Here is a 284,014-nt window from a genome sequence, read left to right as displayed (position 1 = left end):
TGCTGCCTGTTAGAATGGCTGCCTGGACAGAAAATTTCACCCGCCACAAACATGTCCTGAGCTCTCTGAAGGCTTTTCGTACACAGCACATTGAGACAAAGTTCAGACAGATTAGGGAAAAAAAGAAAAGAAAGAGGAAAAAAAAGGGAAAAGGGATAAAAAAAAAGGAGGTTAACAAGAAAAACCTGCAAAGGACTTGTGGCAATCATTTGTGCAAACAAAGCCACGTAGCTGGGAAATGCCAAACAATTACAAAGTAATGAAGAGAAACTAGTGCAGAGTTAGAGGACAAATGCAAAGAAAACATTACACTATATCTGTCTGTTGGTAATTCCCATTACCAGGAGCCAAAAGGCAGAGAGCGTACAGTATGTACTCAGTATGCACTAAATGCTATTTTGTTGTCTCTGTTAAACAGGGACTTAATTGTAGTTTTGTAAAGTTTTGTAAATAAAGTGATGGAATTTTAACCCAAGGCATGTAACATCATTTCCAATAAGGTATTGATTGTGTGGCTGTTAGCTTTTGAGAAAAGGTGAGCAAGGTTATGATACAGGCATAGACTCCACTGTGCAACATCACTGTACACCACTCCATCAGCAAGCTGGATTCAGATAACAGAACACAGAAAAATAAATATAATAAAATAAAATAAAATAAAATAAAATAAAATAAACCAAAATTAACCAAAATAAAATAAAATAATCAAGAGCTAATGGGCTATCCCTTGTCACAGAGAAAAACCTACTCATCTCAAACGTATGTTTAAAACTAAACATATAGCTGAACTATGGTTCCACGCTGACCTGCACTTTAGTTAGTTAACAGTAAAAGAACCTCCTTACCAGCCACAGCCTGAACACTCTCAGCAGCTTGAGCATTTAATTCCACAGGTAAAATATGCCTCTACTCCAATTTAATGATCAAAAACGCCACTATTGACAAAAAAAAAACATAAGTGAGATAAAGAAACGTATTCACAACAGTGACCAAGCCTATTTTAAAGAAACATTTGAGCAGAGTAAACATGGTTATTTTATGAGTGTTTCTGAGGGAGCCAGCTGGCCAGCCTGGCTGAAAGCAGGAGAGCAGGATTCATACCACAGGAGCCAGGACTCAATGGGCAAGTCTCTGCCCATCACGTCTCAGGAGTGCAACAGTGTCTTGGGCATGGATGTCTGTCCAGGGAGAGAAGGGACTGCACCAGCATGGAAAAGACACAATTTGGCTGCTGCTTCAACCTTATTGCCGACAATAACGGCCTGGGTGGACGTTACACAGAAGCAGCTCCTGCTGCAGATATGGCATCAAAAAACTTGACTTGTCAGTGTTGAACTTTATGTACCTTCTTAGTGCTATGATCCCTGATAACACATCTGACCCAGATGATGGTAATGGTTGCGCCGTAACTGGTCAGCCCTGAACTGGTCAGACAGTTGGACTGGGTGATCATTGTAGGTCCCTTCCAACTGAAATTTCAACTTTAAACTGAAAGAGGGAAGATTAGATTAGATCTTAGGCAGAAGTTCTTCCCTGTGAAGGTGCTGAGGGCGTCCAGAGAAGCTGTGGCTGTCCCATCCCTGGCAGCGTTCAAGGCCAGGTTGGACACAGGAGCTTGGAGCAACCTGCTCTAGTGGAAGGTGTCCCTGCCCGTGGCAGGGGGTTGGAACGGGATGAGCTTTAAGGTCCCTTCCAACACAAATCAGTTCTATGATGCAAGCAGACACCCTGTTTCTCCTCCTCCACAACCTTCTTTGGGCAATCAGGGCAGGGTGTCTAAAGCTTGGTTTTGCATGACTCTCATGACACCTGAAATGCATCAGAGGTCATTGTGCGTGAAGCAGGACACAGCTGAGCTGCTGACACTGCACCACGACAAACATTGATGCTCAGGAACCCGAGATGCAAATAAGGAACAGAATCATAGAATCACAGAATCACAGAATCATAGAATCAGCCCTACCTGCGGCTGCATTGCAAAGCTGCCTCGCTCGGAGCGATGGCAGCTAGTGGTACCCACCGGCGCTGTGGTGGAGAGTGCCAGGACTAATGACAAGCTGTTGTAATGCTGCTCCTGCAGCGGCGGGCAAAGATTAGGAGCCTGTCAGAAGCCATCACTGGTGGTTTGGGGAGCGCTTTCTGAAGTCAGTCTGAATTAATAAATAAAGACAAGCTTCCTCTTACAGCTCTTTTATGGTGGGGATGGGTCTGCATGAAAATCAGCCAAAAAGGGAACAAGTTTGGATTATTAATGGTCACTTTTGTTTAACAAATGCTTTTTGTATAACCACCTTGTGCATCCTGGGAAGGCAGGATGTTCAAATATTAAACTGAGCATTAAATTATTTCTTTCTTTCATTTGTTTTCCCAAACTAAACAGATTGTAAGCAGAAACTCACTGTTCCTAAGGTTTTTATTGTGATTTTGTACTAATGGTTAACATGCCTGATTAAAATACTGCAACTGTCTGAGCTCTGTCACAGTGAATTGCCCTTTTTTGTCCCCCACAAAGGTGCCTTTTTCACCTAATCATACAGAATTTACTCCTGTGGACTATCCATAAATTAATATAAAATTATATTCTGAAGAAACAACCAACCAAACAACCCAGACAAATGTTTGTCTTAAACCAACACAGGACTAGCAGTCTCTCCAAATTATCTAGTTAAATTAGAAAGTACTCCATTACACTCCACATCTCCCCATTGGTGCAGTTCCTGTCTAATTATATATGGCTGAAAACAAGATATCTGTTTAAGTCGCCTTCACAAAGCACAGCTAATAAAGCTGGTAAGTGCCAAACTGAAAGTAAAAATAAGAGGTTCTTCAAGAGATTTGCCCAAGAACCCTACAGGGCTTGAGATCTCCAGACCAGAATCCATTTGTGTTAGAATATTGACCAAGTCAAGAAACAGAAAATAAGGGCAAGAAAACTGGTCATATACCACGAAACATGGAGACAGGGCAGAGGCACTGGTGCCTTGAAAAGAGGATGCCCTAACTTTGCTGTCTCCAGGCACTCACAAATAATAAAACAACCACTGCTCTCTAGCTGTCATAACAGTGAAGAAAACTTTGAAAATGTGGCCCAAATGTAAGCAATGTGGCAATGTCTGGTTGTGTTTGCCAACAGCCTGAAACGATGCATGATGACAGGTCGGGTTGGATGGGGCTTGGAGCATCCTGCTCCAGTGGAAGGTGTCCCTGCCCATGGCAGGGGGTTGGAACTGGATGAGCTTTAAGGTCCTTTCCCAAACTGTCTGTGATTCTCTGGCAGGCTGGGTGCTAACTCTGGGGTCATACTTTAAATGTAAAAGTTGCTACTTACATCTCTGCTCATCAAAGCACATAGGAGAGGGAACAAAGCCCGTATTGTGGAAACCTAAGGCCAAAATTCCCACAACATACGCATGGGGCAAACTACCCAGAAAAGTGATGGAAGATGCAAACTTGGGAGGTCGGGTCTTGGTTGAAGGGGATGCTCCTACGCCCACAGAGTCTAATGTTGGAAATGAAATACCAGAAAATACCTTCCCAATTTTATGAGTATATGAACCTGAGCATTTATCAGAGAGTGACTGTGCCCACAACTTCTGCTGTATACTTTTTCTTGCCATGGTTCCATTAAAGCATGGACCAGCTGCACTCACCAGGTTTACCTGCTGAAGGAAGCATGTTCCCTTCGCCGGGCGCAGGGCTCTTGCTGTTTTGTGAGTCTCTCCAGCACAGCTGAGTACTCCTTCACTTAGATAATTAATTTGAAATTAAATATTAAATATTAATAAATATAGCTCAGGTAATAAATTGCATATACTAATTTAATTAAAAATAGATTATAGCATATTTTACAAATGGGATATTTTTGTAAGGAAATATAATGGACTTGTTATGTTTCTGCTTTATCCTAAGAATGAGCTGGCTTCTTGTGCATTTAGTCCTTATTGTGTCTCATTAAATTTTTAAAAACAGCTATTTTAATTGTCAAGTATTTGACAGACTGCTGGAAAAACCTGACACTTAAGTTTCAATTTTATAAAATGCATTTTTAATGAAGACTTTTGCATCCTACTTTATTATCTGTAATTGTCTTGAAGAAAAGGAAGAAGAAAAGGGAGGTGAGGAGAATACAACAAAATTTCCATACCTGGGCAAAGAATCTAGTTAATTTAAGTGGTTTATTTGAGATATCCTAGACAGCATCTGGGTTTTGTGGCAAGCACAGAATACACTTGGGCAGTGTTAAGCATAACCAACTAGTTCTTAAAGTTGTAAGTCTTCAGTGGAGACCTTCCCATGATGGGGTTAGTCCTGAAAAAGTTCAAGCCAGGGAATAGTTTTAAGCAAAAGAAAAGACCAAGTGATGTGATTTTGATAGCAGGACTAAGAGTCATGGTGAGCATGACCTAAAGTTTCTTGTCCTTCCCAAGAGCCGTGTTTGTTACAAAACGGCTGCAAATGGGATGATCTCTATGATATACCCATCACAAACCACCCCATGGCAGAGTGACGCTGCCCGCTCTTCTGCCTGCACTATGAGAGTGTTTTCTCCTCCCTGGCTTGGTAAAAAAGCACAGGGATGTGAAAAGTGCTTAGGAGATGGGTTTAATTCAAGAAGCCAGCTTTCCACAGACGAAAAGTAGACTTACCCCCTTGCAGCAACAATTCCCAGGCACCTGGGAGCAGCACAAACCATGCTGAAGAGAAAAGAGGGCGGAGAAGGGAGCATCAGACAGTCAGAAACAGCTGTAAGTGGACAGAAGTGATAAAGCAAAGTAGCACAATGACTTGACATCCGCGCCTGCACAAAACAAGCGTAATTTATACACCGAGGGGTGGAACTGGCCTTGTAACGGGAAAAGCAATTAGCAGAAGTATGCAGAGGGAGGCGGAGGCCCGCTTTATATTACAGCTTTCCTGTCACTCGCCTTCCTCACTTATATACTGCTTCTGGCAAGGCTGACCTGATGAAAAAGGGATGTGCTGACAGTCGTTTGTGAACTGGGGTGCTTAAAGTTGAGGCACTGAGTTTTCTTTATTCACTTTCTTTTGCGTGGCTTGCTTTGCTGTTAACTGTTTCAGGTTTGTGCATCTATGATCAGAAGCTTCTGAATTGTTAAAATTGACCACACAGTGGTCAGAAGGGGGTTTTCCCCCTCAATGTAAGAACATCTACTGAATGAATTCCCTCTGGGAAACCTAGCTCTACTTGCCTTCCTTAGCAATACAAAAGCTATGTGTCTTTTAGTCTTCTTTTTCATAAGGAAATGACTCCACATGAGCAAGGGTTGCTATTCTCTTTTTTCCCTGTTCATAAAACTGAATGGAGTTTAACCAGGCTACGTGCAGCAGAGGGAAAATGTGCGTAAGTGTAGAGACAACATACTTTTGGAGGGAAAGGGTTTGCACATCACACCGCCACCAAGGGAAATCCAACTGATTCACTAACAAGCTAAATGGATTTTATGTACCTATTCCATGTGTTAAATACCTGGAAACCTGCAAGGACGCTTCTCCTCCTTAAGGGAGGGAGAGTCACACCCTAAAGAAAGGCACAAACACACCTACAAATATTTTATAGTGTTTTAATGTGAAATACATGTTGTTCCAAGTAAACCACAGGCCACTAATATCAACAGAGAACCTGTTGCCCTTCTTGGAGGTCTCTCTGCTGACATGGCCCCATCCCCTCATTCCTTCTTTCCCTCCTTTCACCTCTCCTTTTCTCCATTCCCCGTGCCCTGCAGCACTCCCTGCCTATGCTCCTGACACGTTACCAGTGTTTGAACTTTATAGATCAAAACCAGGTCAAAGATTTCCACTTACATTGAAAGCTCAGAGAGAAGATGTCATCTCACACCACTGACATAATGACAAAAACCTTACCTTAATAGTCAATATCAAGCTTACCATGGTAAAATACTAAGATTTATATACTCTTTGTAACAGAAGCTCCTTTCCAGTTTGAAACCTGGTGAGCTTTCCCATCACCTGCGTTTGCTCTAGGTTCAGGTTGCCAGTGCTAGAGGAATCGCTCCCCACAAACTTCTCAGCAGGAGCAGAGTCAGCACATTACTGAAATATTTTATAGCCCTTCTGCACATAGAGACGGTGGTGTTTGAAAGGCAAATCCCAGAAATGGCCAGCAATGGAGGGAGGGATTTATGACAGTGTTGTATGAAAAGGCTATGGATTTCATCTCTTCTCTCCAGGTTTCCACTCTGAGGGGTTTCTAAGGTAAGCAGTTATGGCCAGAATCCATCAACCCACCTTTAAAATGCGCAGAACAAGTAAAGTTTACTGATATTTTTCCACTGACTTAATTATGCTGTAATCCAGGTTATGGTGGAAACAGTTCATTCCAATGCACAATCCATAGCAGGAAAGAGGAAGTAAACAATGAGAAAAGCAAGGACCTCTGTCCTGACATTTCTGTCTCTTCCTCCTCATAAGATGCTTCTGTGAAGGACCATCACCAGGTCTCTTTGCCCACATCCCAGGCACTACATTTACACCTTAAAATTCAACTTCTGCCATTTTATGAAAAGATTTTTGTTTAGTTTTTTCAGACTTTTCTGACTATACTTGCAACATGTTTGTCCTTGCTACTAGTTTCCACTTAAAACAAGAGGTAGAGATGCCCTGAAGCATCTTCTGAAAAGTGGTATGCACACACCCCACGAGGTCCAACACCCAAAGCTGTTTGTAATACATTCCTTTTCCTAAGAATCACCGTTTCCAAGAGAGCCTTTCATACTTTATAAAACTCTGTACACACTTGTACCCTGTAACCAAACCCCTCAAAAGAGGATTCACCACACTCTGTATTTGATTTCTACCTCTAACCATGCATTTTGCTTAAGCCCTGGTCACATGCCAGCACCCATCTGTGTAAATATGCAATTTTTCTAGCTGAATTGCACATCCACAGCCATGACTCAACCATAGAAAGATCATGTAAATAATGGAAGCTGACAGCATAAGTAATTTTTTTCATGTATCAGACATCATGGTTGACTGCTGAACTGTGAGATCTGCTGTTTTTAGACTGTGCTAAGTTCTCCCCTTTCACCCCTGAAGATTCGAGACTAAAGGATGAATCTTGAATCACATGCTTCAAATGTTTTTCTTATCACACAGCTCAGTCAACGCTTGTTCACATCCTATGACCTTTTCCTGCAGCGAGCTGCATCTTTCCTCTACCTTTCAAGGCCAGTTACTTATTAAAATGGTAGCTGGTGTAACTGGGAAGACATGAAGTGACCATCACCAACCACGTGCCTCCCCAAGGTATTAATGGAGGGGGCTGTTAAGAAGTCACTAAGCCCTAAAGGAACGAGTTAGGGAAAGCTAAGTAGCACGGAGCTTTTAGTATTTCTGTTTTCTGATGTTCTCATTAAGTCAAGAAATATGTCTTGCAACTGTGAGAAATTAAACACAGAGAGTCCAAACGCAGGGAGGAGCACAAGGCTTAAAAGAAAGCGCTAGGTCTATAACACAATGGCCTGTGTAATTGGTTCTTTTGAAGTTTCTAATCACTTTTGGTAAGATCAAGTGGAAGTGACAAGTGAGGCTATCGGAACAGTGACTCCGTACAATGGTGGCACATGGGACTCGAACCGGTTTGTGTGGTAATCGTTAATTGTTTGGGGACTTCCTTTAAGCACAAAACATATCTGAAGAGTTACTATTAAGAGAAGACGAAAAAAAACCCTCCCAGCATAAATTATGTGGTCAGTGTTTCAGATCTCATACAAATCATTTGCCTGTGAAAATGTTATCAAAATATGAGCTATCCCTTTCAAATATATTTTAAACAATGTTAATGTATTTTCACATGTCATCAGTTGACAGCTCCACCATCGTCGCTCGTCAGCCACCAGGGAAATTTACATGCATTTGAATTCACCCTGCCAAGCACAGGCAGCCCAGACTGACAGCCCATTTAACTAGGTGATAAGTTAATCTGTACAACATTTGATAGATTTCTGTCTTTTACCTAAGCCATAGTTTGTGAAAATGATTCAGCGACAGGATTTGCAAACCGGTCGTGTCTCTGTGTTCAGTCTCAGTGGGAGGTGTTATATTTCTTCATGTATAACGCTGGTCTCCACCCAAGCTGGCCACATCAAGTTAAACTAAATACCATCCTAAAAGCACCAGGGTACACGGTTTGCAGTCTTTTCCCTCCACAAATACAACTTTTCAGTTAAAGCTCATGTTAATTATGGAATGGGGGATGATTTTACAAGGATGGCCAATGATCTCAATCTACGAGCTCTTCACACCTGCACACTCCTACCCCATTTTCCAAGGTCCTCGTGCACCATGGCAAGGGCATTGGTTGGTATTAGAGCCCAAACCATGCTCACCTTGTTACATAGCTCAACACAACATGATGTCAGTGAGCTGCACAATGTTTCAAATTCAAGCAGAAGTCCTGAGTTACCAAAACAGACCGCCAAATATGCACACCCGTTTGGTGCTCCCAGTAACATAAATTATCATTAAGCAACTAAACATCACTAGGTTTAAAACACATCCTTTGCATTGCCAGAATTTTTCATTAAAAAAATCCCCTGCCTCCAACAACAATACATGTTTCCTTGTAGTAACTATTACTACCGCAGTATCTGTGATATTCATTTGCAAGGCCACCTAAACAGGGGTCTCAAGGCTTCTGATGGGGTTGTATATTTAATCACAACAAAATGCAGAGGGCATTTTGATGTTTGGAAATGCCCAGAAGGAGATTTCTATTTACTTTTTCTTACACAGTACATTAGCAAAGCCAGGAGCCTCCGCAGTCAGCAAGCCATTATTTATTTATTCAAAACATCTTTCATTTCCTGAGATGCAGTATGTTATTTACAGGACACACACTGTCATTACATGAAGTAAATTTCAACAGGCAGATTAAAATCAGGATACTTCACCCATAATGATATACTCTGATAATGACCATTTTCAACGAGCTGATAAAATGTAAGTAAATATCTCAGTAGATTCAGTAGCAAATGCTCTGAAAGGGAAGGCAGAGATACTACCATAGGCAGATGAGTTGGATGAGTTAGATTCCATGTATAGATCCTCTATGCCAAAGTTGCTGAAGGTGGAGAGCTACAAAAAGCTTTGGAAACAGAAGAGATTAATGAGCACTGAGCCATTTGTTCAGGCACAATATCAAACAAAAGTAACACATTTGCAGCATTTGGAATGGATCATTTTCTCCTTAAAGCAGAGGCACAAGCTTAAAATATTAATTAAATAGAACTCAGGCCTATGTAAACCATGAAAGCAGATGCTAAGAAATGAAATATGTTGAACCTAAAGGTAGGCTAAAGTGGAAGTACCCATGGGCAAGTTCCAGTGTGGAAATGTAGGTCAGGATCTTGCTTCTCAAAATGCATCACCCGCAAAGCTCCCTATTTAATGTATGCAGTATTCATTTAAGAGGCAATGGGATTTTTTGCACCTTTTATAAAACCTTGATGTGAGCAACCAAACTTTATCCCCTCCCTAGTATTGTCACAAGTCCTTTCTGGTCTTTGCAGACGATACAAAGGCTGATCTGATAAAACAGCTCCAGCAACTTTAATAATTGCCTGAAGAGTTAGCAGATTCACCAGTTTATCTCAAGACAAACACGTTATGGACATTGAACTGTCATCACCCTTGTCAAAAATCACATTTTCATCTGCTCTTGTGGTGCACACCTGTAGCTTGCTCACAAGGCTGAAAGCAGACATTGAAGGGCAAGGGAACAACCTGTGAATTCATGTAATATAACAGCAACAGAGGTATTTAGCACAGGAGTGGTGGCAATTGTGATAAATTCAGACAGTCCCCTGTGTTCAAAAGCCTCTCAAAATCACATGAGCACCATGAGCAGGCCTGGGCAGAGGCAGGTCTGGGGTTGTGGGAACACCTTCACTGTACACCAAGAGAGGTAACACCTTAAAGAAAAACAATTCCTCTTTACTGGAGTTTCAGAAGCAGATGGCAGAAAAATAAACCTACATTATTAATTATTATTATTACTACTAATAATAATTCTACTCTAGGAGCGATAAGCAGCACCCTAGGAGCATGTGCTGCATGCTGCTACCCACATGTGGACCCACACATGCTGAAAAGTGAGTCAGTGATGCTACTAGCCTGGAACACTGCAAATCTAAGCCCTCTTAGACTGCAAGGGTAATGCTGGGCAACCCAGTTCATGTGTTTCAGCCTTAGTTTCTCCTCTTCAAAACAGAGATAGGAATCCTTGCTTTGTTCTACTTCTGTGTCTTTGAGCTCTGAAGGTTCCTATAGATGTGCAAGATCCAATACAAGGAGACCCAGATGCTGCTTTAATAAAAATAATTTAACATGGAATAAATAGCATGATATTAGGGGTGTGAAAAGCCAAGAGGAGAGTTAATAGGAAGATAGGAGGTGGTGTGATGGGTAATGAGGTGCCTACAGGGGAGGGAATAGGAACAGGGGCCGGGGACAAAGGGTTTCTGCCCAGAGCAGGACTCGGTGTCTGGGAGGGAGGCAGAGGGTGCAGCAGGGCTACAGCCAAGGGCTGGGGGCAATGGGGAGGTGCTGGCTTAATTCTGAGCTGCTTTTCAGGGGTTAGGATTCACTGGGATGTTTCATTAATATTTCTTTGTCCTGGGAAAACTCTTGGCGCTGGATGCACATACCATTAACAGCACAAACAGCAGCAGGACCAGCAGCGTTGAGCTGCTCCCCCATTCACCCCCATGTACACTTCAGACAATAGAGTCAGCTGAGGACAAAGCAGAGAGCCCTAGGACCCACGGTGGCGGTTTAGGCAGCCACTTGCCTTTTATTCTTCACTCTATATGACACAGAGTGAGAAATCGAAACCAAAAACCCTCAGAGAAACCCACAGAACATTTTATTCCACATGAGGTTTCATTACGGCAAATCAAGAATTAGGATTTTTTACTAGTTTTCTTATTTAACAAATTATTTCTTTAAGATAAGTATCTATTTATCAGCTTTTTGGTCCCATAGTATGTGCTCGCACTGTAAACTGTATAGGCATAGCGGATGTTTTCTGCACCCAGTACACCAATCTTGAGGCACAGATTTGTCGATCCTGCAGCAAACATTGCAACATTACCCACCATAATTGTAATCTTCTGGCCACAAGACCAGACTTTCCCTTTCTGCGCTGACCATGGGTCAACAGTGATGTGCAGCACTTCATCCAAAGTGTTTGGCAGCAACTACTGCAGGCAAAATACAATTCCACTCTGCAGGATTTTCAGCCAGGACAGAAAAAAGAAGGGAACCCATGCCAATTGGTTTTGGTGTAAAATATGATGGTTGGGTTTAAGATTATAAAGACTTCACTTTGAAAGAAAGCAAAACAGTTTCCAACTCCTTTCTTATTTCTCTCACCCTATTAAAGCAACAACAATGTAAATAACAAGTGTGTATATAGACACAAAATTGATATTTAGAATATTTTTTCAAATTAATATCTTTAAATTTGGAGGAAAAAGAAGGAAAAATAGACAGGGAGAGAGGGACAGAGAGAATCATGAAGCCTCCTTTTTCCCACCAAACAAAACTCTCTAAATCAAGCAGCTTTCTTCTGAAAGCCAGAGGATGCGTGCAGTGCACTCACACATGGATACTGAGAGCTGGCTTCCCACTGAATGGTAACCACATGCAAGCACTCTGGGTCCCTCTCCCATATGGCACAGCATCCCCCAACCAGCTCAGGTAGCAGAAGGGAACACGAAGAATACAGCCTGACTTTAAAGCACATGAAGCATGGAAGGGTCGAACGGAGCCTCATCTGCTCCCGTAGCAAGCCGTACGAAACCAGAAGCACTGGCATCTGCAATCCAGAGCATCATTTGGCACAGTTTTAAAATTTTAAAGTAATTTTCAAATTTATTTGCATCCCCCCCTCAGCGCCACATGGTGATTTTTGTCCTTCGGAGAGCCAAAGGCAAATACAGGCATGCTGAACATACACTGTCAAAGGGAGAGGTTTCCTAGCAACAATACCGATATGAATGGAGCCGAAGTTTCCTTTCCAATCCCTTATGTGACATTAGAACAATTTGTAACATACAGGGAACGGGAAAAGAAGTATCTAAGAAATCTGGCTATGCACCGTTACCCAAATCGATACTCAAATCTGTTTGTCAAGTTTTGCTAGCACAAATTATGAAGTGATTTTAAGTGTAAGACACAGCCAGAAAGGAAGGAAATCCTGGAGTTTATTCCCCATTTCTCTTCCAACACCATGTGCTGCCCCATCACCCCCCTCAGGGTCCACATGCCCCAGCCAAACCCAAGGCATAGAGTAAGGACGCTGTCCCCAGTGAGGAGATCTGCCACCTCCTCTGCTGCCATGCTCTGCTTCTTCTCAAATCACCATAAAAACCCCTCTGCTTTAACCAGATTAAGCTTCAGGCAACTGTCTTTCATCCAAGCCCCAAGCCTGGCGAGATACTTGGTATGTCTTAGCAATACGGCAGTGAAATATGCAGCTCAGCAACACCCAACTGCAATGCACCATGGTTTCCTATACAGCACACACATGCCAAATGGGAAGGTGTCAGGAACAAGAAAAACCACTAAAGCAGGAGAGCAGCTCTATTAGGTTGGATATCAGGAAGAAGTTGTTCCCTGTGAGGGTGCTGAGGCGCTGGCACAGGGTGCCCAGAGAAGCTGTGGCTGTCCCATCCCTGGCAGTGTTCAAGGCCAGGTTGGACACAGGGGCTTGGAGCAACCTGCTCTAGTGGAAGGTGTCCCTGCCCGTGGCAGGGGGTTGGAGCTGGATGAGCTTTAAGGTCCCTTCCAACACAAACCAGTCTGGGACTCTATTATTCTATTGGGGTCTGCATCTGTGGTCCCATTGCTAATGGCCTGCAATTGAAGCCAAAAGAGGAGAATCAGCACTAGCTCCTGTGTGCTTCCCACCAGCAGCCACTCCATCAAGGTGATTGCACCATAATCTCTGCACAAACTCATCCATGCTGCCAGACAATATGGCAAACCATTGTTTTCCATCTTTGATGGCATGAAACACCACTTCTCGTTTTCTTTCCCATTTTACTTTTTCTTTTATTTTACCCCTCCCAATCAACCTCCCCAGAAATACAAAGATTGTCCTCTCCAGTAAAAGACCTATAATGGAAATGCCCATGGGTGCCCCAGCTGGCCCCTGGCGTCTGTTTTTAATCAGTGGTGCATGATAGGTTCGTAAATTAATCCTCTCCTCTGACAAACCAGGAGCCAAAGTGCTTAACTCAGAGACCAATTTTAAATGCCTAAAGTTATAGGGTTTGAACGCTGCATATTATGCCTAACAAGGGAACAATGACCCCTCTCATCTATAGTAGGCCCAAGTTTCTCATATCCCAAAACTAATTGTGTGATGCCAGCTATAACTCAAGGAGGGAACACCCTGTGTTTGTCATACCTAGAAACAGCTTTTGGAGTTTGTAGCTTATTGAGAGCTACCGGAGCTGCAGGATGCTTATTTACAGGGCACCGTGCAAGACATCTGTTCGCTCTGGCTTTTTAACTAAAAGGGGATTTATCTTTGGCAAGTCCATTTTGTGGGTCAGGAACTGGTTTCATCGCAGCCCAAGTGTTTGGCCAACGCTATCATTTAGTTTGATTTTTACACCTTCTCCCAAGCACTCTCCAACAAAGAGGTCACGATCAATCACCCAAGGAGATGCGCTGCTAGGAGCGATTAAATACAATTAAAGCAGTTATCTGAGCAGTGTTGATGCTTTGACAGATGAGTTTTGAAATGCTTTCTAGGAATTTTAGCAGGGAGCAGGAAATTATCAGAGAGATTGCAAGGCTGAGACCTGGCCAAACGCATCCTGTGCTTGGCAGTGCGGGTTACTGCTGAGAACACCCTTCACTGTATATCACCAGGACACGGGAAGGCAGGCCAGCTGGGCCCAGCACAAGAGGAGACCGCGATAAAAATGCTGCTAAACCAGATGGAAATCTTGAAAAAGAGTCAGAAATCAAACTGGAGGATTTGCATTTTATCTTTTCCATGAAAGACTGGGCCATGTTCCTCTTTGTGCCTGTTTTCTACATACATCTGTGAAGAAAGGGGCAACAGCTCTTCTGACACACCACTGGGCACCAAGTCTTCCTCACCATCGCATGGGCCAAACCCAGCCAGATGTGAGCCAATATCACACTGTACAACCTGGCATCAGAATCCCAATAAAGACAATCTTTGTTCATCAAGGCTTTTTGTTTTTAAGTGGGGAAAAAACAATATTTGATAAAATCTAAATGTATTCAAGAAATCTAAACATTACTTTAATAAAACATTTACCTTCATTACCAGGCAGCAGATTGCAAACAACTCCAAGTAAGTGAATTTAGCTGAACTTCTGAGCTGTGCAGGCTAATGACTATGCTGACCAGCTTCAAAACCATATTAAGACTACTGATTATTTATTATAAAATGCCTGCACAGAGGGAGAGACCTAATTGTCTGATGAAGATCTCAACCCCTGTGGGTATCACAGCATACTATACCTGTAAGAGTCAGGGCTCATTAGCCTAATCATAAAGAATAATACTGGGAGTAGAGCTCTCCAAAGCTACTGTTTCTTTTACTTCCTATGAGTTTCACAGAAACACCCTTTTTTTCCCAGTTTGGTGGGGTTCTTTTTCTTGCTATTTGTATCTGGCAACAGAGAACTATCCCCCCCAACCTCACCACAGACACCAGCAACCCAGGCTCCACGGGGCTGCAAATGTTCAACATATCCTAGGGTACCCGATTAATCACAGCCACCCTCTCACCATGCGTGGAGCCTGCTGAAGCTGGAGCAGATGAAGGTGGTCAACAGATGTGTGGGGCTGGAGAGTGATCTTTTACTTTGCATTAATCTTGCATGTATAGGCACTGATGCAGCAGGGATTTTTCAGTCCCTGTAATATGTATCACTGATGAGAAGCTTCCCCGTTACGCTGCTTTGGAATACAGATATAAATTCATTCAGTATGAATCCCTGTGCCTTGTTATTACCTAATGAGTTTCAAGTGCATATGCATCCACGATAGGATTCATGCCTGCATGTCTGCCTCCTATGCTGTCCCCTTTTCCCTTTTTCTCATCCCTGTTCCCTCTCCTCCACGAGGCAATACTGAGCAAAGGTGACAGTGACCTTTCATAGGGAGAAATATTGCAAGGCTTGTCTAATCAGGACGGTTATCTATATCTGCATAGAAAACATCACAGGATTGCATTTTGCATCCTTTCCCTCCACTGATTCATACCTTGTAAATAAGAAAATGCCTGTGTGTTCGTCAAAACCATTTAACCACCGGTGAAAGATCTCACCCTTACAGCAGATTTTAATCTTGCTTCATCCACTCTTGCTTTACAAATGGGGCAAAAAGTGGAGGCTTAATTTTAAACGGCTCATATGATAGACTCCCTTAAGAAACTACGAGTCTTAAAAGATCATGTCATCAGCAAGTCATTCTTGACAGTCTACTTAAGCTCCTCCTGCTCTTGATCTCATATTGCTTTCAAGCATGGCTGTTCTTCAGGACTAATGACTAGTTTCTTTGCCACTGCACCTCTCAGGTATTGCCCAACTATTTTCCTGTCTCTCCTCACTACCTTCAGTACTCTCATCTTTCTTCTCAGCAGTCCAGCCCCTCTCTTGCAAAATGCTTCTTTATTTGCTAACGTTTTCCTTTTTACTAAAATACTGTAAGTAAGTACAACCCACTCCCTGACCTTAGCACCTATATATGCCTTACACCTCCTTGCTGCTGGGTTATTTTGCTGCCATACTGCACTGGATGCATTCTGCCATTCTTACACAATGTCCTGGCTGTTGTATGGAGACCTTGTAGTTGAACCTGTCCAAGTTTCAGGCCCAGCTTCTTCTATCCAATATTTTAAATTTGCTCACTTGAACTATTTGCATTTACCGTTCATTCCTTCTGCTTCAATATGTAAATCCCATGAAATCTGTAAGAAGATTCCTAGCTCCAGGTGTTACGCAAGCCCGTCAAACTGGAATGAAGATTCTCTGTTTCCACTCAGAATACAAGAAGAAGAGCTTAGGTTTGGAACAAAGCACAAGAATGGGCACCTGGTCCCTGGGAGGACACAGCTCTTCTCTCCATTTGCTGCAAGTCCACACAGCTCTGACCTGCAGCAGACACTATTCAGGTCCCTCACATCAAAAGAAGGCTCCAGATTCCATCATCTGATTTTGCCAGCTTCAGAATCTTCTGACCGAACTTTTCTCCCATCCCCAAATCCTAAAAACCACGAACCAGCCAAGGGTCCCAGAAAGGGTCCCTGAGACCATCCAAGCCTCTCATCACACTCACAACACACTTAGCTCATGGGAACGGAGGTGGAGTCTTCATTGCCCAAAGGAGGCCACAACTAGCCAAGTATTTTACTTTAAAAATCTGTCCAAAACCAGCTGAAAATGAAGTACTTGGCTTTAGCAGTGGTAAATTAATTTTACATGGAGCCCAAATGTGTGTTATGGCTGAGAACAAATGTCCTCAGGCTTGAGAATTAGTAAACATGGATTGAGAAATCTTGGAAGAAACATTGCACATTACAAGGCTAAGGAACATGTTTGGCCTGCTTTTAGGGCAATGTATTTTTTCTCCACAGCTTTCTGGAATTCATGGTATAGGGACATGTGAAATGTTTATTCTCCATGTCACAAAGAGGAGATGCGAAGAGAAGCAGATGGCAGCAAAACACAGTCCAAATCCTTTTAGTAATAGGTGTGTATTCCCATCAGCTTGGTTAGATCCATTTGGACTGAGATCAGAGTATGAAAAGCAATAAATGATCAATATAATGGCTCTAAGAAGCAATCATGTCCTCAGTTGTCTCCCCAGAAATCTTTTAGGATTACAGGAGATGAAATTACACTACCTGTGCCTATCAGCTGGCACTAACCTGCCTGGCAGGATACCAGGATGTGTATGGACCAGGCTTCAGAGAGGACCCAGGGCCTGCCTTGGGCACCCATGGCTGCTTCACAACTTGTGCAAGGAGAGCAGATCCCTTAATTTGAAGTGGCTCCTCTGCGGCAGCTCAACACCACCCCATCCTCCTGGCATGGAGGAGGTCAACCCAGAGCCTCGTTTTCTGGGAGAGCTACTGTAAATGCTCTGGATTATGGGCCCTGCTATTTCTCACATGCTCACTTCCAAACACCATTAGATGTCGAAAGCTGATGTGCAATTTATCTGGAATCTGGCTCTGTCATCTCTCTCAGGGCACACATATTACGCCAGGACTGCAAGGGCAGGCTGTTAACTCAGCCCTCAGAGACATGAAGAGCACTTGGTGCTATACTCTTTTCGCAGAAGGGGGACCACATAAATACTTGTTTAATTCCCAGTTAATCCTCAACAACGCTGCTGGTCCAGTTAAATCCACAGAAATGAAGACGTGTGAAGCTATAAAACTCAAGTTCCTTGGCTGGTGGCAGCATTGGAAAAGGTTCAGAGAGACCATGTGCTTTTTAAGTTATATGTTTTGTGACCATGCGCTCGGTGTTCCCCTGCTAACGGTGCTCCTCTGAGGAAGGAGCCAGCCTGACCTTCCTGGAAGCTTTCTTGCAGACCCAGTGTGCTCCTGCTCTTCCACAGAGAGTGGTTTGGCACAGAAAACCTGACGCCCATTGAGCCAAATGGATCCCTCGCTATGTGCGCAGCCACTATTATTTCCTTTGACTCGCTCCAGAGCTGTCCCAGGGGCCCTATACTCTTGCCAAGAGCCCATGACATCATTTATATTATTAATAATTACAATATATTCACAGATGGATGGACAGATGGACACTCATATGACAGAGTTGTGCTTAAAGTCAATACCTCTCTTTTCTCATCCCTCCTTCCCACACCCCCAGTTTTCCCATTTGCTTATCTGTTCCCTCCCAGGGAAGAAAGGTCAAAGCTGGTAGTAGGATGAATTAGGGGTATTTTTCCTCTTGAATAAACAAAACACACATTACTCAAATGACTCTTCATTTTTAACTCCAATGTCACTGCACAGCCCTCACTGAGATTGTGTATTTTTAAGTTCCAGAAGAAAGAAATCACAAATTATTATTCCTTGTCCTGTTGCACCACTTACAGAAGAAAGATTCTCCAGTGACAGCTTTGCAAAGGGAAATGAAGAGCCATAGCTACACAGAGCCAGCTCCAGCCACCCTCCCCGTTGATCTGAGTTAATTCACAGTGGCCAAAAGTATGCTAAGTCTTTGCAGAGCAAACAAGCAGAAAGACCCAGCTCCTGCTGAGTCGTAAAGAGCCTGGCTCCTATTTTTATGGCATGGAAAAACACAGGGAGGGAGGGGTAGAAGAAACAGGGGGTGATGGAGACAAAGTCACACTGTGATTCAGTGTAAGGGTATGTGCTCACTTAGAAAGTTCCCCTCTTTTGTTTCTTGCTTCCCAGGGGCCTCCAGGAAAACACTGATTTTCAGGAGAGCAGTGGTGCAGCATGTGGTTTCACACCTAGCTCTGAGTTTCTTTGCTGGTTGTAACAGAGGAACTAGCACAGTTTAATCTGGAGACTGTCACCTTCAGATACATAAAGGCAGTTGGTTAACAAAGAACAGAGCATCATCTGCTCCAAGAGGACTGAATCCATCTCACGCTGTAGCATGCCCCAAGCAAAGGCTGACTGCACCGTAGCTCCAGCTCAGGGGATATTTGGACTGAGCTCTGCTCCCCTGAGCACCCAAGGAAACTCAGCTCCATTCCAGGCAGGAAAGAAGCTGTACGAATTGCCATTATGCCCCCAGGGGTGCAGGGGTGAGTCGAGACAACCCTCTGCCCTGAGCAAAGACTCACTCACTAAATGCGTCTGGGCAAAGCTCAGGTTTAGTATGAAATTTCATTCTGAGGAACTCAAACATTTCTTGTTAGAAATCACTTAAGAGATATATAGTTACATACACAATTTTTGCACAATGATTTTTATGCTGTCTCCTTCTCAGATGCTATTAACACACACATACACATCCTCTCCTTAAGGTACAGATTAATATCCATAGTCTATTTACAGAGCAACTCTCCATGGCTTTACCTATTAAAATTACCATGTGTGCATCAAAGAAGAGTAGAAAATATAAAGTGTTAACAGAATCTTTACACGGTACGATATCAAGACAACACTGGCTGTGTAAATATCTCCAACCACTTCATTTCTGACCTGGACTATGCGTTAACCTGGTCCTAGGACGCTTAGAAGAGAATACCTCCGCACAAATACATAGCAACCGTAGGTGCATCCACAACTATATGTTGCAGCCAAATATTTGTTCCAAATCAAGCTTCCCAGCTACCAAAGTTTGCCCAACAGCAAGCCAAGTCCCACTAGCTCTTGTGGTTGCAATGGAGAGCTCCATCTCAGGCAGATGACTAGAGAAAGCAGGCAATGAAGTAGATTATATCTTTGCTCCTTAAAGAAAGAAAATTCCTGTAAATCTGCATGAGCTTATCGTAAAAAAAGTATTTTTTTTCCCTTGACAGCTTTTGTTCTGGAAAAAAAGAAGAAATAATGTCTTGCATACCTCAAAAGCAGGCAAATAAACAAACACCAGAGTCACCTTGGGTTTTTGGGGTGGTTGTGGGTTTTTTGTCTTTCTCTCCTGCTCGCAGATTTACAATTTCCTCAGAGCATGAAAATAAAAATAATATTTTTTATTAAAAAAAGGAGGCAACTTCAGGTTTGACAAAGCTCTTTTTCTCAGTATCGACAAGCAATCATCATCTATCTTACAAATGGGTACTTGCCTCACAGCACATTTGTGCGATCACTGGATTTCTGCTCCTTTGAGAACCAAGATAACAAACGAATCTTCACTGGCTTCAATGATTTCAAAGCTAATCAGAAGATAAAAAGGCTGGCAGGACAGCTGATAATACATCTGTTACAAACCAATAACAGATCTTTACAGGACATTTATGTATTTAAATTCCAAGCGTGGGGAAGTTTGGACACATGTTTATGAATACAAGGTTACCAGAGTAAAGCAAGGCCAAGGAAGTAATAGTGTAATAGACCCCAGGAAGGCACCCAGGTGCTTTGCCTGCATCCCACATGGCTGTGCCACCAGGATGGGACCTGTAGAGCAGTGCTACACACTCCAGAGCAGGTCACAAGCTGCATCCCTACAGGGGTTTTATACAAAGGCAGCCCACTCCACCCTGTGCAGGAATGCAAGACAAATAGAGATGGTAAATCCCAGTGACCCCATCCAAGAGCTTCCAGGGCTCCCTGGGAGAGAGCAAGGGTCCCTGGACATACAAGCATACATGCATGACATCGGAGGAATAAAACACACAGCCCTTCCCATGGTCTGAGTAACCATAGGAGGAGGAAAGCTTCTTAAAAATGATGAAAGTTAACTGGGATAATGTATTGAGAACTTAACTGATCACATGTGGTATCTTCCTGATCTATAACAAGCTTATAGAGATTCCTTTCCTGTGTCATCACAGGAAGTAGATTTTGAACAAGGACTAAGATAAAGTCCTGATGTTTAACCAAGCACAGATATCTGTTTCTCACAGAAGCTCCAAATATCTCTGCATTATGGTCAACACCCAAATTCCCATCAAACTGGCTCTGAGAAAGGCAATCTGCTGAATCTCCACTGTTCTGACACTGTCAGTGTTTGGGACCCAGTTTTTGCTGCCAAAATGATCAATTTAGGTATCCCTAACAGAACAAGATGGGCTATGCAGCAAAACCTCTGCAGAATCCGGTGCTCTTTCTTGTGCCCTGCTCAGAACTTATCATAGCAATGGGTCAACACACTGATCATGGATGCTGATGGCTAATGTAAATGCTTCTACAAGTTCTTATCAGGCAAACTCTTAAACCTATTGATAGCCTAGTCTTCAAAAGAGTTTCTTCTCCAAAGCAAGTGCCTATGTATGTCTAACCTGAAATAGGAACATCTATATATAGATACCAGTCATCAAAAGTAATTACTCAAGTCTCCATCCAATAGAGGCTCTGAAAAAGGAATAGTCGGTATTCCCCAGAGACAGCGTCAAGGAGGCTGACTATAATCCTTGTGACTTGGAAGGGGAGCCCAGTGAGAGGTGGTTAGGGCATTTGACTCTACCTTTGATGGGGGAATACTTAGTGAAGAAGAGCTACAATAACCTCCTGACTCCAGAAGAATGTTAAAACGTGGCTCAGCAAGAATTTCTGATTGTTTTACTTTACCTCCTGACTCTCGAGTTCAAAGCACCGAAGCTGTTTCAAAGACAGATGAATATATATAGGTTTCGGTGACTGATCACAAGTTTCCCAAAAGCTTACATATTCATCCCAACAGGGAAGAGATCACTGAGGGCGGCTGTAATTGGTCCAGGGGCATTCTGATTATCTGCAGATTACCTGTTTCTTGATGCAAAGAAATATCTGTCAATTTGCTCAGTGGGGCTCGGGAGGAGTTTCGGTGGGAGACCAGATATCATGATGAGCCCTTCTGACACCGGACCTCCCCCATCATGTCCACTTAGAGCCACTCTGAGGGGCTGTCACAGAGCTTCTCTACCCTGACTAAATCTCAGCTATTGAATAGAAATAAATGACATAGGAGCCGTTCATTACCCACCGCAGCAGCCCCACGGTTCTCCTTGCAAGGGTTAGTGCTGAGGACCTGCCAAAAAAACATCTGGAAAAGCACCACAGTTGCAAAGGGAAAGGGGCTGATGGGCCTGGGGAAGCAGCCCTATCCCCCACCTTATGGCCACTCCAATTTATCACGTTTTACTCTTCGGACAACTTTGGGAACACGACTGAAGAGTGAGTTTCCATTACAACATACATCATTTTATCAACCTTATTTTTTGTGATATTTTGTAAATTACAATAAATTTGCTTTCTTCTGAATATTCAGATGCTTCAAAAGGTACCCAAAGGATGCAATTAGACCCTAGGGAAATATGCTATTATGTGCACATATCATGTTTTGCATAGGCTTTCCAACATCTACATAATTTATGTTTTTCTGCATAATTTCCCCTTTTTATGTCTCCTATGTGTTTGTGAGATAATGCAGAAGTCAGTTCTCTACCACCAAAAATACAGAAAGAACTCAAGTCTGTATTCTTACTTCACCCAATCTGCTTCACTTCCCACAAAACCCTTGGAAAAACCCCGGGAGAAATCCTTTCATATGCACCAAACATCAATGCCTGAGGAAAAACCCAGAAGGTCAAGGCAGCTCTCTGAAAGGAACCAGAACCTTGTCCACTCCCGTATTCATCTGGGCATTGAGAGGGGCCTCTGATGGATAACGTTGAAATGGTAAAGCTTTTAAACTGTTTATAATCCTCGCTTCATGTTTGAAACATACAAAAATAATTCTCCCAAACTTTCAAGTTGCTTTTTTAGCTTCCCATGCCAGTCACTGGCATCCAAGCTTGCTTTTAATTAAAAAAAGAAATAGGAATAATAATAAAAAGGAGAGTTTTCAGTCAGGATGCAGTTAAAGTAGATGCCTTTTCTTCCTTTTTAACTCTTGGCTGGAGGTTTTTGTTGTGCATTTTAATTTCCTTTAAAAAATAATAAAAAATAGAGGAAATACAAGTAGGGAGGAAGACTTTGGACATCCCAGTAGCCCCAGGTAAGCTTGTCCACAAGCTGAGCCCCCACCCAAGTACCTAAATGTGGGTAGTCCTCTTTCCCAGGATGTGATAAGCAACTTGTGGGCTGAAAAAAATGGCTTAATGTCTTTGGTTGGATTTTTGCTGCTCTCCCGCAGGTACCGCTCAAGAACTCATCTTACACAGGAAGCAATGGACAAGAAAAAGGGACCTTTCTTGCACTGCCAAACCCCAGCCTCATTGCACCCCTCAACCACGATTGCTGCTCCCTATGTCCCAGCTCCTGCAGTTATGGAGAGGGTGAGAAATCTTCCTTAGAAGTAAAATAATAATAATAGAATCATCGAATAATTTGTGTTGGAAGGGACCCTCAAAGATCATCTAGTCCAAACCTCCTGCAATGAGCAGGGATATCTTTAACTACCATAACAGTAATAATAATAGTAATGATGATGATGATAATAATAACAACAATAAGAATAATAATCTGACCCTCATCTTTCCACTCATTATTTCAAATGCTCAGAGGAATGAGCCCTTCAGACTCAAACCTAAAATTGCGAAACCCAGAAACACATCACTCACCCATTCTCCTCCAAATACAAATACAGCCTAATACAAATAACCATTCCCAAACACAGCCCCTCCAAGTGAAATTAAGAGTAAAAAAAACACGCTTCCCTTTGTACCTTAGCCAGACTATGATGGGACAATCCACTTATTTAAAACTCACTCCTGAGTCTATGTAAAATCAGTCATGGACCAGCAAGGAGACATTAGAAGTATGTTTTCTTCTCCACAAACCATGACAGCCTTCAAATTGCCAACAACAAAAAAAAAGCCTCATGTGAATAAAAGAAAATATTTATGTTGTGAAACCCACAGCGAGAACCAGCAGGAATAAAATAATCTGGTAAAATTTAAAGAATAAGATTCTTTGTAGAATACATAAGAGAACACCTGCTGCTTTCCTTATTTTTTATTTATTATAATTAATATGTTCAAACTAAGCAGTATGCAGATGGATAAAAACAAACAGGCAAAAAAACCCACCCCAACCATGAATACTTTTCATTAAAAAGTTCATTTGAAGTTGAGGAAATGTATGATTAATTAATCACACCAGAATCTGCTTACTTAAAAGCCTATTGACATATGTTTTAAAATCATTTGTGTAATTCAAGATAACTAGCAGCGAGGAGCACGTGCGGGATGTTCTCCCAGAGCCACCAGCCCCCATGAGCCGAGACATGATATTTGCTTGGTGGAATACAGCTTATTTTTAGATTAAAAACACAGAAAAGCAGGAAAATGCCATTCAGAGAAGATTTCAGTGTGCTTCAGTACCTCCTTCTTCTCTATATATTCTCCCCTTCTCCATTTATTTACAAATAAGCACACGTTAGCACACAGGGTCTCGCATCTCCTAATGAACAGAGAGATCGAATACATATGACCAACTTGTATTGATAATAAATTTCCTAAAGACATGAAGGAGGACTTAGAAGAAGCTGAAGGTTTAGACAGGGCATGCATATAGCTGGCCTCTCTCTCCACTGTAAAACCCTCTTTGCTAAAGTCCCACACAGACCATTACGGGGTTGTTTCATTTATTATGATCTAAGAAGGCGTTTTTACATCCCACCATTCAAATTGTGCTCTTAAATAGCAGCTTGTGCAATAATTAAACATAGTAGAGAGAACATTGTTAAAATCAACGACCCAGTGCATTAGCAGTTTAAACACATTTTAACTTGATTATAGCAAACGTAATCCAGGAGAAGTTAAGTCAGTGAGAACAGTGTGGACCAGTGTCCAGAAGCTGCATCTGCGCAAGGCTCAGAGGTGCCCCAAGCAAAGCCTTCACCACCTGCATTTTGGTGGGATGCACCACTTCTCAATCCATCACCTACATGGCTGCTTGCAGGTTGGTATCTAACATAAATACACAAAATATTCTTACCATAGAATCAACCAGGTTGGAGAAGACCTTGAAGATCATCAAGTCCAACTGTTCCCCAGCGCTGCTAAGGCCACCACTAACCCATGTCACTAAGGGCCTTGTCTACATGGTTTGTGAACACTTCCAGGGACCGTGACTCCACCACTGCCCTGGGCAGCCTGTTCCAATGCCTGACCACCCTTTGGGGAAGGAATTGTTCCTAATATCCAGCCTAAACACCCCTGGCACAGCTTGAGGCCATTTCCTCTTGTCCTGTGGCTTGTTACTTAGGAGAAGAGACCAGCCACCTCCTTGCTCCATCCTCTTGTCAGGTTATTTATTAACACCAACATTTCAAAGAGACAATACAAAGGAGCAGCTCCTCTTTTCCTTCCTATAGCAGTGATGCTCTGAGCACCTACAATGAAAAGCACAGCTACAGGAGGTCCCAGTATTTGTTTCCACAAGCCTTTTTCCCAATTCTAATGTATTCACCCCAGTTGTGACCGTACTCTTTACCTTTCCTTCCTGAAGTCATTGGAGTGAGAGGGCTTTAGGCAAGGCGAGGAGTGATACCTCACTGGCCCATAATTTGTCCTGATACCATGTCTCTGTTCGGCTGGATTAAACAGTAGCAGGAAAACTCTCTGATGTGATGGATAATTGGTGAGCTACATAGCCAAAAAAACCCAAATAGACCAGCACAAATAACATGACTTCAAACCAAAACTGTATAGAACTTGCAACAAATGGAAACTCATTTAAAGCTACCTAGGGATACTTTTTCAGATCCAAAATTGGATAAGCAAAAAAAATATTCCGAAGTCTTTCAAATAAAAATGAAGGCTGGAGATGCAGAGACCAATTCTTCCCTACCCTTATAGCACCATTTCCTGTTCCATTGTGAAATTGAGAAAATAACAGAGGAGGAGTCTAGAAAGGGAAAAAAGTCCAATTTCTTCTTATTCGGGACTATTTCTATTCATTTTTTTCTACAAATTAACAGTATTAAACAAAAAGATAGAAAGTGGTTTTGAATCCAAAATTGTTCTGAAACCTAAAAAATAAAATACCTTTGGACAACTTAAACTTTGCACTTAAATGAGAAGATTTATCAATATTAGCCTCTTCTCATAAAAAACCCACTTCCATAAACTGCAGGGTTTGGGTCCAAAAGTGTTCATCAGAAAATTCCCAGGCCAAACTTAACCTTCAAGTGCATATAGCTCTATGTCAGCATTAAGAAACAATAGCCAAGGGGGTTAACAAATAGATTTTTCTTCCCCTGGATTTTTTGGCATCTGCTTGGCATATCCCAGTCAGTAGAATTTATGATGCATGGAGGAATACCTATATATGTTTTATGTCATGTACACATAAAAACGTATTCCTTCCTTTCAGACGAGTGGTGGAGAGATCCCAAGCAGTTTTGACCTCTGCTATTTACAGAGACCTTTGCTGGCAGAGGCTGTGCTCCCAAGTACAGCAAAGAGATTATTTTCTCACTCAACTTTTTATTTATAATATTATAAAAATAAACGTGACATATTTAGGGTATGTGTCATATTTTTTAAAGCTCAACCAAGGCACATTTTGGACTTTTTATTTTTAAGGTTTGCCCTTTTTAAAACATCATTTCCTGAATAGTTTTCTATGTAGAAAAGTCTATCACAAGGCTCACAGTTTTTATACAACTTCAGATAGCATCTTCCAAAAGCAAATACAGAGACACCCTTATGAACCTTACTGGAACCAAGAACAATACTAAAATCCCCTTTTATAGCAAAGAGTCGCGTAGCATCACTGAAACTTAGACTCAGCCAATGCAAAAAGGAGCTGAGCAAGTGCAAATCAGGCACCAACCAAAAAAGAATTAATAAATCAATCCGGTTTTTAAGTCCAACTTAGCTACAATTGGTCCATGTGCTTTATAACAAAAGGTATCTTATCCAGGTTGAAGGGACTGTTTCTGCAGCTCTTAAAGTGCACAATATTACAGTTGTATTTAGGAAGGTGCTGAAAAACATCAGTGCAGCTCTGCAAGGGCAAAGAAGGAAATAGGATACAGATTTTGGAAACTGATTTTCTAAAGATCACTGGGGTAAATTCCCCACAAACTGGCAAGAAAAACCTTCTCACAAACAGGCTGGACTGGGGCCATCCTTTTATGTCAAACCACACTTCAAATAGTACCTCTTAACTAATGGCATATAAAAGAGATGACTGTTTTTAAAATATTCATGTAAGAGGGGTCTATGATCAGGCTGTACTAAACCCCATGAGTCTACATGTCTGCTCCACTCCCATCCCTGCCCTTTCAGCTCTGCTGCTGCCTTTAAAAGCCACTAGTGCTGACATTTTCACTTTTCTCCCTGGAAACAAGGGTGGTTTAACAGCTTCTTTTGGCAATGCTGACACAAACCAGGGCACCCAGGGGTACTGCAGGGGTTCAAGCCCTGCTGATGTCCCCCTAATTCAGGACTTTGAAATAGTCAGTAAGGACACATTGAAGAGGTACTCAATGTGTAGCAGTATCTACAAACCCAAATCATTCAGGGACTGTAGCAATAGGACAAGGGGGAATGGGTTTAAACTTACACAGGGGAAGTTCAGGTTAGATATAAGGAAGAAGTTATTTACCATGAGGGTGGTGAGGCTGTGGCACAGGTTGCCCAGGGAAGTGGTAAATACACCACCCCTGGCAGTGTTCAAGGCCAGGTTGGACAGAGCCTTGGGCAATCTGGTCTAGTGTGAGGTGTCCCTGCCCACAGCAGGGGGTTGGAACTGCATGATCTTAAGGTCCTTTCCAACCTTAACTATTCTATGATTCAGGCAGCATTGGCACATCACATAGACATGACAGCTGACATAGTCAGTTTTCTTTTAAAAAACAAAAAAATTATGTATTCCATTCCTTGCTCTTTAAAGTGCAGTTGTTTTCTAAGAGGAGCCTAGGAGATGTAGCATCATGGTCTTCTCTGTTCATTGTCTTTCAGCAATTCTTGACCATATTTACTCAGCTTCCCCCAAGACAATGTTTCCCTCTTGGGTTTTCCCACCTGCCAACCACAAAACTTGGGTCAGGATGGGTCCTGTCTCGCTCATCAGTCATCATTGGGAATGAGGATCCTGTAAACACGCTCATTGCATATTACCAGCATCCAGCGCTCCAAGAGACTATTTTGATTGAGACTGAAAATTGTGAAGTTTTACACGTCTGTTTATTCAAATTCTCATTCTGTAAATTCTCATCTACATGCACGGGGTCATCCCTTGTTAATGACACACCTGATGGAGAGCAGCTCCATGCAGTTGAGTGTATGAGGCTCCACAACGACCATTGCTATGCTCAAAAAGCCTGCACAGCTCAAAATTACCCACACCTCCTTGCTGGCATTTAAAAACACATAATCACCAACCAGAGCCAGTTGTAATAAATGAGTGTCCGTGGAGGGAAAAATCAGGAATGTTGTAATTGATTATTTAGTGCAAAAAAAGCAGGAAAATTATCACAGGTGGTGATGGCAGATGTGACAGCCCGGGATACTTGGCAAAATATAGGCTATATTTGATTACTGATATGGATGCTTCTATGGTGTTGACGGTTCAACTTTCGCTAAGCCTGTTCAATAGTAAGGAGTTACATGTAATAAAAAATTGCAGTTAGAGAATTTATTTTTCACTCTTTTTTAAAAGATACCTAAATCATTATGATCAATAGCAGCTGCTGTCAGGTACTGGCTGGCTAAGCAAGGCCATAAAATTCCTTAGGTAAAACAATGGCAGCAATTAAATGTTTAAAAACTGATCTTCACTGTCAGGTCTCAAAATGGATGCGTGGCCACAAGAAAGACAGCAACCATACATATTATATCATGGCACAGGGCCAAAGCTACTATATTTCCAGGCAGCGACTCTAAATTATATTATTGAATTTAATCACTGAACACTAATTAATTACTATGAGGATTTTTTCCCCCTTTTCCCCAATATTTTGAGATTCTGGCCTGGTGGAGTTTTAGGGAGAAGCTGGTGTGAAACCCCCCTCATTTCACATTCTCAGGTGAGTCAAGCAAGCAGATGGTTATGATGGCTTTGCTAATTCCACCTCATGACCTGCTGTCTCACGGTGCAAACTGCCATCCATTTATGTGCAGAAGGAAAGCACAGGGTGATGTGCATCTGCAGAGAGGTGTTTCGGCACATACTCATTGCTAACATGACTCTTGTTGCCTATCTTCAAGCCACGCCAAATTACACCTCTTCCTTTCCTCCAAACCCATGAAGAAGAAAAGGAGGGTTATGAATGTATGATGTCATTGCTGCTTGGAAAACAGAACAAGCAGTGAGAAACTTCACAATCCCCACAGTAGCAGGAAAGCCCCAGCTGAGCAGTGTGGTCCTTTTTCCCTGGCAGCTGTCACTAAGCATGGTCCTCTCCATCTATTAAGGAGGTGAACAGTCCACACTGACCTCTGAAAAAAGCGGCAAGAAGCCCTTTGTGATAGCACAGACACTACAGAGACAGTAACTGAAAACACACTGAAGGGTTTTTTGGCCAAGGAATCACCTTGCTCAAGGAACAATCTACAACCTGATGCTGGGAAGACAGTATCGACCTACCTACATTGATGAAATTCTTGCCCATTTTGGGGAAAAAAATAGTCAATATAAACTAAAGGCTGATGTTCAACCTTTCATGGGATGTGTGGATAAACACAGATTTGTAAGAATGATGACAAATTAACTGCTTTCAGTAACACCCATTTTCAAGGCCAGTTTGTCCAGATTACTTAATTTATCCTACACTTTTTATGCATCTGCAAAGAAAAAGTATGAAATCATGAAGGGTTTATGCTCACAACACAGACGTCACCTCACAGCACCAGTTTAATTACTATTTTTAGGAAGCTTTATAGATCTGCAGACAGAAGCAAGTATGGGAAGCACGAGAGCATCGTGCAAACAGCAAAGGGGACTTGCAAGGGCTGCATCAGGACAGGCACGTGATGAGGTTTAAAAACAAGTGACTGAAAGCCCCAGCAGCTGCGCTCACCACCTTCATCTGTCTTTGCCTCGGTTAAGAGCAAACAAATTGTTCTTCATATAGCTCCAGCTTCACCCTTAACCTCCAGAAAGATCACCAAAAAATATGCCACTGGTACCCAGGAAAACTCCCATGGCGGTTTATCCCTACTAGGTTCAGCATTTTATTTTACCTCTCTGAAATATAGACCAAATATGAGCCATTGCCTCACACAAATCTTCTACAAATCTCCCTTTGTTCAGAGCCTTTAGACAAAACAGAAAATTTAATACAGTAAATCTCTGGGGAGAAAAGGGAGGTGGAATGGCCCAAAACCAACAGAAAAAGGTATATTCAGGCTATGTTTCCAGCCCTGTGTCCATCCCCATTGCCACCAAGAGGTGCCCCCCAGGGCCTGAAAGAGAACACTGAGCAAGACAGACAGGAGGGGGTGTGCTAACCCTACTCCACCAAACATATATTCATCGACTCATAGAATCCCAGCCTGGTTTGGGTTGGAAGGGACCATAAAGCTCATCCAGTTCCAACCCCCTGCCACGGGCAGGGACACCTTCCCCTAGAGCAGGTTGCTCCAAGCCCCTGTGTCCAACCTGGCCTTGAACACTGCCAGGGATGGGGCAGCCACAGCTTCTCTGGGCACCCTGTGCCAGCGCCTCAGCACCCTCACAGGGGAGAGCTTCTGCCTCAGAGCTCATCTCAGTCTCCCCTCTGGCAGGTTAAAGCCATTCCCCTTGTCCTGTCCCTACAGGCCCTTGTCCAAAGCCCCTCTCCAGCTTTGCTGTAGCCTCTATAGGTATTGGAACACTGCTATAAGGTGTCTCTACAGAGATATTAGTCTGGACATCAGACAATCTCCAACTCTATAGCAACACTCCCTTTGCAAAGAGCAGAAATAAAATGCAATAGCATTTCTATTTAAAAAAATTAAAGCCCCTGAGCCATCCCTCCCTTACAAGCAATCAGGATGCTTTTCTCTTTCATGCTCCACTTTTCTTCTTTGTGCCATGAATTTGCATTTTTGGTCTGTTTAATTCTAGCTACTTTTTTTTTTTGTTGTTGTTTTGTTTTTAATATAAAATCTCTGTGGTTGGTGAAGAAGTCAAGAGGAGAAGATACACTTCAATTCTTCCCGTGTTTTCAGCATCCTTGTGGTGGTATTGGCTCCTCAGAGAGTCATCCTCTGACTTGTTGTAAGTTTCTCTTCACAGAGAGAAATAAAACAAGCCAAAATGCCTCATTTTTACAGCATCACTTATTTGACCCAAACTGTGCTTTGCTTTATTCAATTTGCTTATTTGCAAATGCAAGCACCCTCACCTCAACCCACAACCTACAATCAGCAGGACAGCCCTCCCCCATCTTCATTTTTACACCAGCATTTCTTCAATTAAGCCATAAAAGATGTTTGTAAACCCTTTCCTCTCCAGACATTACCCTTTTTCACCCAGAGATTGAATCACTATGACAGAGGGACACTTGGAGGAGCTCGTCCCCATTCTCACCCACATCCCACTGGAAATAGCAATAAAACAACGCAGGTGGAGGGAAAGGTGTAATCAGTAAGTACCCCTAATTCCGAGGCATCCTTTAACCTAGAAGCCGCACATCAGTGTAATGGATGTGAAGGCTTAGCACAAGACACAAACACACAGAAAAACCATTTACAAACAAAGGCTACAATACTCCGTTAGCTATTATATTCCCCTATATTTAAGCACATATCCGGAAACACTGCCCAAAAAGACTTCATATGTTTAATAAGCCCCTGGTTCTCCTCTTGCTTTGCTGCAGCCATCTCATTCCTTCCAATATCCCACTTGCAACGCCATCTCATCCACGCACAGCCATCCACTCAACAGACAAACATTTAGTGATGCAAAAACGAGCTGTGATTTTTAAGCAATTTGACAATAACTATTTTCTGAATGCTGGGTAGAGTCCCTGTGCACAGGAACAGTCACTGTTTCACCATTCACATCAAATTAATAGTAAGCAAACAGTGCTTCTGCTGGTACCAAATTGTTAACTATACACCAGTACTGTCCATCGCTAAGAGATGTCTGAGACAAAGGCAGAAAATAGGGGGAGAGGAAATGGAGGATGAGTATTCATTATCTCTGAATAAATATTTTCTCTTCAGCCTCCTGCCAAGCACAAACCTCCTACAAGTACAGTGTAAGCAGTATGTAACTTACAGTGTCTTGTGGGCAAGTCAAGCTGGTTGAATTGAACCTGCAACCACCATCCATTTCCTTTCCCTTTCCCATGCATGAGATTTTCAGTATGCCACGGCTCAGCATACCTAATTTAGGGATAGCAACAGCTACTAGATCTAGTAAGAAGGCAAAATTATTGCTCTAAATTCAAACTCCTTATTATGCTTTTGATGCTGGAGGACATAACAAGAAAGAAAAGCGGAGAGAAACTCTCTTTGCTTTGCAATGCAGAGCAAGGACTTGCTGGCTCTGCCGAAGTGTTTGGGGAAAGAGGAGATTCTCATCATTGCCCCATCACTCTTCCCGCTGACTGCTCACCCTGATTCTTTCTAGGATACCTTTAGCAAACCTTTGGATGGATTAGCTGGTGTAGCACACATCAGCCTGGATGCTGATGCTTCCCGAGATGAATTCTTGTTTGATCTGTCATGTGGCCATTCCAGCTGATTTTTTCCTCATGTATTTGGAGGAATTGTATCTACAGCTCAGCTGATCGAAATTCCTCAGAGGTGGGTAACAGCACACAAGGTAAAGCAAAGCCACTAAGAAACCACTGCTTGAAAGCATCCAAAAGGATTTTAAATCCTTAACGTAGGGCTCGAAATAATGCAATAAGACCAGATTCTGAATTGCAACCTCCCTGGACATGCAATAAGGATTCTGTGCTTGTTTTCCTATATCCATGAGGAAGAAAGACCTTAGTCTGCACTGACTTGGTGTGATCCCTCTGCTTCCCCTTGCAGGAGTGTGTCTGTGCTGAGGGATGCACTGGGCATCCATCCAGGGAATATCACCTTTCAGACAGGTTTAACGCTCCCAGCAATTGCTGGTACACCTGGCTATGGTGCTGCACAGGAATCTGTTCCATTCCACCAAGGCCACCTGCACAGCAGGGAACAAGGGGTGATCTATATCACAGGTCTCCTTGCTACCCCCAGAGCTCCCTTGGCTGAGGCATAAGCCCCAAAATCACATTTGCACCAATTGGAGGAGGAGGCAAGGAACAGCTGAGGCTGGGAGATGTTTTCAAAAATAAGAAACAAGGTTTTCCAATATAAACATACTTCATCATAAAGTGCCCAAAATGAACTGTTCCACACAAGAAATTTTTAAAATTTCTTTCTATCATTTGTTTAATTCAGCCTCCTTACCTTCACATGAAAAATAGCATTTTCTTTGCTTAAAAATGGCTAAATTGGAAGAAAAAAAGATGGAAGATGGAAGATTTAGGTTAGATTTTAGGAAGAAGTTCTTCCCTGTGAGGGTGCTGAGTCGCAGGCACAGGGTGCCCAGAGAAGCTGTGGCTGCCCCATCCCTGGCAGTGTTCAAGGCCAGGTTGGACACAGGGGCTTGGAGCAACCTGCTCTAGTGGAAGGTGTCCCTGCCCGTGGCAGGGGGTTGGAACTGGATGAGCTTTATGGTCCCTTCCAACACAAACCAGCCTGGGATTCTACAACTGGTTGTATGAAAAATAGGTAAATAAAAAACTTCAATAGCATAAACCCAAAATCCATGTATATGTAAGGGTTTATAACATCTTTGGGCTTTTGGCTGCTTTGGGGGTTTCATTGCTGAAGTCAATACACTTGCATTTCCACGCACCAGCTCTGAACTGGGCTCAGGAATATTTTACATAGGGAGTAGTTATACCTCAAAAGGTCCCTGCTGATGGCTGCAGAACTGATTAAAAACTGGCTTGAAAAATATTTGCACATATTTTAGTAGTTGCCAATTTTCATAACGCTACAGCAAGGCTGACTGGGGCTGGAGCTCTTCTGAAAGCCTGAGCTTTCACAAGCTGCGATTAGAAGAAACCAGTGATTATATGCGAATCAGAGCTCTCCTTCAGATAAGCAAGAAAATCACTAGTCCCTGTGGCTGCGAAAAGTCTTCAAAATCTGTTCCAACCACAACATCCAGACAAACCCCCTCCCAGCCTCATTTTTTGCTATTAACTTCAATTATTTCTTCTAAAAATTATTGTTGGCAGCTTTTTCCCATTAATTTTTGTAAGGATTTTTGGTTTGTTTGCAGTCTGCAAGTATTCATATTTAAAATCAAAATAATAAAATTCAGGCCAAAGATAGCAGTTGCTATAAAGAAGCTTGTCCCCAAGAACCAGAAGGAAGGGATTTACATCCTCTTCTATATACAAGGTTTGTTCTCTGCTACTTATCTTGGGGCACTCACTGTCGGTGGGGAGAGTGCTCTCTCCAGAGGGAGATCCACAGCACTATCGGAAGGAGGAACCTCTGCCTAAAGCTGCTTCTCTCCTTCTCCCTGCAGACTGCGCAAGTGGCATCAACGGGAAGCTGAAGTCACGTCTCTAATTGCTAACTTCCCAAATCCCAGCTGGAGGGACCATGCCTCAACATTACCTGGCACAAATTACCAGGATTAAATGATCCAATCTGGGGCCAAGATGTTGCTGTGCAGCTTAAGTAAGAAAGGCACAGCCCAGACAACAACCACTGAGTTGGAATTGAGTAACAAAGCTGATCTGGAATAATCAATAGGTGGAAAAAAATCACACAAATTAATTCTTCGGGCGATTTTAGAGGTACACTGCATAGCTGGGTTGACAATTCAGCTGATGGAACACCTCTCCTATGAGGAAAGGCTGAGAGAGTCGGGGTTGTTCAGCCTGGAAAAGACTCTGGGGACACCTTATTGCAGCCTTTCAGTGTTTAAAAGGGGCCTGTAAGAAAGATGGGGAGAGACATTTTAGCAGGTCCTCTTGTGACAGGATGAGGGGTGACGGTTTTAAACTAAAAGAGGGGAGATTCAAGCTGGATGTGAGGAAGAAATCTGTTACAATGAGGGTGGTAAAACACTAGCAGAGGTTGCCCAGAGGGGTGGTGGATGCATCATCCCTGAAGACATTCAAGGCCAGGCTGGATGTGGTTCTGGGCAACATGATCTAGCTGAAGATGACGCTGCTTATTGCAGGGGGGTTGGACTAGATGAGCTTTGAAGGTCTCTTCTAACCCAAACTATTCTATGACTCTAATAACAGAATTGAAATGTCTTTCCTTTTTTTTAATCCCTTAATCTCCATCTTCATCAGCTCAAAATGTCCACAGATGATCTGAATCTGCAAGACCCTGGTGACAAGAGCGCTCGGAGCAAGCTCTGCCAGCCCATCCTTGGTGCTCACCAGCAGTGGGGTGGGCTGAGGGGGTGCCGAGGGAGATGCCTGGAAGACATTGCCTTCTGGCTCACCTCCAGTCATCCGCTAAAGACATCAGTCCCTGGTAAAGTTCACGCCTTGAGCACTGAGATGTGTTGTGAAGTGCAGGGGTAAAACAGGGGAAATGTTACATCTGCAGGGAAGGGGATTAATAAATGTTTAAGGAAACGACTGCTCTCACGATCCTGCTCTTCCCTGTAAAATGGAGATCTTGCTTAGACTTCTGTCATCAAGTTTGTTGTCTCCAAAACTGCAGTTGTCTCAACGCATTTGTGGGGTCCTGTGTGATCTCTGCGTGTTTACACGCCCTGTGTCGGGGCCACGTCGCCTTGTGATTTACCTTGAAGCCTTTCCAACCCTCTTTCCCTGCTCCTCCACAGCCAACACAGAAAACATTTACAGCAGGAGCCTTTATTTTCAATTCAGTTTATGCTGAGCCAGCCTGATGACCCCATTCAAAATGCAAATGGAAGAGTATTTCGGGAAACGCCGTTCGCGGCTTTTACCTCTTCCTGATGCATTTGAGTTGGTCTCCTCATTGTTAGGCGAAGAGCAAGGCATTTATGAGAAAACTTTAAAAGCATGATCTGAACCCAGGAGAGCTCATCAGATGGACCTGTGTATCCCCAAGAAGCCGCATTGCACAGAGCTGTCACACAGGCTCACTCAGAGAGCATGCAGCAAGCACATACCATCAACCAGCACCATGTTATCCTTCAACTCATTTGTTAATTTCTCAGCCAGAGAATGGCTTATACACAGCAGCATTGATCCAAATACAGCCTCTCTCCAATTTTTCCTTGTATTGTGAATATCTCCTTTTAAAACATGAAATAACTCCAATGGCTATCCTTACATACAGCTAGTAATAGGTGCAGGCTTGGGAGTGGAGCTGTGAATGGCCTGGAGCATTTTCTTGTAAGTCAGGAGTTTAAACACAGCCTACGTTGGAAGTAAGCAAAAGTCATTTACCTGCTGATAGCTCTGTGAATGGAGCTGGTAGTTCAAGTCCTGTTTACAAGAGTCCAGGTGATAAAAACCACTCTGAGAAGTGATGCTGTTTGCACCCCTGGCCACCAGTCTCAGAAATGGGCAGCTCACATTTGATCCCTAGTATTTGCTCTTTTAAGGAGCTATCCTAGCCAAATTATTCATTCATCTTCCAAAGCAAGGAGACCACCTATGCCAAGCTAGGAAAATGAGATAGATCTAATTTCTGAATTCACTAAAACAATCAAAATCAGAGAACATACATTATTTAAGTTTGTCCAAAAGGTACAAGTGCTGCAGCCAACAGCTTGAGGTTACACATCACTGCTGCTTCCAGAGCCAACCTCTGCAACCCACCTCCAGCCGAGACATTGAGGTACTGCTCCACCCTGGTCTTATAGATGTGTCTTTGAGGCTTTAGAACTTTGTGACCCCCTTCATTTATTAAACGTGGAAAGCAACATCTTTGACTTGCACGCAAAAATGAAGCAATATCTGATAGACACAACACAAAACTGTCAACAGTTGAAGAATCTGCAACCACCAACTGGAACTATTCAATATTCACAGAATGAAAAAGCCACACACAAAAAAGTGAGATTTATCAGGCAGTTGATTGCCAAACAGTCAAATTTAGGAGTTGAAAAACTGTAATTTTAATTATTACTGCGTTATGCATTCATACATTTTCATGCTCACGTAATATAGGAACCTCAGAATGAGATGGCACATTTTAACTAAAACACAATTATTTATTGACTATTACAGTAGTCAAATAGTGCCTTCTTTCCAGCTCCTTTCTCTGTTTTCTTCACTGGCGAATGGCACATCAGAAATAGGAATAAAACTCAGCTGTGACATGTCAAATTTTTTTGATACATGCTACACGCCATTTCCTTTTCTTTATGGAGTTTCCTTTCTTAAAGCTGTCTCTTTATATCTCTGGAATGATATAGAGAGCACTAAATATTACACGTCTCTCTTCTAGTTATTGTATAATTTGTGACTTTGTTTCTCTCTTAGCCAACCACATAAGGAAAATTCACCCCAGTCTTTCATTTGTCCATCAGACTGAGCTCATGAGCCGTCATAAACTTCCCATAACTGCCACTGCTCTTTTCCAAGTCAGGTTTTACCATTCACAAACAGCACGTGAACCAATTTAAGCTTTTAGCAGGGGGGCAGCTTTGAGCCAAATCAAAACAACCTGGAAAGACATTTCTCCATAGGAGTATACACAAACCATGCTGGTTGCCCTTTATCACCTTCCTTGGTGAATCTTCCCTCTCCAGTCAAAAATCTATTTTAGATTTTCTTTCTGAGCGCATAAAAGAGTAACTCTGAAATTTAGCAGCAAAATTAACTGAAACAAAACTGTGTTCAAAACAATATAACTTATTTGTTTCTTAGCAGCAACACAAGAAAAAGGAGCCATCAGAATATTAACCAAATTTCTCTCATTTAGTGTGTTATCGAGTATTTAAAATAGCTTCAGGATGAAAAAATAAATAAAAAGAGAAAAAACTTACAGCAAATGGGCTTGAAATGCAATGCACAAGTGCAGGAGCTCTCTGATCCATAAGAAAGAAAAAACAAACGTTGATATTGTCCCCCATGTTTTAAAACCCCAAACTACAACTTAATTTCAGACAAACACATGTTCTTTTCCACTAAAATGCTACATTTTGTATATGAACTAATGAAAGGAGCAAGAAGAACAATAACAATTTCCTCCTTTACATGCATCATCTCTTGCATTTAGAAGCCTCACTGATAACAGTGATATCTGGGCTCCACCACCTCCATACTTCAGCATGTTTTCCTCTAATTAAGAACTTGTATCCTAATCAGGGCAGATTCCAGCTCACACTCCTAGTCAATCAGGGTAACGAGCAGATCCCACCCTTCCACTCAGAGAGCAGTGCCTCAGTGTTGATACAAAAACCTCGGGTCTGCTCTAAAGGACAGGACAAGGTGGGGAGGATGATGACTTTAACCTGCCAGAGGGGAGATTGAGATGAGCTCTGAGGCAGAAGCTCTTCCCTGTGAGGGTGCTGAGGCGCTGGCACAGGGTGCCCAGAGAAGCTGTGGCTGCCCCACCCCTGGCAGTGTTCAAGGCCAGGTTGGACACAGGGGCTTGGAGCAACCTGCTCTAGTGGAAGGTGTCCCTGCCCGTGGCAGGGGGTTGGAACTGCATGAGCTTTAAGGTCCCTTCCAACAGAAACCAGGCTGGGATTCACAGATATTACCTGTAAGAACTTCTGGTCTTGACAATAAAATTCCAAAGGAAATCTAGCTGGGGTGAAAAATCTGGGGTTTTTTTAAACGTATGTTTTTTGAAGGCCACACTGGAATTCCATCCCATGTTTCTTTATTTTGGGATAATTAGAAGATTTTTTTTTTCCTTATGTCATTCTTTGTTTTACACACATTTCTCTAATATGTGGTTATTTGCCAGACAGTTTGGCAATCAGCCCCTGGAAAGCCACCCCAGGCAGCAGCCTCCACCCTGCACCCCACCTCCTTCATGCCTCCTTCAAGAGCTGAGTTACACAACCTTCATCATAAATTCAAGTTTCACTCTATAAGGAAGACATTTATGAAACCATGAAGCTATTCTGGGTTAAATGACAGAATATAACTTCCCAGTGACTCACATAATCTCAGTCAAACTTGTCCTAATTACGAAGCAGGTAATTGTATTTGCTTGAGAGGTGACAGCTGTATTATAAAGCCAGAAATGCAACTTTCTGCAGTTGCTGCAAACAGCTCTCCCCTTTTCTCCTAGAGAAAACTTGGGAAGCCACAAAACAAGTGGAACATATGCCCATTCCTAAGGCCCAAAAAGGGGGTTTTCTCCAACACGATCACAGGTCCACTGTGTACCTGGCAGCAAGAATGTGCAAAGGGAGCTCAAAGCTGTGGAAGCCTCTAAAGGCATTGAGGATAATAGCAGCACTTTTCCAGGGTGATTGGCAAGGGGCAGGTTATCTTCAAGCTCTTGCCAAGGACTAGGACATAATTAGATGTCAGGCACAATTCAGCAACTGCCACCAGCTCCCCTTCCCACTCCAGCCTGAGCTGCACAGTGCTGGGCTCCTGAGTGGGGATCCTTAGGAGCATCATACCGGCACAGGTTGGGAAATCCTTTGCCTGTAGGCACTGATTTCAAACTGCTCTCACCAATCCTGTGTTCTGGGGGTAGACATCAGAATTTAGGGCAAGGGGGTAAAGAAATAAATAAATAGAACATGGGGGAAAGAGAAAGAGAGAGAAGCATATAGAATATATTAACTTTTGAGATTCACGAAGGGGAAGATGAGAAGACTATAACCCAAGACTATACCACAGCTGCTTTTAAGAGTGCCACAATGCTTATCAATAGCGTTTTGCATTCTCCATGTGTCAGTTCACCAAGGAGCCTGTTTCCATGTGCAGAGTACACGCCAAGAGGTGATGTGTTTGCAGGGATTGCATTTCTTAAAGGAAGACAAAACCAATAAGTGGTTAATATATAAAAGCCTGACAGTCTAGACAGGGATAAAAAAGAAATTACAGCTCCCGGTATGCAAAACCTGTGAGGAAGCCCTTCAGTCTTACGAGTGTGAATAGACGGGTGTTGAATACTACCTAAAATATGGATACACATGTTTATTTCAAACTACTCCAAAAGTTATGATGCAGGACATGCTTTTTCCCTGGGTTTACTTAATTTTAATGTCTCTTCAGTCACTGGTGCAGAATTTTTCCCATGTATTCAGAGAGCTGAACGGGTTGGTTGGGATCTGCAAGATTCCCATATATGAGTTCCTTTTGCAGGTGGAAAGCCTTCCTATGGCAGCTCTGTGGGATATTATTGGGATATTTCCTAGTTTTCAGGCAATGAATCTACCGTATCTGGAAAGAAGCAGTCACATACAGGTCATCTGAGGATTAATGCCTAATAGGAACATGTGCAAATACACTGACGATATTTTACCCAACTGGCCATTTGTTTCTAAGTGATTTTAGACTTCAAGTATGAGAGAAATGGGATTACTGAAAATGTACTTTGCAATACTTGCGAAGGAAAATGGTTGTGCTGCTTGGGATATGATGTTGCTGTTATTTGGAAGGGATATATCACACTTTCCCTTCATTACACCATACCATACTGTGAGCAACCCATTCACTGATGATGCTATTGCCTAAATTACAAATCTTACTCAAAAAGAATATAGGACAGTACCTATTTCTTTATTCACACTGTGCAAATGATCACAGAGCTGTCTTTTGCAACCCACCTTGTGACAATAAATATGATTTGACTGAAAGTTCACCTGAGGTTACACAATCTTTGCCCTTTTTTAATAGACATTTGAACTTCTGATAAAAGATATCTAGGGCAATTCCCCCGCCAGCAATCTCCAGAGCTATCTGTGGAGACTGGGGTCTCCTGCCATACTGTTTCAGATAATATTAGCCCCAACAAGACTCTGTTTAAGTGAAGAGATTATTAAAGACCTTGTTCTGCAGGGAAATGGAAAGAGGCATTTCAGACCCATCAATAGATGTGTTTGCTGGGAGCACGAAGGACTCCGAGTCAGGAGACCCACTGTGCACATCAGCCTCTGCGCTGCCTCTGAGATCTGGGAAAATGAGATAAAAAGAGGGGAAAAAACCCACTTTCCTCTTTCGTGCTTCAATTTTGCCACTGATTAAAAATAAATGAATAAAAAACCTCTTCCCTTTGTGTGGGATCAATGTCAACATTGGCATAACAGGCAGGAGGCAGCAACTGCTGCTGTTTGCTCCTGTGGCTTGGTGGTGAGGAGCAGAAGACCTCAAGTCCACTGCAGACCCTACAGATGCTGTGCATTGATTTTCACTGAGCACTGACCTGCAGCTCATTGAGAGTTTTGCCCTGTGCCACCCCAGCAGAACTTAGCCCTTCATCTTTGTTATTAACTGAGTAGAACAATAAAACTGTGCCTGCAAGCACTACTTTGGTTCTCTATCAGCGTCACCTGCATTCCCTTTCATACCCTTTGTCATTGATCTGGCCCCCAGCTCCCTTAACTTGCAGTTTGCAGGGGAAATAGTTTGCTGTGGCTCTAGTTGTCCTAAATCCTTTGAGGAAACCATTGCAACGGGAGGGCAGGCAGTCACCTCCAGCAGCACCAGCCATTGCCACCACAGTGCTGAGACATTGGTGGAACCTCCCGGCTATGGGACGGGCTCCAAACCTCATGGATGTTCACCTAAATCATCTGGGTTCAATAACCAATACAGGCATGGAGAGGGGAGAGAGCACAGATGATTATAATGCTTAAAATAAAAGATTTGAAAGCAAAAGTTACCTATTTCTGCATAAAACTAATTGAAAAGGAGAAATACAGCCAAATAATCCCCTATTCCAATTCTGTGCCGGCTAGGGAAGGGGAACATCACTCTTGGTCACTTGATGGATAATTCCTGGGAATGTCTTACCTGAGCCAATTCTTTGAGAGGGGATTGGAACTCTTCATGATTTCCTGATTTTTTTGCTATGCAACTGTGGATTTGAGTGAGATCCTTCCAGTGGAGAAAAATGGTCTCTAAGCAACAAGCACTAAAATGTTTTCAAATCTTTCTTACTTGACCCAGGATTTGTGCTGAGTTAGATGAGTAAATACTGGCATGATGTGACATTCTTGTTATTTATGTTACATCCAAATAAGTGGAAGATAACCTAGGCCAATTTCCATTATCTAATTATAAAAACCTTCTCATATTCCCATGAAACTAATTTTAATTTGATGAAAAACATACAACTTGGAAATGGATTTCCTACGATTCGAGCGATAAGATTCTTTCTCAGTATGTTCTCAATTTACCAAAGGCTCCAAAATTGGAGATCTCTATTAATAAACATTGCTGGCTGCTCATGCAGTGACTTTATGTTATTACAGAAAAAAAAAGAATAAAAAAGAAAATCAGGGGAAAAGATTGCTGGATTTAACAGCTCCTCTGCTGCATTAGGGGGAAGGAGGAAGGAACCACACTATGCTTCATTTTGAAGAGGGAGCTGAAGCAAGGTGAGGTACACCACAACTGCTCCTGCAGAAGTCAGGTGAAGCTAGCACTTTGTTAGAAGCTACTTGCACCCTGTGATGGTCATTGTGTGTCTAAAATATCAATAAGAATTCAATGGAAAAACATTTGAGCACTGAAAACGCAAACTACAGAAAGCAAATAATCATGATACTCCCACCTGGAATACTGTGTTCAGCTCTGGGGTCCCAGCACAAGAGGGATGTGAAGCTGTTGGAGCGAGGCCAGAGGAGGCCACAGAGACGCTGAGAGGACTGGAGCAGCTCTGCTCTGGAGCCAGGCTGAGAGAGCTGGGCTGGGGCAGCCTGGAGAAGAGAAGGCTCCTGAAGGGGAGACCTTAGAGCAGCTCCAGGGCCTAAAGGGGCTCCAGGAAACCTGGAGAGGGGCTTTGGACAAGGGCCTGTAGGGACAGGCCAAGGGGAATGGCTTTAACCTGCCAGAGGGGAGATTGAGATGAGCTCTGAGGCAGAAGCTCTTCCCTGTGAGAGTGCTGAGGTGCTGGCACAGGGTGTCCAGAGAAGCTGTGGCTGCCCCATCCCTGGCAGTGTTCAAGGCCAGGTTGGACACAGGGGCTTGGAGCAACCTGCTCTAGTGGAAGGTGTCCCTGCCTGTGGCAGGGATTGGAGCTGGATGAGCTTTAAGGTCCCTTCCAACTCAAACCAGTCTGAGATTCTATGAGTCTATGATAAGCAGGCAATTAGCTGCAATGGAAACAAATTGAGCTTGGATATTTACTCTCTTTTAAAGGTCATAATCCTGCAATCCCTTACACATGAAGACACCGTAGCAGAATTCACTGCATGAATAAGGGTTACTGTGCAGACTACCAGAACCTCTCCTGAAATTCTGACATAAGACAATATGTAAAATGACCATCAATAAGGAAAAGAATGAGAAACTTCAGCTCCATATCTGATACACAGCAGTTCAGAGCCAGGTTTGACCGCTTTTCCTGAAAACTAAGCCACACAACCCCCCGATTTCCTGCAAAATCTAAGAGGAAGATCAATTTAACTAATGATGTGGGGGTTCTATGTCCCCACGGACCTCACACATATTATTTATAGAATGCATTAATATTTCATTTTTCCCATCCCTAAACAGTCTTTGAGGGTGGAAAAAAAAAGAGATAGCTTGAGACAGGTAACATTTTAATTGAAATTAATGGGATTGGTTTGATTTCACCTCTGAGAATATAAAAATCATTCATTTTTTTTGTCATTGAAAGAATCTTTAAGCCTCACCAGTGTCCCTGACAAGCACGATGAACAGTGGGTCACACTGAGAATCCACATCCTGCCTCTCACTAACTGGTCCAGAACATCACCTTCCACTTCAAGAGAAAGTAGCGTGAAAAAAATGCATAGATCAGGAAAAAGGTAGAGTTAAACCTCTGCTTTTCCTTCCTTTTTTAATGTTGGTATTGGCCAGCATAGGGAAACACCATCCCTTGGATCAGATGAGTGTGCAGGCAGCTCTACTGCCATCTTTTTTCAACACTGCCTGTCAATAACTTTAACCTCTGACCAGGAACAGTGAGTATAAGAAGTCTTTATGCTACCTCTGTGTTGAGCTAGACCTGGGCTGCTAAACGTGCCAAATTAATGTGCTGTACAGATTGCTGTTCTCTAAAGGCCTCGCTGAAGCGTTGTTGGACCCTTTACAAGAGGTTTTCCAAATCACTGCAAAACTGAAGTATTACCAAAACTGAGAGTGCCAGCCAGTGGCAGGAATCATTTCATTACTATCCTTTTATTCATCCTCTAAACAGTTCCACACTTGCCAAAATAGGTGCATGAACGTCTTGGCTTTAATTTATATTATTAGTACTTATTTTTTCCATCAAGCGTTAGAATGGGGTTGTGTTTTCTAAAGCACCTGAGTTCCCCAGGAGCACAAAAGCACCGAGGTTTGTGCTTTTAAACTCATTTCTCCGTTTGAAAAGCTGAGTCAATGGACATCGTGCTCCTAAGTCACTTAACAGCTTTGGAAATCTCACTAAATCCTTTCAGAAGCTGAAAATGGAAAACAAATGGATCATCACCCCCGAGCCCAGGTTACCTCACAGCTCAGTCCCAATTTCCCCCTGAGTGCCCTCCTTCCCACTGTCCATTATGAAATAATTTCCCTTTTCCCATGAAAATCTCTTCCCTAAAAGCTTCTTATCGTATATTTTACAACCAGTGTGCAGAACACAGCCCCAGAGGCCTTGGCTGAGTTGCACCACACATGTGAATTCAGTCCCAACACAGAGGAGGGTCTTGAAATTATTTATCTTCTATTGTGATTTGCAAATTATAACTGGAAAAGTGAAATCCAGCTCACAGACAGAGGTGAGGAGCGAGCAAAATCCCACAGAAGAGAGTGGATGGATAAGCCAAATACGGCGTTCCCCCCTTTGAAAGTGTAAAGAGGGCTGCAAGATTTACTTACAATTTCTTTCTATTGCCCGCAAAAGATAATGAGAATAAAAAGGAACTCTACAGGATTTTCTGTTATCTTATTCAGACCTTTTTTGTTGTTGTTGTTTGGGAAAGCCCTTGAAATACACATAAGAAGACTTCAGGAATTCTCTGTGAATATAAGCCTTCCATTTCCTCAGTTACCCTAACTTGGTTTGGTGGGGTCGGCTCAGATTCAAGGCACATGGCACCACTAGTGCCACTGTCCACGGCTTGATAACCCAGAAAACAGGATAAAACAATGCTACAAACATATGTTTTTTCAGTTTCAAGTCACAGGCCAGGTTAGGTTAAGTCCTTTCAAGGAATTAATAGATAATAATAACAATGAAGTGCTTGCTTCTTACCAGGCAAAGCGACCTATATTCCAGGTAAGGAAATATTCATCCCAGTGACGCACGGGATAGATACTGGCATGAAAGGCTGTGCTAATAGCTACGGTTGTATTATTTTTCATCTAGGTGCCTAGAGGATCTTCCTTTCCTATTCCTGCCCAGTGCAGGGCCACCCTTTGTTACCACATTAAAATCTACTTAATATTTTTTATCATTTCACATCACAGCCCCGGTAATTGCACCCTCAGGAGCAAACCTTCTTCCTGCGTGTGCTTTTCAATATTATTGGCATCTTCCTCATTTGGGGACCTGAAATGATCTTTTTTGCATGTTCCCCGTGCAATGACAAACACGGCTGGTTGTGGCTCAAGCACTATTTGGAGCATGACCCCCTCGGCTCCTGGTGTTATCCAAATTAGATTTTGATCTTTGTCAATTAGGCTTTGCCACTGTGGACCTGCTGTGCCGTTATCAGGAGAATCACTGTCAGGGTTGGGAAGTCAGTGAACTTTGGAAGCCTTTCTCCACCTTCCCTGGATGCAGCTTTTACAATTAGCACTATTAAAATTAATAATAATAATAAAAAAAATAAATATTTATGTCCACAACCTTTGGCAATCTTTGCACTGTTTGTCCTTAAACCAAGAATCACTTGCAGCACAGAGAGCTCTGCTTTCCCATGGAAAATAAACAAGCAATCTTCATTTCTGCAAGCAATTTGGCTTTCCTTTAGCTGTTTTTAATGTTCCTGGCTTTGTAATATACCCTGTGGTGGATTTGTTTTCTGGGGGAAAAACTAAAAAGTGGCAAATTGAACAAAAAAAGAGAAAGCCAAGAAATCTTCTCTGGTTGTCACCCAGCAAGGCTGTGACGTTGCTGCAGCCAAAATGTTTTGTCAGCTGGTTTTTCTGGACCATTTAAACTGGACAACTACTGGGGGAATGTTGGTCCTGGCGTATTTGCTGGCCTTACCCCTAGTCACCTCCTGCTACACCCTGTGCCTCAAGCACCATCACAACTCGTTTGGTAACAGATTCATAGAATAGAATCACAGAATGCTTTGGGTTGGAAGGGACCTTCAAAGCTCATCTAGTCCAACCGCCTGCACTGCGCGGGGACATCTTGAACTAGATCAGGTTGCTCAATACGAGCAGGTTGTCAGTTTTTATTTCAATTTCATTCTTACGTTTAAATTCTGGCTCGGTGTTTGAGCTTGCACTTGCAAAGTTTCCTACCTGATTCCACTGTTTAGGATGTGGGATCTGCTGCATGCTCCAAAGGGAAGGAAGAACCTTCCTTGCATGAAGAAAAAGTGCCACACACTTCCTAAATGCGGATTTTCCAGCGGGAAATGCTATTTCATAGGTTTTAAGGCAAGGAAGAACAGCAACGATTGTCAGGTCTTACCCTGTGAGCACCAAAGGTCAAGTGTTTTGCTGAATCAGTGCCTGTCTGAATCACAGCATCTTTCAAAAAACTAGTTATGAGCAAAACTTACCCAGGATGAAAAGTCCCATATCGACCTGCTCATGGCTCACAGTGCTAAAAGACTGCAGCACATTTAAAGCCTGCTCCTGTTGCCTTGCAGGCAGCAATTCCCCCTCCTGCATCCCAGTCTCCGGTGCAGATCTGGCTCTTCTTCTGCCTCAAAGGTTTCCAGTGCTCCTGTGTGCAGAAAAAGCTCCTCATTTCCCAGGCTTGGCAGCTGCTCTTCCATATATTGCCTCTGGAGGAACTGCTCTCCTGTGTGCAACCAGAGTTTTATAGGTGGCTTGTCTGGTTTCTACAACAAAAGTATAAAAATAGATAGAAATAATATGCAAAAGAACAAGAAAAGGCTATGGGAGAAACACGAAATACAGGCAAAATCTAAAGCCCGGTAGGGCAAAGTGCATTAAGGAAAAAAAAGGGAGAAAATATATATAATAGTTTAAAAATAATGTCATGGAAAGGTAGGAAAAAGCACCACTAACACAGAAGCTATAAGGGTTACAGCATGCAGAATACAGCTCAAACAAGAGGAAAATCAACCTCCAGAAAGATGTATGATTTTCCAAACTTACCAAACTTACTATGAAACACAGGGAAAAATAGAAAACAGATACAGAAAAGCACATAAAACATTGCAGTATCACACAGACATAAAACAAATAAAAATAAAGATGTCATATTACTATATTTACTTCCTTGTCCTTCTTACACGGGCTGGCTGAGTTATAAATTGAATACGGATGAAGCAGAAGGTAACATACTCTCTGATTTCAAACATAAATATGTAGTTGTAAAACAAGAACAACCCACAAGTACATATGCCATCCACCTGTCTTTGAGCAGTGAGTATGTCCTAGAAACATATGTAGTTTTAGCACGACACATGAAACATTTAGAGCTTGCAAGGGGAAATGTCCCGAGCCTTCCTTCTGGGGGATGGCTTTGCAAGGGCAGGACCTCTGCATGCTGCCATGTAAGAAACTGGACTGAGCTCCAGACAGAGCTCTGCAGTTCTGTTTCTGACACAAAGGATGTGTTTTGGAGGTGGGTTGAGCATTTCCCAACCCTTTTCCCATGAGCATGGCCATGATGGGTCAACAACCCTCCAGCACATCTCTCTCGAATATCGACTGATGCAGATTTTGGTGATTTTCCACCTGCAGTAATGATTTCGGTGTTAAACCTAACATCAGCATTTGCTTCCTTTTACCACAACTACTTCCTTTTTCCAAGCTGGATCCAGCCTTTCCTCCATGTTTAGTTATCAGGTGCATGAAGCAAGAGCAAGGCGGCTGGAGCAGAGGAGCCACTTGCAGCTCCACGAGCTCAGCTTCTTTCTCAGTGACCTTCTTGGGGATGCTGGCGTAATCCAGTGATAGTCAAATGAGCCCACACAACTGGGCTGGGTTTGGTCCCTTGATGCCCTGTTAGCAGACAACACCAGGTGACTAAAGGGAGGAGCTTGGGCTCTCATCTTGCATCTCCTCTGACCAGCATACACAAAATTTGTGAGAGCAGGGAATTAAATGTGGGAAGAGCCCCAGGGACCGACCTTCCAGAGAGGCTCTGGATAAAAAAGCGGGTGAAACTGGTGCTTGGGAAAATGGTTGCCACAAGCTGCCTTGGATGGAAAGAATTGATTTTAGCAAGACTACTTATAGGGGAGATTGCAGGAGTGGTTTGCAATGATTTGGGGTATTATAACCTCCTTGTTAATGACTTAATTTTTCAACCAAGCCATTCAGCCTAAATTTTTCCCTATTTTGCCTTCAGTTTTAATCAGAAAAAAACCTGTTAATCTTTCTTCAGGCACAGAGAGTAAAACAATGATTTTTCAAGTTATTTTTTGATAATAAAACCAACTAACCAGTTCTAAAAGGCCTGTGCTCCAGAAGGTTAAAAATTGGCATTACAGCAAATCTCAGTAAAGCAAAGCCAGATTTTGAAGAAACCTGGTTTCTAATCGATCAGCTTATTAGGGTTTGATCCAATGTACTTTGACATTGAAAAGTTTTGGTCCAAACCCTTAAAATACGCACTGCTGATAGTTTTTGATTTCTCAGCTTATTCAGCGTGTTTAAGAACATGCACTAAGCTGGCTTGACTACAAATTAGCTCAACAGAGAAAGCCAGAACTAGATTTTTAGGATATTTTATTGTGTAGCCCCTCTAAGAAGCAAGGCACAGATTATGAAGTTCATATATCATTTTACAGGATTTATTTATTCTTTCTTGCCAAGAGAGCTCCAAAGCCCAGAGGTCAAATCCTACAGATCTTGAAGTCCATAGTTTTGCCACTGACTTCACTGATGGCATAATTTCAGGCATGAAGATTAAGTTCTTGCTTGAGGTTTATTTTCTTGTTTTAGCTGCACTTTAAAAACCCTTCCAAAAAAAATCTATAAAAAAGCTATAATCAGTATTCATATAAATGGCATTCCCAACTCAAACCCCAACCAGCTACCCAAAAAATGTATCAAAGAAATGAATGGAAATATATATCCAGCCCTTGACTTTATCTTCTCATGCTCAAACTTTATAGCATGGTGTTTGGAATCACCTCGTGAACTATTGCAATACACGGCTGTGCTTTGCATTCTTCAGTGTTTTTAGCTCTTATTGACAATGTGTGATATTAATAGTCATGCTCTAGCATTATGCTACTGCAAATTAAAGTATGTCTTGAATTCTAGCTAGCTCCAGCCAACAAAAGCAATAGGACAGGATGCCAAGACAAGGCTTTTGTCCTGCTTAAATCCTACTTTTGCACCATGTTACGTTCCGAAGTGGCCAATGGATCTTTTGCTGGCCCCATACACAGGACCACTGTCACCCAGTGTAATTCCAGCTCAATATCCCAGCCACAACAGCATTTATGGGATGAATGTCTTTCCAGATATGGACATAGGCAGATGAGAATAATAAATGTAGTGTACGACTCATTAAATGTAAAGCTTATTTTCTCACACACCTGCAAATACTTGTGTGGGTAAGTTCTGGAGAACAAAGCCAAGTTAAAGGCAACTTCCAAATATCCAAGTGGAATTCATTAATGTGGAAGCCAAGACTTTGCCCATGGTATGTAAATTGAAAGAAAAGCACCTCGTTTAATGGGAATAATATTTTATTTTCATTTCACATGTGTTTAAGACATGTAGAGCTAAAAAGAAATTCCGATTGCGTAACAGAAATTATATTAACCAACGCTGTGGAATTAAGATTGGATGTCATTGGCTACTGTGGTCTGCCCCAAACCTCCTTCTGACTTGCTTTGATAAATGATGTAGGAAGTTCTTTTAATGAGGTTGGATCTTAGATATTGAAATACATACCATTTTAATGTCTCCAGCATTCTGCATGCTTATCCATACCCTCCTGTAGCAGGGAGTAGGTGATGGCAATTTGCAAGGATAAACAAACAGGCCTGTCCACATACACACATCCTTAACACGAGGGCAGGAGGCAAATGCTGTTATTATTTAAATCTACCATAACTTTTATGCAATTTCACACTTGCTACAACAAGTGAAGCTTCACAGCTGAATTCTACAGGAACAGCAACCTCTGACTGAATGTAAAACACAGCCAGTTGTAGCAGAGTACTTCGAAACGCCAGCGCTGAGCAGTGATTGATTGATGAGCAAAGAAGCATTCAAACCCCCTGTTTCAGCACTGCCTGTTCCATGGGCAATTTCTTGTCTCTAAAGCTGGCAACAACCCGCTGCCATCGTCCTCTTTTGTCTATTTGTCTCAGTTTTCCCATCTGTAAAATGGAAACCAAGAGACTTGACTTACCTTTTTGAACATTTATTCAAAGAATGCTTTTGATGGCAACTTATTAATGAGTATAAAATGATCACTTTTGAAAAGGCAAAGTATTATACATTTACCTAAATCCCTGGTATTATTAATAAAATTCTGCATTAAGCTTGCTTATTCACACACATACACACACATGTATTTATGTGTGTTTATCTGCATCATATATATGTGTGTGTGCACCTCTAGAAGCGTATTCAGACTTCTGTTAATCTCAGACCACACTAAAACAGTTCTAACTCTTTTTCTGCATGTTACTGATAAACAGGGCTGGATCCACTCCTATCTGCTTGAACTCAAAGGCAGGTCAACAGCAAAACCAGTTGTAGGACTGCAACTTCACAGGCTACAACAAAAATAAAATGACCTAATCCCGTTCCCAGTAACTTCAAAAGACAGGATAGTTATGGCAACATCCTGACCCATGCTGGGTCAATGGGGATTTTGCCGCTGACCACAATGAAACAGATTTTGGAATAGGGACCTGATCCTGGAATTGATTTGTGTGATCTGCAGGAACAAACACCTCCTGAGAAGATGAGGAAAGCTAGTGGACCTGGACACAAGTCAAATTCTGCCTAGGCTGATCTGACAGCATAATCACAGCTATGTTAGAAAGCATGTAATAATATACAAATATATATATATTTTCTCAAATGACTCTACAAACCCACAGGAATTTTTTTTAACTTAAATGGAAAGTAGAAAATCTATATCTTGGAGACTGAAAAACAAATTAAAGGTTCTTGAAGGGTGTTTCTTAACATTTACCAGTGTTTTTCCCTATGGAAAAGATGAAAAATTAGCTTGAACCCTGGAGCTTTTGGTCTTTTGTAATCTTTTCCTTTTTTTTTTACCCCCGCAATGAATATAGATTTTTTAATCCTATATGCAGAGATTTCACATATTTAGATTTGAAAGCTTTCTTATTGTTATATGAGATTGTTTTCAATTAAAATTGCATATGGGACTTACCTGCACAACCAAAATGTTCTAGGATACAGGCATAAGCAAACACCGTATGAATGTGAGTCATTTTTGGAGCATGTTTGTAGAGCCTGTAACAAAATAATCCTAGCATCAAGAGAAATACTGTGCTGTCAGGCTTTCTGTGGTAAGATAAGAATCTTTGCTGTCTGCTTCTATTAGGCTACAGGCAGGAAAACATCAGCGGTCATTAAGGAGAGTTTTGCCATCTCCCATCTGGGTCTCATCACTGCCTCATGTATCACACAGGACCCTGGAAAGTGCAAGAGGAAATGATGCTCCATGTCTTGGTGCAGCAGCATTGCTCAGGATGGGGGAAAATGTATTTTGATTTTACTGCTCTGTGCTACCCTTTGAGCTTGAGTCGGCTCCAATTGGACTCATCCACTCGCTGCCTCCTTTATAATTTCTCAGGCATTTAGGTTTCCCTTTGCATCTCCAGTTTATGGGATGTGCTCACCCTGAATAAACTCCTTCCCTCCTTCCTGCATTTTCACAGGGACAACATGCAGAAACCTGACGTTGCTGCTGTACAACATGGGGAAGAGGTGTTCCTTCTCATGGAACTAAGCAGCAAATTCTAGAGAAAATATTATATGTCTTCATAACACATTTTAAGGATGCTATCAGCCAAATCACTTCTGAAGTGTGATTTAGGGTTAAAACAATGAGCAGGGATTCAAAAATGAGTTGCATTTTTTTGGCATAAGTTACTCACTCTTTAAAACACTCAATTCTCTGTCAGTAAAAAGGGGATGGTGTTATTTCCTCCCTCTCCCATCCTTTCCTTAGACTGCTTGTTCAAACATAAAAACCCAGAGGAAAAACCTCAGTCTGTTTGTGAGACCTCACATGTGGCCAAATACTCACCTGAAGCCTGGAAATACAAAGCAAATAATAATAGCAGGATAGATTTTTGATGCACCTGAATAAAAAGAAAGCATTGACTGGTTAAAACCATTAAATTATCAAACTGCAATAGCTAAATTAGCTAAAAATAACAAAACTCTTACTTAGAAACTCACTATTTACTTCTTCACACGTTCTTGAACACCCATTTCAAATGTTTTGATAAGAATTCTTCGTAGAGCTTTTCTTCAGGGATATTTGTGAGAAATTAAGACCAAAAAGGTTAAAAATAAATTATTATTAATATAAATATTAAATTTGTGAAAAACACCTGACATTTCAGATACAGGACATTAACTGAAAAACAAGGATTCTATAAATAGTTAGATACAGGACATTAACTGAAAAACAAGGATTCTATAAATAGTTAATGAAAGGCTATTTGTTTAGGAAAAACCAGAATTGTGTGGGCAATCCTAACCCACCCAGTTGGACAGGGCCTTGAGCAACCTGGTTTAGCGGAAGGTGTCCCTGCCCGTGGCAGGGGTTGGAACTGGATGATCTAAAGGTCCTTCCCAACCCAAACCGTTCTCTGATTCTATGATTCAATTCTCTTAATAAAGTGCATTAATTCTGTGGTTTTGATATTTTGGTAATTTTGCTTTTGAGGATATCCTATTGACATTAAATGACTGGTTTTGCGAGTTTCTCCCAACAGTTCACATATTTGAAGAGAGATACACCATATTCTCCTACTAACCCTAAAAGCAACCTCCTAGCTGGACCCATGTTCCCCAAACACATGAGCTTGCAGCAACCTCAATGCTGCTGTGAACTGCAGCGAGGACTGACCCATCGGTGTCAGGATTTGGCACCGCTCACCTTGATCACTGAGAGCATGTCACCATAGTTGGAATGATAGAAGGAACAGAAAGTACTTTGGGATCCTTTGGCAATGCTGAAAGAGACATCAGATGAAACCTGGATGAAATAAAGCAGATTTTTTTTCCCATTTTTTCATGCATTATTAAAATTGAGATTTTAAAAATTAAAACTTCATTTTTCCCTTAAAAATGCAACAGATGTGTGTGAAGACAAACCCAGTGCCTGCATTACCTTGTGGAAGCTGGATCATAGTTCTGTTAAGCAGTAACCGGTGGAATGACTGCATGCATCTGTCATATGTTAATTAGGGGAATCTGTATAGAGCCAAGTTTTATAACCTTGTTCAATTTTAAGAGGTTTTTACAGTTACTGAATGCATTAAAACCCAGAAAATGTTATGGGGATTGTCCATTGAATTCTGCACACTGGAAAGCTCACTTCTTGAGCCTATGGGGAGAGCTGATTTCGTTTTGCTATATAGCCGTATGAGTACAAGAAGCAAAACAACGGTATAAAACTGTGCAAATCAGAGTTGGGGTAAACCACAAGACACTCAGCAATAAACCTTAATTTGACTGCAAAAAGCAATTTCTAAAAGAGAACTTTTAAACATCTCTGGTTCCTCTAATCATGTCTAATTATGGATATATATGTTCTGACTGTAGAGCATTAGTAGAGACGTTGCATGTTCTTGAGCTATGTTGGCGAACACCGCAGCCCTCACTCAGGCAAAATTCCACTTTAAAGCCAGCCTGTGTTTTGCCTCAATAGTGCAGGTCAGACCCAGGAAAAAAAGATTTTGGTGAAATACCTTAGATAAGCAGAGGGGTTGCCTACGAGCAACAGCAGCAGAGAATAAAGCGCAGTACTTTTCACGTGGTGGTTTGGTGGCTACAGCAGGCATGACCACATCCACTTTATTTTACTCATAGGAGCCATCCAATTAGCTTCATTGGGGCCACTGCCCCTGCACGCCTGTGGAGAGTATAGAAAGCCTCTTTTTTCTGCCTGAATCCTTTCCTGCACAGGTCGACCATGCAAAGGGCAGAGAGAAACCCCTAACACCACCACCGCACAGGCGGTGCAGCAGATCCCTCCAAGCACCGCTGCGTATCTCCCCAAATCACAGCCAAGGTGCCTTGCAGTAGCTGGAGCAGTTTCTTTTCTGCTCTTTCACCACTAAGCATTCAAAATGACCATTTAATTCCCAGCTGAAAACTGTATATGATTTTGCAAGGAAGCTGGAGATCCGGGCAGAGGTAGGACCGTCTCCCCAGATTGAATGGAGGATGCTCTGATGAGCTGCTGGGGGACAGCGGGGGGGATCTTGCTGGGTCTCCATGGCCAGCGAGGCTGAAGGAGGTAAGAAGCAGCAGAAAGAAGGTCAAACCTTGGGATTCATCACCTGCACCCGTGGGGTACCCAGAAGTGTGGGGTTGGTGGCAGCATGCACCATCAGAGAGGAAGGAAGCGGCTACAGTGTGAGTTATCACTGCGCAATTCCCAGATAGATTGAGTTAATAAAGCTGTGGCCTAATTAAAGCCCATCCTTTGCTCCCTCCCCTCTTCTCAAGACACTGTGAATCCATGCAGTGCTTTTACTTCTGGGCAGGGAATCCTGGAGCCTTTTCACAGAAAAAACCAGCAACATTCCTATTGAAGTGTTTCTGCATATCTGCAAGATGGGCCCTGCAAGAGCTTTGGGTGAAATGATCTGAATAAGCAGAGAAGATAACAGCAAGCAAAATCAACACATGATCACAGATTTTTTGTCATGCAGTTACTTAGTAATTATATCAGAAACAGGCTAGGTTGTCCAATTAACTCCACCAAAACTGTTCAGAGCAGAGTGACAAACAAGATTTGAATGAGCATAGATTTTAAAATGAGCAGGGTTGAATACACAAATCAGGATAGTGATATGCTACAGAAATTCCATAGCTAAAATATACTCACGCAACAAATACAATTAAGATTTGGCACACCTCCCCCTTATTTCAGACTTAAAATGCAACAGCAACAAATAACATGTTTTCCACCAGAAAACTGTGAATCAGCAGCTTGATCTGATCTCAGTTTTCACAAGCAAAGTCTCGTCTGTTATAATCTTGTTTTTCTCAGCCACAAACACAGTGTGAAGAGAAAAAAAAAAAGGAGAAATTTATGTTGAATATGGTTATAGTTATTATTTCCCTTCTGGGGATTTATTAAGCATGTGTTAGGAGTTTAGGTATAAAATGAAATTGTTTTTTCGCTACATGGATGTCTTCTGTGACTATCTGTAAAATTTCATTAAGGTGTTAGACTTGATATTGCAGATCAAAGTAATCCCAGGAGATTAAGGAGACCCTGCTAATTGACTAAGGTCATGTACTGCACTTCCCACTGGCACTTTGGCCTACATTGACAACGGAGGAGCAGTCCCATCTCAAAGGACCATTCTATAAAAATACCATTTTCTTTATTTGTAGTCCAGTTTTCACACCGCCAGGATAACAAGGGATTTCATAAATCCGGGTGGACTGATTAGAGTTTTGAGTATGTAACTTTCTGAGTAAAAAATATACATGATACTTTTGAACAATTTTGACATTTTATCTTACCCTTTAAAACTCACGGGAACATATTGCATGTTAGGTGTTTAAGAATAAAAAGTGTCAGCATATATAGCAAGTTCCATCATTCAAACTTGGCACTAAAGAGGATATTGAAAGCGTTGCTGCAGACCATTAAAACCAGCTAATTTACAACCAAAGACATTGTTGCATGAAGTACCAACTTGGTCAATAATTAGGGTTTAGAATATATATCCAGCTTTGACAAGTTCCTAAAACCCTTTCCCTGTTGATCAAAACATACTCTCAATTGGACAGTCACTGTTAGTTCCATATTGTGATATTATTGAAAATTATGGACTATCGAGGGGGCGTGGTGAGGAATTATTACTGCTGTCAGCAAGATTTGTGAGCCCATTGCTGAGATGCATGCTCCCTCTTGGATCCTATGCTTTGACATGCGAACACTGGGAAAGTTGGAGGGGTTTCAGAAAAGAACTACAGAAATGAAGCATGAGTTGGAAAATATGGTTCTTTTCTCTCTTCATCATGGGAGAAGTAAGGAACTCACAGCCGATTGACCAAAAGTTTAAGGGTAAGATTTACAGTTGCATAGAAATAAACAGGGGAGCTCAGATCATACAGCTCATTAATTTAGCAGACTACGAGTAAGGACGACTGACAACAGCAAGCTGAGTGAGAAAGGTGCAAATTGGAAATTAGCTGCCATTTTTTCACTCAGTAAGTTATATACCCAGTGTTTTTGCCAGTGTTCTTTCACTAAAAGTCTTAAAATCAAAGTATTTTATTTCTTTTTCCTAATGTGTGTCCTGTTTCAAAAAGGGAGGTTTTTCAGGTCTGATTTCCTGATTGGTTTTCCTCAATTTTATCCAAGTTCTTCTTGAAGGGAAGATTCAAACCTGAGGCAATGTCATAAGCAATGGGTTTACTGGGTACATTTTAACGACGTTAATGGATGTAACAACCACCCTTCCATTCACCGGATGAAATCCCCATCTAAGCAGAAAGATAGTAGAAGGCTTATGACATACATAAAATGTGTGTCGTTTGCATGGAGATGAATTTCAGACTTTAGAAGCCAACAGAATCACATTTTCCATTATGTTCACCCAGCAGAACGGATTTCATTAATCAGCCTATCATCAAGGGCTCAGTCCTACCACATTACTCACCCTAAGTAATACCTAAGATGCAAATAGGTCCACTAAAGCAAAGGACGCATCTGGAGAAGTTGTGTCGTTCTACAAGTAAAGGTGCTTTAATGGACTTTGAGAAATCCCTAGTTTCACAAATGAAATTCTCATACCCTTTCAGCTCTTCAGAAAGGTCTTGAATAAATAAGCTCTTCAACAGAAGTATTTAATCACCTGTAGCACTGGAGAACTAGGAAAAAAGTTAAACTGTTGAATGATGTACCTGATGAGAACAGGTAAAATTTACCATCCACTACTTCTTTAACTCAAATAGTCAGTTTGAAATTCCTTTTCATTCAGTTGCACTCTTTCAGCCACCATTTTCAATAAGATACAAGAGGCTTTAAATCCTAGTAATATGGAAAGACGTGGTGTAGATAGAAGCTTTTTTACTCTTGACTCAACATGCTGCCAGTATTTTTAATGCACCATATACCCATTTAATTTCTTGGGATGGCTTGGTTTATTCAGAAGTGATACTGTCTTTATACTGAACAAAATATTTGTTTTCTATCTATCTTGTTAAAATTTTCCTGAAGTTGGATGTATGCTGTATTTTCCTTGCTTTATATCTTAAATACTACCACAAACTTTGAATGATCAAACTGACCAAACGAAGCATGAGAAAACCCAACTTTTACATTCACATGGCATTGCCCATTAGTAAACCCCATGAAGTTTTTTGACCTTCCTTTTCTCCAAATGCAAATGAAAAGTAAAATATTTTATTCTTCTCACTGGATTGAATACCTGTGTATTATTCCTTGCTAAATGCCTACTAGAAGTTAGGTGATCTTGGTACCTTTTCAAATAATTTGTTAGTTGTTTCCTACTGTGATTAGTGGCCTGGGAATCATTTGAAAAACTCTTTGGGATAAAATGCGGAAAAGGGACAATATATTTGTTAATTGTTGTTGCTGTTCTTGCTATGATCTTTGGCAACACCTGCTGGTGGTAGTATGCAGTGCTGGAGCCACTCTACATATATGCCTTCAACATATAGACCTTCAACTGGCCGTGCAATCGCTATCCAACCTCAAAGAGCACATACTCAGTGTGCTTAAAAACATCAGGCCAAGTTCATGAAAGCATTTGCATAGGTTTTACAGGCTCAAACACTCTTTCATATTAAAATGTGCCTGGTTTTGTTTATCGATGCATCTGCTGTGGTTTGTAAAAGTTGCAATTGTACAGTAACTTAATCCAAAGAGAATTTTGCACAGAACATCTTCTGTACTCTTTCTAGTAAGAAGGTGTTTTGAGCAGCAAGATAAATAACGTTTAGACATCTAATAAAAACCGCCTGGTTTTTTCTTGGTCTCAAATCCTCTTTTTTACATAGCACAGCAGGAAAGCCTTGTATTGTAGGTGAAAGTCTGTAAATTTGCAGTAACTGAAAAATAACAGGAGGCGCAGCAGCATTCTTTATGTTAGTCTATATTGATCGGCTCTAATGAGCACCAGTGGAGCTGTAGCTAATGGTGGTATGTCTGGTGTTAAGGGCAAATGTGGGAGAAGATTATCAACCCAAGGGGTTTAACAGTTGCTGGACTGCCCTCAGCCCTCAGGGCAATGATGCACTTGAGAGGTCACTGTATCAAATGAGGGAAAAGATTCAGCTTGTGCTGCTGGAAGAAATGCAGCAGGAGCTGTATTTTAGCTGAGACTACAGGCATCAATAAAACAGTTACTCTCTGCCGTTCGTTTCTTCCCCTTTCCTTTCCCCCCAACCACTGTCTACCTAGCATTGCATTCCTAATTAAGAATCATAACATCAGCAATCCGATAAGGGATCAGAGCTGCTCTGAATTAGTCAGGCTTGAATATGCACAAGCAGAATTTAGGCACCTTGGCATGACCAGTGCAAGGGACTGGTGGAAACACCATGGAGAATGACAAGTTATGGGGCAGAACTCTTTTACACCTGATGCCTGTTTATTACCTGGGGGGGTCACACTGCCATTTGATGTGAATTTGCTTGATATTCCATTCACTGTGTTGCTTGCCACCCCCTTCCAAGATCTGAGAGGGGCGAGATGAGTGACCACCGGAGCAGAGAAGGCCACCGGGCTTCAAGGGAAAGTTAACTGGCAGATACAAGAGAATGCTTGCAGTAAAATTTTAGTGCAGAAAGGAAGCTACAGGTATTCAAAGAGACAAAAATGAACCCAGAAATGCCTTGAGGTGGATGGCATGTTTCACATTCTATGCCTTAATAGCATAATGGAATAATTTTAACCGTGTGAGGCTTCGAAACACACCAAGAAGTTCTGTTGAGAACCATGCAGTGAGATTTCAAACATTTCTCACAATAAATACTAATATACATATAGATGAAGAAACAGAATATTTTACTTAATGTAAATAAGTTGTAAATAAGCAAATTAAACATTACCTTAACTCCATTATGCCGTGGTACCCTGTGGTTATGGCAAATTATTTATAAAGTCTTTAAAATTCTAAGACATGGATTCCTCTTGCTCCTTAGAGATTGATGATGGGTCAGATTAGTACAAAAATCTTCACAGTTCTAATTTTTTTTTGCAGTGTTAATATGCAATAAGGCTGAGCCTAACATTTCTTTGTTCCAGTCAGGGATTTTCCAACCAGAGTTTTGCCTGCACAAGAATGAAGCAAGTCAGGATTTGGTCAAAGATGAAGAATATTTCCTACCACTGTCAGGATGAAAAAATGAGGGGTTTAGGCTGCTACCAGCATGCTGACATGAAAATACCTGAAAAAGTGGAGCAGGCACTAACGCTGGCATGCACACTCGGTGGGAGCAACGGGGCTGGAGACGATAGGAAACATTTTCTGCTAAGAAGCAGGAGTTGACACATCCGACGTTCGCTGCCTGATGGGCTCCAGCTCAGGGGTTTTATGTCTGCCGGCTCCCACCACTGTCCATTAGACAGGTGCCCGCGCCAGGGATGCTGCCGCCGCAAGTGACACTAATGTGCTCAACTGTTGACACTGGGGAACCCACAGAAAAATGTGTTCATGCCTGTGGTTGCATGCACGGTTAAAGTGAACCAGGCCAGCAAAACAGAATGAGGGAGTTTGCATCCCCGCCACTTCAGCTCTCCCCATCTATATGCCTTGTTAATGCTGAAATTTCCAAATATCCAGGCAAAAAAATAACCCACATTGTTTTTAAACTACATTCTGAGAAGTATTTATGCATTTCCAGCTGTCATTTGAATTCATACTTGGTTTAAGCAACACCATGCTGTTTCTTTACAATATGAACCTAGGAGCAGGCTATGTGACAAATTCCTGACACTTATTTTCTATGGGCTTGAGTTCTAATTTATACAGCTATGGAGATTTCTTCCAATTGGAAATGCTCTGTTGCTATAAGCTGTGCAACATGAGCAGAAGATGACCATGTCCACTGAGCCCGCAGAAATGCTACTGTAATATTGACTTACCAACAAGGCCAAGGCTGGATTTAGAAGCTTCAAAGGAAAAGTAAGATTCACAGCTCAAGATGAATGTAAGAGCTAGATAGCAAGTTTCAAGGAAATGCTCATCCTCTTCAAATGTTTTTTACTTCAAGATATTTGTTTGAGTTTTTCTCCTGCTTATATTTCGGTCTCAAGAGCTGTCACCCATGTAGAATTGGATACCCAGAAACACAAATCACTGTTGAAGTTTGAGAGGTGGGACCTTGTTTTTATTCATGGACTCTTCTAATACTCTAAGCCACTTCTACATCCTTTGTTATTGAATTTTAGTTTTGGATATATTTGATCTTAAGAGGGTCATAGATAAACTTCCAGATTATCTATGACCTTCCAGATATATTCTTCTAATGACAGAAATCACACTCAAATTCCTGTCTATATAGTAGTAAACTCCACAGTACAGAAGGAGCAGATCTCTATGACCTAAGTGAAACATTCTGGTGAAATATTTCTCTGAAAGGATAATGCACATAATCAAACAAGAACAGTTCTGTGATGACTTTTTTCTTTCGGAGGCTTTTCAGTTTTGTAACATATTATTTTATTTATTTCATACCTTTTGTTCGACATGCTGCACCTTGGACAGATGAATGTCCGGGACTTGAAATCGGCTTTGATTGGTTTAGCTGAAATGGCAAGCAGCATCCGGGTAAGAAACAAGTGTTGTTGAATCCTTTGGTATTTCCCTTTCCACAGCTGAATCTCTTCGGTTTGAGGTAAGTTCCATGTGTGCATTAGAGTTCATCAAAGCCTGTGGAAGAATGAAGTGGAAACACATCAGAGCGCTGGCAGGACAGTGGGTCTATACTGGGTTGACTTGGGACCCTGCTATATTTACCCACATCATGGAAGTTAACTCCAGAATCTAATTAGTCCAAAATGCCCCTTCCAAAGCAAATAGAAAAATGTAAACAAGCACAAACTTTCATGTTACTAAAAAGCTAAACCAAATAACTCAGCGCTCATAATGACATTTAGACAGCAGGTTTAGAAGTGATTGGTTTGCTCAGATCTTTCACTGTGACATGTGTATAAGGGCAGGATCTTGCACCTCAGCATCTACAGCAAAAGTCCCTCAGAGTTTAATGATGTGGGAGTCCAGCTAAGGGACCTACCTCTTTAGTTTTTAATAGTTGGTATTGACTAGTCATTTTGGAATGTTTGCTTTGAAAAGGACATGCTATTTATTTTTTCTTTCCATTTAAATATCAAAAAAAAAAAAGATCTTGCTTTAGCTCAAAACAATAATCCATACAATGAACAACCACTCAGTGGCATAACAAGTGTGCTCACTCAAATGAAGAAATATCTTCAGCTCTGGAGATGAAGTAGACGCAAAGTCTATTCCTTTAACCATATGTCTCAAAAAATCCTACCAAGTCATTATAACCTGGGCAGTAAATAAGATTTTGTTGGTGTATATTTTTCCACATACATTTCAACCACTTAAATGAAATGCAGCTATTTCAGGGGTTTAGAGAAAATACACCTTATTTTCTTTGCAGTGCAGGTTTTCACTTCACAGTATCCTAGCCTTCACCCCTTAAACGCTCCTAAATCCCATAAGTGATCCCAAGATGATGCTGTTTAGCATGGTACCGTTATTTTCAATGAAGCATCAAGTACTGTTGCATGAGCACTTGAAAATGCATGAGTCTTGCCAGGTTGTGAGAGGAACCAAAAACTTGAACTTTGTGCATTTTAGAGCAAAAAAAGATGAAAAAAACCTCCCAGACCAAAAATTGTGCTAATTTAAAGCCACTTTACAAATTAGTCTGTATTATCACAAACCTGTTTTATATCTACAAATCACATGGAAATCCCCTCTTAAGGAAACATGCCCTTTCCTACTTACTTACTGACCTCCTCTTGGAAGCACTGGCTCTGCTCTTTGCATCCTAACATCTTCCTAACATCTCTTGGGGAATCCAGCTGCAAGGATCCTCCCTTACACTTTCCTTATGGAAATACATCCATAATCCACGTAGACCATGGTGGGGTGAGAAAGTTTCCCGGTCTTAACTGTCCCACCTGCAGCATCTTGCTGATAATTTAAAATAGCTACAGTGCCAGTTGAACATTTCAAACTCAAAAGAGCACAACTGGCCATGGCTTGTCAGCAAAATGTTTCTGCCATTTACTGCAAGAGGAGCTTGGCTGAACTTTCAGCCCGTTTTCCCTGTCACAAGGCTATCTGAGAGATCTTTGGGTGATGGAAAGATTTGAACCTTAAAAAGTTCTCATAGGTCATTCGAAGAATGTTTAATCTCAACATTCTTTTCCTGCTATTACAGTGAAATAGCCAAAAAATGCCAAATTATCCCAGTGAAACATGACCCAACCAACACTTTCTACTCCCTGGCTTCATGGGGTTTACAGGGCTCTCTTTAATTCAGCACATCTTAACACAGAAAAGGAATCTTCATACAGTGCTATTTCCTAAGTATTTATGGAAATTCAGCAAGGTCTTTCCTGGCTGAGTTCTCCACACTTGCTGGTGTTTTCAAGCCAGGTCTGCAGTAGGATCTCAACCAGTGCAGCGCTGCTGACTTTAACAGAGCTTCACTGAATTATTTGAGACAAATCTTAGGCTTCTTATTTAAACAAAGCTCCTAAATAGCTTAGACAATGTAATTACATGGTAGAAAAGATGCATTTGCCTAACTATTCATTTAGCTTCTTAAAGATCAAACTATCAAATGTCTTCTCCGCTCTGAGGCTTCCAGACCTTGAGCCTTCAATGGATTGCAGTATATGACCAGGTGTTTTGGTCAGATGATGAGATAATCCTGTTTTCAGAAACTTTTTCCACTTTTACCTCTCATAGCTAAAAGGACAAGGCTTAGTGTATCTATTCAGGCTCGTTGTGATGAACTCTGTTAAGAGATTTGTTTAATGAAATTACTACCACTAGCTCCCTCTTCCCATTTTGACCAACAGCTTTCTGTCTTCAAGATTTATTCCCAGATTTTTACCTTCCAAACCGATTTTGGTCAACCATCTCTACAATGCTTTTATCTCCACCCACATCAACTCCACTTCTGCTTCTGCCCTCTCCTTTTGTCCTCTGCCATCATCTTCTCAGTGAACAGCCATCCGGTGACAACTTACTTGCATTTCTTACGGGTTTCTTATCATGCAGGCTCCATACTTATGCCCACTGCCACTTGGTTTGGTCACTGGGTTACTGAGCTTTATCATCCTTTAATTTATCTTTTTATTTTTTCTTTTTCCAGAGAAAGAATAGATTAAAACCTGTTTCTTTCAGAAAATAATCTCACAACATTCAAGCACGGGCTTGATGCCTTACCAGAACACATACCTGGCTTCCCAACACAGAAATGTTCCCATGCCTAAAATTGGAGGGTGATGGTTTTATATTTAAAGAACTACCAACAGCAGCGTCACTGATATTGCCTTGACATGCAAAATAGCAAAACCTAATTCAACATGGAGAAAACTTTGTTGACTGAAAAACAAAGAAATATATCATTTCATTACCTGATCGTATAAAATCATTAGCAGTAAAAGGACAGCAAGGAGAGGAAAATCGAATGCTGAATCATGAAAAGGGTCAGCAGAGGAAGGTCTTTCTTCTAAAAAGTCTTTAGCAGGGAAAAGAAGAAACAGTGGATATTATTTCCAATTATTTCTCAAATTGGAACAGAGAAAGGAAAAGAAAAAATACACACACACACACAGAAAAAAATCCCTGACTTGGTGCTACTGGAGTTTGTAGCTGGAAGGAAAGTCCTTGCTTATATTGAAGTAAAGTTCTGAAAATAAGCAAAGAACAGATTTATTGATTTTTGGTGAAGTCTGGGTGTAAAAAAGAGAAAGAATAAAGAAGTGCTCTTTGCCCGCTATGTCCAAATGACATCCCCAGTGGCCTTCTTAATGGTGGGGGAGGGGAGGGGGCAGGTGCCTACCCCAGCACATGGACACAACTGCCCTTAGGCTAGGGCTAATGGTATTGGCTGAGCCTGCTGTAAGCCTCTCTTTTCTAATAGCCAACTTTCTCTGTGCGAGAAGACAGACAGATATTGATTGGTCCAAATGCCCTTGAGTTGACAACATCTGAAATGAAAATCCACAAGGCTAGCACAAACTTTCTGCAAGTTCAATTTCTGGAATCTGATTATGAGGCTGGACTGGGGAAAGCGTTGGGAGATGTAAAAAGGTCTCCTTTTGTCGCTGCTTTTATACGTGTAATTATCGGGAGGTGAGCGAAAATGTCGTCAGGTTTGCCAGACAAACGGCAGTTTTAAGAGGCAGTTTAAGGGTAATAGTGGTTTTTATGATTAAATTAACAAAGCAAGGCGGCTCCAGTTTAACGACAAAGGACCTAATTCACAAAGACACAGGTCGCATTTCCTGGCTCTAAGCTGTGATTAGGTATAAATAAATAAAATATGCATTCTCTTTTCATCCGCTACTACAATCCTCTTTCAAGAGATACTGAGCAGTATTAGAGAAAGCTACACTATTTAAAGAGTTCACCTTTCAAGGAAGTTACTTCATCCACGCAAAGTCTAAGGTTGACTACCAGCAAATCCGGTTTTCTTTTCTAATGACTTTGTTTTCCAGGATGCAAATATTGAAGTTGCAGTTTACAAATGTTAAGTATGGGGAATGGAGAAAGCTGGAGGAGTTTATTTGTACCTTATTAAGCATTCTTTTTTGATTCTACAAATTCCTCCTCAATCAATACATTGACTACTGTATAAACCTTAAATAAAGCATTATTAAAGTGGAAGCAGTGTTCCTGTCTTAGTGGGTTATTTAGAAGCATAAAAGATACACTCTTAAGAATCAGCCTCATGCTAGGAAAAGTACAGCTGGAATACACATTAAATTTATTCAGTCATTGATTTGTAATGTTGATCCTCCATGGCATCATGTTTCTTTTCTCATTAATCTTAGTTAACCCTCTCAAAACAATGCCAACATTGTCGTTTGATGTATTGAAGATCCAACATGCAGAGGATGCTGCTTTCTAGGCTGTGGTTCCTGCCATTAGTAGGGCTAAACTCACAGAACCAGACAATCTTGTTTGCTTGGTTTTGTGTTAAAAATGAGAAAGAAAGTTTTCTCTCAGAGGAAGAAACAAAGAAAGAAGATGCTGTCCTAAGGTAGGGCATCTGAATGATTTGTCTGCAGAGTATTAATAGACCTGCTGGAGGCCTCCTATGGGGCAAGGAGCAAACTGCGGTGGTATTTCCAGTAATAAAGAATTAGCTCCAGAAGAAAGTCCCTACAGAGGAAGGCAGAAAGCTGTGAAGAGCAATCCTAATTTAGAAATTAAGATCTCTGCCTATAAAATGCCATTAACTATTTTAATTTGAGATTCTTATTATTATTCTACCTGCAGCGCCTTCCTATCCACCTGCTATCAGTGCTTCTGCAGAGAAGCTTGATGAAGAGGAGGATGAGAGGTCATTCTTGGAGGGACCAACAGCACGTGTGCAGACATTCAGAAGCCTCAAGCATGTACCACCCTGCAGGAAGTGGCACTCCTTATTGAAACCCTTTCCTTTCCCATGTGGAAGGAATTGGGTTTCAACCATCATTCCTGTGGGCTTCATGTTGGGCATGCAGAAACTGAACTGTGGTCATTACTTTTGGCAAATACGGGTAACAACATATTTGTCATCATCTGTCATGACACATGTGGCAAATATCATCTCTTTAGACTAATGACCTACTTCTATCTATTCTCTCACTGAAAAACCATAACTAGGCTCATAGTCCTTCCTGAGGATGCAAGTGCTTCTGTTATGGATCAGTCTTATGGGCTCATAAGGATTCAGCTTTCTTTAAAATCCATCTGTCCTTTAATTATCATAGAATCACAGAATGACAGACTGGTTTGGGTTGGAAGGGACCTTAAAGCTCATGAGTTCCAATCCACAGCCATGGGCAGGAACACCTTCCACTAGAGCAGGTTGCTCAATCATGTCCAAATTTCCCCATCTGACTTTTTAACAAGCAATTGCAATAGAATTACAACATATATACACTATATATATATTACAATATGTATTACAATATATTATCGATATAGGAAAAACAAACAAACAAACAAACAAGTAAATAAATAAATCCCAAGGTTCCATTTTGCCTGTAATTGTTTACAGACTGTAGGAGATCAAGACACAGATGAAGAATGGACATCCCCTTTCATATCCATAGAAGTTACTTTCAGCATCAAGGGGGAAATATTTTAAACTAAGAAGTAAACATTAGCAGCAAATGTGAGAGTTGTTTTCCGTAAATCCATCCCTTGAAACTGTTTCTTCTTTCCGTACCAAATAGTCTTTCTAATCTTTTGTCTTTTCAAATAGCTGTGCTAATATTAAAACCATGCTTCACAGCAAACAGCATTTCTGGGATTTTCCTAAGAGATGTGGCTTTGGATAAGAAAGTGCAATTGAGTTAAAGCAGTAGGAGAGCCCGGAGTCAGTGGGGTTTGTTGTGATCAGTTGACCACTTCCCAGTAGGCATCTCTGCAGTCGCTGAGAATTACTAAACACCATTTCAAGGAATATAGGTAATTCAGTCAACCAAAAAACCAAACAAAATAACCCCAGCATAAAATACATTTTAAAAAACCCTACTGGCATGTGAAAAGCAGAAACGTGTCCAGCCTGCTTTGAATCATTCTTGGTGTACTTTGCTAAGTAAAAAACGGATGGGCAAAATCTCTTAGTGTGCACTTGGATTAGAAAACAGATATTTCTGCAATCACTGAAACGTTTTTGAGGGAAAGAAATGACAAAGCTGGCCTTTTTTCCCCCAATACTTAGAACATATCACACCTTTCATGCAAGCATGTCACAACACTTTAGGGAGTAAATAAGAATACACTATTTGATATGACAATTCACAGAAGACATTACAGCTGAAGAACTTCCTTGCTGTCAGATAAAGGCATGTCAGGTTTGCCCTGCACCAAGTATGGCTCTCTGTGACCTGGCCATTATTTTCTGGAGTGTTTAGAAAAAACCCTGTAATCCCTGCTATATTTTCACATATTTTTTCCCGGTGAATTGAAGCTGTCTGATAACAGGCAGGAAGAAGAGCTGAGGAGCTCTCAGTACAGCTCACGCAATTCTCAGGCTGTGTCTTTTCACTTAGAGTCCCTGATTTATCATCAAAACCAAAATTCTGTACCAAATTCTCAGCTGGACATTCACATTGACAAGTAAATACATGTATATATGTCCATACAGATATCACACACTTTGCTAAAATACCTGTGCATGCAAAATTAAATGAACAATATCTGTTCGTATTTTATCACTATTGCACTTCTAAGACAATACTCTGCTACCTCTATAAAGAATGATAGGACAGGCAGGCTGGAGTAGCTGCAGGGGATCCTGTGCCTGTTGACTGCCAAAGCTGCTTACTACTTAACAACTGATCAACTGGCCCCCAAGGCAACAGCTTAACAAGCCCCAGTAGAAGTGGACTCACGATTTCTTCCTCAGCAAAGAAAATGAAACCATTTACTAGGTATGACCAATATCTAGAAATCAAAGGCAGCAGCACCAACACTTCAGCTCCCCAGCCCTTTAGAAACAGCAAGGTATTTTTAGTCTGAATTCTGAAAGTCAAGCATGGCTTACTAATATTGTAGTAGGAAAAGTGAATGTGGTCCAGGGCTGCTTTGCAGAGGCAGAGCTTGGCTTGCACACTTAGTGCCTCCAACTCCACTGGTGAGAAGGGATGCTTGTGGGTGCTCCAGGGCAATACTGTGTCTGTGTGAGGGAGAGAGAAAGAGAGAGCTTCAGTACTGAAATGCAGCAATTCCTCTGGGGTGAGATGTGGCAGCTGTTTACCAGCACAAAGCAATTCTGTACAGCAGTTTCAGGGAGGAAATGAAGAACACTGTACTCGGCTGAAACTACAGGGGGGATTTTAGGAAAGCAGAATTTAATTACCCAAGCTGGAATTTGGCCAGGACACCAGGGCTCACACCTCTGCTCTTGTGAAAAGTGCCAAGGGGTCTTTAATAGTAACAAACGGTCAAGGTTTGGGGTTAGTGCTTCACCTGAACGACGCCTTCAATAACATTTTGCTCCTTAACAGTATGTTAACAAAACTTTATCCAAAAGTCCTGAGTTTTACCATGAAGAACAGCTTTTCTTATGAATCATAGAATCCCAGGCTGGTTTGGGTTGGAAGGGAGCTTAAAGCTCATCCAGCTCCAACCCCCTGCCGTGGGCAGGGACACCTTCCACCAGACCAGGTCAAAGTTTCGGTTCATCTCAGGATCATCTAGAAGTAGCCACCTTGTAACACATCTTCAGGTCTACCACAGGAAATGAAAGGAATATCTGGATTTTCAGGCAGAGTAGACCTTAGAGGCTGCCACCTAATATATCCAGATTAGCTGAATCAGCTCCATAACCTACCAATAGCCTGACACATCTCCTAAAGCATCCGTACTCCATTTCTTCCATCCCTTGAGTCAAAAATGTTCTAATTTTTTAAGGGATTTTTCAAAAGGACACTTGAGGGTGGAGGCGGGGTTGGCATTTTTCAATTTCTTTCTTTAACTTGCTTTTTTATAGTTTTAATCCTGCAGCCATCAGGAGAGGTGTGAAGAAAACCTGCAAAGACAAACCCTATATGAAAATTGGAATGACCTGTTGACAGCTCACCTTCCTGCACACAGATTTACTCACATATGTTACCTGGTGTATTTAGTGGGGTGTGTTACGTGAGTGACTCCACTTCAAATTTCTCCTCTGTTTTCACGTCCGCTGTTTCTGCTTCAGCCACGTTCTCCAAATTAAACTTGCAGCTCTTTGAATGTTCTTTGGTTCATGCCTCCAGCTCTTCATTTCTAGATCATTATTCGCCTTCTCTCTTTATGAATATACTAAAGAACTTGACAATAACGAGGCTGTAGATTGCTGAAACTGCCCTGTGTGACATTAACTGGTGTCACATCATTTCTTTGTATTTTCTACTTGTAATAGACTCTTTATGTTTAGATTGGAACAAGAACTGCTTTCCGCTCTGTGCCTCTGCATTGTCCTCTGTAGAAGCGCTCATGAACATTTTTGTGGTGACCAAGTTACTACTATTAATGAGCAAGATATCAACTCTGGTAATGTATAAGTGTCCAGATATGCTGCCATCTGCAAAAGCTTCTTGGAAAACAAGAGAGTTCAAAAATCTTGGCTAACTCTAAAATGTTTGTGGCAGCTTCTAAGAAGGTCAGAGCCCTTGAGAAGATGGAACAGTATAAGCTTGAGGTCCTAAGTGTTTGGAAAAGCAGTGTCAGACTTTCAGAGGTAGCTTTTGGGTTGATCAGGCAGCTTGTTTTCTATGGAAAACTTGTAATCAAACTTGCAAATGCTAATCAGTTGTATGTTACAGCACTCTCAGTCTGCAGAGAGAAATAAGGATGGTCTTAAGAACCTATGATAATGAAGGCCAATAAATAGAAATCAAGCATCAAATCGAGAGACTATATAATGTCATACCCAGTATCACACGCAACACATGAGACGATCTCAGTGAAATAACCCAAGTACAAGCGAAAGGAACAAACCAGTGTAGATTTACTCAGCAAAAACATAAACAAATCCTTTAACTCAAAATTCCAGGCATGACCGCTCTTGTGATGCTGCAACAGTATGTGAAATGTGAGCTCCATGTGTGCCAGCACCAAGAGGATTTCAATATCACAAGTCTTAATGATTTCTACTGCCTCATTGTAGCATCCTCTGAAAGGAAACACGGGACTGGATCAATGTAGTCATTGACTGACTCAGTGTATGGATAACTGATGCACATTAATACAGTTTACATTCAACTGGAGTGGTCCTCAGAATTACAACTAAAGGTATAACAATGCAATCTTCACTTTAACCTGAGCAATAGCTGAATTGACTTTTCCTGCTCTGTTTTCAAGTAGACACTTCTAGCTCCACTGCAAGCCTCCAAGCATCCTCTCCATAAAAAGCGGAGTACTGTTAGGTGAATTAACCCTCAAACACCCCATCACAGCATACATCTGCTCCATTTAAAAGTTCTTTGTGCTTCTAAAGTATCTCTGCAGAGTATACAGATCTATAGGTGCTTTATATATACTCTTAAAAACCTCACAGGAGATGGTGAGAGATAAGAATCAATATTCTCATTTTATGGATGAGCAACCAGATTAAACAACATACCAAAGGCTACATAAATTTTTGTACCATTCGTTCATAAATGATTCCTATTTCATTGCTGGGATGTGTATAGGATTTTCTCCTAAGCTATAAAACTCATCTTTCTCTCAACCACTTGCTTGTAGCATAGAACTATTCTGCAACTTTACTGCTTGCCTTTTTTCATCTGTTGCTTTTACTGACCCAGTGTCACCTCTGTAACACAGAAACCCAGACAAACTATCAAGTCCTGCTTCCTGACACAGCAGAGCAAGGGGATTAGAGAATAACTGTTCAGCCTGTAAAATTAAACTACATATACCTTACATACCATACTCCATTTTATGTGCCGCAGAAGAGATCTTGTCAGTGCAGCTGAGGTCTGAACCGGGTCCTATGTGTTACACTATTTCAAGGCAAAAGTGACCAGAAGGAGGAAATCCCCATGACCAATAAAATTAACACCGCAGTTCACTAGTACCCAGAGGCCAATGGCAAGCCATAGGTTTTAGATGTTTTGGGGGATGAATACATAGCAACCAATAACTCAACCAGCCAAGATAACTATTCAGAGTAAACAGAGTCCCAAATGTAAGTTTGAAAAGAAACGAAGCCCTACGTACCTTCTTTCCATGTGTGCATCTGAAACTTTGATTAGTTCAGTATTTAGTCCTTTTTTTTTTTGCACAGAAGAACAAGCAAAAAGTAATTCTGTGCCAGGGGACTATTTTTAAAGACAAATAAGAGAAATTAGAGTTTAACTCTTCAAGAGCCAGGATTTCAGGAAACAAGATTACAAATTGTGCTTCCGTGTGATTAAGTTGCGTTTTCAGATGTTAGTTTGATACCTTTCCACAGAAAAACTTCCTGTTTAATGAATTGAGAGAGTAAATTAGCAGGGTAATGTGAAATGTGATCACCCATAGTACAACTAGTAAAACAATTACTGTTGTAGAGTTTCTTATTTGTTATATATCTTCTATATTGGTTGATGATATCACTTGGAAAATAATTAATAGCTAAATGCCACAAAATAACATTAACCTTTGAATATTTGAAATATATTTTTGAATATTTTGAAATAAGTATTCAATAAGTATTCTTCTTTTTCTTTCTTTTCCTTTAAGGAAACCAGTAATTCTCATTTCACCATTGGAAAACAGGTTGATCATGAAAGACGTATCTACAGATTAGTTTATTCAGCGTGGTCTAGTTCTAGATTTAAAGCAGAGAGACCATTACATTTTTGATGCCACACAAAGTTTACCAAGTTTAAGCAAAATATAACTGTGACTTCTTAGAAATAATAAAAAAACCTCTTTTCCTGTATTAACTTAGTACACAGTCATCACAACTCTGGAGAATCATGTTTTCATGTAAGTACAGTTGGAGATTTAGCAAGTAAAACTATACACACAATAAAAACTTCAGCTCCATTATTCTAAGGAATACTGGGAAATTACTTATTATTATCTCAGCCATAAAAGCTTTTCTTTCTTAAAATAAGCCTTCTCACACCCCTTAATTTTTGACTGGATGTAATTTCAGAAGTTTTTAGTAACCATTTATTAGCAGTTTTCAAATGAGACAAAGAGCTATCACATATATACAATTATGGCATCTACAAAGCTAAAATACAGCTAAAAATTGTACATTTAAAATTCAATATCTAACTATTTATAGATACGTTTGCATGTTTGCTCCTTGTATCTTCCCTCACAATGAAAAAACCCCAAAATTTCTGTTGTTAAGTGGTGTAGTATGTGGAAAACTTTTTAAAGATTTTAATTCCAGCCACTGAAAATAAGTTTGCGATATTTTCATGTTCAGGACTCCCAACAATTTTTCTTTTCCAATGAAAGAATTTCGCTTAACATCATGGGTCAATCAAGTGGTTTGGTCTCAGGAGAAAGTTGAAGAAATCACTTGAAAATGGCTGGAAAAAATCTTCGTTCCAGAAGGAGTTTTGAAAAGGTGGACTCAAGGTCAGTAAAGTGCTAAATGCTGTTCCTGACTCTCACCAATCCCTTGGTGATCCAGTTCATACAGCAAGTTGATTAGAACAAGCAGAGCTGGCTGTCTTAAAGATGCCTTGTAATTGACCACAGTGCATCTGTTAGACTTGTAAAAATAACGGATATTTTATGGAAAGCCAAGGCATACTTGTTTACACATCTTAGAAGAGGAAGAACAGATGCTCAGTGCTTTAAAAGATATAAATACATATGCTGTGATTTAAGTCATAAAGATGCATAAACACATATTTTTTAGAATCATTCTCAATTTCCCTTAAGGATCTGAAGAGCTGTGCTCCAAGTAGATAGCAGCCTTTATATCATCAAACTATTTTTCAGAAGAGGACTTAACCATACAGCAGAAGCATTTCTGAGTTGGTTAGTCCCGTTTTGTTAAGCCTGTATGCATAAACGGCAATGATCAAACTAATGAATGTCATAGTGTTTTGGAGGTGACTCTTCTATCTGGAGAACAAGTACTACTATTGACCTGAATCCCAATAAACTGACATTATTATGTGTCAACCAGTCATTTTTATATTAAGAATAAGCTAGTACATGTAGATTGATTATAAAAGCTAAATGCTCTTGGGATCCCCTACACTGAAATTAAGCTCAACAAGCTCCTAGGAAAGCTAAACAAACTGTCCAAGCCTGTGAAGCTTTGTTAAGGCTGGGGATACTGGGAAAAAAAAGGAAGAGAGGATTTTCAGCTTTTGAAATAGGTCTTCCAAAAAGGTCATCTCCGTTGTTAAAGCACCTGCTGGATTCCTTGGCTGGAAAGAGGTTTATTTTCATTGTTATGTCTTAGCAATATTTTTATTAATTTGATATATTCAGAGCCAGTTCAGAATGTTTTAGACTGCTGTAGTTGACCTAAGGATTAGCTGACCGTACTAAGTCTCTGACTTTTAACACCAACTTATCTTCTTGTTTAACTTAAACACTGTTTTTTTACATCTGTAGATCATCAAAGGTGAAGTCATTTACTCAAGACTGCTAGAAGACGTGAAATTTAAACCATGGTAACATGAAGAGTAATAACATAATTATATTCAGGGAGAAACCAGTGCATTTTCTACACGCACTCGTATCTGTTTTCTAGACACGACATGTATGTAGCTTTCAACAATCATTTCAGATTTTTTATCACTAATAATTTCAGATTCTTTCTTCTGTGAAGTTTCAAAATATATTATCAAATACATTAAAATTGAGTTTTTATTGCAACTGCACCTGTACAAAGAAATGTATGGTTTAACCAATTGGAGTAACTGGGATTTACCATGTGAAAAACAGGGTGTTTTATCAGAAAAATAAATTTTATAACTACTAATTTGAACTGAACAGTAATTCAGTAAAATTGTTTACCCTACTTTATAACACAGGGGTCTGAGAAAGAACAAAGTCAAACCCCAATTTCAAGTCAAAGTTGTTCTGTGGTTGAAATACCATAAGGGTAAACACGACAGAGCTATCACAACATTGAGTGAACAAGCAAAACAGAATGCAGACTGGAAACCATGCTTATTTTTATAGCTTTGTCAGAATTGCACAAAGAGCTTTAATTTGGACTCTAACAGGAAAGACAATTTGATGCTTTCCCTTTAAGCAATATTAAAAGTCACTTCAACAGGACTGCAAAAGTTTGGGGAAGAACTCCGTAATGCTTGTACCTGTGCAAACCTTATCTTCCTTACCTAGAGCTTCTGTATTTCTACAGATTTTCTATGTAAAAAGTTTTTTAAGGCTATGAAGTCACTGTAAGCTTTTTTCAATGTGTATGGATTTCTTCTATAAATAGAAGTTGAAAGCATGAATTACTTGGTGGAATTCCATGACCATTTATGCAGAAGGCCAGACTGGATGACCAAAATGGTCCCTGCTGGTCTTAAAACCCCTGGGTCAATTAATATATGAATCTGATATAATTTAAAGGGTTGTTTTCATGGATCCACTTGAGATTAAATAGAAATGGCTAAGCTTTAATTATTTTAACATCTGATATTTGTCAGGCAAATTACTTCAAAACCAAACCATGACTTTCCATCCTGGTGAAAACATTTAATTACACTAACTACTAGTAAAATTAGTTCAATCTGCTCTCAAATGCTTTTGGTTAGTGTTAAATACTGACATGTCTATTTATCATCCCCCTGGGTTCTAATGCTCAGTAACATTTCTCACTTCCAACTGGGAAAATGCTCATGCACTTACCTGCAACAGAGACAATGAAAGCAGCTACCTGTGTTTTGTGAACTAGTAAGTGATTCCAAAGAGCTGAAGAGTAAGAAACACTATTATTGTGAATGCAAAAACCTTTCAGAAGAGCTAAAAACATGGATTTGTGTATAAGCTTAAGAATTGCATTGAAAAGCCCTCAAAACAGTAACTCTATGTCAATAAAACCTAGGTGACAAGGTACCTGCAAAGCCAGCTATTCTATTCCAGAAGGCAGCAGTGCTTGAGCACACAACCATCTGAAGGTATTCTGATTATCAATAGATCACCTTTCTTTTGATATCATGATCTGAACATTTTGATATCATTATTCACATGTAGAAGATGTTAGAACTGAGAGAAATACATTTTCATGCTTTCTTCAATCTATTTTCCTTACTGTATCTGCAAATTCTTCAATAAATTTCTTTTACATTGCAAACATCGTTTTGGAAGTGAACTGACTGCGAAGTCAAGAAATAGAAGTCAATTGTCTGCTTAGAGGCAGAGGGTTTAAAACTGAAAAGTTTACAAACAGCAGTGTTAAGTTTCATTTATGGTTATCAATGTGAGCGTGACCACAATGAACTGAGGTAGAAGTATTGCTTTCATTTGTTCATTCTGTGGATTTTCTTCATGACAGTAAAATAAAATTCCTCTGAAATGGCTCTAGTAGTGCAATAGCTTGGAGTAGTAAGGTGAAATATGGCAGAAAAATAACATTCAGCCGAACAAGGTGTTACTGAACACTGTGACAAATACTAGGTTTGATTTCAACAAGGTCACATCTTTAAAAAATCACACATCCTGAATGCATAATTTGTTCTTATGCTCTGAGTTTCAGTTATGTAGAAGGTGGCCTGCTAAACCCATTTTAAGTGCACAAACTGATGACAATTAGTGTCATTGCTTTAACACAAAGAATTCTACAAACCCACATATCCAAACTAAAGCCCAGCACCACCTGAGTAGCTGACTTAAAGTCTAGGAAAACGTTAATGAGCTGTTGAAGAGTCAACTACAATCTACCCAATGACCTAAGGTGAGCGAGTCACATTGAGAGGTAAACTAAGTTGTATTACATAGAACTGAGTAAAATTAAAAGTGAGCATTTTAATATCGCAGAAGGAACTTTCATTGTGTTTGTCCAAAATCAGTATGAGATAAACTGATTTAGGATTTTACAGACATTTTAAAATGTATAAGGGTAGAGCTAAGGTTGTACATGTAACCTTGCCTTGAGAACTTCTGTCTGCGAGGATTTGAGCAGAAGCTGCTCCTAACAGCTTATGTTTCCTTGTGTTGTTATTTTCTAGGCCAGTAGCTCTGGTAGGAAGGTGTAGTAAAATGCAAAACGCACTTCAGGCTGGTAGTTCTAATCTCCTTTAATCTTCCTCTCTTGATTAACAGTAAGGGCTTCTGTGAAGGACAATTGACATGGTGCAATAGGTCATTTTCCAGTCTCAACCTTGACAGTGTAATCAGATAGATGGCATGCTTAATAGAGGTCAGTTAATGCAAAGATTAAAATTAACTGGAAGTCAATAAGGGAATAATAACGGAAAATGATCACCCTGTTGCTCCTACTTTGTAAGAGTAAACCTTACATTGCAGGCCAGTAATAAAAAAAGAATAACCTAGTCGCAAGCGATCCAATAGGCCTTCATAAGCCCTCCAGCAAACAATTTAATGATTTCAGGTACCCTTTAAACTAAGTGGCCAATCACTGTTAAATCCTTTGGTATTCATTGTAATAACATTGATCATGATGAACTCTTCTGGTATTACTGTGGATGTAATATATACCTTTTTAATTATAGAACAAGAAAATCCAATTACCCCTTTGCCTCATCAAAGTTCTTCGCTAGCTGTGACTATTTAAACATACATTATGAAACATTCAAACTGAACGAGATTTTTCTGTGCAAAGCAAGGGCCAAATCCTGCCAGATGCTGACCACTCCATGTAGGAATTTTGGGGAGAAAGCAAGTGTGCTGAGCACTGTCAAGGAGATGCATGGCTCTTTGCAGGACCAGGTACATGGAAAGGTAGTGAATGTAGTGACGAGCTTCAGGAAGACCCTGATTAAAAAGGCAGGAAGCATTTGTTTATATAATGGAGTGGAAGCTGTTATGAGCAGTTAATGTGATTACTAGTTGGGACAAAGTTTACTCTGTAGAAAAGGGAAGAAAAATGATGAGCTGAGCAAATTGATTTGGGTTAATTCCATGTGCCTCCACATTTTTTGACCTCACTCCAGGAAACAAGTTGTATTCCAGCCTAAGTCAACTGGAAGCAGAAGCTCGTGTCCTCTGATGCCACTAGCCTACTTTGTAGCCAAGCAACTCATATGAACAGATAAAGAATCATAGAATTGTGGAATCGTTTGTGTTGGAAGGAACCTTCAAAGATCATCTAGTCCAACGCCCTGCAATAAGCAGGGACATCTTCAGCTAGATCAGGTTGCCCAGATCCACATCCACCCTGGCCTTGAATGTCTCCAGGGATGGCACATCCAACACCTGTCTGGGCAACCTGTGCCAGTGTTTTACCACCTTCATTGTAAAACATTTCTTGCTGGGCTTTCTTACATGGGTAGAGATCTGCTCCCCACTCACTACGCCACGTGGGCAGAGACTATTTACACAAGTAAAACCACCAGGATTTTCCCCTGCATCAATAACCAGAAAGAATTATCTGGAGGAAAAAAAAAAGTCGCCCCAAGAGATCAAATCCTGCTTTCTTATTCAGTTCCTACTTTGGGAAAACTGGCAAGCTGAATTTAGAGTTCACAATTTCACTACTGGGAAATAAAAGCAAAAAAAAAGTAAAGTTCTAGAATTAACAGTCATTTTTGAGCTGAGCCTCTGCTGTAAATAAAGCCAGCTTCAGGAATCTATAATTACACAGTGTATCAGTCAGGTTCTCATGCTCAGTGGGAGTCAACCTTTAGTGAAGGATGAGATCAGCCCATGCCCAGTGATTACACTTCATTAGTTAATACAGTTGTGGAGGGTTGCTCAAATACACTTATTGTCGTCCCTTCCTAGAAACTGGCCAAGCAAACCTCATGTCAGAAATTGTATTTTGTTTCATTTTCTTTCTTCTTGGCCACCCTGTCAGCACAGTCCCATAAAAGCAATATTTGCCAGAACACTTCCAGCAGAACTTCATAACGTCACCAAGAACGCAAAATATTGCAGAAAGCTGATATTGAAGGGAAGCTATTAGGTGTTTTCTCTTATTCCAGTTGAAAACTACCACAAAAATCATACACAAAAGGAAAGTTTAATGACACCTCCAGTAGATTAATCTAGGCATAGTTGTCCCAAATGGCAAGCTATAACCGAGGTAGCAAAGCACACTGCTTGCAGGTAGGTATACTAGTGATCAGGGGAGTTATGTACTTACTGTGATATATAAATATACTCAAACAATACATGCTTTTACAGCAAAATGGCACTGTAATCATGTCAGACTGTAATTTGTAAGATATCACTGAACATTTACGAGATAATTGCCTGATTTCTATAGCTCCACTGCAACTAGAACCTGTTAATCTCGGAAGTCGCATTCAGAAAGAACAATACCAAATCTTCACAATGCTTTAATGCTACATGAGGCAGTATAGGATTAATAAAGATATTTTAAATGTATGAAATGTTGCTCTTCCTTTAAGAATTACATTATCAAAATCTTTCTTAAACATGATTTGAATAAAGCCTTCATTATTCACGGTCCAAAGAAGTTCATTAGGAGAAGACCACTTTGGAAAGCATTCAACTAGCTGGCCTTTCTTCTCAGCAGTGAATTACATTAGCTACTTCCTAGTTATTTAAATCTTGAAATAAAAGATGTAAACGCTACAGTGACATCTTAAGATCATTGGTAAGGCAGGTCTTGCATGCACAAAAATGCCCAGCTGGTGCAGAGATAAAACAGATTGATAATTAGTGGCAAAATGTAACATTTCATCAGGAATATTTTGAATAATCCAATTTATCTTTGTCAGATATGCGCCACATATTTCCCCCCCCCCCCCCCCCTTTCCTTTGGAGGCTCTTTGTTCTTTAACATAATATTATAATTTCAGCCTCCTAATTAAAGCTCCAGTCGGTCGGACCTGCCTTGATGTCCCGCCGCAGATCGGAGCCTGACTGCACTACATGGAGATAAGGTGCCTGCCCTGAGCCACACGCCACCACTAACTACCGCAGCGCCCGCTGCCTCCCACCACCCCACGGAGGCTGTAACGGGTTTGATACAGGGGAGATCAAAGCCAGAGGGTTTGAAGGGAGGAGGGCCTGGCTCTGCTGGCTGGTCTGGGCGAGTGGGGCCGGCGTATGGCAGCTGGGACCGCGATTGCTGCACATTCCCAAAGCTGGAAAAGCATCCCGACAGCACGGGCTCCTACAGGCTCGGCTTCCTAATTAACTGATAAACATGCTCTGTCCCCCCTCGCTGCTCCAGCGGCTCCAGGAGGGTTTGCCAAGAGGGATAAAGGAAGCCTTGCATGGAGGAGGGTGAGAGTGGAGTGAGTAGAGCAGGAGGGGATGCAAACACATTCCACCATGCTGCCAATGCCACCTCCACCGGTTCCCCCATGGCACGAGGCAGGACCAGCATCATACAACTGGTATTGCCTTTTTTGTCATAACCTCACGTTTTTCCTCTTGGAAAAGGGGGATTCTGTGTCTGTGTGGCTCGTGGAGCTCCTTAACATCTGTGATGGGAACGGTGATGCTTTCCAGAGGAGCATAGCATCTTTGAGAACAAGCTACAGCAGGACCGGTGGTAATGGCCATAACACGAGGCAGAAAGGAGATAAAACCAGCCATCCAGGTACCTGCTACCACCTTTTCAGAAGTCCTTCTGCCTGAGAGAGGGCTCCTGTTAGCAGCACACGGGTACAGAGATCATCCTGACTCCACTGCAACCACAGTCAAACACCCACTGTGTTTCACAGCTCCAAACTTTAGCCTTGGTGCAGCTAAGGGTATTCCATAAGCAAACGCTGCTTTAAGTGAACCCAGTGTGGAGGCCAGGTTTACTTCAGAGGTATCGAAGGCACCAGAAGAGCTGCTCTTGCAGAGCCACTGAATGCCTTTCATAGAATCATAGAACCAACCAGGCTGGAAAAGGAAGACCTTTAAGATTATCAAGTCCTACTGTTCCCCAGCACTGCCAATGCGACCACTAACCCATGGCACTGAGGGCCTTGTCTACATGGTTTTAGAACACTTCCAGGGATGGTGACTCCACCACTGCCCTGGGCAGCCTGTTCCAATGCCTGAGCACCCTTTGGGGAAGAAATTGTTCCTAATTTCTGGTCTAAACCTCCCCTGCAATCTGAGGAAGACAACACAGTGCTGGGGTCCTGGCCACACAGAGCCCTTGCAGGAACCGCCTCCTTGGAGCTGCAGGGCAGGCAAGTGTTACCTGCTGTGCACCCATTAAGCAGAGCCAGGGATCCAAGGTGAGTTTTGAGTACTTTTATCTTCTACAGAGAAAGGTTTGGGAAAGTGGCACTATTTAGAAGGTAGGTTTGGGGGAAAGGAGGATACTTTCCCTGGGCAGCCTGTTCCAATGCCTGAGCACCCTTTGGGGAAGAAACTTTTCCTTTGGGACAGCCCTGCCCAGCATAGCCTCCTTTCCCAGCCTAAATCCGCACTGCCGTGTCAGAGAGCAGCTTACAAATACAAGGAGGAGTGCCCAGCCAAACTTTAGCAAAGCTATTTTCTCAGAAGCAATACAATCACCAAATATCTCACCTGGCAGAGACAAGGCTGAAAGGTTTTCAATTAGCTCTTGTAATATGACAGTTCTGCTCCTCCTCTGCCTTGTGATTCAAATACACGTTTACACTTGTACAACGTAGTGCAAAGTGCCCCTCGGTCAACATGGCCATGTTGTACACTGTCAATGGATGAAGAAGCATTTGTGACCTGCAACAACAATAACTCCTGCCAATCCTATGCACTTTAAAATGTTCACTTAAAATCTATTTAATGGATTGCAAGAACTTGTGCAATCCATTAAATAAATGCTGCTTCACATGCAATGCTTCAACTTTTTAAATTTCAGCTAATATTTATGAAAAAATTTGATATTTATTAAAAAAACAATAATTTGGGGACCTAATTCAAGTTTTGTGCTAGTTTTATGCCAAACTGTCTTCAATAAGAGATGGAAGTCATGTAGTCTTATCAGACTGCACCTCTGATATGATAATGATATCTGTACCGCCCAGAAAGTAGGCCACGGTAATTCTTCACAGCAGTTTTTGTAACCTACTCAGGGACTACAAGGCCAGCTATTTTAAAGATAATTCTGAATTTCTTTAATAAGATTTTATTGGCTTCAGATAATTGATCCGATTATTGAAACCTGGGGAAAGCGCTATTGACCTGAATATATACATCACTAATTCTCTTTTTTAAATTAATTTAGGTCATTACAAACTTACTGTCTCTGCTTAATGCCAGGCAAGGGGCTCATACAGGCCTGGCAAACAGGTGCTGGTCCCATACTTGTGCACTTCCAATGGCCCTGCTCTTCCCAAACTACATGGGCAGCTCCTTCCTCCCAAACTCACTATGGGTCAGGGGACTTGAAGCCTGTGTTAAGGCACATTAGGACTGGTTTGACAATGAGAAACATATATTTGGCTTTCTTTAAATCTGTAAATCCTTTTTTTTTTTTTCTCAGTTTGCAGCATTAGCAGATGTCCAAACCTCTGCAGTTGCCTGTCATCTTGTTTCTGGTACTCCAACTACTTCTGACCATTCAACTCTAATTTCTTTTCCACCTTACTCTTTGCTTACTTTCCATACCATCATACCATCACCTATAAGACTTTCTTCCATCACTAGGAAATATTTGTTTCCACTGAACATAGCTCTACCAGCACTCCTACACTCCACTCAGAGAAGGAGAACCACAGCTTGGGACTCACAGAACCACTGGGGTTGGAAGGGACCTCTGGAGATCATCCAGTCCAACCCACTTCCAAAGCAGGGCCACCTAAAGAAGGTTACACAGGAATGTGTCCAGGAAGGTCTGGAATGTCTCTCGAGAGAGAGACTCCACAACCCCCCTGGGCAGCCTGTTCCAGTGCTCTGCCACCCTCAATGGAAAGAAGTTCCTCCTCATGTTGAGGTGAAACTTGTGTTTTAGTTTATGGCCATTGCTCCTTATCTTGTCACTGGGCACCACTGAACACTCATTTCTAGTGACATCTTCCTGTCATCCCCCTTGTCCATTACCTACCTTGCTGCCAGGCCACTGCAGTGTGGTTGAGACATCAACTCCACCACATGGGTCTGTCTGCAGACCCAGCAGATTCCCCTGGGAGATGATGGGGGTGTTTCAGAGCAGATGGTCTATGAGATCCTTCCTGTCCCAGTGAATGGAAGAACTCTGGCTGTCCTCCCTTTCCCCATAGACTTGACACTGTGTGGACTCACATCCACACACGAACAAAAGCTTTACCTAGGAAGGGAAAAAAATGACATTTCTCCAGTTCTTGCAGTTTATCAAGCCTCAGCCCAGTGTGGCCAAGCTGCTCTGATTGCCTGGGTATGCCCAGCTGGCTGGGCTATTGCTCACCCTATTTCCTTGCTTTAATGCAATGCACTTGATTAGATCTCACACACCAGCTACAGCAGTGATGGGCAGGATAGAAATACACATGGAGACAGAGAGCTGGAACAGCCTCATTCCCACTGGTCATATATAATGTTACTGTAATTATTTGTACAGCCATGTCGTGGACCTGCCTCTATCATTCCAGATCAGTTCCTGATGACTGACCTTCTGCAGAAGCTGCGCGTTGCATTCAAAAGGGGTTAGGAAAAAAGTCACAATTGGTTTATTATTGTTTTATCCACTCCTCAGCTGCAGAGTTCTCAAAACAAAACTTTCCTTGGCTTTAATAACCTCATTTTTAATGCGACTATGCAGAATATTTTTTCTCTTTACTTGGATTTTGCTTTTTGCAAGTATTTTTTCTTTCTTTTGTACAAACTCCAAGCCCCATTCCTGCTACTTTAAGCATTTTTTTGTTCAGGTAGTTTCTGTCCTGAAGCAAAACCACTTTCTCCAACTACTACAATTCCAGCCCGTTAGCAGCTCCAAGCTGATGGCATTTTGGATGACCTCCGTGCATGACTTCAAATTCGAAAATGATAGGAAGGCTTTGTCTAAATGAGTATCAACACCGAGCTGTAACATATTAAATTATTACCAAGTTCAAAATAAAGGCAACCATGAAGTTGTCTTTATGTTTATGCACACCTCTCTCCATCCTCCTTTCAGGTAGTTGTAGAGAGCGATAAGGTCCCCCCTGAGCCTTCTCTTCTCCAGACTAAACCCCCCCAGGTCCCTCAGCCGCTCCTCATCACACTTGTGCTCCAGGCCCTGCACCAGCTCCGGTGCCCTTCTCTGGCCCCGCTCCAGCACCTCAATGTCTCTCTTGTAGTGAGGGCCCCAGAGCTGACACAGGATTCGAGGTGCAGCCTCACCAGTGCCCAGCACAGCGGGACAATCACTGCACTGGTCCTGCCGCCACACTGGTACTGGTACAAGCCAGGACGCTGTTGCCCTTCTTGGCTGCCTGGACACAAGCTGGCTCATGTTCATGACACCTCCAGCTCCTTTTCCATGAGCAGCTTTCCAGCCACTCTTCTCCAAGCCTGTCGCATTCCATGGGGTTGTTGTGGCCCAAATGCAGGACCTGGCACTTGGCCTTGTTGAACCTCATACCACTGGCCTTGGGCTATTGATCCTTCCTGTCCAGATCCGCATGGTCCTCAATGGTCTCTCAGACTGGGCAGGAGCTTCTCTATCAGCAGCATACAGTGGTGATGGAAGAAATCTCTGCACAGGGGTGGGGTACCTGTACAGGACATGACAAGTCCCATCCATGCTAGAGACCAGAAGGTGACTGCCAACTGCTGATCCAGAGCCATCCTGAGCTTGCAGCCTAGAAGGTCCTCCAGAGCCTTACTCTGCTTTTTATTCCTTTTTGCATTGTTCTGAAATTACATGCTCTAATTTCATAACTAAATAGCCAGAAACCAAACTAAACCCTTGGGAGTCTTGAGGGGTTTCCCTTCTCTGCTGGCACTCTGTCCATTTTCAGGTTCCCACTATCTTTGCTTTTCTCCTTTTTTCCCTTCCTGTGCTGCCTAGAGGGGAGAATTTGTCACTAAGCAAGAGCAAATCTCTCAAACTTCTAAGAAAATCATAAGCAGGCTGCAGTCCCTCATGAAAGCGAAGAAAACAAATGTGTGGAAGGCAAAATCAACTATCTTTAATTTATTTATCACTGAAAAGCTAATTGCATTCCTTCTTAGAAGCATCAAAAAGCGCCTCAAAGTGTTGCAAAACACACGAGCGTTTAGGCCATCCCCTGGGATTATTCCAGCCGGCTCCTGGTACTCACTGCCTGATGCTGAAGGAGATGGCTCGACCCTACAGGCTTCATACTGCCAAAAAATCCCTTTTTGGGTGCAGTTCCCCATCACCCTCAGCTCAGGGAGTGTCAGAGGCTGTGTTCCTCACTAAATTCCCATAAAATACATACATTTTTCCTAAGACACTGTTTAGGTTAGATGTAAGAAGAGACAAGTCTTCAGCATCATGCGGAGGTTTATGGTTTGGCCAAACCACTTGAGGAACTAAATTTGTCTATGGAGTTGTCCTGTAGCATTCAACAAGTGCAGCTCCCGAAAGTACCTCGGTAAAGATAGTCAACTCCTGCTGACACTCCTCAATAGAAGAACTGAACAGAACTGATAATGTTACCTGGGATTTTTATAAAAAAACCAAATTTCTACAGTAAGATAAAACCCTCAATTAAATTTTACGGTCTGGTATAAAAGGTGTTGTATAAAGGTTGTTATTTTCTATTAACAATAAGGGTTTACTTTAAGGCTCTCAGCTCAGCAGGCTTATTCTCAGGCCTGATTTAAGACAGAGAGAGCTGAGACTGAGCCAGAGGCTGATTTTCTTTAAACTCAAGTGAAATATCAGCTCAGAAGAGTATTGGCATAGCAAGGGGGATAATATTCCCTTTCCCTATTCCAAGACATGCAGCACATGGACATGGGAAAGCTGGACAGGAGATGCTGAAGGAAGAAGCTGCACATCCAACATGAAAGCATCCTGATTTCAGCACTGAGCAACTTGGAAAAGTATAATAAAATACTTTTAGTATCTTCTACAAATACTGGCCCCCAACTATGAAGATTTTGGGGATTGCTCTGAGTTCACAGAACTCTTTCTTTGCACTGTTTGATAGTGAGAAAATATTAAATGTGTTGTACCAAAACAATATCTAATAAAATTAGCACAGAAATCGTATTTTTTCTCTGTTTTATATGTATTATTTTGCTGTAGACTTACAAGAAAGATCCTTATAAATTTCTATATTTCAAACTTGGGGTTTCACTTTCTTTTTGTTGATCCTTCCCAGTGAAATAATTGCGAGTCTAGTTCGTTTGTGTATAATCAATATCCTCCTGCCAGTGGTAATGGGACATGTGATAACATAAAGACAGTCCCTCTCCAAAACAAATTACTGACACTTACTATTAATCATTTCTGAAGTTTGTTTTTCCTTTATTCCAAACCAAAAATAAGCAAGGAGTATGTTCTTTGTATGCATAAAGCGATCATTTGAGAGAGCTATAGATTATCTGTGTATAACACAAGCTTTCATCACAGGTTTGTGTTGGATGGGCTGCAACGCTTTCTATAAACTGTAAATGGTTTATAACTCAGCTGCATGCTGAGATGTGTTGTTGAGTTTGCAGATTAACAAAGTAAATGTAGGAGTAGAGGAAAATGCCCCTTTCTTCACCAGATAGAAGCCATCATCTTCTCAGAGACTGAATAAATGTGCCATTTCCAATCTGAAAACCACCATTTCACTAAATTCTCAGAGCACAAATACGATGCTTTTGAAAAAATCTCTGTAATATTGGGATGTTTTAGCAGCCCTCTTTAAAAATCTTCTTTTTTTAATGCAAAAAAGTTTCATCTACTTCGTTAAAAATCCCATTTTCATTCATTCATTCATTTAAGAAACAGGAAAACAAATATTACTTATGCCAAACGGAGCTGGGATATACACCACGATACACAGTAACCTGGCAATCCTGAATTAATGGTAAAGCAAAAGCAAGTTAAAGCCTGTGTGAAAAGGAAGAAGTAAGAAAGAAAACACCTAAATTAAAGAACTCTTTCTCTGCAGCAGCTCTGACTGTCATCAGGGGATAAATCAATTTGCAGCAGCTGTGGACAGCTATTTAAGTGTGAGCCCTGAACAGCTTAATTGGGGAAGTGTGTTAAAAGTTGAAGGCACAGAGTCACACCAAGTTCAGGGTACACGTGCAGGCATTGTGTGCATGCTTGTGCATGAGTCTGCACTTCTACGTGGTCTGTAAGAAAGCCTCTTGCACTGAATTACTGAGATCTGCAGACACAAGACACTTATCTCTGGTCATCAATCATAGAATCGTAGAATGGTTTGGGTTGGAAAGGACCTTAAGATCATCCAGTTCCAACCCCCTGCCATGGGCAGGGAAGCCTCACACTAGACCATGTCGCCCAAGACCGTCCAACCTGGCCTTGATGATCAATGAAGCTCCAAACATTGCTCTTACCTGATTTGCAGAACTTTCTCAAACAAAAGGGGATAAAAAAGCTGATGCAGGGGGGTTATAGACCTGATTTAAAAGTTAAATTGTAAGTTTTAAAAGAGCTGGGCCTGTTTTCTCCTTTGAGGATAGTGATGCTGGAGACTAGAGGGCTGGGAGTAGAGGCACATCCAGCTCTGGCAACAACTTCCAAAAGCCTTAGAAAAGATTCAAGAGATGCCTCAAAGGGACGATGCAACCCTGGGAAGCACCTTCCTCAGGCCCAGCATCTCACGGAGAATGGGATTACACGTCCCTTAGCTTTACCTCATCTAATGCAAATATTGCAATCCAAATCTCTAGTTGCTCAGTCTTTCAACCCAGCCTCCAAACTTCTTGAACTCTCTCGGGAGACCTTAGAGCAGCTTCCAATACCTTCAGGGACCTACGAGAAATCTGGAGATGGACTGTTTACAAGGACATGTCATGATAGAACAAAGGGGAATGGCTTTAAACTGACAGAGATTTAGATTAGATATCAGGAAGCTGCTCTTCCCTGTGAGGGTGCTGAGGCGCTGGCACAGGGTGCCCAGAGAAGCTGTGGCTGCCCCATCCCTGGCAGTGTTCAAGGCCAGGTTGGACACAGGGGCTTGGAGCAACCTGCTCAAGTGGAAGGTGTCCCTGCCCATGGCAGGGGGTTGGAACTGGATGAGCTTAAAGGTCCCTCCCAACCCAAACCAGTCTGGGATTCTATTATTCTTGTGGCAATGAATCCTATGTCCCACCTGCAAAACATCTGTCTCCTGTCATCAGCCTGAGATGTGGTCCCTGTCCCGTTCTTTGGCCATTCCTGTATTCTTGTATCAGCAGAAAGGGGGGAAAAAGGTATCCTCAACAATTTCCTGAGCTCTATTAGTTATTTGATACCTCTTTACCATTTGCATTCTTGTTAGCCACAAAATTCATCTTACAATCTTGACAGGTTCTCATCATGCACAAATCCAGCCCTCTGTCTAGTCATTTCCATCAACCATCTATGAACTTTCCATACTTCAGCTGTACCTTTTTTGAAATGGAAATGAATACAGTGTTCAAGACAAAGGCACATCACCTCTGAACATAACAGCATTCAAACAGTTCAGTACAATTTTCCCTACTGTATTTGCATACATTCTATGCTGTGGTTTGCTTTTTATCAGTGGTGCTGCATGGGGAAAATGGTTCTAAAGAAGGACGAGCAACATAATGCCATGAGTTGGGCTTGACAGGGAGAAGTCATCCAGTTATCACTGTTGTTGACCAAGGGTGGGTCATCCATATTCTCCATAATGCAATTTTGCCCCCAAAATTGATAGCGATAGAATCATAGCATTATAGAATATTTCGGGTTGGAAAGGACCTTAAGATCACCTAGTTCCAACCCCTTGCCATGGGCAGGGATGCCTCACACTAGACCATGTCAGTACAAAGATTAAATCTTGTTGTTAAAGTACTCTGGACTCCCCTCATGTTGGGCACCATAGAATACACCTAGCATACATCCTAAGAGGAGTAAGTTACTCTATGGACAGTCAGTGCTTACCTTGATGTCCTTAAGGCATTCAACCAGGTAAGGATTGCAAGCAAAGGCTGTGTTATTTCTCAATTCAAGCTCAAGCCACTCCAGTATCTGAATTGATGTGCTGTATTGGGCACTATGAGAAACCACTTAGTCTGCTCAAAAATGTTAACTACATAGCATAAATAATACTTACTCTGCTTGTTGGGAGACCATGCTTGCTCTGTCTAAATCCATTTGCTTTCAAATGCTTAATAAAGGGACTTCAAAAGCTGTTTCTTTACTCTTGAATGGAAGTGACAAAACAGTATTATTTTTCCAAATATTGGAACCTCAATAATATATCACACTAATCTCCCAGCCACAAAGGTATTTTATAACTAAAGCAGGGTGTTTTTTATGGGTCAGATGTTGCTGTCCTACAGTACCAGAGCTTGTATCCTCCTGATACCACACATGTTTGTTCTCTACTTAATTTTTAATGTATGAATTTGTTTTTATATTAAAATTCAATAAAATTTTAATTATAAAACATAATATATCACACTGAAGTATATATATCTGCAGAGACACACATCTGTGGTTTTACAACAGATGCGTGTTTCTCTGCAACTATCTAAGATGCAGATTTTACCACTAAAATGAACCCACATCCAGCTTGCTCACACATAAAACTTTCAGGTAGGCCCAGGTTGAAGGCATCTAAGTGGGTCCCTGATCTCAGTGGAAGCAGAAAGTTGATAACAAGATACTGAACATCAGCAGGAGCCAGGAGGAAAAGGCAGAATTAGAGCCTCAAGAAGCCAAAAGAGATGGTGAATATCTAACACGCTGAACCAGTTTTTCTGCAAATGTGTTTTTATAGGTCTCCATACTTCCTAATTTGTATGGGTGTTGCTCTTCATTGCTAAAAACACCTTTCATCCTGCCTTTTCTGGACCATAGGTCCAGTTGGTGTTCGTTGGCAAAGGAAAGATTTTCTGTAGGTGTCTCATGTAAAGCGTGCACAGCAGATTTTGTGCAAGTGGATCCTTTTGATTTATAAACCAGAATTTACTCTGCTGCCATTGACATGAATGGGATGCCATGTCTGTTGTACTCTATATGCTATTTCCCATAAGCATTTTACAGATGCAAGAGCAGAGCCTAACACGCAATTCAGAAGAAACCTGGGATAGAGGGAGGGAATGAAAATAGGAATGAACCATCAAAATTAAAGGCTGGTTTCAGTGCTTGTTTAAACTAGTCCAAAGTTTGGGCAATAGTCACATAGCTATAAATCAAAAGTAGCCCCAGTGAATAAATAAATGTGATGGGAGGAGAAGTGGGCCCTATGGAGAATAATAATGCAGAATTTATCAGAGCAAAACTGTATCAAGATGGGTTTTTTCAGCTTAAACATCGGCGTTCCCTGTTTTGCCGATGCAATTCTGGGGCTCCTCGGGTGTTGATGGAGCACTCTGGATTTGCACTGACATGAGCAAGTGCTAAATCTGGATCCTGACATCCAGCGAGGCAGCACTGGGATGTAATGTGAGCCCACACCATGGCAGCAGCCCTCAGAGTGGCCGTGAGGAGCCCCTCGCACAGTCCAAATCACACCTAGGTCTGAGGTCGGCAAAAAGCCATTGCGGATTTGGGGCTCGGCCAGGGCGAAGGGGCCCTCAGAGTTCCCTTCTCAGCTCCTTTATCGCTCTTATCTCACAGAAACTTCCAGTTTCTCAGCTTACACTTCCAAATGAGAATGCGGAACAGTAAAATCCTCATCTGAATAATAAATAACAACAAATCCCCATAAATTATCCTACAAAGGCACACTGCCACTCGCTTTGCAGTACCCTGTGCACATCCAAACACTTCAATTGGCACGTCACACTTTGTTTCACTAAGCGTTACCAGCATTTTCTTTAAAGACATATAAAATTCAGTTCCTGAAATGCAGCATATTTTCTTATTCATTGCCCACATCATAAGGTTGACCCACATAATTTTAAGCAAGAAGCTGAAATCTTAACCCAGCTCCGCGGAGATTACATGTGATATTGTTCTAACTGTTTGCTGAACTCTTTCTGCTATTATTTGTCCTTAATTTGAGTGAAATAAAGTGAATAAATGATCATCTTTCACCCAGGAGTATGAAATTCTAACAATGAGTTTTTAGCAATGAAACCATTTTTGGGGGGGGGGGTGAGGGAGAAATCTGAGGCTGAGAGCAAGGTCTGCAGGTTGTCTACATGCTTCAAATATTAATCAGTTGGCAACCTTTCTCTTCTGGAACAAAAAAATGAAGGAAAAAAAGACATGTTGCATAGAGCCAATAACACAACTTGAGAAAGCGTAAGATGATCCTTTCCTCAGCAAAATCCATCAGCAGCTTAACTCCTACAACAGTTAGTTCTCAGGATTGCTTTTCTTTAAGCACATGGAATAGCTGTTGGTTTTCTTAGGAGTAAGGAAAGGCCCATGCTAACGATTAGTTTCTGTCATCAACAAGAAACTGCAGCTAAGCCCCCGCCTTGGCAGAACTCTTGGGAAGTGGAGCAAAAGAGTCAAACCTTCCACGTCAAACTTGTGCAGATGGTGCAGATTTATGCTCTCTATTAGACTCCAATATAACATGCTGTCTTTCACCTTATTTTTTAATTAAAAAGAAAACAAAAGCAGCTATTATTAATAATCTCCTTGGCATTTACCACTCTGTGATTTGCCTTTTAAAATTATGACTTTAACTGAAGTTTGTAACACCACAAATAAACTAAAACCTTTATGCTTCAAGAACATCAATGCTGTTGTGAGGAGCTTTCCCTTTCTTCTTGCCTTTCGCTCCTTGCAGCGAAAGCCTCAGTGCACTGTCTTCTTAGACTTCCAAATATGACACACGAATCTATTTTTAAGCATCTATTTTCAGATGCAGAAATAAACTCCTTATTCGTGGCCTTTTTTTCTTTCCTTATTTTAAATATTATGGGAAAAATGCCTGCTATTACGTTCCCTTCATTCTCAGCACTCCCAGCCAACTTGTTTGCTGACACTGAGAATGCTCATGTGCAATGAGAGCAAGTCAAGCCCAAAGTTCAGTCTTCCTCTGCTTTCATGGGCTAGAGATAACACACTGGGTTTTGGCACAATACTTACTCCTTTGAGAATCACTGCGTTATAGGTGCCACTGGTTTGTAAACCATCATTTTCCTATTTCTTTTCTTTATAAGAATGAAAACTGGACCCTCAAACCCTTTGTAATTCAGTCTAGCAGCCAAGAAAATACAAATATTTCCATAATCCGAGTATGAATTAAAAGTCAAATTACTTTATGGATTTATTTATATTTTGTCCACAAGGGACTTCATCAAAACAGCCCTCGAGAGCTGAAAAAACAGGGAGTTTTTTAAGCACAGCTTTTCTCTCTCAGTGTTAGGTTAACAGGTTCAACTTTGTGATATTGTAAAGCCAAAAGGGGAGAAAGAACAGTACTCTGAATTTAATGAATTCACTACCTGTGGTACAAGGCACCTAAATGCACGTTAAAGGATCATGAACATGTTACAACACTGTTGTAATGGAGATGCTCTTCTCGGGCTCATCTAGACAAGCACATAGGTGAGGTTTGGATGTGCCATACGTCCCATTCAGTACAGCACAGTGGTGATGCACCTAAAAAAGCTTAGTCCTGGTGACACAGGGACTGAGCAGTCTGGCTGTGTTCCCCTTCTCGACTGCATGATGATGATACGATTATAATCATGGCTTTATGGGGAGTTTGCTTCTTTTCTTTTACTATCTCACCTTTCACATTTGGGGGAACCTGGTCTTTTCACCGGTTAAAATTTGGAATTCTGAATTAAAAATAGTGACCTTTTGATGCAGTCTACAAAGTACTCCCACTAAACAGGCAATAAGTGAATCTAATAGACACCCCAACCCACTCCAAGTCCCATAAAATCAGGGTGTGAAGCATAAGGGAGAGAGGGATTCGTATTAATAATTCATTCCAAGCAAGCCCCTGGAGCAGTTTTACTATGATATGCTATGCAGAATGCTTCAACACACTAATTAATATTTTCAAAGTGCTCCACGAGCCCCTTTTAAAAGCACTTTTTGCCATTCATTGAGCATTCTGCATTTTAGAAGGGAAAGATCAGTTCTGCCCCCTCTCAAAAACAACTGACGAAGTGCCCTCTTCAAGCGGGACTTGCGGAGCAGATGAAAGCACTGCAAACACCAACAGAGGCACCAAATATTTCACATGCGTCAGATGAACAGCCTGTGCTCCTCAAATCCAAAATTAACTTGAATAAATGATGCTCCCTTTGCAATACATGGAACTGAAAATGCAGGTGACCTCAAGAGATAGCTTGTAATTGCAGTGACGAGTCCCTGCCGCATTCCTCTTTCTAGCTAACACGGAATGAAAAGCACTGTAAATAACTTGGTATTGATACAAGACTAACTTCTTCTGCACATATCTGTTGTGTCTTGCAATAACTTAGAGTATATCTACTAAATGTTTACAAACCCGCCTGATTTCTCACTTCAATTAACAAGAAAATGGAGTAAAGTTGTATTTGGCGATGACAAAAAGTGGAGTTTTATGAGTAATGGACTTAACCCAGTTTTTGCACAGCAGTAGGAAAATACATCTGTATAAATACCTCAGCTTTGGTCTCTCCATCATATTCCTATTAAAAGTACTATAGCACTTCAAGAAAAAGAAAGAGTCTGAGATGACGCACGACCTGCTCAATGCTCCAAAATCCTAACAAAAGGATTTCTTTCCGAAAAATGAGGCAGAACATAAACTGAGAGGGAGGGAACTCTACCCAGATGATTGTTTCCTGCTTTGTACAAACAATCTCTTGTCTTATTAAGTGCTGAAGAATTCAATGAGTGAATTATCTTTAACCACTGGCGTGCCAGGGAGTGATTTGTAAAGGTTGAGAATGACCCAGGACTAAGTTTCAGCAAAAATTGACTGGGTTTAGGTAGTAAAGAATTAAGCTGCCTATGATACCTAGAAAGCCAAATATGCACCGATTTCCCACACCCATGTGAAATAGAGGTCCTTTTCCTTTGAAGATCCAGTTTTTGCAGGCTACCTATGCAGGGCTCGTCCTAATATCATTCTGGGGTGAATGGCAGGATTTGACCCAAAAGAGGTGCTATCAGCCAGCTGCTAATACAGATGGAATGTTAAACTATCCTGGCATTCATGACAAAGCAGTGAAATAGGCTTGTCCACCATGTAGATGGATCAGCTGCTGCCCAACGGGCGCTGCAGACGTGCGGCAGTGAGCACTGGAGGGACTGTGTTTCTCCACACAAACCTACAGTAGTTCTGCCAATGCAAATATTAATAATCAAGATAATCGTGTTGATTTTGGACACTCCCTCAGGAATGGCCTCTAACCTCAGCTTGGCACTCTCTGAAAGATGTAATCTAGCACAGCTCTGAAACCTCTCTCTTTCCAACCACTCTCAAAAGTGGCCCCATGGGTGCTGGGTGACAGTAAAAACAGGACCCCACAGCCCAAAAAACACGCAGAGAACAGCAGAAATAGTCAATGGAAATCCAAGAGCAGGTTGGGGCTGGGAACCATTCCTCATTGCTCCGGCCCCAAACCGCCTTTCTTCCCATCCCCAGCCTGGCTCTACCTGCTACCCCAATATTCACCAATATACCAGACACCGCAGCAACAGGGGAGTTCTTCTGCCTACCAAGATCCCAACCTGGTACCAGCCCCTCTCCTAATGTGCTGGCACCTTTAGGATGTGCTTTACACTAGTATCTTTAGGATGTGCTTTACACTAGTATCTTTAGGATGTGTGTTACACCAGTACCTTTAGGATGTACTTTACACTGATACCTTTAGGATGTGCATTAAGCTGGTACCTTTAGGGTGTGCGTTACACTGCTAAACGAAGTGTAACAGTGGGAAGCATCCCCCCCAAGGGCTCATTTGGTGTGCAAGGGGTCAGAAATCTCTCTTTTTTAGAACATGTGCTTTTTTGGCTGGCCTTGATTTTGCGGTGCAATGACCCTTTGCTACTGAAGTTTTTAATACAGGGTTGTGCTTGGTTTTGCAAGATTAAATCTGACTCTGGCAGCTCCAGCTAATGGATGTGAGGATGGCTGACACAGGGCTGTGCTGGATGCCCTCTGAGCTTCACTCCTGGTTCAGCTGCTGCCCTGCCTGGTGATGATACATCCCTTTTTTTGCATGAGTAAAATGGTGATGTGAAGCTCTCTTCCCTTGAAAAACGGGTTGGCAGATGCTGCCCTAGCAGGAGCGGTGGCATTAGGTGCTGGTGGTCAAGACCTGATGGAGATGTTCAACGCTCTGTATACAATAGGTAGGTAATACCTTCAGGTGAAGGTGGGAACAAAGGAGCAAGGTCTTGTTTTTTCCCCTGCCAGGAAAACACATCAGGTCAGCAACCTGCATACAAATCCAGGGCAAGTTTCACCCTGTGCAACCACCATGTACCATGAGGCTGCAGACCTGGAAAATCCTTCCAGACCCCTGACCACAATACCCAAACCTGGCAGGCAGGGAGAAAGGAGCAGAAATTGCTTCCACGGCTGTGCTGGTGTGCAGTGATTTGCTGACTTTCCCGACAGGCACACACATACCTCCCAGACAGGGCGATACAGCCATCAGGATAACTGCACTGAGAGGGGCAGGGTCTGCCCTCCCCACCTTCTTCCCCTCCAACACGTGCTTTAATATGGAGTAAATTCAGAGCTTATAGAAGTTGCCAGGTTGACAGCAAAGAGTTTTTGCTTCTAAAACACACTTAATAGTTAAAACACACTAAAACTGCTCAAGAAAACAGCCCATGCTCCCGACTTTTGTACAGCTTCGGCTGCGCAGAATAAGCTACAAAACAAAATATATGACCTTTTTCCCCCAACAAATGTCCAAACATGAGCTTGTTCTTGGGCTGTGGTGTTTGCAGCCTGCTTTTTGCAAGAGGGCTTTTCTTATCAGGTTTTTGGTGCATCTAAAATAGTATTTCCAGCTGCTCCTCAATGCCCTTCAGCCACTCAAAGGACTGAGCGCTCTCTCTTCCCGCAAGATCAGGGTGCCCTGCTCATGGTGGTGGTAGTGGCGCTTGGGGTGCAGCCCACAAGGTCATGGTGTGGGGTGGGCTGGGGACAACCTGGAACAGTTGGATTTCAAGGGAGACTCCAAGTTGTGTGTGCTGCGTCCATCGCCCCCCCCCCCCGCTTCTACTCCTCCTTTGCTTTTGGCAGGGGAAGAAATAGGGTTTGCATGAAATGCCAAGTGAGATGAAATTGTTTGAAAGCTTAAGAGTGCCATCGTGTGGATAAGGGACTCCGAGTCCCCACTACATGGGCCTGGGAGGTGAGTGGGGTCCGGGTTGCCCCTGCAGACCTTCAGACACCCCAGAGCATCCCCAGCCGGGATGCTGGCACCCATCGTCCCCCAAAACTCAAGGATGAGGGATTCAAACCCTGGACACCCCAACACAGGGATACTTCACTTGCAAAGGTGACCAGTCCTCAGTTTTCCCAGTGTTCCTACACAGAGCATCTTGGGCAGGAGGGATTTAGTAGCAGGCAAAAATCTGACCAGGGGTTGAACAGCATCAGCCAGAACACGGGATAACACTTCAGAAAGGCCCAAGTGGTTTGTGAGCACAAATCCCAACAGCTTCCAAGGTAGCCCGTTAGCCTGGGAAGCACAGAAATGCTTCTGAAGCCTCTTCTTCCTTCACCATAGTTATCTTTAATTCCCTAATGAATCTCTTTTGGGGTCCCACTGCCTCACCCACTCCACATACTTGCAATAATCTTCACCCTTCTTCTTTATTTTACCATAATTTTTTTTATCCTCATCATTTTTTAGTATCATTGCGCTTCATTACATTTAACCTTTTCCCTTTTTTGTTTAGAGAACACACTTTGTCCTGGCACAAATCACATGAAACTAAATAAACCATGTTACAGGGGAGCAAGAAGAAAATAAATGTCTTCATTCTGAAGCCATTTCCTTTGTGCTTTTGGACTGTGGGGTTATTTGTGTCTCAGAGTTTCATGTTTGAGTTGATTTTAACTGCCACATTAGAATCTAAAAAGATAAACTGCTATTTATGCCTGTGGTTTAGTAATATGCAAAAGATTGTATTTCTGACATTAAATATCTGTAAGGTTTTAAATTCCAGATATTCTTCAGTAAAAATGGAAACAACTGAGATTTCCTAAAGCTCTTTCCCAAAAAAACAAGTCAGGATTGGGTTTTTTCCCCCTTAAGATTTGAATGGTCACCGACAAGCAAACACGTTTTCCTTTTTGCTAAATTAATTGATGTTAATAATGAAACACTGTTTACAAGCTATTTAAAGTATGGGACTGATCCTTCTCTGCACCTGATGGGCTAATTTCTTTTCAGCGCAGTAAATATAGGCTAAATATCCAGTGGTTTTTGTCACAGAGTTTGAAATGCAGGTCTGTTGAAGTCAATGGAATGACTCCTATTGCCTTGACGAGGGTGGCATCAAGCTGCCAGAGAACATCATGTTCCCCTATATCCATTATTAAAGGATTCAGGCCCCAGGTTTGACCTACCTGATTTGAAACTGTTCTGCTCTGCTAAACAGCAGCCTCTGGATTCCAAGTTTTTCCTTTTTTTTAAAGAACTTCCAAATTCAAACGCCATGAGGGGGGTGGGAATGGGGGGTGGTTGATAATCTTCCCAAAAAAAGCCAAAGCCATTGCCAGAAAAAAAAAGCAGGATTTTACCCCAGATTCTGGTGGGACCCCCACCACTCAGCTTCATTACCAGGGCGGGCTGGGCACATGGACCTGTATATTGCAATAACATGAAGCAAACCAGAAAGTGAGAATATCAGGGTAGAAAATTGCATCTAATTTGTTTTAAATCCACAGAAGTCTTACTCTTTCGGGATGTATTTTTACTTTACATATTTGTTAATGTGAAATGTTCTCATTGCCAGATATGCTTAATATGCAACTGGAAATGGATTCTGCTTTTTGCCTCCTCACTCTCCCTAAACCAAAACTAAATCTGCTTTTGCATTACACAGATCTCCCTCGTACACCCATGCTTTAAAATGCCAGCTCAGAAAGTATAAGCACAAATGTCACTGGGAAGGTGGGATTTTCTTTTGTTGTAAAAAAAAAATGTTGTGTCAGAAAATTCCTGCTTTTCTAACCAGATATTGTTGTAGATTTGGGAGAAATAGTACAAAGCTTTTAATGCAGGGCACATCTATTCCAAGTGTTAAATCTCAGCAACTGAAAGTGGCTCTTATAAACTTCATTTTAAAAGCAGACTGAAGGCGGGCTATTACAGCCCCGAAATTGAATAATTCATATTATTTGCCATCATTTAGGAAAGCTGTTGAATGAGAAGGAATAAATATTTGGAAAAATACTGAAAACTGTCCTTCAACAACAGGGGAAAAGAGAGAAGAAGGAAGAAAATCATCTCTTGTGCCAAAAAATTGCATTCTGAGGCACGGAGGCAGGAGTAAAGGGCTAGTTTAAAGATCACCCACCCAGCTCTGCCAAAGAAAAGTCCGGTAGGAAATCCTCCCTGGATGATCCTAAATGAGTATCCCCATCATTGGGCCGGAATCAAGCAGGGAAAAGCCCCAGTGAGGAAAAAGGCTTCCCTAGGAAAAGCAGCAACCTGCCCAAAACCACTCCACTGACTCCTGCCCTTCAATAAAGCTTTAGTCCAAAGCCCGAAGCTCTTTAGGGTCAGGAACAAGCCGTCTCTAACAGGCATATTCCTTCTATTCTTGCCTTTGTCATCAGTCATATGATGGTAATAAAATCTGTAAGTGTTTCACTTACACTAGTGCTGCGATTTACCTAGTCTAATAGACAATGCAAATGCTAAAAGGCACATATACATCTTCATTATATAAGCTGGTGCCTGAGTCATTTGCCTCCAGAGACAGTTTTATTCATTTTTATACAATTTGCCTACTGTACAGTGCAGATGGTTTCTATTAAGCAAAATATCTGTTTGCTTCCAAATTTTTTAGTTTTCATGATTAAATTACTTTAAAATGATGGTACATTGTATTATCCTCTTTCATGGCTTAATTTAGTTGCAATGGCACAAGTATAAACTCTAAACCCCAGCTTCATCCACTCCGAAAATGGAGATTTTGACCACATGCTGAGGATTTCTTAGGTCTGTTTTATGCCAGCTGCAGCATTTTTCCATAAGCTTTCACTATGAGAATTATTTACTAAATGTATGTCTTCACAAGGGATTGAAACAAAAGGGTTGAGCAATGACAGGGAAAAACGATGTGGAATTACTTTGGGATTGCGGGCAAGCATGCATTGGGAGGCAAGGCCACGGCAGCGGCGGGATGCACGACATCCATAGCTGTGCTGCCATCGGGTGGATGGCTCGGAAAGCTGCATGCTCCCACCACACTGCACAACCAGGGTGGTCAGGACCACCAGCTCCCAACCAGCCCTGCGACCACCCCTGTGTCCCTGCAACGGGGACATCTCCTCATGCAGCAAGAACAGAGACATTCCTCAACTCACTCCCCATCCCTGGCAGTGTTCAAGGCCAGGTTGGATGGGGCTTGGAGCAACCTACTCTAGTGGAAGTGTCCCTGAACATGGGGGTTGGAATTGGATGAGCTTAAGGTCCTTTCCAACCCAAATCATTCTGTGATTCCATGACTGCCAATTACCTGTCATCCTCCAGCTTCCATTGCCAGCATTTTCTATGATCAAAGCAACAACCTTCACTTTCCTACATACTCAGTATCAATCTTACACCTTTTTTTTAACAGAAATAGTGAACTATTCTGGCATGATCGGTACTTAAATGTGTCTGAATTCATCAGTAGATGATTCTATGATTATCTATTTGCCCACTCAAATGACAATATCCTGGGTCGCATCTTGCTGTCAAGGCATCCACCAGGACAAGGTCCTGTATGAATCTGTGCTGAATCGGAGGCAATGCCTTGCACCCAGGTACTGCTGTGCCTGAGCAGACCTCAAAGCACATGGCAAAGCTGATCACTGGGGTTTCTCCCAAATCCCTCTGCTTCACCACTAACACAAGACTGGATTCAGGTCCCTATAGAGCACCCCGTGGCCACCCTGCGTATGGGGGTTTACCATGATCTCTTGAACGGTCACATCCTGCTGGTGTGCACACAAAGTGAAGCACCACCTCTGTCACACAGCATTATGTAAAAAGCAACTCTGCACGTAGATCTACCACATTTCACTGCTTTTGAAATCCATGGAAGTGGCAGGAGGTGCAGGAACCCAATTGCGGGCTGGGGATGAGGGAGAGCCATGCCCTGACAACGGTCTGCTCCATTGGCAAATACCCTTCACCCACTATGGGGCAGCCAAAAACCTGCTGGCACAAAGAAACACATAAAAACAAACTACAGGGTCTGTCTTAGCCAGTGTTTGATGCCAAATGTGACCTAAAATGAACTGACAAGACTTTCAGAGCTTTCCTAAATGCTGTCAGTGCAAGCAAGGCAAACTGGCAAGTGATCCAGTGTCGTGATCTGCAATGGCAATACAAGTACCACCCCAGGGACTGGAGGAGAGAAGCAGATACTAAACAAGCAGCAAACAAGGAAAACTGATACAGTCCTGGTGGCTCATGCAAACGGTAGCATAAACCCTTTCTGCTCTCTTCCCACCCCAAAAAGAAAGCTTGTCGTGTCTGCCAGAACGTACAAATCTTCTGGAGGAAAACAAGAGAAAGAAACATACATCTGTAACAAGTCAAGTAAAAATCCAGATAATCTACCGGCAACGGCAACACATGCCCATAAATCAGACAAAGCAAAATATTGCTTTCATACCCATTTGAGATGTTCAGGGAAATAAGGCTCTCATCTCTTCAGCTGACACAAAAATTATCTGTTACATCAGAAAAGGTGGATTTTGAATGTCAGCAAAAGCAACAAGAACATCTGTTCAGCTTGTCCACTGCCTGTGTCCTTGAGAGAGGCCAGAGAGGGAACCTTATAGCAACCAACAGCAGCTTCTACTGCAATCAGAGAGCAGACAGCTCACCAGAAACGTTCTCTGAACACCCACACCACATCCCACACACCAAAGGAGATAAGAGCACCCCGATGTCAATAGCAGACAACTGGCTCAAAATGCTAACAGTGACCAGACACACAGTGTGCCACAAAAGAACAAAACTGGAAGTCAAACACTTCACCTTTGTCTCCAAACTGAGACACTGCACAGATGGGTCTGGGAAATGTAGTCACACACGTACAGAATGGAAAGCAACAACAAATGCACATTGTGATACAGGTTGTAATCTTATCCCTGTCTCATCCCTAAATTTAGAGATCTGTTGAAGATGGGAAGCAGGACATTAACATGTACAACATGCTGGATATCACAGAAACATAAAATGACTGGTTTTCCATCTGCCATCTCTCGACAGGGTAAAGAAGTTCTTCCTACAACATAGCAAGTCTTCTGCTTTATAGCTTTTTAATGGAAAGCAAATAAAAACTCAAACCTTGAGTTTATCAAAACCATCTTGAATAGTCCCTTAAAAGCCACCCTTTCTGACAGTTGTACCAGCTGCATCTAATCATGCCAAATAATTCATTCCCAGATATCCAGTGAGATAAGGAAGTAAGCAGAGCAACTGTAGTTCAAATCCATATGATGAGTATGGGTGGTTGATAACAGAGGGATAACAACTGGAACAATGCTGCAAACAAGTTGCAGGTAACCAATGTAACTAAGGCCAATGTTTTTTTAAGGATTAAGTCCCACCATATAATAGCCACAGAATAAAATCATTTCCTGGCACCTAACACATGACCACATTCCCAAATACACTGGATTTTTGCAAGTAATATCCAAAGCATGTAATTGCAAAGTTGCTGTCAGAAGGATGATATCACGACTTAAACCAATGCCCAGTATGAACCACACCACTGAGAACTGCACCACTGAAGAGGAGTGGACTGTGCTGGTTTGATCTGCAGTTAGCAAGAAAATAAGTTGACCTCAAATTCTGAAGACACCACTCCAAGATTTTCAGTTTTGAGCTTCTGTGCTCTCAAGATACATCTCCATTAGCAATTTAATGCACCCCCAGGACACAACTGCAATGCTTTTGAAGGTCTCTGATCCCCGGGGTCAGCAGCAGTTTGAAATTGAAGTTGACCAGGATGTTTTAAATGTATTAAAAAAATGGATCCTGCAGGATAAATGGAATTTACTGAAGTGCCACTGCAAAAATACTAAAGGAAAATAAGGGTTGAAACAGCATTACAAAGCATAAACAAATCCAAAAACTTAAGGTAGAGAGCTCTCAAGAGAAATAGCCAATAATTTCTTAGGGAAGTGAAAGGGGCAGAAAGCAACATACTTTCAAAAGTAAAGAGATTTTCAGATAACAAGCAAAATTATGACGAAGGAAGAAATCAGGGCTATAAAAACTGCAGAAGGTAGAAGCTGGTCAACCACAGGGTCTCAGATCTTCCAGTAGCCCAACACACCAGAGTTCCTGGCTAAGGAATACTATAGAACAAGACCTGTGAGTATGAACATTGACATGAGGTTCATCTAGAAAAGAAATGTCTTTCCTGGAATCAACTTATCGCTTGAATATGAGTACAGATTAAAACCTGATGGCAAAAGGGAACAATGGTATCAAACCATCCAACCATGGTAAAGGCATAATGCAAACACCCCGTCATTCTTCTTCCTCATGCAACAAGAGGATAGTGTCACTCACAGCAAGCCAAAATTGGGATGGAAACAAGTTCTTACCCTGAGAGTGAGGTGGGTTTCTGCGCAGCTCTGAGTCCAGCAAGACCGTACAGCAGAAAGACAGCATCCAGTCGAGCTTTGAATGAATCAAACCATGACCAAAGCAGAAATGCTCTCTCCTGGTCGGTTCAAAGGGCAGAGAACAAAATAATTGGCCAAGTGTTAGTGATATAAACCACAGTCACATCAGTAAAAATGCGTCAGCAGAAACAGTTTATACAAAGTTGCCTTTATGGCTGCTGCCATTTCATCTGAAGTGTTTTTAATGCACGCTGATTACTTGGACTTCAGTGGAAGAGGAAAGAGCCGGGGTCTTGGGGTATAACACTGTTCACTTTCGATCATGTCTGAGTGAAAGTCCATCATTCTTATGAAGAATGAGCACTTGCCTTTTCATTGCACAGACTTCCTATGGTGCTATATCACAGTGAAATTTTGGAGTTATAATGCATAAATCGGAATGTAAATACCATGTTTCAGAGGTGGAGAAGAAAAACCGAAGAAGAGAGGAAAAAGTAAAACTGCTCTCTTTGTGGAGGAAAAAAGAAAAACTACGACAGTTTTGGTAGAGTACACATGTTGAACCATGTGAGTGCAGTAATGTCTGACAACTAGCATCACTGCGAATCAGAGAATCATAGAATGGTTTAGGTTGGAAGGGACCTTCAAAAGTCATCTAGTCCAAACCCCTGCAATGAACAGCGACATCCTCTACTAGATCAGGTTGCCCAGAACCACATCTAGCCACAGCAAGGTACTGAATTAATCTTTGATTCATAAAAATCAATAAACCATAATCTCAGCAGGACCATTCACACGCCTTTGGGATCAAGTTCTTAAAGGGAAATTAAGTCTTGATCTGGAAGTATTGGAGTATGAGTCAATAAACACACTTTTCATGCTCTGCTTTAACATGAGCAAGTCTGTGCATCAATTAAAACCTTATAAAACATTGCATCACTTCTGTGTTTGAAGATAAAACCGTGGAAGCACTGAGATATGGCATACGGAGATCCAATTTTGGTTGAAACTACAATACACACAATAGCTGCCCATAGATATTCACAGATCAGGATCAATAGACCATTGGACCAGTTCTGATATCACATCCACAAAAGTAAATACACACCTTTTTCCACTAAAGTTAATCCAGATTTATATCCCTGTCTGCCAGATGGCCAGTCCAGCCAGCATGTTCTCTCTATCTTGGAAGGCAGTAGTCATTAAAACCAACGATGGACTAACAGTTCCAACAGTTAAGAACTTGCCCCATCTGCTGAGCGTCTCAGGTTCTAGTGAAACAAGTGGGTCCATCCTGGCTCCAGGCCAGCTAGGAAGTAGAAAGATTTATGAAAACTCAAGAAAACATTTCACAGAGCTGTAATAGAAAGGAAATCCACACAACATCTGAACTGCAGAATTATTACCCTGCCACTCCGTACAGTAATACAAGTGTCCCTCCAGCAACTATGTTATTTAATAGACCATTTAATAGACTATTACGAATCCAGTTGTCTTCATTACAGCAAACAGGCAAATGCATGGATAATGGAGCTATTTTGTGGGTTGTGGAACAACTGCTGGGAACAAAAGGTGAAACAACACACTGGTAAACAGGGAAGTGTCACAACTGGCAGAAGTAAGAATGTGTTATAAAGGATGAAAAACTGAAATCAGGTACGTAATAATAAATAGCTTAATTCTTATGCTATTTTAGCAAATGAAAACAAAGAAACTGATTAATATGAATGGGAGGGGGGAGGCATGTGGTGCTAATTACCTGACATAGATCACATTTTAAAGTGCTTGCACAGATGTTGAACATTTTTTAGGATGAGTCAAGACACTGGCTGTTTCTTCAGGACAACCCCACATCTGCAAACAATCAGGATGGAGACAAGGTCCAGCATTTCACATCGTTCTTACAGAACATGGTGATTTAATATTTGCAGGGTCATGATTCAATTCCAAAACAGACCGAGTACGGATGAGCCACGTGGTGTCTGACCCAAGGAGGTACCCAACACATGAAAGAGAACAGAGGAAAGCATGTTCAGGAACATGCAGGAGTGCTCAGCACAAGACAGCATCAGTTCCTAAATCAGCCCTACCCATGACCCTGCTGAAGCATCACTGGGAACGCTGAATTCAGTGGCTGGAGATTTTCAAACTTAAACAGGGAAAGCTCAGATTAGATATAAGGAAGAAGTTCTTCCCTGTGAGGGTGCTGAGGCGCTGGCACAGGGTGCCCAGAGAAGCTGTGGCTGCCCCATCCCTGGCAGTGTTCAAGGCCAGGTTGGACACAGGGGCTTGGAGCAACCTGCTCTAGTGGAAGGTGTCCCTGCCCATGGCAGGAGTTGGAACAGGGTAAGCTTTTAAGTTCCTTCCAATCCAAACCATTCCAGGATTCTGTGATTCTTGACACAGCTTTTAACTAGTCATTAACCAAGCATTCCAGTAATTTTTCCAGTTTTAGTACTTCACAAAGCAAGTTCAAGATTACTGTAGTATTTCCTCCATTATAATGAAGCAAAATTCCAGGAACTTATAGAATTTACTTATTCCTACAACAAATAATATAATTTCTTTTTCCAGACCTAAACCACTCAACCATTTTACATCCAAGCTCTCAAACTTTTCTAAGTCTGTGTCTAACTAGGACCTTTCTATGGGGTTTTATAGAGGTTAACGATGGGTGCAGACTCATGCCCAGATGTCCTGGGGCTGCTGCCCATGGGAATCCCACACTTAGGGAAAAAGCAAGATTATTCTATTGTTGTCTTTTAAAACAGCATTTCAAGAGTTCTAAATGGTTATGCATTGCTGGAATCAAATTAGCCACTAATCTTGCTATTATTTCACTCATTGTGGTGTAAATTAAAGCTGCTCTCAGACTACTTCCTTTAGAAAGACTACTGGTAGTAGTAACAAGCCATTTACAGCCTCGAACCTGAAATAAACAATTTGGACGTTTTGATTCTCCACACACTTCAGCTTGAAAGGGAAGTAAAATAAGCATGTGGACTTGCAGCTCTGCCCATGTGCAAACAATTTTAAAGACAATTAACCTTTCAGTTAGAAGACTAAAATACAGCACTATGTTAGAGCAATCACTTGTGCCTGTGCTTAGGACGTACCACAGCCAGTAGCTCTTACTCCTGGAGATAATCATAGACTCATAGACACATAGCATGGCTTGGTTTGGAAGGGACCTTGAAGCTCCTCTTGTTTCAACCGCCTGCCATGGGCAGGGACACCATAACTTAGAGAAAAAGTTATAAGTTGGAGAAAAGTTATAACCATAACACAGAGAAAAAACAAGTCCACTTCTCCAGAGCTTGAAACAAACAGGAATCCACTATTATTCACATTAAGTATGTTAATACAATCTGAGCAGAAAATCCGATCACTAGGAAAAATGCATTCACATATGAAAATTTTACCAGAGCCATCATTAACACAGATCGGGATTTCTAATGTAAAGTGTGTGCTCCAGTAGTCTTAAATACAAGAAGAAGTATGTCTTGGCAAATTAGTTCTCTGGAGGCCAAAGTTGAGAATGGAATAAGAGCATATCTTCATTTTCAGCAAACATCAATTCTTTTTCATGGTAATACCATTAAACAATCCTGTCAGTGTTAAATTTCTCTGGGAGTGTTCCAGGACAAAAGTACTTTTTCCTCTGGGATTTTTAGCATGCCAAGGAATCAATATTTTAGCAATGTTTCACCCATTTAAGTGCAAGCCTTGCTGCTGCAGCAGGAAGATGATAGCACGATCATCCGTGACAGAGTTTGAGTGGTTTCCAGGGTGGGTTATTGTCATCTGTGATGGGGACATGAGGTTTGGCTTTGACTTTGTCACTGGGATTTAGCATAGGGAAGGGTGCAAAAACTGGGTATATAATACACAGGGATCTTCCTTTAGATTACAGCAAATTTCAGCTCCATCAACTTCCCTGGGAGGACTGGGCTTGGTGGCTGGTTCCCATTGAGGAACTGAGTGGGTACAGTGTGATCACATCCACGGGAAAGAGGGGAAATCAGGTCTTGGAGCCAGATCTCACCATTAAATCAGGAAGGTACGTTCCTGTCTGGATATTAAATAAGGAAGTAGACTTGTTGTTTGAATGCAAACAACACCCAGATTTTACTGCACCAACCAGATTAGCTGAATTTTTCTTATTTTATAGAACACTAAAACAGACAAAAAATTATCAAAATTACCAACACAAAATTGTAACCTGCTCTAAATATGATGACCCTGTAATTTCCTTGGAAAAAAACACATCTTTTGCCAAAACTGACAGCTCAGCATGTGCTAAATTTATACCACCATTTGTACCACCATCTTGGGCGCTGTTGCTGCGCCCAGGGAAAGAGCAATGAGAGGAGGAAAGATGAGAGGAGAACATGGAAGGTTTGAAGGTTTCCTTTCTTTGTGACTAGGCTTCAACATTCACCTGGTTGAAATGAATTCAAGATAAAACAGATTCAAGAGACGAGCTTTGAAATAAAAGTATAAATTAAAAGGTGCCACCACCTCTACATTACTAAATTAACTCGTTTACCTCATAGTGCCCAATCAGTGTTAAAACTTTGGCTTTTATTTGTCTCAGTTGTAATCCATGAAGTGCCACCATGTTTCTTCAACATCTGGGACTCATCTTCTCTCTCCTAAGGACTCACTGGTCTGCAGAAAAGGCATGTTGAGGTGCAGATATGCAGTGTCACATAGACCTAATGGCATGCAAAGAGAACAAATATAAAGGTATGTGTTAATGATTAGGGTGGTAAGCACGGGCAGTTCGGAAGGTGGAGGATTTATATTGGGAGCATGGAGGCAGTCAGCACAGAGGCACAATCGGGAGCAAACAGGCCTGACTTTCTCACAGGGGCATAGTTATTAGGCTGGGTCCTGCTGCTAATGGGCTTCATTAGGGAGAGGAGCAGCTCAAGATCTCTATGTCTTCTCCCCTCTTGATGCCGCTACTTGGCTGCATGTAGAGGTAGGCACTTACAAGACATTTATCGTGGCAGCACACAAGGACACATCAGTCAAATCCTCTTTCTGCTTAAAGAAAAGGCAGACTTTTTCTAAAGTGGTTTGCTAATAGAAGTTTGACTTTGTCGAAGACGTGCATCTTTAAACCACGCTGCCGGAGAAAAAGCCATTTCAACAAGTACATCTTTTATACTAAATACAAGGAGCTTCACAACCAGAAAGGAAATTGTATTTAGGAATAAATTTCTGTTAGGATTTTCTTACTAATTCATTACACTCTTAATCTGAAAAATCCTGAAGCAGCACAACTACTTGAGAATTCTCATTAATAATTACATTGATACTGAACTCTTTTATGCAAATAGTACAGTAGACTTAGAGATAGGACTCTCTGTAAACCTCCTGAGTGTTTGCAGGAAGTTTAATTCATTTCATATCTCCTTTAGTTTGCAAATGAGCTATGAAACAATTGCCTGTTTCTGGAAGGTGTCAGCATTCAAGTGCCACACATGGTACGTAGGCAGCTTGGTGGAGTTAATGGATTGGCGTGTACTGTCATCCAATATATCCAATGTCATGCAGTCACTGACTGAAGTCATCCAGATACTATTAATTATTACAATTTATTGAGTGCTGCCAGTGTTCTCGACACTCTGTACATGGCCTGTGTTACTTTGCAGGTCTGTGAAAACCCATCAGCTCTGGTGGGAGAGAAGGTGATGTGGAGGATGGAATAGGAACGACACTGGCACCCACCTTGTGAAGCAGGAAAAGTCCAGCCCATCATTAGGAACTCCTCTGCCTTCCCCAAGGAGGGAAGGGCTCCTGAGCACGTAAACATCGGGATGGCTGATTAATGAGATGCTGTATCCTCCTACTTTTATTTTTCAAAGGAAAACATGTTGTTGCCAAATACTTCTGTGGAGGAAACAAAACAAGTTTGCTGAAGAGATTTCGTTGGAATATGTTGTGTCTGAGCCTCATCCTGGAGTATCTCAGCTTTCCTCAGTCTCTGCTAATGAGTTTAGCTCCCTGGGTAGTATGTGTCTGCTAAATTTTTCAAGAACTGATCATTAGCAATGTTTTGTGTATTTTATTTTCTTGTTTTCACTGTATATAAAGTTGTCATTTTTAATTCATTGCCCACTGGAATTTTATGAGGGAAAACTTAGATTCTCTTAAAAATAATACGAGCACGTTTTAATAGATGCATGTTATGCTGCAGGTGAAATCTTCCAACTCTAATACAAGTATGTGAGAAACCAGGTGACATGGACCACACTGAGAAAGTACAATGGTTATAGAGATAAGAAACTTGCTCTTACCGCTAAACTGTCAGTCCCAATTCTTCCACATACACAATATGGCCATTGCTGTTTCTGAAGTGCATCGCTACTTCTGGCCTCTGGCTTGAGATTAGAGAATTTGTGCTCAGCAAAGTAGGGATTTTGTTGGCACAAAACTCTGAAAATGCAAGTTTAATCCTGATTTATGGGGAAGGGGGTAACATAATCTTCTTATTTCACAGCATCTAAAAGTGCACAGCAGTGTCAAGTGGTTTAGCCTAATTCAGCTGGTTTTTCTATTAGATTTCTAAAACAAGATGAAATAGAATTAGTGCGGCCACGCACAGACCTTCTTCTCATAATGGGTTGAGAAAGGATTCTGGCAAAGATCTGTGATTAGAATAGTGCTCATTTTTAACTCTTTCTTGCTTTTTGGTTTACTACACCACTACAACATCACAACACTGACATTTTTTCCATAGTATATCATATAGAAGTTCATTTAAGTTCTGCTGCTGTGGCACCCAAGGTGCAGTTGGGTTTCTGAGGTGGGCTCACCTTGTGGTGCTAACGGAGATCAGCTCTCCAGCAGTGCAGTGGTGAACCTCCTGTTCAGCTTACCCCCTCCTTAAAATTAACCCTATGTCATCTACATCAATATCTTCCATGATTGAGGAGGAGAGACTTATCTTACTGCAGAACAGACCTAACCCTTTAAGTCAGGTTAAAACAAGACACTGTTCATAGAATTCCAGACTGGTTTGGGTTAGAAAGGACCTTAAAGCTCATCCAGTTCCAACCTTCCAATAGGCCAGGTTGCTGCAAGGCCCATCCAACCCTGAAATCACAAATGCATTTGCTATGATGCTTATTGATCATGAGACCAAGCATTTAAAATACTGCCTCAAAACCTACTGGCAATTCCAGTGTCTCTCAAGGAACATAAAGAACAGAACAATATAGACAATTTGTAGAAACCTGTGCATATTAAATGACAGCATATTTGTCTGCTTTTGTATGTCCTTTGAAAACACATTTTATTGTGACTAAAGAAAAGGGATAGGCAGAATAAGTTACTGGGTAACTAAGCCCAGATATCAGAGGACAAGGAAATATTTGACATCTTTGTGGTAATTTTTAATCAGAAAACCTGCACAAGATGGAACTGAGTACTAAAACGATTCCACAGGAGAAAAATGTATGACTTCAGCCTTACCCCTAACGTTCCAAATGGGTTTTGTCAGCTTACAGTCTTACAAGGCTCGTTGATAGTAAATTAAATTTGGTCAGTTTATAAAGGTATTGCTTTCATGTTTCTCTCATAAGATCTTACATTCCTCCGAGGTTTGGAATCACCTTGCTTCTCCTAGCTTGTCTTCTGTCTTCTATTCTTCATTACACAACAGATGACCTATCAGATATTCTTCTTCTACTCCAACAGATTTCCCGTTGCCAACCTTCAATGAGAATAAAGCCTGCAACCCTTTTTATCTTCATTCCGCCGCTGTTTCCATCGGGGTTTTTTTGCCTTCCTAAAGATCGTTTGCCAGCGTTGCTTTCTCAGTTTTACCCAGTGGAACAAGCAGTGTCTTCTGAACTGACAATTCTGACTTTTTGCTGCTTGTGATTTTCCCTAAAGCATGACAACTACTTGCATGAAGACATGGTAAACCTTTTCAGATAAGGAGCTGGAGAAAAGAACGGCCTTTCAAAGAACAGTGGTAGTTACTGCAGAGCCAAACAAGTCTCCTATGTATTAATTTAACTCAGTTGCACCTTTTCCACGGCAAGAACGATTAGAATCATGACTTTTTAACACATTAAATTAATTATTTTTTAAGAAAAAGTGTATTATAACACAAATAAAACCTTTTTCTTCTTAGCAACATAAAAAAATCTCATTAATCTTTGATATATTTTCTTCTGTATGAGAAGTATTAACAGAAATAAAGAGGAAATGGATCCCTGCCACTCTATCAGAAGTAAAGGTAGGTCTGGGGCAATATTGAAAAAGAAATTTTCACTGTGTGTATCTCATCTTCCACTTTGTAAATTAATACTTGGCTCATGGGTAGGTATAGGAGGGTAAAGAGGAACATAATGTTTATTACTGGCTGTGCTGTATTTTTGGTAATTGAGCCTAAAATGACCTGCAAAGACCCAGCAGCATGTTTGAGCTCCCTGTCAGATGTAGAAATGGGTGAAGCTGCAGAAGTAAAACACATCCACACCCTGCAATGGCTTTTCTCTTGCAGAATACTCTTCCTCCTGACCACACCACACACAGGCTGAAACAGGGGCAACCAACGCCTCTGCATGTAGCATGGTAGAGTATATTTGGGTTTCATATTCTTTTAGCAAAACCTCTGAGGTTTTCCCCTCTTTTCCTCCCTCCTGGTAGTAAAGAACAGTGAAACTACCTCTCTACCGCATCAGGGCTTGCAGTGGCAGCAGCAGGACATAGTGTCTGTTCTTCAAAAGAACATCCCTGGAAGTGTTCCAGGCCAGGTTGGATGGAGCCATAGTGTCCCTGCCCATGGCAGGGGGTTGGAACTGGGTGAGTTTTAAGGTCGCTTTCAACACAAACCATTCCAGAATTCTATGATTCTAGGATCCCAAAGTAAGAATTAGAAGAATATCTCTAGTTTCCGAATGAAACAAAAGAGTTCTTGGGTACCTGCCTAGGAATTGCTTCTTTAAAGATCTTGGTGTGACTGACCTGTGAGTAATGAGGCCAGGAATGGAGCAGGGACACATGGAAACGTGCTTGAGCTGACACCATGGAGCTGCCTAAGGCAACAGCTGTGTGCTGGGGAGAGCCAAGGCAGGCTTATGGTAACACATGAAGCAAATGAGCAGCTCCCAAGTCCACAAATCAGTCTGGATGGTCTGATCAAGAATCTGCTGTGCAGACAGTGACCTGTGCTGGAGCTCAGGCAGGGTGATGTGGCTGAGGACCACTCTAGAGGGGCCTCGGGCGATGCTAATGGATGCTGCAGTGGAGGGATGCTGCTCAGAGAAAACTAACTCAGGGTTTCAGCCTCAGAACTGTAAAAGAATGATTAATGGTGATGATAGAGATGGTGTTTGTTTTGCACAGTCCTTAATACAGTTAATAGAAGTTCAAGGGGAAAAAGCTGGATGCCTTTTTAGAGTGAAAGGCATTACCCATGCCTTTATCTCTGCTCTTCAGAGGGAGCTTTCATCAATACTCCACCTCAGTGAAATGCTATTAAGACATACAGTCCTGAGGACAGCAACTGCTATAAATGCAGCTGAGAAGAATAAGTCAATAGATCCTTACATACAGAAACAAAACTATTTTATCCCTCTTCCATAATGGATTGGGAGAACAGCTATCAGGTTATATTATCTTATTGTAAATGTGAATAGAGGCTAATAGCCTTCTCCAGTGCTAAATTAAAAGGAGGATTGAATCAATATATGCGAGAAGATGAATCAAGTGTCCATTTCCTTGAACTGATAGCGAAAATAATGTGATAATGCATAAGAAGCCCTACTCTGACATTGCTAGTGTGTAACTGCAGAGCTTTTACTCAGCGCCAGCAAGAGAATGAGGCTCTTCTGACTTGGAAAGTCAAAAATGAGCCTTGATGCAAAATGCATTGCAAAAAGAAACTGTGAATTCCATTAGTTACCAATAACTTTTGCTCAGCAGCAAATCTGTCAACCTCATTTGTTCTTCTCAGCTGCTAGATTGGAAGCCGTGCAAAACAGATGCTTTGAAATCATTTATTATCATATCTGCTATTGTTTGTTGGCTCTGGCAGCAGCTCCACTGTAAAGTGTTGGTCCTATAACAATTCCAATTGGCTTTAGGAGTCACTTTGCAAAGCTAAAAGGCAGCAATCAGAAATGCATCACCTGCTCTCTGCTGACTTTCCTAGGGCCAGGCAGGACAGTTTAAAGGTGAGAAAGCATGCAGTATGACTCAATCGCACCTTACCTCCTCATGGGGCATCTTCTTAAAGCCATAAGCACTGCTCATCAGCTTCAGTTTTAGAGAGAATTAAGCCGTAATTGCAAAAGTGGAACTATTGCTGTTGTGTTTGCAGCAGCATTGATGACTCTGACAAGCTTTTGAATGAAGTAGTAAGTTCTTCATTGAGGTAATGTGCAAGGGAGAAAAGAGGTGAGACAGTCGTTGATGTTATTAATGCATTGATTGGAGTAAAGAGCCTGGATTCTGTTTCCAGTTCTGCCACAGACATTCGTTGTGACCTTGAGCTTCTCCCTTTCTTCATCCCATTTCCCTACCTGTACAATTAGGACAGTAATAATTCCTCACCCCTCACATTTGTGCTGTGAAGGGTAACACAGATTATCTTTTGACAGTACATTAAAGTGCCTTTCCTGGACCCACTTTGGTATGATAGAATACAGATACAACCTTCTCCTGCACTGAAACGTAGTTTTCCTTAGAAAATAAACTAAGACACCCAAGAGATCTGAATGAGTTTTTCTCAGAACTGCTGAGTAGTTCAAAGAGCATTACCATGTACTTATGTTATTGGTATCTGTAGGAGTCATGCAACAGCTCAGGTTGGAAGGGACCTCTGGACGTTGTGTAAACCATCCACAGCAAGAGTTTGAAGCTTTTAGTCCCAGATTCTAAAACTGCACAACACAATTGACTGTTAGTTAACCTGAAAGCCCAGAATGGCTCAAGACAGGACAGCGCCACAGTACACCACTAAGACCTCCTTCCTCAGGGAAATGAGGCCAGGTCTTCAGTTCTGTCTACAACTTCAATCTTTGTTTCAACTCTATTTTGGAAGCCTCTACTCATCCTTCAACTAAACCCCAGGACTCATGAGCCTTTCTGAAAATTTCTGCTTCTTTTATCCTTCCCCTTCTGTTATCACCTTCTTCTTTTGCCCTTTTCATCTTCTTGTGCAGAACATCCTAGGATGAGCCTCCTACTTCTCCTGACAACGAAGTTGATGGCTGAGCAGCTTATCGACACAGACAGTTTAATGTCCATTTTTATACAAATGACCCTCAGATCTACCCCTCTGGTCACGATATGTCTCTTTTCATTCAGCCTTGCCTTTTGCTCTCTCTGTTGACACCTATTGCTGAATGTCTCCATGCAAATTCTAATTTAAAGTGACCAAAATTGGACTCCTGATCTTTCCTCCTTCCTGAATTCTGTCAGCTCTGTCAATATCCTCATTTTCCCTGTCATTCGAAACTATAAATGCAGTGGTCATTGATGATGACATCCTACCTTTAATATTTCAGCCAATTCATGGTGCCTAAAATGACAGAGATATGAGGATAATGAGGATCTGTGCTGTTATTTGTAAATGTGTCCATAAGCTTTGATTTTTAGCAGTAGAAAGTGTTATCTTAATACAGATGCAAAGCCTTATACCTGGATGTGTTAAATCTAAATCCTGGAAATAACACCTAGAAACTACTACAGATTTTCTGTAAATTTTCTGGAAAAAAAGGTCAAGTATTATAGAATCATGGAACGATTTGGGCTTGAAGGGACCTTAAAGATCATCCAGTTCTAAACCCCCTGATATGGGCAGGGACACCTTCCATGAGCAAGAAAGGCTTATATAAAAGTCCCTAATCAGCCGAGGATGTTAATGGATGGTTTATAAGATAATACATTGCAGTTTATATGTTAGGTTTGGACTTTTAGGAAGGCAATGCATCCCAAATACCCAGATGTCTACTTAATTTCCCAGCCCCAGTAAGACGTTAGAGAGAAAAAGTCCCACAGTGTGCTATGTGCGAGAATGAACCCCCTGTGAATTTATACACCCTATAGCAAGAGGGACCTGATCAAGGTCACACTTGTGCTTCCACTATATGAAATCAACACAAGTACCATTCACCACGACGTGCTGGTGATGCTGGTTTGCAGAAAGCAGCATCAGGACAGCTCAGGTATGGACCTCACCAGAGAGCACAGCCCGCTTCAATCGACAGAGCACCAGTTCATGCACCACAGCACCTCAGCAGTCGGCATGTTGTTCCCTGATCCATGCCTGTGTGGAGCTGTCAGGCAGAGAGAGGGAAAAGAAAAAGCTAATAAATCAGTGGAGTGCCAAAGAGGGAATATCAGATGTAACACAAGACCAAAATGTAGCTCTTTCCACAGGAGGAAATTGGTGGGAGGACTCGCAGGAAGGATGCTACGCTCTGAAGTCCTACTGCCATCCTCCCAAACCCCACATTCCTGCTCATCAGTGCAGGGTAAAGAGCAGAAATTCTTTTAAATATATATAAATATATAGAAACTCTGTCTATCTATAGATATTTCTATATATCTATAAATAGAAACACATTTAAATACATAATTTTTTTAAATCACAGCTACTCCAATAACTCTGAGGTTTTATGCTTCCTTTCATGCTTGCTACAACAGTTTTTTAAACATAATAATTACTGACTTAAGACTGCCAGACTCTGTCATGTGGAGAAGCTACAAGCCTCTCCTCCCGCTGCAAGACTGTCGTCCTGCTGCACCTCGCACATGCCTTCTGGCTGTAGATGCTTTCAAGATCCCCCAAAGGCCTCTTCACTCTGTCAGAAAATAAGTGAGCATCTTTTTTCTGTACAAGATGTTGTTTTCTAACCTTTTCTTTTTTGTTCTTTTTTGTTCTGGAACAAACTAAGGCATTGTCTTGAAATGGCAAAAGCATAAACTGTGCTGTCTGCCAGGACTTGCAGCTGTTTGAGGAGCATCAGCTTAAGTCGTCCTGGCTGAGCTGTACTTTTGGTTCAGAGAAGAGCGTTCAAAGTTTATGACAAGCATGAAATCATTAATGGCAGCTTTGCAGAGATCGTTTCAGTCCTGCAAAGATACTTAACATAGATCAGATAAATTAGTCTTATACAATCTGAGCTGGCTCGTTTAATTCAATGTGAATGCATCTTGAAACTCTGGGTAATCCTGGGCGCTTGCATAAGAGGAAAGTAAGTTTTTTTCGATAACACAAAGGGAAATTGAGAGTAGAGCTGAACAATCTTTTCCAATCAAAGACTGACTTGGGATTCCAGCAATGTTGCCAGTGCAAATGAAAGCAAAGATTGTCATATTTGCTAAATGATTGGGATTGTTTTTGCTAAATGATTGGAAGGTGTCCCTGCCCATGGGAGGGGGTTGGAACTGGATGAGCTTTAAGGTTCCTTCCAACACAAACCAGTCTGGGATTCTATCATAGTTTCATCAAAATTGGAAGTTTGGGCTTTTGTAGCAGGTGAGCCTTTACTAGGGCAAAAAGGAAAAAGCAGCAAAACAATTCCATGCTGTTCAAGAAGGTGTAAATAATAAAATAAAGCAACTTTAACATGTAACTTCCTCCAGCTAAAATCTGTAATAGTCTGCTAGACTTCGCTAAGTGTATAGCTTTTAGCACTGCACACGTATGTCTCTTCCATAGTCCTGGTAAGATCACCTCACTGTCATCGCATCTTAGTGCAAAATGTTTCTGTAAAAGCGATGATTTAGTCATATTTAAAAGAAATAATAATGCAGAAACAAAAAGGATTCAAGTCTCACCTGGTGCACTAGCTATGGCCAGCCTGCAGCAGAGGCTGTGCCAGGATGGCAGAGACAAGAAGTGGTCCTCATGGCTTCAGCCCTTCCACACTCAGCTCTGCTGGAGCTGGACCGAAGCAACGTCCATCATCAAGGCAGCAGGATGCCTGTTTGCCATCTTTCCGCAAATCCTAAAATATATACAGAAAAGCTGTGGCATCACTCTTAAAGCTTGTAAGAAGCAGCTAAGTACACAACTTGAGAACCAACATCAGGTCAACCTATAAAACCCAGCCCCAAAACCCAAAATCAAAGCAAAAGGAACCATCTGCCCTGAGACACTGCTACAGCGTGTCAGCAGGAGGTCTGCCTTTCAGTAACTTATTTTATACCTATTTTTGGTGAAATCTATGTTAAAAGGGATTGCTTCACACCCTGGCTCATCCTTACCCATAGCAGCCCCATGTTTTGCCTTCTCCCTGGAAGCACGGGCAGCACAGACCCACCAAGGATGGGCTGATGTCATCCTTGGCTCCCTCCCTGGGATTACCTGGGCTCCCTCCCTGCACTGCAGGAGTGGGGGGCAAGCCCCCAGCACCCTTGGCTTCTCCCAAGTGATGGCAGAAACACATGTCCCAAGGCAAGGGCTCACTCTGTTGGCATCCGACGGTGCTACCTGGCTCTTAATAGCTGGAACTTAAAAGTCAGACATGTATTTTAGGTACTGAAGAAACCCTTAGATTTGTTTGCTGCACATTGCTGGTATGCCCTGGAGTGGGTGTGATGCTCTACAATAGCAGCTGAGAACAGCGTATAAATACACACTTGCAGTTTATTCCATATCAAAGCACTTTGATTTACTTAGGAAATCAAGTATCTCCTCTTGCTCCATTCAAATGTTATATACAGATTTAATCACAAGCCCCACGATACTCAACGTTACTCACAAAGCTGTGCTTTTGTACATCTCAGATTCCTTTTCCTTTCTGTAAGTACCCATAAGGTTAAAAAGAACAGAAGCCAAATCCAGGGACACCAATGAGATTTCTCCTTTTACAATCTTATTTTTAAGCCAAATGACACGATCTGGGGGACTTAACTCAATTCCTGAATGCTTGGGATTGCTTGTGCATTAAGAGACATGTTCCATCCATGGCATATAGCACATTATAAAGAATGCAATACCACAAGTGGCTCAATACTGCAGTAATAAAAAGGCACAGTCTGTTGGGGAGAAAAAAGGGTAAAACAAGCAGGAAAGGAACAGGAGCACAGACTTCGATTCAATTTAGGAGAAGAAAGGGGTCCCATGAAAGCAATAAAAGCTTAGGGAAAGGAGTAAAGAGAAAAAGGAAGAAAAAGAGTAGGTTGAAACAAAGATTTGTAAGGGTCATACCTTTATAAAGGTATTTATCTGAACCACCAAAGCTTCATCAGGATTGAACCTCTGAACTTTCCAGGGTACTGAATGAATCATTCACTTCCCTGGACTCCAACCATAGAAGCACAGAATCCTGGAAGGATTTAGGTTAGAAGGAACCTTAAAGCTCATCCAGTTCCAACCGCTTGCCACAGGCAGGGACACCTTCCACTAGAGCACATCCCCACACAGGAGGCAGCAGAAGGAAAAGCCGGTGTAGCAGCTGAGCCAGAATCTGTTCAGTCCTCTCTGCTTCAGTAGATGCAGTGTATTCAAGAGAGATTGCACCTAGTTGTTCCTAAAAACATACTATTTTTATATATATATACACACATATATATAAACACACAAATTCTAAAAGCACATGGGATAATTTGTGCAGAAGCTACAGTATCAGGAAAAGTTCTCACATACATTTAGTATGATGCTGGCAAGACTCCTCCCTCAGTCCCACTTCTGACTGGCACACACCACTTTCTGAGATGAGCATACTGATGCTGACTGTTAAGATAAAGAAATAACAGTAACAGCATATCTTGGCTTTTCTTTCCAGAAATACCTCTGGGTGTGTTTCTCTTTGCTGGGGGTTGTTTCTAATTGTCTCACCAAGCTTCCCTGATGGCTTGGGGTCATTCTTGGATAATCCAGCATCAACACCACCTGGTTTCCTTGATTAAATGTTGTCTTCAGTGGTATCAAAGGTTCTTGATCCTTAGAAACTGTATTGGCCACATCTTATCTTAGCGTATACTCTGACCTTGCATAATTACTGACTTTCTTCATCAATATTACAAGTGAATTCTCACTTAAAACAAACTGTCCCTCTGAGCTCGCATTTTTAGTCTCATTCGCTCACCAGCATTCCAGTTTCTGAAAGCATCCTTCCTAGTATTTGCACTGAGGGCCTTAAAGACTTCTCCTTCCATTCTTTTTCATGTTATTTACATTTCTTAAATCACGCTTTTGGTGCTTCTTACACTGTGCCATGGAATAAAACATTTCAGAGCACTTTTTAAGAGTACAGCAGCAGTTTTGCTGCTGTGTTAACAGCCACATGCAGGGGCAGCAAAGCAATGCCAACAGCAGGATGTGACCAAGGGGTAAAATAACTTAACTCAAAGATGGACATGCAGAAGTAACACATTATAAACTGAACTGCAAGTAACACACCAAACATACCTGTTATTTTAAGCAGATTGGCCTGTCTTAAATGACTAGTGGTAGCCAGCTTCTGTAGTGAAATTCAGCGCTGCTTTAATCAGCATATCACCTATCTATACATTTGTTTCTCCATATGTCGTGCTTGATGCAAATGCCTATTTCTAACCCAGTAACCAGAACAGTAGGGGGAAAATAAAATAAAGATTTATGATTTCTACCTTGTGGCTTTGTACATCTTTGTAACCTGATGTACACTGCCCTACATATCTATGGCCAGCATCACCCTTGCACTTTTGGGGAAGAGTGCACCTGCGTTGCCTAATTTGCAGGTCAAAGCTACATCTACTAGAGAGAAATGAACACTCATGTTTCATAGAGTCATAGAATCCCAGACTGGTTTGTGTTGGAAGGGACCTTAAAGCTCATCCAGTTCCAACCCCCTGCCACGGGCAGGGACACCTTCCACTAGAGCAGGTTGCTCCAAGCCTCATCCAACCTGGCCTTGAACACTTTCCACCAAAATCAAAGCCAGCAGCAGGTTGGGAATGTTGGACTCAGGGAGAGACTGACCCAGTGCCAAAGGGAATCTTTGGGAATTACCACTTTGCCATCCAAGCTTTGCTGGATTGAGCCATTAGGGCCCAGTGTCTTGTGGCGAGCTGTAGCTGAGTTTTAATGTAAAGAACATCGTCATCTTGTGAAAAATGACTGATAAATTATTACAGCGTCCTTCAGAGAAGGTCTTATAGGAACAAAATACTGGATCATCAGCAAATACATCAAAAAACCCAGAGCAGGCAGCAAACTTGGGATGTGATGGTTTAAGTCTTTTCTCTGTCTTCCCTAGAACCACAGATAGACCCCACCACAGAAAACATGGTGCAGGACAGAGGGAAAAGGCACAGTGAAAGCCTCCACGCTTGCAAAGGTGCATGGTTAGAACATGGGCACGAGACAGAGCCAGGTTCAAGGTATGAAAAAAGCCAAGGATTTCAAACTTTGCTCATATATATTCTTCAAGTGGTGTTTAATACCGCTCCTTTTGTTTGTTTTGACAATGGATCTTATCTTTTGGTAAGGGCTGTGTTCAGGACTATTATTACCCTCTATAAAAGCCTCATAGTCTTTCTTTCCACTTGTTCAGCACACCAGAGTAGCATAGCAAATTTAATCGAAGAACGCAGCTCCAGGGAGAGCCTTTGGAGACTCTCCCCTTTTTCATCACGCTGTTATCTCCCTTTCCTTGTGTTGGGGATGCATAAAAATCACAAAAAAAGTCATTCTGAGTATATTCTTCCTGATAATTATTGTCAGACTCCGAGATAAGTACCCTACGTGATGTAATGTGTGTTAGACCCGGCTCTCTGAATGCAAATCCTGCAACACTTATAGGCCCAAACAATGGTTGCCCTAAACACTGGGGCCTGGTATTTTGCCACAGACAAGAGAGAGCTTTGATTTTTTGTGTTTCGATAAGGCGCAATCTGGGTGCCTTTATCTCAGCTGTTATACTTAAAGATGACATTCTAGCCTTGCAGCCTCGCCTATTGTCTTGACCCTGATTATCTCCAAATGTTGTTGTTTAGTCAAACTCACCGGTTTAATGAAAGGCCTGCTCCCAATTTAAGGAAAATTATTTAAATGCAGAGTATCCTCCACACTGCGGCTTCCAAAAGAACTAGGCGGTTAATCAAAAGTTAATTGTATAATTCTCATGCAGATTAGGGCCTCTTGCAAATGAATCCCAGGTTGTGATTATTAAAGAAGGGGAAAGTGCTGGAGTAATGCACAAGGGTCTTCAGTCTGGTAAACAATCAGCCAAGGTTTAATTTGTGGTAAACAAAGTGCTGATACACTCGGGGTCTCCAAAGGAGACAAAAAGGTGAAAATAAATTAAACAACAACATAGAGATATGATCTTTTTGTGTTGCAGGCATCTCTCAAAAACACAGGCTAAATGAACAAAAAGTAAGCCATTAATATTTACCGGCAGCATCCTGGCAATATGCAAATGAAAACACTTCTATCATTATACTCAGGCCCTTGGACAGGGATCCTGATCATGCAATGTCACCATCACCTCCAATAACGACCTATGTGGTCCTCCTGCCTAAAATAACCAGCTATCATCAACACTTTGATTAATCACAAACTCTTTCTCTATATGCCAATAAACAACCTTGGCAGAAAAAGGCACAAGCCGTATGTTTAAAGTTGGTACACATGTTTTGAAGCTATCTGAGCAAAGCAATGAACCAGTAGTGATGCTTTCCATGCCCAAAAAATCACTAAGTTGAATCATAGCATCATGGAATGGTTTGTGTTGGAAGGGACCTTAAAGCTCATCCAGTTCCAACCCCCTGCCACGGGCAGAGACATCTTCCACTAGAGCAGGTTGCTCCAAGCCCCATCCAACCTGGTCTTGAACACTCCAATGGATGAAGCGCTGTTCAAGTCAATCTTTAAATCCTATTGTATTGAAGTGGTAAAAATTATACTGAGCTGTTCTCATTAGTTATAGCTACTTATGATGAACAGTAAAAGTGATGTTGAACACAATTAGGGGAAGATCATATACAGCTACCTAAAAGGAGGATGGAGAGAGGAGGCGGCTGATCCCTTTTCCTAAGTAACAAGTGACAGAACAAGAGGAAACGGGCTCAAACTGCACCAGGATAGGTTTAGATTGAATATTAGGAACAATTCCTTCCCCAGAGGGTGCTCAGGCATTGGAACAGGCTGCCCAGGGCAGGGCTGGAGTCACCGTCCCTGCAAGTGTTCACACACCGTATAGACGAGGCCCTCAGTGCCACGGGTTAGTGGTGGCCTTGGCAGTGCTGGGGAACAGTTGGACTTGATGATCTTAAAGGTCTTTTCCAACCTGGTTGATTCTGTGATTCTATCATATGCAACTGCAAAGCCCACTGCTGTCAAGCGGGATTGCAAGAATGAAAAATACCTGTCTGTCTGCCAAGAATTAGTCCATTATTAGCTTATTTATTTACTGATGACAGTATGCTTGGTCCCATAGAAAGCAGTACCTTTATACTGTAATCAAGCCGCTGTTTTAGCCCTCATCCTGCATAAGCAGACCAGCTAATCCTTGATCCTCGTGAAGGCATGTTGGGAACGGTCTGCATTTTAACAGCAAGGTCTTAGAGATGATCACATCACCAACTCCCTGCTCTTCAAAATCCAGTGGTGGGGCTCATGGGTTCAGCCACGGCAACTCCATTCAGGGATGCATTCATTGGTGCTCACCTTCCTGCTTCTCACTTTGGAAAGGGAATCCTAGTCAGAATTTTTTTCTGCAATGAAGAGACTAATCCTTTAGCTTTAAATGAAGAACAGGATCCTCAGCCATGTATGGGTGGTTTAAGAAATACTTCAGACCTGGCCACATGCAGGCAAGCTGAACAGTATCTTAGAAGAGAAAAAGAGACATATTTATATTATAAGAGAGTTACATTTATATATACACAGGCACACAAATATAAATACATATGAATTTAATATATATGTAGGGACAGGCCAAGGGGAATGGCTTTAACCTGCCAGAGGGGAGATTGAGATGAGCTCTGAGGCAGAAGCTCTTCCCTGTGAGGGTGCTGAGGCGCTGGCACAGACTTTTCCCAGAGAAGCTGTGGCTGCCCCATCCCTGGCAGTGTTCAAGGCCAGGTTGGACACAGGGGCTTGGAGCAACCTGCTCTAGTGGAAGGTGTCCCTGCCCATGGCAGGGGGCTGGAGCTGGATGAGCTTTAAGGTTCCTTTCAACACAAACCAGGCTGGGATTCTATAATTCTATCTATCCCTGTATATGCATATAGGTATATATATATGTATGTATGTATATGTATGTATTAAACCATAATAATAATTTAAGGTACCTTCAGGGAGAAGAAACAGCACAGTTATGACAGTGGTCATTCTCATATCCCCTATGAAGACATGAGCAAAACACACTGAAGTTGTACCAGAATTTGACTCTATTTCTGAACTCATGAGATTAAATATGGAAGCAGGGATGTAAAGGGGCACTGACTGCAAGAATCTGTCCTTTTATTGTCAGTTACAAAATGCTGTCATAAACTACAGCTTCAAAACCAAATGGATGCAATTAAATACTCAGATATTTAAAGAATTTCAATAATCTGCAACGTACCAGGGTTTAGCAGTAACCTTTGCTATATTTAAAGAGCTTATTTATATAAAAGATAATCACCCAAGATAACAAACCTCCTACAGCTCATGTTGAAGCCTTCATCTGGAGGTGAAGGGAATGTTATTTGACATTAATTAGTAATTAAAGGCACACATGTTTATCTGCCAGTAAATTGAAAAAAGATTACTAAGAATGAACAAATTTGTCTCTAAAGGGAGGGGTTTTTTCCACTTTTACAGTATTATTCTTAATTAGAACTTTTTCTTTCAAAGGAAAAAAGAGGGAAAATGTTGCCTTACATATAAAAACCTAAGAACTAGGAATTGCCTAGTCTAAAAAGTATCTCAGTTTTATATATGTATATCATTATAACTGCAATAATTTTCCAGGGAGCTGAAGTCTGAAAACTTTCCAGAACTCTGCTGCAGCATTGATATATCTATGGGTACTCTTGAAATCACTTCAGTTAAATCTCTGTAGGAGAAATCTGCTGTGCTGGGTGGTTTTACACGGAGTTTCTTCTGCAACGACCTCTGCAACCACGTCTGCACATCACCTGTGACTATCTGATCCCTTGTTATGAATATTTACAGGGGTTTTCCCTATGTTGCCAAGAGCTACAGACTCTTTTCTTCTACTACAGGAATATCAGAGACCTTTAAATAGCCCTGCCCAGGGTACAGAGAAGGGTAAGGTCAACTTCTCACATAACTCAATTACACCGTTGCAGACACCTGATAAACCTTACATCAGAGGAAGTCTTTTGAAAGTAAATTGTTCAGTAATATGCATTTTCGATCAAAGCACAAGGGGGACTTTAAAAATTTACTGTGCATAAATAAAATATTTGATCTTTCTGAGCCTTATTTTCCAAACCCTTCCAGACACTTCGCACTCATATTGACATTAAACTTCAATATTGATGTAGGAATTATAAAACAGAACTGCCCTATAAATATTTTAAGGGGATGCAGTAGGACGTTTCCACAAAAACAAGTGTTTTCCAAAAGGTTCTTGAGGTTGCTTCTCTGTGAGGATGATACACAGGGGCACATGGGCTATTCCATGTGGGCAAACAAAACACGCTCTGTGGATCCATGTCTCTGGTGTGGTTACCATGTCTTTACTCTTCAAATGAGCTGAGAAATCTATAGAAAGGCAACATTCTTTATGATGCCACATAGGTGTTCACATATATATTCATCACATATGTGTTTACACATATACTCACCATAATGTGAAGCCCATCAGGTACCTGCTTAGTGCAACAAGGAACACCAGTCTCTATGGCATGTCTTACTGTTTCTACAAGATCATTATACACTTTGCTGAATTTTCTTTAAGAAACCTCAACAAACCCCTGTTATTTACATTTAGGCACGTTCTCTCTTCATAGTGGAGGGAAAAAGGAAGCAACCAGAGCCAACACCAAAAAATAGCATCTAATCTACTTTAAAAACACACCTAATTAGAGCCGGGTTGCATGGGAATCGTTACAGAAATCAATATCCAGCACCAGTAAAGTATCTGCAAAGTACTTAAGTCACTAATAAAATAAGGACCATGAGAACTAAAATACTGTCTTTCAGGGGAAAAAATGAAAGGAAAAAGTAAAAAGACTGAAAATCTTGCTTGGGGAAAGACAGAACTAATCAGAATTAAATTCGTCCAGTTTGCAATGAGCTTGTTTTGTTAATCAATATCTGAGCACAGAGGCCAAGACCCCGGGAGGTGGCCAAGGCTCCATGCCAGGAGTTCCTCCTGCCTCCAAGTGACTGAAGAGACCAGTTTTGAGCTTCAGAAACAGTGAATTCAAAGCAAGAATTTACCAAAATATGTGTTTGAATAGGACTGAGCACGAAGAGTAAATAATGAGCAAAGGAAGCAACCACAGTCCTGCTTTTAGGACAAGTGGTAACGGCTGTGCCAGGGAGGTTTAGGCTGGATATTAGGAAGCATTTCTTCACTGAAAGGGTGATCAGGCATTGGAACAGGCTGCCCAGGGCAGTGATGGAGACCTTTGCAATGTATTGCAGACATTTCTCTGGTTTTCTCGGTGATGACTGAAAAAACCCCTTTGAGCCATGCACAGAGAGTGCAAACGTTGGGATTCAACCCAGCGACAGGGAACTGTGGACACATAGACACATTTAAAAAGAGAAATAAATTAATTTAGGGTCTTCTAGGGAGTTTAAATTTGTAAAGAGCTCTCCAGACTTCTACACTTATTTCAAGTGAAGCTCAAGGACTTGGTTCCTCAATTAACCTTGGATAACAAATACGTTGAAGGGAAATCTCCCATCCTACTGAGATGGGATAAAACAGCAAAATGGATACAACCCATTTTTTACATCATGCCTGTCTGTATCCTTCTTTTAATAACTCTTAATGAAGCTGAAAAAAATGGAGGGGTTGTCTTCTTTGCCAGACCTCCTGTTAGTTATAGAACTGTGTCCATGTAGTCACTAATTAGACTCCAAGATAGAAGCAAAGTCTTCATTAAATAAGTGATTGCACCCACTATAAATTCAGAAGAGTGTATTACCATAAATATATTTAGAGATGCATACTGCACTGATTTACTATTGCATACTTTTAAAGTGAACTTTCAAGGTGCAATAAGGAAGTCAATGAACTTGATGGTGGTGGATCATTCATTAGTAGACTTATTCAGAGCACTGGAAGTAAAAGCATCTTGGCTTGCTGAAGTGATTAATATTTGCAGCTATGCAGGGAAACAAATCTCAAGCCAGCAGTAAGCAGGCCTATAGAAGCAGAATTTAATTGCTAATGGCAAAGAGGAGAGCCCCAAATGGAGACAACTGAGCAAACAGCCCTGGCCACATGAAGGCCATGGGCAAACCTCCTAAGATCGTCAGTTCTGCAGTGCATAGGGAGTTTGGGGAACCCCTGGGCTGAACTGCAGGGGGGCTCAGACCAGTGCCTCCAGACCAGAGACTTGGGAACCCCAGCCTTGAATCATAGAATTGTATAATACCAGGGTGGAAGGGACTTCAAGGATCATCTGGTCCAACCTTTCTAAGCAAAGCATGACCAAGACTAGATGTACCAGCACCCTGTCGAGCCAAACCTCCAATGTTGGAGAGCCCACCACTTCCTTGGAGAGATGATTCCAATGGCTGGTTGTTCTCATTGGGAAAAATTCTGCTCTTATGGCCAGCTGGAATCTCCCCAGGAGTAACTTGTGCCCATCACTCACTCCATGGAAAAGGAGTCTTTTCCATGGGACTCCTTGCAAAAAAAAGTCTCCATCTTCTCTGTAGCCACCCTTCAAACACTGGAACAAAGGGATAAGGTCTCCTCTAAGCCTTCTTTTCTTTAGGCTGAACAAACCCAGCTCTCCCAGCCTTTCTTCATACGGCTTCCCAGTCCTTGAGTTTAACTAGGGGACTTTCCTTCTGCTTGACCTGAATGGGTGCCCAAGACCAACAATGTTCTTGCACATGAGACTCCTAATTCAAGCAACATGCCTGATGGATAATGGCTATAGATAGTAAATAAACAATCACAGCAAAATCTGATTTTTAGATGGGGAACTAAATCTTAGTTTTAGATGACAAACTGAATCTGATCTTTGCATAAGGAACTAAGCCTGACTTTTAAGATGAGGAACTCCTTAACTGGTAAAATTCTTTACCGATTCTTTGCTGTAGATAAAGGGGTAGCGGCTGAAATAAGAACAAAAGCAACAATAACTAATAATCTGGAGCAAACAGCACTGATTTCTTTGAAGCCCATGAGATTAGGAGTATTACATCCAAATAAGTATGAGGCTTGCAACCCTGAGTCTAGAGTACAGTAAAGTGTGCCTCAGAGGTAGGGCCATGGACAGTGCCCAAAAGAAAGCTAAGCAGCACATAGTAAACCTAGAAATCCCAACTCTGGTCTTATCAATTACCATAGGGTCACTTGAATTCTTTGAAGCCAATTTGTGATTCCATATAAAGGAAATCACATAGGTGATGAATTTTGGGTTGGTTTTCTTTCTATCTAGGCTTCACTCTGAGTTGTCTGAACCAGCCAATACCTCTGTTATTTCAACTAAGGAATAACTTCATTCCCTGCTAATTAAAAGCTGGACAAATGAAGAAATTCTAAGCACACTCCCAATATGAATTGGGCATATCTTTAAAGGCATGAGATCATTTTAATGATTTTATATTTATGTCAGGTTTTAAGGCACTGAGGTCACCCATGCAACATTCCCTACTGTTAGCTTAAGTGCAGAAAATATACAGAGGCATTAACTTGGTAATTGATACTCTTCCATGAATCAGTCATAGAAACAGTCAATAGCTGTATTTGTGAGAGCCAAGGCTGTAGAAAAACAAGTTAGACAGCAGATATAAATTAAATCATAAAACATGCAATGATAAATATCTCAAGGAAGAGTCTGTTTTGAGTTGTACATTATTTCTCCCATCTGTTAAGATACCAGATCAGTATTTCTGCTATTGCAACAAAATCTGAAATACTTATAAGCTCATACAAAATGAATTTGGGTGTACAGCTGCACAGACACCACACTTTGTGTAACAACCTACAGGAGTCATATCTCATCTTTAATTCACTTAAAACAAAGTGAGTGCATGACATCACTCTGACATGTCCTAAGATAGTCACAGCCAGCTGATGTCACACACATGCTAAGTAAATATGTCAAACTATATTAGCTCATATTTTTTATCTGGGCAGCTATCAAATTAAGTCAACAGAAAACAAACCAGGCTGGAAGCAAACATTTCCATCTTTACAGGCGGCCTCGAAAGGGAAGGAACAAATTATTTATAACGCTGCATTTTTGACATGCAGGCAAGACCTTTCTCTTTAGACTTTAGGAAAAAGAAACCAAAAAGTATTACAAGCAAGCTTATTTTCAGGTTCTGCACAGCTTCCAATTCCATAGGTGCACAAGCCAGCATTCCCAGGAGACCGTGATTCATAATTCTGTCTAGAAACAGGCTAAGTATCACTTGTTTTAATATGAACATTGTGAGAGCTTGGGAAAAACACCAGATGACTTTTTCAGTTGTTGTTTTCAGACACAGCCCCTGTTTCTGTCCCTCTCATCCCAGTCCCACTGTGATTCACACACACAAGTATTGGCACCTCTCAAACTTGCACTTCATCCAAGCTTAAAAGGCAAATGGCAATGACTTTGCGAGCCTAGAGGCTCATTCAGAAGAGCCTGAGCCTCTGTCACACAGCTTGCTGCAGCTTTAAATAATAAATAACATATTTTCCACGTTAGTGACACATCTGTCATACAAGCCAAGGGTAGCAAAGAGCAGTGTCCACTTCTGTCCCCACAATGCTCAGGGTCCCCATCCCCACATGTTGCACAGTGGTTTTATGGGCTCTCGTGAGACCCCACTTGCAGCACTGTGTGCAGTTCTGGTGTCCCCAACATAAGAGGGACATGGAGCTGCTGGAGCAAGGCCAGAGGAGGCCACGAGGATGATCAGGGGCTGGAGCACCTCCCGTATGAAGACAGGCTGAGAGAGTTGGGGCTGTTCAGCCTGGAGAAGAGAAGCTGCGTGGAGACCTCAGAGCAGCTTCCAGTGTCTGAAGGGGGCTCCAAGGATGCTGGGGAGGGACTCTGCATCAGGGGCTGGAGTGATAAGACAAGGGGTGATGGGTTTAAACTGAAACAGGGGAGGCTGGATATAAGGCAGAAGCTCTTCCCTGTGAGGGTGCTGAGGCGCTGGCACAGGGTGCCCAGAGAAGCTGTGGCTGCCCCATCCCTGGCAGTGTTCAAGGCCAGGTTGGACACACGGGCTTGGAGCAACCTGCTCTAGTGGAAGGTGCCCCTGTCTGCAGCAGGGGTTTGGAACTGGATGATCTTAAGGTCCCTTCCAACCTTAACCATTCTATGAATCTATGATTCTATCTCCATTTTACCACTGGCTTGATGCCCAGTTTTGTTTCCAAGACATACCAGCATCCTTACCTTTTAGCAGGAACATCTGACATGGCAACAGCAAAGGTGGCAGCTCAAGCTGAACCTCAGTGGTGATGGTAGCCTTCCTAACTCAGTTAAAACTCTTCATTTGCTCAAATTCCTGTGGGGCTGAATGTTTGCATGTTTGCTCTCCGCCCAGAGGCAAACAGCTCCGGAAAGAGTCAACAGAACCTGTTTTGCCCTCTGCAAATGTTCACAAAAAAGTTTGCTTTAGTCCCACAATCCAAAAACCCTCATATGCAATCCAACAGCAGGGAATTATTGACCACTTCCTGGATATTAATGGCTCTGAGGAACAAACGAAGTTTGAAGGAAATGATCTTTCTAGGTTGGGAACTCCAATTCTCACCAATTTTGTCAGAAAGATCATTAGCTCTGTTGTATTTTCAGTTAGGATTTTGAGTGGGACCACAGCTTTGAGCACTGGTTATTCAGATATTCACCAAAATCACTGTTTGTGCTAAAATAGACAAATATTTTGGCCTTTCAAGTAACAACCAAAGGAAGAAGGGGGAAATATTACCAGTATTTTACTGGAATCTTTTGAAGGGTAAGATCAGTCTTTATTGCCAACTAGACAGTTGCTCTTCGCTCCCAGAAATGGTCATGTCCAGATTTGTTTGTAAGAAAGGGGAAAGAAAATGGTTTTGTGCTAAACTTTGCTAAAATTGTATTGCAGTAAAGCCTTTTGAAGTGAATTTTCTACTAAGAAGACATCCGCTAGGAAACAGATGAAGTTTAAATGACATTGAAAGAGAATGGCTGTTAGTTAATCGGATCAGCACAACCACAAATTTACTTCATGGCACTATGTTCAGCTAGTGCCAAGGAGTTAAACAGGTATTAAATAAGCAGAAAGTATCCAACCTTTAAATACACCTTGCCAAATAAAGATTCAGAGCTTTCTTGGGTGCTCAGGAGAGACTGGACACAGGCAACTGAAGTTTCAGCAATGTCAAACCCAACAGCTCTGGAAGATTCATTGTTAGTTTTCAATTTTCTCTTTAGTTAGAAACAAAAGCAAAACATTATGCAAAGCATTTAACTGTATTTATAGTTTAAAACATATCTGCTCTATGCTGACTTGCAGGCAATGCTCTGACGCATTGTGCTGTTCTGCATCTTGCCTTATTTATCAGGATATATTACCAGGATCTCATTCTATACACAGGCATGAAGACACTTCACATGGAAACAACTCCAGAGCACAATTTAATGACTCTAGCTGTCCTCATCTCACAGCCAAGCAGAGGAACAGTGATGACAGCTTCACTGTAGATATTTATTATGTTAGAAGCCAGCTACCACTTCCATTCATAGTATCATAGCATCAGAGAGTGGTTTGGGTTGGAAGGGACATTAAAGCTCATCCAATTCCAAGCCCCTGCCATAGGCAGGGACACCTTCTTCTAGACCAGGTTGCTCAATCTTTTAGGTTGGAAAATACCTTTAGGGTGTCCTGAAGCTGCTCTGCTTTTGGTGTTTTCTGTATAGCTTTATCCCAGATAGTGCCACATTTTGAGATAGCTAAACTTATTTATAAGTCTTATTCCTGCATTATCAATCTATAAGATCATTTTAGGCTCTTTTTACCTGGGAGAGTCTGAAACAAGACACAGCTTTCTTACACTAAGCTCAGACCAAACCTTGTCATTGCGCAGCTGCCTGGTCTGTGTGCAGCAATGAATTTGATCAAATTTGACTGTCACCTGGCAGAATGGAAGAAGTCAATAATGTTTTCTAACTTTTCTGGGTGTCCATGTTTGTACAGAGGTTTACAAAAGGCTTTCCTTCTATTGATAACCAAGGTTGTATTTAAGACAACAAAGCTGCCAAGTCAGACCAAGAGCCAAACTGACTTCTTGGAGGATTCATTACAAGAAGCCTCACTAACAAACGAACAAGGTGAATTTTTTCCTTCTGGCAAAGGTTTTCCTTCAGTGGAAAGTTAGGGATGGCTGAAAAACACATGATGTATAATAGTATATGTTCAGCAAAACATTGTTCCCAATGCTGTAAGAATTCTACTTCAAATTGTATACATACAATACACACACACAAAGTTATGAGCTTGACTGCACATAAATGCATGTTTAGAAGGCAGCTACAAACACTAGGCTATATTACAGGCTCCCCATGAAACATATGTCCTTATTCAGTCTGTCTGCTATGGAATGCACTAGGATATTATGGATCTGGTAGAAAGCCTGCTGGAAGCCAATCCATTGACTTCATATTGCTTTGAATTAAACTCGTCTTGACCCAAAACACCAACTCTTCCTGTGGGTTGGCCCCTGGAAATACACATTATTTTAGCTAGTAACCACAAAGAAATTAATTCCAAGTTATGTATAAAATTCCAGGTCTCTGTCCCAATTTTTCCATGTGCTGGTACATCTCTACCACTGTGTTAGAGACAACGCATGGTGCTAAGTGGAGGACAACTGCTATGATAACTGCTGTACTACAGTTCTATGTTAAGGCAGGAACCTCCACAAAACCAAATGGAAGTCCATATCTCAGACTGCTTCCTTTTCTGGCTCTGAAAGGCTGAGCTTTTGAGAGCAATCTACTGGCCCCAGGGCATGGACGTTTCACTTGAGAAGAGGTGATCATACCCAAGGTTATCCCTAGATGATTCCTTCATTGTAATGAAGGAATTCAGGCCACAAGATCTAACAGTTAATGCATCAGGGTCATACAGCTGCAAAACCTTTCACAGACTCAGGCTCAGACTTCATCTGATATAAATCAACCTAAACCCACCACTGCAAGTGGAACAACACAATAACACCGACCTAGAACAGATGCTAACTTAGTCCTGTAAATTTTCAACACCACTAGAACACACGCTGGTGTGGCAACATTTTAGTGCACAACACTATAACACATGAATGGTTTTCTCTCTGTTCCTCACAAAAAATTAGTTCTACCTACTGTAACAGGAGTAAAATAAACTTCTTCACTGACAATTGTGCCAACATTAGTTTGTACTTCAAGCTATCTACATTGTTCTTCAAGACATCAGCTCAAGATCTTTGCAGATTTGCATATACAGCAGCTTAGAGAGATCTATTCAGGGAGATCAAGCTACTTCCCTCAGTTTATCTTTCCGTGCTGTAGAACATTTTCCTCCAGACCATGTTTTATTTCCTGCCATCTTCAAACACCAGAGACCTATATAACAGTGATTTGTAAGTTAGTGCTTGTAGATATAGCACAAAGATTTGGGACCCAAGGAGCAAGGAATCACAAAACAAACACAAAACATGAAATGACAACAAGAAAGTGTAGTAGGGCAGGAAGAACAGTGAGCTGACAAACACAAGGAGGAGGAAATCTGGCTCAGAAAGCCTGCAAGAAACATGGAGAGGGGCCTTGGACAAGGGCCTGTAGGGACAGGCCAAGGGGAATGGCTTTAACCTGCCAGAGGGGAGATTGAGATGAGCTCTGAGGCAGAAGTTCTTCCCTGTGAGGGTGCTGAGGCGCTGGCACAGGGTGCCCAGAGAAGCTGTGGCTGCCCCATCCCTGGCAGTGTTCAAGGCCAGGTTGGACACAGGGGCTTGGAGCAACCTGCTCTAGTGGAAGGTGTCCCTGCCCGTGGCAGGGGCGTGGAATTGGATGAGCTTTAAGGTCCCTTCCAACACAAACCAGGCTGGGATGCTCTAGTGGAAGGTGTCCCTGCCCATGGCAGGGGGGTTGGAACTAGATGATCTTAAGGTCCTTTCCAACCCTTACGATTCTATGATTCTATGATTCTATGAAATAGTCCAGAGGGAATTGTTTTGGTGATGCTGAGGAGAAGACAGCCAGTGGTGAGTTTGTCCTGTAAAGGATCTGAACTGTGACCTGGCTTTTATCTCCCATTTCTTTCCAAGGACCACTTAGGGCATCATTCTCAAAGCCATGTGTCTCTGTCTTAGTGATCTTCTCTATAAGACACCACTACCTGATCTCATGATCTGCTTAGATGCAATACCTATGAACAGGAAAGTCTACGTTCCTATACTACGTTCCTATAATAGTACCAAGTTATGAAGGTAACACCTTTGATCAACTCATGATTGCCCAATCATTTTGGATAGCTGCAAAGACTTTTAAGTCATCTGGTCTAACTCTCACTGAGGGCCATGTGAAAACAATATCATTTTCTTGAAGTGCTCTTTGGAGCACAAAACAATTAAAACAGGTTTTAAGACATTACATTTGGTGCAGACCCTCATGGACAACAAGAAGGTTTGAATGTTCATAGAAACAAAGCTTGTAGATAAACCAAAGTGATTGAAAATTAACTTCTGACCACAGAAAGTACCACACTTCATTTTGCTGCTGCTTTTGAACAAGCACCAAAGTGCAGCTCTCTGGAGATGTGTACTCAATATGTGCTCAGAATCAATTTGTAGTACATTGCAGTGATGGACCAGGCTGGAGCAGCTACAGTCTATTGTGTCAACGTGTATTTTGGGCAGTCTTTAATCTGAAGAGCCACTCGAGTGTTGTGTAACTGTGTACATTAAACTCATTACATTTTTGATAAAGTATAGTAACTCCCTATTCACAGCTGCCACTTTGCAAACCTGTGACTTGACTGTTTAATTTTTGTTGAATAGCATAAGTCTGCATCACAAACTAACTATATTCAAGATCATGGGGGATTGACCCTGGCAGGATATTTCATGCCCACCAAAGCTTGCCTGTCATTCCCCTCCTCAGCTGGATAGGGAGAGAAAATCAATGCAAAAGGATCATGGGTCAATATAAGGACAGGGAGAGTCACTCAAGCAATTAGTCATGGGCAAAACAAACTCAACTTTGGTAACAGAACATAGAACCATAGCATGGAATTCATTTTCCCCATCAAATCAGAGTAGGAGTATGAGAAATAAACCCAAATCTTAATACACCTTCCCCCCATTCCCTGCCCTCTTCCCAGACTCAACTTCACTCCCAGTTCCTCTACTTCCTCACCCCAAGCAGCTCAGGGGGACAGGGAATGGGGGTTGTGGTCAGTTCATCATGCATCATCTCTGCCACTCCTTCCTCTTCAGGGAGGACTCCTCACGCTCTTCTCCTTCTCCACCGTGAGGTCCCTCCCACAGGAGACAATCCTCCATGGACTTCTTCAACATGAGTCCTTCCCATGGGCTGCAGTTCTTCACGAACTGCTCCAGCGTGGGTCCCTCATGGGGTCACAGCTCCTACCAGCAAACCCGCTCCAGGCTGGGCTCCTCTCCATGAGGCCACAGGTCCTGCCAGGAGCCTGATCCAGCACAGGCTTCCCATGGGGTCACAACCTCCTTTGGGCATCTCCCTGCTCCAGTGTGGGGTCCTCCATGGGCTGCAGCGGAATCTCTGCTCTGGTGCCTGGAGCACCTTCTCTCTCCTTCTGCAGTGACCTCAGGATCTGCAGAGCTGTTCCTCTCACATACTCCCACTGTTCTGTCCCAACTGCTGATGTGAAGCATTTTTTCCCCCCCTTCTCAAATATGTTGTCCCAGAGGCGCTGCCACCATCACTGATGGGCTCAGCCTTGGCCACCGGCAGGTCCATCTTGGAGCCATCTGGCATTGGCTCCATTGGACATAGGGGAAGCTTCTAGCAGCTCCTCACAGCAGCCACCCCTGTAGTCCCCCTGCTACCCAAACCTTGCCATGCAAACCCAGTACAGTTACACAGAATAAAGTAATTTTAACTGACAACTGTCCTCTGACAGACTTTAACCTGAAAATAGTGTATGTATCATCATTACTTCATTTATCCCTTATGTATCTTCTGAACAAATAAATACCATAGGGCAAGTGGGGTAGTTTTCACATGTAACTAAACTAGTTCATTATTCATTTGTACTTTAAAAGGTCAAACATTTGTAAATATTGACAAACAAGGACCGACAGAGAGAAAAGCATTGACTTTTGTAAGGAGAGATAAACAGGAGAACATTGGAGACCTGACCCCATCTTCACATTGGTTTTCCAAGACAACAACTGATGTCGACTTACTCTTTGGCTCCTGACTGCATGACTGCTTTGTCCTATGATTCCCCCCTCTGCACGAGTCCTCAAGGAAGAGCCATGGAGTTAAGAAACCTCTGCAAGCCAGACAAAGGACGTGGTTATTTGCCAGCCCTGACGAAAACACCTCTTCCTTCCCACTTCCACACTGTTCACAGAGTTTACTTCTTCTAAGTGATCCTTTGCCCTGGGAACACAAAGAGATCAGACTCTTCATGAATATCCATCCCCACTGTGACTGCAGTTGATAGTCTTCAACCTTTATTGGCTGCTCGAAGGAAGGGCAGGGAGATGCCACTGCAGCTATCATTTACTCCCTGATTACAGAAATAAAAACCTAGCAGAAATCCTATTTAGCAGGGATAAAAGACAGGAGAAACTGTATTAGCAACCCCATTCGACCACAGCGCTGGGCTTCCTCTTTTTCTGAACTCTCATCTAGGCTGAACTTTGACAGGGCACCTGGTACCTCCCCAGAGCAACACAATAGATCTTCCCTGAAGAACCTGTAGATGGCCTTGACCTGGATGGGCCAGACTTGGAATTGAGCTCCAAAGGTGCTTGGCTGCACCTTTCTTCCTGAATGAAGAACCTGCCAGGAATAAGCAACCTGATGCATTCATCTGAGCAAATGATGTACCCCTCACATACAGCATGTGCCCAAACATCACCAATACTACTCAGAGAAGCTGAACATGCATGCAAAAGTAGCTGAAGAACAGCTTTGCTCCTCCTGAGTCAAAGGTAAGGAAAGAACATATGTGATCAAAATATCATAAAGGAGATAAAAATAATCCTAAAGAAGGTAATAACAAGAACATGGATAGGCCTAGACAGTAAAGACAACAACTTGAATTTATCAAGTCCAAATACAAATCACATTCCAGCATCAAAGGGACAACCTTGCTCCTTCCTTTTCTACAGACTGTAATTTTCTGTTTTCTCTTTTTTGCTGGGCATCATAGAGGAAGCAGGGCATGAGGCAGACACTGTGCACTCAATCTCTGTCAAGTAGAAAACGAAGGTATCAGCACACTTTATTCATACAGCAATGATTACAAAACTTATGTAGGAGTAACACATGCAATGTGTAAAATCTAAAGTGTGAGTGTGTGAGTGTTGAACCTCTGGGTGACAAAGATGATTTCCCAATAGAGAGAAGTGTATATGGTAAAGAGATACATATACATTATAAGGATCTTAGATATAAAGATACTGGCAGAAAAAGACAAGATGGTTATAGAGATTTTAAACAGCTATGAGTTACTGATACCCCTTTAGAGAGTGGATAAGCTGAGCCACATGATGAATTTCTTCAGTAAAGCTAAGGAAAGGAGCCCTACCATATGGATATCCTATATGTTGGCTGACTGTTGTTTCTCTCTCCTGAATGCTCCCTGGCAAAGATTCCAGCCAAGTGTGTAGAAGTGGGGTCCAGGGTGTAACATCTGTCTGCAGCGCTGTCATGGGAGTTTGGAAAAGAATGAAAGGATGATGAGTCGATTGTCCAGGAAATTTGTCACTTTTAGAATCAGCACTGCTTGTCCGAAGCTGGGTTACCAAAATGATGTGGCCCAAGACCTGCGCGAGCGTCCCAATGGTCCTGGAGATTATAAGAACTGGAAAGAAGACATAAAACAATGCCAGGGCCTGAGACAAGGTAAAAGCATTTGGCAGCAAGCCTGGACTTGCTTTCTCCCTGGAGAAGATCTGTTGGCACTTGTACTGGAAAGTGATGAGCAAAAGTTTCTGCTTATGCAGCATTTCCAGGACAAAGGGATGGAGAAACCATTCTGACTTACTATGGGCTGTGTTTTGGAGATCCAGGAATGACGGCATTTGAGATTTGATGTGAAATTGAATTTATCTAGTCCACAGACAAATCACATTCCAACATCAAAGGGACAACCTTGTTCCTTCTTTTTCTACCTAATGGTGTAGTGAAAGCACCTACAGTCTGCAATCCTAAGGACCTGTAAGGGGCCAGGGGAATTCTTCTGGCCCTTGGGAGTACTTATAGTGAGCTTTTTGTTGCAAGACAACAGTAGTTAACCAACCTAAACATAAGTTCCCAATTTCCATTTGAGATATGTGTTTCAAGAGTCATAGCAAGCAGAAAACATGATATAATGTCCTTGAAATAAAATAAAGAAGGGAAAGAACTCTGGTAGAACCCTGGTTGGTCTTCCCATAAATAACTGCTTAGATTTCTCCTCCTAATGGAGCTGTAGATGATGTAGTTTGAGCACTTCATAATCCAGGACCTGAGGTCAACACTGTTCTTGGGTGTCCATCCCCCTTATCAGCTGGAACACGGAAACTTCACCACTCTGGACTGTCAGCCTGTCTGGAGGCACATGAGCTTTATCAGTACTAGACACCCAGGTTTTTTAGAGGAATTATTGTGAGTGCTTGCAGCAAGTTAATTTATCACACAGACACATATAAGTGTGCTCATGTCTTGTGCAAGGCAGCTGGAAATTGGCTTTCCAGCAGAAGTCTCTGCATTGCTCTGGCAGTTTTCCTATGTGCTCACGACACTCCAAAATATCCCCTGTTCCCCAAAAGGCAGAAGATTCTCAAAAGCAACTAGCTTAAGTAAGTATACTCGAAAATTCACCTGGCCAAATCCTGCCTCTCCAAATTCTTTGGAAAGTGGTTGGTAATACACTAGTAAGGCTGATACTTACCACACCTTTCACTCTCTTGCCCTCTCTTTGAGACAGCATTCAGCTCCCTTTCCCCCTGGGATGTTGTTGAAATATTTCCTACCTAATTCAAATCCCACTTTACCATTCCCAATTTACCAAATTTACCATAGCAGAAAAGTGTAAGAAGGAACAGAGTCTTCTGCACCCTCTGGGAGTTATAAGACCAGAATATTCCTATGGGAGGATGAGTCTCTACTGAGCTGCAGGATCTGTGTCATACACCCTCTGTGAAGTTAGAACCATGCTCAGTGATGCTCTGAATGGCTCTGGTACAGTGATATTCACTTCTTTCCTAATGTGGTTGTGGTGCTGAGCACTGCTGGTATCCGCTGCTCTTGAAGGTACTCACAGCAAGGACACTTCCAGCATCGAGGCTGCAATTGGAGACTTAGGTAAGTATTTTAGACTCTCATCAGTGCTGGGGATGTTTCCTGCACTGGAATGAGGAAATTGCAGTAATAGAAGTAAGAGTAAGAAACTTCAAGTAATAGAAGAATCTTAAAAATAAAGATGGCATAGGCAAGAATCTGTGTTGCAGGAATCTAAGCTCCTGTGCATGCAGCATTAAAAAATAATCATTAAAAGAAGAAGCAAGAAGCAAAGGGAGCGCATATAGACAAGTGTATGAAGAAATAACCGCGCTCAGGAATCCCTGCTGTTTTCTCTCATTTTCTTCTGAGCACAGGGAAAACTTGTCAACTCTTCCCACACCACAGAAGGAGAAAAGAAACAGTCAACCTGTGCCCCAGTCCAGGTGCTTTAAGCTGAACAGAATCATGGAAGGTGACCCTTGAGAAACAAAAGGTTTCCAGTTGATGGCTGGTCATACAACCATCAGAACAGGTCAGTGATGAAAGGGCTGGGTGGAAAGTCCAATACCTGCTCACCTGGAGAAGATGAGCAAGGGCTGCCAGTGTGTCCTACCTGGTTACTTGCCAAAATACTGATAGTAGGCAGCTCAACTCAACTTTGCGTTGGAGCAATAGGAGTCTTGGAGAATAACTGTTCTCCCTGGTAGCTCTGAAAGTCCTACAAGCTCTCATCTTTCAGAGACCCATGAAACAAGATCCTGCCTTAGCTGTATGAAGCTTCTGGTCTGGGCTCCACTGAACCTCTGGGGAAGAAAAGAGTATTCCAAAAAAACCCCCAAACCTTGAACCAAACCTGAGAGAGTACATAAGAAGATCCAAGAGATGATGATAGCATTAAGGAAAAAGGGGTAAATCAACTCTTTATTGAAAGTAAATTGAGAATTTGTGGAGAGAGGAGTCACAAGAAGCCAAATACTCAATGTTTAGAGTTGAGGTCTGTCCCTGGCTCTCGATTTAGCAATGTTCTGAATTTCCACTTACTTGTCTGAAAGGAAAAATAAAACTGAATCAAAAAGTCTAGGTTTTATCTATCCATACTCTAGATGAGGAGTATGTCTATCTAGATCTTAACATAAAAAGGGAACGTATTTTGTTTAAACATTTCATGCTCAGCTGCTTATTAATTTTTAACCATAACTCTCTAGTGCTGGCTCTGCCCACTTGTGTTTCATTGATGCTGGTGGTGTTACCCTGCATATGTTCACCATAAAACCTTACATTTCTATCGCTTCTACTTCCATCAAAATTCCCACCAATATTCTACTGAAATTGATGCAACTTTGCAACTGAAAAGCTTTGCTTAATACATTATAAATGGAACTGATGAGGCTTAAAATGTCAGTTGGTGCCCATATGAAATAATCAAGAAAAAGGTCAGAAATCCTATTTCCAGATGCAGAAACTTCATGAGTGAGTTTTTGAAGATCACAGAACCACAGACTGGTTTGTGTTGAAATGGACCTTAAAGCTCATCCAGCTCCAACCCCCTGCCACGGGCAGGGACACCTTCCACTAGACCAGGTTGCTCCAAGCCCCTGTGTCCAACCTGGCCTTGAACACTGCCAGGGATGGGGCAGCCACAGCTTCTCTGGGCAAGATGGGGAACAGTGGATACTGGGGACCAGCATAAGGCAAAGCAACATATGAAGAAACTACTAGAACAGTGCTGGCACTAACACACTTGGCCAGGGTAGCTGACAGTCCTTATCCCACCTTGCCAGAAGAGCTGGATTAAGAACAACAGCGTCTGTTACAAAATGCGAGTTCACCAGAAAGAAATGTCAGATCAAGGGAACAAAAAAGCACTTATTGTTTGCAGGCTGATCCCAGTGAGACAAGGACTTCAGAAGAAAGGAAAGGAGCTAAAAGTGCTTGACTGTTCTTGGTATTATTAATGTGAAAACGCCTGTAGCGGCAAAGGGCTTCCTGGCCAGAAGAGAAAGGTGAGAGAGTAAGAAAAATCATATCTTACAATTTTGCAAGAAGATTAAAGATTTGTTATCCTATAACAAATGCCCTGCTCACACTTAACTGCTTCATCTCTTCAAAGCCAAATCCATCATTAATTCACTTACACTAGCAAAATTGTACCCATGTAGTTCATACTGAATCCTTGGAAAGAAGTCATTCCTCCTATTACAGTCTTTTTGTTAAATACACATATCTGTGGGCAGAAGAGATTTCTTTTACCTGGCAAAAGTAAATGCCTCACGTAGGCATAATTAATTGTGGGAGGCAGGCTGTTTTACATGCTGCCTAGGTAAATCACACATTCAGGTACATGTATTTATAACAAGTGTAATCTTAAAGCACAGGTGAAATAAGATCACTTCAATATTTCAAAAGCAAAATTATTAAAGGTTTGATTCTACCTCTGCCTGCACTGAGCATCCCCTTCGCTGAGTGATGGGTGTCTCTTGACATCGAAGAGATGTGAAACCAAGGGAAAAGTGTCAGGAGAACAGTAATACAATCTAAAGAAATGGTTAGAGAGTAAAGTCTGTGTATATTTTCTTCTGCCACTCCATCAATACCTCAAGCAAACTGAAAAACTCATTTAAGTTTTGTTTTTCATCTTTAAGTCTTTGATTTTACTATTCTCTTATTGTGTTTTTTGGTTTTAATTAGTTGAATTTACTACTAGTGTATAGCAGGGCAGTATTCGTGTATGTCTATTGTATATCCAAAAGCTATTATACTGCTAATCTGTATTTACAAAATCATGTGCAGAGGATATAGAGAAACTGCTGATGCTGGAAAATAACCTGAAGCAGGAGAAAGATGAGTCCTTGTAAACGGAGATTACTAAAGAGATTAATGTAAAAGCAGCAGTTTAAGTAACTTAATGCTATGTTTTCTTCTCAAGATTTTCCACTAGGACAAGAATGAGACCTATTTGTTTTACTTCTCATTTATATTTTCAGCCCTCTGCACAGACAAATATTTACTTACCTATCTTAACATGATTTCTTTTCATTCCAGAAAGGCATTCACATAAACCATTTGGAGCAATTTATGCCTCTGTATAAAAAGAAAATACATGTTTCAACCCTGGACAACCAGTTAATCTACAAACCAGCTTTTCAAGGTGTTGGACACCCCACTCTCAAGTGTTTTCAGTGGGCAGTGAAGGTGTCCAACCTTGATGCTTCAATTATAAACCTGTTCTTTGCACAGTAAAGCACCTATCAGTTATGTACATGGGGTACTTCCTCCTAAAATAGGGACAAACCAGAAATGTTTCTTCTGATAACATTCAATACCACTTGATTGTCAGCTTTTTTCCACTGCTACAATACAGTAGCACCTTTGATAAACATCAATGCACCGATATTTAGTCATGAGCAATAATAATTCAGTTACCTTGCTGCCACAGCATATCACACACTTAAACACGCATATTTTGAGTAGGCACTAGGAACAAAAAGCTTCCTTTTTTGCCTTCTTTTGCATGCTAATTGTCACGCTCATACAGCTGAGAAATTACATCAGGAATCGTAGTGTGGGGAAAGCTCTTCCATGCTGTTTTGCCGGTACCCTTCAGTCCTGCCCTTCTGCATCTCTCTCATTCCAGCCTTTGCCCTCTCTTGAGCAGACGCTGCCAATTGCACTAAATTGGGTAGTGGTTTTGGAAGTGAACAAATTGGGACTAGAAAAAGACCCCAAGCTCATTTTCAATTTTGTTCTGAGCTCCTATTTGAACTCGAGTACTTAAGAAGGCAATAAATAGGCCAGGGCCATAGGGGAACAGCACTTGATGTACATTTGGGTCAGAGGCTACCACTAGGATTTCTTGAGAAAGCCAGATGATATTATTATTAAAAGGAAATTCAAACCACAAAAAAGTTCTATATGGAATTTTTCGGCTAGTTGCACACAGAACGCTTCCTTAGCTACTACAGTAACAGTGCAACCAGCACTGAAAATAGGCAACAATGATATTTCAAACGAAGTTTAGTTTATTTAACCTAGCTAATCTATACACTTAAACATTGTAAACTTACCTTGTCTCAGCTCCCATTCTACATTTTTACTGTTAATTACTATGGAAATATATTAACTGATGGAAGCCTTGCACTTAAGTCTCTTCTTAGCAAAATCTATAGTTGAGTTTGTAGTAAGTCAACAACAGCTTACCAACACAATTGCAGTCTTTATCATTACTACATAGATCCTTAAACTATAATAAACATTATATTAGCCAAGTTTATTCTAGTTGCATAGTTAAGCAAAATAAATCTGTCCTTTTTTTGTGCTTCTGTCTTGTCTTTTAGACATGAAATGAAAACTCATTTAGTTTGTTTTTATTGTTTTGTTATTTTTTTTAATGGAGACTTCATTAATATTTAAATATCTAAAATATTTTTAAGTATTTTTAAATATTTTTAAACACTGTTCCAGTATTTAAAGAGTGGCTACAATGAAGATGGAGACTCCATTTTTACAAATAGCCACATGGAAAAGACGAGGGGTGATGGGTACAAATTACTCCTGGAGAGATTCTGACTGGACACAAGAGCAAAATCTTTCCCTGTAAGAACAACCAGCCACTGGAATAATCTCTCCAGGGAAGCGGTGGATTCCCCAATATTGGATACTTTTAAGATTCCACTGGACAGGGTGCTAGAAGATCTAGTCTAGGTCATGCTTGGCTAGAAAGTTTGGGACCAGATGACCCTTGAGGTCCCTTCCCACCTGGGATTCTATGATAATCATTGGGATTTGGTTCAAGTTTGCTTTACTTTTCTCATACAGGGGCTGTAAAGAATTTACGTTAGAACGGGCAAGGCTGAAGAAATGATTCTTTTGCTTAGACTGGGAAGCTGGATTATGGGCAACCGTGATTCCTGCCATCAGGCATGCCAGGAAGCATTCAGCCCACAGGGTGTCAGTTTAGTGGATTTGCTCCCACAGAAACTTCCTTGCTAAGTTTCCATGAAATAATATTAAAAATAAAACCTTAATATCTTCAGCTGGAATTCCTGGAGCATCAAGAACAAAACTCACTCCCCATCTTTGAGAGAATAACAAATTGTTGCTATCACAGACATACCCAAGTTATCCTATGGGACAACGTATTACATGATCTGATGTTACACATTCTTGACATAGGGTGACCAAAGTCTGAGATACAACTTTTCCTTGTATCTTAGTAGATATTTTATCATCTCTTTATTTTAGAGAGGTTCACTTGCTTCTTTTTAAAAGAACTTTTAAGGACAATGCAGTATTACTAGTATATGAAGCACCTCTATGTTCATTACTGTCATGCCTCCTGAAACAACAAAAAGGACACTTTGGCATTCATACAGGTAGATTTGATTATTGCGAACAAGCAACTGTTGTTTATCTTGACTCCTTCACAGTTGGACACTGTTTATTATCACTCACTTTAGAGTGAAAGAAAATGATAAAATAGTTCTTCCATGGGATGAATCATCCCTGGCAGTGCTCAAAGCCAGGCTGGATGGGGCTTGGAGCAACCTGCTCTAGTGGAAGGTGTCCCTGCCCGTGGCAGGGGGTTGGAACTGGATGAGCTTTAAGGTCCCTTCCAACACAAACTGTTCCAGGATTCTAGGGTTCAAAGAAATGACAGAAGATGACAAAATTCCAAGAAACATCCACCTTTGCTATTATGGAGACATGATCCTTCTCCCTTTACCCTTCAGAGACCCCCTGGTGTTCTTCACTAAACCTAAATTTACTTCCAGGAAGGAAAAAAAAACCCTCAAATTCTTTACAGAATTATCAGAGTGGCATAAAAACTAATCACAGATGCTTATTCTCATCTTCTTTCAGATCTTGTGTGTAACGCTTTAGCGGGCTGCTTCATTCATGCTTATTCCAGTGAAATAAGACTTCAAAGTTGTGACTTTATATTCCAGTCAGAAATATTTGACCGGTTTCTACATAAATGGTACAAAATGCTAAAAGCTTTCCCTCCAGCGCTCATCCCTGTGGGGAGACCTCCAATGACTTTGTCAGCACAACTGGGTGAATATGAAAAGCTTCTTCTATGTTTCTATCTTGGTAGCATTACAGCCTCTTAGAGTACAATGTACATTGGACAGAAAGCTGAGCTCACCTTGTCGGACCTCAACAACCTGCAGTCAGAAGCAGCAGGAGCAGCAACACGTGGGTGTGCAATTCTTGGTGTCTCATAGATAGCGAGGTCTGCTGAAAATCAGCTCTTCTGTTGTACAGCATGCAAAAAACAATCATCAGAGCAAACAGAAGAAAATTTTGGCTTAGACTGACAGCGAGCACATTCCCCAGCAGAAAAATGGCATAAAAACTTACCAAGAAAACACCTGTACTGAGACCTGCTGTGTCCTTCACTCGTAATAAACATCAGAATATATTTACGAAAAGGTTAAACTAAAATAGAATTGTATGAGATATAGTTACTGGTTAAAAGTAGACAGTTGGGGAGAGCACACCTCCAAACAATTTAGAGGACACAGGATGCCTTGGTAAACATTAAGTCTATTAAAGTATTCTATTCAGTTCTAATAATAAGACGACAAAAAAATTTGGAGGAGAAATGAAGACTTCACTAACTGTTATTACAGTTTTCTGTACTCTGCATATGAGCAGACCTCTTCATTTTCCCTTTCTGTGTTTTAATTTAAGTTTCATTGTCAGCCAATTAAAAAGTGAATGGATAAAACCGAGCAACTGCTAATCAAGCTCTCTTTTCTGAACATGGACGTTTATTCATTTGAAACTAATTTACTTGGAATCAGGTTCTGTGACAGAAAACACCCAAAGTGCATCCGTGAGGGTCCTGTTCTCCACACGGTTGTTGTGTGACTGAAGCTACGTCAGGATTCAAAGGAATTACTTCAGTTGAACAAATCACTGCCCAGAGAACCTACATGTAAATATCACACGACTGGTTACCCACTGCATCTCCCAGTGACTGGGACAGCATTAACTCCCATTATTTCTCAATCACGTCGTTTAAGATGATTTCCAGTAAGGGCTATTATGTGGCCTTGAGCCAGCATAATATACATGTATTTTGCACACTGAAAAAAGACTTTCCTGTCTTCATTCCCCAATGCAAACATATTTCCCCTTTCCTCCCTGCTTTTCACATGGGAACTGCTCTTTTCAAAACATTAGGAAAGAAAGCAAAGGGACCTGGAAAAAGGGTATTACTTTCAGAGTGATATTGGAAAGTTCTTAACATTTGTACTCTAATCTCTTTTCTTTATTACTAGATCATCTGTGTCATCTTTTTGCTCTGGGTATATGTACAGGTGTGAGAACAAGAAAAAGCTAATAAAACCCAGCCAAACCCTATCTTTTTGGGTTGGAATTTAACAGGGACTCCAGAATGGGAGGCACGGGAGGGATATGTGCTGTGGAGGTGAACAAAGCCACCCCAGCCACTTCTTTTACATGCAGCAGCAACATTTAACCTGGCGTTTTAAAAGATGATGCTCACAAATAGGCTTAAGCCGTGTATTCAATTCTGCTCAACTACTGGTGTGAAATTTTAATCAAAAAACTAGAGAGCTCATTCAAAAAAGAAATTAGTGGGGAAAAAAAACTTTGGTCGTCTCTCATCAGTGAAAACTGATTTAGTTATGCAAATTACTGCTATGAATATTAAACCACTGATGAAAGGTTTTTAATGAAGGGATCTTTTGTTTTGGAAATGCAAGGGTATATGCTTTAATTTCTTGCTAATTTACTGTTCTTTGATAATGTTCGCATTTTCCCCAAAGTGACTTCACTGATGGGTTTAATACTGTGAATAGAACTACAGGCCAACAATACTGGTTTTGACAAGCCTTCCCCTGTGTAACTATAGATCATGATTTGCAGCCCCTTATGCACAATTCTATTAGGGTGAATTTTGTCTACAGGGCTTTCCATGAAATGAATTCTCATTTTAATGTTAGCCTCCTGCAGTTTTTAATTTTTAATCTGTAATATGAAATTGCAAATTTTACAAACATCATTTGAAAAAGCCACTAGGACAGAACCGAATGCCAAAGTTTACATATTGCCTAATTAGACTGTTATGAGAAGCAGCTTATCAATGTCAAGCCAAAGATCATCAAAAAATCCAATTACTAATTTGAAAAACACATATATTTATAGGTTCATTTTGTTTCATTTGCATCCGATTAGCCTAATAATTGTTTAAAAATTGTATTAAGGTTAATAATTCTGGTTCACTTCGCAACACACCTGGGCTGCCAAAGCGGTTTAGCAAATGAGCAGGCTACCCCACCGAAACTCAAGCTCAGTTGTAATCTTTCCCATCATAAAGCACAGAGAACTCATAACTCAAGTGACAAGGCAATTTTAAATAGGAGAAGGTATTAAATGTGCTTACTAGCTGTCTCTCTTTACAGCTGTGTTATAGTCAAATGCTAAGGAGGAAGGATGGGATCTGTGCAGGCTCTCCCGGACCTTTCTGGAGGACTCACCTCATTTTAGAGTGCAGTAGGTTGTGTCTTGTAAGAGACAGCCAAGATCTGCTTTGATATCCTAACACTGTGCAGGATTAATCTTTTAATCCTTTAAAAGGATTTGGCCTTTTAAAAGTTGGCATTAAAGGGTGAACAGCAGCGTGCAAATCAAAGGGGTTTTCACTTTACAGTCAAGTGCAACTTCAAAAGTTTGCTTCTATAATAATAGTGATTAATACACTTGAAACAGGTCTGAAGGTTGGACTGGGTGATCTTAAAGGTCTTTTCCAACCTAAATGATCTATGAAATAGCTACCCTATCCAACATTACTTACCAATTTTAACTCGTGTGAAAAGTTCATCACTCTCCCGTTCCTCCCTGATGTTGCATTGGCGAGGTCAGTGCTGTCCTGAGAAAACACAGTAGCTTGCCAAGAGGGAACTGCTGAGCCTATGGACAATACCGGTCCTACAGACCAGCAGGGTATATGTGCATATGTAATATGGACAAAAACAAGCTAGGAAAGGTGGAGTGGGATGGTGGTGTCCATGTTTCATGGGGTGACATGAACAGGCCTCTTCTCACCGTGGCAGACAAGCAGCCTTTGCCCTGAAACTCAAAAGTCAAACTTGGTCTGTGACTTCCTTTACTGAAATGGGAGCGCGGTTGAGAAGGGCCATCTTTTGCCTGGGGACACCAGGCTTTCCCTTTAGTTAATGGAAAGAAGTAGGCTTCTCTAGAGGGTGAATGAGAGCTAAAACTCAAGCTTAAGTGCCCTGAAGGAACTGCCGTGTCTCTGCTGACTACACAGGGATCTTGGGAGGCAACTCTCCAGATGATCAAATTAGTCTTTCTGCCTGCCTCATTCCCTAATTGGCATTAGCTATAGCAACTAATGAACAATGTATAGCCTAACAAAGGAAGCACAAGCTGAAAAAGAAGGAAAATTAGCTGGTGCTAATTGGTGGTCTTGACTTTGCTGATGGTAATCACACACACTTTAAGAGGAGAGCTAAAAAGTAATGCACACGCTCTAAACGATACTACAATGTGTGTATATATACATTTATATATAGGCACTACAGTGTATATATACATATACATATAATGATTAGACAATTCTACCTTGTAACTTGACAGGCTTGAACTTCAACAGATAAAAGTTGGTTTTCCACCTGACCAGCTACCAGCTTAGGCTGATGGAAGTCTCAGTTTTAGCCTTAAACTTAGTTTCAGGCTTTGACTGAAAACTCGCTCTCGGTGAGTTCAATTCAAATGAGTTTGGCCCTTAACTTGTCTGATGTGTGATTTCTGATAATATGATGTGGGTGACCCTCCTGGAGGGTTTTCTCATTTTCCATTATTTAAAAATAGGTCATTCTGAGCTTTACGAACATATGCAAAATAGTAATTACAAAGTTCAAGCAACACAGTAGTTGGCTTGTGGAGTATCTTCTCTCTCAAAGCAAAGCAAGGGTTTACAACAGTGTGCTTTGCTTCAGAGATTTACATGATAAATGCTCTTCGGTGGTTCAGAAAAACCCAGTCTTTAAATATAATATACAGCTCTAATTAGTTGATTTTTAGGAAAATTTGTTTGAACTTAAGGTCCTGCATCTCTTCCTGGTATTCAGGAACACTGATTTAAAAATACTTCTAGAGTTGCAAAACTACGTACAGTAGGTAAAGATGTAGATGCAACTCCCCATGAAACTAGCAGTAGAGAAGATCATGAGCTCACTTCTATCCCACACAGTAGGCACTTAGATTTCCTTATATCCTTCCGTACTTACACAGCAACCAGGAAAAAGTTCTAAATGGCAAAACAGCCCAATTTCCCATCCACCATGCTAGCACTTCTAAAACTATGTTTTTTACTAGAAAATGCGATCCTCTCACTGAAGGACATAGTAGTAGGAAAATGAAATATAAAAGCTAAATATTAAAATTCAATTGTTTTGTTAGAAATTAACTTACATTTAGAACTGCATTTCAGGCAACTGCAAATCTGTTCAGTCCTTCTACCTCTGACCATCAATGGCAAAAAAAAAATGGTACCTTTCTGGAAATCACAAGTTTTTTTGTTTAATGAAAGTGTTCTGTGCCAGCACCACCCTCACAGGCAAGAACTTCCTAAAATCTCATCCCAATCTCCCCTCTGTCAGTTTAAATTCTTGTCCTATCCCTACAGGCCCTTGTAAGATTCCCTCTCCAGCTCTCTTGTCGGCCCATTTAGCTAATATTTAGGTATTATTGTAGCTTTATTGTTAAGAAGTTCATCTTGAAGTGGAAAAATTTGCGTGTACATAAAGCAACAACCACCCAACAAAATACTGGGTCTGTTCGAGTACTGAAACTTGATTCAACTTCTCTTTCAAAGTATTGCAGTTCAGTGTGCCCAGATCTCTTCCAACGCTTGGACATTTGCATTCAAGTCTGAATAGATATTTTTATTCCTAAACTAACACTAAAGAGTGAGACGTCTCTCACACAGGTTTTGTTTTAGATATCCATACATCTTAAGGAGATAAAACAAGCCACAGAGTATTTTCTACCAAGCTTTTTGTTTTGATTACTTAGTATCATACTATAACCTTTGAATGTACTAATTTTATCTACATGATTCTAATAGTAGCATTAAAAGTAGTGTCAAAAATGCTGATTTGCTGTCAGTATTGCTTCCTTAATGTACATGGGCACAGGAATCTGTGTCTCAAAGTGCTTAGATTTCTTCTGGGTTTGGCTAAAGTATTTCCAGACAATCTAGAGTGACCTGGACAAGGTGATCCTGAATTCTAATGCTCTAAATCAGACGTGACTGGATATTGAAGTACTTTGTTCCCTCCCTGTGCCTACCCTGAAGTCTGGACTCCGACTGTAGGTCTCTGAGTTCATAAGGCATCTAGCAGGAAATATAACTTTCAATTTACTTTGTACACTCTTACATAGCACAATTCCTTCTTTCCCCAATTTTCGCATAAAGACCTATAGTTTGCAATATCTTATGGTTGCATTTGCAACAGGTTGAAAATTCCTCTATCAAAATTGGTTAGATACTGAAACACTTCATATCCGTTTCTTGTTAAAACCGGTACTTTGCAGTGAGAGATAGTAGGTTTTATTCATTATTACTTCTGCCATGTATCCTGTACATGCTGTGGCTACCAAACATCAGTTTTGGACTACAAGGTGTATTTTAGCCACCACTAGCCTGCATTCTACCAGAATTTAAAAGTCCTTCTTGATAATCTGGACTACATTGATATGGTTACCTTGATACCTTGCTTAAACTCATTAAAACAGATAAAAATCAGGTTTGTAACACTGAAGATCAGATCAATAATTTTTATTGAGTTTTCCAACACACTGATGTTATTCTAATTACTGGCGTTAATACCTACTGCTATTTTCTTTATCATACAAATGCCTTAGTGAGGAAAAGTAGCGGTGATACTGCTTGTCACGATTGACAGGTACTAAAACACCCACGGGGCACAAATGCTCATGTGAACCATAAAATCTGATTAGTCTGTGTCTGGGGTACCATAAAAAGCGAGCAGCTGACCCAATACACTTGACAGTTACAACTCCAGTTGGGTTTTCATTTCCTTTTTTAGTACTATAAAAGGAAAGGTTACTTCACGAGATGTTCCTCAAGTTGATTGCCTCCACAAACTCCAGCCTTTGAAGCGCACGTACCTAGTTGTAAGCCAGAGAATATTCACTAATTATGACTTTTGGAGTTGCGTGTAACCTCACGTGCAATTTTTTTACAAGGGTGTTGGTCCCACCTGTCTCCAGTTTTTTTGTGACCTCCTCAGAGTACCAGCCATAAATTATATTCTAAAGAAGCAGGAAAGGAAGCTGAAGTGGGAATCTATGGAGACAACATCCTCCAAGATCATCAATTACCTGATATCTTTTAATCTTTGAGAATTGCCTCCATCAGATCTCAGCCTCTGGGAAATTATCAAACCTGATAGTGTTTACGACGCGGCTTCAAGGTTAACGACGACAATCATACCGTTCTCTCAAAATAGCATTGCACCTCAGTGTCAAGTCAGGAGAGGAACGCCATGGACAGATACAAATTAAAAGGTGGAAAACTCAAACCAACACAAGTTTTCTTTCCACGCCTCATGTAATTAAGCAGCTGATCTTGCTGTCCTGAAACTCTTTCAGGCCAAGAACTTGCAGTACTCTGAAAGGATATTGGATGTGAAAGAGAATGTCAAGAACAGACAGAACTGTGGCATTGATTACAAAGCAGGTTTGAAATATTAAAATCCAGTTTTGTTGTCAGGAATTTTTTGAAGGTTTTTAAACCCTTCATGACAATCAAGTTGCTTTTTCAACCTTATTATTGTAATGGAAGTAGAAAGTCCATATATTTTTAATGAGTGTGGGGGTTAAATTTAGAGTACATGTGTAGGTTCCCACAGTGAACTAATGTAGACCAGTGACAATCAACAGAGAGCAGCAAAAATGCCATCAAAAGGATGTTCATTCTAATACTCCTAGAAAAATAACATCTCCTGCTCAAATAATAGATACCCTGGAGGTATTTTAAAGAGGTGTAGATGTGGCATTTAAAGACATGGTTTAGTGCTGGACTTGGCAGTGCTGGGGTAACGGTTGGCCTTGGTGATCTTAAAGGTCTTTTCCAACCAAAATGATTCTGTGATTCTAAATACCCTTGGATCAACTCTCCCTACTGAAAACAAGATTTAAAGATTTATTTCTTCTTTACTAGTGTCTGAAGATTACTTAACAAATCTGAATACTGAATTGACCAAAGTCCAGACTTAGAAGGTAATAGTTTTGTGACCACATTTAATAAGGCTCTTTCAAACACAAAACCAAACCAGAAATTGTCTGTCTGTATATTCACTATCTTACTATATCCATGTAAGATTTTATTTCAATCTAATGCAAAGTAACAGCCTTTTAAAGGGTATATATTATACCATTCCTGAGAAATTAGTTGATCTTATATTAACATATTTGCCACAGTAGGTTCTGGACTATTCTTGTTTGTTTTGGACAGAAAAAATACATTTGGATTACTCTCTCATAATGTAATATTGAAATGTATCACACTGAAAATAAAAAGGCCTGCACAATAGTTGGCACCACTCACCTGTTCTTCATTCCTCCTGCTTTGGTCTAAAGCAAACATGCTGTTGATGAGAAGACTGGTGTTATGATTTTGGGTTTTACGTTACCTGACCATGGATGTTCACCACCACCACTACTTACTATTTATTCTCTATTGCCTTTTTCCATCTATGATCATACTTTAAATAGATTTTTTACATATAAAAATATATAGATATGTATACATAGAAACATGTAAATGCACACATAGCCATGGATAACACTAAGCATTTTTATGCATCTCTAAAACCCAAAGTCACTATAAAAAGAACATGAAAAGTGATTATTTTTTTTTACCATCAAGCAAAAGCTTTCCAGGATCAAAGCGTTAAAAGCAGTGAGGCATATATAGAAAATCAATTCAATTCTTTCAAAATTCAAAAGCAAAACTTCCTAGGTAGGTGGATAAGAAGCGCGCTATTTGGGACAGCAACACTTCACTGCAGACAGACACGTTACAGCAACATCTGCCTGACACACTGATCCCTCCCCATCTCAAGAACTGCAAAAACTCTTCCAACACTAGAGGTCAGCTGTTAATCCAGCTTTCATTTTCACATTATGCCCTTTAAAAATCATACAAACGTTTCTGTAAATGAAATACAAACTGTGTTCTTCCAATAGTAAATTTAGTTGCATCTTTGCTTCAATCACTCATAGCTCATACTTGGGATAGGAAATGACAGTGTTGACTCACATCCTAAAGGTAACTAAGTTGAGTTAGTTGACAGAGTTATAAACATCTCCTCCCAGAATATTTTACAGTTTATATCAAGTATGAACATTGTAGCACTGCTGAACTCTTTTAATGTAGTTTAACTTTCTGCACAGGGATCCTCGTTTTTCCCTGGATTATTTACTTGTCATAAGACTTAGAATAACAGCCCATTTTTTAGGAGCCACTTTGTCATGGTGAAACAATTGCAGTTTGCGTTCTGTAAGGGCCCCACCACCCATTTGGTGTTCGTTTTCTGGTTCCCAAAAGGTTTTATAGAAAAGAAAGTCACAAGTGCTTTACCTGATTTCTGTATCTGCCCAGCTGCTTTCATCTTCTGTCAGGATGACCAAAAGTGGGTCTATTAGCAAAAGCCAAAACCCTACCAGAAGCAAATTTAAAAGAGAGAGTGAAATAGATATATGATAATTTGAGGACTCCTTTGTCAGAAGTTTTGCAGCTCTGCAGGGTTTCTTTTAAACAAGGCTTCGAGTTTCCTGAATAAGCAAAAAATGTGGCCATTAGTAGCATTTATAACATAAAGAGGGTTTATATTTTGGAAATTCCAATAGTTTCCTGAAAGGAACTGAGTATAGGCGGGAATTCAAGAGACAACAAATGGACATGGCATGGGATGACAACCACACATTCCTATTTGCCAGTGAAGTGTATGAGGAACGAATAACTTGAGACATATCTCTATACATGAGAACAGATTGCAGGATAGTTTTTGTGTGCTTTCTCACAGGAAATAATTCTAGGTTTTGTATTCTCCCTTGTTACAGACTGTGAGGCTCATGAGATGAAGGCATCTCCTCTCTGTCCACCTGAATTACTAAGATGCTACAGCTAGTATTTGTCATTACAAGATGATGCTCCAAACCTGACATTTTCTATTATTAGCTTCCAAACTGCCCTGTGCAAATTCGTGGAGCAATGTTGTGTTACCTCTTAGTATCCTTGAGCACTGTGCTGGAGTGTTAGCAGCCAGGAGACATTATTGTAGTCTAGGTCCATGGATCACCATTCAGTCAGGAATGAGGTACCACCAGTTCATAGCATCCTAGAATCCCTGGTGGGAAGGGACCTCAAGGATCATCTGGTCCAACCTTTCTAGGCAAAACATGACCTAGACTAGATGTCCCAGCACCCAGTGCACCTGAATCTTAACAGTGTCCAGTGCTGGGGAGTCCACCACTTCCCTGGGGAGATTATTCCAGTGGCTGGTTGTTCTCATTGGGAAAGTTTCCTCTTGTGTCCAGTTGGAACCTCTCCAGGAGTAACTTGTGCCCGTCACCCTTTGACTCCTTGTAAAAAGGGAGGTAAAAAGTTCTTTACTGATGCTTAACCCCAATCGCAAGAAACATTAGGGTAAAAGTAGTAAATGAGTTCACTGCCACACAGATATTAAATACATATCAAGTATAAATTACACAGTGTGCTTAGAAACAGGTAAACTGAAGTAACAGAGAGCAATAGTTACTTGTACTGTAACTGAGCTGTAAAAAGTGAATTTCATTCAGCTGCATTTCATTCAGCTAGAAAACAGCTAAAATATTTAAATAGCTCATAGCTTAGAATCTAATCCACAGATAAATTCTATCTAAATTTGTATTTAATGTTGAGTATTGCTTTCACTGGAGATCTTGACATGGGAATGTAAATCCTTATTTAACTATTTTCTCCCTAAGGTCACATACACATCAACTCAAAGCAATTCTCTGAGGTCTTCTGAAGATTCATAAACTCATCACTTCATCTAGATCACAGGTTCTACCACTTCTCCCAGCGGTCTGTAGAGTGCTCCTATGTGATTTGAGAAGTGCTGTTGGTTGCTGGACACTTCCAGGCAGAACTGGGGCAGAAATTAAACTTTCCTCCCTCTGGCCTATTACTTAACTAACTGGGAATAAATAATTAACATACCATGAAGGAAATGTTCTCTATGCATTAGCCAGGCAGAATCTGAACTTCTTTCTACGCTGGAAAAATATCTATATTAAAGATGTGATTTGATAGTCATACTTTACATACCACGGAAAACAAAGGATTTCAGGGGTTTGAGGCTTAGGGTGGGTGTGGGATGAATGAATAATGCTGCAATGATCACACATCATCCAAAAAGACCATTCTTATGATCTGTAGCATCAATGAAGTGCACAGAATCTATTAATGAAATCAAACATATTTAAGCACCAGTCACACCAGAATTGTTCACTATTTCTGTTGAAAAGAACAGGAATAAGATACTGAGTATGTAGAAAGTGAAGGGACACCTTCCACGAGAGCAGGTTGCTCCAAGCCCCTGTGTCCAACCTGGCCTTGAACACTGCCAGGCAGCCACAGCCTCTCTGTGTCAGTGCTTACTTTCTAAATTAGAGAAGATGGTGTGAGCCATTGAAATTTTAAGAAACAGTTGCATGTTTTACAATGAAAAATGGAGCGTTTTCTCACAGAGCAATAGCCTTCAGCACTCTTTTCTGTTGTTGTTCTGGAAGAACAGTCTTGGCCATTGCCTTAACACTTTGATTTATCATTAGGCCAGAAATTACTGCCCTGAATAACTACAGAATAATCTTAGAGACTGAAAAAAGGTGCAGCCACTTCTAGGCACTTGCTCCTCTCATAGAACTGTGAGAACAGAGGAAATTATCAGATGTGAGCTCAGAAAGCAGCAAGACTGTGGGGCTCACCTGAAAGAAGGGGACTTACATCAACAGCCTCAAGAGGTTAAAGCATTACTGTATTTCCTCTTTATATCCACATTTCATAGCAAGTTCTACCCAGCCCAAAGAAGGAAAGCTTGCAGTATCTATGCAATCAGGACCCACAGCAGGAAAAACTTTACAGCTCAGTGAAATCTAAACGTGAAATACCAAGTTCTGAGCAGAAACCTTTGTTCTGATGGATCATATAGTGAACAGGAGAGCAAAAACACAGAAATGATTTCTTAAGGAGTTGAATGCCAAGGAAAATGAGTACTCCATACAGAAATGTCCTCTGCAAGATAAGATACACAGATTAGAACAGTGGCACACACATGAGCAGAGCACAGCAGTGCTCTCCAACTGATTTACCTTGATATCATGCTCAGCAGTTCATGTTCTCTGCACACTGTCATTTACTCCTGTGCATTGCTAGTTCTTCCCTTTGTTCTCTGCTGTAGACAACAACGACCCTATTTTCCATTAGGCATTCTATTAGAATGTCAGACACTAGGAAAAAGAGTAAGAAATGATTCATCAGTGCTAACAATACAAATCTTCCTTGTAGCACAACTTTCAAGTACAAACATAGCTTAGGGGTTTAAAGCTACTGCAGTGTCTGCAACATTTGGGGGTTGCAGGGGTTTTTTAACTTCCTAATGTGCACTGAAGTGCACTGTTTCAGTTGTTGTTGTGGCAAGACAGATGAAGATACGTGACCTGAGAGTTAGGGAGATGCCAAGTCCTGTGCCACAGACCCATGAAACATTTTGGGTAAAGATATTCCCCACATCTGGAAGGCTGAAATCAAAGCTGCAAAAAACAATCCTCAATCCTAAAGCAATAATCACGACCAAGTGCTGACCTTAATCACAGGAAAAAGCTTGGGGGTCATTGAGAGGAACAGACCATCACTGGTCCTGGTCAGTGGAAGTCATGTCACTATGATAGAGCAAACACATGCAGGAAGCAATAGAGCTAACTTGAAAATATGACTAGACCTACAGCACATTACACTTAAAATCTTACACATGACAATTGAGGTATAGAAAGTAAGTGCATTATAACAGGACAAAATGACCAAAGCATTTAAAAGAACTATGGATATGGACACGGCACATTCCACATATCAAAAAACCCACCTAAACTAAAAAGATATATCTCAATATCACATCACATCTGAACTCTGAACGTCTGGACAGCAACCAGTGCATTGCTTCCTTAATCTGACTTTTTTGGGCTTTAAAGAAAGAGAACCACAGAGCTCACTAACATGAACTCACCTGAAGAAAGGGCCATTCATCAGCATGCACCAAAATAAGAGCTGACAACAACATCCAAACATAGCATCCAACTGCCCCTCTGTAGAAACAGCTGTAACTCCTCATAGACTACACAGAAATGTAACGGTGGTCTTAAAACTGCACAAAACTTCAACTCCCCAGATGACTTTCCTCCTTTTCTGCATTTAACACAGTAACAGGAAGCCACAAGCCTTGAAGACAAACACAGACTATTACTCTGCAGTCATTGATCTCTAAAATTCATCTCCAAACCACACTGGTTACTCACAGTAATTGTAACTCCAGGGAAAAGACCACCACCACCACTCCATACACTCACCATTTCCATGTCTCCTCCGCTCAGCGCTTGCTCACCCGTGGCAGTGCTGCACCATCCAGCTGTGTGTACAGAAGTATCTGTGCTGCAGAAGACCCACCTTCAGAACAGTGCCATGTGGCTGGAGAGAATGAATCTTTGAAACAGAATCAGAGAATCAACAAAGTTGGAAAAGACCCTTAAGACCATCAAGTCCAACCATTACCCCAGCACTGCCAAGGCCACCACTAACCCATGCCACTGAGAGCCTCATCTACATGGTTTGTGAACCTTGTAGAGAGGACAGTAAGGACACATTCTTCCCTATTCTCAAGAACACAAAACACACCAGTCCCAAATTGTTCACAAATTTAATGACTTCCACAAATCTGCATTTTTCAATACAAGGAACTTAAAGAGGTTTTTTTGCAAACTTATCGAAACTTCAGCATCGTAATTCTGCTGATACATCCAGAGCTTCTTTTACAGACTATTTACAGAACTGGCATGAAAAATTAGACTTAAGCACATTCAAATTTAAGCAGAAAAGAGTTTACAATTAAACTGGCAGTAAAGTAATATGGCTCCCTGGCTGCTGTACTGACTGACAGAAAAAAGGGGGATAAATACTGGTATAAAAAGATTTAGGTTTAAGGTTTGCAGTTTTGCACAAGCACCCCACGGGTTAGGAACCACTACACATAAATCTATTAAAACCAGAATCTACACCCTACCTGTAAACACAATAAGAAATATCTTTTGATAATATCAGAATTCGGTGATTGCTTTACAAAAATCTGAGCTTAAAATCCAAGTGCAAATCAATTCACATTAAAAACCTGCTATTTCAGTTACTGAATTGATTTAAAAACTGGTGCTGTGGCTGTTGTTAAGACTATTTTCTTGCTTTTGCACTTGTTCTTGTGCTTGATCTTGTCTTCCTGTCCGTCCCTCCAGCACTCCGAGTAGCCCTTACAGCCCCTTCAGGTTCCTCTTTAGCTTTGTTTCTTTTTCCTTTCTGCAGTGCTGGATTTCCATCATTCTCTATTTGCACACAAAAAAGAAAGTAGAATTTGGATCATAAATCAAACATTTTATACAAAATTCAACCCTCAGTCACATTGTTTTTAATGGCAAGGTCCCCACTGACCACATTCCAAAAGATTACATCTCTGAATTCAACAAGCCAGCTACAAACCCCATACTTGTGCACATCCTTTAAGATATCCTTTAAGATAGATCCCTGAGGACTTACAACTATTTCTGAAAGTAGGTTAACATTAATGAGAGCACCAAAACCAATTAGCTGCCATTTTAGCTAAAATTCCTTATGCTGATATGTAAAACTAAAACATATTCAACACCAAAGGAAAATCCTGCAATGGTCCAGCTAGAGCTGGAAAGTCAAGTTTTTAACTGTAAAGGAGAGTGAGCACCTATGTGGGTGCTTAAGGTCCTTTCCAACCCAACTCATTCTATGATAACATAGATCCCATTCACCTAAGTCTTCTTGCTACATTGAAGACCTACTGTCTATCCCCACTAAAGCATGGCAGCCCCCAGCAACATTAAAACTGTGAGCACATTACTGTTGTATCTATAGATAACTGAGCTACACTTAGAAAATGGAAAGGAAATTCTTGCCTCACCTGACTTGAGTTTTTTGGATGGTAAATCATCTGCTGGCAACTGACGTTTCCTATTGCGAGAAGGGGGAGCTGCCTCTGGTGCAGGGGTAACCTCTTCCCCTCTTCCAGACTGATGATTTCCCCCAGAACCAGTGGATGTCAAACACACATCTTGAGTTTCTGAAGCTTTGCCATGTTCTGGCAAGTCACTGTTTTTACAATAAGAAGTAGAAGTAGCTGCCTCCAATTTGAATTCTACCTTTTTACTTTTATTCCTCAATTGCCTTGTGTTTTCCTGAGATGAGTTATTTTCTAGAGATGTGTGTTCATCTTCTTTAAGAATCCTCTTTTGACCTCTGTCTTTGGGCAAGACAGGATTTTCCCTGAGAGAAGTGGAATTAGATTCTTTAGATGTGGAAGTTGTTTTCTTTCTGCCCACTCTTGATGGATATTCTTTCACAGATGGAGCTACTTCCAAAAGTACACTCTGTTGTTCTTCAGGAGTTTCATTCTTACCATCTTCTGGCAAAGCCTGAAGTGAGGTGGAACTAACAGCCTGTGAGGTGGTTGTTTGCCTTGAGTTCCCTTTTGAAAGATCCATTTTTTCTTGGGAAGTGGAATTCTCCAAAAGCAGCTTTTTTGCTCCCCTGTGATTATTCTTTGTACCACTTTCTTTTGCTAAGCCCTGTTTTTCCTCAATGGAAGTAGAACTTGTGGCTTCTAACATGAGGGCAGTTTCTTTCCTTCTGCTTCTTCTCGGTTGATTTTCTCTTACAGATGAATCAGAAGTTTTTAATGGAACATTTTGATCTTCTTCAGGAGCTTCTTCTCTACTGTTATCTGCTGGCAAACCACGTTTTCCTCTAAGAGGAATGTAACTGGTTGTGTGTGGTGCCAGAGCAGTTTCCTTCCTTCTGCCCCTTCCCAATGGCTTCTCTTTTGCACAGGACACTGTTTCCAAAGGCACATTTTGTTCTTCATTAGTGCCCTCCTCTTTACCATCAGTTTCTGACAAGCCACGCTTTCTCTGGAGAGGAGATGAACTTTTTGCCTCTGCTGCTAGATCAATCTTTTCCCTTTCATCCCTTGCTGATGCATTTGCTTTTGCCTGCAAAGTTTCATTTCCCAAAGCTGGATTTTGATCTTCTCTCACAGTTATCTTTGTATCACCACCTTCCAACACCCCACGTCTTCTTCTGGTAGAAAGAGATCGAGATGTTTGTGATGCTGCAGCAACCTCTCGTCTTCTCCCTCGTCTCAGTGGAATGTCTTCTGTTGAAGAGGAAGTAGCTTCCAAAGCTGAATCCTGCTCCTTTGTAGAAGCCTCATCTTTACTATCCTCTGCAGTTAATGTTTGTTTTTCCATAACAGTAGAACAAGCTATCTGTGGAATGGTATCAACTTGCTTTCTTCTGCTCCTCCTCACTTGTGAAGAAGGGTTTTCTGAAGTCTCTTGTTGACTCTCTTTGTCAGTCGTTCCTTTGTCATCCTCAGGTAAACTCCTGTTTCCTCCAACTGCTTTGGAACTGGCTTCTTCAAGTTCAAAATTAACTTTTCTACCTCTGCCTCTTGTACATACCATTCCACAACTTTGGGCTTGATTCTCTTGCAGGGTTTCAGTTTGCTTTGTGTTTTTTATTCCCTGGTCATTTCTTGTCCTCTTCGGACGGCTCTGAGCAGCACCATCACTGTCTGCAGCAGGTACTGGTGTGGTAGCTGGGGTGTCCACAGAATCTTTGAGAGAAGATTCATCTGTTCCTGCTTCTGACTTGATTTTGGGAGCAATTAGTTCTAGGTTCTCCTCATCTTTGGCAAATTCATCAGACTTTTTCTCCAAGGAGTCCTTTTTGCCTCTCCTGTTTCTAGTTCTGGTTGTTTTCTTCACTGCATTTCTGTTTGCAGTGACTGATATTTTGTTTGTCTCTCCAGAAGGTGACTCTGCCTTTAATCTCTGAGATGCCTCTGTTGCATTTTCCTGAGTATTTTCTGTTTCATCTCCCTGAGATGTTTTAATCTCATTTTTGATAGGTGATTGTGGTTCAGTACCAGCTTCAGTTGAAGTTTCTTCAGTTTTCTGAATGGTTTGTATATTTTCAAGTATCATCTCACCAATGTCTGCTTTTACTTCAGTTGAGTGCTTTCCAGCACTTCTTAAAGACTTCACTCTTTTCTCTGGTATCTTCCTTTCAAGTTTAGTTCCATTTTCAGGTTCTTCTGCTGTGGCAGCCTCAGTGTCTTCGACAAAAGTCTCTTCTTCTCTTTGTAGCATCTTTTCTGATGGGTCTTTACGAAGCTTCCTTGTTGTCCTGTGAAAGGCCTCTGAAGCAGCTTGTTGAACTTGGTCATTTCTATCTCTTCTTCCTCTTTTGGGTGGAATCAGCTGTTCTGGGCTTGCTCCTTTTTTCACTCCTCTAACTCTCCTCCTAGGTGACAGAAGCATTTCTTCACTGTCTTCTACACCACCTTCATTAGATTTGTTTTCAGTTTCTTTTAAACCTGTTTGCAGTTGACAATTTTCATTTTCAGTGCTACTAGATACACTTTCTGTCTTTATGGTTGGACCATCTTCAGTTTCCATTATGCCACTGATGCCACACTCCTGTGAAGTCTGTTTCTCTTCTTGCAGCACAGAAGAATCTTTGTCACAAGCCTCAGGATTCTCACTTGGATGTTTTAATTCCTTTTGGTCTTTCCTTTTACCTCTTCTGGGTCTTTGAGTAGCTCCATGTGGTTCCACAGATGAAACGTCAACTTTTTCCTGATCGGGGGGCTCTGAAACAGTTTCTTCTTGTATATGACGGTTGGTTCTCCTTCCTCTTCCTTCATTTTTAGCTTCCATCTCCTCTTGGGTGCTCTTTTTTTCCACACTTTGCAATTCTTTTAAATTCAAATCCCTTTTGCAGTGCTTTGCTGAAGCAGGATGTACCGTCTTCCTTGGTCTGCCCCTTCTCCTCTGGGTAGACTGGCCTGCACTAGCTGGTTCCTTCTGCTGGGAATCTTCACCTTGTGAAATATTTCCTTTATCTTCTAAACCAGGGGGTTTTCCCCATTCGAAGTTTTTACATAGAAAAAAGCACAAACAAACATCAAACATTACTATGCCTGATCTGCGAGTTTTGATTTTCCTAACTGTCATCTTACTTAGACAAATAACACTTATTATTCTTAATTTAAAAAGAAATACAGATTTTAAGCAATTCCTAAGTTAAACCCCAGGCTTCTGACCAAAGATACTTGCTTCACCTGATAGGCAGCATTCATAGGTTTAAGCTGTGTTCTCAAAAGTCTTTGCAAAGAAAGACAATTTTAAGTGGAGACCTTCACATCAGGTTTTTTACTGGTATGTAAAGAGAAGCCAACATCACCCCACCAACAAACTACTACACTGTTACTTCTATCAGCAGCTGGTGTCCATTAGGGATGACTGCACAAATTCCATGAGCTATGGACCCTTCACACTGTGTATTCTGGAATTTTTACAATATATGTTGAAACTTCATAACAACATATATTAACTTCTATATCCATTATTCCTCTAGTTAACGTAGGTGCACTTACCACGTTTAGGAGTGGAAGAAGTACAAAGAGGTGCAGCATCTTGCTTGGAATCCATAGCTTTTACTGATCTCACCTAAGGGAATAAACAATAATCAATAAATACATGTCTGAGAGGACAACAAATACTAGAGCCAACCAATACAAAATCAGTGTATAGAAATATCTGAAATCTCATCAAGTACTTTTCTCTAAAAATGAAATCAGTTTTATAACTGTATCCATATATATATGATATCTGCAAAGAAATCTATCAAACTTAATGCTGGCCACCTAAGCCAGTGTAGCAGTTTTTAAAGTGAAAGGTAACAAACACTTCACAGAGTTAAAAAAGTCATTAATAAAATGCCTGACAAGTACCTAAATGAATGCTCAAAAGGAATTTGGGGTATGGAGGCCAAACGATTTGAGTGGTTTATTGTAGTTCTCCACTGATGAGAGCAAATCCCAGTGATACTCGGCATATTACCTATGGATCTTCCCTGTGAGGGTGCTGAGGCGCTGGCACAGGGTGCCCAGAGAAGCTGTGGCTGCCCCATCCCTGGCAGTGTTCAAGGCCAGGTTGGACACAGGGGCTTGGAGCAACCTGCTCTAGTGGAAGGTGTCCCTGCCCATGGCAGGGGGTTGGAACTGGGTGAGCTTTAAGGTCTCTTCCAACCCAAACTATTCCATGGTTCTATGATCTGGGAATAAACGTAAAAATGAATACTAAAATATCACAAATGATCAGTGATGAAGCTGTGAATTCTAAGGTCAGAATGGTGCCCCAGAGCAACCTCGTAGAGGTAGTTACCAACCTCAGTAACTACTTACACAGGGTTCCTTCAAAGAAAATGCATATTAACACAGGCAAACACACTATATATATATATATATAAGTCTATAAAATATGCGTCCATTTCAGAAGCAATGAATAAAAGACTTAGGAACATAGAGAGCAATCTACTGGCCATGTGGTAAAATGCTTTGTGAAAAGCTTTGGATGGGAAAGGAAAGAGAGATTACAATTTAATCTATAGGGGATGGAGCAAACCAACCAACCATACCCCTTGCTTATGAAAAGGATGGTTGAGAAAGAATTTGATTATAGTTTTTAAGCAATTGAAAAGGTACGTTAAGCACAATAGGAACAAATGACCAGAAAAAAAAAGACAATGCTCAGATTCAAACTTGTAGTAAGCTGTGTTTTCTAGCAAGGGATATCCAGCTGGACAAACCTGTGAAGGAACCAAGCCTGCCATCTTGACAGTTCCCAAGTCAATTTGGGGTACATTTCTAGCAGGTTATGGGCAGGACATATTTGAAGTGTAACATACTGTAACATACAAGATGTCACACTAGGAGGCCTAAGAATTTATTTCAACCACAGGTTTCTAAGTCTAAAAACATCCCCTCCGAAAGCTAAAGAACGTATTTTACCTCCATTTCCTCTGGTGCATCAAACATCTCCATAACTCCAGCATAGTCCACTTCAGAGTCAGAGCATTTCTGCTTGGGCTCTGCCATAAGCCTTTGCAGACCCACAAAATCCTCAACTCGTTGATACTTCTCTCTTGGAGTCTTCACTAATCTACTAATATCAAACATATCTTCTACGGGTTCAGCTTTGTCCTTTGGTGTCTTGAAAATGCGGCTGACCCCAATCATGTCTTCTACTGGTTGATATTTCACCTTTGGAGTTTTCTTGGTTAAAGTAACACCTTTAACTGCTTCTCTGTTTTCTACTGGAGCCTTCAGCAATCTTTTAAAGGCACTTTCATCCGTACCAGGTTCCAACTCTTGGTTTGGGGTCTTCATGAGCTCCTTAATGCCGGACAGGACCTCAACTGGCTCTGGCTTCTGCTGTGGGGTCCTCAGCAGCTGCTTGATGCCTGACAGGACCTCGACCTGCTCTGGCTTCCGCTGTGGGGTTCTCAGGAGCTGCTTGATGCCTGATAGGACCTCAACTGGCTCTGACTTTTGCTCTGGTGTCCTCATGAGCTGCCTGATGCCTGATAAAGCTTCTACAGGCTCCACCTTCTGTTTTGGGGTCTTCATGAGCTGCCTGATGCCTGACAAAGCCTCTACAGGCTCCACCTTCTGTTTTGGGGTCTTCATGAGCTGCCTGATGCCTGACAAAGCCTCTACAGGCTGCAACTTACGCTTTGGGGTTCTCATGAGCTCCTTGATGCCTGACAGGACTTCAGCTGGCTCTGACTTTTGCTCTGGTGTCCTCAGGAGCTGCTTGATGCCTGACAAGGCCTCTACAGGCTCTGGCTTCTGCTTTGGGGTCTTCATGAGCTGCCTGATGCCTGATAAAGCTTCTACAGGCTCTGACTTCTGCTTCGGTGTCCTCAGGAGCTGCTTGATTCCTGACAAGGCCTCTACAGGCTCCAACTTATGCTTTGGGGTTCTCATGAGCTGCTTGATGCCTGACAAAGCCTCTATAGGCTCTGACTTCTGCTTTGGGGTCCTCATGAGTTGCTTAATTCCTGACAAGTCCTCTAGAGGCTCCGACTTCTGCTTCGGGGTCTTCATGAGCTGCCTGATGCCCGATAAGGCCTCTACTGGTTCTGACCTTTGCTCTGGGGTCCTTAAAAGCTGCTTGATGCCTGACACGACCTCAGCTGGCTCCAACTTCTGCTTTGGAGTCCTCCTTCTACTTCCTGATTTCACCCGAGATGCTTGTTTTTCTGGAATCGCTGACAAACTATTCCCACTAGTATTTTCTTCCAGCATAGCATTTCTTTCTTCAGGAGTTTTTGTGGATATTGCATCAAACACAGACTTTAGAGATGACTCCTCTCTCAAAAAGTGACAGATGCCTGGACTATCTTGTTTCTGTTCTGAAGCATCTGAACTATTCAATGGTGACACCATCATCTCTCCTGAAAGAAGCAGTAGATGTATGTAATTTGGAAAGAGAAATAAGCAGAAAACCCAAGCATATACTATATAACCAAGCAAAACTGAATTCAATCAGTCAGAGCCTTCTACAAACCAAAAATGTGCATCGACAATTGATTTGTAACTAGCACACAGTTAAAAGTGACTATAAAAACTGGGATATTTTTTCTTATTTAATCTGATATAAGAATTAGCTCTTTGGTGTCCCTAAAACTTCTTGTGTGTCCTGGGTTCAGCTATAGCAGTCATTTTTCTCCTGCTTAGTAGCTGGTGCAGTGCTGTGTTTTTTAACTTTCAGCCTGGGAACAACGCTGATAACACCGATGTTTTTAGTTGTTGCTAAGTAATGTTTATTCCAACCAAGGACTTTCTCAGTCTCATGCTTTGCCAGGGAGGAGGGGAAGCCGGGAGGAAGCAGAGACAGGACACCTGACCCAAACTAGCCAAAGGGGTATTCCATACCACAGCACGTCATGCCCAGTATATAAACTGGGGGGAGTTACCCGGAAGGCCCAGATCACTGCTCGGGTCGGGCTGGGTATCGGTCAGCGGGTGGTGAGCAATTGTATCCTCTCCCCTTGTTATTTCACTAATCGTTATTATCGTTGGTGGTAGCAGTAGTGGTTTTGTGTTATACCTTAGTTGCGGGACTGCTCTTATCTCAACCCGTGGGAGTTGCATTCTTCCCATTCTCCTCCCCATCCCTCCGGGAGCGGGGGGAGGAAGAAGGGGGGGGGGGGGGGAGTGAGCGAGCGGCTGTGTGGTTCTGAGTTACCGGCTGGGCTCAAACCACGACATTGTGGTACAAGTTTTTCCTTGCAATTCCCTTTGTGTTTTGAAGCAATATGAGACACAAAGACTAGTATAGAAGGTTGAACAAAAGATGCTCAAAGTACCCTCTTAATATGACTCTTTCCAATATGACACTTTTAAATAGACCTTTTTCTCCAAGACTGCAGAATAACCTCTCCTTAGGATGACACTTTATCACTGGATTTAGATCTAGACAACTGGCTAAGAACATGCCATGCTTCAGCACAAGATCTGCCTGGGGCAATACTTCAACCTCTTGAAGTTTCAAATGGAAGGAATAAGAAAATAACACCTACTCAAAAATTAATTGGAACTGCAAAAGTGTCTTTTAATACATGATAAAAATCAATGGTTCCTTTTTTGGGTTGACAGATGCTTCATCCCAATACATGAACTCTACCCAGGCTGTGACTGCTACCCCATAATACACCTAAACAGTGCTTGCTTTTCAAATAACAAACATACCAGTTTCTTCAGGAGTGTGCAGGTCAGAAATATCCGCTGCAGCACAAGTTGGTGTAAAATCCATCTTCTGAGCAGCAGCCAAAGGTAATGTTTTTCCACTCACATTTTCTGGAGTTTGAAACATTTCAGCCATTCCTACAAATTAGATTTGGAGAAATGAGCATTTGCTTTGACAAGAGAAGGACACAGGTGACAGAGTGAGCAACAGGCCTTAAGAAGTTACCTGTGAAGCTTTCATCCATTTTCATGTTTAGCTTCAAGATAGGGTTTTTCACCACTTTAGGGGCCCGTCCAGTTGTTCTGACTGTGGTGGAATAAGCTCTACCTACAACTATTGTTGCAGGTGATTCTGCATGTCCTGTGCTAAAATGACCTTTTATTTTGCTTTGTGGAGTCTGCAGAGGGGAAAAAAGGAGGAAAAGGACAAAGGTTAGTAAAGAAAGGTTACTTTTAAGTAAAACCTACATTTCTTATAGAGAAAAATCTATCAAAACCCATTTCACATCATACTCAAAGCCCAGAAGCTTCTAGTTTCTGTAGCAAAATACCTACAAGTTGCTTTATGATTATGCAAAAACAAACTTAAAGAGAATTTAGAAAGAATACCTTCGGTGACTGGGTTGTCTTCTTGAGGAATCTTCCTTTCCTAACACTCTTTTTAACAGCCTTTGCCTGTGGTCTTGCGACACCCAATTTTACCACTTCAGCCCAAGATTTCGTCACTAGAAAAGAGAAATAATCACTTTAATTCTCAGCTGTATAAATGGAAGTTCACAATTATTTCTTCATGATTCCAATGGATTTGCTGCTGTTGGGCACAGGAAAGTGGTTGTACCATCTGACACCACCTATTCTGAAGTGTTCTGTGAAACTGTTTCAATCAGAAGACCCAATTTCAGCTGCAGTTTAACAAGTACCCAGCGTGGCTTTCCACAACAAAACAAGCTTCATGCGGTGTCAAACAGATGTTAGATCCTAGAACCGAATGCTGACCCAATTACATCCTCACTCTTTTTGTAAGGAAATAATTTTTCTAATAAAAACTTGCCATAAGCCTTTCAGTCTCTTTTATTATATCTTCACTTGTCCCCCATGGGACATGAGATTTAACATCAGGGAAATGGCTTCTAAGTGAAACATATCCAGCTTTTCTTTCACCACCTTCCCAAAGAACATTGTAGTCAGGAGACTATTTATTTATACTGCTTACAGCATTTAGATCCACACAGACTTTCCATAATCTTTCTTATATCACCTTTTCCTGGTAACATACACCAGAAATTCCCACAGCAAGCTTACATTTATCACTGCATCATTCTGTCCACAGCAGAGGAATAAGGGCATTAGTTAGAGCTGTGTAATAAATGAGGCTGTAAGTTGGTGGCACATCTGCCTTGTTTGCTTCAGAAATAGGTTATGAGAAGACAGGGATCATATAAAAGAAACTGTTCTTTTTTTAAGTAGAGATGAAAAGGGGACTGCTGTTCCTCAAGTTTATTATTCTCTTGTCAGAATTGCTGTGCAAGTTGGGGAAAGTCTGTAAATAAAAAGCACTTTTATAAGGTATTATTGCTAGGGTGTTCAGGATACACAGACACATACCAAGCCTGCAGGAAACTACCCAAACAAGCATTGGAAACAGTTTTATTTTGGATACCAAGCAGACATCCAAAATTTTTAAGAACTCTGGTGGTCTTTTCATATTGCAGAAGAAACTGCAGATGAAAACCCACTTACACATTACAGAGAGGTGGGGAAAATGGTAACATTGATATTTGTGAAGTATTCTCCATAAAATGACTGTCTTCTTCAAAGACAAAAGATTCAAGACCCAGAGCTCCCCTATCATAATGTTGCCAGTGCTGTCAAAACTATTTCAAACCAGTATTGAACATTCAAATTCAAATGTTTAACTTCAAACTTTTCAAGTTAATACCCAGTTATCATCCTATTCTCTAATTATATCTGTTATATACCACTGCAAACAGTTTAGTCCAGTCCATGGACAAAGATTTGAACTGTGTGTAAAAAAAGGCACAAACAAGACAAACTGAAGCTCGACTGCTATGAAGCGCATGTTTTCAAATCAAAACTGATGTATAGAATCATAGAATCCCAGACTGGTTTGAGTTGGAAAGGACCTTAAGATCATCTAGTTCCAACCCCCTGCCACAGGCAGGGACACCTTCCACTAGACCAAGTAGCTCCAAGCCCCTGTGTCCAGCCTGGCCTTGAACACTGCCAGGGATGGGGCATTTACCACTTCTTTGATAAAATTTGATTTCATTCAACACTACTTGAACTTGAAGGATCACTATTGCAAGTAATCTTGCAATAAAGAACCTTAATTCTCCCATTTTTCAACTTCTGAACATTAAGATTTGTGTTTTAAATATGGTTTGATATTTGCTTTAGTAATTTAATAATATGAGAGAACGTAACATTTTGCAATTCACAGTTTCCAACAAGTCCAACAAGCAGCTACGCCAAGCATTTGGTGGCCTCTGCATAACAAATTAATAGGCCTACTTCTGTTTTGTTCCTGCATTTTAAAGCATTAAAATGGATATTAAGGATTAACTGCTGAAACAAACCTAATAGATTGGCACTGGAGGCTCCACTTCTTCTTTTTGCATTGATAACTGCTACAGCCCCACTTCTGTTCTTCATGGGTGTGACCTTCAGAGCAAGTTGGGCACTTCTGGTTGGTTTGTCAGGTGTAGCCATTAAAAAGGGTTTATCATTTTGGTTAATGAGAGAAGATTTAGGTGTTTTCACTAAGGCACCATCTTCCTCCTCTGTATTCATGTCTTCTGCAACAGTATCTCTCTCTTCTACAACGGGTAATGGTGCCGTGACGTGAGAAACAGAGAAACGTCCCTTCTTGTAAGGTGCTGGAGAGCCTGAAGGCAGTTTAGGTGTTGCCCTCCCAGAGGAAGGGGACGAGGCACTTGGGGACTTCTCAGTTGGCAGATTTCTTGGTGACACTTTTTCTTTCTGCAAATGTTCAGGAAAGTCCTGGTAGGCAAAAAATAAATACAGAAAGATCAAATGTTACTGCATGAAGCTGGACCGCAAGCGCTCTTCTACATCTGACAGGTAAATACAATAGTATAAAATATCATCAGATCGTTTGATAAAGCCTTAAATATTCTCTGAAAACCAACTTCTACTGAGGTTTAATTCTTTTAAGTCTCCCAAGACATGCAAATTCAATTGAATAAATTAACTGAGTTTATTGTTCTACTTTACTCAACAGTCTTGTTCACCTCTAGTACACCTCACATATTATAACTAGCCTAAATCAACAGCAAATGTTTTCCAGATTCTAACCAAATCAGGTGGAAGGAGCTTGCAGAGTTGGCCAACAAACAACTGTTCTGTTCGCTCTTATTTGTGGTAAACTGGAGCTTGCAGACACTCAGACACTGCTGCTAATACAGACATACAGAAACATACTCTGGCATATGCATAGAATCACAGACTGGTTTGGGTTGAAAGGACCTTAAGATCATCCAGTTCCAACCCCCTGACACAGGCAGGGACGCCTCACACTTAGACTATGACACACTATGTCACCCAAGGCTCTGTCCAACCTGGCCTTGAACACTGCCAGGGATGGGGCAGCCACAGCTTCTCTGGGCAACCTGTGTCAGGGCCTCACTACTCCCACCTTCTTCCTTATACCTAACCTAAATCTCCCCTGTTTAAGTTTAAACCCATCACCATTTGTCCTATAGCTACTGCATGAGAATGAGCAATGGCATGGGAGGTGAATAGATACACACCTCCTGGGTAAACTGAGCCCTTTCCTACAGTGGAGAAGTTAAAATAATGCTGATTAAAGTTTGCTGGTTTCAAATACCTTTTTAACTTCCAATTAAAGTTTCCATATCTGAACATGCACCTAAAAAGTTTTACTACTACTTGTTAGTTAATTTTTAGAAGTCCTAGAACTTATACTCTGTTCACATTAAGTGTCTCAGCAACTTGATTAGTCTTAACCTTTACCTGGACTGCAAAGTGCTTCAATCCCTGAGCCTTTTTGAGGACAGCACGTGGCGAGTTTCCGAAGGGCAGGCTCAGCCGGGCAGGAATGGCACCTCTTTTAAGGGGTGAGTTGGGAGGCAAACTTTTATCAAAAAGCTCTGGGCTCAAGTGGCCACCAAAAGACACTCTCTTTCTTTTTCCTAAAGGCTGAAGTAACACTTCACCACTTTTCCTCTTCGGAGACATCTTTGTTGTCTTGCCTAAAAAGAACAAGTGAAAATAGATCTAAGACTCAGACTGATTTGTGTTGGAAGGGACCTTAAGGCTCATCCAGTTCCAACCCCCTGCCACGGGCAGGGACACCTTCCACTAGAGCAGGTTGCTCCAAGCCCCTGTGTCCAACCTGGCCTTGAACACTGCCAGGGATGGGGCAGCCACAGCTTCTCTGGGCACCCTGTGCCAGCGCCTCAGCACCCTCACAGTAAAGACTTCAAATTAACTTTTTAATCCACATAAAAAACAGCATTTCCTTGTGCATTTTAAAGTCAAAACAAATCAGAAGGTAATTTACCTTCAAGAGAAACAGATTCAGTGGAGTAAACTTTTATAGATATTATTGTGTATTTTGATGATCAACTTTAACTGCATGATAAATATTTTAGAAGCAATATGTCAGCCAGGGGGCGTTTACATTTTACATCAGTGGGAAAATGATCACAGAAATGCTAGGAGCAGAATATTTCAGTTACAAACCCAACCAGGCAGGGATTAAACAGGTTTACCTGATTCTTCCCCAGCCAACAGGTCAGAAATATTCATTTCTGACACAGCCTCAGTGTCTTTCAGTAGACCAGCACCTCCAGAAGACCTCCTCTTTGATGACAATCTACGAAGTCTTGTTACTCCAGCATCTTCCAAACCTTGCTCCTGGTGATCCCCCTTGGTGGCCACCTCTTCGTTCATTCCACTGTCTTTTCTGTCTGTAGGTTTATCGTGGTGCTCTAGAGGTGCATTTGTCTCCAATGCTTTCCCTGCAAGCAGCCCAGAGCTCCTTGGCCTACCCCTTTTCCTGCCAGAGCCACGTTTGTGACTAGCAGGAGAAGCCAGTTCTGATGTGAACTCTTCTGAAGCTGGTGTCTCCAAATGGACACTTTTGTTTGGTGATTCTTGACTTTCTCTGTTATTTCTTCTGGGACTCTTGGAATTAGAAGAGGCAGGAGGTTCAGAATGTTCCTCTTTTGAGTTCACAAACTTTGCCTGGTCACAAATCTCTTTCAGCACTTCTTCAGCAGGTTTTCCCGGTGTATGCTGTTTACTGCTTCGTCTTTGTTTTAAGCACTTCTTTTCTGCCAAAGGCAGTTGTTTGAGGCTGTCACTTATAGACAGTGAATCTTCCCTTTGAGTTTCAGCTGAAACTCCTGACAGAGACTTACGTTCCAGTGACACACGCCATCGAGGTGTTGGAATATCAGTGATTACAGGATTCGTTCCACTACTTTCTCTGGTGGGTGATACAAAATTAGACCGAGGACTCTTCCTTCTGGGTGTTGGTGTAGACGGAACATACTGGTCAACTTCAGAAACGGTGGTGGCGTTACCTGGTTTTGCTGGTTTATCCAGTCCTGGTACAGAGCTGTGCATGTTCCTTTCAGCTGCATAACCCAAGCATTCTATAGAGCATTGCTTCAGTGAAAACACTGCTTTTCCATCCTTCTCCTGACTGGGTTTGGTTGTAACTTCAGTACTTTCAGACTTTCCTGCTGTACTTAGCTCCTTATGATCCTGCAAGTGACTTCTTTCACCAGTATCTCTTGACACCTTCGAAATGGATTTTCGAGGACTTTTGGTAAAACTCTTCTTGGTAGCACTTCCGACAGCTGAGACCTGGTTAAACTCTGAAGGGACCGCATCTTGCTTGATTTCTACCTTACATTCTTCAATATTTTTACTTCTGCCTCTTTCTTGTTCTTGAGACAGGTTTCCAAGATCAGAAACACAACCTGACAATGAAATCTGAGCGCTTGGTTCTAGAGGAACACTCTTCCCATCTCCTTTTGCAGCTTCTTGAGATGCATTTCCCTCAGGAAGAGGTTTTTTCACTTTAATCTCATTTTTCAACTTTTCATAGAGTTTAGAAAAGGGAGACACTGAATTTTGCTTTTTAATAGACTGATGTATTCTGTGTGAAGATTTGGGTGTTTGTACTTTGACGGGTAGAGCATTGGAAATATTTTCCTCTGTACTTTGTTTATTTTCATTGGCATCTTTTTCTTTGCACTCAGCATTATCTAAAAAGAAAGCAAAGCAAAACATAAAGTAACAGAGGTGCAGAGTTACTTAAAAATTGCAGAACTACAAATATAAGTTCCATAAATATGGATAAAAATGCCTTCCTTTCCTCTCCCAAGGCAGTTAACAGGGTCCAGGATACAGTACTGTAAATAAAGCTGTGTTAACAGTAACAATTTCTCTCATAATAGAAGCATTAGTATCTCAATGTTCACTTTAAATTGTAATCTGGAATTTATGTCATATTCAGGTAAGACACTTTTCAGGCTTTTGTTTTTCTTTGGCATTAATGGCTTGTATACACCTTTCAGGGCTGCCAGAAAACAAACCTATGAGCATAGAATTAAACCCCCACTTAGGTCAGCTTATCACAATTCAGTCTGGTTTCTGCTCTGCATTTACATAGGCACTATACTGCTTGAACTGTGCCAATACTTCTGTAGGATAAAGACAGGCATAAAGTGGAGCTGTCACTGCCCAGATGAGACATAGCAAGTGACAGCATTTGTCCTATAATATGTAAACTGCATCTAAGGAAGTTTGAGGTAGCACACTTCACTCTGTTTTCCACAAGCAAGGGGTATATGCGAGTTAACAGCATTCTTCTGAGAAGAGGTGTCTTTTTATCATATAGAATCCCAGACTGGTTTGTGTTGGAAGGGACCTTAAAGCTCACCCAGTTCCAAGCCCCTGCCACGGGCAGGGACACCTTCCACTAGAGCAGGTTGCTCCAAGACCCTGTGTCCAACCCGGCCTTGAACACTGCCAGGGATGGGGCAGCCACAGCTTCTCTGGGCACCCTGTGCCAGCGCCTCAGCACCCTCACAGGGAACAACTTCTGCCTCAGAGCTCATCTCAATCTCCCCTCTGGCAGGTTAAAGCCATTCCCCTTGCCCTGTTCCCACAGGCTCTTGTCCAAAGCCCCTCTCCAGGTTTCCTGGAGCCCCTTTAGGCACTGGAGCTGCTCTAAGGTCTCCTCTTAAGGAGCCTTCTCTTCTCCAGGCTGACCCAGCCCAGCTCTCTGAGCCTGGCTCCAGAGCAGAGCTGCTCCAGCCCTTGCAGCATCTCTGCGGCCTCCTCCAGACTCACTCCAACAGCTCTATATCCTTCTTATGTGGCTTCTTTAAACCACAAAAAGCTGAGATGTATACATCTATACAACAAGGTCTAGTTCTCAACACTACTTTATGTCAGCATGAATGCCTGTTAAACTACTGCTGATACATGTTGACTTTTCTTAGTTGCGATGGGAAAGAATCCATGTAAAGGCAGAAGGAGAGACTTTGACATACGAGGAAAAGCCTGTCAATCAACTTCCAGGAAAGGGGAAAAGGAGGGAGGGGAGAAAGACATGGGAAAGAAGAGGAAATCAGATCTTTCTATGAAGACTTTTACCCAACTGTAGGTAAATGCATCAGTATTTTTCTTACTGAGCTGACAAGTTGTTCCCTTAAAGTTGAAGGAACAACAAAGCAAAGACTTTGTATCATAGGACAGTGTTGGGGAACCTGTTGCCCAACTGTGAATACAGATGTGCTCATAACCAGCCACTGCAGTGGAACACCTTGAAACAGCCTGTGCTTTCTGTACTGGAACAAACAACAAAATACAACCTGTCTGTAGATAAATAGCCTCCATGTAACAAACTTTCTATCTTCCCATGAAAATCAGCACGACTTAAGACAAAAAGGATAGGAAGGCAAAGTCCTGGCATTTAATCAATCTATGGTCTATAACTGCACAGGCTTAGAAGCTCTAAATGATTTTCACTGGGTCCACATGAAACAGCTATTCAGATATTTCAATCAGCAAAACTAACTCTTCCTACATATCTCCAAAATTGTACCTGTTTCAATTTCTGGTTAAGTCAGAATACATGAGACAATGTAATATTTGCTCAGAAGGGAACCAGCTGTATTCTAGGCCAGAGAACTGCAAGTTAAATTTTAACCAAAGGTGGATTTGCCATGTTGTACTTGTTTCATGGCACTGACAAGTAAAATGTAATAGGCAACTGTTTCACATACCAGTTTCAACTGACATTGTATGGTGTGGCAGAGCTGGTGTAGAGTTAAGAATTCCCTTCTTAACTTTAATCGTCATAAACTTAATTTGCACAAATCCCTTTAAGTAATATATACGGATTTTGCCAATTCCAGGCCAACTGTTACCACCCATTTGTCACGACGCAGTTAAACTCTTTGCTCCTGGCAAGACTTGGTTTTAGTAAATCACAGCATTAAAGTATGAAGAAATAGTACGCTGACATAGCAAGGGGTATGGTGCTCAGATTGAAAAGTCTTAAAATACATTTCTTTTGCTCTTTACAACATTGTTTTTCCTCTTATGCCAAGAGTAAATGCAGCAAAGGGGGAAGAAGAAAGCAAACCCCCATAAAACAGGTACCAACCTGAAGCATGAAGACTTTTAGGTCCTGAAGTTCGTAATTCCACTTCTGCCACCTGCTGAACATGAAGAACCTGTAAATTTGTACAACATTACAGCAGAGCAACAAACAGTTTACAGCTTAGCTTTCAACTGCACATTGAAACACACGACATTTATGAACCTATAGGCATTGTTACTGTTTAAAAGTATTCAAGTGAAATCCCAGAGTATTCCAAAATTTAAGAACATTGACCAATACATATTTGAGGCCTTATATAGCAAGAGTTTAAATCTTGTTTCATCATTCAAATGATTAACTCCAAAAGCAACTGCAGCATAAGAATGAATAGAAGCACATTTGAATCTCACCTTCCTACCAGACCTAGTGGAAGATTTTAACTTAAATGAGAACTACAACTTAAACAATCATCTTTCAATAGCCACAGTGCTCACGAACTAATAAGTTCTAGTAAGTTTCCCTTCAAGGGGGAAAACTTTGCTGAAACTAATGAAAATACATTATTAAAAGATAGGCTGAGTTTGGTATTCATAAATTCCAACAGTACATTAATGTACTGGAATGTAAAATGAACACTCATTCCCTAGAGCAAACTTCCCCATGGATATCCAGTGCCTACACTGCATTTCCTGCATCCCGTCCTCTCTTTGGAAAAGCTAAGGATGGATTTTTAACAGCTTACCTGTATTAGTAACATCATAGAGTATTAAATACCTATTACCAGGAAACTTACAAGTCTGAAATTAACAAAATTAATAAAATTTAAAAAAAATAAGTATTTATCTGGAAGTTTATTCGTATTTTCAAACAGACAAGTAGTTTGTGGCTGAACAATTATTCCTAATAAGCAAACACAACTAGGAAATTGAATTCTCTACCACTACTAATACCAATGTCCTTGTTAACAGAGGCCCACAGAATTACCTGCAGTGTTTCATCTTTGGGAGACCGGGAACGCCTCTTTCTTGGAGTTGCTTGCAGAGGATATTCAAACCTGGGAAAGATATTTTAAAAGACAACCCTTTTTTTATCCAATAGTTGATGACAAAATTCCCATTGTTAAGATAAAAGACCTGGTAATAGCTGGCCCCTCCCGACACCACACACGTATCAGCTTTAGAAGCTTCAAAATACTCCTTAACTTTTCCCCTAAAACTGACTACCCTTAAAACAAAATCAAAATGATGTCTCTAGACAATTCTACCTTTACTGGTTTAGCTTAATGTAACATAAATGTGATTAAAACATATCTTTAAGCAACCCTGCCTTCTGAAGGTCTATAAATCTTTATGAAAAATAGGAAATGAACTAGATTAACTTCTGTTTCTGAAGATGGTAAAAGGACATTTTCATTTTTCCCATTTCTCTACAGCCATCATCTGTATCTGAGAAAGTTGGGGCTGTTCAGCCTGGAGAAGAGAAGCTGCGTGGAGACCTCAGAGCAGCTTCCAGTGTCTGAAGGGGCCTACAAGGATGCTGGAGAGGGACTCTTCATCAGTGACTGCAGCAACAGGACAAGGGGTGATGGGTTCAAACTTCAACAGGGAAAGTTTAGGTTGGATATAAGAAAATTCTTCCCTGTGAGGGTGCTGAGGCGCTGGCACAGGGTGCCCAGAGAAGCTGTGGCTGCCCCATCCCTGGCAGTGTTCAAGGCCAGGTTGGACACAGCGGCTTGGAGCAACTTGCTCTAGTGTGAGGTGTCCCTGCCCATGGCAGGGGTTGGAACTAGATGATCTTAAGGTCCTTATCAACCCAAACCATTCTATGATTCTATCTTCATCCAGGAGAAAGAGCCTGCAGCCACAAAGCTCTACACATTGTTTGCCTGCAGAACACATTCTGGGATGGAGACATGAACAGTTTGTCACTGGCACTTACCTGAAAGACCGATCAATAATGGTTACCACATCGCCATGCTTCAGAGGCACAGGCTGCTGGAAACCAGCCCCGTTCAGCTGCGTGGGATTTACTGTACTTAAATTAGTCAATATTGCCTAAAAATAGAAAAAACATTTCAGTAACCTAATGAGATGCAACGATGCAAAGCTTGTGCCATTAGAATATGTGGATCTTACCTCCTTGTTTTCATTTACTTCAATTTTACAATGTTCTTTTGAGACCTGAGGCAATTGGATGCGAATATCACACTCTGTTCTCCTGTGGGTGAAAATACAATTTGAGTTTCAAGACTCACAAAACACAATAAAATCTGACTATTATAGAATTAGGTGATTTCCCAACTTTTCAGGTAATAATTGTACAGCAGCATGATACTTTCTTATATTTGGAAACAGGAGGAAAATGAACTCTCAAAGTCTTTCAAGTGTGGTGAAAAATAACAGCTCACACTTCTGTAATACCTGAAAATCCCTACCAGAAAAAACACAGGAAATAGCCAAGTTCTGAAAAAGCTGTTCACAACAAGCCAAAAGAGACACATCTCCAACAAATACCTGGTGGTTTGAGGTTACTTCTCTCCCAACTCACAAGTTGCAGAAGAGCTATTGAATATTTTTAGAAAATACCAGCACGTGCTTTTAAGTTTGCACTTAGGAACTTGTTATTGAGCACTCTCAGAAACACAGTATTAGGTGAATGGACCTTTGGTCTCACCACTTCTACCTTCTTAACAGTTGTTAGGAAGGGAAAGCTGTTTCTAAATGTCCAGACTTTTTATCTATTTATTTATTTATTTAAAGCTAGTCTCTAACGCTTTTGACATGCTGTAGGCCTTCAGCAGCAAACACATCAGCTATCACACCAGAGGCAACATTCACTGAAGTACCTGACACCTCTCACTGGTGCAGCAGGCAGAAATTAATGTTTGTACCATTAAGTATTGTCTGCCTGGGCAGCACTGCTGAAGCCAAAGAGCAGTATTATGGACACTGAAGAGCTTTCCATAGACTTTCCCTATGGAATCTGATTCTAGACTGAATAATTACAGTTATTTAAGATATCTATCAGTCAGTAAAGTCCTGAACAGACCTAGTTTAAGAGAAGTAAAAGCATTTTATGCAAAGCCTGTTTATAGTAAGATCATTTAGCCAAGTCTTCACAAATACCATTCAGATATATTGATTTTGGCTTTTAATGAAAAATAGCTGGATCAAGCTCAAAAACCCACTATCACTCAACCGTCAAAAGTCAAAGTAAGTTTCAAGATTGGAGGAGGAGGCGTAAGTTCTTATTAATTTTTAATATTAAATCTAGATATTGGCTGACACATTCCATTACCGAGGTTTTGGAGAACCAAAAAAGTAAGAATAAAAATTGAGAAGAGCACTGCTGTAATGAAGGCGGTCGAACAGAAGCCATGTACCTCACTTCACTCATCAGTTATCTGGATACTGCCTCGGGATAAAAGAATACCATCACTTGCTTGTCAGCTGTTTGTTGCTTTTAATCCTTTCCCCAGACTTCCTTTGGCCAGAAACTTTAAAATACTTCTGGCAAGGACAGGACAAAAAGCAGCAATGAAAATTACGTTCAGTTTTCTAGTCTTACAATTAACCTTAGTCCAATCTCGCCTTCACTACCCTGTACATCATTCAAACAAACATTGATTTTTGCAAATAAGTATTCAAAGATATAATCTGCAGGGAAAAATCACTAATATTATTTTGCTGTATGCAAGTACTCAACTAAATCTCACCTTCCAAATAAACAAGAACTCGCAGTGAGGGGAAAACTAATTCCATCAGTCCCGTTCCGCTTAATGACAACAATTTTCCCAAAGAGCGTCATCTTCAAACGTAAGGAATCTTACCTATAAAAGAACATCAAAATTACCCGCCCAAATAGTATGTTACATTTTTAGGAAAGCAAATCAGTGTCATTATCTTTCTTACTTCTGTTCAAGAGCCATTTTCCAGTGTACAGCAGAAAAGCCTCAGTGCAATTTACAGGTGCTCGCCTGTGTGGAAAACTGGGAGTTGTTTACCATGAGGCACGGCTGTAACCACACACAGGGCAGAAGAAACAGGCTTACACAGGGCAGCAGGAGCAGTCACCCAGGTCCATGTAAACTCGGTTATACCACTTTTACACAGGCAATAGGTATTTGCTACTTGTGCAAAGATTCAGGTGTGTGTATTTCATGGTGTATTTCATCCCATAAGCAACTTACAAGTATTTTCATGTAGAACCATTCACCTAAATCTAAATATTGCACATTCTCTTACCTACATAGAAATTCTTAGACCTGATTTTAAGGTAAACAGAAACCAACTGACTACAGTTGTATCCTCCTGAAGCAGGAGATTGTGGCATGACCTCAAAGGAAGACAGCTGAAAAGAAAGCTGAAAGATTTTGCTGTGATCTCCTGGTAGGCTGCCCATACAGTAGAAATGGCAAGTGCATCTCTGCATGCATATAGCAGGAAAGCAGAAGAAACAGTGTTTACCTTGCAAAACAAAAACACACCAAAAACCCAAACCCACAGCATTTGCACAGCCTGGTACACTGATCCCTTCATGTATAAATATGAGTGTGCTACGGGTCACAGAACCATAGAATGGTTTGGGCTGGAAGGGACCTTAAAGGTCATCCAGCTCCAACCCCCTGGCATGGGCAGGGACACCTTCCACTAGAGCAGGTTGCTCCAAGCCCCTGTGTCCAACCTGGCCTTGAACACTGCCAGGGATGGGGCAGCCACAGCTTCTCTGGGCACCCTGTGCCAGCACCTCAGCACTCTCGCAGGGAAGAGCTTCCTCCTTCACGAAGTACGTACAACCCTCAAGAAAGCATAGAGCAAACACGCCGTCAAATACTATACACTTAAGGTGACAAGCTAAACACAAGGAAACTGAATGCAGCTAAGAGCGATCCTTCTGAACTGTTATGCTGGGTTTCATGCAGCAAAACACTTCCTGGAAAAGCCCCGACAAAACACACCTTAGGGCAAATCTGACAGTACTCTTAGGGGATGCCTTTACGTGCGCGTTACAAGCGCCAATCTTCAGCTTTCCTCACCCAAACCGCCCCGCTCAGTTTCCACCAGCCCCTACCACAGCGAAAAACACCACACGACCCGCAGAAGCCGAACTCACGGCGCGGTTACAAGCCCAGGCTCCACAGCGGTTCCCGCTGGCAGGACGGGCCGGCGGTGGGGAAGCGGACAGCCACTGAGGTGAACCCTCTGTGCTCCAACGCCGCGTCCGCCCGGCCCGACACCCCCACACACACCCGGGACAGCCCTTCCTCGCCACGAAGCCGCTCTCACCCACCGCCCCGAGCGCTTCCTACCTGCGGCGGAGCGGAGCCGTCCCGCCTAGGGCCCGGTGTGGTGATGGCGGCGCTGCCCCCCCCACACCCGCCACCGGACCGGCCCCTCCGGTCCTGTCAGACTGCGCCTTCCCGCGCGCGCCAGCGGCCGCCTCACCGGGACCTCGCACCCCACCCCTCCACCGCTGTATCCCTCCGCCGCGCCGAAACGGGGCACGGCCGGTGAGCAGACGGGCTCCGGACGCACCACCACTACCACCACCGGCCGCCGCCATCACCTGCAGACAGCCGGCATGGCTCAGGGACACATACACACGCACACCGAGCCCGCCCGGCCGGGAGAGGAGCCCCGCGGCGACCGGACTCTTTGGGCTTGAAGTGGCGGAAGGAGAAAAAAAAAAAACCACAAACAAAAAAAGAGTCAAACACGAACCCGACGGAGACAATTTCGAAAAGGCGCGCGCCGGCCCGCGATTGGCGGGAGGGAGGTCACGTGAGCGTACGGCGAAGCCAATGGGGAGAGCGGAGGCGGTTTGATTTCAAACGGAGGCGCCGGGCTGAGGTAACGCCCCGCAGCCGTTCCCGCCTCAGGGCGGCCCCGTTCTCCTCTTCCTCCTCTTCGACCCTGTCGACAGCGGCCCCCGGACCAAGGGACGGCCACAAGGACCGTCCCCGTCCCGCCCCACAGGCTCAGGCTTGAACCTGTGGCTGGGCGAGTTTGTTCAGCGCCTCTGTGAGGGAGAGCGTTTCACAGGGGACTGGCTCAGCAGCGCCCCAAATACTCCTTTCTTTAGCTACTAATGTTGTCTGAACCTCTTAAGAAGCGTTCAGGTCGGGGAAAAAAGGTCCAGAATCAGTTTATATCACTTCAGCTTCATTTAGGCGACTTAAAATAATTTAAGCATCTGTATCTTCTTGCTGCACTAAATAGATTAAATATTGTTAAATGAATAGATTGAAATTGTTAAATAAATAGATTAAAAAATTGTTAACCATAAAAATAAGGGGCTTTAAAGGAGGAATAAAAAAAACGGAGCACGGTTGGGGGGGAGAAAGTTGCAGTAAAAATTAAGCTTAACAATTAAACCAGCATTTTAAGTCAATCAGCCATTTAGTTACCTTCATCTAGCTGCAAAAACTGATTCCCATCTCTGCTCCCTGACAGGGATTGATCACTAAAGCTTGAATCTGAGAATCTGAAAGGCAAATAAGCAAGAACCAAGATTAATGCTGCTTGTGCTGCTCTTTATTTGAAGACCGGGGGGGGGGGGCACCAAACCAACCCAAGCACCCCAGAAACAAACAATAAACCACCAAAACACCAAAAAACTGGTGAGTAAACAGAGTTCAGTTCAGGCACACAAAGGTAGAAGGAGCTGTTCCTGGCCAAATCCAGTATCATTGCCATCCTTACCTTTGATGATATGTTTGATACTGCACCATAGGTTTGTATGAATTAAGAATTAACATCTAATCGATGTTTTAATTTCCAGGTATTAAAAATAAGAGGAAGTCCTAATTTGAAAACAGGCAAGGAGAGAAAGGTACCTTTGAGCCCTTTGTCAGATCAGATCAGACACATTTTTCAGATAGAAAAGGCTCTCAACTATAGCCTTTCCTTTTAAAAATGGTACCTTTTTAAAGTGCTTTTAAAAACCTGTGCAGAAAAAAGGCAGGTTACACTGAGACAACAGAACTGCCATCATTACGTTCAGCTCTTCCTTGAACTTCAGTAGCTTGAACGTTTGCACCACTGGTCTGAAATCACCAAACACAGGCCTCAGCCACCTCATTTAATTCTGCAGTCTCCTCTATGTGACGCACAATATGAAGTTTTAAAACCAAGTTACCTGTTTGCTTGCTCATTCTTTTTGATGTCTAAAGGAGTCACGAAAGCTTTTGGACTTCTAGAAAAAAGATTGGAAGATTTTGTCTCCATGAAACAGCATTCTTTAGATCTTAGGCAAGTTCTTCTCTGTGAGGGTGCTGAGGCGCTGGCACAGGGTGCCCAGAGGAGCTGTGGCTGCCCCATCCCTGGCAGTGTTCAAGGCCAGGTTGGACACAGGGGCTTGGAGCAACCTGCTCTAGTGGAAGGTGTCCCTGCCCGTGGCAGGGGGTTGGAACTGGATGAGCTTTAAGGTCCCTTCAGACCAAACCAGTCTGGGATTCGATGACTAGGCAAGCACTTAAAGCCCACAGGAACAGAGATTTGCCAGGCAGCATTTGAAATTTTGGGTGGCTTAACGCTCTTCCCCTCCATGAGGTGAAGTGCTGAGGGAGACAGGGAGAAGCATCTGCATCACTTTGCTCAGACCGTCTGAAACCTCATTTTCAGGCCATAGTACCACAAAAAATCTAAGCCAAATTAACCTCTATTTGAGCAGCAAATAGAAATCTACAATAAACAAAAATGCAAAGTACTTCCAGAAATTCTGAATGATCTGGGAAAAAAAGGGGAGAGCAATTTACTCATATGGATTATATTTAAAATATTCCCTCTATAACATACAGAATTTTGAATTTCTGATATTACCCCTTCTATTTCCTTACTACCATGTGTAAACTGGTAACTAAAATTTAAACCTGTTTTTTACCTTTTAGGATGGCCACAGGAAGAACATCCTGAAGGAGCAGCATGGGTTCCAACTTTAAGAGTATATTTGATACACACCATATTATCAACGACATAGAAAACTAAAACATTTCAGTTACCGGATGCCTTCCAAAAGCAAACTTGATTTTTACCCTAAGTAATTTTGCTCAATTCCTTCCTTTCTGCCCCAACACCACACTTCTACAGTTCCCCCCTCCCAGATGGCTGGGGAAACTCTGAGGGGAAGTAACCAGGTTGTTGAGCAATGCCTGATTTTTCATGTTTATAATAAAATGCATTATGAGATCTGAAATCTGGTGACCTTAATTCCACGTTAAAGTTCTATGCATGCATGGAGGGTGGAGATACAAAGGGAGAAAAGGCCTTTACAAGGTCATCCAGTCTTTTGTGCTTCAGGGGATAAAATCCTGCTATTTTTTTCCACAAAGCGCCACTCCTTTTGATATTACTATTTTATTTAATTATCTAATTTGCCTCAAATACTATTTCATGTGGTGTGATAACTTTAGAGTACTTCAGATGTGATAGTTAGATGTAAGTAGTTTTTAAATGTTGTTTTTTTCCTTTGAATTGAATTACTCTGAAGTTTATTTGATAAGCTTTGGTGGGCTTTTAATTTAGTTCAGTGTAGTAAGTTATGACCTTATTATTCTACCTTCAGCTTGTCACAATAGTTTTATGCTACTGGACATAAAACATTCGTACAATCCTGGAATGGTTTGGCTTGGAAGGGACCTTAAAGCTCACCCAGCTCCAACCCCTGCCACGGGCAGGGACACCTTCCACTAGAGCAGGTTGCTCCAAGCCCCTGTGTCCAACCTGGCCTTGAACACTGCCAGGGATGGGGCAGCCACAGCTTCTCTGGGCACCCTGTGCCAGCGCCTCAGCACCCTCACAGGGAAGAGCAAAGCACAATTCAGACAAAATCTGAATTCTAACGCTGGGTAAAATTGCCAATAAACAGGTATTGAAGTCAAACTTCCTGGCGGTCTTTACAAGGGCAGTTATACCTGAACAATGTGTCTAAAACAGTTTACACCAGTAAAACTCTTTGAGATCCTAATTTATTACAGTCTTTACTAACCCACATCTGACCAAACCAAACGGGGCAGCAAAAGAGCTGTTGTCATGTCGACAAGGGCGTTGGTGATTTAAAATAATAATAAATAATTCTTCAGTATGCCAATAATTGTATATTCTGGTATGATACGAGTGATTTATCAGCACACTTACCACACAGAGTCCTGTCCCATCCTTCGTGATAAACGTCCCTGCAAACACAGCAATACTTACGGGAAAGCACAAGTTCTAATAAAGGTTTTCAGCCTGCCTTTAAATCTGTTTCCCAGAGCAGCAGCGCTCTCTTAAGTAACATATCTACAAATATTTGCAAAAGTAGATCTATAGGAGGGGGGAAAAATGACATGTTCTTCAAGGTTTAAATTTCCTGTTAGGATCATTTGTACCTGGGAACATTTAGGAGTACAAGCTGACAAATACATCTGCATACACGTTGAAGTAAAATTGCCAACTTTCCAAAAGGTGTTGAAAAATAGTTTATTTTATCACAGTCCTTGCATCTCCTTGCTAGTTTTTCAGATAGTTTCAACTTATTCAAGCAATCAGAAGGTACTTAGCAAGAAATCTCCTTCACTGAGATCTAGCACTATGGATCTGCGAGGATTTAATGATCAGTCTCATCAGTGGAAGATGGTGGCCCAATAATACAAAAAGGCCCCTAATCACTGCAGTGTGTCTTGAGCACAAGAACAAGAAGAAAGTAAAGAGAATTAGAAAAACTAGCATCTTAATTCCTTGCATGCAGATCCTTAGGGGAGGACATTTGTTTTATGTTCTGAAGAGGTGGTTTGGAAGCACTTGAATTGAATGAATGAAGCATACTTCACAGATTTGTGCTACTACTGGTTTTTGACTGAAAATCTAAGAAAGCACAAGCTCCAGTGAAAGCTTTTACTAGATTAGGGTGTTTATAAGGTATAAAGGCATTAGGTAAATGAGGCACTAAATTCAGGCAGCAGCTTAAGAATTAGTGAACAGTTACAACTCAGATCTTTTGTTCAGTGTTAATAAATAGTTTGTGTGACATTCAGAAAAAAACACTGGAACAACTTCTAATGCAATGGGAACAGGTGAAAACATTAGTATTTGTGACAAGATCTTCCTTGGCAAAGTCTTAACCTGATGAATAATTCAGTAATTCTCCTACTCTGTGCAAAGTAGCATAGAAAATGTATAAAAGTCATTAGAAGAAAGCTTTTATGAAACTATCCCAATTACAACATAATCCTTTAATACCTAAGATGAACATTCACAGTGAAGTTCAACTGCTGGAGAAATTCTCAGACACATTGAACAATTTCTATATTAGGAAAGCAAAACTTAGACTTCACATATATGCCCTATACAGAACAAACAGCTTTGATCCTGAGTAGCTGATATTGTTTAAATAACCTATTAAATCAGTTTCATAAACAGTTTACAATGAAAGTGTCTTTTCTAAAAGCTGAGTTGCTAAAAACATAACCCTCTCCAGCATCACAAGATAAACTCCATAAAGAAGCACAAGGTCTTTATGCGATTTCTTTGTTTAGAAGCAGGAAAATAACGTGCACATTCTCATCAGGTGTGCCAAGAAGAATTCATTACTGGAGAAGTGCACAAGGATAAAGATTAGTTCTTAAATGTAACTAAATAGAATCTGTATATGTAAATAAGATCGCAGTTGATACTGGGTTCATACTTTCTGTATAGTGGTATTATTTGTGTATTCCAGTGAAGGCTTATGATTCTTGTTTGTTACAGATTTGTCGTTAAAATGGGATGTAGTAGGGAACAAAGGAAACCTGCTGTAAAACCCTTCTACTTAATTATACAGTCACCATATGTCACTGAACTCTTTTTAGGAGATGTTACAGGTAAATATGAAAACTTTATCATCAATACAGCATTTAACCCCATGTTAGCTGCTTTAAGGAGGTGAGCATCAGGAGATCCCAAGTCTTCCTACAGCTTTGGATTTGTTGTTAATAAAACCACTATGATTGGCAGCACATTAACAAAGATGCTTTTAATTGTTGATCTTCAACACAGAAGGAGACAGACAGAAGTGTCCTGAGATGAACACAGGAATAAAGTCATTCTTTGTCTCATTGTTTGTAATCCGCATTATGTATCTTGAATAATCTAAACATTCTACACCATTTTACTGCACTGCTAGAAAGAACCTTAGACTAGAAATTGTGCAGAGCTGTAGTAATCAATAATTATGATTACCAAAGTTAACCAACAAGTAAATAAGAACAGATTAATACTTGAGAATCTCTATTTTCTGAAACCTGCCTCTCCTCACACACAGTTAACTTCCAGTGGGGTCACAAGCTGCTAAAATTATATGATCCCATCACACAAAATATCAGCTCATATTGAATTCCTAAAGAAAATTAATAGCTTTTACATGTGAAGAAAGAGATTACTCTTAACCCGTTATTATTTAGTATCATAAAAGAAACAGCAGTATTTTCCTGAACGCTGATTTCCTAAAGGCTCTGTATTTCAGTGTGGTGTATCTTTGTATTTACAGCTCCACAGGCAGATTCTTCATTAGTAAATCTATCTTTTTGATGAAACAACATCTCTTCAGGATGCACATGCCTTTCTATCCTTGGGAGGCAACACTTAAGTTACCACTGGCAAACATGTTGCTACAGTTACTCCTGGATGGTTCAACGTGTATTGAAAGCTGTGTGATTACCAAGAGCACGCACTTAAACGTTAGAACAGGGCACAGGAAGGACATACAGACTAAAAGTTCTTCCAAACAAGTCTGGGAAAACTAATCAGAAAATTATCTACTCTGCAGAGGTACATCCCCAATTTTGGGCCAGGTGTGCCAAATGAAACAGCTAAAGGGGTCCGACATATAAATATTGCTTCACTAAATCATACCTGACAAATAACTTGCAACCTTTTCAAATCTCAGTGATACCAGCTCAACATCAGGATATTTCACCATAGTTACTCCCAGTTCACATAAATCTCCCCTGACTATTGTTATAACAGTGGGCTACTTCAATTATTTCTGGCATGAGGTCCAATATAAAGCCTGTTGAAATTAATGAAGAAATGGTTAACGAAAATGAGCTTTTAATTAATGATGGGGGACATAGCAGGAAGTTAAACTACTATTTTTATCTTAGAATCATAGAATCATAAAATAGATTCCTGGAATGGTTTGAGTTGGAAGACACCTCACCTAGTTCCAACCCCCTGCCAGGGGCAGGGACACCTTCCACTAGAGCCGGTTGCTCCAAGGCCCTGTGTCCAACCTGGCCTTGAACACTGCCAGGGATGGGGCAGCCACAGCTTCTCTGGGCAACCATTCCAATGTCTCACCACCCTGTGTTATTCACAGTCACTAACAGTTGTTGACATATTGCAGGTTCTGAATTGCCAGATTTATACCCAAAAGGGAAGACTGCAGTGGGCCTAGTCATGTCAAAGCTCTGTACTGCCAGCTCCTACTTACTCATACAGTTTGGGAAGATGTGGCATCCAATTGCTGTCCTGAGTTTACATGCACAACACTTCAGTTCCCACATGAATCATAATATTACTTCCAAACAGCTGCAGATAAGTACTGAAAAAGTACTTATCTCAAATAATGGATTTCAACTCTTTTAGGGTAACTTAAATGAACACGCAGTACAGGAATGAAACGAAAAGATTTAAAGAAAGTAATACAGTTTGAGAATCAAAAGGAAGCTTTGTTCTTGCATCAGAATGTATTAGATCTTGCAATTTGCATATACAAATAATTCAGCAACATTCACTGGCGTTATAAACACAGCAAGATCAAATTATAAATGTAATAAAAGAAAATAATAATAGCTGAAACTGTATAATACATACATACATTATAAAGATTTGACAAATTAAATACAATTTGGTTATACAGAAAAAGTTGCAATAACCTTACATTAAAAATGGTACTTGGGAAATGAAAACAGTTCAAAATACTGAACACGGGTGGTCAGGCTCCTTTGAAAAGTTTAAAAAACTGATACATAAAAATACCCTAAAAAACACTGGTAATTACAGTATGCATTCTTCATTAAGGCCCAATTCAGCAAAGCACTTAAGGGATTGCTTCAGGAACAAAGAATCAATGGTACTTCAATGTTTTGTGGAATAGAGACTTTGGAAAGCCAATGCTTAAATGCTTAGGTGAACTGGAACCTATCTTAACACATGAAAACAGTCGAGTCACATAGTGACCAAAACCACAGACCGATCAGAATGTACAACTTCTAATCAACTATTTGGCATTTTAAAGTAATTCCATGCAACAGAGGACAAATTAAAACAAAATTCATCTATATCTGTATCAAGATCCCACTCCCCAGTTACTCGCCTGCTGCAACAAGCAGCCAACTGGCTAAACATAGGAACTGGAAAGCAAGTTTTTCAAATTATATATAAAAAAAAGTCATTATGTAGCTCTATTTGTGACTTCTGAAATATATTATAGGTATTTTTGTTTCCTCCTACATATTTTAATATAGTTAGCAAGTAAAATCTGAGTACCCACGCAGTATTTGAATTTTCAGCTTAACACCATCCTACTACTTGCTGTAACTACAGCCCTGCAGACTGACCCCTGGTAGTAAACCTGGTGAGCAGCAGGGGTTCTACTGCAGCTCCTCATGCTCTCGGGGAGCCACAGCTCCCAGATAACACCACACCACAGTGCCATCACACTGAGGAGTTTTGCTTTGTGAGGCAGCTCTTACTCCAAACTTTTATTTAGGGGACTCCAAAAGCTGCCCAACAGAAAAATTGTTTATCAAATGTAGGCTAAATGTATGGGAAGATCCTGGCATTGGGATTTAATGGGACCATAAAATACACTTCTTTGGAAAGCATAGAATCATAGACTCATCGAATGGTTTGTGTTGGAAGGGACCTTAAAGCTCATCCAGTTCCAACCCCCTGCCACAGGCAGAGACACCTTCCACTAGAGCAGGTTGCTCCGAGCCCCTGTGTCCAACCTGGCCTTGAACACTGCCAGGGATGGGGCAGCCACAGCTTCTCTGGGCACCCTGTGCCAGCGCCTCAGCACCCTCACAGGGAAGAGCTTCTGCCTCAGAGCTCATCTCAATCTCCCCTCTGGCAGGTTAAAGCCATTCCCCTTGGCCTGTCCCTACAGCCCCTTGTCCAAAGCCCTTCTCCAGCTTTCCTGTAGGCCCCTTTAGATACTGGAGTTGCTGGAAATTTCTTTGTATTATTTTCCATCATCATTTAACCTCTCTGAGTCTCCCTGTGCTACAAATGATGATACTGAAAACCCCACTGGGTTGGTTTCCATACTGAATTTATTCGATGGCTTTTTAAAACTGGATAAAATTTCAGCAAGCAGTAGTAATGTAAACTTACCCAGCATTCGTATTCATTACTCAACACTGTGGCTTGAGTGTATCTTCTCATAGCAACTCACTTAAAGGTTTAGTCTTTAAACAATCTTTTTTAAGTGCATAATTTACTGTACAAATAAATACAGAAGTGCATCGATGGGAAGACAAGAAGCAGTAAATGGCAGTGTTCCGAACAGCGGGCTTAGGACTTTCTAAACTGCACCTTTTCCATTCAGCGTGAAATGCAAGGAGAGGGATGAACACATTCCTGATTCCTTGCATTGGTCTGAAGTACAGTGCTATTTGTTAGTGGAAATGAAGAATGGCTATGGGATAAAATAGTGCAAGAACAACAGTGAAATGATCGGTGTAAGTTGCTTACTTTAAATAAGGCTTTTACGTTTGCATTGAAAGAAACCCCAACCAACAGGACAAGACAGAGCTATTGCATATTAGTTACGTAATTAAAGTACATAGTCACATACTTTGTGCTCATTAGTTCATATATGCCTTTTAGAGAGTGGAAAAGATATACTGTTTCATTATTCAACATTCGGATGCCCTGTGATTTTGGGGTTTTCTAATCCCCAACCATATCCTGTGCAGGGCTGTGATAAAGACTTTTAAACTTTATTTCACCAATTATATTATCAGTAGTATTTTCATTAAAAATATATCTATATACACAATCATATACCCTTTTTAGATAAAGGAAACACTCCTTTTTGGATAATATATATATGGGAGAGTAAGAACGTAGAGGAGCTTTTTGCTACAACACGACATTGCATTACACTGTTAGTAAAATGTTTTTTCAGAGTTTTAGCAAATACCATTAATTATTCTGTTGAATTGAATCAAAGAATAAGAGTTAATCTCTTTTGCCTATGTATGCTCAGAGAAGTGGGAAGATATGCACACGCATAAAAAGAAGATTTAAATCCATTTCTGACAATGGCTATAAAGCTTCTTCAAGTAGCTAACCTCAGGTGCTGCAAAATATACTCTTCTGATATGCAAAATATTCTCCAAATAGTGGTAAACTGACATTATTGTCTTTCTAAATTGATTTAAGCTGGTGTAATATTTAGGAAAGAACAAAACAAATGGACTTCGAAAGTTCTATTTAATCGAGAAGTCAAATCTGAATTTATACTGATTATATCTTATTGATGGCAAAACTTAGAATTGCCACCAACATGGAGGTTCTTAAAACAGACTTTGACAATAGTTATATTTTTCAGTTGGACTGTATATTATGACACATGAGGGGTCATATACTGATACCTATATCATTAACAGCACTTCACTCAGTCTCCTTGCCTTCAATAAGACCATCTGTGAAATAAATTACGAGTAAGCTCAAGCAGGTTATCAGAATGTGTCCCCAAATAAGCATCTATTTTCAGAGTGAAGATAGATTTATGGCCAAAACACGTTTAGTTTAAACCTATGTACCACAATTCACCTTTTTTTAGCATGAAACATAAATCACTTGTGCAAAGTTTCAAGAGTTGGGAGATAACATTATTGGTAAATATTTATAAGGGGAAAAATGCAAAGAAATTAATTTACTGTTATTTAGAATAAAGATTTCTCTACGATCTTATAGTGATATACTGTATATGAACATTATACTTCGCTTTAGAAGATATATGTATTTAAGAAATAACTTTATACAGCAAATGCAACTTTTAGAGCTAACACGAGGTTGTATTTACAGTAAAGTCGACAAACAAAATGCCATGGAATAAATTAACAGAATATACAACTCTTTATACAGACAACTTAAAAAATAAGGCAGGAATTTTCACTTGAAATTAGCATAATCAGAAAAGATGTCGATGAAATCTTGTACCACTCTGTAGCAGAATTCATACTGTTCCTGAAAAACAATAAAGAGATATCAACATGTGCTTTGGCTGCAGTGCATGATTACAATGGAGAAAACTAGACTTATGCAAATCCTAGTGCTAAATCTAACACGTTCTGACTTGGACCATCACTTGGACCAGTAGCTGAAGACTGGACCGTTCTGATTTAAACAGAAGTGATGGTACTTCACTCTTTTGTCAAATACCGGCTGATTGTTGCTCTTTTTAATGTTTATTCAATTCAAAGTGTCTGGACCAAACTTCAGATATTACTTATAGATGACTTTAAAGAAGTCAAAGACATTTCTCCCTTTCAGTGAGCAACTGCGAGCCACTTTAAGCCCAGTCGTTTTAAGATAAGAAAGAACAACTGATACACAGCTTAAAAGGCATTTATTTCCTATGTTATGCCACCTGCAAAGCTCAAAGAGTTGTGTTTAACTGTCTCTGGTTCCTAAAAGACAGAGAATTTCTAGCTGAGTTGTATTTTTAGAAATGCTATAAAAGAGAAATCTATAAAAATACAGATTTCTGATAATACCTTGTACATACGCAGCCTTCATACATAATTTATTTCAACCTGCAAAAAACCCCCCTTTGTTCTCCTCCCACAAGAATATTTACAAACAGACATCCGTTGACAAAGATCCGCATTGTTAAACATCATACCAGTGTTTGCACCATATGTGGCCTTTGCAGTCTTAAGCTCTTCACAGCTTGAAATACATCTAAGAGCCCTTCAGCCTTCACCCGTTCCAGAATATTGCTGAGTGCTATGAATGTACCTGTTCTTCCAGCGCCAGCACTGCAACATAAACACACTGGCTTGACATACAGCAGGATAAAAACATTGTATGAGAAGTAATAGTGATATAAAATAGCCAAATACTACTATTACCAGCTTCTACTCATTTTTTGGTGCTTTTTTTGTCACTTTGGCTATGCCGGAAGAGACAGAATTTATGGCCATTAACTCAGAGCCAGGTTGGAACCAATACTCATTACTGAGAGCTTCTGTATGAAGGTGGGAGATCCTGAGCTGGCTGAGCCACCCTCAGCCAAGGTCTGAGACTAAATCATGAGCTGGCAAAGCTGCTTACTCAAATCTGCATTCAACAGATTCAACAGAGACAATTTCAGTGTTCCCACACTCTGCTTTCGGTTTTATTTGTGATAGGGGAGAACACAACCTTTAGAGTTTCAGTTCCAAGACTTGGTTATAAGGCACAGAAACACTGTGCAGTCAAACCCACAGCTTTCTGTTAGGTTGTGATTTATACTTCTACATGGTGAACAGATATGAAAGCATTTATTATTATTATTACTACTACTATTATTATCATCATCATCATTATTCCAAAGCAATCTTATGGAAAAAGTCCAATCCATCTGTAATGATTTTAATGACTCTTAGGACCTAAGCCATTTCTTAACCACATATATTAATACCAGGACAAACTAAGGCAAAACTATGCACAAAGCAGTACTACATATAAGAAACTAAAATCAACTGGTTCTGCCTCAACCTTGACTACAATAAGCAACCCAGTGCACCCCAAGGTAACAAGTTTGTTTTGCTCCTGTGTGTTGACTGAATATATTTTGGTTTATATCTGTGCCAAACCACAATTCTATGGAACCAAAATATATTTCAGTAATTATCACCTGATTTATTTTGCCTAACTCTATTGCAAAAAACCCCAAACAACACCCAACAAAACAAACCCCAAACAAAATCCAACAGAGATTTCTTTCTCTCTCCTGATGATGCTAATTAGGGACTATTTGACACCAACTAAACAGTGGCTCCACACTGAAAGGGGACAGCTTTGATAGGGAATAGTTACTAAAACCTGGATGGGATTGCGAAACTGGCAGTCAGTGGTAAAATGGAGTGGAAGGTTCACTGCATTGCTGAATAAGGATTAACACTAAATATATTTAATTTAAATTTTCATGCGCTTTAACCATAAGTAGGTGAATTGTAACTACGTGTCATTGCTTCTACCTTATTTCTATCAAATACAAAATAATACAGCTGATAAGCACAAGCCTTTATTTTAAAAACCAAAACCAAACACAGGAACTTCTCTTCTGGGGCTCTGAAACCCGCCTGACCCTGGCCCTGTGCACTGGGAGCTTGCCTTTGTGTTGAACAGAAAACAGAAAAAGCTTTATTGATTTGTAAAATTTTGAATACTTTAAAAGCAAGGGATGAGTTGGGAGTTAGGACACGGCACAACACTGGGTTTACTACCACTATTTTTATTTTTTACTTTTTTTAAATCAGCAGATGTAGTAGAGAAAAATACAAGTTTAAAACTTAGTTAAAACTCCACACTCTGAAATCCGTCATTTGAAAAAACAGAAGAAAAGCACAACGTACACCTTAAAAAAAAAAAAAAAAGGAAAAAGAGTGGAAAAAAAAGAACGGAAAAAAAAAGAACGGAAAAAAAAAGAACGGAAAAAAAAAGAACAGAAAAAAAAAGAACGGAAAAAAAAGAGGGGGAAGGGGGGAGGAAAAGAAAAGGGGGAGGAAAAGAAAGGGGGGAGGAAAAGAAAGGGGGGAGGAAAAGAAAGGGGGAGGAAAAGAAAGGGGGGGAAAGGGGGAGGGAAGGGGTGGAAAAGGGGTGGAAAAGGGGTGGAAAAGGGGTGGAAAAGGGGGAGGAAAAGGGGGAGGAAAAGGGGGGGAAAAGGGGGGGAAAGGAGGGGGAAAAGGGGGGGAAAGGGGGGGGAAAAGGGGGGGAAAAGGGGGGGAAAAGGGGGGGAAAAGGGGGGAAAGGATGGAGAAAGGGGGGGAAAGGGGGGGAAAAGTGGGGGGAAGGAGGAGAAAAGGGGGGGGAAGGGGGGGAAGAGGGGGGAAAGGGGGGGGGAAGGGGGGGGAAGAGAAGGGGGAGGAAAAAAGAGCAAAAAGCCGGGGGGGGCAGGGGGAGGAAGCACAAAAAACCCCACCATGAAAGCCTGGCCCAGGACGCAGCTTATTCTAGCTGATGTGTATGAAGTGACACACAAGCTGCCTCTTAGCATTAATGTAAGTATTATTTTCTCTCTGCCTCCAAAGACAGGAGCACATTTCACCTTCAGCTCCGAGCAGGGCACTACTTAATTCTCCTGATAGTCTGTAAAAACCATCAGCATTTTGATCCCGACAGAACATTGCAGCACTATATTGGTGGGTGTATTACCCATCACCACAACACATCCACAGCTCTACTTTCCTAATCACAGCATTCAGCAAAGCTCAGGTGCACGACTACAACCTCCCCAGGTAACAATAGGTCTGTTTACTCCTGCCCATTAAGTCCATCATCACCATCTGCTGATCTAGCTAAAGACTAGGCAAAAATCCTTTATGCAATACTAGATTTTCTTTTTTCCCTATCTTTTTTCTTAGTTTTTATTGATTGTCTTTTAATGGATATGGTCTACTTCCTCACGGAGGAAAACTGTCATAAAAACACTAAGAAAAGGAAAAAGAAAGAGGAAAAGCAAGCCAGTTCCTTAGCTGATGATAGGAAGAAGAGGTGACTCTCACCTGCAGTGCACAGTGATGGGGTGGTTGCCTGTTTGCTGCTGCTGCTTTTGGACAGCCGCAATCAGGTCGATCATCCCTTTTCCTTCTGCAGGAATCCCTATTTCTGGCCATCCATGGAAATGGAACTGCCGGACGAGCCTGCTTTGCTTCTCCTGGTTACCCTGTATGCAGGAAAACACCACATTTATCCCATTGTTACTTCAAAATGGAAACTCACTTTTACCTTAAACTTTTGCATGAAAGCTGGAGAGGGACTTTTGACAAGGGACAGGACAAGGGGAATGGCTTTAAGCTGCCAGAGGGGAGACTGAGATGAGCTCTGAGGCAGAAGCTCTTCCCTGTGAGGGTGCTGAGGCGCTGGCACAGGGTGCCCAGAGAAGCTGTGGCTGCCCCACCCCTGGCAGTGCTCAAGGCCAGGTTGGACACAGGGGCTTGGAGCAACCTGCTCTAGTGGAAGGTGTCCCTGCCCCTGGCAGGGGGTTGGAACTGGATGAGCTTTAAGGTCCCTTCCAACACAAACCATTCTATGAGTCTATGATTCTAACTCTTGCAAGCACAGACGTGCAAACACTAGGTCTCTGCTGATTCTGGGTGCTTTCAATGTGTCCACCATAGTGGACATCTGGTGAAGGAGTTTGATGGGAAGTCTCAGGACAGGGGAAGCCTGGAAAATGTCATCATCATGAGGAAAAAGGCTTGGTCAGCCCTCCTTCCCCACAGCTCCGCAGGAGATTTTTATCATAATATTGCTTCAAATACCATTGTTGTAGTGTAGCTGGACTCAGGCACAATACAGAAGTCACTCAGATTTCTTAGATCTGCAGCAGCAAACACTTCTAACAACGCAGGACTGTAGTGTAAAAGCATTTTCTGCTTGGATATTATCTAAAATGCTGTTACTTGACTTTTAAATACTTTCCAAGATGCCAGAAGTTAACACATTGACAAGGACTCTGCCTTATAAAGCGTGGTGTACGCTCATGCCTGATCCACCACCCTCCCTCATAAGGAAATACAGAGTACTTTAAATGCAAAGTCATTTTGCTTTGCATGTGTTTAAATTCTATGCACAGTGCAACAAGTAGTTAAATGAATTATATTCTCAACTTCTTTTATTATATTCTCAAATTCTTTTAATTTTCGTTTCCCCCCCCCTCCAAAAACCAGCACTGCAAATCAGATCCTATAGAAATAATGCAGGAAGTGAGGAGATGTGTGCCCAAAAGATCAAAAATCAGTTTGAGTAGATCATGCCTGTAGCAAGGAGACATAAAGAAAGAGCTGACAGGCAGAGGCAGATCCATGTGCTGTGAAAGGCTTCACAGGATTTAAAAATCTGGAATCCAATTTGCCTTTACATTGTGGGAGAGGGTAGAAAATACAAGAATAACAGCAGCAACAAGACATAAAAACCCAAAACAACCGAACTTTGATCAAAGACATGTTCTACTGACCAAAAAGTGCATGGGGCTTTAAGCAATGATTTTTCATATAAGCTTCCCCTTGGCTGATATAATGTTAGATGTTGATTAACCACATTTATCTTTAGGTAGAAATCCCAGAAATTAAGTTGCAGAATCATAATTTTAAATGCCTCAAATGCAAAAAAACCCTTCATGTCATATAAAAACATTACCTGGTTGTATGTAACTATGAAGTCCCTTACACTTATGGCATCTAACAGGCTGTCATTCTTAATTTCTACCGTTATCTCTCCATGAGTTACAGAGCCCTCCGATGGCCAGTACTGGCAGCATTTTTCCTGCAAAATTGAGAGAGAATTGTAAATGTTCCTTTGGTTTTTTTTCCACTTATCCACCTTGTCACGAATCTCTGATATAGCAGCTGACATGCAGCATAATAAACATGTCCTAAACAGTGTCATGAAAAGGCTAATAACCAAGAATACAGGAATGAGGTATTTCTATATTATAAAGCATTATGACGATAAGGGCTTGGGAGTCAGATGCCAAATACTGCTTTAAAACAGCTTAGAGTAAAATATTAACTCCTGAAAGCAGTGTAATGTTGTTAAAAACCCTCCTAAAACCACCAACAAGGCACATTACACAGCACTAAAACACCCTGAATCTTCAAACTACAGCATACAAGAGGTGCTACAGGACTCCCTCTATTGATTAATGATGTACCAGGAGAGGTCCAGAGAACTGGAGCTTCTACTGGTAGAACAGGGAGGGAAGTTCTCACAAAAGCCTTGTCCCGCTGTTCCCAAATCCCGCATGGCTATTCCATCTCAGGCATTCCCATAAATTTCATGTTTTTAATGTGAACTTTTAATGCCCTTTCAAAAACCATCATTTTCAGTCGTTTTGGTGGGTTTCTGACAATTCAAGCAAAAGCAGCAACACTGGGCCACACCAAATAATCTCCTATCGCCAGAGTTGGTAGGCAACAAAAAGTTGATCAAATATTAATGCTTATATGTTAGAGGTGATAACAGTGACTGCTTTGCTGTGGAGCTGGCGGCTGCGGGACACGTACCTGCTCCCTCTCTTGCACTTCTGTGAGCATAACAATAGTGTGGCACTTCCACTCCCACACCATCCGCCAGAAATCCTCCACCGTGTGTGGAAGGGGTCCCTGCGTGGCAATGAAGTAATCTTTCTGGCGATAGCCCTGTGGAGAAAGTCCAGGATCCATTTATGTCGTGACATTTGAGCATGAGAGGGACGGAGATTATGGTCAGAGACACGATCGGTACTTAAACCGCTGCTTCCCATGAGCTGCGCTGCTCAACAACGTGAAGGTTACTACAAACCTGGTGACACTGAGCCCACCCACGTCTTGCTTATTGCCAGAAAAGCAGGAAAAAAACACCCAAATTCACAATCCTGAGTTGTGTTGTATGACTTTTTACAGTCATAGTTGAAGGGATGAAATTCTGCAGCTATAGGTAACCAAACGGATTTCACAAAAAGATGCTGACCCTAACTACATAACAGATACAGTATATAACAGACTTATAAATAAACAGAATATTTAAATTACACAATCATTTAAACTGAAAATGAGAACACCAGATAAGAAATGTATTTGGAAACTCTCATAAGCCAAATCCAAACAAAAAACTTCATGTTCTTCATAAGTTGATTGTGTCTCTTTAAAAAGACTTATCATCAGCAGCAAAATATCTGACTTGCGGTTTAAATACATTAATTTTTTGATACATACATCTATGAAGGAAGCATTGATGTAGTCTGTATACTCTTGTCCCCTTTTCATGGACAGAATCACACGATTAAAATCATCTGAAAGAATAAAAGAAAGGTCTTACTTTTGGTAACTGGACGTTGACTGCTCCACTCCTACATTTGTGAAAGAATGAAGCCAGTAACATCTTTTATCTGTCTCAAAGCTCTTATCCAGGATTTAGAAAGTGTGTGGAGGAGGAGGAGGGCACTAGTTTTTCTACTGTTGCTTTTCCACTCACACAGGATATGGCCAGGTACGAAACTCTCATTTTTAGGGGCAGATGTTACAGTGCTGCTCCAGACTATGCATGGAAGCACACAGAAATACGTTGGTTTAGGTGAAGCTGCTGAATTATCTAACTCAGCCCTGAAAAATACCTGATGGTAACACATTTTATACTGATAGAGTAAAACCCAATTCATTCAGTTGTTTGCAGACACTTTATAAGGACATTGCACATTGTAAGGAGAAGATACTGTTTGCATCAGTACATTCTCTAGAAATTCAGAGCAAGTAAAACTGCAGAGAGAACAACGAACCCAAGGGGATGGCAAATGGAAACACGCCTTGGATCAAGGAATCATACTACTAGAATTACAGTATGATAACGCTGCATTACAGAACAGGTCAGGTTGGATGGGTCTTGGAGCAACCTGCTCTAGTGGAAGGTGTCCCTGCCCGTGGCAGGGGGTTGGGACTGGATGAGCTTTAAGGTCCCTTCCAACCCAAATCAATTCCATGATACTATACGCAGTAATTAATCGCAGGATTCCAGTTTCTAAATCCGGGCAGGACCTCTGCTCTGGAGTTATCCCAACAGAGCTGTGTTATTGTCAACATACAGATACAGTGCGCACTCATAACAGCCTAAGGGTCATCGGGTATTTATAGCACTTATTTCTGTATATAAGACGTCCACCTCTTACATGGGATAATCTGGATGACTCTGGCTTTCTTCATGTTTGCTGGAAGATTGCCAGTTCTCATGTTTTCTTTCATTATTCGAACGTTTGTTAACTTCTGCAATAAAACACACAAATGAGGATGAGAACTCAACGTGGTTCTCAGTCACAAGACTCGGTACTCAAGAGGCTTCCTAAGTGTCCATATCGGGTACAAAACAATAACATGGTCAAAGCCAGACTGACCTGGCATGAAAACCACTTCACTGTCCTGTCTATAAAAATGAATTAAGAATAACAGTCATGTAATTTTTTCATACTGATATTTAAGAATCTGAACATACTCCCAAGGTTACTAATAAAGTTTAAGGGCTGTAAAATAACAGTGGGGTTTACCATTTTGGGTCTGTTTGGATTTTTTGGGGGGGGGTTTAAGACATTTTTGGACCACCTAAGTGTGGCTTTCAGAAGCCTATCTCAATTCCAGTAAGTCTCTAGCACCAGCAACATATTATTAAGAAGAAACCCCTACCCTCTGACGCAGGCGTTTCTCAGCTACTCTGCAATACAGTGTCCAATAGACTTTATGTCAGACACTGTCACAGTGGTGACAATACAGCTCCCCTCTTTTTGGGTGCAGGTGGGCTCAGTGCTCTTGGACCATCTAAATGCTTTTCAGAATACACACCAGAACTAAAGGTTGCTCTCTGCACTTCTTGCTGGCACAGTCACAGCAAAACCAAACTTAGGAATGCTGGAAAAAGTAGAATACTTGATGTTTTCATTTGCTTCCTTCCCTCATATCAATACTTTTGAGTTTTGAACTTGTTGCTATATCATCAGACTTATTTTTACATTTATTTTTACATCATCTTCTTTTCCCAATCCCAATTTCTGATTAATTCTTTAAAGGCAAGCGAGAACTCCAGTTAACACGTATATGCCATTTAATTCTTTAGACCTATATATAGAATTAGTATTTTAGCATAGCAGGAGCCCTAGAAAAGTTCTAACTACTTCCTCAGACAACAAAGTCCATTTTAAAACACTATCACGAACAGCCAGTGTGGTCGCTCTACATTTGGGCTCTCTCCACTAACTAGAAATGCTTATTTTCCTTCTCTTTCCTGACAGACATGGATATTGAGCACAAGATGTGTGAATTCTCTGCAATTCTCTCTGCTGTCAGTCATCGCTGAGTTAACATTCGCCTTGAGATTCAAATCAGGTGCCTGTAATCCAGCTCCCTCTTCCAAGCATTATCTGATCTGGCATCCAGCACCAGACCCAAAGAACAATTCCATTTTTCTTTCATAAACAAACAGAAAACTATCAGAAAAGTGCCCTAAAATGATTCAGTTCTGAATGAGCATTTGCAGAACAGGATGTTATTCAAGGCCCCATTCACTGGCTCTGCAGGACCCATTCACTACAAGCACAAAACAAACCAAGTCATTGTTTTGATGGACCTTTTCCTCTTAAGGTTACACTTCTGCTTCTGAACTATCTTTTGGGCCTTACATGTATCCACACTTAACTAATCCTCTGGCAAAGGACCGTCACACTTACTTTAAATTCTTCTTCTAGCCCTATTTTGACGAGGTTTGGCGCTGCGTTGTGTGATGTTTGTAGATGTTTTTCTAAGGAGGACACATCTAGCTCCGTGTCACCATAGAGGTAGTATTCAAGTAAGGCTTGATAAATGAAGGAGTATTGCATCTGGAATGAATAAAGAGAAAGGTAAGCATAGTGCAAAGCATGGAAGTGAAACTATGAATGCTGGCACTGTCATCTATCTCCTTTGGTCTACAATCTACTAATTGTCAAAATATACCTTAAGCTAAAATAAAGTATTCCTGTTCATCACTCACATTCTCTAAAATTCCACTCTCATGTGCATGGGGAAACCTGGATACGATACCTAAAGATGACATGCCTCACGGTGATCTTCACAGCACTAACATGCCTTCATCTCCCTCCCCAACCCCATCCTTCTACTGTTTGTTTCCCAGTTATCCAGGTGTGCAACAGGACAGGACATACTGGGATGCATATCAGAGTGGAAATACAGGAGCATATTCTTCTTTGAGCAGGAAAAGTTGTGATTCCAACTGATTAAAGGACACTTACGTCAGTCTGAACCATCTGCGGCCGCTGGTTACGGATGCTTGAGACAAACTCAAAGACATCGACCTTCTGCTCCGTGTGCATCATGTCTATGATGGCATCGATAACGATGAACGTGCCCGTGCGGCCCACACCGGCGCTTGAGAAGGGAACAGAAACAACCATAAACCTCTATGGAACTACCAAGTCTGCAGGAATTGCTATAGCAATGACACGGATAGAATTTATATTGTTTATACTGGACTAAAACGCTCATTGTGAAATGTAAAACTTCATTATTTTAACAATGATAGCAAAAAAGAGGTAAGTCTTTAACATAACAAGTCACCTCTTAACAGCTCAGAAAGGATGAAATCAGAATTATATTAGAAAAGACCTTGGGGAAAAAAAATTTGCTTGACCAGCTAAAATAATTCAGTCAAAGATGAAATTTTAAATCTGTCTTAAATTTTAGCTGGTTTGGCTGTTCTTTCATGCTACTTAGATAATAGTTACTTGGTAGAAGTTCTACACTTAACTCTGCCATCCCCAAATCCTTTCTTTTATATCCTTCAAGAGCCACGAGAGGGAGCACGATCATTATAAATCACATTACTCCAGCGACTTTCAGCTCTTCCTTTCAGAGGAAAAGGGCATGGCATCCTGTGCTAGGCATTAATAGCTCTCCTTTAACCTTCTCTTAGCTCACTTGATACAGCAACAGATGCAATGACCACAAACACCTTCTGAAACACGACAAAAATCTCTCTCCCCATCCCCATGTGCTCAAAGACACTGATCAGTTCTCAGCAGGGAAATGTTAGATTTTAAGTAACACCAGAAAAAAATTACTGCATGTACAACATGACTTAAATTATATACGTGTACATTTGAATGAAGAGCAAATGCCACATGAAACCAGCACCCCCAGGCCCTCCTGTTCCAGACATCAATGTAGATGAGCAGACCCATGGAGCACCCATGGAGACCTCCACCAAGACTTCACACAACTTCTTCACAGTCAACAACCCCACTATAACCTCCAAATCCCTTTGTGTTTAATGATGGGTTTGGCAGGCTCCCGACTCTCCTTGTCCAGCCACATCCCAGTCCAGTGCTGCCAAACACCTTCTCCCCAGCCCCTCTGTGGCCATGGACCTCGGACCACTGCAGCTCCCACCCCAGGGTGGCCACAGCTCCCTGCCCTCTCACTTCCTTTCATTCATGTTTGACCTCTGTCACCATGCATGAGTTCACCTCAAGTCCTGCTGCTTTGACTCACAGTTTACAGAGATTTTCCTCTTCCTGATGTGTCCTGGAAGCCACCTCTGAGCATGGGTCACCCATCGCCAGCTCACACTTGTCCTTCCTTGTGAGCTTTTACCCACTAATCCACACACTCAGCTTCCTCTCGTCTATTCCTTTGACAGATACAATCCCTTTTCCTTGTTCCCTCCCTGTGCCTCTGCCCCAAGGTTACCTAACTTCCAAGAGCACTTAGTTCAATCCTTGCATGTTCCCGCTGAAGCTGGTAATTTCACCAACCTTGACATTTGCTTTGCAAGTTGACTTTTATCCATCCTTAACCTACTCTGGAGGACCCCTTACTCAGCTATTCCTCAACGTGGCTCTCTGCTCACTCAAAAAACGTATTCCTGAAAACTTTGGGGAAAAAATTGGCAGAAAATCCTGGTTTCCCCCATTTTATCTGTTCTTTGCTACTTCCAAATGCTAAATTAGTGTTTTATTAACTTCCAAAAGACTCTGCTTGAGCAGTTTTGGGTGATGTTTGTATAAAGGCTCACTAAAAATGGACGGTTACTCACTCTCGATGAGTTTCCCTTTCCTCTTCTCAACAATTCAACAGTGTCACATCCTGAGCCGTAACGGAAATGAAGTGTCACCTCTCTGGTCCTTTATTCCTCACACAGGCTGAAGCACTGCACCAGCCTCCAGCACTGACACATAACAGTGCTGCTGTGTCCCGTTGGACAATTATACTTCATTATATTTAAATCTCTGCAGATTTTTGTTGAGATATTTTATATTTTCCTTTATTTTGTCTCTACTTCTGCTAATTAAACTTAGTACAGAATTTCCTGCGGGTGCAAAATAAAGCTCAAGCCCAATATGAGTCTCCACAGAACATCATGGCAAAAGGATATAAAAACATTGTGGCTTTCTCAAAGGAAAGACTATGTGAGACTACTAAAATCTCCTTTTCCCATTTAATGCTTTTCTTTAAGCCTCTTATATATGACACCTGGGAGAGAAGATGAGATCTGGATGGAAATGGAGAAACAAAAAGGCTGGCGTGGCCAGGACAAACACGTTCTTTTTTCTACAGAACACATTTCAAGGACTCTCAGAGTGAACTTCTAGGTGTCCGACACCAGCAAGAGAAAAAAAAGAGACAAAATACAGGAATCTACAACCATTCCCTTAAAACAAGACCCAGAAAGATGAAGCTTCTTTTTATTCTATTATAATTGCTCCTGAAAAGACACTTCTTGCTCAGCTGTGAGCTTCCAGTTGCTATAGAGATTGCAATTAGTCTCTTAAAACTGATTTGGAGTTAGTTTGTGGTCTCATTACCACAAGAATTCAAACAGTTTAGCACAAGGCTTTAATAGCAGGATGTTCATGTGTGTGTGACCGAGTGAGTGGGAATATGTTCTGCATTGCTATGTAGGACATTCTTAAAATTGCAGCATTGAAGTCTCTTAAATGCAAGTCTTTATTCCAGACTTTCTAGGCATTTAATGGATGATTTACACAGCAAACTGCAATTTTATTGTGGGAGAAGTGGGGGATGAATTCCCAGAGGAGCATTTAGTGGCAAAGGTCACAGAGTTGTAATACAAGTCTTGTTTTTGTGACAAAGGAATATATTTATACCAAACACTGGATATCACTCATGGATAAAAAAGAAACAAACAACAGAACAACAACTTCTGTTTGAGTATTAAAGTGACAGCAAAGATCTTTTGAAATGGTTTTTATCCCGGGCTCTCAAAAAGCTCAGTATATTATATATTATATTGCCCTTTACATATATAAATATGTAAGCAAATACATATATATACACATACACACACTCCATAGCCTATGAGCAGATTACAATTTAGTCTTGATATTATACATGTAACTCCAGACCAAGCTAAGAGAATGGTTTGAAGAGCACATACATACCTGCAGTGAACCACAATGGGTCCAGCATGGGCAGGATTCAATGTTTTGACCTTTTTCAGGAATTTCAGCATCCCAATAGGAGTGAAAGGCACCCCGAAATCAGGCCAGCTGGTGAAGTGAAGCTGTGTAACGAGCCTCGGACCTTTACAACCATCATGAAGCTGCAGGGGACACACAGAGCTCAAGTTTGACACTTCATTTTTCATGCAATGGTTTATAAACAAACTACTGTGGTTATTTGTGACTTTAATTCCTACAACACTTAGAGCCTGATTCAAGGATTAGAAGTTTACAGCGTATGTAAAATACAAACACAGAGTAAAATTACCATAGATTATTCAAGGCCAGGTTGGACACAGGGGCTTGGAGCAACCTGCTCTAGTGGAAGGTGTCCCTGCCCATGGCAGGGGGTTGGAACTGGATGAGCTTTAAGGTCCCTTCCAACCCAAACCATGGAAACCCTTCCAACCCAAACAACACTGCCAGGGATGGAGCAGCCAGAGCTTCTCCAGGCACTCCAACTCCCTGAATTTCTTTTCAGCAAGTATTTGACATCATAACAATTTTCCTTAAGAATGAAAACAAAGACCCAGCAGGAGCACTGTCCGTACTTACTGACTGAACACAGAACTTGCGGATGGTGTAGTCCACCAGAACTATGCAATCTTCCACGGACACACGGATATTTCCATAGGTCCAGCACCCCTGGTCAGGCCAGTACTGATAACATTTTTCCTGTACAAACACACGGTAAGTTCAATAATAAGTCTGGTTTCACTGTTGGTTACTCATAAAACAATGAAAATTGGATATGTAAGTATGAATACAGTTAGGCAGAGTTTCTCATCTGGCACAACACAACTTTAACACTTTGCTAGTACTGTTGATGCTTAAATTTATGCAGAGAAGGTGAGAATAGCTTTGAAGTTGTTTTTAACCTAGCCAGACCTAAATAGCTTTTGGGTTGTGTTGGTTTTTTGTTAGGAGGTGCCTAACCATGGGGCTGCCATGTCTTGACTCTAATTTCTAGGTGCAGTGCGTGAGAAATGCAAGGCAGTCCTTATCTGGAATATCCAGATTTAACAGTTCTGGCTTCTCATACTGGGAATGGGCTCTTCTTATGGACTGCCTTTGCTGTTCGAGCTTCCTCAAGCATTAGTAAAACAAGGCAGAAGTACCACTGTGAAGAGGCAGACAAGGAACACCCGTCCTCATGACTGTGGTGAGCTGATGCTATCTGCACTATTTTTCGTTACTGTAAAAAAATGCACAAAATAGGTATGAAAACCAACTTTCACACCACGATATGATTCTATAATGTTTCATAACCGCATCCTCATCTCCTTTCCAAGGCCAACTGCTGCTGCTTATCCCCATATTTTTCAACTGGCAGAAGAAGTCTCCCTTGAGGGGCAAAAGAAGTCCAGCTCTCCAGCACTGGGTGGCTTCTGCCTCCTCCCATTCCCACAACCACTTGGGAAACAAGTGTTCTTCCTACAGCATAAGTTTTTGATGACTTTAGATGTATTTCAAATAAGGATGCAGCGTGCTCATTGTGCTGTCCCCCAGGGGAAAAGGAAATAAAAGGAAATAATTAAAGAGTATCTTTTATGTTTCTTGTGGTACATTTCCTTAATATTTTAACTTGGCTTCTCAAGTCTGTGAAGCAGGAATGAACTTCAATGTTTCACACTTGTCATGTGTGTCTCAGCATTCAGCCAGTAGAAAGTCTCACACAACGTGAGCAGCAAGATGCATACGAGGAGAAATGGGGGGACAGGAAGGAACAGCATCACTCTCATAAAGCAGCAGCTTTGGTTTTGTTTTGTGGATGTGCCAGAAAGTATTTGAAATATAATACTAAGGAAAACGAACACCGTTTTTATCTTTATTTCCAACCAAACCCACCCACAAGCACAGCCTTATGGTGTGATAAAGGCACAGGGACGAGAATTTGCCTTTGGCTACGGGCTATGCAGGAAAAATTAGCTATTGGGATTGTTTCCTTGAGATCAGTTGGTTTAAATTTGTATTTTGGAAATGAAAACTACGTGTATGAGCAGAAACTCCCATGTGCTAACAGGGGCTGGAGAAGGGAGTGGTCAGAAAGGTGAAACTGCTTTTGGAGCACGCTTTCCTAGAGACATCTCAGAGCAAAGCAAAGCTCTTTACCTCTTTCCTTTCTTTCAGGTTGGTTAACATGACAATAACAGCCGACTTCTGCTCCCATATCATCCTCCAGAAATCATTAACTGTTTCCTGCTTTGGTCCTGCAGACAGAAGCATATACACTCAAACATACGTCTGTAGCAGGTATCTTCTCTCTTGAAAAACACTCTTTTAAAGCAGACCATGACAGAAGCATCCATTTAGGATTTCTACTTTGCAGCTTTCCCCTGTGCCAAGGCCCAACATTACCTGTGACCACAGTGAACCACTATCTGAGAGCTGCTCGTCTTGCTGTGCAGGACAGGAACTACCCCTCGCAGTGTTCAAGGCCAGGTTGGACACAGGGGCTTGGAGCAACCTGCTCTAGTGGAAGGTGTCCCTGCCCGTGGCAGGGGGTTGGAACTGGATGAGCTTTAAGGTCCCTTCCAACACAAACCAGTCTGGGATTCAATGATATCTGAAGGGCAGGAGCAGCTATTGCTTTGTGTCTGGGATTCCCCAAATTTATTACTAGATACGGCATAAGAATTCATGTGTAAATGCTCATTTCTAGTAGCAGGATCACCTAGACAGAATGCAGAATCAGGAGACATCAGTTTTTAAGAGAAGCAAAGTGCGGTTGAAGTGAGGAAGGCGAGCCCTTTGCTCGGAGTATCTGCGGGTCTACAGGCAGTGGGTCACCCCACACTCACTGCAATTTGATTTCAACTGTAACCTCTATATCCCACCTTACACTTGGCCAAAATCTGCAGCCAAAATTAGCCTTTAAAACACATCTAAAATTAAATATGCTCAGCCATAAGACATACAGAATAGAGAAATGAGAATAAATTACCTTGTGCTGCAATAAATTTATTCTTTTCGTTATAACCCTATGGAAAAAAATATCAGAATAGTTAAAAGATGAAATGCCAACATAGGCTAGCAGAGAAATAGTTATTTTCCAGTTGGGTCTGGGGAGACGGGATGGAGCAGCCTGAGGAGACCTTAGAGCAGCTCCAGTGCCTAAAGGGGCTACAGGAAACCTGGAGAAGGGCTTTGGACAAGGGCCTGTAGGGACAGGACAAGGGGAATGGCTTTAACCTGCCAGAGGGGAGATTGAGATGAGCTCTGAGGCAGAAGCTCTTCCCTGTGAGGGTGCTGAGGCGCTGGCACAGGGTGCCCAGAGAAGCTGTGGCTGCCCCATCCCTGGCAGTGTTCAAGGCCAGGTTGGACACAGGGGCTTGGAGCAACCTGCTCTAGTGGAAGGTGTCCCTGCCCATGGTGGGGGGTTGGAACTGGATGAGCTTTAAGCTCCCTTCAACGCAAACCATTCCAGGATCTATTCTTTAATTCACGGCCACAGTTTGCAGTTTGACCAACAGCGGACAGCTGTCAACTTACATCTATATATGATGCATTAATGTAGTCTGAAGGTGGGACTCCATCGATTTGGCTCAAAATAACTCTGGAATGATCATCTGTAAGAAAACACATTACAAGCATGTTTGCATGTTTATGAATCTGAAATATGTTGTTTACCTGCTAGCAGGAGGCCAGGCTAAGTACACACTTCCCAAAACAGCTCTCTCCTCTATCGTCGCTAGTTCTCATCAAGAAACTGTCTCCCCAACCACCCTGCTTTGCTCCCAACCTGGAGGTCACTGTCACTGCAATACTGGAAGCCCAAACTTCTCCATGTTTGCTTGCTCCAAACTAAACTGTGATCCTAAAACATCCACTCGACATAGTGTATTCTGATAGAATCCTGTGAGAGCTTTATAGTAGAGCACCTGATAACCACTATAGTAAAACCTAACAGAAGATCAATACTAGAGACATGCCATAAAACAACGTATGAAGAACATTTGTGAACAGTGAAATTGTATTACTTCAACATCTTCAGCAAATGAACACCACTACCAGCCTGCACAGTGACAAAGTTAATGCTTTGATTTAAAAGAAAAGGTAATGTCTTACATGGCAGGATGTTGGGATATCGGTTTTTCTCCCTGTTTTCTTCCTTATTTGCCATTTCAAACGTTCCCTGCACATATCCAGATGTTAAGGACTAAAGAAAATAAATACATACAGAAGTCAATGGGTTAGAAAATAGCTAACTCTTGACTGCACGTGGGTTAGTGACAATCTGCATCTGTACACATTGCCTTCCATCCAACAGAATTAAACCACTGGTTTTAAACTTTCTTTGCAATAACTTTCATTATGACAGGAAACTACATCCTGGCAGCTTTCACTCCAGAGAACGAGTTCAGCAGTTTTGGAGAAAGAAGTAATTTTCCCCCCCGAGATCAGAGTTATTTAGGAAATGAAGCTGCCATCTGCCGCGGTGATTCACAGCGCCATGACCCAGCGCGTGGATGTGATGCTCTGCCCCGCTCTGCTCCTACTTTTAGCCACAACAGTTGGTTCAACAATATAAATACGGTTTGATTGTTAATAGCTTGCTGCTAAGAACGTTCAGTATCAAACACCTTGCTGAGATCCACAGGTGAGGGCCCAGTGCTGGTAGAAAGGGAGGAAATAGAACATAAATCACAGTTCTTTCATGCGGGAAGTTGCTGTATGAGCACACGTCAAATTCTGCAAGTGATCAGCAAGATCTGAGGCTGCAGATAAATTTAGGCAAGCTCAAAAAAACCCCCAAACAACAACAATAAAACCCAACAGTCTTGCAGAGCAATCAAATGAAAGGAAGAAACGCAAAGGAAGAGGGCGAGGGGTGATGGGTTTAAACTAAAAGAGGGGAGATTCAGGCTGGATGTGAGGAAGAAAGCTTTTACAGTGAGGGTGGTAAAACATTGGCACAGGTTGCCCAGAGCAGTGGTGGATGCACCAACCCTGGAGACATTCAAAGCCAGGCTGGATGTGGTTGTGCACAACCTGATCTAGTGGAAGATGTCCCTGCTCATTGCAGGGTTGGACTAGATGAGCTTTGAAGGTCTCTTCCAACCCAAACTATTCTATGATTCTATGAAGATGAAAACAAGGAAGTGCCCGAGGTGAAGCCCTTCCACCACTGTGACTGAAGTTGTGGAGATACCACCACTGAGCTGTGGCAGAGAGCCTGGGGCAAGGGGAGAGTCAGATACACACCGTTCATCAAGAGACACGGCACAAGGCTCCTGCCCTGTGCTTTTAGCTGCCCCCTCCCTGCAAACGGTGTGAATAAGAACCGTGTTTCATTAAGTTTCTTGTATTGAACTCTAAATAACCCAGTGTCAGCATGTTGGATCCCACCAAGGTAAAATCCCAGCGGCTTGGGAATGCACAACCACTTTCTCCCACCCCTCTTCTACCTCCCACCACCCAGTCTGAATCACATAGGGGAAGGGAAAACAATAGTCAGCGACTGTAGAGCTTAAAGCAACTACCCTTGCTTGTCTGGCAGAGAGCTGGGCTTGGAACTTCCCCTTAAAAGCAGCAACCCGTGCTGTTAGGGTGGCATAACATGAAAGGGGGGGTATGGGGAGGACTTCTCCATCACTACAGAGGAAACAGCAATGTGCATTTGTGGGTTTGGTTTGTTAAATATCGCTTTAACTCGAGAATATAAGTAAAAGAAAGGAGAGAGGATGTTAAATAAAGAGCAGAAAATGAAAGCTACTCTTAGCAAACTGCTTCATTCCTTATTTGAATGAAGCCCAGGGTTTAGCTAATTAAAAATACATTTACGATTTATAAAACACAGAAACTTAATTTACATTTTGCATAAACCAACATCATCAGCACTTCAAAACCGAATCCTTCCACTTTCAAAATCCAGGCAACAAATTCTCAATAAACAGCCAGATAAGTTCCGCATCTTCATGTGGAAAATGCATGAAAAGTAATTATCTCTTGCAAAATAACAGAAAACCTCTGGAATAGACAGGTGAGGTTTAGGTTAGATATAAGGCAGAAGCTCTTCCCTGTGAGGGTGCTGAGGCGCTGGCACAGGGTGCCCAGAGAAGCTATGGCTGCCCCATCCCTGGCAGTGTTCAAGGCCAGGTTGGACACAGGGGCTTGGAGCAACCTCCTCTAGTGGAAGGTGTCCCTGCCCGTGGCAGGGGGTTGGGACTGGATGAGCTTTAAGGTCCCTTCCAACACAAACCAGCCTGGGATTCTATAAGGAGCATTTCCTGCTGCTTAATCCTGCAAAGGCCTGATGTCTCCCTAGAAAACTCAATGTTACACAACCTGGATTAGGTGTTGAACCCCAGTGCAAGGACACAGCCTGTTTGGCTGCTCCCGCCCCTCTCCGGAGCAGAGGATGCAATTCATCGAGGCTGCACTTCATCATGTCCTCTCCATCACGCCATGAATCACGAGGCGCCGATGAGTCTTGGTGGCACTGGGTCATCTGCTACCCATCTTATCTGCTCCCACTTCACAGGAATCCTTAAATCTCTCTGGGGCTTCCGAGGGGCTCAATCTCCCCCAGCATCAGCACATTTCCTCCTCTTTCTCACAGAGCGAGCCACAGGGACATCTCGATCAAGTCAAAAGTATGATTTCAAAAAGCAACTTCTTACAGGAAGGATTTCAGACATTCATCTGACATCAAGGCAGTAAGTAACCACCACAAACATCCAACATCCAGCTCATCTTGCAATACAGATGATAAGAAGGAAGGGCCCACACAGAAAGGAATATGTAAGTTTTTATTACTATTTTCTATTTTCCCTGTGAAGAAAGAACACCATTTTCCCAGTGCTCTGTGTTCACAAAGGAATCAAGTAATTAAAAATGAAGCAACTGAGAGTAGAAGGAGCATTTGCTGTCTTGGTTTGTGCACAAGTGCAAGAAGCGCAATTTACTTCTTAAGGGTAATTTAGGCTTTATGGATAAAATCAGAAGTATTGAAGAACACCATTAGACACATAAGAGAGCTGTCCTCAAAGATCCTTTCTATCTGCTGCATGTCTTCATCTATCAGCACTTGCTTTGTTTTCCTTTTCACCAGAAAACCACTTGGGACCAAACTTCTTTGGCCTGTGCACATGCCTGGGCACTACTGCCTCAAGGACTCACCATTTTCAGCTAAATCTGTTTGAAATTCCCAATGGAGACCCTGTATCTGCATTCCCAGAGCCGCATGATCCCCAGATCAGGCCGTGTGAAGCAAAGACAATGGCAGGCAGAGATCCCCCAGCGCGTCCCCATCAGCTGAGCATCCCCAGCCCAGGGCTGCAGTCAGGGTCGACCGCAGCTCAGCACCTCCTGCCCAGCACCTAGTGCAAAGGGGACAGGTTTGGACCCACCAAAACCCCACAGGATTTGACACCTATGGCTTCAAGGGGCAGCTGGTGGGAGAATGGAGCTGAGCTCTGGGGGATGCTCTGAAGGCAATGTTATCACACAGATGTCTCTGCTGATGGCTCTTGATCTCTCAGCCCCTTTCCTTCCAATGCAATAAATGACTTCTGTTTGTCACCTTTCCAGGTTTATGCTACGATATCAATCATTCTGATTTTCAACTGTCTTTCACCCTTTCTTCCCCTCTCAGGGTTGAGCAACCAGCTCATACATCCACGCAAGCAGCCACAGGAGAGAGAACAGGGACAGATGAATCCACACAAAGCATTGAGCAGACTTTACGTACCATCACTGCTTGGACTGCTTATTTATGGGGACTGGACCCCCAGTTTTCAGATAGAAACTCACACACAGCATGGTGCAGAAAATGATCCAAGTAAAGCAGGTTTTAAATATAAAAATAGAGGGTTTGTTTGGCTCCTACAGAACGAATTAATCAGGAGAGTCAAAATTCACACGCACATCTCATCAAATGAGTTTTCACATTCATTTTGTCAACTCTGATAAGTATCTCCACAATTCCCTCTCTCTCATACGGCACCGAAATTGTGTATTTTAAATATATCATCAAACAAATTGCAGATATAAATATGCCACCAATTAAGAAGGTAACTTAACAGACTGTCTAATCAATGCATGCATCGGCTCTTAGACAACTCCAGATTTGACATTTAAGCTACTTGCTTCTGCTGTGATGGGAAGTGAACAGAAATAATAAAAAGCATGGAAAAGGCCCCAAATGCAGACACGTGAGAGCAGACTCATTGCACTGTATTTCTCCACCAAAACTGGCCCTGAAGCAGCTCACCACAGGCTTCAGTTACGACTCATTTATATGACCACAAGAGACTGAAGCTCAGGTTATGGGCAGAAAATAAAGCCTCCTTTCTGACCAAGGCAACACGTTAAAGGAAAAAACCTTAAAGTTGAGATAGTTCATAGAAATGTATGTGCTAGGGCACAGGGTGCTGCAAAGAGGGAAGTGATGGGATGGTAACAAAGAGCAAAAGGTCAAATTATCCCCCCAAAAAAGTCAAACCTCACTATGGCAATATTAAAGGCCACACTGTGTCTTCTCCTCTACGTACCTCCCATAGAAGTGAAATACTCAGACCTCCAAAAAACCCTCTACAACTATCGAGAATATCAATGTTAAAGAGAGTCATATTCAATTTTCCTCTCCTCCAGCTTCAGGAAAACACTAAAGATCTTCTTTCAACATCAGCAAGTGTCGAACAGTTTATATATTACCCATTTGGCACCACCATATCATAAAGCAGTTAACGTTACAGATTCTGTCCAGATAAACGGTTACCACACACGACAGAGCATATATGAAAGCCAAGGCTTTGAGATACCGGCATCACGCACCAAATACTCTTAAAAGAGTTATTAATATTTGCAGATGTCTGCATTTGCCCCCATTTTCACTCCACAGATGAGAACTTACATTGAATTCCTCCCGGAAGAGCTTCCCTTCATCTGCTGATCGCATCCGTATCTCCTCTTCAAGGTTTTCTACTGGAATAGGGAAATACTTCTTGGGGCCCGAAGGAGACCGACTGAGCAGCATGACCCGTTGCTGTTCTGTCAGTACAAGGAAAGTTCGTGTTAAAGGCATGTCCAGAGCAACACATAAGAAGTTATTTCCAACCTAATTAATTTTTACGCTGGAAGATGCCAAAATGAACTTCCCCCATGAGACTTCAATTGGTGATAAAGCTGATTTAAATGAAATAAAACCCCAAAACCACAGGCCAAGCAGTTGCTCTGAGAACATAATAAATTCAAGCAGAACCATATTGTTAAAATTAACGATGTCTCTATTTACAATGGATTAAAAACATGACCAAATTGTATTAGAAAAGGAGAAGGTTCCTTCTGCTGATGAAGAGCATGCCAACCGGATGCTGCTCTGCCATGGGGCTGGGGCTGCAGGGCCAGCTTTTAGCATCTACCACCACAGAGATACTGCTAGATTATTTCACTTGTGAGGGGGAAATAATAACAACAACAACAATAATAATAATATCATCTTCAACTTGGCAGACAACAGAAACTCTGCCCCAAGATGAGCTGTTGCTCTCGCTTGCCCCAGCACAGTTTGGTATGGGGATTGCTGTAGGTGTTTCTTGCCACCAAGAGCTCGCCTCACATGGGGAAATAAAGCCTCAGGACACCTTCACTTTCTGCCTTCACAGCCCCCAGGAGTGTAATTGGTCACCTAGAAATTGAAATGAGCATTCCCACAGGTGGCTGGAAGAATGGAGGGATTAAGGCCACTGTTTGGTGAAGACAAGTTTTATCTACAACCGAAAGCAAAGAGAAAGGCAGACCACTTCCCTACATGCTGACAATGACAAGGTGACTTCCAGCAGCTGTGCTTGCAAACTACAGCTCAGTGGTTCCTCTACTAACCATTCACCACCCAAAGGGCACTATCTGGTGCCAGGACACCACGGGGATGCCCAAACCGGCTCGCCAGGGTTCCTGAGCACAACCACCGACCCAACAGGAAGCCAATGGGTATATTTAGAGGTTTGACTTTCTATATAACTGTTTGTTAACCTGCTCTTCAGTTTGTACGTAGCAACATGGAACTGGCACAAAGCACAGAGGTAATTCTTTTTATTACGAATTAAGTTTTTCTCTCTGTTATGGCTAAAATAATTTTTAAGCAAGAAATGAATGGCCTCTCCACATTGGCTAGGTATGAGCTGAGGCTGGGTTTGAACCCACTCAAAGGGCTCCCTGCTAACAGAAACAAACCCAGCACATTTAAAAAGCCACTGGAAAACATTTTCAACTCTTGAGAGTGTTTTGTTTTAGTGCTGCTGGCTTAAAATACTGCCTTGTCTTATCCCTCTCCTTCTTTCTCTTTATATTCAGGAACTAGCAACTAATTCCACAAAGAGTTAAGAACTCTTTTTTCCCCCCTCCCTTTTAAGAAGAAATACTGCAACTCATTCTCTAAACGCAAAGATCACAGCGCCAGAAACCTGGACCTCAGCTGGCATTCTAATCAAAGATATATAAAGAGCACGAGAAACATCTACAAAGAAACATATACTTAAAATGAGAATTCTTTAAAACCAACAACTGAAAGTTAAAATTATATATGCAGATACGTAAATATGGACATCTTTTTTTAGTGTTTTCTCTTTAAATAACAACCCTTATATTATAAATAAAAAGCAAACACAACTGCAAAACTGAATTCTTAATGAATCACAGAATCCCAGACTGGTTTGTGTTGGAAGGGACCTTAAAGTTCATCCAGTTCCAGCCCCCTGCCACGGGCAGGGACACCTTCCACTAGAGCAGGTTTGCTCAAATTAGTGAACAAGCACATACACAACCAAAATTCCCACTGAGAAGAAAAGTGAATCTCTCCGTACCTTGTTCTTCTAAGATCCCATTTGGCATCTTTTTGTCCCCAGAGTTCACAACAGCCTTCCTGTGTCTTCTGAACCTGAAATACATCCAGCACGTTAATCTGAGTAAGTCTGTTGAAAGGCAACAAGCGTTTTCCCAAACCAATGTTCACCAACCATGTAATTCTGGAGAAGCTCTTTCTGTTCATCTTCACAGCAAGAGCCTCCCCTGCACTGTGATGGAGGCTCCTGCCTCACCATAAGTACGCCTTTCATTTCCTTGTTAGATCATATCGAAACAAGGCTGAGCTACTTCTGCAAGTGGAGCTCTACACACACCTACCTGAAAAAGTACCCAGCCAACAGGATGAAAATGATGAAGACCAGGAGCAGAATCAGCATGGAAGTGAGCAGGTCCTTGTGTAAATGGTTCTCCTCTGTAGAGTCTGTGGATTGAACATAGCAAATGTGGAACATTATAGACACGGATTGACTGAGCTGGTGCACAAACTGGGCTTAATGTAACAAAAGTCTGTGATCCTGTGCAATGAGCTGCTTGTACTTCCTCAAAGCATCACTATTTGTTTAATATATGCAAAGCTGAAACTGAAGGCTCAATTCTCTGATTTTTCTCATTTCCCCCCTTCAATAGCACAACCAAACTACCTGCTGCTGACAAGATCAAGGATATTTTTTTGAATGACTGCTTAAGCAAAGAATTTACTTGTAATTAGAGTAAGTTTAATGGGTTCAAGGTATTAAGCTAAATTTGAAGCCCATTCTAAATGTTTCTGTGCATATCATCTGTTTCTCAGCTGTCAGACATCACCCAAGAATGCCACCCTTTGTATAGATTATATTGACTCCAGAAATACAATATGTGTTTTGAACACATCTCATTTAACAAGCCAGAACACTGCTGCTGGTGTACTAGGCTGTAAAGCACATGCTGAGCATGGTGGAGGGGGAAGGCAGGAGGGGACAGTGCAAATTGTCTTCTATGGCTTAGATTACATATATTACATATTATATACATCTTATATATAAATATAAGAACAAGTAGGAATGATGAAACTTTTAACAAATACTTAGAATGGAGATTAAAAAAAATTATACCTTTGTTATATCTAGTATAAATTGCAAGTCTCACCCTTCTGTTAATAGTGGATTTATGTACGTGACTCTTTACATTTCAGCTTTGTTATGCTTCTATAACTTTTTAATTCTACTGAACAACTCAATATATGACATTAAAATCATTAAAAACCCAACACGTTTTATTTGAGAAAGCAAAACCTTAGCCTCCAGCAAGCAAAACACAACCCTGCTCCTTGTTTTCCATAGAATCCTGGACTGGCTTGGGTTGGAAGCGACCTTAAAGCTCATCCAGTTTCAATCCCCTGCCACGGGCAGGGACACCTTCCACTAGAGCAGGTTGCTCCAAGCCCCATCCAACCTGGCCTTGAACACTTCCAGTTTTCCTTCTAACCAGACGAGTAAATCCAAGTTAGTGTTACAGCAGTGGCAGAGACCTTGCTGAGTGGGAAGGATAATGCCTTTACATGTGGAATTTATTGTCCATCCCACAGGATACAGAAAGAGGCCGATCTTTCCTCAGTTACAGCCAAAAGAGCCACCTGAGGCAACAGCCCACACTTAGTGCATCCACCAGGATGGTTCCCTGGGGGTTCAGACCCTCCAGTTCCTCCATCATTACACCAACCTTCCTCATCCTCCTTCATTTGCACTGTAGATAGCTTACCAACATACACTCTTCCAACATTAAGGCAATTTTTGTTGCTGCTCGTGTGGTTTTTTTCCTTTTTAAACTACATTTACACACTTCTAACAAGTTCTTCACCACTCCTGCAGTGAGTGGTCTTTAGGAACTGCAGAGCAGTGATTCTCCAAACCACTCCTGCATTCATACTTCCCCAAACTCCTTCTCTTTGCTTACTTGCAGCAAAGGCTTTTTGAATCACAGAATCAACTATGTTGGAGAAGACCTTTAAGATCAAGTCCAACCATTACCCCAGGAATGAAGATCTTGAAAAGATCTTGCCACAAGCCTCGACAAGCACAAGATTACAGTAAATATACAGGAGTACCTACCACCCGCAGTATGACAGAAAAGAGCTCATATGGATATGAGTGTTGGTTTGTATCTTGTGAGCAGCTGGAACCCTCTGGATGCTCAAACAAGATGTTTGGGCACAGAAAAACTTCTTTTAGAGGCATAAGTGCACTAGGGGCATACAAGGAAAGAAGGTATCTCAAGTCAGCATAATAGTACAAAGACAGGGAAGGCAATAAAATGCATGAAACCTGACATTTAAGTGGGATATAAAGATGAAAGTGACAGGCATGACAAAACTGTAATCAGAAGCCATCACTTGAAAGGGTTTCAGAAAATCACTGTCAGGAATGCGCAGATGAACACACATCACCAGGAACAGCTTCACAACGTCTGGGTGGTGTTTAGCAATAACACACTTTCTATAGAAACCAAGGGCTGACAAAGAAACAAACAAAATATCTATTTTTGCCCCTCACAAGCAAAAAGGAGCCTCTTCAGCCCACTTTAAGTTTAGATATTTCAGACTCAGTATGTTGGGATCCTCCTTGGGGTTTTGTGTTAGAACCATCATTGGCTCTGTGTCAAGACCGATGACACGCGGGGGAAAAAACAACAACTTTGAGTCATGAGGGAACTAAAATTTCCCTCTGCTCACTACACAATACAAAAATCACCTATGTTTTCCTTTAAGAACGGATGTACTTCACATCCCATTTTTGGGGTGTCTTTGGAAAACTGATTCCCAAACACAAAGAGCCCCAATCCAACCCAGAAGCTCAAACTACAGCCTATATTTCTCTAGTTAAGCTCAGAGCACCACTGCAATGATTAATGCATTAAGATCTCACCTCTCCTCCTACCATTTCACAAGGAAATTAGGTCAAAACCCACAAACGGCCCCGTCTTCCTCACACACAAGCACATCTGTTTTCAAAGCCTTGCAGTGGCACACCAATAGCTTCACCTCTGCAGAGCCTGGGTGTAAGGCATGGGGTGGTTTTCAACAGTTTCATTTACTAACTGTATTTCCTTCTATATCTGCACTGGCAATTTTGTAAATGTAGCCCCTCAAAAATGTAAGAGAAAGTTAGAACTGGGCTTAGGCCACTGTGGACTCAGAGGCCAGAAGATCTTTGGCCAACACAACCACATATAACATGGGTAACGGGTTCAAGCTTAAACAGGGGAAGTTCAGGTTAGATATAAAGAAGAAGTTCTTTACTGTGAGGGTGGTGAGGCACTGGAATGGGTTTGCCCAAGGAAGTTGTGAATGCTCCATCCCTGGCAGTGTTCAAGGCCAGGTTGGATGGAGTCTTGAGTGGCATGGTTCAGTGCAAAGTGTCCCTGCCCATGGCAGGGGGGTTGGAACTTAGATGATCTTAAGGTCCTTTCCAACCCTAACTATTCTGTGATTCTATGGGATTTTTAAGGGGAAACTGAAAGACAGACCCGGAACACTGTTTTAATCAGTGCTGCTTCAAAAACTGACGACTGAAACATATGAGTAAATGCACGCAGAAGAGGCAGACATCCTCTGAAGCACAACTCCACTGCAGCTACCACCAGGGAAAAGTTTCCATTGCTTCAACACAGAGTGCACTGTGGTCCAAAACCACATACAAAAGATCATCTTGAGGGTATTTTTTCAGTATTACAATGAAATAGTGACTTGCCTTGACAAGAGAGGATGATTATCACCAGGAGGATGGTGTAAACCCCTTGTGCTTCCCCTGCCACCCACTGAGGCTGACTCATGGGTTCTTCCTGGCTTCATTCCCTATGCTGCTGGCCCAGCCACTGAATGGCTCTTTCTGGAAACACGTCTCCATTTCCCTCAGGGTTGTGATGTTCCCACTTTCCGTATGTGTCAAAAACAAAAGCACCCACAAGAAAACAGGGAACTAACAGCAGTGTCTGCACATCAAGTAACTGCCCTGTCACCCTGCCTCCTCACTCTCTCCAAACTCAGATTTTCTTCATCCCTGGATCACTTCCCTTTGCAAGAAGGAACTGAATGGTAAATTGCCCATGAACAAAAGTGTGTTTAAAATACTTTTTTCTCCCTCCATGAAAGCAAATGAACAAGGCAAGGTGAGCGGTTCGCCCTAGATAGCAAGTCAGGCACCTGAAATTATGCTGGTGATTGACAAAGAACAGACAAGATAGTTTATATGAGTGCAGGAGAAATCCCACAACAGGCTTGGAGCAACCTGCTCTAGTGGATGGTATCCCTGCCCGTGGCAGGGGGTTGGAACTGGATGAGCTTAAGGTCCTTTCCAACCGCAACCTATGATTCTATGATTATAACTAAGCCTCTTGCACATCAGAGTGTGATTTCTATGCACTGAAAACCTACAGGTTAATTCAATAAAAGTAGAACTCTCCTCCTCTCTCACTTTTCATCTAGCCACCCTGCCTCCCTGAGGACCAGCTGAACTCGTGCTTCGATCACTGTGCAGGAGAAGTCTATCCATGCCAACAGGGATATCACCAAGTCCAGACTATGCCCTCTCATGTTGTTTTTGGATGAGAAAATCCAAACCCTGCAGAGAATCTCTGTGCTTCACCATACCTTGACTGCAGAGAGGAAGCAGATACACAGCTGATAACCAGGAGATGTGTTTGGAACAGATGAAAAACAAAGCCAAATTTAAAAATAAAAAAAAATAACGGAAGGGCAAAGGAAAAAGGGAAGAAGAACCAGTGGTGCCTCAATTTCTACATGAAAGAAGCACCATGAATCCAGCATGAAAATCCCCATCTCTGAGTCCTGTTCTGGCTATTGCATAGTGAGACTATTATTTTTATGCACTGCTTCAGTTGTCTTCAAAGACACCCACTAACCTCTTGAATGTTTATCAGAAATAAGGGCCTCAAAAGCTGCACCATTTGCTGCCTTTCAACCTCCCACCCATCTAATAGATTCATTACCTCTGTGTGTTAATACATTGGTAGTGGAAAGAAATTGTAAAGATGGGCATGAAACCCATGAAATATTCATGGAGTAAATACTAAAAGGAATTTAAACATTTGGAAAGGACTGAAAAGCTTTGGTACTGCAGCTCCCAGGCTGCTTCCACATTTAAACCACACAAGAAGTGAAAATACAAGAGGAAGCAGAAGAATCCTGACTATGATTAATACTGCATAACTGATTAACATTAGTAACCAGGAATTATTTTAATGCTATGGGCAGAATCATGTAAAAATAGTCCATCACACATATACTATAGCATAAAGTTTTACTACTTGAAATACACATTTATTTATTCAAATCCAAATAAGTAAATCCTGGTTTATATTTATTTAATACAGCTGAATACTCTGAATAAATGGCAGTGCAATAAAGCTCAGAATATCCTGATTTTGTGAAAGGGAAATTTCATGGCAGCAATTTCATTGTACTCTTGCAGGAAGCAAAATGGAAGTAGCACAGAAAAGCTGAGCCATACAGACTGGCTACCCATGTTTGAAATAAGAATAAACCCAACATATTCATTCAACAAATGATTTTAAAAATCAAGTCAGCTAAAATAATGACATGCAATACAATATAATTATTCCTTTCAGAACCAAAAGCATCTTATCTTTTTGGATCATTCATCAAATGAGCATGCAAAGGGAAAGCTGGATTATGTTTTTTAGTATCCTACAGTTCTTTCCATATTCCTTTAAATGGAGTTTTCTTGATATATCGAAAATCTTTATTTTTGTATTTAAAAATTTTGTATTAGCTATCAATATATTAGATCAAATGCTTATAAAATGAACTAGATAATTCTATTATCTTGGAACTCCCTACACAGCGGTATATTTTCAGTGTGCACATACTTGTCTATCAGACAAAACTCATCTTTGCTTCTCACTGCAAAGTAATGAAGCCTTTGATATTTAGGAAAAAACAGTTTAGTCATACTAATCATTTCTAAATCGTATCACAGAAATGAAAATTTAATTAAAACACAGATGATGACTCTTATCCATAGTATCATACTTAAATCCAGCACAATTTTGAATTAAGCTTTGAAGATGAACTGCATCTATGGAGAAACTCCCTTTTTACTAGTTTTGGGAAGCGATACAACTAACAAGTTACTTCCCTTTGCCAATTCCCATATTCTTACATGTTCAGACCAATCTCGGTAACTTGTTCTAGGGCTCCTCCAGGAGCCTGCCAAGAAGCAGGGCACTGACAACTACTTGGTAATATTTCATCAGAGCCATTTAATAGAAACTTCACACTCAGCTAAATTTTAATTTATATTAGCAATTAATTTCTTTTGAAAGCCCTGAGCAAAACAAGATAGAGATTGTAGCTGCTACTAATGGTAAAGCCCTTGCTCTCTCTTAAGACTCCACTTCCTCTGCGGAGGTCTGTTACCAGGCAGAGCAGAGCTCAACTGTACCTCCACTGTTCTCCAGCCTCAGATCTTGGTGAAATAATAGAATACTGGAATGGTTTTGGTTGGAAAGGCCCTTAAAACTCATCCAGTTCCAATCCCTGCCATGGGCAGGGACACCTTCCACCAGACCAGGTTTCTCCAAGCCCCATCCACCCTGGCCTTGAACACTTGCTTGGCTCTCCTTCCATACGGGTGTGAAGTTCACAGTAAGATTCAAAACAAAACAACCAACCCACCCACAATAACACCCTGCTATAAAGCCTGGGTGTCAACAGCCATCACTTGAGAACTTATCAAGACTTCATCACACTGTTTATATGGAACATCATCAGCTTTATTTCCCTTCAACCAAGTCCAGGGATCAGCCATCCCTTTGGAATTTCCCCTCTGACGCAAACACAGCATCACACACTGCCACCACCTAAACAGTGCAGCGATATTGAAGGTAGCCAGCTAGGATTATGAAGGATAAGGACTATGTGCAAGTAAAATACATCATCCCATCACAGAACATAATAGCAGCATCAGTATCTTCAACAAATAAACAGTGAAGCTTATTTGACTTGAACAACCCCTCACCAGGACTGTAATAAGTTAGGATGTAGTTGGAGGAGGGCTTGTAGCAAGAGGAATAAATTCCAAACAACAGAAATGAGGATGAATAAAATATGCTGGGGTGGACCAGTGAGAAGATGATTGCTCTCAGGTCTTTGAAGAAGGCTTTTCCATTTTTCACCTGACCTGATCTTATGCGCTATTACCATCTTTTTGAGTTTTGCCTTAGACAGCTTGTACCATTAGAAAACACAGTTTAGCTCCTCATGATATGTTCATCCTGTTCTGTAATTGATAATTTCTTTATTTCATATTATTTGTGTCCAGGTCGCGTCCATCACATTGAGATCCACAGTGACAGCTCCCGGGCCATGCAGAGCTTGCAGCACAGGCAGAGGAGACATCCTGTGCTGCTCTACCTCTCCCAAAGCTATCCTTGTCATTTCCCATACATGGGAAAGAGAAAGTAATGCACACAGCCCCAGTCATACGGAGTTCAAATACAGAGGTCACCTGGCAAGATTAGAAGCACATTAGTGGGGTCAAAGTCCTGGAAAAATATGCAGGACTCTGTCACCAGGGAGACCTCACCACAAGTTCCTTCCCACATCCACTCCCATCCCTGCAAATTAAGTGACGTTCTTACTTGTTGTCGCTGTTGGTTTTGGCAGCTCAGTTCCATTGGGTGGTAAAGCTTGTGCAAACAGAAAGCTAACACAGAGCAGCAGGAGTGAGCATGAATGTTCCATCCTGGACCTAGGAGAAAACGAAAGGAAAAGAGGAATGTTCAGATCAAATTACTATTATGCTTTTTCCTCACATCACAACAAAGCTAAAAGGAAAAGCAGCATTTACTTTAGATGAGGAAAGGGTTAAAACTTGTTTTACGCTCTCCCATTGCCTTATCCCTTAACTTTCAGTTTTGATGCGGAAGGAAAAGGAAAATACCAGTTGCGTGCGCTAAGAATTCATTAAGAAGGTTTTAAACCCAGGAATAGGAAGGTAAAGCTCAGTTCAAAAACAACAACAGAAATCAGGCCAGAAAAGCTACTCCACATCAGTTAACACAGCAGCTGAGGACACTGAGGCAAGGAGCCTGGGAGTTATTTCCATAGATAAGGAGAAAAAATCCTGGAGTACAAGCAGCTGGAATACGGAGAATAAATGTAAATCTAGAGAATACATGCAAAAATAATGTCTTTTTGGTGGTTCCTGCTGTAATTCATGTATTATACCTTGTGCAAAGAGCATGAGCAGGAGCAGCATGGGCTGCAGGGAGGGGAAAGCAGCCCAAAACTCCAGACCCTGCCTTAAGGGCCCACGGGACTTTACTCCATATGACCGATACTACTACAGCATGTAACTTGGACACACAATGTTGGCATCCCAGATGCCCGGAGGCTGAAACAAAGGGGACAAGCTTTTACTTCTGAGCAGACCAGCAACAACCATGAAGTTTAAAGCACCTGTAACAAGCACGTTTCAGAGTTTCCTTATCCTTGATCTCCTACAGACAGACATATGATGGATGCTTCACAGATACACATCTGCCAGAGCTATGAGTTTGAGAGCTATAAAACATTGCACCAGAGCCTTCCAAACACAGAGAATTGCAGGTTTTGTGAGACTGGAAGATGATTTATATTATTTATATACAAATAATGTAGAGAATGTTAGAGAAAAGGTGTGACAAGAATGTGCTGCTGCTTTGATGACTATAAAGAAATTCAGGGCAATTTATAGTTGTAGATCAATAAGCTGGTCTAGAAATACTCTTGTCTCTCTAAATTGAGGCTTTTGCAGAAAAAACAGACATTGTTATTCATTGACTGTACATTTCTCCAGTCCCTAATGAACATATTAATTATAAGAGGCTGCCAATAGCTGTTCTTGCTTGATTTAAAGATATTTTCTTTGGCACAACATGCAAACCTCACGTTCTGTATTTCACAAATGGCAGAACTCATCCAGATGGTGGCTCTACATCCATTGCTAAAATTATAACCATTGTAATACTGCACCACAAAGCTCCCCCATGTTCCAGTGTTAATATGTTTAATATTACAATTTCCACAGGATATTAAATAGTGCTGCCTAACAACAGACACACCAAAAAATAACCCAGGAACTTGGCAGTCATTAGAATAACAATTAGAACCATTAGAAAATCACTTCTCTCAATGTAAAAAGGGATAATTAATTAGGAAGTTCTTCCCTGTGAGGGTGCTGAGGCGCTGGCACAGGGTGCCCAGAGAAGCTGTGGCTGCCCCATCCCTGGCAGTGTTCAAGGCCAGGGTGGACACAGGAGCTTGGAGCAACCTGCTCTAGTGGAAGGTGTCCCTGCCTGTGGCAGAGGGTGGGAGCTGGATGAGCTTCAAGGTCCTTTCCAACACAAACCAGTCTGGGATTCTATGATAATCCACCAGAAATATTCCCTGGATAATGAATGTATAAAAAAACTTTTGAAACAACACTTTTCACACCACCTTTTCACCACTCTCATGTGCATTGAGAAGTGAACCATATACAAGCACTGTAAGCTTTACCGTATATATGTATCTCTCTATATATATATGTGTGCATTTAAGTACTTCAAACACAGGTCCACAATGATATAATTCTTTGAACCAAAACACCACACTACTATAGACACAGCAGCATTTTCCATCTTCAAGAAATTACAATTTCATGATAGTCTGTTAGAAAACAACAATAAAAAAGGTAAAACCCATAATAACAGCAACTCTCTAGAGAGAACAGGCAGATAGGAAAGCACTGCTGAACAAGAAAGGACAACTGTGTGTTACAAAAGAAGCCTCTTGTAGATAAAATCAGAAAGGAAAAGATCCAGGTAGAGACAGACACTGTCATTATTACACAGCTATGCTGGAAGGCAACTGCTGTCCTGCCTGGGAAAAGAAAGAGGAACTGCTTTAAGAATCGTACAGGGATACAATGAACTTTTATCTACTCATATCCTACTACCTCCAGCCTTTATTTCCTGGATATGTGCAGGTAAATGGCTCAGGCACTTCAGCTTTAACTTTATGGACTAGTGAAGTCCATGCAGGGAAGGATTCTTGTCTATTTCTGATTCTCTGAAGCCTTAAAAAGGTGCCAGAGATTCCTGTGGCTATCACAGCTTTAGAAGTCTGCATTTATAGACAAATGCTTCTGTGTCCAACAGGGGACGTGATACCATGACCAAAACCAAAGTAATCACTATAAAATTGCACAGTTCACTCATGCACTGCCAAGGATTCACTTGAAATCTGATTGCAAACCAAGAAGGATCAGCTCAGGAATCAGGGGAGGGCATGAAGATGCTGCACAGCTCTTCCCACCATTGGGATCACTGCCACCGCTTCTTGCACAGCCCATGGAAATGCCACATGGGATGGCCCGGCTCTCCAAAACATGAGAAAACAGCTTTATTTTCAGGGATTACTGGATTACTACACATGCTTAATACCTATTTTGGCTGCAGAACTGAATCCTCACCTGATCTGACAGCTCAAGATGAAAACCTGAGCTTTAAGGAAATACACTACTAAACCCTTTGCCATGCTGTGTTGGCATTGCTACAGCTATGTGATGTTTTTCTGTGGAGCCTAATGCACAAGCTGCTTCAGAGCTGGTTCAATAAATACCCATTCCCTGCATCCTCCTAAATAATAAATATAAAAAAGTGAAACATCCCATCTAATACAGAGGATGGTGGAGAGACTGTTGGGGTTTGGGGTTTTTCTCCCCCAGGCGTTAGTATCATGCAGCCCAGGAATGCCCCAGATTTTTAGTGTCTACCAAAAACCCAAATATAACATATATTAAAAAAAACACTAAAAAAGGGAAGGGGGGGGAAGCCACCTCCTCTCCTTGCTCTGCCTTTTCTCCTTTTGCTCTTCCTGCTTTCCACCCATAACCCCCCAAACACAGTTGGTCCTGCTGGAGTCTCAAGCCTCAGTGCCTGTTTTCCCCCTGGATGTTTCCTACCTGGAGCAGACAAGCTGGCACAGCAGCATTCCCCCTGACTGGAGACCCTGGGCACTGGAAGCATCTCTTGGCTCCAGTTGGGCTGACCAGAGCTACTTGCTCTTGGCTGAAGCTTTGGCATTCCCACCCCACCCCTGCCAACCCACCACAGCACACCAGGCAGCACCGAGTGAAACTGGAATAGCTCTTGTGTGACTTTGGTTTTGGTTGCAACATTATTGTGGTAACACAGCGTTACTGCAGCTTTTCAAAGGAAATTATTCATCTGAACTATGCTTTTACAAAATAACTAAAAAAAGAAGTGCTCCTTCCCATTCCGAAGGAACAGAGGGAAAGTGGGAACTTGGATGAAGATGAATTCAAGATACACCACTTCAAGTTAACTTGAACAAACAGCAGAGGGTAGCGCTGAGCCCCAGCAGAGCCCTCTGAAGGTTAAGGGCTCACATCACCATCCCCATCTAGGGTGGTGGGTATCAAAGCCCATGGGGCAGCAGGACCTCAGGCTGCTGACTGCAGGCCAGCAGTCAAACATATCCCACCACTCCATGGGGAATCACTTGGAAAGAGCTTTTCCATATTCCTCATGGTTTTGGTAACCACTTAATCATAGAATCCCAGACTGGTTTGTGTTGGAAGGGACCTTAAAGCTCATCCAGCTCCAACCCCTGCCACGGGCAGGGACACCTTCCACTAGAGCAGGTTGCTCCAAGCCCCTGTGTCCAACCTGGCCTCGAACACTGCCAGGGATGGGGCAATAATGATTTGTTACCTGCAATTACACACTAAGCTCAGATCAAATGCCCAGAAGTTTGCTAAAAGTCCCATGTTTTGACCTGCTTTAAAATTTAGGAGCTTGAGAAAAAAAATGAATATATCCAGTATCTTTTCCTTTTCTTTTCCTGAATCCCTGTAATTCTGCCTCAGAGACTTAGGAAGTCCTAAAAGCCAGAGGTAAAAAAGAAAAGGAACTGAGATATTTGAGTATGTATTCAGTGCAGCCCAGTAAGCAGCAAGGAACTCGGGCAGCGTCTTCCCTGCTTGGGAAACGTTCCTTGGAATTCAGCCGCGTGTTCCTTAGAGGCACGTTAGAAAACACCCAGTGATGAAAAGTTACATTTCAGCATAAAAATGTATTTTTAATGGGACTATCTGCAGCACACTCACTGTTGGGGTTTTCTTGTACATACAAAGTCAAGGTTGTTTCTGACCTCTTCAGGAAGAGTAAGAGAATTTAAGGGATATCTAATTTTCAAGTTATGTCTAATATACAGACATTCTGCCACAGAATTCTATCTGATAACAATTCCTTGTGTATTCTATACAAACACCTGCAATAAAGAGCATTTAAAGGAGATGGAAATAATTAGATTAAACAATACAAATTAGAATAATCACTTACATGTAAGAGATTGAATGAGGCAAAGCACCAATTAACTGAATAAAATGAATTTCCATTTAGAATAATCAAGCTTGATAGGCTGTCTACGTGCTTAGTCATTCTGTCTCTAATTGAGGTGGACAAACTATGATATTCACTTTCATTTTCATGTAGGAAGAAGTCAGCATATGCAGCACAGAGCATGCGTGTGGCAAACACTTACAGCAGATGGCTGAGAAACGACCATTTCTGATGTGCCAGAGGCCAGTTTACCAGGTGAGCACACAAGCAATCTGCATGGAACCCACATTCTTGACTGCTTAACATCCTTGTCAGTGGCATGGACAGTGGGATCAAGCACCCTCAGCAAGTTTCCAATGACACCAACGAGCTGTGAGGTGCAGTTGACAGGCTGGAGGGAAGGGACGGGATCCACAGGGACCTGGACAGACTGAAGAGGTGGGATCATGTGAACCTCCGAGTTCAACAAGATCATGTGCAAGGTTCTGTCCCTGGGTTGGGGCAATGCCAAGCACAAACACAGGCTGGGGGAGACTTTAGAGCAGCTCTAGCACCTAAAGGGGCTACAGGAAACCTGGAGAGGGGCTTTGGACAAGGGCCTGTAGGGACAGGCCAAGGGGAATGGCTTTAACCTGCCAGAGGGGAGATTGAGATGAGCTCTGAGGCAGAAGCTCTTCCCCGTGAGGGTGCTGAGGCGCTGGCACAGGGTGCCCAGAGAAGCTGTGGCTGCCCCATCCCTGGCAGTGTTCAAGGCCAGGTTGGACACAGGGGCTTGGAGCAACCTGCTCTAGTGGAAGGTGTCCCTGCCTGTGGCCGGGGCTTGGAACTGGATGAGCTTTAAGGTCTCTTCCAACACAAACCAGTCTGGGATTCTATAACGAAAACGCTACCTGTTCAAAAAGGTGATGTTCAGAGACACACATCTGAACACAGACAAAAATCACCATTTTTGTAATACTGATTTTTGAATTCTACTGGCCCGGTCTATTCGTCTCTATCTGTCTTGCTCAGTATCATGAGCGAACCTCAGAACCCAGTCTAGCATGGCTAAGACTAGTTCAAATCCATTTCAATTAGCAACGCTGGGATCTCCAGTGACTATAAATCACTGGTTGTCACCAGCAGATTAAGCACAGCATCAGCAGGTCGGCTCTGAAAAGGATTAAACGACAGTGTTGACAGTGGGGTTGATGTGTCACCATTACAAAGTGACATTTGCTGCATTAAAATTGGTGAGGAATTTTTCAATCACATCCTACAAATGCACCCAAGACTATTGCTCACCAGGATTAGATTCAAAGCAGCTATGAAGATACGCTGTGTGATAAATTGTGTTAAGAAGAGGATTGCTTTAGATGGTTTTAAACCAGGAATATAATAAATGGCAACTGAAGCCTTAATTTTGGAAAACTATACATTTTCCTGCTCATGTGTTACATATATGGGCTTATCTGCAGCCCCATAGCTCTGCAAATGAAGGAGGAAAAAGAGAAATTCCTTTTCCATGCTGCGCTGAGTGGCTCTCAATGAAGCAATACAAAGGTTGTGAAGATTTTGGGACATCATATCTAAAACTACACAGGTCAGACTTGGAATTGTCAGCTTTCACATCACAAGAATTCAAAATTAGGAGAAGAGCACCCAAAGAGGAGAAGGAACTACAACTTCAGAGAGAGACGGATATGAAAATTACTTTCAAATTTAAAACCGTATTTGCACACTGCAATAAAAACGTCGGGATGATGAATAGACTCTGTCTCTCACACGTGTACATTTACTCTCAAACACTTTTCAAAGCACTCTTCTGCTGGTTTTTGCAGTTCTGAGCAGCTTTTGAGGTAAAAACAGTCTCACAGATGCATTTGTGAAGCAGCCGTAATTCACCGTCCCTGACTAGCACTGAGACCGATATTGATTCAAACTGAGCGAGGGTAAGCCAGTCCACACTAACCAGGATCAATGAAACATAATTAATCAGGGAGAAGCCAGCAAGTGAATTATAATTAATAAAATAGCCTCCCCACCTGATGGTGCAACGACCGACACTATTTGTAGAGGCAGCACCATCTTCGGATGCGATGAGCACCATGATGGATATCTGTCAAGCCCAGACTGCTATAACCAGAAGCTAGAGTTCCAAAGTCAATGCATGAAGGACACTATTTCGCAACTTTCCTACTTGAGGTAAAGCATTTAAATTAACAAAATTCCTATAGTTCCTCCCATTATATGAAAAACACCAAACAAACACTTCATTTTAAAGATCCCCTAATAATATGTTTTTTAAAGATTCATACCTGTTATGGCATCAACTGAGGTTTTAATCATTAAGGAGGGAGTTGAAATAACTCCTATGTAAAGCTAAGTGTAAAGCCCCACGATTTCAGTGCAATTATTTAAATAAGTCGTGTTTTATTCAGGTGCTTACAGAACTGCAAGAGCATTAATTCTAAATATAAGCAATATAGCTGTAAAGTGCTCAATAATTCAGTGGGGCAAAAAAGACCTCTATAAAAGGTCCTTGGCCAGTCACCGAGGCCATTCCCTCCCTATGGGCTTGACCAACAATACCTACTCCATTCTCGACTTGTTAGTCTGAAATAAGCATCAAACTCTCCAGTTCTTCAGCATCCCTCACTCTGTATTCCAATATTCCAAGTCCTTCACATTTTATCTTATTTTATTTGTAATTTATTTTTCCTGTGTAGAATCAGTTCCTTCTCCTCCCACCTGGAAAGACACTGAGCTTCCTATGCTCGAAGACAGGCATCTCCCTTTAGTCATCTCTTCTGTAAGCTCATTAACAGCAGGAATTCTTTCAGCCACTCCAAACACATCACTCCTAAACCTCAGTCATTCTCATTGCTCTCTTCCTGACTCAATCAGACCAAGATCCTTCCCAAAGCCCTGATACCCTGAGTAAGAGCCTCATCACCCCAAAACACAGAGGAACAATCAGTTCACGGTCTCATAGGTTGATATATTTGATGCATCATGACATGGGAAAGGATCAGGCAGGTCTTAAATTCTCCGATGGAGGCAACATCTTCAGCTCACCCAGTGCAGCTGATTGCTCCTGCTTCAGACTTTGCAACTGCTCTGTGTCTGCACGCCATCCTCTCCTCAATGTTTCCCTAATTAGTCAAGATTGCTTTGAATGCCATTAATGCAGCACTTCCCATGCAAGCCAAGCTGTTAAGAGACACAATACATAACACCCAACAGGCTGCTTTGAAGGCCACACACCTGCACTCTTAAGGGTAGAGTTTGTCTAATTTATAGCTGCTCTCAGAGCATTGATTTCATCACATCCATCTTTTCCTAACAGAGAAAACATCACCTCTTTGAGACAGCGGCAAAACCCCACTACAACATGTACAGGTTCTGCTGGGTTCCATAAGGCATGTTACACTGCCATGAGAAAAAGCCTGGTCTGACAGGACACCTCACTCCCTACACATCTTTCCAATAGTTTCCTGTACTGGTATTTAATTGTTTCAGTATTTTTTCCTGGAAAAGCAGTTAAGCTGTGAAACCTCCAGCTCTTCCTCATCTCCCTCCCAAATTGGACTCATGTAATACGTCTGCTTGCTCACACAACATCTCCTGACCCCTGCAAGCCCACAGACACAAAGCCAGAGATCACTCCAGTCTATTCTCGCAGGAGAATTTCATGTAAGTTTGAAAATCACAGAATCCCAGAGTGGTTTGTGTTGGAAGGGACCTTAAAGCTCATCCAGTTCCAGGCCCTGGCCACGGGCAGGGACACCTTCCACTAGAGCAGGTTGCTCCAAGCCCCTGTGTCCAACCTGGCCTTGAACACTGCCAGGGATGGGGCAGCCACAGCTTCTCTGGGCACCCTGTGCCAGTGCCTCAGCACCCTCACAGGGAAGAACTTCTGCCTTAGATCTAACCTAAACTTCCCCTGTTTCAGTCTGAACCCATCACTCCTTGTCCTGTCACTACAGTCCCTGATGAAGAGTCCCTCTCTGTCATCCTTGTAGCCCCCTTCAGACACTGGAAGCTGCTCTGAGGTCTCCATGCAGCTCCTCTTCTCCAGGCTGAACAGCCCCAACTCTCTCAGCCTGTCTTCATATGGGAGATGCTCCAGCCCCCGATCATCCTCGTGGCCTCCTCTGGACTTGCTCCCATAGCTCCATGTCCTTCTTATGTTGGGGATGCCACAACTGCACACAGTTAAATAGTTAATAGAACATTTTCTATTGCGCTGAGATGTATCATGAGCCAGTCATGCGATGTTCTATATAGAAAAGCTCATAATCAGTGAGGAGCCAGCCCTCCCCAGCACAGGAGACAATGATATCAACGTTTTGATGAACATTTGAATAACCCCGGCTTTGGGGTAGTTCAAAGAAGAGTCAATCTATTCAAAGACAGTGTGGAAGAAAAGGCCTCATCTTATTTTTGGCAGAGCAGGTTGATAATTGCCTGGGCTCTTACTGCTAACCTCGACTTGCCCCGTCAATCCCTTTCCCGAATCACTAGAAATTCTAGATCAGAGGCTAAATCCTAAAAGACACTTTAAAGTTTAGACTCAGATACTCAGCACAGAAGAAATTGCATCCAGATAATGAGTTACAACTTGAAAGTGAAAAGCCCTGGACCAATCTGTCCGGAGCATGAGCTGTAATTCATGGTCAATGAGAGGGGCAGCAGTGGCAGGACACTGGTGTGAGTCAGCAGGAAGCCAACGCTCCAGCATGGAGCGCACAGAAAGGAAGAGATTGTGACTCCTGATCACTGGTGCCACAACCAGTGATCCCCACATGCCCCAACACAACCCACCACATCCATGGTCCCCAGGGATGCTCACACCAGCCCCAGCATGAAGAGTTGCCCAACACCCAAGTGGAGATCAAGCCATGGAATTAATGTCATGAGATTAAAGCACAAAACGTTATTATGGTGAAAAAGAAAGAAAAAAAATTGGATTATTCTAAAAACACATGTTGTCTACCTGAAATTCTATGCCACTGCCATTTCACATTCCTATTTCACATCCACATGTGTTTCTTGCTGCATAAATATGCACTGTCCATCCTTCTTGGCCTCATTTTAGATAAAGGAAGATCTCTGCAGGAAGGCTCTATTTTTAATTACTTACTATTCTACCTGTGAGCTCACCGAAGGAGTGAGTTCATTAACACAGAAACAGGGAGAAGGAAAAGAGACTCATCAAACTAGGATTTTCAGGGCACTGATCAAACTATTCAACACTGGCCATCAAAAAAGTCCCAGGACTTCACTATGAAATATTATAGGAATAAACATCTCGGAAAACCACCCTGACTGATTTTAAATCTCATCAAAATTTTCTTTAGTACTAAAAAACTGTTACCCACAACTCAACTGAATTATGTTTTACTAAATTCATCCAGAGATCCTTTCAAGCAAACACAGACATTTGCATTTCCATTTCTGCAAGTTGCCAGCACCACCCTCTCCCAACAGGCCTGTGCTGGAGCCTGAAGTCACAAATTAGGGTCACCTTTCCCTGTGCACTGTCAGCAAATCAATCTGTGACGCCTTTCAACCTGGGCTCATACATATATTAGGCAGCCTGCCATTGATTTGCAGGAGAAACCCTTGAGCAGTGGAGTGAAACACCAATAAAATCTTACAATTAACTTGAGAAGTTGCCTTTTGTTCCGTCCCAGTGGTCCTTTTATTCTTGAGTTGCAGAAAACATATCATCATGCAGATGCTCCCCTATAATTGATCTATATGAATATTTAAAATCGCTTCTTGAAAATGAAAACTAATTATGTATGATGGAAAATACATACGGAAGAGTTATACACTGCTTAATGGACAGATTAAATGCTTGTGTTTCAGCAGCAAAGTATTTTCCTTTGGAGGAGAAAAGGCGAGGAAGGGAAAACACAAAAGCACAAGTGTGTGCCCTGTCTGCGTATTCAGACAAAGCAGAAAAGGAGAACATGACATCTGGATGTTTGAGAATTCATTTCTGATACATCAAGAAGGTGTAATACACAACAGGAGGTATATCTACTATGAGGGTGGTGAGGCAGGTTGCTACCTGCTCTAGTGGAAGGTGTCCCTGCCTGTGGCAGGGGGTTGGAACTGGATGAGCTTTAAGGTCCCTTTAACCCAAACCAGTCTGTTATTCTATGAAGCAATGCCCTAACAGACCTCATTCCCTATGGCCCCTACCGCAGGCTCTGCCCCTTCTTTAAGCACAGAATATTTCCTACGACCATGCTCAACCCAATTCACAACTCCTGTTATGACCTACATCCATCCTCTGATCTGGCCAATGTGCACCCCCGTGTCAGCAGCAAGGACACACCATCTGCACACTGAGTTGGCAGCCAGGCAAGGGTGACTGCCATGAGCATTCCCCATGCCGGGAACCCAAACTGTCCCAGGAAAACACCCCTCTATGGTAGTGTTTGGATACAGCTTCCTCACGCTGAGCCAGCTGCATCCAAACCCTGACATCAGCATGAACCAGAGTCTTTCAAAATACAAGAGAGCAGCAGGATAAGTGTCACTTTGAGGATTATTTTTAAAGCTAAAGCATCAGGAGTCCTTGATGTTCTAAGCCACTCACCACAAGAGGTGAGCAGGGGGCCACGCTCACTTCATACATCCCAAGGGCTCATAGAAAGCACCAGCTTCAAAACAGCACACGCAGTTTACAACAGGCATAAATCCACACTCTTTGTAGACTTTTTTCCCCTCTGCAGATTCTACGTTGGAAGTGTGTATATACATATGTTGAACTGGATGAGCTTTAAGGTCCCTTCCAACTCAAAACTATTATGATTCTATGTGCATATGTGTATCTTTATATATGTATGTGAGTATATATATGTAATTTTTTAAATAGAAGCACTAAAACTTTAACTACTAGTGGTTACCCCATACTATTCCTCCTTCATACAATCTAATAGTCTCCTGAGACAGCAGTCACAGCAAAACAGCAAAAATCAAAGGTTCATGAAGCAAATGGCCACGTGCTACTGCTGACACCCCACACCTTTTAACCCAAAAGCACTTCCCATTGACCAGCCAGGCTACTCAGCTAATTAAATGCGTAAGAAACAATTAGAAACCTAATGAAGCAAGCCCTGCCAGATGTTGAACTTATGGCCCAGATGATTTCATGTAACACCTGCCTTGTGGCTGGTGTACTGTAATAACAGCGTGCGGAAATGCGCACAGAGATTCGAGGGTAACATCTGGTTTTGTATTAGTTGCTTGCTGAGCATTCATCAAGAGCCTGATACTCCAATTATTTATCTGAAAGACATCGCTGTCTCAGGGACAGATGTCATCTTTCTGCTCTCCCAGCTCCCCTGCACTAAGAACTAAAGCAACAGCGGGCCGTGCATGACATGCATGTTGTAGCATCTGCCACCAGTGTTGGGTGTTCCTCTTTGCCCGTGACACTCGCCGACTTACAGATATATTTACTTTACATAACTAAAATTATATAGTTATAAATTTATAAATTAACAACAGCAGCTTCAATTCAAAATAAGGCTTTGGGACATGAAATGCAACCGATTTTCTCATCCATTATTAAGTTCTAGGCCTGCTAATAAGCCATTTATCTCAAAAACAGATCATTACCAACGCAAATTTCAAGGGATAGTAAAGCTCTTTACAGCCTATAGTCTCAATAAATAGCAAGTGCATTTACTATTAAACTCGTAAACCTCTGAGTTATTATAAATGTAAAATCCAAGCCTGCAGTGTGGTTTGTGCAGGCAGTTCTCAGAGCCCACATTGACTCCCAGGGGTGCGGGTACTCGAGCCTGTCCACATGGGCAGCATCCCATGAATGCTGAGTGCCTGCATCCCTGGGACTCCCCACACACCCCAGAGAGTGCTGCAGGAGGACAGAGATCGCCACCACAGGCACAGCTTCAGCATCACCACGAAACGTGCTGAAAGTGTTAACACATGCCCTTCATCTGCACTGAGAAAATCAAATCCCTCCTGAATAAGCTATCTGCAACTTTTCATGCATAACAGAGGATTAAGGTTTCTTGGCAGAGGGGGAGAAGATTTTCCTTTGCTCGAGACTGAAAAAGAAGAATTACTATCATAAAAGGGGAACAACAAATTTAACCCCAAGAGGAAAATGCTGATGCAGGCTGGAAAATCCACCAGATAGAAACACTACATTAGTAACAAGCTCCCTAACACCCCGTGCTCTGCAGCAGTCGGGGGAGGTTAAATGCAGCAAGAACTCCTACCTCCTCCTGTAAAACTGCCTCTGGCAGTAAAACACTGATCATGAGGATAATTCACCACTAAAAACATCTCTAAAGGGAGTTAAATAAGACACTTGGATGCTTCTACTCAAGTGATCATGGTATTAGGCAGAAGTTCTTCCCTGTGAGAGTGCTGAGGCGCTGGCACAGGGTGCCCAGAGAAGCTGTGGCTGCCCCATCCCTGGCAGTGTTCAAGGCCAGGTTGGACACAGGGGCTTGGAGCAACCTGCTCTAGTGGAAGGTGTCCCTGCCCATGGCAGGGGGTTGGAGCTGGATGAACTTTAAGGTCCCTTCCAAGACAAACCACTCTGGGATTCTGTGATTCTATTGTAAGAAAGCACCAAACCAACAGACTATCTCTGTACAGGCAGCAAGTGAAAAGCTTTCCTGATAACAACGAGGAACGCGTGAGATTCAGTTCTGTATATGAAGGATAATTTGTTTTGGCAGCTTCCTAAAAACCTTTTTTTTTTTTAATTGTTGTTGTTAAATTTATATAGAATTAACATAAGAAAAAGGAGCAAGAACCTGGATATTTGGCGCAACGCCTCAACCAGCCTTTAGCACTAGGGAAAAATATCTTTCCTTTCCTCTAGCTGACCCCACATTATAGCTTGACTTCCACTACATGTACATAAACATCACCAGGAAAGGAAAACCAACTCCCCCCAGCATAAATGTACAGATTCCTCATGAAGCTTTGCCGGGGGGAGCAAACAACGCTTGCTTTTGCAATCCTTGGGCCCTCAAAGCCTTCTTCCATGTATTATAAATCTGCTCTTCTGCTACAGAGGCATTTCACTCGAACTGTACACACAGCACCTCGTTTCCCTTCTCCCCGCTCTGCTGTACAACTTGCATTAACTTTGTACAGAAGTCCTCACCAGTGGAATATCTCCTTTGGTACGAGGTGGATTTACAAACCCAATTTAGCCAGTGACCCAGCATGTATTCAAACAAGTGACTTAAATCACTCACCCTTTCTCCAGAGATTACAATAGTAATAGTAATAGATACCTCCAGTGCACTGGAATTAAACAGGCCAAATATTTTCTTGTGTTATCTAATCGGCTTTAAAATACTCTCGAATTAACTAACACACATATGCAAGTATAACTTTTCACCCTATTAGCAAAGTCTCCTTGTAATAGGACCAAGAAATAGGTAATTGGAAGGGTGTGAGACACTAAGAAAATAATAGGCGGGATTTTGGGTCTCAAGACATCCTGCACTGTTATTTATCCTTTTCCCTGTACATACTGATTACCAAGGGATACATGCATTCTTTAGTATAAGCTGTATGACATATGCAGTAAGCTTTAAAGAAAAAAAATACATTAAACCTAATAAAAAGGATAAAGCTTTGTACAAGTTTTTCTTCTCACTGCTTCTTGCACAGTTAAGCTTAAAAATCAAGCTGTACATTTGTATGCAATTAAAAATGATGCGGGGTATCACCTTCAAATTACACAACAGCTGAGCATCACTGCAGATAAATGATTCTGAAATCAAAGATCCAGAGAGTTGGGGTAAAAATCTACCAACATGGTCTCTTATGGTTGCAGTGGTAACAGACACAGAGCTGCATGAACTCTCGACAGCTACACTGCTGGAGATGTCCTTTCCCTGTGCCAAACTCACCTCCCATTCATCATCATCACCTCACTTTTACAGCCCTGCAAATTGATGGATTCACGTTCGTTCCTTGAGGCAGTGACACTCATATTGCAAAGCCAGGCTCCTGATGAGCTATAAAAGACCATTTGTCACCCCTTCAAATGATAGCTGGGAGCGTAGGCTCTTCTCTACAACCACCACCACAGCCAACGTGGGTGAGACTGGGTTAATGCAGATGGATAGGGCTCTATCATGCAAGGCCACTCTGCTCACTTCCAATGAGATACTGGATTGAGCCTTAACTTTGAGATCAACAGTGAGAATTCACATGGTGGGAAAAGCCAAAGTTAAGTTAAAAAAAAGAAGATAAAAAAATTTGTAACACCCCAACAAGCCAGTTCACCATCTCCCTTGTGCTTCATGTTTGGGCCACACTTTGGGACCGTGTACAAACCTTATCTACATAGAAATACAATAAATGAGAATGATAAAATGTCCAGTATATGGAGTGACAGTAAAACAGTTAGAAACATGTTAAAAGAATATCAAAATAAGATTAAAAAAAAAAAACCAAAACAAAAATTGAAAAAAAGTATCATTGCTGACAGTGTTCCCCATTGTCAAGACCCGCTCCCAAAGAGAAAGAGGAGTGGGTCCTTCTCCTCCTCCTCTTCAGGAGCAGCTCTTGACACCTATTGCCCTGCTGAATTAGTTGCTCTTATCTCTTGCCTCCACTCTGTTCTTCCCAGTCTGGACCCTTCTCCTCCCCAAGCACCCCCCGCAAACCTTCTGGTCCTGCTGCTGATTCACCTCCCAAGCCACTCGCCTGTTGCCAAACCTCCGGCCTCGTGAAGCAACAGCGTTCTCAGAAACAAGCCTGCCAGTTCCAGGCACATTTGTTATTCTAATACAGGAAGCAGCTCAAAACAAAAGTGAAGGTTTCCAGGTTTTCTGTTTCATTCACCACCAAGCACGCTTTTGATTTGGCTGAGTAATAGTTGTAATCTTGGTCAGAAGCTGCTCTAACACCTTAAGATTGCCCTTTTTTTTTTTTTTTGCTATTAAAATCACTACATTCCTGTACTTCTGTAAGTCAGACATCCAGTTCCTTTTCTGAATCCAAGGAATAACTGAAGCAGTAGCTTGTTGAGCTATCTGACAGCACTGAACAACGTCCTTTCGCTTCCATGCCAAGTACCCTGCTGAGGAAGCTGGTGTTGCACATCTGCTCTCAGCAGAGGTACAGCAGTCCTGTTCAAAGACTAGCTGGGGGGGAAAGGGAATTTATCTTCAGAACAAACACTGTGATGGCATTTCCATTACTCTGCTAGTTGGCACTAAAAGCAGGATGGTAGCATCAAAGCAGTGAAACGCATCCAGAACCACATTTTACATGAGGACCTAAGCATGTTTAGGGTGCTATCAAAATACTCAGCACTCATCCAGACCTTTTTTCCTAGTCATTCAAAATAGCTGGTACAGACCAATGCTTCTGTGCTGCTGTTCCTTGCTTATAGTTACTCCTACTTCATAAGTAGAGGTAACCACATAGTTACTCCTGGCCTCACAGACCAGAAACACAGACACAATAAACATGGGTGTTTATTTCCTCCCAAAATAAATTCTTAAAGGATGGTAAAAATGCTGTAAATTGGTATTTGTTGGTCAGTTAGGTCTTGAGTACCTTCCTTGTGAACAGTAGCACGGAAGCCTGTACCAGCTTTGACGCTATGACCCTGGACACCGAGCATCTTAATTAAAGACTTGAAACCTTAAAACTCTCTCAATTAGAAAAATCATTTACATTCTCAACTGTGATTCAAAAATACACAGCCCAACTCAGAGAAGTCCATTTGCCTTCTATAATTAACTTGCCCCAAAGCTGCGCACTTCAGGCAGAAAGCTTAAGGCTGAAGCTTCTATGCGTCAAGAAGCACAGAGATAATTCTTCCTCTGTAACTTGTGCCTAACATTGGATGGCTTCTCATTTCTTTTTTTCCCCTGAATGATAATATATATTTCATTACTGGAACACTATTAAACTTCTTTTTTCCCCTCTCTGGAAAACCATTATCATCATCTGAGCATCCCAACTGTCCATACGAACAGCCTTAGGCTCTGATCGGCAAGAACTTAACCACTTAGTAATTAACTGGAAATAAAGCTGAGTAGTAAAACACATGCTATATAGTGTGCTGTAGTTATTAGATTGGCAAAAATGAGGGTTGTGACATCTGGTATCTGTGAGCAGCTCTCAGTATTTCCACTGCAAAATAAAAGTACAAGTAAACTACTGCCACTACAGAGTAAAAATGTTCACCAAGTTCATGATTTCTCATGAAAGTCAAAAGAAAGGGTTCCTTAAATAAGGGCTGATGGCTGCATTATTTTTCCTTTTCCTCCTTGAAGTGACATGACAAAACTAAACCTCTTCTCTATACATGGGCAATTGCGAGAATCAAAGTTTCTGCCTCACACAGTGCTCTGCTCCTTCCTACTCAGTTCCCTCTCCAAGGTCACAGTCTGGTTTGTGTTGGTAGGGACCTTAAAGCTCATCCATGGGCAGGGACACCTTCCACTAGAGCAGGTTGCTCCAAGCCCCTGGGTCCAACCTGGCCTTGAAAGATCTCTCTCTTTGTCCTTGATATGTGGAAAATTCTTCTTAGGCAGCACAGTTTACTGCAATTATTATTTAATTTGATTTTCATCTTCACAGACATTTTATTAACAACATCTACAGCCCTGCCCTGTGTGACAAATGGTTCTTCATGTTCAGGGAAGGAGCCAGCGACGACAGAACCCCGAGCTGATAGTCTCATTGTTTTGTATTGTCATTTAGCAGAAGAAACAAGGCCTTTGTGAATGTTCCCATCATTGCTCTGCCCCCTCCTTTCCAGCCCTCCCTACTTCTCCAAAGCACAAGCCAGCAGCCGCGGGGCCCTCCAGGGAAAGGCAGGTTACAGAGGGGGATTGCTCATACCGGAGACAGCGGCTGGCAGGCAGCGACAGGCGAGTTCAAGTGGAAGAAAAGTAGAATACAAACCAGGCAGCACATGTGCAGCCTTGTTAGTGCAGTGGAGATGCCACTTACAAATGTGGGAACATCAGGGAAAAAATATAAAAATCACTGTTCATAGCACAGGAGAATTATTGACAGCATCTCACGAGTAAAGAAAAGCATGTTTCTGTACCTGGTGCTTCTGAGCCTTAAAGAAATTCGAACCCTTACAGACAGAAAATCATCTCGTCTGAAACAGTCATTCAAAGCACTTAATGAAAAATACATATAATCATGGAATGGTTTGTGTTGGAAGGGACCTTAAAGCTCATCCATTTCCAGCCCCTGCCACAGGCAGGGACACCTTCCACTAGTGCACGTTGCTCCAAGCCCCCGTGTCCAACCCGGCCTTGAACACTGCCAGGGATGGGGCAGCCACAGCTTCTCTGGGCACCCTGTGCCAGCGCCTCAGCACCCTCACAGGGAAGAGCTTCTGCCTCAGAGCTCATCTCAATCTCCCCTCTGGCAGGTTAAAGACATTCATGCTAAATTCACATTACTAATACATGAACATCCAAACCAAGATTATTAAAGAAACTGTGTAATAAACACAGAATAATGCAAGAAAAGTCCATCTTAATTTACTGGGTCCTGTAACCTTAAGTATCTCCAAACCCTTACTGATTTAGAGGGCTAAGATTAAGATCACTGTTATTTAAAAACCTCCTTGTAATGGAATAGTTCTCAGATAAACATGGATTTAGGTCAGTGGCTTCCCCGCCTCCTCCAAAAACTGTGCTACTTACCCAGAGCACAGGAATCTCTGCAGCGGAGCTGCTGCGTCTTAGGAGAAAATCATCAGATCAGGCAGCCAAGGGCATATAATTTCTTTTATTCTGACGGCTTCACTAACAAATTGCACCAGGATTTGTCTGTCTTTAATGTCACCTAAATATAAACAGCAACCTTCACTACAGAAATAGATTTTCTGGTCAACTGTGGTATTTGTTGTGAACTATTAATACTGCACAGAGATTCTTCTTGAAAACCTTAAGAAAAACAATCCGTGTTACTCACTGCTGCTTAAAGCATCATATATATGCCACAAATACTCTGTTTGTGAGACCTGATTGGGTGCCAGAGACCTCCCGGCTATGGAAGTCCTGCCTTTAGCAAGGCCAGACTATCTTCTCCTAGATATGCAAGATAACTGCACAACCTTCACAAGGCTCATATTGTCTGAATATTCAGAAAATAGCATACTTCATCAAGTTTAGCCCTGCTTCCAAAATGCTAATTGCTATGTTATCTCTTACTTTGGACCATTCAATGTTTCAACCTCCTATGACATGCATCCAGGACAGTCAAAATTGTGCCAGAGGGTGCAAATTGTCTGAAATGCATTAATCCATTAACAAGAAAGCCAGGAAAAGCAATCATGAGTGTTGACAGCAAAGCCAACCTATAGCACTTAGGGACATGTCAACACTTACATTCATCTGTGCAACTGCCATCCTACAGCACTGCCCAGGACATGTCAAGAACATCAACGTCAGACCTTGCAGCTTACTACCACCAGCCTTCCCACAGGTTCTACTTCCAGCTCATACACAGAAGCAGCATAGTGCACACATGTGTTCTGCTTGCAGGGTTTAAATATCACTGGAAAACCACAAGCTGATTAATTGAAAATGAACAAAGCTATTAAGCCACAATGAGTATTTGCATACACACCGCCAAACTTTAAATGCCAGCCAGTTTTGCAAGAGCTCCTCTTTAAAAAACTAGGTTTAAAATGCACTACACAGAGCTAAAGCCAAGTATGTGTAAAGTTAGTTGACCCAAGGACAGCTTTCAGACATTAGATCCTAAAGCAGATTTAAATATGCAGTGGCATTCCTCCAGCTGCCTTCCCCCAGGCTGGATTCCTCCCCAGGGCCAGGACTTGGCATGTCCCTATTGAACTTCACCAGGTTCCTGCTGGTCCACATCTCCAGTGGGTCCAAGTCCCTCTGCATGGCAACACAGCCATCAGGTCTACCAGCCACCCTTCCAGTTGGGTGCTGTTTACAAAGTGGGCAATAGTGCAACCTGCTCCATTGCCCAGAATCAGAACCATACAGCATTTCATGTTTTCCTACAGGGTAGGAGAACACCACATAAAATTTATGTATAGGCTTCATGTCTACAAATGACTTCCGCTGCTGCCTACACACGCAGCAGTCACATTCACCAACCCAGAAGCTTGAGCAGGAGAGTGAGCTTTTCTTGCCCCACAGAAGAGAGGAGAATTATAAATTAAATATCATCACTATATTTAGAAAACAAGCTCTTTCCACTGCAGCTATAATTATGTGAGTGTCACAACATTCTGAGATTCCTTGGAAGTATTATCTGCACAAAAATATACCCACAACATTTAAACATGGCACATCCTCACATTTACAGCTATATCAAAGAGTATAGCTCAAAAACACTTCCCAGGAATATCTGGTATAAGGATTCAGTGTCAGTCCCTGCTCTTGCCCCTGGGCTGTACCATCCCTGCATCCCTGGTACTCCTCAATCCACACATTTCTTAACTACCACCTTTTACTATTCCTAGCCCCAGTAAATTCCGAGACTGGTTTTGGAGGGGAGTGTTTTGCATTATGAAAATAAAAAGTATGTTTTTCTCATCAGAGATCAGCCAAATGAAGGGTGGAAGATGCTGAATGGCCTCCTTTGATGTGAGAGGTTTACACTTGACCTTGTATTTTCCTTCCTGGATATTTATATCCTGTTGGCTCAGAAAACAGAACAACACTACGATACACATAATGACCTGCTAAAGTGAAGCTTAGATCCTTCTCCTGGAAGAGTCTCTTTGGCGCTTAGTTCTAACATGTTTTCTTCAACACTAACAGCAGCGATAAAGGACAACACTTCAGTTTAGCTCTCTTGACATCTAAGCGAGCTAAATAGATGACTCCAAGCAAAATTTAGCCCTTCAATAATTCTAAGATATTGCCTCAAAAGGCAAGGATTAGTATTTCAAATACACAAACAAAATTCATCCCAAAGAAATTACAGACCCTGAAATGTAACAGTGAGAAATTCAGTGCACCAGGGTTTTGAACTGCAACGTGCTCAACTGAACTTCACTGTGACCCTTGAAAAAGGGGAACGTTCACGTGTCATTTCTAAAATGCACATATGGATCTGAAAGTGCAGCTTTGTGGCTCGTTTCTTCACCAAAATGAAAGCTACTTAGAAAACCGTGTTTATACAATATAGAATGTTTATAGTTTATAGAATCATAGAATGGCTTGAGTCAGAAGGGACCTTAAAGCTCATCCAGTTCCAACCCCCCGCCACGGAGGTTGGAACCTTCCAACCTTCCACTAGAGCAGGTTGCTCCAAGCCCCTGTGTCCAACCTGGCCTTGAACACTGCCAGGGATGGGGCAGCCACAGCTTCTCTGGGCACCCTGTGCCAGCGCCTCAGCACCCTCACAGGGAAGAGCTTCTGCCTTATATCTAACCTGAACTTCCCCTGTTCCAGTTTGAACCCATCACCCCTTGTCCTATCACTACAGTCCCTGATGAAGAGTCCCTCTCTGGCATCCTTGTAGCCCCGTTCAGGCACTGGAAGCTGCTCTGAGGTCTCCACGCAGCTTCTCTTCTCCAGGCTGAACAGCCCCAATATATATAAATAACTGCCAAAGAATACTTTCATGAGATGTAAACACTCATTCCTAAGACATTTTCAGGATTTTTATTTGTCTATACACCTATGATCTTTAATTCCTTTTAATCAACATGAAATACATTGTTTATCTGAAAGTAAGCCAAGTTTAATTCAGTCATAAGGCAGCATGATACGTATGAGAAAAGCCAGGCACCAAAGAAACCTGGAGGAAAGGAAAAGAATCACATTTTAAATGAGGACAAAAAACTTTGATCCAGGCAACCAGTTGCTTTCCAAGGAAGATGAACATATGTGGCTATCCACAGGTAGTTTGAACAGGAAACACTGGAATATTCATTTGCATTGCAGAATAGCTCTGCAGATCACGATCAGACTGGAGAGTAAGTGCACAGTACAAACCTTATTTTTATTGTGACATTTAAATTACTTAATTATATTATTTTAATCATGAATGACTTTGAATTTTTTAATTCATCTGCTAGAATGCTCTTAGATATACTCAAAAATAGAGATTCCCCATATGCAACATGTACACGATTTAGGCGAAAGCAGCCTAATACGTGTATGCTCCTGACGACAGGAGCAGTAAGACTATAATACTTTTCTATTCCATTCTTGTTAACCAAAGGATTATGATCCATTCCCATCACGGTGTTTCCCTAAACACTTAAGCTGATACAGCCAATACATATTTATTGAAATTCTTCATGCAAACCCAGCAAAGCCCTAGAAATTTAAGCCCAAAAGCATGAAAATTATCTTTAAGTCTTCTCTGGGGCTGTTTTAGACATATTTTATATGGGCTCATCGGTAATGCGATAATCTAGATTAAGTCTGAGGACTCCACTGCAAATTCAAAGAGCATTCTCAGAAATGTGAAAATGTTCCAGTCTGATGTTAATTTGGGAACAGTTCTTTGAAAAAATATAACTTCAAACACTCAGCAAAGTCTTGTATCTGCCGTTAACATACTTGTAAAGTGTCCTTGGAGACTTGATGTTCAAATGCAGTACAACCTAAGATTACAGTAATCATTAAACAACTTTCCTTTACAAGTGAAGGCCAAAGATTCTTTTCCATCTCTTCACAACAGCGAACTACACTGGACTGCAAATGGGAACACTGAGCAGGGTTCAACCCTACTGACTTTTGATTTAAAAAGGAAAAGGTTTTATTTACTTACTTATTACTTGCCCAATATCCAAAATGAATCTCTGCAGCTAAGCACGAGATCCACAAATGATGCATCATTCAGTCAAACCACTGTTTTATCAAACCTGAGAACTTCCAATTCTGTATTTCAAATACCCTTCAATTGTCAGTATTCGCTTCAAGTGACTACTTTGCAATGAAGGCAACCTAAGCCCTGGTTTTAACATGACAGTAGCAATGATGATTTTTAAAACAATAGGTTTAAATGATCAAAAGAATGTATATTCAATACTCATCCTATCTACACATTCAGGAAAAAAAACCCAAAACATTCCACTTTCTCAGGAAGGAAATGGCATATGGAGTAGATAGATCCCACTGTCAACTTTTTTCCATGTACAAACAAACAGAGGAAAACCATCACAGGCTTCAGATTTTAATCATGGGAGGAAAGGGGTAGAGGTCAGGTCTTTATTGCAAACTCCAAGTTCTCCACCTTAGGAAAGGCAGATTCAATGGACTAAAATATATTTATTGAAGATAATCTAATGCTAAGATTACACTTACAAACAAGTAACTATGTTTTCCTGAGCGACTGCTTCTTATCTTCTTGAATTCATAGTCAATCTTGGAAACTCTTTTTATATACTACAGTGAAAGCAGTACTTCCGAAATTATGTAGAGGGCTAAAAATATTGCAGCAAATTCCCTTAAAGTCTAATGTTTCTATGAGAAAAGTGGTTTTCCCACAGATAAATTCACAGTATCTATATCTATAATTTTAAAACAGTTCATATTTACTTCTAAATGTCATGGAAGGTGCCTTGATACTTTGGGAAACTTCTTTGGGCAACTTGGAGTGCCTTTAAGTACCTAAAAACATATGGATGTAGGCTTTCTAACAAAAACATATAATTACTTTGTGTAAAGCCAGAAGATAAACCCAAGACTCCAACCATGTAGACTCGTGGGTACCAGTAGTGGAAGACCCACATATTTCCCCACACCAGCATTAATAATTAGAGTAAAATCTACTTTTATCCACTAAAATACCTAAGCCTTCATTTATTATAGTCACAGAAATCCAGGCATTGTAGTGTCTTCATATATCACTCCAGTCCCTTAGGCCTTCTCCATTTGCTGGCTGCAGCCTCTTGTCTCCTCTCCATCTTCCTGCCCTCTCTCATCAACAAAGATCAATAGATAAAATGCAAGAGGCAGAAATAACATGAAAAGATCCCTAATCTTCACCTGAACCCATGTTTAAGAAGGAGCTGTCACTACCTGTGATTAAAGGAGGAAGAGAAGAAAGGAGGTCACCCTAGCACGGTCTATCTTGCCAAGCAAACTTGACTTTCCATTAGAAAGGGTAAAAGATGAATTTGAAATTTTACATTTCACATTTCTGGGTTAGGCTAAGCAGAAGCTATGTAAAATAGATGTTATTAAAATGCCATATGTAATATCATATGGTATTTTCTTACATAGTTCAGTTTCTTAGCTAAAGACGATGTGAAATGATAATTCTATGCAAAATAAGCTCTGACTCAACAGCACACTGTTTGTGTTAATTATCAAATTCCCCATTTTAATTGACATGGTTTTGAGCTTTGTTAAATAGTTTAAATAACCCAATAGAAACAAACCCCAAACCCCACTAATTTCAGAGATTTGTGTATGAAGAACTAGAGACCACTGATACCTTTAGGACTGGCAAAGGAGACCAACAGTACAGGCTTGCAAGTACCTTCACCTGAGCGTTACAGAAATATCCACTGCCATTTGGCTTTGTTGATGAGAAGCTTTGAGAGAAGGATGTGCTGTCATCAGCACTAATAATAATTCTTGGCTGCAATAAAATTTGAAATCTCTCCTTTCCCCAGATGGGGCCCTTAATTTGCTGGTTGCCATGGTGATGGCGCAATATAGCTGCTATAGGTTTCCGTAGCATCCCCCCAGGTCATGGTACAAAGTGGGGAGAGGAGCCCTTTGGTTGGCAGCGTACAGCTCCCTCACCAACTCCTACCCAATAGAAAAGCCAACCACTGTCTTCTACTGGAGTGTTCCAGGCAGGACCACAGAGCTACAACCAACTGGTGTTACACATGCTGCCATCCACAGAATGGCAGAGGGAATGCCACCAAGCCAAAATCTCTGCCCTTGAAGCACGGGTTGATTGGAGGTTTATCTCCAATGGCTTCATGTAGGCTCCAAGTAGGTTTAGGAGAATGTTCCTCTAAAGAAATGAAAATAACTCCCATTCATTTCTTATCCTCCAGTTCTCCACCGACAAGACAAGGTTCGCATCAGTCCTGTTCCGCACAACTTGGAGATACTAAAATATTTACTGGAGAACATTCTCCATTTATTCCAGCAAAGTTCCTGCTGAATTGGAACAAGGGATGCATTTATTCACATTATTCACAGTACATTTATTTCCAGTCAGGCTTGCTCTCAGCACACCCTAAGCAGCAAGCTTCCTCCTTTCAGAAAAGGCAAGATTTTGGACCACACCATTACCAAGAGATGTCACATAGGACAACAGGCTTCAACTGAATTCAGGCAGATAAAGGTACAAAGTCTATAACACAGTGTTTTCCTCTGGAGAAACAGAACAGCATCACAGAATCCCAGCCTGCTTTGTGTTAGAAAGGACCTTAAAGCTCATCCAGTTCCAATCCCCTGCCACGGGCAGGGACACCTTCCACTAGAGCAGGTTGCTCCAAGCCCCTGTGTCCAACCTGGCCTTGAACACTGCCAGGGATGGGGCAGCCACAGCTTCTCTGGGCACCCTGTGCCAGCACCTCAGCACCCTCACAGGGAACAACTTCTGCCCTCTGGCAGGTTAAAGCCATCCCCCTTGTCCTGTCCTTACAGGCCCTTGTCCAAAGCCCCTCTCCAGGTTTCTTGTAGCCCCTTTAGGCACTGGAGCTGCTCTCAGGTCTCCCCTTAAGGAGCCTTCTCTTCTCCAAGCTGAATAATATTTCAGTTGGACTATTTCAGTTGGAAGGGACCTACAATGATCATCTAATTCAACTGCCATGTAAGCTGGCTACTACATTTATATTCGTTCTAGAGGAGTAAAACAGGGGTTGGCACTCTCAAATATGCGCTATCCTCCATGGAAGAGGAGTGAGCCGATCACAGTCTGATTTACTGGTAGGTTTAGCCACTCTTACATGGGAATATTTGGCGAGAGCAGCAAACTGCAATTTACAAATCACAGCTGGGCTAAACCTCTGCAGTATCCCAACAGCGGCTTGCCCCTGCAGAGGAGAGGGCTGCATCCCTCTGCAACACCCCCAAGCCCCCAGACACAAGCCTTGTTGTTTCCTCAAGGAAGGAGAAGGTGGGGGGAGAAGGTGGATCTCTGGAGATAACAGATAATGAGGCTGCAATGGCTTTATCTCATCCTCCTCTCTGTGTTGAGATCCGTAGCCTGTGTATATGTACACAAACGTTTCCACCCACTATTTACAAATTATTTCAGACTACAAAGTCCAAAATGAAAATACAACTCATTTACCTCCTAGAGACATACCTTTTCCTTAGAAAATCCTTCCTTAAAATAAGGGAATTCAGAGAAAGTTCTAACTTCTCCAATAATTCCTGATGCCAAACTGAAAATGACTGTGTGCCAAGACATACTCACAAATTTACAAGTCAAAAAAACAAACCCACAAACCTAAAAGCCCCCAACAAGCTGTGGTTTTCATTTTGTTCTCTTCCTTTCATAATCATGAGTAATCATATGACACCAGCGGAGGCATCGGGAGAATATCTAATGGTTTTAAACCTGATTAGGTATTCTTAATGAGCTGGTTTGCACGTGCAGTTCCTCGCAGCAACGTGCCACTTGTACCAACCTACTACATAACAACAAGGTGGACTGTTTAAGGTGTTGTCCTTTGATTACAAACGTGAGGGTGCTCAACAGTCACTGAAAGTAAAAATTAACAAGACGAGCTGCCTCCTCTCCTTCTACTGCTCATGTTTTCCAAAAAGAGGTCAAATCAATTCAGTTGGAGCTGCCTACAACTGTATTTAGGTTATCCTGCACATCCAGCACTGTCAGCACAATGAGCAGACACCCAGACGTTGGGCTTTGACATAAACCCCCCCTTGTCTCACTGAGCAAAGGGACTACTGCACCTCAGCACTATGACTGAACACCCTGCATAGCAAACCAGCTATCACAGCAGTATCAGGAGCAATTAAATAACAATATATGAGTTATTATGTAAGTCTATACTGATAATCTTGGGGTATAACAAATGTTGTTGTGAATATACCAAAGAAGCCAAAGGCAAATGAATCACCAGCTCTCAAAGAACACCACTGCTGAGTCAGCAGACGAGGCTCTCGGGGCTGCTACACCTCCCCTTAATGAAACGTTAAGGTTTTCATCTGCAAGCCAAGCTGACAGCAAACATATGTTCAAATAGCGCCAATGCAGACAGTGAAGCCCAGTTATTTTGGAAGAATATTTTTTATCTTGTATTTTAGTTGTGCACAGATCGAGTTATAGTAAGTGTCCAGATCAATGAACACCATGTGGATTTAGAGCTGCTTTTCTGCAGGTAACAAGCACTGTACAAGAATAACCATCTGAAAAGCAGATATGCCCTAATTTACAATACCAAGGGCTTTTCTGACCCCACAGACTAAGAGCAAAAGAAAAGGAAAGGTTCTGCTTCCTCAAGACAGTCTTTATACCATTTCAACATGCCTGGTACATTATTCTGTGCATGACATTCCCCTTCTCATCCCAACTTTGCCTGCCAGCTGTAAACCTTGCTTTAGATCTTGGACGCAGTTGACTATATTAAATTATTGCTGCAGCCTGACATGGGAAACAGTGAGTTGCTGCTGCTGTATTTCCTCACTCCATTCCAGTGCGGGTTCAGCTGTGACTGATGTTTGCTCCTACTCATTTCTGTTATAGTCAGTGTGGGTTTATTAACAAGAATAGGAACCTCAAACTACTTGTACAAGTAAAATAGCAAAGTTCTTTAAAAATGGAAAAGTTTACTGTACTGTGGATGAGCCATAGTACAATATAGGTCTTCAGCGAGGGAGAGCTTCAACCCTGGTACATTGACCCCATCAGAATCCAAGGTCTTGAGCCTTTCTGCTAAGATACTGAATTTCCTCTTCACCACCTTAACGTTGACCTGTAGATTGAAGGAGCTACAAAAAGCTGTGGCATGCAAATGGTGTTTGAATCAATCTCTTCTGATGAGCACAGTTCACTGTAGAAGTTCACTCAGACCACCACCGCCAAGGTTTTACTGCTGCTAACATGACACAGAGGAATACAGTCCAGGACAACAACAGATGGAAAGGGAAGAAGGTCAACCCACTCTTCTCACATGTCTACGGATGCTCTCAGCATCACCTTCCCTCCTCTGGATACTCCCATCCATGCTCACATCAACACCACCATCTCCAGGAAAGCAACATATTCCTGCCATATAGACTCCTAGAGAATTAGCAGACTGTCTTTCCAGAAAGAAAGGAGCTAAGGAAAAGTTTTACAACCTTTATATACAATTTCATTGTATTCTTTTCCCTCATAATCCTTCATTTAGTGCATTAAAGAGACATACAAGAAGGCAGAACCACACGGAGACCCATAAACCAGGCAGTTCTTGGATGTAATGCTTGGCCTCACACAGCCAGGTTTTTAAGTCATTTTAAATCAATTCACTGAGATTGCCAAGAATGGTTTAGTTTGCTCGGCCTTTGAGTAGCTGCCCAATTCAGTATAAACCCATCAGATTGCCAGGAGATGAAAGCACATCTCCAGGTGTGCTGCTACTTCATGTTTTGCCCAGTGTGGCAGTTCAAGATGGAAGATAATTCATCAGAGGAAATATCCATGGGTTTATCATAGAATCCGAGACTGGTTTGGGTTGGAAGGGACCTTAAGGCTCATCCAGTTCCAAGCCCCTGCCACGGACAGGGACACCTTCCACTAGAGCAGGTTGCTCCAAGCCCCTGTGTCCAACCTGGCCTTGAACACTGCCAGGGATGGGGCAGCCACAGCTTCTCTGGGCACCCTGTGCCAGCGCCTCAGCACCCTCACAGGGAAGTTCTTCCTAGTATCTAATCTATATGGGAATAAGAATTCACCAGCATAATTCTAAGAGCTCAAACCCCTGCATTTTCCCTTCACGCAAAAAAAGAAGCGAAAGAAATCACATCTCCTCAGAACAACGTGACCCTTCTGGAGAAAGAGCTGCTGTATTTTCCCAGCAGTGCCTGGAACAGACAAAAGTGGAAGCTGATGACTAGAGCAATAACTAAAAACATCTGAAGGAGTCTGGATTTAGTGTTGCTTGCCCTCACTGCAATTACCAGACAGCCTATTCAGTTTCACTCATGCTAATGTGTACAACATACATTCATTTACACCTCAATTAATTTCAAGTGCTTGTTTTCCACAATTAATGTCACTTTTTCCTTCCTTTTGCTATAGTCCCTCTTTCTGCCTGACCCTTAGTGCAGTAAACCACTGCTTCACTTGTTTCAAATATGGTTTGAGTGAGTGGGTGAAAGAAAGAGAAAAATGCACTTCCAACACACAGAAACAAGACTAAGAGAAGGAAAAGCTTGCACTGGATGGGAGCAGATGGATACCACCCAGTTTCTGAGATACTGCTTCTGTGTGTATTTAAGGAAAATCAGGAAAACTCACTGAAGGAAAAGTCCGGCACAGAAAACAGGGCACCTCTGGTACCAACAAGAAGGCCGGTGGCTCCTTTGAGACCTCCCCACGGATGAACATCATGTTGCATCAGAGGCTTAAAGTCAGGTTTCAAAATTGGAAGAGAAATTACAGCCTGTACAAGAACTCCCTATGGCATCATTAGCAGATTCGGCCAAAAGGCTATAGTTTGCCATTGCTTAGTCCTTGTAAGTCCTCCTCAAGAGGCTGGAAGGGGCTGGACTTCAATCAAAAACCCACCAATACAGTGTTTAATCAGCAGATAATTTCCAGCAGTAAATTCCAAGCAATAAAGGAAGGTTGAAAGCATCACTCAGAGGGAAGGAAGAGGAACTGGCAGATGTACAGTAACAGGGAAAATATGATGAGAAATAAATCAAGAGTTGATGACACTTCTTCCCCAAAGCACAAGCAAAGATGACACTGAGGAAGGTGAAATCCCCTCAATACCACGGCTGGAGCATGCTAGGGTAGGAAACACTGATGCTCCCCAACCCAGCCACCAGCAGACCTCACTCCTCCATTTGCCGTTTGTCCCATCCACTACTAAAACACAATCCCCTTTTCCTTCTGCTCAGCCATCAACAACATTAATTAACAAAGAAGTGTGCAAACACATCTAATTTGAAGCAATATCATTCAGGAGCAGCAGTTTGGCAGGAGGCAGTGACTGATGGAAAATCCAGCTATTGATTTTCCTATAGGTTGCTGTCATCACTTCGGCTGCCTACAAATAAACAACCTAAAGAATATTTGCTTTCCAATGACAGCTGCTGTCAACAACAGTGTGCATTTACTGTCACACTTTCTGCAGAATAAACTGATATTTTACTATTTAACGTGCTTTAAAATCATCACCAGAATTCCTGATGGCATTACTGCTGATAAAACGTACACACATCTTAAATCCCAGGCAAAGCACTGAACATCCACAGCCAGCCAGCATTCAAATCCTTATCAATTCTTTTCAAGGGCTGGCATTAAAAAGAATTGCTACTCTTGAACACATTTACTAAGGAACTGAAGAAAAACTGCATCTGATTAATAGTATAATAATAATAGCAATGATACAGCAGCATACTCTTGGGAAATATTTAGCACAAGCGAGTTTTGAGTGCTGCTCGGGGTGTTTACAACAGATTTCTGTTATAGCTCACTGAAACATAACTTTGCAAGGATTTCTAAGAGCATTTCTTTCTCTTCCTCACTCTGTAAGTTGGATTTTTGCATAAAGGAATGTTTTTCTTTGAGGACAGGGATAAAAAAGGCAGTTTTCCCAGCAGCCCTTGACAGCTGTCTCTGAGACATCATGTGTAGAAAATACAGAGGACGGTCCCATTCGGAACCTCCCTGGAGTGAAACACATAACCAAGTTGTAGATTTGACCCTCACGTTTAGAGATGCTGGCCTATTCCATAGGATCATAGAATGGTTAGGGTTGGAAAGGACCTTAAGATCATCCAAAACTATTTTGTGGTGGAAAATACCCCTTGGTCAAATGTGACTTCTGACCATGGGAATAGCTTTTTAGCCTGAGACTGTATCCTGGACCTAAGACCGAAGAGAATTCTATTTCTATTTTGGAAGAAAAGAAGTATGTTAACTTAAAAAAATAACCCAGCACTTGTACAACACAGTTCCAAATCTTCAAGCTTTATTTCCACACACAACAGCAAGAGCAGAGCCTACAACCTGGTGCTGTCTGGCAGGCACATATCCAGCCCTTGCTGCTCCCATTCGGCATCAAGCACCAGCATCCGTCAGAATAATGGGGCAGGAAAGTTCCTCGCGTTGTAAAACCAGTTGTTTTCTGAAAGTGCAGGCTCTTTTTTCTTTATTTTTTAGTAATAAAAAAAATGACTTTTTTTCCTTCCCCCATGTTTTTTATGGCTTCCTCTGAAAAAAGGGAAGCTGGCAAGAGCTCTGCATCTGCCTGAGCCATCTGTTTCTGCTTACTGGAAACCTGCTGGTAGCCCAGACTCACGTGGAGGATGCACAAACACGCACTCCTCGGCACTTCAGACAGGCTTATGTGATGTGTAGGTCACTCGTTTCACATCACGCATTGAGGATTAAATACAAGCAGGGGGTGTTTGGGGGTTGAAGGCAAGGGCGGGTGAAAAGCACATTTCACACCCCAGGAGAAGCATGAACCAAGGCACCATGAGGTTCCCAGGAACATCAGGTTGGACTAGATGAGCTTTAAGGTCCTTTCCAATACAAACCATTGTAGGATTTTATGATCTCTGTCCTCTGCCAAGGGATTCCAGGGACACACAGGGGTCCTGAGGTCCCAGATAGAGCACGTACCTACACATGGTGTTGCTAATCCAACCTTGATGCTTGCACAGTGCATGGCTGCTCACAGGCTTTTACCATATTACACAAATAGTTTGTAATTCCAAAATTCACCCCCCAACTCTTCCACTTCCCCGCAGAATCACTGAGCACCTGCATCTAGTCACTGAACACATAAGGGGCCATTTCAGAAGATGCTTCTAAGTGTAGAGGCAGGACAAGGGGGAATGGCTTTAACTTGTCAGAGGGGAGATTGAGACGAGCTCTTAGGCAGAAATTGTTCCCTGTGAGGGTGCTGAGGCGCTGGCACAGGGTGCCCAGAGAAGCTGTGGCTGCCCCATCCCTGGCAGTGTTCAAGGCCAGGTTGGACACAGGGGCTTGGAGCAACCTGCTCTAGTGGAAGGTGTCCCTGTCCGTGGCAGGGGCTTGGAACTGGAGGAGCTTTAAGGTCCCTTCCAACACAAACCAGGCTGGGATGCTACGAATTTTCTTTCCATATGGAAAAGAATGTGAAGTTTTTGCCAGAAGTGCACTTTTACAAGTATCGCTCAGAGTTTTATACATCATAGGATGTTCCCATTACTACTTCTGATGCAATAAAACTACACTGGGAGTATAATATGACTAAACATCATCCTTTTAATAAGACAACTATAAAACTTTCAGATGAGCTCAGACTGCCTCAGGCTACAGAAACATAACCACTTAATTTTAGTTTGCCAGACACAGAAAGACCCTAAAATTACTTAAATGACACATTCAGCCTCAGAGGCTATGACACGAAACCAGTCAACCTTACATCCTTTTAATAACCCTTTATGATGATATAGGATTAAACCAGCATGACCGAAATCCACAGTACAAAACCAATGTCAATTACAAACACACAGGTACCAATATTCTTACTTCGTTTTGCATTTTCATCCTAAATTTTGAGTAATGGGTTATTCCGTTGTAACAAATTAATTTCTCTACAACCACGACTCTTTCAAAGCAGTAAATATTTAAAATACTTTCTTAGTCCTCTACGTTTCCTGGACCTGGGAACACCATCTTGGTTTCCCCCCTCTGTATATTCAATCAAAGTACAAATATACAACCGTACTTTTAAGCTCAAGACATAGAATCAACTTCAGAGATGAGTCACACACACAGGGGAAAAAAAACAACATGTAAGTCCAAGAGACTAAGGAAGAAGATCCTCCAAATCATATTTCCAACTCTGTTTACTCTAGTAATTCATATTTTGCTGTTCTATACTCCTGCCCCTAATTTCCTTATTTTTATTTAATATTCTTGCAGAGATTATTTCAAGTCAGTCAATGGACAGCCTACTAAAAGTAATTTGGGTTCATTTTCAGTCCTTCAATCTAAATACAGTAGTTATATTTCTATTATTATTATTAGAATACACTGTGTATTTCTAATACCCAGCAAGAGCTGGGTATTAAGAGGTGTTTCCACCATCTCCATCCCCATCTCCTGTCTCAGCTGGTCACTGCTGCCACCCTGCACCCCCCAGCCATGCCCTCCTCTTCCAGCACCATTTGGGCACATATACCCCTGCATGGTAAAATAGGAGACACACACCTCCTGTATTCCCTCTCTGTGGTCCCAAAGACAACAAACATCTAGAAATACAGGCACTCTTCTTTAAACTGCGTTATACAAACTGATTGTTTTTATTTCCCTTGCATTTACCTGCTTCCCAACTGATGCAGAGATGCCCAAGAACAAACACTGCTGCCCCATGGGATCCATTTTCTCAGATCAGTTGAATGCTGATGCCTGTCAAACTTGTCTTTCAGAATATACCAGCCAAAACAAAGGGTGAGCTATTTTATAGGATAAATTCAGTGTGTTTGTATAGTCCCACCCTGGTGATGGAAACCCTGATCACTAAGTATTTAGCTTGCGGCTTTAGCATGTGATACGTGCTCATCCTAGGGATTCAATGGAATAACCTCAGAGGCTCTGGCCATGTTACAACATCATTATTTTCCTCCTGTGACTGGAAAAGTCAACATTCAGGCTGATCAATGACTGGTTAAACTGCAACGAAGTGAAGTCACCTCTTGTTTCCCTCTTAACAGCAGCTCCTGAGAACATGGCCATGTATTTCTATCCCAGGAAGTAAAAGAGAAAATCTACTTGTAATACAGGTGAACAAGATATTCAATATAGAGTCCTCAGTTTCATCACACCCTGCTTGCAAATAGCGGGGGAAGAAGGAAGGGGAAGTTACAGGAATTTGGTTTTAATGTAATTTTCCCTTTTCTCTACAAGTGCATCATCAGCGTATTCCCACACCGGCTGCTTCCCCCTCCCGCGGGAAAACCCAGCTTGCGAAGTGGGTTCCTGCAACCTCTTTGTATGAGCTTGAATTCAAAATCCCATCTCCAACTGCTTAATCTTTTCATACATGTAGGGAAACATCTCACGAGAAGGAATAGAAGAGCAGAAATGTTGTTGAAAAAGACAGGCTAACCTGAGATAGGGAGTACCTTTGGAAAAAGTGACCAGGTTTTTACCTCCCAGTCAGGGCAATTTTAACCATATTCTGTATTGAGAGCTTAGCAGGCTCTGGGGGGCTGCCTTTTTTACAGGCATTTAAAAGAAGCAAGAGTCACACTCTAAGATAGCAAAGCTCTTTTGAAGCCTGTAAGATATACAAAAGCAGAGAAATCGCTTCCTGGGAAGCCACGCCAGCTAATGGTATAACTCACATTCATTCTGAGTGGGGTGGTGGGAAGAGGAGAAGTAAGAGTTCACCCACGTGCTTTGTGGGACTGTTTCACGTAACAAGCAACCTGCTCTAGCGGAAGGTGTCCCTGCCCATGGTAGGGGGTTGGAACCTGATGAGCTTTAAGGTCCCTTCCAACCCAAACCATGCTATGATTCTCCAATTATGCAGGCATTGAGCTGCTAACAACTGGTTCAAAAGCAAAGCCCGTGCTGCCAATGGTAGACAACTCTTAGGAAAACAGTGGTGTTGGAGGAAAGAGTAAAATGTTTCAGCACAAAATCCTGAAATATTCCTCAAAATTCCTTGTATGGAAAAATCTTTTGTGTTTTCATTCATCAACATCCTAGAAACTTTGCTTTCCATCTCACACACATGGGCACAAGAGCTTTGATTCTTTCAGGGAACCAACTGAAGGCGTTAACTAAAACCAAAAAGCAAACCAGAGCAGCTTAAGCTGCTTCCTTAAATAAAATATCCTATTTCACAGCATCCTAATTAATAGCACAGAACCAACATTTTGATATCAGCACTAAGAACAGTTCCACTTTCAGCATTTTTCTCAGCTGCAGATCAACTCAATTATCTGGCAATTTGCTCACTAAATGACTTTCCAAGATGTGTTACTGAGATAAGGCAATGTCTTCTTTAAAGTGCCTTTGAGACAGTGAAGGGTGAACCTGCAGAGAGGAGTTTTAAACAATGTACAACTCGATTCTTCAGTAATAAAGCAAAACTCTTTCTTCATAAGTAATTATAAAAACCATGAAGTTCGGTGGAACCACAAGATACTGGGTTTTTTAAGTAGGGGAAAATGCTGACTATACAACCTGGCCTTGAACACTGCCAGGGATGGGGCAGCCACAGGTTCTCTGGGCACCCTGTGCCAGCGCCTCAGCACCCTCACAGGGAAGAGCTTCTGCCTCAGAGCTCATCTCAATCCCCCCTCTGGCAGGTTAAAGCCATTCCCCCTTGTCCTGTCCATAACCTTCCTCCAGGTAGCTGAAGGCTGCAGTTCAGTCCCCCACCCCGCAAGCCCTCTCCTCTGGGCTCTTACTTCTCATCCTCATGCCCTTGCGTTTGCCTTTGGCCAATGACAGGAAGGTGTTTTATGTCCCTCTGCACAGCATCCCTGCCTTCCAGCACAGCAATCACTGCTCCCAAACCAGGGCCATCTGCCAACCTGCTGAGCATGCACTTCATCTCATCACCCAGGGCACTGGCAGGGATGTTACATGTGAATACATCATGGAATGTCTTCATTTCCAGTGGAAAATGATGTACAAAGACCTTCGCTCTTGTGTTTGTTCAAATTAAATGAGGAGCAGATGCTGGACAAATCTGATTTGAGAGTCTGCTCCCTGCTAGAGCACAGTAGGAGTCATTTCATTTTGATCCCATGTGTCTCCCATGATAAGCCGATGATATTACACGTAAGTCCTGAACGATCTCCTGGAAGGTCAAGAACATGTGGAACATGCCAAGTTTCACTATCTACCTTGCACAAGCTTCCACAGATGTGAACTTATTTGGTAGTCTTCTTCATAGCAAAATAAATAATTAAGGGCCTTGGCCATGTAAACAGGAAATACCCCACTGTGTTCAGAGGTCAGGCTTCACATGCCTTCCATGTTCCTGATGTACAAAGGATGTTTGGTAGGATGTTTTAGATGTATACAGAATGCAGAATCAGGACTGCGGTAACCGACATCCAGCTCTTGTACCGCATCTTAAACAAAACCTGCTTCTTGATGAATGTAACATGCTTTAAAGACCTGCAGTTATTTCAGCAGTCTTCAGCTGCTGATGTTTTGACCATTTGCCACAGGCACATGAGAGAGACAAACTCCCAGATGTTACTACACCTCAGTGCAGCAGGAATACTAACAGCTCGACTCGGACGCTCGCTGATGGGTGTGCAACTCCATTTATTTCTAATTTACCAGTTACCCTGCATTAATGCATGTTTTAAAAGGGTCTGCACGCACCATCCCACCACCTCCAAAAAATGCTTAAAACCAGTTTACATGTACCCCCCAAAGGCTAATTTTAAGCACCCTTTTCTACCTGAAATTAATAAGTTGCATCTACTGAAAGGCTGCAAGTCCACGCCAAGTCATTTTATAATAGGTGATAGGAAAGTTGAAGCTGGCAAGGAGCTCAGGAGACCACCTGGTCCCATCTTCTGTGTAAAGCCAAGCCTCAGATTAGGTTTTCCAGGGACTGTCAAGTGAAGGCATGAGTATTTCATAGATCTATTTTAGAACAGTAATTATGAAAATGACTTTTACCCTGCGCTCATTAAGGAACTTCCTTTCATGCATGAACAAGATGACAACAACTCTGAAGCATTTGCTGCATATCCAGATATAGATAAACTCATAGATGAACTCCTCATTATAGGAGAGGTGACGCTGCACCAGACCAGACCCAGAAAAAGCCCTCAGCAGTTACAGGAGTTATCTCAGGAATATCATGTACCTTGTCCTCATCTTCAAAATACAACAGCACTGCCTGAAGAGCAGTGAACGCTGCTTTGTGGGAAGCCTATAAGGCTGTTCATTGAGTCTATATGATTTCCAAGCACATTTCTATACCCTTTTGTCCTGAAGCAGCACATCAGGACAGCAGGATTTGTCTCTTCAACTGGATTTCTGACATGATGGCACTTTACACCCTCCCAAAGGCAGTGACACGCAGCATAAATGCCATTTTCCTGGGGATCATAATTCACACCGATGCCACACGGTGGTAGCACTACTAAAGGGATGGAGAGCAGCGAGTTCTCACAAAGCACTTGGGGTCACACTCAGCTGCAAACTGTGGTCTTTTGTGTTCCCCTAGGAAGCCCATTTCATCAAACCTCCCCAGAGCCAAAACAAGACAACGACATCCTCATTTCAAAGAGGATAACAATTTGCACTGGAGTTTTACATAACTCCATTCAGTCCTTTTTGTAACATCTGTGCCTAAATAAAACAATGAAGCACAGTAGATGCAATACAGATGACTTGCAAAGTCATTTAAAATACACAACTGCTATGGTTCTCACCACAAATGCATAAACTGGTCCTTAATAAAGCTCTATGTTGGATAGCTGCCACTCAGTCCATCATCTGAACGGCCTAAATTTCACAAGATACCACCCTGCAGCAGCATGGTTCTTGGTCTCAGATGAGCACAATCCCAAACCAGTCATTTATTATTTACAGAGCAACAGAAGACAGGGTTTCATAAGATGCTTATAACCATCTTTCCAATTCAAACATCTTACTCAAGGTAAGAAACAACTGAAAACAAGAAGAAAGAAATGAAAGGCCTTTTCAAATTTACTCCGCAACTGTCATTTGCACTTTATACAGGTTTCCTACTGCCAGATGTGTTTCCAGAAAACAGAAATGCATAGATTCTTGGGCCAAAGTTTGGAAGCAACTTGCCATTGGAAACAAGCCACTCCAGGTCTGAAGACAGACTCATCCACTAGAAATCTGCTGCCACCATAACCAGTAAGGACAGAGGAGGACACAGCAGGGAGAAGGAGGCACATGCTGTTAGGAGACACTGTGCCTTACAAAATGTTTCACTAATGTTTTCCCAAATACCAGCCTCAACAGGTTCAGTAACCTTTACTGACCAGTTATGCCAGAAATTAATACCAAGACTTTATGGTTTTGATTAGATGACGTAGGGGGTTGGACTAGATAACCTTTGAAGGTCCCTTCCAACCCATACTACTAGTCTATAAAGCAAGAGATGGGGAACAGGTTTGGGAAATGATGGCAGAAGAAAAACAAATGAAAAAATCCATAAGCTTCAAATTGAATCATGCAAGTGTTACGGAGGGAAATCCTGCAAATCAAAGTTGTCCCTTTACTGAGATCACTCAGTTCTTGCTACTCAGCCACAGTGTCCACCAGCACCAATTGTACCCTACCTGGACACCTTCAGTAGGTGACTGCCAACAGGCTGCTGTAGACAATTACAACAGGTTTTTGGTTTAAATTGTACATTAGATATCCACACAAAGATTCCAGCCTCTCAAAAGTTAATCCACCAAAACTCCCATCCTTAAACTGCTGAGCACAGCCATCTACCCTCCTCCCCGATCCTGAGCAAGTTCTGTGAACTCCTCATGAATAACTCCTCCGTGGAAGCCAACACTGCTGCATTCATTCAGAAAACAAAAACAGCATTATAAGAAAATATGCTGCTCACAATTCTGGTGTAATATCCTCAAACAACAGTGTAATGTCAAAAATGGCATTTTGCTTACCCCAACTCGAACAGTGACATTCCTGGCTCTCTATAAACAAGCAGAAGCTTCAGGCTTTCTTCTTTGGTGGAAGACGACACAATTTGTTATGAAATCAGTATGTCTAAATTGGTTTTAAGGGCCTTAAAGTTTCATTTTTCCACTTTAATTACTGCATATTAAAAACTCATGGTACTATTACTGAATTTATACAACTGCCCACGTTGTGCGAAAGCACACAGAGAACTTATGCCTCCAGCAGACCTTGGGAGGTTACGAAATGTCCCAATGTTAATTCAAAGGTATCTAACCTCATGAGCATGAGAAAACTTAAAATCTTAGCATCTCTGCCACTGTACTCGATGCTTCTTCCAAAACAAAAAGCAACAGAAAAGCAACTCTTCCAGTCTGGAAAAATTCAGAACTTGTGCATCCTTGCTGCTGTTTGCTTCCCTCTCTGCTGTTCCTCTCTCTCAGCACTGGTTCCATCACCGTCACCTTAGCATCAAATTCATCCCTGAGACTCCATTTTCCACACTACACCTTGGACTTCTCCAGGTTTCTGTGCAGATCACCAGGCTTAATTCCACATCAAATATCCAAACAGAAAGAAATCACCACAAAAGTAATTTAATTTAAAAGTAATTTGAAATTAATGTGGTGATTACTTTCTTCTGTTCTTTAGTAGTTACTGTGGAGAGCACAAGTAAAATGCAGTGTAGCACAGTCATCTTTAGGAAAGGTTTTTCTTAATTTCTAAATATTTATATTGTATTAAGATCAGATACTTAAAAGAAGATCAACATAACCTAACTATACTTGGGAGCTATGTAACAGTTTCCATTTTAACATACCATTTTCATAGCATTTTGGTTTGCACTCATCTGCAACAGGTGCATTTTCTTTTCAAAAAAAGTAAAGGTATTTACAAGATCTTTTTCTACAACTTAAAGAACTTGTAAAAATAAAGCCTTGGCCACTTAAATATATTATTCAGATAAGTTATTTACGGAAGATCAATGTTTACACTTTGGATTGCAATCTCATTGAGATCAAACATGTACAATCACAGTGCTCTAAATTCCGTAAAGGGGAATTGTAGTTCTAAACATACCGATAGAAAAAAAGAAGGATAAAACTCTTTTTCATCCTTAACTTCAACGTGGAACTTCAGGATCGCATGAATATGGATTTTGCATTTCATATATATAATCACAAGTTTGTGAAGTGCCTTGGGACCTTTGAAGAAGGCACAGAATAAATGAAAATCATTTTAATTAAAAGCAAATTAAAGAGTCATCTAATCCAGGCAGCAGCAGCAAATCCATGGAGGCTTTTTAGAATATGCATCCTTGAAGTTACATTGGTTAAAACCCTCCCTAATTCCAGCTTCCTTCCCTCACATCCCCCCAAACGAGGCTCTGAACCTGCACGAGATCAGGTTTAGTATGAAAATCCTGCTCTAGTTGCTAAAACCAGATTTTGCTCCAGTTTCTGAGTGGCCAGAAGCACAAGCATCCACGTGGAGCAAATAAAAACAAAGGAATGAGAAAGGGAATGTGTCTTCTCTCTGCAGGGAAAAAAAGATAAGATTCTATTTTGTGCTTTTAAGAAGCTATTTCAACACAGATTAGGGAAGTCGCAGTTCTCCTCTTTGACTGGTGGCTTTTGAAATACAGCTCAAAAACAAACTAAGCAACCACAGACTAAAATGTTACCACAGAAATGGCTCCATATTAGAAGACTCTCAAACTAGAAGAACATGTAGAAGTAAAATAGACATTATCGCTGCTATCTTTTTCATTAGTGTTATTACAGCAGGAGGATGTTACTGGTGAAGTCTCACAGGTCTGGGTGTCCCCAATTCACCACTGCCTGTTGGGGGCTGGAACTAGATGATCTCGAGGTCCTTTCCAACCCAAACCATTTTACGATTCTATGCCTATAAATAAAATAATAAACTTACAAACACTACTAAAAATAAACAGGAATCTTATGCACAGTAAACAGTAATATTATGCACATTTCTGTCAACAAAGCATTTTTACACGTATTTATCCCATTAAGTGATTGAATTCCTCCGTTAAGAGAAAAAAAACCAAATCCCAACCTTGAGGGGAAAAAAATCCAAACAATAAGAGGAACAAAAAAGGAGAAAATGGGCAAAACGCCTGGAGAAATGCTGCTTTGATTTTGACACTTGGGAATAAGTGGAAAGAAATAACCAGCTAACCCCCCTTTTTTTTTTTTAAATCAAAACATCTTCCATCTCGTGTGCAAATTTCTACAGCTGAGAAAGCATCCTACTCAATCTCCTCAAAGTGCTGTCAGCATGTTTTATGTAAATACTAGTTAACAAGGGATGTGTTTGCAGCAAACATGTTAGGGTTGTGCTTTAGAAGCTCTGGATTCACCCTCTGTGTCAGTGGAGAAATTGTAATTCTGAAGATAACAGGAGCTATACACAGAGGACATGGGAGATTCTTTCCTTATTTAAATAGCCCAGATGTATTTGTTGTTATAGAGTTTCTACATGGGCAAGATGCATTTGTTAGTGAAGAGTTTTAAACAGTTATTTAACAAACTACCATGAGAAGAACTTGATGACTAAGCTCTGCATCAATATGTGGCAATATACATCCTGAGAACAACCTTATTTTGCAACATCCGTAAGTAACATTGGGGTTTGACAAGAGGCTCATTCTCAAAGGATTACTGAGAACCAGGTGATTTCCTCCAGGACAATCAGAGAAGTGTCACAAGCACCACAAAGATGACAAGCTCAGAGGTACAGGAGTGCGCTCTCAAAGAGGGATGTCCAGGGAAGCAACAAACTGAAGTCAGAATCTTGAGTTATTGGGCAACACCAACTCCCTCTGCTCCAAAGGCAGTGCTGCTACAGCACCTACTGCCACTGCCCAACGAATGGGCAGCTCCTTCACAGCCTTTACAGAAACATGGTTCTCCTCATCATGTTTTGTACTGAGTTAGTAATAACTAGGTTACTACTCTTCCTGTCCAATTTCTTCACTTTTCTCTTCATGTGGTGTCTTTAAGACATGACCAGCAGTTGCAATGTAGCCATCTAAATCACCATATAGAATCCCAGACTGGTTTGGGTGGAAGGGACCTTAAAGCTCATCCAGTTCCAAGCCCCTGCCACAGGCAGGGACACCTTCCACTAGAGCAGGTTGCTCCAAGCCCCTGTGTCCAACCTGGCCTTGAACACTGCCAGGGATGGGGCAGCCACAGCTTCTCTGGGCACCCTGTGCCAGCGCCTCAGCACCCTCACAGGGAAGAGCTTCTGCCTCAGAGCTCATCTCAATCTCCCCTCTGGCAGGTTAAAGCCATTCCCCTTGGCCTGTCCCTACAGGCCTTTGTCCAAAGCCCCTCTCCAGGTTTCCTGGAGCCCCTTTAGGCACTGGAGCTGCTCTAAGGTCTCCCCTTCAGGAGCCTTCTCTTCTCCAGGCTGAACCAGCGCAGCTCTCTCAGCCTGGCTCCAGAGCAGAGCTGCTCCAGCCCTCACAGCATCTCCATGGCCTCCTCTGGACTCGCTCCAACAATATACGCATAGAGATCTTCTTTCCAACATTACACTGAAAGGAAGCCGCACTCACAGCATCGGAAAACAAGAGTGCAGCACGTTCATGAACAGAAGCAGCAAGAAAAACAATGTCAGAGATTAGAGGCTCCTTTTTATTTTCCCCTTCTTCTCTTCTCCCCTCTTTCCATAGCTGAGGACCACCTCAGCCACTCTGCACCATGCCACCACTGATGGTGGGTTGTTTGCTGTAAGGCAGCCCATGGAACTATCTGGGTTAAAATATATAAATAAACTTAAAAAATACAAAAGCAGGAGCCTTGCAGAAGGAAGCATCTCCCTTATCTGATTTACAGCCTGCAAATAACATTATACATCCTCATTGAGCTCAGGGACATGAGTAAGTAACTGAGGACAGGCAGAAATCTATTAACAAATTCTTTGCTGGAAGAAGCCATTCACATAACCACATCAGCCTTCACACAAATCAGCAAAACAAGAACACTGCTAGTTCATTTAGCTCAGGCTTCTTCCTCTGTTTAGTTTGTAACTTCTCCTGTCCGAAAATCTCCTTCACATAACAGCTTCCCATGGGCAAAGTGAAGATAAACAGGCCTGAAAGACCAACAGCATCCTCCAGAGACTCGCAGTGACACTTTAAAGAGCAGAAACTGGTTCCAGGTCTGTTTTCTGTAACAGTGAGGGGATAAATAAAAGCTTTTGCCCTCAGGGAGGATTTAATGTTTGCATTTAAACACAGTTTCCTTCATTTGAATATACTGGATATGTCCTACAGACACTTGACCTTTTTGCTTGGATGTTGCTATCCGAAGACCTTTTGGTATCTCCCACTATCTGCCTAATGTGGGAGATGAAAACTCAAACTTGTATGAGTTTTTGCTTATTTCAGCTATTCTTTTATGCAATTATCTGAAAAGAAATGGAGAACTTCATTCCTCTTTAAGTCATCATTACTACTGGCTCCAGGAGCATGTCGGATGTTCATGTTTGGAGATTGAATAAACAACCTGAAATCCAGACGCAAAACAAAAACTACCCATGGGAGGGTAACATGAAAACAGATAAATCTCCTTTCAGCAACACAATATTTCATAGGGACACCCATTCTTTTGTGAGCATATGCTGAGGAAGGAGTCCTACAGCTCCAAGTTGAAACGCATAATGAAGATCGATACAGTTTCTGAGATGTCCAGGAGTTGCTCAAGGATGAGAATGATGACCAGGACAGTGAATCCTGCCGCCTCCAGTCTCCCATAGATTCCAATGCATACATTACACATGGGGTTTTTTCAGAATGAAGTCCACATATCACAGGATTTTAATGTCAAGAGGTAGTCTTGACTCTCTGTGGGCTCGACCGCTCTTAACATCAAGAGGTAGACTTAACTCTCTATGGGCTTTACTGCTGTCCCAGTCTCTTCCACTCCTTAAACAGATGAGAGTTACGCCCAGCCTTACATCTCTCTGTGGAGTGTAAAGTGCCCCTATGAAAACCACAGTTCTCAGAGAGATCTGTTTCATGGGGGACATAATATCTCTGTTCTCATCTTTCAACCTAAAATTGAGGGCCCTTAGGAGCCATGACCAGTTTAGCAGCTTCTCACTAGCTAAACCACAGCTGGAGGGAGGAAACAAAGACAACATCACCAACCAGCCCAGAGTCTTCAGGAACTAAATTATAGCATGAACAGTAGAAGATGAGGGCTATTACTAAGTCATCATAAACTACTCTAATTATTACAGATTTTTTCTTAATCTTTTTGAGACAATACACAGGATGTCCGAGTCACTTTTACTGATGTCAACAAATACATTCATGCATTTAAGGAATTCTCTCTTCATTCCTCCTGCATTTACTATAAGGAGCAGCACCTTTTTGTAGCTCCTCTTCTCCAAAACCTACGTTTGCCAATGAGATTTCTTGAGACATGTGGCAAATTCTGTACATCATCATGAAAAATAATTCTGACAGCAACTCTTACCTCCTCTTTTAATGGCCATTTCCTATATGACAACTATCCTTGTCACCTTAACAGACACAAATGGCAGAAATATCTTTTTATTACCAGGAATAATCACTTTACATCTGAATCAAAACCATCTTCACCAGTATTAGAGGCATTCTCAAAATTACATAGCCTAAACCTCAAAAGGAACAGCACAGAATGCTACAACATTAGCCCAGGTATCTATCTCTGTTAGTCTCTCAATACCATGCAATAATAAACTCAGTATGTTCACAAACCGTGTATTATTTCACAATATCAGCAAACTTCTTATTTCCAGGGTACTGAAGCAGAAGTGTTGCTGAAATAGAGTCTGCATAGACCAAGTTGGCTCCCGGCTGGTCTTTGTGGGCTACAGCAACTGTTCTTAACTCAGCCAGAACATGCAATGAATTTGTTCCATTTGTTATGCAGAAACATTGCAAAGGGAAAATGAAAACCAGCAGATTTTTAAGTGCTAACAGCAAACATGTTATTGAAGACATCAATGGAGACAAAGTGTCCCCCAAGAGATGAGCTGAAATGAAGTGTAACATTGCCCAGACATAGCCCACCCACATTCAATAACAACAGCTCAGCACTCCCAGCAAGGAAGTTGTTCCTTCTTTTGTAAAAATAACCCCAGAAAATGCCCCAGATCTGCTAAATTAAACCCAGACAGTATCAAACTGGGCTGTTTTGTTGAAGTGCTGTTCAAGTGCTTTCCTTCAGGCCAGAGGGAGGGATCATTGCCTGCCCCAGGGCATTCAGGTAACAGGAAACGGCATTTAAAATGAAGTTGTAACTGACATCTATGGAATAATGCCTGCTAATATTATTCAAGGGTGGAAGGAAAAATAGCTTGGAATCAGGTCTTTGGACCAAAAGGCCATGACATAATTTTAGTCTGCTCTAGGATCCGACACTATAAGTTGTGGAAGATCCAAAACCGCTTTTTAAATACTTAGAATCCCAGACTGGTTTGTGTTGGAAGGGACCTTAAAGCTCCTCCAGTTCCAATCCCCTGCCACGGGCAGGGACACCTTCCACTAGAGCAGGTTGCTCCAAGCCCCTGTGTCCAACCTGGCCTTGAACACTGCCAGGGATGGGGCAGCCACAGCTTCTCTGGGCACCCTGTGCCAGCGCCTCAGCACCCTCACAGATTAGACACTAAGAAGAATTTCTTCGTAATGTCTAATCTAAATCTCCCGTTTCAGTTTGAACCCATCACCCCTTGTCCTGGAAGTACAGTCTTTGATGAGGAGTCCCTCCCCAGCAACTTTACAGGCCCCCTTCAGATACTGGAAGATTGCACTTCGGTCTCCCTCTTGCTATGCTATTTATTTGCATAGTTGATTTCCCTTTTTTACTTCCTGCTTTACCTTCTGGCAGACAGTGGCACTGAATTAGCTGGTTTGATTTGTGTTGAGAATATTTGCTGAAGTTTTGAGATACAGAGGTGCACAGATATACTGTTCTGCCACTAAGGAAATAACCTGCACCTTAAGTTAAGAAAAATCAAAACGAGAGGAACCAGAGACATTCCTACAACAAGGAAAGCTTGCTGCCCACTTGGAATTTTGTTCTATTGCTCAAGATATCAGGTCAGAAATATTAAAGGCTATTTCAAAATCAAATGCAGTAGTAGAGTCCCAGAGGCCCAATCACAATATCCTTCCCCCATTGTCCTGACTTTGTTTGCTTGGAAACAAAGCATACAAATGATTCCAGCATTCCAGAAACTTTATAAACAGGCAATGCCTTGTTTGTCCATTCTTCCTACAGAAAGACACGACAGTGTGAATGTATTCAATCCTGCTTGCATGCCTTGGGGAAAAACACAATAAAATGAACTGCTGACGAGCAGTACAGAAGCAACACAGATTATAGGGATTCTATACGGAGAAATCTCCTGTTTCGGGGCCCACCAACACCAGGGAATTGCTGCCATAAACATCATCCTTGCTCAGTTATTTAACACTGGTAATAATTAAACTGAACTTCAAAGGAAAACCCAACCAAACCAAACGCACCAATATTGCTGCTCCAATATCAATATTACTACAACAACTACCAATTGCCACTAGTTGCTATCCTGGTACAGCTTGAATTTAATCATAAAATTATAGAATATACATATATATATGTATATTCTCTCTATACATACACACATATATATACACACATACATATATACATATACAGGGCCAAATACACATATACATATGTATACGTATATGTGTATATATACATATATCTCTATATATACATATATACATACACACACACACATATATATATAATCCAGGGTTGAAAAAGACCTTAAGATCATCTAGTTCCAACCCCCTGCCACAGGCAAGGACACCTCACACTAGACCATGTCACCCAAGACTCCATTCAACCTGGCCTTGAACACTGCCAGGGATGGAGCATTTAAATACTGATTATCTATATACCATGACCCTGGTGTGAAGCTATTTTAAGGACACATTATTTCACAAATTCATCTTACCAAACAGCCTGTGTTGCAATTAAACAAGAGTTTCAGTCCTTATAGAGTCAGATCAAAGAGCACTGATGTGATGCGATTGTTTAAATGTTTCCAGGGAGACCTAAAAAGTCAGAAAACAATAAAAACCTAATAACTTAGAAAGCACCTGTTGGTTCTAAGAGGTTCCCATGAGAGTTCTTAAACACAGAGATCGGAATTACACAAAAGCCTCTGCAGTTTCTGAGCTCTGATTCTGGTTTTGGCCCTGAAAATTAACAGGGTCTCCTTAATTCCTTTGAAAACTCATTAGCTCCTGCTCAAGTGCTGCAAATCCCTAAGCAGCAAGTTGTGACATGGCACCAATTCTCGGCAAATACAGTACTACTTCTGATACATGTATGATGTATCACTCTAAGTATTGATTTTAAATGCTGAAACTCACCAAAAAAGTCCTCTTTCCCATAACCTGAGATCACGACAATATTTTGAAAAGCATTTATATTCCACAGATACAATACTTCAATATATATATAATCAATACAGTATTTTTTTAATAAATAAAGACCAAAACTACAAGAAGCCTTTAAGAAAAACATTACACCCTTCTAACCCAATAAGATAAGGAATAAGAAATAAAAAGCCTCACTTCTAAGAAAGATGAACATATATAAAACACAACCATAAGTCCCAGACACTAAAAAGCTGGTATCACCTGCCTTTGGCTCAAGGAAGAGGGGACTTCCCTATGCTCCAGCCTTGCCGTTGACAGGATGAAACAAACCGGTGCTGAACACAGTCATTTTTCCCCCCTGGCTTTGTTGCTTCTGTTACTTTCCTGAGGACAATTCTAGTTTCTATGCAGAGATAAAGATCGCTGTCAGCCCCTTGAATCAGGCACCATGAATAGCTGCAGTGTTCAGCACTGCATGACGAGTGAGCTCCAGAGCCGGTCCTGGTGCCCAACACAATGGGTATTTGTGGTTCCTGAAGTCAGGGTTGAACAGCAGCCTACCAGACATCAAGAGATGTGCTGTATCACCTCCGGTGAAAAATGCTCAAAAGAAATACGAGATTTCTCTAAAATTTCAGATTTTTCCTTTCATTCTTGTGTTTTGAAGCAACTTCCAATAACCACCATCAAAGCTGTGGAGTGTCTCGAGATGAAAGGCAATCAGGAAATGTGCCTACCCAAGCAAAAGCTAGGGCACAGCTACATTCAACTCATTAAAAAATGAGGGCAGGTCTTGCTATTAAAATACTTTCTATGACAAAGGCTTTAATGCACATAAGGATAAGGAAGAAATTCTTCACTATAAAGATGGTGGGACACTGGAACAGGATGCCCAGAGAAGTTAGTGATGTCCCATCCCTGGTGGTGTTCAAGGCCAGGTTGGACATAGGGGCTTGGAGCAACCTGCTCTAGTGGAAGGTGTCTCTGCCCATGGCAGCGAGTTGGAGCTGCATGAGCTTTAAGGTCCCCTCCAACACAAACCAGTCTGGGATTCTACGATTTGGAAGGTGATTTTTAGATTCAGGTTCTTCTTACTCAAGCCCATCACCCTTACCAGCTGCAACTTCTGCCCTCTACCTGGTTGTACCAAGAAGGTGATGACCAGAGTCATGAACGTGCAAGCCCACTTCCACCTTTCAAGCCCTGTCCTTTACATGGGTTTTTCATAACCTTACCATTTGCCACTTAACCTGGGCACCACCGCAGCTCTCACTTGAATTCATGGTTATCTGCCCTCTGCATCTTGCCTTTTCCCAGCTCTTTTTCCTTGCACAAGCCCCCTCCACCCCTGGGAGCTAAACATCAACAGGCTGAAGTTTCACTTCCAATCAAATCTTAAAAATCACACTTTGCTTTAATCCCATTCAAACTGTCTATGTACTCTGTCTACCAGTATGTTATCAGATGATCATGGTTATTTGTACAGTAGAAACAACACATCAAAAATATTTTAATCAATTTTCTCTTGTTCTGTTGGCTTTGGTAAGTTTCTTTTCATTATAAGAATCATTCTCCACACTTGTATAGACACAAATAGATATATGGAATATACATTACCCAACACCTGAACTCAACCATTTAATCTCCCCATGCTCCCTTCCCTCATCAGAAAGGAAGGACAAGTGTCACAAGACAAGAAGGGCCCCCAGTGCAGAGCAGAAGCCCACAGGTTGTCCGCATTATCCCCGCAGAAGATTCTCTCTAACTAGGTGAGGTCTAAGGTCCCTTCCAACCCAAACCATTCTATGATTCTATGACTAAAGATGGAGCTTAAGTAACCAAGCCTGCTAGTTTAGGGGTACAGTGTTGGGGAGTGCACATACCCAAGTTTATAGACTGAGAAATACCATATTTCCAGTAATACTAGAATAGCAATGTATCTAGGTTACTAGAAGCTTTAATTATGTGACATTCACAAACAATTTCCCTTTGAAAACAGATGAATACATTAAATTAGTCTTGGGAAAAAACACAGTATTACATTGAACATTTTAGGTTGGGAAGTATATTACCAGCAGCACATCTCATACACAGATACAAACTGCACCATCCCGAGCAGCTGGACCTGGTCCCAAACACAGCAAAACAATACAAGTTCACATCCACATGCTGTGTAAGAGGACTATTTCTCTGAGGAGCTGCAGAGCATCTTTCATTCTCCTTGTTATGAGAGTAATGCTACTGGGAGGAAGACAGAACATCCCAGCTCTGATTTTAAGTCTGATGCTCTGTGTGAGGAACTGAGATGCAGCACCTGTTCTCCACTGAACTTCAATTTGTCCATATACTTATTCATATAATCCCAGCCTGGTTTGTGTTGGAAGGAACCTTAAAGCTCATCCAGTTTCAACCCCCTGCCACGGGCAGGGACACCTTCCACTAGAGCAGGTTGCTCCAAGCCCCTGTGTCCAACCTGGCCTTGAACACTGCCAGGGATGGGGCAGCCACAGCTTCATAAGGGAGCATATGAATCTAAGCATTATAGTACAATTAAAAGGGCTTATCATTCCTTGCAGGACAAGCCTTTAAGGTTTGCTTATTTTTTTAAGTTTTTAGAAGTAAACTACAATAGAAACATTTTCCATAAAGATACTTTCATAAAGGAATGCCTTCAGAGCAACCCTACCACAAATTTTACTAACAGGTATCTATTAACATATCCCACTGCTCTGCTGTCTTACTGACCTTGAGATCAGTCTCTATTTCTCGGCTATAATAAAACACACATAAAGTGGTAACTGAGGATATGCTGTTTTCTTTAATACAACCACCTGAAAACACTTGTAAACCACACAAACCACGTCAGGCCCTTACTTTGTGTTTGCTACAAAACAGTGTTTCCGTTATCTGCCATGCAACAGTTATTAGCACTACAGTGAAAATATGAACACAGCTTCCAGGCTGAAGGTATTTTGGGGAAGTAACTCACACATACGAGTGACTCACAGCTTCAGCAATGTATTTGCAAGCAGCTTCATAAAAGTCAGACCTGCTGGATTCAATCAGTGATAAGGATATTAATTATTCAGACGCAACAAGGGTCAAGAGCAGCAGGACGGAGCATTGGCAGAGCTCCTGCAGGAATGGCCACACCCCAATGCCACAAAAAACATTACAGCACATTGAGCAACGTGTTCAATGAGCTGGCAGAAATCCACTAACTTTTCAACATGCCTTTGCATAATCATTTAAGATACAACAAAGAGGAATGGCTTTAAACTGAAAGAGGGGAGATATAGATATAAGGAAGAAATTCTTCACTACAAAGGTAGTGGGAGATTGGAACAGGTTGCCCAGAGAAGTTAGAGATGTCCCATCCCTGGCAGTGTTCAAGGCCAGGTTGGACACAGGGGCTTGGAGCAACCTGCTCTAGTGGAAGGCGTTCCTGCCCATGGCAGGAGGTTGGAGCTGGATGAGCTTTAAAGTCCCTTCCCACCCAAACCATTCTATGATTTTATGATACGATGGTAAAATCTGCCCAAAGCGGTGTTGTATAGATATGGAGCTGTGTAGCAGCACAGGACAACAGCGCATTTTATGGTCGGCTGTAAGAGAACAGGAGAGCCCGGATGTTTTGAAGGAGACTATATCTAGAAGAAGCCATTAAATTATCTATTTGAAATAGATAGAAGTTCAGGTATGAAGGCAAAAAACCCCCAAACAAACATACAAGACACCTCTGAAAACTGGTACACAGCTGTGAATGGATTTCTAGCCAAAAACCTGCTAAAACACTGCTTCCCCCTTCTCTCCGGCCCCTCAACAGCTGGGCATATTTCTGCAAGCTGCAGTCCAGCAGGATAGTTCCTTCCTTTCCCACGCTCCGGAGCCGGTTCCGATTACAGCTCCCAGCGATGGCAGCATCCCACGGGGCAGGCGGCTGCAGCCCGGCTTTTGGAACGCGGCACCCTGGGGACCATGGCTCAGGGATGCTCCGTCCATCTTTGGAGTCCAAGAAAACTACACAGATAAACACTGTCCTTAAAGAACATCTTCAACGCCAAAGCACCCTGCGTAATGTTAACTACTTAAAACATCAGCACAGTATGGATCACAGGGGCAGGCTGGAGATAACCTGCAGTGATTCCCAGGCTCTATCCTCTCTTACCTCTGTGTTATCCTCTCTTAACACAGTCCCTGTGTTTCATTTCTCTTTTATGCAATCCCGAAAGAGGACCAGAAGGTACCTCCACTTGCCACAGAGGCTGACAGCTATGAAAATACCAACTGCAGTCAAATATCAGCTAGAAAGGGCAATGCCCTAAAGAAGTTGGTACATTATGTCAGTATAGGTGACCTTTAAGGTCCCTTCCAACCCAAACCACTCCACAATTATCAGGGAACAGTATGGTTCAAGCTGTTTCCAACTTTGCCAGCAGAACTTCCACACTGTTTTCTTTCCTAAGATATAGGAGATGCCACAAAGGCTCAGTCACTGCAGGATCTTTTCTTGACATTTCTTTAGAGCAAAACCAACATCAGGAACATAGACATTACAGCTGCTAAAACTGATGTGAAAGAGCCTCGTAAATGAGGAAGGACTGAGTACCAACAACACCACAAATACCAAAAAGATATTGTGCATATTTAACCTGCTAAAATTTATTACATATATATTTAAATATAACATCACCAGAGGATAAAGCAGTAGGTGGAACCACTGGTGCAACATATTAGTACTGAGCCTGAAGATGTTAACTGCACACAAAGCTGCACTAGATGAAACATGTAATCTCTTTTGGAAGACATTAAGCTTGCCTTTCAAAGACTAAACTGCTAAGGAAGGGCCCTTAGACATGTAAAACACTGTTTACGGAGAAAGTTTTGAGGGTTCAGTGATTTTTTCAAGGAAATTATTCAAGCTTCTTCCTCTGAAGGTGCTGGTAAACGAGGCCATATTTCAAGTTTGATGTAGTACAGCGATTCCAAGCTCCTTCAGTACAAATTACAACTCAATCAAGTCACACAGAACTTCTAAATAATATCTGCAGTTCGCTAGCCAAAGTATTAAAACAAGAAATAGTGAAGAATTTGGCTGCCACAAGCTCTGCATATCACTCTGTATCCCAGGTCTGTATCATGCCCAAGAGGGATTTACAGTGGAACAGGAGCAGGTCTCCTTGAAAAATCCCACATACTGACAGTCCCAGTTATCTCAACATCACATCTTCCTAAATTTGAATCTCATAGCTTAAACAAAGTAATGCAAATAGGTCATTATTTAAATATAGTTCCCTGTTTCCACCTTTCCCTTTCCTCCCGCCTTCCTAGAAATACTTAAGTCACTAAAGCTTCCTCTGCCCCCAGTCCTGCCGGGAACCAGAGAGGTGCTGAGGTGGGAGGACAGCCTGTGAGAAACAGATCAGCATTAAGTGCTGTATCTGTGGCCTTGAAACATGCCCTCAGCTGGCTTCTTAATTTGGCTTTTCACGATTGATCAGCACATGTGTAATTTAAAAGCAATTTGAAGCAGCAGTAGTTTGACTTGAAATTAATGAGCTTTTGGCAACTGCAAACAAGATGATAATGCAAACCTGTTTAAACTCATGCCTATATTTAACAGGAAGAGCATCATTTTAACTTGGTTATACAAAGGCTTTTCTTCTGCAATATGAAAGTGATTTCACCATAATCTTGCTCTCAGTAGCAATTTGCAAACTCCACCCAATTGTACCAGATTAGTAGAAAGACAGGCAGCAGATAAATTAATAGTGTTAAGTAATTAAATGTTTTAAGTGACCTTGTGCAGTATGATTGAATACATTCATGAAACCCAGATCTAAAGTAAAATAACCTCAGAAAGTATTTGAGAGATCTAAATACATAGAACATGGGATATAAACATTATTCATTGCTTGTTTAAATCAATAGCCTACTGCTCATGGTAAATCACAGCACTACAGCTCAAGCAATACTCTGTGTATCATGTGTATCCTTGCACTAGGAATGCAAGGAAAAATAATCATCAAAGGACAAAGAGCAAACATGACAAGATTAAAGGGCTAAAGACAATTAAAAGGGGATTTACTAAAAGAAATAGAGAGCAAGGTGAAGGAAGGTTAATAGATATATCTGTGTTGGACAAGATTGTTTGCTTGTTTATCCTTTAATTTGCACTGTTTGGAAATCAGTTGAGAAACAGCTATAGGTAAAGAAATCTGCATGTTCAGCAATATAATCTGTTAGAAAGAAAATAATTTTAAGTACGCTTTGAAAGGTTCACACTCTTTAACCACAATCTTACAGCGTCAGATGTCTAAAAACTGCAACTGCAGCTCACCAGTGAGAGCTCAGGCAAGTGACACACGAGAGGATCCAAGTAAGTTCTGGTAGATTTTGCACACAGATATGCTTACAAACTGCCACATTATACCAAAAACATAATTAAAAGACAGAAAGGTTGGTTAAAAAAGTGAATTGCTCCCCTAAGAAACAAATCAAAATGCATCCCATGTAGTAGTGAAAACTGAACTCTGAAGCTAAAGAATTACAGCTCTTGGTAAGGAAATAGTTACAGATCCTTTATCAAATACACTGAAAATCAGAGGGTCTTTAGCCCCAAATTCTCATCGTTGCCTTCAAGTCATGATGACTTTCTGTCATTCACCAGAGTTATCTTTTGTTTCTGATTAAAAGTTTCATTAAAAGAACCACGGTATACAAACAAGTATTTGTTACCAAGAGGTAACAAATTATGGGAGCAAATGCCAAGATAGAAGAACACATAGCATGAACCTCATGGAATGTGGTCCCACCTTGGAAATACATAGACAAGACCCCAGCAGACCATGGGGACCATCACCTTTAGGTTGCAAGACCAGAGTCCAGGGAACTACTAGCTGTGTACAACCAATAAACTATTCTCTCCTCATTACAATCCACATTAGACCACATCCATAGAGAAAAGACGTTTAAAGCATCATGCTCCCACAACTCATCTCAGTCTGGTTGTGCTGGCCAATAATCAAGATTACTCTGCTAGTCTTCAATCAGTCCTATGCAAGGGGCACCATCATCAACCACAACAGCGCTGCATTTTCTCTAAGCTTTCTTTCAAAGTCATTTCAGATGAAGGAGATATTGATTTTACTGAAGAGGAAGGAAATTCAATACACAACAGTTAAAGATACACCCAACCATCAGGAAACCTGAAATTGGTGGGTCTCAAAAGGGTAAGATCTTGTCATGATGTCTCCACATGAATGTAGAGCGCGTATTTCATTCTGAATTATCGTCTACTGCTGCCAGAGCAACAAAACCTAGAGGTAAGTGGAGACCTCTTAGTTCTTCTAACCCCTTTGCTGTGGTCAGAAAGTTTATCCTCCGGCTAATTATTTTATCTAGTTATTATTAGCTAATTATTTTGTCCTGATTTTTTGTAAGGGACACAAGTAACACACTTTTCACTTGCTTCCTGTGTATATCTGCTATTTGCTGCTGCTTAAAAATTCATAGCACTATTGACCCAAAGCCTTTCTGAGACTGAATTCTTCCTGGTGGCTGCCCCATCCCTGGCAGTGTTCAAGGCCAGGTTGGACACAGGGGCTTGGAGCAACCTGCTCTAGTGGAAGGTGTCCCTGCCCGTGGCAGGGGGTTGGAGCTGGAGGAGCTTTAAGGTCCCTTCCAACACAAACCAGCCTGGGATTCTATTCTGTGAGAAAAGGCATTTTTAGGTCATCACTGTTCAACAGAATATATACTCAGGGAAAAGTGGACAGGGCTGTGCAGAGGCAGCTTCCCCCATACCCGATATCCATAGGTGCCAGGACACACTGTCCCTGAGACCATACATCCCCTCGCTACTGTCAGGACCAGGAGAAGAGCAAACAGCAGCCTTCAACACTACACGTTCCAGGGCCTGTTCCACTGGAGATAATCATCTGTCTGCCTTACAGAGAAGAAAAGTCTGAGCATAGTGCAATCAAAACACAGTCCAACAGCATCCCCCTCTCCTATATATATTTCCATTTCCCAGAGGCATCCTCTGCAGGCAACACACAGGAACTGGAAGGCGAAAAGACATCATTGATGGAATTATTATACCTGCAGTAAGTCGAGTGAATTCAAAAGCACAACACTGTGCACGTGCCTTAAAAATATATTTCATGTTGTTAATACCTCAAAAATAGATCCTGTGCAAAAAAAATTCAACCTATTGCTGCTACTGAGCTTCTCCTAATCTGTGTATTATCAGTATCTCATTTCAGCTTCAGCTTACACAAGTTTTCCTGTCTGTTGTAGGTATATATTTAAAAGGATATCTACATTACAGCAAAAAGTTTGGAGCACAGGCAATATTAAACATGAATCCTCACAGCACTTGGAATCACACAATACACATTGTTATCAGACAGGATGAGGACTACACCTGGATGAAACCTTGTGCAGAAGGGCACAGTCAACAACAAACAGATAAGATTACAGTTAAAGAGGATGTGGAAAGCCTGCACAGAGCAGCCTGGTGGATACAGCCTCTTTTCATTCAGCTTGAATTCTGCTGCACCACACCGCAAATCAGTTAAGGCAATGTCTGAATCATTCCCTAAGACAGCTCTCAACCCATAAAACAAGCATCACATACAGGGTACCCATAAACGATGCTCCACAAAGAATAAATTATTAAAGAGTTCTGAATTATGTATCCATTCAATTTAAAATACTTTCGATCATGGGGCACCAAATTATATTTAAGGTTACAAGGGGATTCCGCTTTCATTAATATTGTATCAGGAAATCAGTAATAAAATGCCTATCAAGAAACAAAGAGCTGCTCACTGCAGGCATCGCAACAGCAGCCCTCAGGTTCAGCTCTTCCACGGCCACTTCCTGGGACACAAGGATGCGGGGCTGGAAAGCCACAACATCCCAGTGCGCATGGGATGTGGAGCAAGCAACCAAGATCAAGTCTGCATGTATCATTCCCTGAGAACACTACATTGTGGACTTTGTACCAGGGCCTGTAGGGACAGGCCAAGGGGAATGGCTTTAACCTGCCAGAGGGGAGATTGAGATGAGCTCTGAGGCAGAAGCTCTTCCCTGGGAGCGTGCTGAGGCGCTGGCACAGGGTGCCCAGAGAAGCTGTGGCTGCCCCACCCCTGGCAGTGTTCAAGGCCAGGTTGGACACAGGGGCTTGGAGCAACCTGCTCTAGTGGAAGGTGTCCCTGCCCATGGCAGGGGGCTGGAACTGGATGAGCTTTAAGGTCCCTCACAACACAAACCACTGCTCTGCGATTCTGATTCTTACTACACTATTCATACAGGAATTAAAAAAACAAAGTGGTTCTTTCCAAGCTCAAGCATGACAATTCCAGTACCAGGCCTTCCATTTTAAACAAGCAGCAATTTCCCCAGCAGCTCTCCACCTACTTTGCACCACTCTTGCTAATCCTGCAAAATCCCCAAGAGCACTTTACACGTCTCAGTAAACTCAGACACATAACTGCATACTCAGCAATCTCTTCAGCTCGGCCCCTATTGCTACGTTTCACATGAAAATAAAAACACCAGCATCATCCTCCCAAAACAAGAGGTGTGACCTTGGGTTTGTCTCACAGAGTGCAGGTCCCTGCTGCTTTCCCTGTTCTGTGGGCAGGAATAAGACCCCAGCCTGCTCCAACCTCTGCTCCACACACAGACCAGACACCACCACTCAGCCAATCCCTTCCCACTGACCCCGCAACACTGAATAGGACCTTCCAGCAACAAACAGCAAAAACATCCATTTTCCTGCCAACTGCTTCTGCTGAGAAATTGTCAAGAGTACTTCCAGATACAGTCATTCACCTTCATGTTTCTATGTAAAGGCAATGTTTTTCCACTAAAGCATCTTTGTTCACTGCCGACGGCCTTCGAGTGCTCCGATACCACCTACAGACACAGGATCTCCGCCTGGTGTTAAGCCCAGCATAAATCTGTGCCAAATCCTATTTTGGAAAGAGAGACTGAAATACAATATCACATTTACAAATGACAGTATCATTCAGAGGAGGTACAAACACGATCCTCATTTTCTCTATATAATTAAACAATTTCTCCTGCAGAACCTCCCACTCCTCCAGCGAGCAGGGTGGACTGTGCTCACATCAGTACATTCAGTATTCCTTTGCATCTTTCTGGTTTTCATCCCACACAGCATTCAACACGTGCCTTGGCTCTTTTTTATTCTTCAGTGAGACTGATCTGCTCTGAGATCCTGAACAAATGTACATGACAACATCAAACACCAAGTAGTATAAACACACTAGAAAGCTGGAGGGGACTTGTTACAAGGGCCTGTAGGGACAGGACAAGGGGAATGGCTTTAACCTGCCAGAGGAGAGACTGAGATGAGCTCTTAGGCACAAGTTCTTCCCTGTGAGGGTGGTGAGGCGCTGGCACAGGGTGCCCAGAGAAGCTGTGGCTGCCCCATCCCTGGCAGTGTTCAAGGCCAGGTTGGACACAGGGGCTTGGAGCAACCTGCTCTAGTGGAAGGTGTCCCTGCCCGTGGCAGGGGGTTAGAACTGGATGAGCTTTGAGGTCCCTCACAACACAAACCAGTCTGGGATCCCATACTTAAATGCATTCAAGGAGTACAGAGCACGTTAGCCAAACCACAGCAAGCCACGATAACTGGTGTAACACAGCTCCTATGTAATTCTTTCATTTGTGACCAAAGACAGCACAAACTAAAGGAATCAGACACTATACCCACACTATCTTCTTCCTCACTTTATTTTCTTTCCCTTCTTCTCCCACATTTCTAAACCAACTGATTTTCTCAGTTGAGAAAACAAATGTTTTCAGCTTAACTCCCTTCACCCCCCCAATGCAGAGCCCCAACACAACAACTGCATCCACACCAGCACAGCCCCGTGCCCCAGAGACCTCAGCCGCACAACCTCTGCTCTCCCACCTCTATCCTTACCGCTTTTCTCTTTCAGAGCACAAGTGCCACAACCCCAAGCACAAAGCAGATACAGGCTGCCCCAACAGCAGCACTTAGAGATCATTACCCCCATTAGTGACTCCTCAAGGGCCAACATCCACCTCCAGCACGAACAACACATGGACCACCTGCAGCACCCCACATCAAGACTTAAATGATTTCACTTGTTACCCATTAGAGCTAACTGGGAACTTAACGTGCCTCCTGGATGAGGAGAGCCCATTACACCCACATAAAAATCTCTTTTAAATGACACCAAGTTTCCAGCTGAATGTTATTAATTTTCATGAAAAGTTACCTTATTTTTCCCAGCTCCAACGCACAACATGCACATAATAAGTATTTTTCAACTCTCAACTCTTCATTTCTACTTTCCAAGTTTTCTCATAATGCTTATAATGTTTTAGCAAAAAAACCCCAATAAGCAACATCATTTCTTTCAGCTCAGTGGTCTGTACACCATACAAACCAGACCCAGGCAGTGATTTAGAGGCTATTCAGTTTAACACACAGCATATTCCCTCGCTCTGTGGAAACAAGCCACAGGGAGAGGAACCTCACAGAAAAATCAAAAGCAAATTAAGAGACACTCTTTCTCATTTAAAAGCACTGCTCAATCACACAGCAGGTATCCATTAACCCTTTGTACAACCACAACTAAAGTGCAAGAAACATAATCCAGTGATGGGAGACAGTTAAAAGTTGTCTTTACATTATGTTTGTAAAGTTTGTCATTATTTTTCTCATTATTTTAAACAAAATCACAAGCGGGAGGGAGAAAAACACAGTACCTTTGTTTTTGGGAGTAATAAATGCGATATTTTCCATGAAAGCCTCATTTGATGTCTCCCCGTCAGCCTGTATAAAGGAAAACACAAAGTTTCTCATCAGCTGCAAGGTTTACACCCATCTCTACACAATCAGGGGCTTTTCCCTTCCCATCAACATGCCTGATGCCGGTTCCTCCGGTGACCCCCTTCCTCCAGGCACCATCTAATGCCAAATCACAGCCTTTGCCAGGGCACCAACTGCGATGCTGGTGATGTGAACCAGCCAGCCAGCATCAAACCAAACTGATCAACAGCAAGAGGAAGGACATGGGTTTTAGACAGCATTGCTCTTGCCCAAGGGAGGGTAAAAGAGTTTGTGCGCTGCCATGTCACCCCCTCGGTCATTAGTCCTGTATGTTTGAATGCCAAATGCACCCACAGCCCCGTTTGCCTCGGGAAGAGCTGGATGGACACGGCATGGATGCACTGACAGGAGATTAATGGGGTTTTAAAGCTGAAGTTCTCATGCCAGCCCCATCCCAGGGGCCGGGAATGAGCCTGACAGCCCGGACACCGCGCTTCCCACTTGGATGGCGTGCAGAAGAGTAAACAGAGATGCCCGGAGTGAGGCAGCAATGTCTGGCCGCTCTTCTACCCCGATGCTATCGCGGGTGGGTCCCGCATCACTCAAACCCCCCCTCCCGCTACCACAACCCGCTGCGAGCAGGCTCCCACCGCCCGCCTCACCCCAACACCGGGATCCCCGCCGCCCTCTGTACTCCCACCGGGATCCTCCGGCCTCTCCAGCGGTAATTCCCGAGTACGGGCATCCCGTGGAGAAAGGGACACGCGTGGAAGGGCGAGCGCGGCAGCGGGGACCGGCACCGGGAAGCTCGCAAACACCGGCCGCTTCTCGTCGCGTATCGGGGCGGCCCGGCCTCCGACGGCATTGCCCCGCGGGGAAGGGGAAGGGAACAGGGAAGGGAACGGAGAAGGGGACGGGGAGAACAGGGATGGGAACGGGTCTCCCCCCGCACCTGCGCTGCCCGCCCCGGTCCCCACCGGCAGCACGAACCCCAGCACCGCAGCATCTCCCTCCCGAGCGGCACCGCAGCCGCTGCCCCGCGGGTCCCTCTCCCCGGCCCCGCTCACCTCGGCGGCTCGGCAGCCCCTCGGCTCCCCGCGCAGCGGCGGGCGGGCCGCGGGACGCGCAGGCGGTGCGGGGCGGCGGCCAGGCAGGAAATCTCCGTCCTCCTCCTCCTCCTCCGCCCGCTCCCCGGCGCCGCGGCGGCGGGCGCGGAGCCGCCTGGCGGACACCGGCGGCATCGGCAACGGGGGGGACACGGTGCGCTGCCCGGGTGAGGCCGGCGGGATGCGGAGGGAAAAGCGCGGAAGTCAGATCTGGTGCTGTCCGGGCATGCTGGGAGCGCGTCGGTTCTTCCAGCGCTGAGGATGTGCGGGAATATGAGGGTTTGAGGCATAGAATCAATCAACCGGGTTGGGAAAGAGCTTTAAGATCATCCGATCCAACCGCTCCCTAGCACTGCCAACGCCACCGCTAACCCATGTCACTGAGGGCCTCGTTTACACGGTGTGTGAATACTTCCGAGGACAGTGACTCCAGCACTGCCCCGAGCACCCTTTGGGGAAGACATTTTTGGAGGGGGCCTACAAGGATGCTGGAGAGGGACTCTGTATCAGGGACTGTAGCGATAGGGCAAGGGGTGATGGGTTTAAACTTAAAGAGGGGAAGTTCAGGTTAGGTATAAGGAAAAAGTTCTTCCCTGTGAGGGTGCTGAGGCGCTGGCACAGGGTGCCCAGAGAAGCTGTGGCTGCCCCATCCCTGGCAGTGTTCAAGGCCAGGTTGGACACAGGGGCTTGGAGCAACCTGCTCTAGTGGAAGGTGTCCCTGCCCGTGGCAGGGGCTTGGAACTGGATGAGCTTTAAGGTCCTTTCCAACCCAAACCGGTCTGGGATTCCATATAATGTTTTAGTTGGCTACATTGCAGAGCCGGGGTGGACAATAGAAGTCTGAAGCCTTTGGCATCCACCTTCTCCCTTCAGGAAACCTCTGCAGCAGCTCAGGCTGCACAGGGCGATGAACCGGGACAGTGAAACCCAGAATAGAAATGTCAGGCTGAAAAGTAGGGCAGGGAGGAGAGGATTACTGAGGAAAGGCGAGAATCAGGGCATCTGAATGTTGCTTCCTTTTGTCTCCAGTCCCCTGGATACCTCATCTTGCAAAACAAGACTTGTACCTGCAGGAATCTCTCCTCCAGGAGAGATGGAATGGTTTGTGTTTGAAGGGACGTTAAAGCTCATCCAGTTCCAAGCCCCTGCCACGGGCAGGGACACCTTCCACTAGAGCAGGTTGCTCCAAGCCCCTGTGTCCAACCTGGCCTTGAACACTGCCAGGGATGGGGCAGCCACAGCTTCTCTGGGAAAAGTCTGTGCCAGCGCCTCAGCACCCTCCCAGGGAAGAGCTTCTGCCTCAGAGCTCATCTCAATCTCCCCTCTGGCAGGTTAAAGCCATTCCCCTTGTCCTGTCCCTACAGGCCCTTGTCCAAAGCCCCTCTCCAGGTTTCTTGTAGGTGAAGTATCACCATGGCTCCTAAATTAACTAGTCAGGAGAAAGAAATGTGAAGCCATTTCCAAAGAAAATACACATTATATAGTTATTAATACCTTATTTTGGGGAGGGGGAAGAGATTTTCCATAGGCAAGGCGAGTACCTAAAGAAATTGCACAATTGTGAAATAAAGTTGTAATAAAAACTTCATCCAACCTTTCTTCCTCTAGCACCCCATGCTTGAGGCCAAAATACCACTATTGATACAGCATGGCAGAAGTGGAGCCTTGGTGCTCTACCTCAGTGGTCCTAGCTTTGCTTCCTTGCATCATTCAGGATACTTCTAAGCCCAGGTTTATACTGTGGGTGTGTTTTAGGATATACTGATGAGCTGGAGCCAGCAGGAGTGAGTAAGCCCAAAGTTGATTTTATCTTCAGTTTCTAGCTAGAGAAAAACATCATATGATACTCTGATATAGTGCTTCATCTATAAAACTACATCACTGCTTCACAAAGTCTAGGAGCGGGGGATTTGCAGAATGAGGCATCTTTAAACCCACTTTCAGTGCTCTTCAGGCAAGGTCTGAAGAGAATTTATGCTGGTAAGAAAGGGGAGAGGATGAAAAACGAAGCTGCTGTGGGATTTGAAGCAATTTAGTTCTATTGACAGAGCTTACTTGCTTCATCAGAAAATAAATCTAAGAAATTGGGAGACTGAAAGGCTGTAGCAAGAGTAAGATAATACCGGGTAGATGTCTGTGTGTTGAGCCCAACAGAGCTCCAACAGTGGCTTTTCTTTGTCTGTCTCGCATCCCGCTGGTCCTCTGTCTTTTCCTCTCACCCCATCACAAATCAAATCCATTCTCAGAAATGTCAGCTCTTTGGCAACCGTTTCACCCTTGCTTCCAGTTTGCCAGGGATGCCGCAGGGCTTCTGACAGCTCCTGGAGAGATCCAGCACCTGCACCCTGGGGTTCGCACTGTGGAAGGTATGTTATTCCAGTAAAAGTGGTGGAATCATAGAATCCCAGACTGGTTTGGGTTGGAAGGGACCTTAAAGCTCCTCCAGTTCCAACCCCCTGCCACAGGCAGGGACACCTTCCACTAGAGCAGGTTGCTCTAAGCCCCTGTGTCCAACCTGGCCTTGAACACTGCCAGGGATGGGGCAGCCGCATGGGAATCTTTCCCATGAGCAATTACAATCACTTTGCTACTCTCTGTTACAAAAGGTATCTTCTCTGCTTCAAG

The 284,014-nt window shown here is 41.9% G+C and overlaps 2 protein-coding genes across 5 annotated transcripts; both read right to left on the bottom strand.

Moving 5' to 3' along the window:
* Positions 1-156,163: 156,163 nt before the first annotated feature.
* On the bottom strand, positions 156,164-179,184 carry MKI67 (marker of proliferation Ki-67). Of its 3 annotated transcripts, none has more exons than XM_030488242.1 (16): positions 179,093-179,184; positions 177,500-177,613; positions 175,920-176,001; positions 175,723-175,838; positions 174,769-174,838; positions 173,848-173,917; positions 169,931-171,436; positions 169,170-169,408; positions 167,753-168,176; positions 165,765-165,880; positions 165,382-165,553; positions 165,159-165,293; positions 162,414-163,861; positions 160,998-161,070; positions 157,461-160,466; positions 156,164-156,855 (listed from the first exon to the last, which is right to left on the bottom strand). In XM_030488242.1, the coding sequence occupies exons 2-16, from the start codon at positions 177,589-177,591 to the stop codon at positions 156,707-156,709; spliced, it is 7,698 nt and encodes a 2,565-aa protein (XP_030344102.1). In that variant the 5' UTR covers positions 177,592-177,613; positions 179,093-179,184; the 3' UTR covers positions 156,164-156,706. The 3 variants fall into 3 exon arrangements, with proteins under 3 accessions (XP_030344102.1, XP_030344103.1, XP_030344104.1); XM_030488243.1 differs by having other exon boundaries at positions 173,848-173,902; XM_030488244.1 differs by having other exon boundaries at positions 173,848-173,899.
* Positions 179,185-186,416: 7,232 nt separating this feature from the next.
* On the bottom strand, positions 186,417-281,506 carry PTPRE (protein tyrosine phosphatase receptor type E). Of its 2 annotated transcripts, XM_030488331.1 has the most exons (21): positions 281,351-281,506; positions 280,220-280,286; positions 221,461-221,570; positions 214,123-214,225; positions 213,804-213,877; positions 211,856-211,992; positions 207,067-207,157; positions 206,491-206,567; positions 205,943-205,979; positions 205,111-205,208; positions 203,554-203,673; positions 202,939-203,099; positions 199,771-199,906; positions 199,210-199,359; positions 197,665-197,758; positions 196,718-196,794; positions 196,028-196,162; positions 195,162-195,287; positions 193,526-193,686; positions 190,660-190,795; positions 186,417-190,001 (listed from the first exon to the last, which is right to left on the bottom strand). In XM_030488331.1, the coding sequence occupies exons 3-21, from the start codon at positions 221,561-221,563 to the stop codon at positions 189,927-189,929; spliced, it is 2,091 nt and encodes a 696-aa protein (XP_030344191.1). In that variant the 5' UTR covers positions 221,564-221,570; positions 280,220-280,286; positions 281,351-281,506; the 3' UTR covers positions 186,417-189,926. The 2 variants fall into 2 exon arrangements, with proteins under 2 accessions (XP_030344191.1, XP_030344192.1); XM_030488332.1 differs by lacking the exons at positions 214,123-214,225; positions 221,461-221,570; positions 280,220-280,286; positions 281,351-281,506 and having other exon boundaries at positions 211,856-211,987; positions 213,804-213,882.
* Positions 281,507-284,014: the final 2,508 nt, after the last annotated feature.

This window comes from Strigops habroptila, chromosome 5 (genome assembly GCF_004027225.2).
Source record: "Strigops habroptila isolate Jane chromosome 5, bStrHab1.2.pri, whole genome shotgun sequence".
Lineage (NCBI taxonomy): Eukaryota > Metazoa > Chordata > Aves > Psittaciformes > Psittacidae > Strigops > Strigops habroptila.
Note: the sequence above shows the minus strand (reverse complement) of the source record. Positions and strands in the feature narration are given on the sequence as shown.

Excerpts from the sequence above, each read along its gene's own strand:
- PTPRE (XM_030488331.1), bottom strand. The coding sequence starts at position 221,563 with ATGGAACATTCATGCTCACTCCTGCTGCTCTGTGTTAGCTTTCTGTTT. Across the intron at positions 197,759-199,209 it reads GGCTAGAAGAAGAATTTAAA|AAGTTAACAAACGTTCGAAT; the intron begins GTAAGTGTGACG and ends GTTTTATTGCAG. Across the intron at positions 196,795-197,664 it reads AGTCATCCAGATTATCCCAT|ATGATTTTAATCGTGTGATT; the intron begins GTAAGAGGTGGA and ends TTATTCTTTCAG.
- MKI67 (XM_030488242.1), bottom strand. The coding sequence starts at position 177,591 with ATGACGCTCTTTGGGAAAATTGTTGTCATTAAGCGGAACGGGACTGAT. Across the intron at positions 174,839-175,722 it reads ATTATTGATCGGTCTTTCAG|GTTTGAATATCCTCTGCAAG; the intron begins GTAAGTGCCAGT and ends TATCTTTCCCAG. Across the intron at positions 173,918-174,768 it reads CCAAAGATGAAACACTGCAG|GTTCTTCATGTTCAGCAGGT; the intron begins GTAATTCTGTGG and ends ACAAATTTACAG.